Here is a 228,152-nt window from a genome sequence, read left to right as displayed (position 1 = left end):
ATCCTAGCTTTCCTAGGAATTAGTGATATGTTTGAAAGTGTGCTACAAGAACTGCACTTTGGGAGAATGCTAAGAGAGAAGAGACAGAAGGTAGAATTGGTTCTTCATGCTGGAGCCATGTGAACGAGTAGGGATCAGTAGTGTACAACCTCTGCTTTTTATTTTTTTTTCCTGAGACTTCCAGTGCAAACATCTTTAAAAGCAACTAGTTTTTGTCTATCTTTCTTCCTATGGGGGGGGGGGGGGAAACAGTAAAAGAGTTGGAGGAGGGAAAAGGTGAAGAAGCTAATGCTGCCTCTGCAACTTAATTAGTTGTGGTTAATTAATCTGAATCTATTTATAATAGTACTGGTAGACATTTGGTGAAAAGATTGACATTTTATAAAAGGACAACTTTAGTAAAGTGAAAGTGGAAAAGAGAAAGAGCCAACTGATTTCATTCAGAAGGTACAATGTAACGGAGGCATATTGAAATAGTATCCTCTAAATTATCAAAAGTTCCATAAATGGAAAAGTCTATAGACAGAGATTAACATAAAGGTAAAACTGACCTAATAGGTCTAATAGGCCTAATAGAGGCCTAATAAAGATTAAAACCTTGTTGCAAAAGCAAGCTAGCACCTTATACAGGGGCATCTCTGTGCTTCTGTGTGGGTTTCTTCTTCAACCTACTACAGGAAGTGGAGCCAAGATGGTAGAGTAGCAGAAAGTCTAGCAAGTTCCCCATCTACATGTGTACGCCTTCAAACACATTTAGAAAATGCACCAAAAAAAAAATTCTTATTGGGAAATCTAAGAAAAAAAAATTACAGTGAGCTATTTTTTCTAGCCCAGGTTGACAGACAAAGAGATCTGTGGACACTTTGGATTCTGTTCTAGGAGCACACTCCGTGGAGCATCCCAAGATAGGAAGGGCAAGAAGAGATCTTAGATCCAGCAGAGATTGACCTGAATGTGTGTAAGGTGGAGGAACAGATGCCAGCTAGTATCTTTGCCATTTACTACCTAGTTCTGAGTCATAGATCCAGGGTAGACTTAGAAAGGGGGCCAGATAGGTGGCGCAGTCTTCCTGAGTTCAAATCTGGCCTCAGACACTTACTAGCCATGTGACCCTTGGCAAGTCACTTAGAAAAATTTGCCTCAATTTCTTCATCTGTAAAATGATCTGGAGAAGGAAATGGCAAACCACTCCAGTATCTTCACCACGTAAACTCCAAATGGGATCATGAAGAGTCAGACATGACTGAAAAATGACAAAACAACAACTAAAAGATTTAGAAGGGGACCTATGCCTAAGGGTGACATTCAAGGATGAGGAGTGATTACAGGCCATAGGCTATGTATAGAACAAGGAGCAAGTCCCGAAGCAAACAGCCACAGTGTACCTCTGACTCCAGGATGAACAGAGTCTCAGTTCCAGCTTTTAGCCTATGAAACTTGCAGAAGAAAAGTTGGGGCAGGAATCTCAGACTGAAAGGAATCCTGTAATTGTGCTGCTCAGCAGAACTTTAAGCTGGCTGATAGTAGCTGAGTCTAGCAGCAGTCTACTGAAATGTCAACTGGGACAAGTCCAAAGGCCTCTTGCTCGGGCCCAAACCTAGGTCAAGAACTTGCGGAGTTCAGACCAGAGGGAGGGGCAGTGATCAGACTTTGGTATTGATCAGACCACTTGGGGAACATGGAAAGGTTATAGGTCCCCAACCTGAACTGTCCCTAACATCCCGGAAAATCTCAACATGCAATATCCCAAGAAAGAGGCAGCAGGACCAGCCCAGATGTTCCTTCCAGAAGTGTGCAGAGTTTGAAGTCTGAAATCAAGAAGTAGGACGGAAGAAGGGGAAAACAAATAAACAAACAAACAAAAAAGAATTCCACCATAAAAAAGCTATTATGGTGACAGGGATGATTAAAATACAAACTCAGCAGGAGAGAATAACTCCAAAATAGCTATGAGCAACTCCTCAAAGAAAAACACAGCTTGGACACATATTCAGTTAGAATCCCTGGAAGAAATGAAACAATAATTTTATAATATTTTTAATAAATGAAATGCAAGTGCTAGAGGAAAGAAGTGGAAAAGAAAGGAGCTATGGAAGACAGAATTGGAAAGGGAATTAATAGCTTGGTACAAGAGGTACTAAACCAGGGGTGGAGAACCTGCAGCCTCCAGGTCACATGTGGCCTTCTAGGTCCTTGGCTGTGGCCCTTTGACTGAATCCAAGTTTTACAGAACAAATCCTTTTATTAAGCAGATTTGTTCTGTGAAGTTTGGATTCAGTCAAAGGGCTGCACTTGAGGACCAAGAGGGCCACATGTGGCCCCAAGGCCACAGGTTCCCACCCCTGTACTAACCCATGCACAAGTAACAAACTACTGAAAATTTGAATTGAACAAATAAAAGCTAATGACTCCATGAGATAGCAAGAAATATTGCAACAAAGCAAAACTAAAACAAAGACTGAAAAATAGAAGGAAATTTAAGGTATCTCATGGAAAACAGATAAAGAAAATTTAAGGATCATTGGAATATCTGAAAACCATGACCAAAAAAAAACATCATGACATCATGATGTCATGTTTCTTTACATGATGTTTCTAGACATCATGTTTATTTATTTTTATATTTATTTTAAAATAAATTTTATTTTTATTTTCAGTTCCAAATTCTCTCCCTCCCTCCACCCTTTCCCCCACCTGCTGAGAAGGTAAGAAATATTGTAACACAAAATGTATTTCTGTATTAGCCATTATATACCGTATTTCAAGAAATCGTAAACGAAAATTGGTCTTCAAATTCTCTTTCTTTGGTAGCTCAATATTCTCTTGGAGGGTCTGCATCCCTACAATTGGCATCTCAGGCCAGAACAGAGATCAGCCTCCTTACAATGTGCCTAGGAGATAGGAGAGTCTGCCCCCTACAAATACTGTGTCTTTACATGGTGCTTCCAAGGTGGTGTGATCCAAGGAGAAATGTGTCCCTGCTCTCCTGGACTGTGCTCTAGTTTTTACCCAGGAAGGGCCCCTGCTCCCCTGTAGCTAGCAATCCTCTTGGCCCTGGAACTTTGAAGAGGTCCCTTGTTCTCCCACAACAGCAAGTGAGAGTGCTACTATTGGCCCTGGAACTGTAACCAGGTCTTAACCACTTTCTAAATGGAGAGACCTGATTAGCTCATAAAGTAGGAGTAATATCCCAAGACTCTTCCCCACTCCCACCCCGCCCCTAAAACAGTATTGAAACTGTCCTTGAGATTTAATTAGTTCAGGAGACTAAGGCACTGCCAGTGACATAACTTCCTGGCCACCTGTGTACAAAACATCTAGGCTGGAACTCCTCCCTCTTGCTTTTGAACAGAAACCAATGGCATGAACTCCACTGGGAAGCTGTGTTCAACTTAACCAATGCTTCCTCCTGGATGAATACCTCTTCCCTACTCTAACTATCCTTTTCCTGCTATGGCCAAGCAATTCTCCTTTTGATAATTGTTACAGAGATCGTGAGTATCTCATTTCATTCAGTTTCAAACCTAAACTACTAAAGGACTTGACTCAGGTCCAGTCCATGACAACCCAGGAAGGACCCTTCCTTGTAAGTGATCAAGAGTGAGGAAGAATATTTTTGATTAATTTGTGATAGAAGTATTTATTGAGTTTAACGTTGTCTAAGCCAAAAAGAATATCCTTAGAAGGAACAGGTAAAAGGGTATTGAAAAGTTTTTAGGAAAAATGATTCTTCCGAGTATGCTAAAAGTTGTGATTATTGTCTGTTTGGTTAATCAACATGTTTTCTGCACTTTGTGATCATGTTTTATCTTATTGTGGAATTTCAACTTTTATTTGGCAATATTATAAATTGTGAATGTGTCAGAGACAAGGAGAAATATCTCCTTTTGGGTTTTTCTCTCTATGCAGAGATACTTAGAATTAAAATAATTTAATTAATGAATTTGTCGTCGGTAGATTTGTATATAAAAGGCAGAGCACAGAATTTTTCTTCTATATTCCTCCAACTTGTACTTGCTGGTTGGATCTCCAGAGGGTGGCTGCTTCTCCCAGGTTCTAGGGTGTACTCTGTAGGGTTGTACTCCTAAAACTGTAACCCAGGAGCTCAGGAGCTTGTAAAGGTGTGCATCCTATTCACAATCAGCCAGCAGACACAATTAACTCAGCAAAATCATTTCCTGAAATGGTGTAGTAAGAAAAGTAAGTACAAAACACCTCCTTTCCTCATAAACATAGGGTTCACTTTCCCACTAATATAGAGTGCATGAAAAGAATGGACATAAAGTTAGAGTATAATGGTAGGGAGCACATAGCTAAGGCTACTCATTCCTCTTTTGTTGCCTTGCCTCAAAGTCCTTTCTTTCCCATGGAGTCTTCACAAAACTTCCCTTTGGATACAGTTCAGCGGGACTCCCAGGATCTGCCCCTCATTCTCCCTCACCGTATATTTTCAGTCAGATGTCAAATAGTTTCATTTCTACCTTAGCCATCTCCACATCTCTTGAATCCGATCCTTTCTTTTTATTTATGTAGCTATCACCTTAGTTAGGCCCTCATCATTTCTAGCCTAGATTATTGCAATATTCTCCTAATTGGTGTTCCTTAAGTTCTCCCTACTCTAGCATATCCTACACAATGCCACCAAAGTTGATTTTCCTTAAGTGCAGATTTGATTATGTGACTCCCCTAAGACTCTCATAAGCTCTAGTATGTCCCTGTTGCCTGTATGATCAAAGATAATCTCTTCTGTTATGATTTCCCCCCCTGCCCCAACAAGGTTTAATTCTTTTTTTAAAAGTTTTTTATTAATTTATTTTTAGTTTTCAATAATCACTTCCATAAGCTTTTGAGTTTTAAATTTTTCTCCCTCTCCCTTCCCTCCCCCTCCGCATGACAGTATGCCAACCTGATATAGGCTCTACAAATACATTCCTATTAAACATATTTTCACATTAGTCATGTTGTAAAGAAGAATTAGAACCAATAGGAGGAACCACAAGAAAGAGGAAACAAAACAAAATAGAAGAGAAAAAAATAGCAAATAGTACGCTTCAATCTACATTCAAACTCCATAGTTCTTTCTGTGGATGTGGATAGCATTTTCCATCACGAGACCTTTGGAGATGTTTTAGATCCTTGTATTGCTGGGTAGGGTTAAGTTTATCAATATTAGTCATCGCACAATGTGGCTGTTATTGTGTACAATGTTCTCCTGGTTCTGCTCGCTTCACTCAGCATCAGTCCATACAAGTCTTTCCAGGTTTTTCTGAAGTCCTCCCGCTCATCATTTCTTGTAGCACAATAGTATTCCACTACATTCATATATCACAACTTGTTTAGTCATTCCTCAATTGATGGGCATCCCCTCAATTTCCAATTCTTTGCCACCACAGAAAGAGTTGCTGTAAGTATTTTTGTACATATGGGTCCTTTTCCCATTTTTATGATCTCTTTGGGATACAGCCCTAGAAGTGCTCTTGCTGGGTCAAAGGGTATGCACATTTTTATAGCCCTTTGGACATAGTTCCAAATTGCTCTCCAAAATGGTTTGGTCATTTTACAACTCTACCAACAATGCATTAATGTTCCAATTTTTCCACATCTTCTCCAACATTTATCATTTTCCTGTTTTGTCATGTTAGCCAATGATAGGTGTGATGTGGTACCTCAGAGTTGCTTTGATTTGCATTTCTCTAATCAATAGTGATTTAAAGCATTTTTTCATATGACTTTAGATGGCTTTAATTTCTTCATCTGAAAACTGCCTGTTCCTATCAAGGTTTAATTCTTTTCCCCAACTTCTTCCTTTACAACAATAGCAGGATGTCAGAAAAATTTCCCCTACTTTTCTTTTTTTTTAAAAATATATTTTTATTTATATCTCTTATTTTTACATTGCCTAATTCCTCCTTCCCATCCCTCTTCCTCCCCCTTCCAGACAACCATTCCATTCAACAAAGTTTAGAGAAAAAAAATCAGCAAAACCAAATAAGCTGTTGATTTTTCTGAGTCATTTTCCCCACTGTGGTCTATAACTTTGCTGAAATTGTTGTCTCAAATAGTATCTTTGCTTATTCCCAAGATTTCCTAAGTAAACTATTATGTCATCAGCAAATGCTGATAGCTTTACCTCACCTTTGCCTATCTTTATGCCTTTCATTTCCTTCTCTTGTCTCATTGTTATTGCTATATTAGAACTATATCAAATAATAGTGAGGAGAGTGGGCAGCCTTGCTTTTTACTTGAATTTATTGAACCATCATTGCATCCCGGGTATAACTCCAATTTGCTCATAATAAATAATTTATTGGATGAATTGCTATAGACTATTTGACAGGATTTTATTAAATAATTTTGAATTAACATTAATTAATGATATTCATCTGTAGTTCTCCTTATTTACTTTCTCCTTCCATGGTTTACATACTAGGACTACATTTGTCTCTCTCTCTCTCTTTTTTTTTTTTAGTGAGGCAATTGGGGTTAAGTGACTGCCCAGGGTCACATAGCTAGTGTCAAGTGTTTGGTCTGAGGCTGGTTTTGAACTCAGGTCCTCCTGACTTCAGGGTCGGTGCTCTATCCACTGCGTCACCTAGCTGCCCCTACATTTGTCTCTTAAATGGAGTTTGGTAGATTGCTTTCTCAATTTTTGAGAATAATTGTGTAGTATTAGTATTATTCTCTAACAGCTTGATAGAATTCTGTAAATCTATTAAAAATCCTGAAGTTTCTTCCTTTTGTAGTCACTTTACATCTAGTTCTACTTTTCTGGAATTGGATTATTTATGATATTTATTTGGTCTTCTGCTTGTTTGAATATTTTATATTTTTAAGAATAATCTATTTCTTTTGTATTCTCAGTTTTGTTAGGATATAACTGCACAGTAAGTTCTCATAATTTTTAAAATTTCTTTTAGTTTTATAATGATTTCACTTTGTTCATGTGCTCTTTTGTTGAATTTTATTTTCTTTCCTCTTTAATCAGGCTAGCTAAAGGTTTAATTGATTTTGCTAGTCTTTTTTTTTTTTGGTGAGGCAGTCAGGGTTAAGTGATTTGCCCAGGGTCACGTAGCTAGTAAGTGTCAAATGTCTGAGGTCGCATTTGAACTCAGGTCCTCCTGACTCCAAGGCTCCATCACTGTGCTACCTAGCTGACCTAATTTTCCTTGTCTTCTCAAGAAACCACTTTTAGTTTTACCTTTTCTATATTATTTGTTTTCTAATTTATCTACTTGTCTTCTAATTTTCAACATTCTCCTCTTTTCTGCTTATCTTGGGATGTTTATTTATTCGGTTTCTAGTTCTTAAATGCGTTTTTAGTTTATTAATCCTATTTTTTCTACTTTGTGAATGTTTCTAAGGATGTTATTTTCCACTGAGGACTGCTTTTCAGATAAGGCTTTCTCCCCTCCAACCCTTAACCCCTATTCCTATTTGTCAACCCTTTTCCATTCATAAAGTAGGAAATGATGGATTCCTTCCCCCCCCCTTTTATTTGCTTATCTAATTCTCCTTCTTTCTCTTTTCTCCCTCTCTTAAGCAAATTCAAAATCTTTTTTTCTTCCATTTTCTATGCTTTTTTCTAAAAAAATTTTATCTTGCTCTCTTCATTAACTCTTCCCTGTCTATTCTGAACTTTCATATTTTGATTCATGGGGTTTATAATTTGTTCCTGCTTTGGTTTCTTCTTCGTGGAATTAAAGCTTCCAGATCACCAAGTTTGAGTTCATTTTTCTAAACAATTTCTATATTATTGCCTTGTAGATCTTGTCCCCTACCCCCCCCTTTTTAACGAGGCAATCAGGGTTAAGTGACTTGCCCAGGGTCACACAGCTAGTGTTAAGTGTCTGAGGTCAAATTTGAACTCAGGTCTTCCTGACTCCAAGTCCAGAGCTCTATCTACTGTGCCACCTAGCTGCCCCTCCTGCTCCTTTTTTTCTGTTGTGCCTCACTCTTAAAAGTACCAGTTCTTGTATGAGGAAATGGAGATAACATTTGTTCTATGGTAGAATTTTTCCTTTGTCTTTGACTATGTGGTCTAATTCTAACCTCTGTCCTCCTCATGTTCATTTTCTTTTCCATTCGCTATGTAATCTCCCCGGGTTATATTTTTTCATGTTTCTCAATGCCACACCAGTAAATGCAAGATGTTGTCCATGGAGGAACAACACTCTCTCAGAAGTGGTGTTCCCAAATACCTGGAGATTAAACCCATGGAAAGTTCTCTTGTTACAGAACCCTGGCCCCTGCCTCCAAATGAATGTTCTTCAGTGAGCTCTCCTCTCACCATTGGGTTAGGATTTCCTTTCTCAATCACGTTATTCTCTCCTCTTCTTGCTCTGAGATTATAGGACTTATTTTTCCTTTGTTTTTCATCTTTATCTTGTTACAGTCCACACCACTGAAAGTCATCGGGTTCTGTGACCTGTTTTTATTTCACACTTAGTCTCTTTCTTATAGTGATTCAGTGACGTTTTATTAGTTTTCCTTACAACATTCACATGAGAACAGGTATGTGGATGATATTAGCCAATGAAATCAATTGAGAATCTTTCCCAACAGGTTGTGTGGAGTGGGGTGGAATATTTTGACTTTTTCAATACAGTATTTGTTTCTTGATAGGTGTCTAAAACACAATATATCCTATTATGCTTAGGAAATCAGGAATACACAAAGAGGTTCTCATTATGACCAAAAATACTTCCTCCTCAGCAGTGAACCATTTCAGAGTAATCACTGAGAAAGATAACAATCCAGAGCACATAAAAATGCCTTTTCCTCCTTAAGCTCACTTAGAAGGGTCTGAAGCTTTGAACTGCTCAATTATGTTTGAAAAGGCAATGAACTTACCCCCACGGCACAGACTACCTCACTACCTTAGTTTTCAGCCATTTATTTGCATGACTCAAGAGGAAATCTAGGATATATTTAAAGATATATGGCTACGACTAGTTGGAGGTGGGGTGGGAGAGGGTCCGTCACTGAGGAAACAGCTCTGAAACACAACTAACTGCCCAACAGAAGGGACTCTCTCCCTCCTATGGGGGGGGGGGGGTGGTTGGGGAGACCTGAGAGTTGAGGCCCTAAGAGAACTGGAGAATTTTTTTGGCCAATCCTAAAGGTCCTAGGCCTTTCTGAAAGAGCACAATAGCATTCCACTGGAGAAGAGAGCACCCTAATAGAAAGAAGAAAGTTAACACCCAACTGAACCCGAGGCTGGAGGTGGAGAAAGACTTCAGCAGCTCATGGATGGATTGACCCATTCAGCAGAATGTGTTTCTGGTGAGGATCTGCCCAGACATCACCCAAAAGGACTAGGCCCAGCTGACGCCATGCTATGGGAAGCCAGAACGGCTTAGCAATGGGCTACTCATCCACCACTGACACATACACAATGAGTTTCACTAATACTCCCTGGAGAAAGGGAACACGTAGGCCCTGCAAGTCCAGAGCAGTGAGTTGCCTTGGCCATACACGTTCCCCACACATGGGCTTTACCATTACTGTACCTTTCAGTATTTGCTTATTCTACCCACAGGGACTCTGTATATCTGTGGAAGAATTTTACTAAGTTTGTTTATTTTTAAAAAATGCTTTTAAACTGTTACGCCATTTGAATAAATGCCTTTTCTAAATCCTAATAGAATCTCCTGGATGTTTGGGAGGCACTACATAGGGGGCTCATGAGTTATTGTGATAGTAGTAGTCACCCACAGGGTTATTCCTAGAACTTGATGTAGCAGCTGCCCCTCTGGGGACCCAACCTACCAGTGAGTTCAAGTTGGGGGGAAGGAACACAAAGATGATACTGCACAGACTTCAGCTAATTTCCTTTCTCTCCCCAATCTGACCCTGCAGAATTACTTAGAAGGCCCTGGAGTTTAGACCCACACAGTAAGCAAATGAAAAGTCTGACATACGGAAAAAACACTGTAGTAGTGGTAGAACTAAGTTTGAGGCCCAGTGTTTACTATTTGGTCTGTAAGTTTCAGCCTCATTGATAAAACATGGATAAAATGACCAAAGAATTTTATAGCTAGAAAAGACTTTAAAAATCATCACATTCAACCCTCTTAGTTAGCCAACACACATTTATTAAGCACCTATCAGTGCACTGTACTAAACACTGGAAAAACAAAGAACAGCAAAAATGGCCCCTACCTTCAAGGAGCTAACATTTTAACGAAAAAACAAAACAAAACAAAACAAAAAAACAAAAAAAAAACCAACATGAAAATAACTAGGTACATACAAAATAGATACAGAGTAGATGAAAGTTAGTATCAGAGGAGAAGGCACTAGGCAACTGGAGAAACCAGGCATTCCTGGCAGAACATGAGATGTGAGATACGTTGAAGTGATCCAGAAAAGTTAAGAGGCAGAAATAAGAGGGGAAGGAAGAGATTCCTCTCCCGGTGCATAGATGCAAATGTCCCCCATTCTTAAAAAGAAAAATCTGCACTAGACACCACCATCCCCTCAAACTATCACCCTATGTTTCTCCTCCCTTTCCCAATCAAACTCATAGAAAAAGCTACCTATTCTTGTGGTCTCTACTTTCTCTCCTCTCCTCACTTCTCAACTCTTTGCAATCTGGATTCTGACCTCACCACTGAACTGAAATTGCCTTCCAAAGTTACCAATTATTTCTTAACTACCAAATGTGACAGTCTCACTGTGATGTACCACCTCCCGCCCCCCCAAATCTCTGGTTAGGCTTGCCTTTGACAGGGAATGAATGGGGTGGAGTGGATAAAGTTACTGGCTGATGGATTGCGATTTTCACATATATGCTATATGCCATATCCTATACACAGTGCCTGGCACACAGTAAATGTTTAAAAGCTTGTTGATGGGTTGACTGATGTAAATATGCCCCAAACAACATCATTTTGTAAGCACACTTTTATCATCATATTGCACTGTGAGATCATAAAACCCTGCTTCAAGAACTTTAGTCAATCACTTCTTTGTAATATCATTCCCATGGAAGTGACAGGATATTCCTGATATTGCTGATTCACCAAATATGTTTTTGGTGGAACCAACGAACAAGATCAGATGGGATATCTTGTATACCTCTGAAGTATGATGCCATTTGATGCCTCACCCATTTCTGGGCTACAGCATCAGTATCATGATAGCACTCTTTGGTGCAACCATGGTGGTCTTCAACTGTCTAAAGCTTGGCAAATTGTTTGTTGACACCAATTATTAGATCCAAGTCACTGATTATATGTTTCTGGAATTGGACTGAAAGATTAGTTACCACATTTCCCTGTTAAAATGACCAAAGAGTGGAAACATTTACATTTAGGGGAAAAAAGTTCAAGAAATATAAGGAAAAAACTCCAGCATACTTTTCAGAGATATTTTTTATATGTAAGTAACATTCCCCCAGTTTAATTCAGGTCAAATGAAACCTAGTTTCTTGGAGAAAAACATTTTCTTTATATTGTGTATAATATTATCAATGCTAACTAAATTAATACAGACAACTGGAACCAATATGACTTTAATGTGGCACAGTAAGATGGAGAGGGGAAAAATATTTAAAAAGAATGACTCTAAGTTTAATTATTTTTAGAATACTGATTCTCATAATACGTATTTATACTATCCCATCAGGAATTATCTTTCACTTAAAGGCATTTTTTCTTCTTTACCATACCCCAAGTGAACAACCACATGCATAAATGAAAATTCCAAAATACATGCATAGTTACTTTATAGGTATTCCTTCTGGCATAGTATAAATAAAATGTGTCATAAATAGTTAAATACTTTCCCTCCTACATTTGGAATGGCTAGATGTGCGCAAAGATTAATGTCTCATGAATTATTATCAATAATGTAAAAAGGAACACTACTTTTGTCAAGAAGACACTTTCATGATACAGTTACACACATACATACGCCCTTTTCTAATAATATTTCAATCATCATCATTATATTGCTATATGCACCCTACAACATTATTAGTTTGATGTATGAAGCTCCCTTTTAAGGCAATCTGCATGAAATTGTATTACAAAATACTTTTTGTATAAAATTGCAAATAAACAGGAAAAAACCAACGAATTGATATACTACCTATAACTCCTAACAAAGCACTAAACCTAGGGAAAAAAAAAAACCTTTCTTTAAACTGTAAAAAATTTTAAGCTGCTTTGCAACCATCCTTTACTAAAAGTTAGATACATTACACCATTCTAGCAGCAGATTAATAAATAAGAATTAAATATTCTATTTTACAAAAACATACAAAATGGCTGATTTAAAAGTAAAGAGATTGGGGACAATTCCTACAAAATCATATTCGTTAAGAAAGAACAAGACCACATTCAAATGAAAGAATTGTCAGTGCTAAAACCACTCTAGAGACAATCACATGAGTTATTTTAAAATGATATGGCACCTTGGTTGCAAATATTATTTTTTTTAAAAAACTGAGCTTCCAGGAACTAAGAAGAAGACTACTTGTCTCATAGCTTTTATTAAGCAAACTTTATATAATCACCACATAGTGGCAAGAGATATAATAGCTGTTTCCAGCTACAGAAAGTACTGAATCCTACCCTAACATATAGATCATTAAGATGTCACCTATAAGAAAGAAAGAAAGTAATATTTCAGTTTGTATTTCATTTCCTTGAAGGCGTTTTTCATATGGGTCCATTTTCATTTTCTTGTCATTTCTGTGGGTGTTGCTCAGTAACTATTTTCATGGCCAGCCAAAATGTAGAGATTGCTGTGTGCTGTAGGATTTTCTGTTGGCCTACTTTCCAAAACGACAACCCTGCAATTAAACCAAAACAAAAGAACTGTTTAGAAGTAAAAGTACGTATTGCATGCTTCGAATAATAATGCACCAGAAATTCATCTCATAGTTCACACTGTCATAAGACTACATAAGGAATACAGAAGAAGGATTATATTTTGCTTTACATTCAATTCCTTAAAAGCATTAAAATTCTTCATAGAGTAGTCCGGCAATATCTGACCTTAAGGAATCAAAAAACTTTGTTATACAGGATGACTCTGGGAGGGGCAAAGGAGGTACAGGGGGCAATTTTAGGCAATGCAAGCCAAAATATATCAATAAAATTCTTTTAAAAACTAGAAAGATCGAAGTTTTGCTCATTCTTTAACAGAAAATTATGTAACACACTAAAATACTACTAAAATAATGCCTAGCTGAGAGAATCAGTGAAAGAGGCCCAATTCATCAAGAGATCTCTTACTTAGACTAGTTCTCAAGATAGTGGGTACATCGCCTTTCTCTCCTGCCCTGTCTCTCGAGGGTATGTGTAAGCAGGAATAATTATGGACCATGAACACAGTAACCTTTCTGAGGATGAGGGGAAAGTTGACAGAAAGAAATATAGAAGATTAAATTTGACTACCACTGAAATTAGGGACAGGGAATATAACATCTCACATTTACACACGATACTAACATTTTGAGCTGGAAAGGACCTTAAAGGTCATGTAGTTCAACCACCTCATTTTATAGATGAAGAAACTAAGCCTCAGAGAAGTCAAGCGTCATGTTCTTCATTGCACAGCCAGTAAGTGCTTGAGCAGAACTTCTGCTCTGTTGTTAACAAAGCCCTTTAATTCTGGACTTCTTCCTCTTATCCCTCTTTCATCTTCTGGCACTCAGGGAAACCTGCCTCTGCCTGACCACTCTCTCCAGGATAGGCTGCTCTTTCTCTCCTGCCACACTAACAAAGGGTACCAAGAGGAAGGGACAAACTCCCGGCTCCTTCGTGGATCCTTCCAGACCACCTTCCCCTCTGGTGCCATTACTGTCTCTTCTGTGCTCATGAAACTGACTCCACCCTTTCATCACTCTGTCCTGATTCCTGTAATTACTTATTATTAGCCTCCAGGTCACTATCCCCCTGACTCAGGTGCCTAGCTTTCTTCAGTACGTGGTTCAGTATTTCTTTCCACATTTATCCCTATTCTCCTTACTGGAGGACTTCAATATTTCTGTTGATGTGCTCCCTGCACACCTCTGATTCTGAGTTCATCAAACCACTTAACTCCCAAGTTAACTCCCATAGCTCGCATCTTCATGGTTTCAGGGACACATCTGAGATCTCATCATCGCAGTAACTTCCACCTCCATGCTCTCAAATTCTAAAATTCCATTCTCTGCTCGTAATCTGCTGCCCTCCCATCTTTCCCTTTGCCTTATTCTTCCTAAACTTCTTTGCCATCACCATTACAATCTGTTCTGCTATTCTACCACCATATGCTCTGGCCTCACACCATACTTTCTGTGTTGTTTTCCCCTGTTGACTTTTGCTGTTCTGTGAGATGCCACAGCTCATATTTTTCTGCCACTGTCCTATGAGATGTTTTACAAATGAGTCTGTATGCTAAAATGGGGCTGCCATTGGTTATCATGTTTCTCTGGTTGGCAAGGATCTTATGTCTGCTAGATGCAATGGTTTTTAGGTTCTTGTAGTCTTCTCATTATGGACATTCACAGAATTAGATTTGGCAAGTAGGAAGTTCAGAGACCATCTTCTAGTCCAGGGGTGGGGAACCTGCAGCCTTGAGGCCACATGTGGCCCTCTAAGAACTCACGAGTGGCCCTTTGACTGAATCCAAACTTCAAAGAAGTGGCCTTGAGACCACAGGCTCCCCACCTCTCTAGTCCAATACATACACAAAAGGAATTTCCACCATAATATATTTGACAAGTGGTCATCTTTTGCTTCAAGTCCAAGAAGGAGGAACTTATCACCTCTCAAGGAAAGCTATAGGAACTTTTGAAAGCAATTTTCCTGTTTGCAGGTCCCACCCACAGCTCCAATTTCTGACCTCTGGAGCCAAACAGAACAAGTCCATTCACTCCTCCAGTAAACAGCCCTTGAAATATTTGAAGACAACTGTGGGGGCAGCTAGGTGGTGCAGTGGATAGAGCACCAGCCCTGAAGTCAGGAGGACCTGAGTTCAAATCCGGCTTCAGACCAAACACTTGACACTTACTAGCTGTATGACCTTGGGCAAGTCACTTCACCCCAAATGCCTTTAAAAAAAAAAAAGACAACTGTGTGCCTGCTCCACAAGCATTCTCTGCTCAGTTCCCACACTTGATTCACATGTGACATGGACTCATGGGCTTTACCATCCAGGTTACCTTTCTCTGGACACTCTCCAAATCAGCAATGTCCTTTTAAACCCACAACTAAACATAATTGTTGTTTGTCTAATCTTGGAAGCTATGCCCCACTTAATGCAGCCCAAGATTACCATAGCTTTTTTGTCTAGGACGTTACACTTACATATTGGGCTTGCAGTCCACTACACCCCCCAACATCTTTTCAGAATACCTGCTGTCTACCCATGTCCTGCTCCTATTTTTTTTGCTGGTGAAGCTGAATTTTTAGTACCTCAGTGAAAAACTTTACATGTATGTACTAGATTTCATCTTATTAAATTTAGCCCAATGAGTTAGCCTGTAAAAAACTCTGTTGGATTCTGACTCTGTCATCTGGTGTGTTGGAAGCTATCCCTTCCAACTCCCAACAAATGACTCAGTCATCTATAAGTTTGATGAGCAATGATCTATGGCTTTATCTAAGCCACTGATAACAGTGTTAACTCTTCCAAAGCCAAGCACAGATGTCTGGGTACTTCCTTGAAGACCTTGTGCCAGGTTGATATTGAACTTTTTACAATTATACTTTGAATTCTGAACCATTTGATTGTAATAATGTCTAATCCAAATCTCTCCATCTTCTCTACAAGAATAGTACAAGATACTTTATCAAAAGCTTTGCAAATTTCTCTAAGAAATACTGATGAGAGTCAAGGTTTTTATTCTTATCCATTTCTTAACTTTTAGGAGTCAACTTCTTATTTAAAAAGGATGACTTGGCACTGTTGTAATTGCATGCAGTAGCCTCTTCTCATCTTTATCCTTTCTTCTAACTTGATATTAATTTTTAGCTTTACTTTATGTACAGGCAATGGACTGACTGCACAGGAAGCTAATTCTGATATGATTCCCACATCACTAGCCAGTTATTTCCTGTATGATAGAGTCAATTTCATTTTTTGTGACATAGTCCAGTACCTTTTATATTTTGGAAGAAAATAATTCATAATATATAGACATGAGCTTCTGAGTAATCTATAAGGCTTGAATATCTTATTTCTTGATCTCAAAAAATATTTTCTTGTCCTGCCTTGTATCACCTTCACATGAAGTTGAGTATCAAAATTTATGCTGAATAAATATGTAGATCCTGACAAGTTCTTTATGGAATTTATTTCATCATTCTCTGAAATGGTTATTGGTTAATAAGTTGTATTTATTTTTATCATAGTCCTACCTGTACTCATCATGAGTATTATGAGAGATAACCAACTATCTTATGTAAAGATTTTTCTTACTGCTTTTGGAAACACAGTGAAACCAATTATTCTCTACCATTTACAATCTGGGTGCCCTTGTGCAAGTCATTTTAACTCTATGGGTCTCTTAAAGTCTTGTTCGGCTCTACATCTTTCTGAAGAACTCCTTTATTTGCCTAAAAACGGAAAACTTATGAGTCATCCATTTTACATCTTCTCATTTCATGTCAAAACTAACGTAGTTGATTTCTTCTAGTATCTATTAATTTACTGGTTTTTAGGAAAAGATCACATACTTAGAGTACCAATAGTTAAACTGATGTTTACAAACTGTCTAAAAATGGTGTGCCTCTCTTTCTACTGCCGTCACTGCAAGAGTGAAAGGGAATGCATGAGACTGAGTGCTACTTTTGATTTTTTTTTTGTACCACTGCCCCCAAATTTGTCATCTAGTGGCTAACCTCATTTTGATTTCTGTATTTAACCAGCCTGGTCCTTGGACAGTCTGTTATTGGGACCAGCAATGTGAGAATTAAAATTACAAATCACTTAATGAGCAATGGTAAGATAGATGATGGATATAAATACGCTCTAATAAAATATAGTGTACGACTTTCATGGGAGAAGCAGTGTAAAAGCATTGTCCTGGCACATTTGTAACTGGAAAAAGTAATATACCAGTCATGAATCAAGAATGAGACCACAGATAGACACTCCAAGATATTAAATGATCAAGAGGGAGTTCTCTATGATGTTAAATAAACTATCTAGATAAGATTCACCTAAGATGAGATGGCACGGAGGGAGAAGGGAAGGCAGGTTGACAACTGCATCAGAAGATGAAATCATAGATCTAGCATAGATCCATGTTTTAACACCTTCTTTTTTTGGCTAGGCAATGGGGTTAAGTGTCTTGCCCAGGGTCACAGGGCTAGTAAGTGTCAAGTGTCTGAGCCTGGATGTGAACTCAGGTCCTCTTGACTCCAGAGCTGGTGTTCTATCCACTGCACCACCTAGCTGCCCCATTTTTCTGTACTTCTAAAGAATATTATATATTTTAACTAAGGAAGAAACCTGTATTTTAAACAAACATTACTTGAAGGTTCAGATGAAATTAAATCAAGGGCTTGTACAAAGGTTATTTACTAGTTTTACTTGGTCAATAAACACTACTATAGCCTACATGGAGTAGGTTACTTTTATGGTAGGCAAGCAAGAAAGAATGAATATTTTGTTTTCCATGTAGTATAGTTTGAAAGAAGGAAAAGGGATGGGGGGGAGGTTGTAGGGGTTGAGTTGGGGGAGCTAAAACAAATTTATGAAATGGTATGTTTTGGGGTTTATCTTTAATTTTCTCCACAAAGAGAGCTAAGACTCTTTAATGTAGACTGAGTTGAACAATAAACAAGGAATATTGTATTCCTTTTGACGGATGGGTAAGTGTTGAAAATTCAACCTGATTTTTAAAATAATTGTTAAGAGAACGATCAGAAAATTGTTCAGAGCAATTATAGGGTCTGATAATCTTCATAACAAAGATATGTTCCTTTTAATTTTAACTTTGAGTGATCATGACTAATACTCTTTGGAAATCGCTATGCTACTTACACCAGTAAGAGATCTCTAAACTGACTAATTAAAAATATTAGATCATCTCAACAAGGAAATTAGAAATTTTCTCTAAAATGGCTGAGTATACCATGAGCTCCATTTTTAGAATTTTCAGACTTATTTATATGAACAAAACATTTGCATCTTTCAAATTTTTTTAAAATTAGTTATTACCTGTCAGAGCCTAGCAAACGGAAAACTCTAGTTTCATCTGAAATCTCCTGGGTAACCTAAAAAATATTAATAGGATGAGTCAGTTTAGATAGCATGCCAAATCATGACTACAAAAGTTTTCCTCATATATAACACAAAAGTGCAGTAAACAAATTTTCACAACAACAAGCATTTACTTAAGGCAACAATTCTTTCAAACAAATTCAGAATTTATGAAGAGCCTACCTAGGAGCTGTGAGAAATACAGAAAACACACATAAGACACAATCTCTGCCCTCAAGAAGTTTATAGTCTTATTGGAGAGGGAAGAGGAATACACCAAGCAATTAGCAATGAATACAAGAATATGTACAGAGTTTTGTGGAACATGTTATAAGTGGCTCAGTAATAAGCAGTTCAGAAAAGTAGAGGCATCAATTCTACCAATGTATTCTATTTTCTTACATTTTTGAGAACTTGTTCCATTAATTAGCATCTTACTGTTTCATTTGTTTCCTCTCTGTCTATAACTATGCTCAAATACCCGCTATTTTAAAAAATGAACTAAAAACCTGACCATGGCTAGTTAGTACTTGAATTCCTTTAAGAGATAACTTGCAATATTTTTCTATGATGTGGAAGTTTGGGATTTTGGCTATGGCATTCCTGAGACTTTTCCTTTTGTAGTTTATTTATTTTAGGAGGTGCACAGATGGATTTTTTTGCTAGACAATTGGAGTCTGAGGCTAGATTTGAACTCAGGTTCTTCTGACTCCAAGGCTGAAGCTTTTTTTTTTCCATCTGTAGTGTTTTCAGGTGTGATGGTCTGATATTATCGTGGATTTCACAAATATTCCAGGATTCCATTCAATTAATACAAGACCATCTGCCACAAGTATGAGCATTTATTGGGTCTTAGCACCAACAGGAAATTCTTCTTTCATTTAGACCTTATACATAATCTTTTCCATAATACTATGCAAATCCTTTGGTAAATACAAGGCCAGAGGCATCTTAGTATAGTGAGAAAAATAGCTGCCCCAATAAACTAGTGACCTTTTTTTTCCCTCTGGTAAGGCAACTGGGGTTAAGTGACTCGCCCAGGGTCACACAGCTAGTAAAGTGTTATGTGTCTGAAGCTGCATTTGAACTCAGGTCCTCCTGACTTCAGGGCTGGTGGTCTATTCACTGCGCCACCAAGCTGCCCCCCACAGATAGATTCTATCTTTACATTGTTCCTTGGTTCTAGCAGGTCTCAACAGTTTTTTCATTCATGATTTCTAGCAAGAAAAGTATTTAGGTTTTTAAAAAATAATGATCTGTTTTCTAGGCTAGTTGCCTTTGATATCATATATTTTCTTCAATTTTTTTCAGTCTTTTGATTTTGTTCTACTATTTCTTAGAGTCACTAATTTCTGTTTGATCTATTACAGTTTTCAGAAAGTCTTATTACTTGGGTAAGGTTTACCATGTTCTCTTCCAAGTTATTTATTCTCCTTTCCATTATTTTCTAGTGCTTTATTCAATTTTTATCTCTTGCTTCATTTTTGGGGGGGGGGGGGGGCCTAGGCAATGGAGTTAAGTGATTTGCCCAGGGTCACACAGCTAGTAAGTGTTATATGTCTGAGGCTGGATTTGAACTCAGGTCCTCCTGAATCCAGGGCCGCTGCTCTATCCACTGTACCACCTCGCTGCCCCCTCTTGCTTCATTTCTTGTAGATATTGATCTAGACATTGTAAGAAAGGCCACTAGTCTCTTCTTGAAGGTATTACAGCTACTATCTCCTTTGGAGAGATCTCTAGGTTTGCAACAATTTTTTATAATGGTTGATATCTTCTTTGATTCACTTATCTCTCCATATTAAAAGTTCCTGAATTGGGCTCTGTGCCAGGGCCTTTCTCCATCCCCTCCTATACTTCGATGAGGCTTTACTCGGTCTTGCTTGGGGGTCACCTGGGTTTCCGTGCTGATTTCTATTTCAAGGGGTTAGGTCCTCCTGGATATTTGAGTTCAAAGCATTGAGCTTTCAGGGCCCTCTCTGGAAGGCCTTAAAGCCCTTGGGCCTGGGGTGTCCTTGTCTGAGTGCTGTGGCCCCATGCTGGCTACCGCTACTGTAGAGCTGTCTCCAGAACTTCCCAGGTGCCCTCCCCTCCCCTGGTGCCTGCTGCCCAAGGACATAAAACCTCAGCTGTCTCAAGTCATGCTGTGAGGCTGCCCTGTGATGCTGCTGGTAGGTACCCTTTCCTACTGGCTTTGGGCTTCTGGCTGATAGCTGGTGTGGAAACAGTAATTTCTCACTGGATTTCTTAATTATTATTTGGTCTGTTGTGAATTTTGAAGTTTTGCTAGAGGTATGAGGAAGGTCTGAGGTATGTGGAAGCTTTTTTAAAAAGTATCTAATAGATTCTACGTGTTACTTTTAAAACTATCTTTCTTGCCTAGGCTTCCTTCTGTTCTCTGTAGACATCAACAACTTTTATTAAATGTTTCCTATGTTGTAAGTACTGTGCTCAGTGCTGGGGAAATTTGTTATAAGAAAGTGTTATTTTTTCTTGGAAGCAGAGGGTAGAGAGAATTAGGAGGGGAAAAGGGGCTAACGACAGTGATGCCTCCCATCTCCCCCAAAAGAGGAAAAGTAAACAGTGCCAATGAAGCTTATTAAATAATGCACAGAACAGAAGATGAAACTTCTGGGAGAGAAAGTTAAGAACAGCTTAACGTGTTGGATTTACGAAGTACTTAAAAAATAAAACAAACAAATGGAATGTAGTGAAGATTTGCATTTTCATAAGCAACCTTCCTTCATTAGATCCCATCAACGTGCCTCTCCCAATGATTATCAGTTTATGTTCATTAACTTTTAGAAGTATTTATGAATGCAATAAAATAGCTGGTACAAAACATCCCCCCCAATTCAAGGGTCATCAGTCCATAGAGAAGTCTAGGGGGAAAGTGGGCTCAAGCTTAGAGCAAATGAGGTAGCAAAAAGGGTAACTTGTAGCTCTTGGAATGGAAATCCTTTGGCCCCCTTGGTGAGGCCTTCATGAAATTCTCCTTAAGTACATACAGTGTAGTGTTCTGCTGGGCTGTCCTAAAGGTGCCTTCTCTTACTGTATCCATTGCTATTCTAGGGACACTGATAGGATAGTGATGACAAATTCAATCTTCTGACCCTTCAAAGCTCATCTGCTAGTCAAGGAAGGGAACTGAGGGGCTGGAGCGACATTCTTCTCCTCTACCCCAAGGGATTCTTTCTCAGGGGCCTTTCCTCTGGCTTGGTCAGATATCTCAAAGCTGGAATCTAAACTAGCTTGATATTTTACACAGGTTCCAGAGGAAATGACTGAGTCACTGGTTGCAAACCCAACAAACTTTCTGTGTAGCGTCATTTCATTTCTTCCAATTCAATCTTTCCAAACTGAGTATGGACTTTTCACACTTAGTTTAATGCCTTTAATTGACTTGTTGATTGAATAAAGGTATTTTCATCTTATAAAGGCACCATCTTATTAGTTACTTTAATTGTGGGTGGGATGATTGAATGATTCAGTTAACCTGCCCCCCTCCCCCAATCTTACATGTATTATCAGTACAGAGAAGAGACTCTAAATAGCACAGGTAATGTCCCTTAGGTCTTTTGAATTGTAAAAATTTAAATCACTGAAAATCAATGAAAACAACAGAAACTTACTTCATCTGACTTGAAGCTTTTACCCTGCATTCCATGTTTCCAGAAGGCTAATACGCTGTCTTGAAGGCATACTAAAAAAAACAGAAAATGAAATTTTTAAGCTAAAACCAGTGCATAATGGTTTATTATCAATTTTGTCTAACAGTTTTAATAAAAGAAAGAACGAGGAAGTTCCTTTAGTGTTTGATGCAAAATCTCAGTTTCGAGACCATTAATTTCCAACATTTCTGTAGTTAAGCCAATCAATTCTGAGCTTCAGTAATTTGTTGTTGTTTATATGAGTTTTCAAAACTATACACCCTACATACTCATTTACACCAGAAAAAAGTTTTGATGACCTTAAGATCAATTTTAGAATCCACGGCTTTCTTTAAATGAATGAAACAATGGAAACACCATTCTTACAGTAAAAAATATAATACTAAAATAAAATCGTGATTACATAACTTCTGTATTGTCTCTCTCGCAAAATTAGGTTTTAAAAAATAAACTTGTTCATAGGCTACAAAACACTAGGCAGAGTCTAGATATAAAATATCTATTAATTAGATTCCAATAATAGATTACCAACTAATTAAACAATCAGTAATAAATAATGTGATTTGGGATTTAGTAATTAGGGTATCCAAATAACAAAATCATTACAAAAATTCAAATGGGAGTGGCAGGAAAAGGAAAGCAAGATATTATCAGATAAAGTCCTTATAATAGCCCTGCTATTTATAGAAATTAGATACCTTAAAATTTAGTTTGGTCGTGAGGTTGATTTTTTTTTTTAAAGAAGAATGTTCTAGCAGCATTAATTTAAAGTAAATTACAACTGATGGACTCACAAGCTGCTTCAAGAAAACACTGCTTTCACTAGAGGCAATTGTGAGTGAGAAGCAGAGTAGATTAGCGAATAGAGAGCCAGTCTCAAAGTCAGGAAAACTTGGGTTAAAGTCCCACCTCTGACTCATACTTGCTAATGGGACACCAGGCAAATCATTTACCCTTTCAGTGCCCTGGGTAATTCTCTAATACTGAAACTGCAAAGCAGGTACCAATCTGAACTGGTAGAAGAACTTTCCTCAGAGGGAGTTCCTTTTAATGAAACCATAGGTTTGGTTTAAATAATAATGACAATAGTAATATATGAACTGTTAGCCAGATTTTGTTGTTGTTGTTTAGTCATTTTAGTCGTGCGTGACTCTTTGTGACCCCATTTGGGGTATCCTAGGCAGATACTGGAGTCATTTCCTTCTCCAGTTCATTTTACAGATGAGGAAATGGAGGCAATTTAAGTGACTTACCCAGGGTCACAGAGCTAGTACGTGTCTGAGGCAGCATTTGAACTCAGGTCTTCCAGACCTTAGGCCCAGTGCTCTACCTGTTTTGTCACCTAGTGACTGACCCATGTTATAAGCCAAAAGGCATCCCTTATATTAATGTAAGGTTTCATAATATGCAGTAGTAATTTGTTAAGGAAAAAGGCATATTTGCAAAGATTCTGAAATATACTGGCAAGTCTTGATAATTATAGACTGGAACTAATGGTCTAGATAACTATATCTAGATTCAGAGAAATGGCCTTAAAATTAACATGCATGGACCACAGCATAAAGGAATTAGAAAAAATTAATTCCATTATATAGTTTGTCTTAGCATCAAAACATCTGTAGTGTGGGATTTCCTAGTTCAGTAAGTTTGATTCCTTTCCCCCAAACAGGTGTTTTCTCTGTTTAAAAGTTCTATTAAGGGATTAATACAATTTACGTCAAGGTTAAACTCCCAGACTTGAATGAAAAGATAAATAAGATTACAGGTTTGAAGCTGGAATGGAAATCTATTCAAAAACTTCATTTACAAATATGGAAACTGAACCCCAAAGATTTATTCAGATAGTAAGGTAGTAGAGCCAGGACTTGAATCCAGATACTGTCTCCAAAATCTTTCTCTTTCCAAGGATCATACTATTCTTCACATTCAAGTGACTAGTTTTATTTTCAAATACAATTTCCACCTAATAACAAAGCTTAAGTTTTTGTGACAGTCATATCTATATTGATATATATTGACTATATTAACTATATTAGTGAACTGTTATAACCAAAAAATTTCTCCTGTCCCAAAGGGAAACTACCAAGCCTTTTTAACTTCTGATTTATGGCAATGTCAATTTTCCAAATTATTAAAAAAAAATTCTAGTTCACAAAATCTTTTTCACAAATTTTACCGCCAACAGGCCTTCTCTCAAACACATGCCGTTTAATGTGCCACACTTCACCTATCTGTATATAATTGATGAGATGAATAAGATTTCTTGCGTAAAGATTAGCAAACATGAAAGAATACTTCCCCTAATATATACAGACACACTGCAATCATAAGAATAAAATAAAATAAGTATATTTGTCAGTCTTAAAACTGTTCTGTCTTCAAGGGGCAAGTGGAAATCTTACAGAAGGAATTTAAAATCACTGACCATCACAACACACCAAGCAGCATTTTACAGATAAGAAAGCCTTAATATATCTAATAGTCTGTCACATCGCACAAATACCTCCAAGGTATCAAAAGAACTGGGCTCAATTTAACTCACTTGATGCAGTAAAGGGGACAATGAAGAGAAACAAATGTAATTTCTAACTTTAAAATATTTAGAAATTTTTAAAAAATTAGCTAAGACCTAGTAACCTAAATATAGTTTGAACAAAACATGTCTTCCTATAAAAAATATTAAAGAAAAACTCACTGACTTACCTACAGATTCAATGCAAAAATCAAAACTCAGCTCAGATGCTAGTTTCTTGCTTGACTTCAGTTTTCCTTGAAGATTCACAATTTTCACAAACCCTCAAAGAAAAAAATCCACAAATATTAAGCATGGAATAAATATTATAGAAATAAATGTAAATTGATATACATGTACAAGCAGGTAGACAGAAAAGTCCTGATAAAGTTAAAATAATTGTAACTGGTGAAAAGTACCTTCTTTTTCTCTTAATCAATGTATGGTCAGTAAAAAGTCAGGTTGTTGTTTGTTTTTTTTTTTAGTATGATTTAATATATATTTCTACAAAGAACACTCTTTATTAAGATGTCTCCTTTGGACAAAAGGCAGATATTTTGAGATCCTTACAAAAGCATATAGGAAAAATTTTAATCTCTGTAGCTGAATATTCATAAATACATCACTTAAACATTAACATCAACTAAATTACGTACTACTTTCAGAAAGAAAAATGGGCCATACACCTCCACAAAATTAAATTATTAGCTAACTCATAAATAATATAAAAGTAGACTATTATATTAATTCATTTGCACAAAGTACAAAAATATATTTTCTTACATTTTAATTTCCTTGGAGGAAATAAATTAGACTATGAAATTTAGTAAGAGCTAAGATAAGAAATGCACATTAACTTCTCAACTTTCCCTAAGTTTTAAGTTTGCTAGCTCAATTTCCATTTTGACTATGGCATCTCTTCTTTTTTAAAAACCAAATTCTCATTTATCCATAACCATACTTTTTGGCTAAATATCCACCTTCTGCCTTATGGAATCCTGATTGTAGTATTACTCCCTGATTGACTCAAGCTTGTTTCCTGGGCCTGGGATCTCCCAAATCCCCTTTTTTTCTCTTAAGAAACAAAAAAAACTCAGTAATTAAGAAATTTATGATTGTATTTAATAAAATTCTAATTAATAAGAGATTACCAGGTATTACTATATTTACAAATCTAATACAGAGATTTCCCCCAATTAATAACAAAAACAACAACAGCTAATATTTACATAGCACCAAGTATGTGCCAGGCACTACATGAAGTGCTTTTGAAAGATTATCTCATCTGATCCTTACAGCAATCCTCACATGTAGGTACTATTATTAGCACTATTTTAAAGTTGAGGAAATTGAGATAAACAGATGTTAGATGCCTTGCCCAAGGTCACACAGTTTGTGGTCTGGATCACAGATTCAATTCAGAAAGAACCTCCTGGGTCATCTACTCCAGTCCTTTCATTTTACGGATGAGGAAACAGAAGCCTAGAGAAAGTAAGTGACTTGACAAAGTTTGGGGTTTGAACAAAGCTCCTAGGATCCCAAATTTAGCACTTTTTACCTTTCAAATACCAACTCCTGCATGAAGCCTTCCCTAAGTCACCCATATCTATTGGGACCTCTTATTACATGGCATGGTTTTGCAACTTGCTAATGCATTTATCAGAGATTATTGTGCATTATAATGATCTATGTTTGTTTCTCATTCTCCTATTGTGTAATAAGCTCTAGTAGGGAATGCTAACTACACTTTATATCTTCTCCCTTCCCTAGTAGAGTGTCCTATGTAAAACAAGTGCTTTACAATTATTTTAAAACACATTTTGCCATACAGAATACAGTGAAAGATATAAAGCACTAAAATTATTCTAAGTATATTTTAATTTCTTTGATAATTCACAGGGTATTTAATGATTTTATGAACATCAATTATCACTATGTAATAGTGTAAGGAAAATGGCAATTTGACTACTCTAGTTGTCTGTATGCTATTAGGATGTAAGTTGTTGAAGGGCAGGAACTTTTCCCCTCTTATCTTTATATTTCCAGTGTTTAGCAAAGGACCTGGTATATAATAGCTGCTTTAATAAATGTTTATTGATTTATCAATCAAAAGATTGGAATTTATTGCAGCCATTCAGGGCAACTCTACAATACTCAATCTTTCTTATTCCTTGTGACAAGAAGATAACCCAAGAAAGGACACTGGGGAAATAATAGCATCTGGGTACCAAAGTGACCTCATCTGTAGGACAATGGGCTAACTGATCTTAAATGTTGCTTCTAGCTTCAAATTCTATGATTCCATGAGGTAATATTCTATAGACTAGTTCAGGTAAGTAATACTGAAATTTGACAAAAAAACATTTCAACATATTCTCTAAAATATTTTTACTACTGTAGAAATGACTAAATTTTTAAATTAATTTGGACTGGGTTTACTATAGCCAGTGAAACTGGTCAAATAAGGAATATCTTCTAGGAATCAGTACTAGTTTAACAAATTCCACTACTTCCTAATATTTTTTTTAAGTTGTACAGAATAAACTAAATATTTTAGGCATGAAAGAATATTTTTTTGACAATTGAATGGACATCTTATGGAGAATAAAGATAATTCTAAATTAGCTACCACACGATCATTATTTTTTACTAAAAAAGTAACTGCTGTCAACATGAACTGAAATGGAGTAACCATGAAACTTTTTGAAACAATATAGTCAAATTTCACAATTATAGAAATTTTTACAAAACAGACGAGAATAGTACTTACTGTCTAAACACACTAGAACTGTATCTCTTTCCAACTGTGTCACATGAATGGAATCTAACTGCTGGTTGCCTTGATGAAAGGGAAAAAAAAAGATTATAATTATGTGGAATCTTCAAAAAGATTTCAAAACACAGAAACTAGAACTTGGAAAATAAATATCATTTTAAAATTCTGCTCTAACTTTGGTTCTTTGGGCTTCAAGCTAACTACGGACACAAATCTAACAGTAATTAACACCATCATTCATCATCTTCATCTTTTTTTAGCATAAGATATTTGAGCAAGAAAAGAGGATATAAAAGCTAAAACACATCCATGAGAATTAAGTTAGGTCTGTCGAGGTATATGGTGAAAAAGAAACATGATAAAAGTAGATTTGCATTCCCAGACTATAAAACCTATTACAAAGCAGTTATCAAAACTATTTGGTTATAGGTAAAAAAGGAAAATCATTGGAAGAAATTATTAGTACCAGTCATCCATGCAAATATATACCAAAAAAAATTCTTAATATACTTATAGAAACTAAAAACTGGGGAAAAGATTTATTATTTAATGAATGTACCTGGGAAAACTGATCAAGTATTTGGCTGGAAACATACAAAATCCATATATCACACTATTACCTCAGTAAGTCCAGTTAGATGGCAACTAAGCACAAAAAAGAATTGTAAAAAAATGGAAATGGAATAATACATTTATATCCATTGTGAGAAGAATACAAGGAATCAGAGGGAACATAGATGTACTTGATTACAGTAAAACTGCACAAATTGATAAAGATGACAAAAGATGGGAATAGTTAATGTTAGAGGGGTTGTGGAAAGACAAGCATATTAACTCATTGTTAGTGCTGGAGCTATGAATTAGTATAACCATTCTAGAAAGCAATTTGTAACTATGCTAGTAAATGGCTAAAATTTCCATAAATGTGGCCTAGAAACTGTGTTGTATATATCCCAGGGAAGTCTTTGACAAAAAGACAACACACATACACACACACGCGTGCGCGCGCATGTACACGCACATGCATGCATGCATACACGTGAATGCTAAAATAAAAAGTTCTGCTCTAAATGTTTGTAATAGTGAAGAACTGGAAACAAAGTAAATGCCCACTGATTTGGGAATTGCAAAACAAGTTGTGGTAAATGAATGTAATGGAATGTTATTGTGCTGTAAGAAAAAACAAACTAAAGGAATACAGAAAACATGGAAAAACTTACATGAACTCATGTAAAGTGAAATAAGCAGAGCCAGGAAAACAATAAACACAATGAGTACAACAAAGTAAACAGAAAGAACACCCACCAAACAATAAAAACTGAATGTTATGAAATTATAAAGACCAAATTTGGCCCCAAAGAAAACATATGAGAAGATGGGAGAGGGAGCAGAAGGGGAATAGGGATAGGGACAGGGACAGGGAGAGGGGGACAACGAGCTCAGTTACCCAACTAGAACTGGCCAGCTGGGTCCCACTGACTGAAAGAGGGAATAACATAGACTAGGGGTGGGGAACCTGTGGCGTTGGGGCTCTTTAATAAAAGGATTTGTTCAGTGAAGTTTGGATTCAGTCAAAGGGCCACATTTGAGGACCTAGAAAGCCACATGTGGCCTCGAGGCCGGAAGTTTCCCACTCCTGACATAGACTCCCTCTCAATTGGAAGAGGGCTGAAGTCGGCAAACTTTCGTTAGTAAATTATCTTGTACTATGATATAATGAACTAATTCCTGACTAAAGCATCAAATTATATTTAAATGATTTTCTCTTTATCATGGGAGATGGGTCAGGGAGAAGATAATATGTATTCTAAAAACAATTAAAAGCTTAAAATCAGTTATGTTTATTTGTTTTTGTTACACATACAAACAACCCCCCATATTCTTTTTTTTTTTTTTTTTGTTAAAGGCAATTGAGGTTAAGTGACTTGCCCAGGATCATACAGCTAGTTAAGTGTCAAGTGTCTGAGGTCATATGTGAAGTCAGGTCCTTCTGACTCCAAGGCCGGAGCCACAGTCCCCCATATTCTAAAAAGAGAAAAAAACTCTACTCACCTGCACCAATTTCTGTAAACCATGAAGATGCAGAGTTCAAGTTGATTGTCTCAAACTGAACAACCTGACCTGATTCAATCCCCTTGCTAAGAGCTACACACACCATGGGGTATTCTTGCTCTGGTATCACTAGCATTTCAAATACATTCAAAGGGCTTGGCAAAGGAAAATCAAAGTGCTATAGGAAAATAAATGAGAGAATTTTAGTTAAGATATTTTCCTTTCTATCACTCAGACAGCTACTGAATATACTAAATATGTATTCACTTCCTCGTAGGTATAATTCCAGAAAGTATTACTTTTAATAGAACTTAAAACATGAAGCATGTAATAGTTTCTAAAAATGTGTTGTATAGATTTAACTCAATCTTCAAAAATGTGAAGCTTCTCTGAAGTAGATTAGCTTAATAAAATTAAATTTACTTGTATTAAATAAACAATAAAATTAGTAAGAAAATTTTAACAAATGACATGATACTTTTAACTCCACTGAATTTTGACACCAGTAGTAGCTCTTTATAATTTATCAGAAAAAGAAAAGAAATTATAAATATAGAGAACATACCTTTATTAACATGAATTTCTGCATTGGCTCATACCACTGAAGCAAAACAATTCCAGACTGCAAAGCTCCACAGAGGTACTTGTGTCCCGTGTAGGGGTTTCTCACTTGAAGGAAATATAAGACTATGAACATCACATAACTATAGCAAGAAATGACAAATCTAAAAGTACTAATACCCAAGTTTTTTTAATATTATTCTCCTCTATACGTTCTAGGCAAAATGAATTTGTTTTTCCTTCAAACACACCGCACTCTCACTTCTACATCTTTGTTCATGAGGTTCCCATGCTTGCAATAACCTCTTCCCCTCTACAATAATTTCATCCATTAAAGTTACATCAAATGCCAGGCCCTCCAAGAAATCCTGATCAATCATGACCTTACCAACCATTCTGGAAAGAATCTAGAACTGTACCCAAAAAGACACTAAACTGTATACAGTCTCTGACCCATGGTAGCCCTAGACATATGCCCTAAAAGATAACAAAGAAAGAGAGGAAAGGACCCATATACAAAGATGTTTATAGTGGCAACTTTTTGTTGCAGCAAAGAAGTGGAACTAAGCCAGTACCCATTAACTGGGGAGTGTCTCAAAAATTAGGATATTATTGTAAACATAACAAATGTTGAACATAATGGATTCAGAGAAAACAAGGAAGATTTGTATGAACTGATGCAAAGTAAAGTGAGAACTTGGATAACAACCTGTACAATGACTACAGCGCTGTAAAGGAAAACAACTGTGAAATATCTAAGAGCACTGATTTCAGATGACTGGTGATAAATCATGCTTCCCACCTCTTGGCAGAGAGGTGATGGACTAGACGTACAGAATGAGATGTCATTTTAAGACATGGCGAATATGTGGATTTTGTTTCTTGCAAGAGAAAAGTTTTTTTGGCAGGAGGAGAAGGGGATGAGAATAAGTACTTATACAGCTCCTATTACATGCCAGGCACTGTACTAAACACTTGACAAATATTATCTCATTTAATCCTAACAGCTCTGTGATGCAGGTGCTATTATTAGCCTCATTTTACAGATGAGGAAACTGAGGTAAAAAAAAAAAAAGGTTAAGTGACCTGTCCAGGAACACAGAGCTAGCAAGTGTCTGAGGCTGAATTTGAACTCAGGTCTTCCTGACCCCAGGCTCAGCACTCTATCTATTGTATAGCCTAGGTACCTCAAGAATACTAGAAAGAAAATTTGAGGAAAAAAGAAAAAAAATCAATGAATCATGTTTGCTGAATGAAGAGAAAAAGATGAAATCTGGCCTTATAGCAATTTAATTCAAAAGTATTTATTAAATATATATTAAAGGTACAAGGTAAGATTATTATTTGATATGACTGAGGTTTAGAAAAAAAATTAATTCCATCCATAGAATATGTTTATTCACCAGAAGGGGAAGAAGAATCAGGATGCAAAAAATAGATGTGCATTATATTCTTTTTTAAACTTAAACACCTGTATATTTAACATATTTAGATAATCTGAAAAGTAAAAGAATCTTTAAAAAGATCTTCCCAAACAAAATAATGTTCTTACCACTCAATAGTAAAAAAATAGCACCAGCAACTATTATTAAAGATTGATTTAAAAAAAAAACAGATTCTACCAAGTTAATATGGCAATATATCAATGACTTGTTATTTCATTGGTGTGGGATCTCCACCAACTAAGATTACAAACTAGCTATAACTCAGTCTTTGGAGAGTTGCCTGAGGCCACTAAACAAGGTAAATATAATAGTTAAGTTTATTCTTGGTGAAATATTATACACCTATGTCCTTTTTTCAAAACTCAAATACTTAAAATAGTTTCAAAAGGATCACTTTGCTTTTAATTAAAGCTGCCCATTATAACTCTTTTGGCAATCAGTTTATAGTCACGTATAGATACATAAAGGAGAGTATGCCTTTCAGATTACCCTTCCTCTATTCTACTTTAACCCTCAACAACAATAAAAAAGTTATAATAGTGTTATGTTACAAAAACTAATATTATCTGTGTATTAATAATCTGAGGTTATAAAATGCTAGATGGTATGGCTGCTTTTATATGGCATGTAACTCAATAAACAGAAGAAGAACACAACAGAAACATAAGCAATCAAACATTTATTAAATTCCTAGTATGTCCCAAACACTAGGTTAGGCAGTGTAGATACAAAGACAAAATGAAACAATCCCTGGCCTCAGGTGGTTTATATTCTAATAGAGGGAAATAACATGTACTCATACAGATACATACAAAATACATGGGTAGGAATATACAGAACACACACACACACACACACACACACACACACACACACACCCACCCCATACATAAAAAGCAGACAAAAAGGCAACCTTAAAGTGGAAGGCATTTTCAGTGGGAAAGACCAGGAAACATCTCATGCAGAAGGTGATGCTCAAGTTGAGTCACAAAGGAAACCAGGGATTCCAAGACACAGAGGGGAGGAGGGAGAACATAGTTATGAAGATAGCAGATGGAGCACTGTGTACAAGGAACAGCAAACAGGCCAGTACATATATTGCATAAGTGGAGGGAACTAATATACGTAAGAAGGCTGGAAAGGTAAGAAGGACTTCATATGCCAAACACTAAAGTCCATATTTGATCCAAGAGGTAACAGGGATCCACCAGAATTTGCCAAGTAGGGAGATAATATAGTCAGACTTATGGCTTTAAGAAAATTACTTCGGTAGCTATTTGGAGGAGGAATTGGAATGAAACTTGAGGCTGGAAGATTAAATGAGTGGTTATTTTAACAGTACAAATAAGAAGGAATGAGGACCTAAACTAGAATGGTGGCACACCAGATAAAATATATGGAGTGGGTGAAAAGAGAGACATAGAGAACACCAAGATGGGGGTCTGTGTGAAATGAAAGACCATAGTCCTTGACAAGAGGAAAAATGGGAAGGGGGATGGGTTTGAAGGACACAGATGAGTTGATTTGGACACACTAAGTTTGAGGTATCTATGGGAAATCCAGTTCAAAATGTCCAAAAGTAGAGTTGGTGATGTGGGACTGAAGCTCAGGGAAAAGGACAGGGGCTGGATATATTGATCTATAATTTTACCACGGGAGCTGATGAAGTCACCAAGTGAAAGAGTACAGACAGAAAAGAAAAAGCATAAAAAGAGAGAAAACCTCAAGGTTATACTCACAATTATTGGGAATAATGTGGATGATGATATAAAGTATGGAGGTGTAGTCAGATGGGAAGGAGAACTAGGAAAGAGCAGTGTCATGAAAAATCAGAGAGAAGAGAGTACAGAGGAGCAGAGCAACAGTATCAGATGCTATGGAGAGTGCATATAGGATAAAGACTGAGAAAAGGTCATTAGGCTTGTTAATTAAAAGATTACTACAAGACTGTCTGAAAGGCAAGAAAACTGTTCATTTCCAAGTAAATTCATACTAGATTGAATCACGATCAAGACATTCAATGAGATACTACACTCAGTGACCTCTACCCCAGAATTACATAAGAGGCCAGCCTGACAGCAATAAGAAAGGTGGCCCACCAGCACCAGGAAACAGTAGCTACCCATGGTGACCTAGGAGAGCCAGGATACACATAACTTGGAAGGCTCTATCTGTGTCCCCAGAAAGCAAGAGTGGAGGGTTCTCCTCAGTACATCCCATGGTGGTTAGAAAGCCCTAGGGTATGGGTCTTGGAAGTGCAAGAGGGCAGCTGAATGCAGCAAACACCACTACAGCACTGCAGTGCTCAGACCTGGACCGTGCCTAGAAGTTTGAAGTGCTTGTCCTGAGATACTAGAGGGAACTCTAAAGGTCTAGCAGCACAAGGCAGTCTAACCCTGGAAGCAGTCAACAACAGACCCAAGTGACTCAGGGCAAGACCAAGACATCCCTGCCCAAAAGCACAGTAGTACATGGAGAATAGCCCTGGCACAAAGTACTAATTCAGGAATTAAAGATGGAGAGATGAATAAAAGAAAATATCCATCAGTACCAAAAATTATGGTAAAAACTTAGATCCTCCAAAAGAAAGAGACAGTAATTCTATAACAACGATAAGGAATGACTCGTAGGAAAACATGGATTTTCCAGTACCACTACATGATACGTAGAAAAAGTGAAGCAATAAAAAAAAAAGAAGAAAAAAAAAAAGAAAAAGTGAAGCAAGAGATAAAAAATGAAATAAAAGCTTTGGAAAGCTATGAAAGGGAGAAGGAATAGTTTAGAAGAAAAAGCAATAGCACTTACTTAAGAAATGGATTCCCTAACAGGCTGACTTCAGAAAAACCTGGAAAGACTTGTATGGACTGATGTTGAGTGAAGTGAGCAGAACCAAGAGAACGTTGTACACAGTAACAACTACGTTGTACGATGACTTATATTGATACACTTAACCCTTTCCAGCAATACAAGGATCTAAGACATCTCCAAAGGCCTCGTGATGTTGCTATCCACATCCAAAGAAAGAACTATGGTATTTGAATGCAGATCAAAGCATACTATTTGTTATTTTTTTTTCTCTTCTGTTGAGTTTTGTTTCCTCTTTCTGGTGGTTCCTCCTATTGGTTCTAATTCTTCCTTACAACATCACTAATGTGAAAATATGTTTAACAGGAATGTACATGTATAGCCTATATCAGATTGTGCTCAAAAGCATTTGGAAGTGATTGTTGATACATCAAAATAAATTAATAATAATAAGAAAAAGAAATGGATTCCCTGAAAACCAGAAAAGAGCAAACAAATCAATGATTCCATGAAACAGCAAGAAATATTACAAGATCAAAAGACTGTAAAATATTGAAGAAAAACCTTTTAAAAACCTCACCTGGAAAATATGCCAAGAGAAAATTTTAAAAGTTAGATTCCTTAAAAGCCATTATTAAAAAAAAAAACCCTGAAATCACAAATGAAAACCATTTAGATTTATTACAGCCAAAGGGCAAAGTAAAGATATAAAGAATTAATCTACCAATCACCTCCTGAAACCCCTGAAGCCCCTCAAAAGGAAACCTTCCGTGAATGTCATAGCTAAAATCCAAAGCTTCCATGGACGTAAAAGAAAAAATACTTTAAATATCTATAAAGAAGCATTTTAAGTGCCAAGGGACCAAAGTTTGAATCACACAGGATGTAGCAGTTACCTCCAAAACTGAAAGGAGATCTTGGAATACAATATTCCAAAAATCAAAATATGTAGGCTTACAACCTGGAATAATTTATTCTGAAAAGCTGAGTATAATTCTGGGGGGGGGGAATGGATCTTCAATGGAATAGAAGACTTTTAAGCATTTCTGATAAAAAAGATCAAAGTTGAGTAAGGAATTTGAAATGAATGCAAGAGTCAAAAGAAACCTAGCAAGGTAAATTTATCTGAGGAACAGGAAGGGGCTATATGATGATGAAGGGTTAGCATTCTAATGGGGGGAAAAACCCTAATGTCTCTTCAAAATTTTAATATCTTTAAAGAGAATTATATAAAAATTAATTTATTAATTGAAATTAAAGGGAATTAATAAGAAAAACAGAAGACCTGGGAGTGGAATGGTTCTGTTCTGAAGGCTTGAAAAGGGAAAAAGGAAGATAAAGAAGAGGAAAATACTAGTACAGAACGGAGGGAGAAGCAAGTAGAACTGAGATATGTGAGAAGATTATACAACATGGAGGAAAGAATGAGGTGAGTAGGCATCAGATGTACCTCATTCTTCTCTAAAATGGACAAAAGAGGTCTGAACACATACACAAAGAATTTGGTGAAGAAAAACTCAACAGGAAAATAAGTGTGGATGGGGAGGGGAGATACTAAAATGTATTTCTTAAATTATTTAATTATTTAAAATTTTAATTATTTTGGTTATTTAAATTAAAAATATTAAATTATTAAAATTATTAAAAGGATGATTTTGGGGAGGAAATAGCTACAAGTAAAACAAACTTTCTGATTCTGAAGGAAGTAGTAAAAGAGATAAAAGGAAATAAAAGCAAAGAACTAGGATCTAAGGGGATGTCTTAAATTGCCTTTTACACAACTGGGTAAAGGCTAATCAAATTATGTCATATGAAAGTAATGGAATATGACTGTACCATCAGAAATGACAAGAGAGATATCAGAAAATTCTGGGTAGTATGAACTAGTGCAAAGTTAAGTGAACAAAATCCAGACAATAATTTATACAAGGACAGCAACATTGTAAAGTAAAACAATTTTTAAGGCCTGAAGAACTCAAATTAATGCAATAACGATGTCTCCAGACGACCTATAATAAAGCATGTTACCCACCGCCTGACAGATAACTGATGGATACAATGTTTAGAAAGACATATTTTTAAACATGGTCACTGTGTAGATTCATTTGACTTGATTATATTTATGTTACATGTATTTCTCCCCTTTCTTTCACTAGGTTTTCAGTGGGACAAGATTAACAATAGTGATGCCAAAAATAAGAGGGCCATTAGAACACTTCTCAAATGTACAGAAGAGAAAAGGAGAAAGTTCAGAAGGAAGCAGAGACAAGCAGTACAGTTCTCAAAGTAATGGGTAGAATTTACTATATATTCTTAAAAAAGCAGACGCTATTCAATGGCAATGAAATTTCATAGAAATTTCATTTTAGTGCTCTGCTATGTGTCTATGGAAATACTCTTTTTTTGGTGTTTAAATTCAGAATAAACTTTTTTTTAAAAAAAGATTAGGGGTAATTTTGGGAAAAACATTTTCAGTTGCGTATTAAGAAAGAAAGTCATGTTGTAGAGGGTTTAGAAGAAGGTACAAGGTTAGGAAATGGGGGGATAATAAACATAACTTTTTCAAGGAGTTTGGCTGAGAAAGGGACAAGAGATATAGTATGATTACAGGTATCAGAATAGTAGGATCTAATGATTTTTTTTAAAGGATGGATGATACCTCATTGTATGCAGCACAGAAGGAATCAGTAAATAAAGACAGACGGAAGACTGAAGAGAGGTGGAGGAGAATAATAGTAGGGACAATATTCTGGAAAAGATGGGAGACAGTTTCAAGGGTTCATGTAGAGTGACTGGCCTTAGCAAGAAGAGTCACTTCATCACAGGCTAGAGTAAAGGAGGACCTAGCAGGAGATGATATAATGGGAATATGTAATGAAGAGAGAAGAGGTTGCTCACGGGTGAACAGCCTTGATTGTCTTGGTAAAGTATGGGGCAAACGATGAAGTTCGTAGCTGAAAGGGTTAGTATGGAAAGCTGGAAGAGAAACGGGAAAGTTCAGAACAAAACTATTTGTGGTGTGAAGCAGAAAATCAAATAGGGAGTAAAAAAAGTGCCTTGCTGCTATCAGGGCCTGGTTCATATTTGCTAACAAAAATCTGTAGTGGATCAAGTTAGCATGGTTCTAGTTCAAAAGCATGAGAGTTTTAGCAGGACATGAGCAGATGGAGATATAGTAGATAGTAAATGTAATCCAGGGTTGAGGTTTGTCAATATATGAATGACAAGGGACTACTGATGGAGAGAATAAGCATTTGTTACGCACCTACTACATGCTGGGTACTGTGCTAGTGCTTTACAAATATAAGCAAGTGTGGATACTACAGAATTAAACTAGTTCATTAAAGGGTTGAGATTTGGAAGGAAAGGCAGTGTAGCCAGAACAGGGATGATGGCCTAGGAAAGCACTAAGGGATAGAGGGACTAAAAGTCCAAAGAAAATGAAAAACAGGTTTTGGAAGAACAAGGTATAGGAAGAAATGGAGTTACAGATTATGTTCAGCTAAAAGAACCTTACCACTTGTGAATGACAGCAAGATCAAAGTGGAGGAACAGGTCATGAGTTTAGTGAATCAAGGAATGAGGAGGTTAGGGTTTTTTAGTCAAGAGCACATTTACTTCAGTGTCATAGAATGGGTGAAGGAATGGGGGCGTGGAGGGTCTGTGAACTAGGCAACTGAACTCATTGAGAAGGGAACGAGAATGTCTTGGGGACCAGTAAATAACAGTAACCAGGATCTAGGCTGAGTGATAAGGGATTTTAAAGAGGATCTCTAAGGGGAGAGGATGCTGAATGATGCTGGTAGCACAAGAGAGTATGGAATTGGCAAGGGGGAAAAACGAATATTCTGACTATCCTTCAGAGACAATTGATTCAGGTGGTAGGAAGGAAGGTACAACCAAATCAAACCATAATAAAGAGAGAAAGCCCTTAGATAACACGGTAAAATGCTTTCAGAATTATATACATCAAATAGCAATAAAGTAATGGTCCTCAAACCTTTTTATGCTATGATCTCCCAGAGATATCACCAAAGAAGAAAACACAAAAACCTAAAAACTCCGTAACATTATTCCTGGACACTCTTAAAATAATATTTAAAAGCCCTTATCCTCCAGTTAAACAATATTATTCTTACTTACCTATGCAGCATTTGTGACAGCCTTTTGTATCAGGAATCTTTGTCGTTAAGGCAAATTTCCTGAAATTATAAAAAGGTCTTAAAATACTTTGCTGTATTCTATGATAACAGATACTGTATCATACCCTACTTCTCAAAATTAAGATGGGGAATTTTCACTATCAACAAAACTGGATTATTTTCTTTTAATTATTATTGTATAATATACTTTTTATTGATTTGGTTTTTAAAATGTTTTATTTATATCTTTTATCTTTACATCAGTCACTTCTGGAACTACCTTCTACCTTCACACCAGGTTGAATCCTTCTTTGTAATGAAGAAAACAATTGAGCATAAACATATGATATAGTGACTCAATATGACAATGTATCCAATATTCTGCCTTAGTTATCTCTGTAAAATAATATTCCAATCCATTCATATATCTTAGGGTTCTTTTTTCAACTGTTCCCCCCCAAAATTGTTATTGTTGTTGTTTGATTGTTTCAGACTCTTCAAGACCTCATTTTGGGTTTTCATGGTAAAGATAGTGGTGTGGTTTGCCATCTCCTTCTCTAGTTTATTTTGCAGATAACAAACTGAGGCAAACAGGGTTAAGTGACTTCCTGAAGTCACACAGTAAAAGTGTTTGAGACTAGATTTGCACTCAGGAAGATGAGTCTGACTATTCATCCAGTGCACCACCTACCTGCCCCTAATAGCCATTCCTTGTGTTTTGCTACCACAGAGAATATTACTATGAGTATCTTATATAGCCTTTGTTTTTATCTTTGATTTCTCTGAGGTATATGCCCAGTAGTATAACTTGCTTGGTCAAAGTCACTTTTCTTAAGTATTGTATTCCAAATTGATAACTCAAATAGCTGATTCAATTCACAGCTCCAAAAGAATATGAATGTGTTTGTCTTTCTATAACTCTTCCAACACTGATTGTTCCATCATGGTTTGGCCCATCTTTGACAATTTTCCTCGTGTGAGGTGAAACTTCATTTGCTTTCATTTTAATTTATCTAGTAGTGATTTTGGAGTATGTTTTCAAATGGTCATGCAATCCTTTTGAAAATATCTATCTTTAACCACTCAGCTACTGGGGAATGGCTCTAGCTCTACACATTACGTATGTGTCATTATCAGACTTTTGTTGGTTATATGTGGTGCAAATATTTTCTCACTCTACCATTCTTCTTCTAATTCTATCTACATTGGTTTCATTCCCGCAAAAGCTTTTTACTGTTATATAGTCAAACTTGTCTATTTTATCTTTTATGATCACCTCTATTCCTTGGCTTAAGAATTCTTCATAAAAAACAAAAATAAAAACATTCTTTGTCTACCCATACTTGTGAAAAGTACCTGATCTCATTTTTTCTCTTCTAATATTTTCATAACTTTTGGACACAGGTCACATATTCATTTTTAGCTTATTTTGGCATATGGTGCCAGATATTAGTCTAATTTCTGCAAAATTTATTTTTAATTTTCCCATTAATTCTTGTCCAAAAGATAAGCTCAATAATTTATATTTTTGCATTTATCAAACACTGGAATGCCATACAATTGCTTCTGTTTTTTGCTTATCCAAGCTGTTCCAATGATCTAATTTTTCTTTTTTAACCAGTAGCAAATAGTTTTGAAGATTATTGCTTCACAGTATGATTTAAGGTCTAATACCTTTTCTATGTTCTGTTTAGTCATATTTTCCCTTTCCGTCATTATTTCCCTAAAGACTCTAGACTTTTTAGTCACTGAAATAAATTTTGTTAACTGTTTTATTCTAGTTTTAGAAACTAAATGAATTTGGTAATATGCTCTGAAATTCAAGTGGTACTGCACTAAATGCAAAAATTAATTTATGTGTCATCATCACTTTAAGTGTACTAGCACAGATTTACCAGTCACAGTACATACTGCCCTCCTTAAGAATGGTTGTAATAAAATTTACATAAATCTTTATTGTGTGGTGTGAGGCTAACTCTCAGATATATTACGCATTTTGTAGTTATTTTGAAAGTAATTCCTCTTATCATTTCTTCCTCATTTACAAATGAGTTCATTTAAAAATATGATTATTTCTCAAAATAATAAAGTCCATATTTTGTACCTTGGCAATATTCGGTCTGGGAACCGGTGAGTTTGAATATGGGCAGCTAATCCTGGTTTTTTGGCTTGTTCAAACAAGGCTATTAGATTATGGGAATAGAGTTGAAAAGTTTTTCCTACAAAAGAGAAACATGTTATTTTTGTTATAGACATTCATAGCAGATTAATGCAATTTTCAAGTAAAAGTGTAAATATTTACCTTCTAAAAATGAAGAGTCCAGAAATGTTCAAAAAGCCAAAACCAAAAAATAGAAATTTTTAAAAAGTTAAAACTATTCTGAGAGAATTTAAAACAGTAGCCAAAATTATGTTTTATAATAACAAATTAAGCATTTCTTGGTAATACATAACTAAAGCAGATTTTGCTTTTAAATTCTGACTTTAAAGAAAATTAATTATTTACAGAAGCATACACAACAGATATGATCATTTACAACAACTGGGGATATAGTAAAATAAATAAATAAATACAAGTGCAATACAGACTAATAAAAGCACCGTGTAATGGAATTATAATGCAAGCCAAAACGCTCTTTTCACTGTGACATACATATGGTCCTCACCCTGACATAAAATGGAAAAACCAATAAAATGTGTTTTCTTTGCCTACTGCCACATATATTATGATAGTTATCTTGTAGGTATCAGGTAGATATTTAAATTAACTTAGTGGATTAAACCTAAATAAAAACAGGCTGAAATCAGTACAGTACAAAACCAAAATTATATCTAAAAAATATCTTAAAAAAAAATCACACTATCAGTACTTGGCAGTTACACTATAATTTTGATGCCATCACATATAGTTTGAATAACAATTATCAGCATCATCCAAATATAACACTGATTCATAAAAACTTAAGAACATTTAAAACAGATGTTGCCATATCAAATGCTCAAATTTGTTTTTAGCTAAATGGACTGAAAAGCTTTTAAAGTGTAGAGATCTGACCAAGGATATTAAAATAATGTGGGAACAGGATGAGGTAAATAGCATCCATGTTGTATTATCTACTCTTGGAGCTGTACTGAGGATACTTTCAGTGAGCCTACAGAAGATGAGTTTACATTTTAATACTTTTATTTAATTACAAAAAGCAATAAAGAATAAAAAAAAAACCAGAATATGAAACATAAGAAAAACAACTGACCTGGAGAACACATCAAGAAAAAAAAACATGAGAATAATCTGACTACCTGAAAGCTACGATCAAAACAAGAATCTTGATACAATAATACAAGAAACAATTAAAGAAAATTGTCCTTCTGAAGCATTAGAACAAGAGGAGAACGTAAAAATAGAAAAAATCCACCGATCACCTCCTGAAAGAGATCCTACAAGGAAAATCTATAGGAACATCATAGTTAAATTGCAAAACTCCCAGTTCAAGGAGAAAGCATTACAAGCAACAAGTAAAAAAACAACTTAAATATGGCGGTGCCACAATTAGAATCACACAAGACTAACTAGTAGCAGCAACACTAAAAGACTGTAGATCTTAGAACACTATATATATCAAAGAGCAAAAGAACAGGGGTTGTGGCTGAAAATATCATACCCATCAAAGTTAAACATAATCTTGAATGAAAAAAAAAATGGACACTTAATGAATTGCCAGACTTTCAGGATTTTGTTAAAAAACAAACAAACAAACAAACCTGAACTTAATAGAAGATTTGTTATACAAGATCTGAGAAAAATATAAGGTACATATCAAAGAATAAATACAAGGGACGCAATAAGGCCAGACTGTTTACTCTTTATACGGGGAAATGTAAAATGTATGTCTAAGATTGTTATTAGTAAGTGGGTAGTTCAAAATAAAGAATGGGGTAGACCTAAGTATGATATGATTCTAAAAAGTAAAACTGTTTAGGAAAAGGTAAAAAGAGCAATTATACAAATGAAGTGCAAGAGGAAGATCTGACACAGAGGAATTAGATGGGAGAGGAGGGCTGGTAGTTCTGGAACCCTACTCTCATCAGGAATAGGTTTAAGAGAGAATAATACATATGTATCTAGAAAAGTACAGCAATCTAAATTCAGAAAGAAATAAAAGGCTATGGGGATAGGGATGGGGAAAGGATAAGGAAGGGGTTTTTAAAGGGAAGGGTGAGGGAATAGGATAAGGGGGAGTAATAGTAAAGTGTTTAGACTAAAGGGAATGGAAGAATAAGGGAGGGATCCTTGGGGGATACCCCAAAATGGGGTAAGTTAAGTAATAGAGGCAAAGTAGCAGGTGGAAATAAAGTAGAGGAATCAGGAGAAACAGGAAATAAGAGATATCCACAAACAAAATAAAAATCAGAAGTAGAATTTATTAGGGGAAAAAAAGCAGGGGTGGTAATCATGACATTAAACAAAATTAAAGCTAAAACAGATTTAATCAAAAGAGCAAAATAGTGAAACTACACTATATATCAGCCACATTAATCAATAGTTTTAGACTATTATTATTATTATTTAGTTATTTTAAAATAAGTAGACAGTATAAAGTTGGAATATTGCTGTAGAGTAGGAAATGATGAGTTGGTAGACTTAGAAAAATATGGAAAGACTTGGACTTATGAAGGAAGAGGTTATCTACCCTCAAAAAAACAAAGGACAAATTGTATATGAATGTATATGTCTAAATATGAGTATGATTATAGATATCTAAATATATGTAGGCATATTTTTGTGTCTATTTGTATATGTGCATCTGTGTGTGTGTATATATGTATATATATATATATATAAATATAATGCTTAATTATAGCCTTTGGGGGGGTGCAGAGGAAGGGGGAAAAGAAGAACAAAGTAAAAAGTGCACAGCAGAGAACAAAAGAAAATTTACAAAGAAGCAAAGATGTACAGCTCTGAACACAATGCATAGGATTATACAGGCTTTCTTGAAATTGAAATTTATTGCTGTATATTTTGAATTCTCTCTTACGTTCTGCTGTGCACCTGGCAATGCTTTTTTCCCCCCTTTTATTATTTTGTATTTAAGTTTTAATATTTAAGTTTATAATGTTTCTTTTTCTTTTCATCCTTTAGGACCCAGTTTAAATGTCATCTCATCCAAGAAGCCTTTCCTGCCTCCTCAACAAGATATTATCTTTCCTTCTATATTGTTATATAAATGTGCAGGTTGATATATTTGTGTATTGCCGTCTCCCTACCCCAAACCCCACCATATTGTAAGCTCCATAAGAGCAGAGATCATATCTTAATTATATTTATATCTTTTTTGATGTCCTGCAGTTTCTTGTTCATGGTAGGCAATTAAATGCCTGTTAAAAAAAACTAATGAATACATAAAATTTATTAAGTACCTATTATGTTCAAGACATTGTGCTAGGTAACCAGGATACAAGGATGAAAAACAAATGAAGTAGCAATGTTCTTATTAAATAAAAATTATAATTACTAGAACTAGAGAGTGAAGATGTAATGCAGGCTAGCTAGGTCCCTTTACTTAGAGGAGGAGGGCACTTTCAGAAAGAGAAAGTTAGAATAACTGATGAATAACCAAAGAAATTCTACAAATTTGGCCTTGTCTGACCTACTAAAGACTGTTGCATTTGTAAGAAGTTTCAGTTTCCTTTGTCTAACTCAGTTAAAAACTGTAAGGGCTATGAGACCTGAGAATCATCCAGTGGTCACACAACCAGGGGAGCTGGATGACACAGTGTGGAGTTGCATGCACAATTTCACCTTCCTGACGAAGACAGGACACCCAGTGCTTGGCAGCGAAGCAATGCACAAATCTTCTTGAGCGCATACTATATGAGTATGTCCATTGTGGTTTGTATAGTAATTCAAAAAACCATGTAGAGAAATAAGCTTAATATAAGGCTGCCTCTATGTTCCTTGAAGTCCTCAAAGTTGACTAGCACAGAGTGTATCTTATTCATACAACTTTTTTTTCTCTTTAAATATCTCTCCCCAGACTAAAAATATTTTCAAAGTATTTTGCATTGTTTAGAATATATGCTCAGATATCCCCAACCTACCTCATTTGGCATACATTTGGCAAAAACTCTATGGCAGAAAACTAGTAATTTGCTAACTTGACTCTTATTCTAAATAACTAACATTAAAGGTATAGGCAATTTTTTCTATGTTACCATTTTTTCTGAGGCTATTTTAGCAACATAATACATTAATGCAAAGCTTTTATGTCTTATTTTATTGTAGGATTGTTGAGACAATGTGGTGCAGAATAAAGGGCACCAGATTAGTCCAAATTCTCCCATTAACTAGCTGTGGAACCTTCAAAAAGTAATTTTACCTCTCTTGAGCCTTAATTTCCTCAACTGTCAAATAGAGATAACAATATTTGCACTATTTACCTTTCAGGTCTGTTGTAAACCTTAAAAGTACTATAGAAATGTGATGACCCAACATTACTGCTACAGGTAATGGCAAAGAAATGAATAATACAGGTCGAGGGAGGCAATTATGTGTTAATTTTATGTATTAATTCAGAAGGAAAAATCCAGCATTTAAAAGATTTACACAGTAACTTCAGTTGAAGCATATTTCTTCTTTCTGTGAAGAAAGGGTTTCACCAAGAAATGAAGAATACAAGCATATTTATAAGGGAAAAGGTTAAATATCAGAGAAACATCTGAATTCAAGTCTGCTCCTGCATTTCAGAAATTATTTATACAAAATTCAAATGCTAATTCAATAATTTGTTCTATAATAGAGGTCCCTCAAAAATCCCTACCAGGCAATATGTATTGACTCAATTTAAGTTACTGTATATAAGTAATAATGTACCATTACATTTATCGAAAAATTCATTGTAATTCAGACTTTTCACTAATGTAAACTGATGTTCCCACTAGTTAAGTAGAAATTAATGAAGTTGAATTATGTTGGTATTTATACTTGGAAGTATAAATAAATGAAAAAGTACACATACTACTGGAAATCTAGGGGCAATATAAACCCTAAGGGCCATGAAGCAAACATCTTATTAGACTTGTTTATTATAGAGAACCTAGAGATGGTAGTTAGCAAAGTAGAAAAGATAACACTGGTTTTTGGATGGTATATAAGAAATTAATTTAAATTATTCAAAGTAGAAAAAAGGATGACAGCTCTAAAATCCTATCATTTTTATTTGGCAGAGCAAATGTGCATGTTACAAAGCTATTTTACTAAGTTATATATCCAAAATGGCATTTAGTTTTAAGTAGTATAGATAAAATTAGTTGAATATGTACCATGTTTATTTTTTGATATATATTAGGCTATAGTATACATACCTGATAATGACATTAATGTATTATTAATAACATAGAGCCAGGTACACTTCCGTGGAAATAACTATAGAAAAAAATCATTATTTTAATATAATATGAAAATACACAAGCATTTTTAATTCTCCCATTCCCATTCTGTATATTTTAAAATATGACTAGGATACTTTCTTTCCTTCCTGACCTTTTTCTTTAAAACAAAACAAAACCACCTTTCAAAGACAAAATGGTAAAAGAAACTAAGAAAAATCATCTTGAGGGCATTTGAGAATGAAAATAGGAAGGCAACAATGGAAAAGATGTGCAAAGATTTTTCAAAATAAAAAACTCTTCTTATTGTAAAAGACAGTGAACAGCCAGGACAACTGAATGCTAATATCATAATTCCAGATGTGATTCTAGAGGAAGTTAGAAATGTCACTAAAGAATACAAAAAGATGGGGAAAAGAGCTGGGTTACTCTTGGTGTAACTCTTGTAATTGTGCTGGGAGGCAACACAATTTTGAGGGCACTGAGAAATTCTCACAGGTATTTGAATGAGATGTAGGTAAACAAAAACTTTATTAATACCAATCAAAGTTAGCCAACATCAATAACCCCAGAAATATATATTTACTCTCCCATCTATATAGAATTTTAAAAACTAATCTACCCTCACATAGCAGGCATCCTCAATATACTATCAGAAGGGAATAGGCAAGCTTTCACAAAAGATACTATATAGGAGAATACATTTTTACCATCAAATAATTGACAAAGATATAGGGAATACAACTACTGTGCTTGCTGTATGCTGACTATAAAAATAAATAAATAAATACATAAATAAATAAATAAAACAAAACACAATTCCATGTAATAGAGCAAACTGTTGCCTTGAAATCTGTTCTCTTCCAACAAACATATATCGAAATTACTTAAAAAAATGAAAGTGGGGGTGGTTAGGTGGTGCAGTAGATAGAGCTCTGGTCTTGGAGTCAGGATCTGAATTCAAATTTGACCCTGGGCAAGTCACTTGTGGGGGGCACCAAATGACATTTAAGGTCTTTCCCAGCTCTAAATCTATTATCTTATGAAAACCAAGGCTCAACCAAAGGGCAACAGATAGGTTCATGGTGGGTGTGAACTGATTCTAAGATATAACAAATACAGAAATATAAAGAATAACTGGAGTACAGGATATCAACAAAGAAATGTATGAAAAAAGAAGATGAGTTGGTTACATGACTAGAGAGGAATAACTAAGGGATAGCCCATACCCACTGGCATTCTAGCTATGTAAAAAGAAAGTAAGGAAGGTTCCCGGCATGTTGGATGGACCATCTTGTGGTGAAATGGAAGGCTTCAAAATGAGGACAGTGATCATTTCATTGAATTCATACCTACACTACAGTTAGAAGAGAATGAATGTTCAGTTCGAGGCACCACATCTGAAACTGATGATGAAATTTCAGGCCCAGGCCAAAAAAATATGTGTCCAGGGAAATGCAGCGAAGAGGATGAGGGAACTGGCAATCATATCATATAAAGATTATTAAAGGAACTGAGGATGTCTAGCATGAAGAGAAAATTTAGGCAAAAACAGAAAGCTTTCTTTCAAGTGTGTGAAGGGCTCTTAGGTAGAAAAAGGATCTGGCTTACTTGGCTTTTGCCTCTGAGTTAAGAACTAGAAGCAAAGGAAGAAAGTTTAAAAGAGATACAATCAAGTGTGATATGAGGGGGAAAAGAACAAAAACAATTTTCTAACAGAGCTACCCATAAGTGAAATAGAAGGCAGTGAATTTTCAATCACTGGAAATTTTCAGGTGGAGGCTAGATGATCATTTGTTGTAAATACCATAGAGAAGATTCTTCTTAAAATATGTTAGACTAGATGATAGATACCAAAGGCCCTTTCCAACAGATTCTATTAGTTTATGGACTTTAGAGTACTATATAATTATCTGTCATTATTACTAATAATTTATAATGATAATATATTAATATTAGGTGAGAGAGTCAGCCTTGGTATTAGGAAGATCTGGGTTCAAGACCTGCCTCTGATATATATTGACTGTTAGGTCCTAGGCAGATTATTTACCTTCTCAGGGACCTAGACAACTCTTTAAAACTTTAAATCGCTTCTTTGAATTGTTAAGAGGGAATTTCCTAACTAATAGCTTTTTACACCAATGAAGTCATAGGTCTGGATTCAAAAATAAAAAGCCTTTATTTTATGATGAATAGTAAAATGAGAAGATGTTTTTAAGAATTATACCAAGGATATTAAGTCCAGGGCTTCAATAATACAAACATCTGATTTTTCCAGTTAACAACATGGAGTTCTAACTTGAAAATTCTTAATTACCTGTTCCATTGTTGCCTCATGTAGTTCATTTAGATTCAATGTGTAAATACCATCTTCAGTTCCAAAAATAATGTACTGATCTAAATGGAAGAGATGAAAGTTTTTGTAAATGAATTCCATCTAATTAATGTTCTGAAATTACTCCTTATAGCAAATGGAGTACTATTTTAGTTACTTATTATAGTCCAATTATAGATTATATAGCAAAAGATCATCTGAAAAAATAATGTCAATGTAAAAATTTCATACCATCCCATTCTTCTCAACCCTATTGTAACAACTGTTTCATTTTTCCAAATGTAGCTACAACAAATTGCTCTACCCAACAAGGGAAGCACTTACATAAAGAAACTTTTATCTGTTCTGTGCACTAAGAAGTTAAGGATGTTATTAGATTAAGGTTGAGAGATTTCTTAAAATATGAATGCTATGGATAAATGCTTCTTAGACAAGCTCTAATCTTGTGATTGAGACTTCTATGTTTCCTCTCTTTCATTACTCAACTGGCATGTCATTAAAAATGTTCATATTTGTAATGTTTTCCTGGTTGTGCCTATTTCACTCTGCATTGGTTCACATAAGTCTTCCTATGCTTCTCTCAATTTTTTATAATTTTTTGCTTCTTATAGAATAGTAATAGTCCATTACATTCACATACACAATTTGTTCAGGTATTCTAAAATCAATGAGGACCCACGTTATCTCTAGTTAGTTGCTTCCAATAAGTGCTACTATGAATATTTTAGTACATGTGGGATCTTCGTGCTTTCTTTCTCTGACACTAAGTCACATTTTTAAGGTAATCAGGGAAACTGGGAAAACTGAAATCACTAGATTCTTAATTCTATTACACTTGGAATTTTATTATGAATTTACAATAAAAAAATCCTGAAATTTTACCTTTTGTATCAGGATGTATCCAGGATGTTGCACAATTTATCTTCAAAGGACAACCATCAAAAACCTTTGAAAAACATGCTCCCATCTTTTAAAAAATAAATTAAAATGATTATTTACTTCAATATAGTCATCTCATATCTTTTTAAAAAATAACCCTGCTATAACTGGGGATCTTCAATCAAAGAAGCCTCTTCTTTCTCCCCCAACCCCATGTTCTACCTTTTGGGCATCAAGATGACACTTAACTATAACTGTGACATACACTATATTATTGCTTTCCCAAATTTTTATGGATTCCTATTTTATCTTCAATGTGAAAATATAAGCTATTTTATTGTAGGCTATATTTATATAGTGATTATATTTACTGTGAAATCCCCTTGTAAGACTGATATCACAGGAGAGGACTAACACATTTGTTTCATATCAGACAAAAACTAAAGGTACTCCCTGACAAACAATCTGCAAAAGTTCTGTTCACACAAATAGGTGGAATGCATCATTCCAAGGGCAAATTCTTTGTGGACCAGAAAGTGAGACATGTAGTCAAAACTGCTATTGGCAAGGTGAAAAACATCAGGTAGTTGCACCTCATTCCTACTAATGGCTAGATAGTAGGTGTGTTTATGATCAAATACACAAGAATTTCTCCCTTACCACACACCGGTCTCATAGGCACAATGGTGGTTACATTGCCAGACTAACGCCTATCTGAGCCAAAAGGATGTGAAACACTACTAGTATTACTTTAGTTAACATCTTTTGTGATTAAAAAGGTAATCTGTGAACTTCCATAATTTCTATGAAAAATGTATTTTAAATTTCAAAATAATAATTAAAAATAAAATCTTTGGAAAACAATACTTGACACTGGAATTCCCTAGAGTTATTTTTAGAAAATATTGACTTATGAATTATGATAAATAATGGTTAATTAATAGCATTTATATAGTACTTTAAGGCTTACAAAGCACTTTACGAATATTATCTCATTTGATCCTCACAGAACTCAAAGTAGGTGCTATTTATTATCCCCATTTTACAGATGAGGAAACTGAGGTAAACAGAGTTTTGTGACTTGTCCAGAATCACAGAGTTAGTAAGTATCTGAGGCAGGACTTGAACTCAGGTCTTCCTAACTCCAAGTGCTGAACTCCATTCATTATGACATGTAACTACTAAATACATGTTAACATTGCATTATAAATAACAGTATTCTATTATCCTACTTTACATTTCCACAATAATTTCCTTCCAATTAGATCACTCAATATTGAATAAATATATACTGTTACCAAACAAACACATGTCAATTTCATATAAAATATTTCTTACCAATACTTTTGGGGTTGGTGGAAGGCCATTGATGGCTGGTTTCTGTGGGAAAAAATGTTTTAAATATTCTAATATTGTATAACACATGGAAAAACTTCATATATGTATATATTAATTGTTAATCAGATAGGTCTAATTAATAACATTAAATATTCCATTTACATTGCAAATATATTACTTGTTTCAGATTACCAACGGCATGGAATACCTACAGGAAAATCTCGCTTGTCCTTTTTTCGTGGTAACTGTGGTGCTTGTCCTAATCCTCCTGCATTTTCACTAATCAGTTTCAAAACACCATCACCATTTCCTAAAAAGAATCATTAGTATAAAGGAAAATTACTGTATGAACAAGTATACATATTTAACACACACATTCTTCTTTTTCCATAATATTATGAGTAATGGGTAACCCTTGATTTGATTATGTTCTTTGTTACCAGATAAGGAAACTCAAATTTGGTGCCCTCTTCTAATATGTGCCAAGGACATATTGTCACTTTAATAGCAGGCTTAACACATGAAAATGTTTTGAACAGAAAATGGTTCTCCCCCCCCCAAAAAAACTAAACCTAAGTGGAAAAAAATAGCTGTTTTTTCAACTTTTCTAATATTTATCCATTTCCCAGTATTTGGCTCTGAAAAATTCAGGTCAGCAAACCCTGTTAGTCATACCAAGAGAGGAAGTCTCAATCCCAGGAATACAACTTTGTCTTCGGTGAACTTGTGGAGCTCTGTTCTCTGAACTGGGGCAATATTTTATGGTCGATGACTTTTCTTCATCTGGGAAACTGTCCTCAGAATAATAGTTTATCTTTGGCTAAAACAAGAGAATATAAAATGCTACTTAAATATACTTGGATTAAAAAAGGTTTTGTTCTATGCCCTGTTCTCCCTCTTCATTTGCTCACTTGGTGATTTCATCAGCTCTTGGGGATTTAAATATCATCTCTAGGCAGAAGACTGCCAGATCTGACATATCCATCCTGAGGCTCTCTCCTAAGCTTCCATCCTCCATCACCAACTATCTTTAGGACATTTTAAACTAGATGTCCTAAAAATATTTTAAATTTACTATGTACAAAATGGAACTCATTATCTTTCCCCCTAAACTCTTCCCTCTTTTAAAATCCTCTATTTCTGTCAAAGACCTTTCTGTCAGGCCTTCCCAGTCTTCCACTTGGCATCCTTGACTGTTCATTCTCTCTAACCCCACAGAGATAATAAACTAACAAATCTTACGATTTTGATCTTTATGGTATCTTTCACATATTATCCCTTCTCTCCACTCAGAGAATGACCACCTTAATTCAAGTCCTCATAACCTTTTGTTTAGATTACTGCAATAGCCTCTTAACTGGTCTCCCTGCCTCAAGCCTCTTACCATTCCTGTCCATCCTACACAATGCTACCTACACAGATTTTTTTTCCTTTCTGAAAAATATTTTATTTTTTTTCCAATTACAAACAAAACAGTTTTTAAACATTTTTCTTTTTTTAAACTTTGAGTTCCAAATTATCTCCCTCCCTTCTACTCTTTCTTGAGAGGGGAAGAAATCTGATATATGTCATATATGCGCAATCACATAAAACATATTTCCATATTATGTCATTCTGTAAAAGAAAACAGACTAAAAAAAACATAAAAAAATAAGGAAAGCGAAAAACAGTATGCTTTGATCTGCATTCAGATTCCACCAGTTCTTTCTCTGGAGGTGGACAGCATTTTTCAACATTGGTTATTTGGAATTTACACACAGATTTGACAATCTGACCTACCTACTCAATCAATTTCAATTGCTTCCTATTGTCTTTAGGATAAAATATAAACTCCTCTGTTTAGCCTTTAAAGCCCTAAATAAAATAGCCTCAACCTATCTTTCCCATCTCATTAGATATCACTCTCTCTTTCACACTTTGTGAATCAGTCAAACTGGTCTTCTGTTCCTCACTCACAAAGTTTCACTTCCTGTCTCTTTGCCTTTGTCCTGGCCACCCCACATGCCCAGATAATACGCCATTCTTACCTTTGCCCCAAAGAATCTCATTCTTCCTTTAAGATACTGCTCAAGTACCATCTTCTGCATAAAGCCTTTTCTGATCCTCCCAAATGCTAGCACCCTCACTCTAAAACGACTATATATTTTATATATATATATAATAAATTATATTTTTATTATATATTATATATGTTATTATATTATATATAAAATCTACTATATTTTACTACTATATACTATATACTTGTATATCTGTCCACTTTGTATTTATGCTGTATATATTTTATGTCTCCTCCATTAGAATGTAAGATCTTTGCAAGGAGAGATTGATTATACTTACACCTTTAGCGTATAGTGCCTGGCACATAGTGGATGCTTAATAAATGCTTGTTTATTGTTTGATAAAAATGAAAACAATCAACTATCTGTCACTTAAGTACTCCAGAGATAAAAGTCATAAACGTTTTTCTTTCTAATGGCAGGACTCACTAAGAAATCAATTAATCAACAAACATTTGCTAAGCCCCTACTATGTGCGAGGCATTGTGTTAGGCACTAGATATACAAAGACAAAAGCAAAAACAGTCCCTCATTTCAAGGAGCTTACAACCTAACCAGGAAAGATAACATGAGGAAGAAATACATTACAGGGAGGTGAACATCCAGTAGTAACTCACAGTGTTGAAAAATGGAATGTTGTGTATGAAGAATAGCAAGAAGACCAATCTGGTTAGATTTTAGTGTCTATGGAGGAGGAATAAGATTGGAAAGGTAGTTTGAGGTTAAGTTGTGAATAGTTTTATATTTCATCCTGGAGGGAAAGTAGCAACACAGATGTTTACTCACTAGAGGAGTGATATGGTTAGAACTGCATGTGAGGAAAATCAATTTGGCTGTTGTGTAAAAAATATGGACTGGAGACAGGAGAGACTTTTAGGAAGGGAAACCAATTAAGAGGAGAATGGAACAGTCCAAAGTTAAGAAGTAAAGAGGACCTAAATTAGCATGGTTTCTGTTTAAGTGCAGATAAGTGGTCACATGTGAGAGATATGGAGATAGAAAGGACAAGATATGGTAAACTGACTGGATGTGCAAGTTGAGCAAAAGTGAGGAGAGAAGGATAACATTCAGAATGTAAACCTGCGTGCCTGGAAGGATGGTGATTTCTTTCACAGTAATGGGAAATTTCAGAAGATGGGAGGATTTGGGAAGATTAGTGCATATAATTAATGAGTTCTATTTGAAATGCCTATAAGAAATCTAGTTCAAAATGGGTATTATTAATGTGGGACTTGAGCCCAGAATAAAGACTAATACTAGATATATAATTCTGCAAGTCATTTTAAGAGATAATAATGGGCACTGATAAGGTCATCAAAAGTAAGAGAATGGTTTCAATTTCCTCATCTATAAAATGAGGGAGCTGAATTAAAAGATTTCTGAGGTCTCTTCTCACTCTCAACCTATAAAACTATGAGTTTATAACATGGTATGTCAAGGAGTGATCCAAAGGACTTGGTAACATTAGATAAGAGAAGTGAGGGAAAGGTTAAGAGCCGAAGTTATAAAAGGTTTTGAATTAGAAGCAATGGATTTGGGAAGGAAGAAAATAAACTCAGTCTTGGAAATTGTGCATTGGAGTACCACACAGAAAACCAGGTGAATGTCCTATAGAAATTTAAAGATATAGGTCTAGATTTTACACCATACATCACAGTATAAGTTGTAAACCCACTGATGAAAAGCATGAAAGCTCTGACGTGCTCCATTTCTGACTAGGACTGGTTCACCCCTCCTTATTCAACCTGGTGGTCCCCTACTCCTGGGTGGGGTGCTTAACATACTGGTGCTGAACTTAGTGCGGTCACCCAATAGGCTTTAGCCCTATCGTAGCTCAGAACTCCCAAGATGAAGCAATCCACCAGCCTGCCTCCCCTTGTAACAGGGATCACAGGCATCCACACCTTTTACGTACATTCTGCAATATATTTATTATAAATATAAACTTTATATTTGTTAAGTGACACAGTTGAATCCATCAACTATACTGAGATTTTTCTTACTCCCATGGAATTCATAGAAGATACATACTAGATAGCCGGTATTGTTTTTTTTTTTTTTAATTAGAAGAAAGTTTTCAGTTGAAGTTCAGTTGTTTTTTATTTTGACAAAATTCAATTATTTACATAAAAATATTTTAAAACTTCACAATAACTTTGCAACTTACCTTAGGAGGTAGTGGTGGTGGTACTGCATGCTTCAAAGTTGACCTAACACAAGGAGAATAGGATCTTGTAGAAAACATAAATTCAGGGAACATAAAATATTATCTTCTATAAATCAGGAAACTATTAGATCTAGAAACAAATTCTAAGTGGGTATGAAGAAACCTGATTCTCCTTGGAAGGCATATAGGACAAAAAATACAGTTTACATATACACAAAGAAAAAAATCTTTTGGGACAATACTGTAAAGTCATCATAATTTAAAATACATTTTAATTTTTAATATATTTAAAATATGATTACAAAGCAATGAGACATTCCAAAGACTGCAAAGAAAACTGTCTCCTTATCAGAGTAGTCTCAATGTACTATCATTTATGTAATAGTTTATGGTTTACAAAGCAATTTTGTTTTTTTGCTTTTTGGTGAGGCAATTGGGGTTAAGTGACTTGCCCAGGGTCACACAGCTAGTAAGTGTCAAGTGTCTGAGGCCACACTAGAACTCAAGTCCTCCTGACTCCAAGGCTGGAGCACTATCCACTGTGCCACCTAGCTGGCCCTACAAAGCAGTTTTCTTAACAATCATTTGAAGTGTAGAATATTATCCCTATGTTACAAGTGAAGAAACTGAAGGATTAGGGGTTAAGTGATCTACCAGTGGTCATACAACTACTAAATATCAGGATTAGAACTCGTCTGGGGTTTTGTTTTACCTTTTTTTTTTTTTAAACCAGTTAACTATTCCCCTTCTAATTTTAACGACACTGATTTTTTTGGGGGGGGGTGCAAAAACCATAAAGTTTTTCATAGCCTGACCCCTTCTCACTTTTCCAGTCTTCTAACACCTTAATCCCTCTCCATATCCTCTATGATCTAGGGACAATGGCCCTTCTGTTCCTTGAGCAAGATAATCCAACTCCTGACTGCATTTTCACTGGCTGTTCTCCATCCCTAGAATTCTTTCTATCCCTATCTCCATCTTTTGGCTTTCTCTTTAAGTGCAAGCTAAAATCACACATTCTACAAAAAGAATTTCCCAGTCCCATTTAATGCTAGTTTATCTTAGATGTTTGCAAGTTGTTTCTCACATCAGACTGTGAGCTCCGAGACAGGAAGGCCTGTTTTGTGCCTTTCTCTTTATCCCAAAGACTTTACTTTGTTCCTAGGATTATTGACTTGGTGACTTTATAGATTGAGGCCATGTATTCATTTAGAGCTTATTGTGATATATGGTGTGAAAATGCTGATCTGAACTTGATTTCTGTCCAGTTTTCCCAGCATTTTTTGTCAAACAGTGAGCACCTGGGATCTCTGGGTTTATCAAACACTATGCTATTATTCTCATTTGCTTCTGTACCTTGTATCTGTTCCACTAATTGATTTTTTTCCTATTAATCTTGATCTTTTGTGTCTAGATGAATCCTTTGGTTAGTCTGATTGATGTGGCACTGAATAAGTAAGTTAATTTAGGTAATATTGTCATTTTTATTATATTGACATAGTCTAACCATGAAAAATTATCTTTTCACTTTTTTAAATATATCTTTAATTCTAAAATAAAGCTTCCAGCTAGACGGCATAGTGGATAGAGTCCTGGGTTTGGAGTCAAGAAGACCTGAGTTCAAGCTGGGCTTCAAACACTTAACCCTGGGCAAGTCATTTAACCTCTATTTACCTTAGTTTCCTCAACTGCAAAATGGAGATAATACTTGTAAAGCACTTGACACATAATAGGCACTTAATTCTTGTTCCCTCCCCTTTCCCCACTTCTAAAGAATGTTTTGTAATTGTATTCATATAGTTCCTCTGTAAGTCTTGGCTAGTGGACTCCTAGAATATTTTATACATTTTATAGTTAGGTGGTACACTGAAAGACCTGAATTCCTCTAGCCTCAGGCACTCATTGTGTGACCCTGGGCAGGTCACTTAGCCTCTGTCTGCCTCAGTTTCCTCATCTGTAAAATAGGGATAAAAACAGCACTTATGTCCAAGGACTGCTATGACAACAAGGTAATATATACAAAGCACTTTGTAAATCTTAAAGCACTAAATAAATGCTATTATTTCTTCTTGCTGGATTTTACTGATTGCTCTTTTAGTATCTGTTAATATAATGATGTGGTTTTGATTGCTTTTTTATTAACATGGTCGACTATGACTTTATCTTAATACTGAATCAACCTTGCATTCCTACTATACATCCTATCTGGTCACAACACACAATCTTTTTTACATGTTTCTTAAGTCATTTTACTAATATTTTATTTAAATTTTTGTATTGATATTAAAAATATCAATCATATTTTCTTTCTCTGTTTTGTCTCTCCCTGGTTTAGGTATCAAGACATCTGTATCACAGAAGTAACTTGGTAAGATGCCTTTTTTCTACATGTGATATTGGAATTACTTGTTCTTTGAAGGTAGGATAGAATGCACTTGTAAATCTAATCCTGATGTTTCCCCCTCTTTAGGAGTTACTTTACAGCTTGCTTCATTTTTCTGAGACTGAACTACTCAAATTCTCTGCTTCTTGTTCTATTAACTAAGTGTTTTATATTTTTGGTAATATACATCTATTTCACTTATATTGGCAGCTGTCTGGACATAGAACTAGACAAAATAGTTTCTAATAATTTCCCTTTTTTCCTTATTTGTTAAGAATTTCTCTTTTTTCATTTTTGATATTGGTAATTTTGTCTTCTTAAAATACCAGGCTATAAAATGGCTTCTTTTTTATTAGTTAAAAAAAAGCTTCTAACTTGAATTTCTACTTTGATGTTTAGTTGACCTTTTAAAATTTGTGGGTTTTCTAGATTTTTAAAAAGTTTGTATGCCTAATTCATTGCTGTTCTTTTGAAAAAACAGAACAAAACAGGAGATATTCCTCTCAGGATTTTTTGGCCGCATCCCAAAAGTTATGGCATATTGTATCACTTCCTTTTTTTTTTTTTTTTAATGAAATAATGTTTCCAAGATTTAATCTTTGACCTACCAATTGTTTAAGATTAAGTTATTTAATCTCCAATTAAAAGGACCTTTAAAATGACCTTTATTGAATATAATTTTTGTTGCACTGTGAATTAAAAGATATATTTAGTATGTTTGTGTATTTCCACATTAATATGTGCCCTTAACATGGTCAATTTTTGTAAAGTTGCCACACACAGATCAGAAATACATATATTCTTCTTGTGATCCCATTCAGTAAACTGACAGTATATTGTAACTTTTCTAAAATTCTGCTCAGGCCCTTATCTTCTTATTTATCTTTTTGGTTAGATTTGTCTAGATCTGAAAAGAGTACACCAAAATCTCCAAATTATTATAGTTTACTATTTCTGTAAAAAAACAAACTTTTTCCTTAAGTATTTAAAAGTTTGTCATTCAATACATACACCAAATATTGAAATTTATTATCTGTGGTGCTTTAGGCATACAGTAATGAAGTTTCCCTGTGTTTTCTCTTTTAATCATATTTATTTTTACTTTTGTCTTGTCAGAGGATCAGGATTATTATCCCTACTGTCACCTTAGAAATAACAGATTTTTCTCCTGTATTTTATTTAAACTCTTTGTGAGTCTTCTAGCTTCATGTGTACCTTACTGGATACTGGAAAGAGGAAGGGGAAGGGAATAAGCAAGCCATTTACATAGCGCTTACTAAGTGCCAGATACTGTGCTAAGCATTTTAAAAAAACAAGTATTATCTCATTTGATCCCCACAACAACCTTGTGAAGCAGGTGCTGTTATTATCCCCATTTTACATTAAGGAAACGGAGTCAAAGGTTAAGTGACTTGCCCAGGGTCGCATACCTGGTCAGTGTCTGAGGCCAGATTTGAAGTCAGGTCTTCCTCACTCTAGGCTCAGTGTTCCAAACAGTGAGCCATTCTTTCCCTGGATTCTGCTTTATAATACATCCTGCCATCCTTTTCTGTTTGATGGTTGAAGCCTATCACAATCATGTTATAGTTATAACTACTGAGTATTTCCCTACTTCCTATCTGCTTATACCTTTTTTCCCTTTTTGTACTCACTCACATACAATAAAGAAAGTGGTAAAAGAAAAGGAAAAGTTCAACATTCATTGTTTGTATTTCGTGGAATCTGTTCTGATATGGTCCTTCTCTTCTCCTCCCCTTGTCCAGTTCCTGATGATAGGTTCTCATCTTTTTTTCTTTCACTTTACTTCCCTCCTCATAATCCAGTCTTCAGGCTTGGAGTTTGTTTCACTTACAATTATCTAACTTGAATTTACTTTCCTTCTTAACTCCCACATCATGCTCACTTCCCTGTTTCCACCTGCTGTTGAGTTTTATTCATTTTTACACTAAATTCTTTGTATATGCTTATCTTCATCTTTCCTTTCTCTGGTTCTGATTAAAGTGATCTTCATGTAAGTAGTCTGCTTAACCCATCTCTTCCTCTGTATCAGGCCTGCACAACCTGTGGCCCACCAAATGATTTCCTCTACATATAAAAGATGTTTTCCTCTACATTTTTCGTGAGCCACCCAAAATCTGTAAGTGGCCTGTGGGCTGCAGGTTATTCAGGACTGCTCTATGTTGTATAGTCTTCTCTTGTACTTTGATTATAATAATCAGTTTAAACCCCCTTACTAATGTTTTTCTTCTCTAGCATATTCCTTTTTCCCTTTATTTTTCTTCTTATTAAAATATAATAAAATTATTTCCATGACTCTTGAAGAAATTTAAAGTTCTGAGGTGACACATTACTTTTCTCCCTATTCAAATGTAAATACTTCATCTTTTCTACCATATCACGCTATAACACTATCATAATTACTTGAAATGTTAATGACAAATTAACTTATTGTTAGTAAACTGAAAATACTAACCCACCTACTACATTATGCAAAAGCTATTTTTCAAAAATAAAATAAAAACATATATGTTTTTATATATATAAACATATATCTAACTACGAAAGGGCAGCTAGGTGGCACAATGGATAGAGTACCAGGCTTGAAGGCAGGAAGATTGATTTTCCTGAGTTCAAATCCAGCCTAGACACTTACTAGCTTAACCCGGTTTGCCTTAGTTTCCTCACTTGTAAAATGAGCTGTAGAAAGAAACGGCAAACCACTCCAGTATCTCTAACCCCTAAACAAGATCATGAAGAGTTGGACACGACTGAACAACAACACATAATTATGATAAGAAAATATAACCTTATACTAGTATTCAATCTGTAATGTTATTCAGGCATAATTAGACATTAACTACTTTCTCACTTGAAAGTATATAGATGAACAACACCTAAGAAGATTTGTAAAAGGCACCTTTTCTCAAAAAAGAAAAAAATTATCTATCATTATTAAGTCATTACCTGCTGGTGTTTGCACTATCTACAAAAGGATTCCACTGTAATGAAAAGTCTGTGTCACCTGACATTACCTAAGGAAATAAGAAAATACAATTTAATGTCATACACTTACTATAAGATGAATTATTGTTTGATTCAGGAAAAACAATATTTCTATTCGTTCAATCAATCCATCAATATGTATTTATTGAATATCTATTAAAAATGAAATAATCTTTAATTCATAAAGTGCTATATCCTAATGAGGAAATAACAAAAAACTACATATGTAACTACACTCAAAATAAATATAAAGAGAATAAATATAAATAAATACAAGTTAGTTAAATAAAATGTAGTCAGAAGACAGGGCACTAACAATAGGGAGTTGAGAAAAGATTTCACATGAAAGATGGTATCTGAGTTCTGTTCTTTAAAGAAGAGAGATTTTTAGGAGGTAGAGGTGAGAAGGGAATACATTCAAGGCATGGGGAACAGCCAGTGAAAATGTACATAGATGACACTTGTGTTGTATATCAGAATAGAGAGCACTAGTTTAGCTGAAATGCAGAGAGTAGTAGGGGGAGAGGCGTTAATGAAAAATAGGGTTGGAAAAAAGGGTAGGGCAAAGTTGCAAGTCCAAAAGAAATGAGATTAGAACAGCAGCTCAAAAGATAAACTAAATGTCAAAATGTTATAGTCTAACTAAATAAAAACCAATAATGTGAAAAATGCATCACCTATTTTTTAAAGGATAAAGCAAAACTATAACTAGATAAACTTTGTAATTTTAAAATAGAGAAGATAAGAGCAAGAAGTGATGAGGCTAGAAAAATGGAGATTCTCTTAAGCCCAGAACTATGTCAGATATTGTGTAAAAACAAATATACAGGTATATCTATCTATTTATACCTATGTCTACATATCTATACCTATATCTATCTCAAAGACAGACAGACTAGTTAAACCTTTTCCTTTCTAATTGGGAACATTTTTAACTTCATAAAATAAAGGCAAAGTTAAAAAAGTATCAATAAATTAAAGAATACTTAAAAATACCATAAGGCATAAAAGTAACACAGATAATTTACGACAAGTCTTATAGGAAGTAGGAAAGGAAAATAAGCCCTAACATTCAAAACATGGGAACCAACTACCTAGAGAGACCTCTGTTATAAAAGTCTAACAAGTTAAGTAAATATTTTCATTTGGAAAGAGGACAAATCATTTTTTAAAACCTGCTATCAAAATCCACACCTGAAGGTAATCTCATGCACAACACTTTAAAACCATTTCAAGTTAAAATTTTGAGTCTTATAATTTTCCATGTGTAAAATCAAATGATTGACATGAAATGAAGACAGCTATTTTGTTTGAAAATGAAAACAAAAGAGAAAAATTATTAAGACCTTTACCATTTCATCACGTGCTTCTGTTTCTTTTCTTAAAGGCGGTTCAAACTGTAGTTTGTCAACTGCAAAATACATGTTTAACAGATAATTATATTTCCAAATGTTCACTCACTAAAATTTTGATAAAACCTGTAAGAATTAATCTGTGTTGTAAGCCACTGTGGAAAAAATAAAAATGATAAAACCTACTGTTCTTTAAGAAACAGGTACACAAGATACACTTTACACATACTTTATAGCAAATTCAGATCGATGCAATAATACTTTTTTAAACTAATTTTTTTCTGTTATTTTACACTGGACATGAATATGAATGCTTACATAAACAAAGAAGAGAAAAAAGAAAATGAATTTAATTATACTCAACTTTTTAAAAAATTTAGTTTAAACTTAATTCAACACATTAGTGCCATAGCTGCAATGTTGCTCTGTAAATCTCCTGTTTTCTTCTGTGAATTTTCTTTAAATCTTTTCTTTGATGCTCTTTTTTTCTTCTTTTTTAAGTGTAGTTTGAGATATTAGAAACTAGTTTAAAAATCAGATTAGCTAATGTTTTATTCTTCCTATCCCTCAAATCTCCTAGTATAACTTGTTTATCCAATAATTTTTTTTTTGCTTTCAATTGTGTTAATCTCTAATGTCCCACTTTTCTATTTTTTAAATTTAGTTAGGGTTTTCTGATTTGTTGCTTTTCTAATTTTTTTTTAAAGTTGCATGCCCAATTCATTGATCTACTCTTTCTATATTTTGCCGATGAAAAGATTATGCAATATAAATTTTCCTCTACGGGTTGCTTTGGAGGCAGCTAGGTGTCACAGTGTTTAGAGTGCTGACTTGGGAATCAGGAAGACCTTAGATAGAATCCTGCCTCAGACACTAGATGTGTGACCCTGGAAAAGTCACTTAACCTTTCTCAGCCTCAGTTTCCTCAATTGTAAAAAGGGAATAATAACAGTACTTACTTCACAAACGTTCTTGTGAAGATCAAATAAAATAACATGTGTTAAGTGTTGCCAAACTTTAGAACACTATATAAGTACTAGCCAAAATCATTATCCCCAAAATCTTGGTATATTGTCTTTTTCCTTTGATGAAATTATCTAGTCTTTTTTAAGATTAGTTCTTTTGCCTATCAATTCTTTAGGATCAAATTATTTAATCTCAAATTAATTTGAAACCTTTTTTCAAAGGTCCCTTATTGATTCTAATTTTTATTACATTGTGGCTGATAAAAATTTAGTATTTCTGTTTTTCTTTGTGAAACTTTTATGCTCTAGCACAGGGTGACATGTGGCCTCAAGGGCAAAGGTTTCCCACCCCTGCTCTAGCACATGGCCAATTTTCGAAAAGGTGGCATGAATGGCTAAGTTATGTATATTCTTTTCCACTACCAATGAGTAATCCTGACTCCTCTTTTTTTTTTTTTAAGGCAATTGGGGTTAAGTGACTTGCCCAGGGTCACACAGCTACTAAGTGTCGAGTGTTTGGTCTGAGGCCAGATTTGAACTCAGGTCCTCCTGACTTCAGGGCTGGCACTCTATCCACTGCACCACCTAGCTGCCCCACATCTGACTCTTCTAAAGTTCTATTAAAGCCCCTTAACTTCTCCTGTTCACTTTTCTGTTGGATTTGTCTAGGTCTAAAAGGGATATATTAAATTTTGCTGTTTATTTGTCCTTCTAATTTGATTAACTTTTAATTTAAATATTTGCATGCTCTGCCATGCAGCTTACACATATGTAATTTCTAATCAACAAATTTATTAAGCTCTTCCTATGTGGTAAGAACTGTGTTGAACATTGGGGATATAAAAGAAAGGCCCTTCCTCATTTCTAAAATATATAGAGGGGCAGCTAGGTGGTGAAATGGATAGAGCACAAGCCTGGAGTCAGGAGAAGTTGAGTTCAAATCCGGTCTCAGACACTTAACATTCACTAGCTGTGTGAATCTGGGCAAGTCACTTAACCCCAATTGCCTCGAAAAAAATAAAATAAAATAAAATATATAGAGAACTAAGTCAAATTTATAAGAATACGAGTGATTCTCCAATTGATAAATGGTCAAAGGATATGAACAGGCAGTTTTCAGATGAAGAAATTAAAGCCATCTACAGTCATATGAAAAAATGTTCTAAATCACTATTGATTAGAGAAATGCAAATAAAAACAACTTTGAGGTACCACATCATACGTATCATCTTAGCTTACATGACAAAACAGGAAAATGATAAATGTTGGAGAAGATATGGGAAAACTGGAACATTAATACATTGTTGGTGGAATTGTGATATAACTGTGATCCAACAATTTTGCAGAGCAATTTGGAACTATGCCCAAAGGGCTATAAAAATGTGCCCTTTGACCTAGCAATAACACTTCTAGGGCTATATCCCAAAGAGATCACAAAAATGGGAAAAGGACCCATAAGTACAAAAATATTTATAGCAGCTCTTTCTGTGTTGGCAAAGAATTGGAAATTGAGGGGATGCCCATCAACTGAAGAATGGCTGAACAAGTTGTGGTATATGAATGTAATGGAATACTTTTGTGCTATAAGAAATGATGAGCAGGCAGACTTCAGAAAAACCTGGAAAGACTTGGATAAACTAATAATGCTGAGTGAAGTGAGCAGAACCAGGAGAACATTGTACACAGCAACAGCCACATTGTTCAATGACTAATGTTGACAAGACTTAGCCCTTCTCAGCAGTGCAAGGATCTAAGACATCTCCAAAGTTCTCATGATGGAAAATGCTATCCACATCCAAAGAAAGAACTATGGAGTTTGCAGATCAAAGTATACTATTTGCTATTTTTTTCTCTTCTATTTTGTTTTGTTTCCTCTTTCTTGTGGTTCCTCCTATTGGTTCTAATTCTTCCTTACAACATGACTAATGTGAAAATGTTTAATAGGAATATATATGTAGAGCCTATGTCCGATTGCATACTGTCTTCGGGAGGGAGGTCAGGAGGAAGGGAGAGAAAATTTAAAATTCAGAATCTTATGGATGTGAATGTTGAAAACTAAAAATAAATAAATAAATAAATAAAATATAGTGAGTTTTGGAGTTAAAAAAAAAAGAAAGAAAGAAAGAAAGGTCTTTAAAAATGGCCCATGACTTTAAGGAGCTCAAAATCTAACGGAGGAGACAACATGCAAACAGCCCAAGAATAGAGGACAATATGTCTGTATGCATATGTGTATATTATATATGTGTATATACACACATATAAATAAAATCTGAAATTCTATAGTACTATTTATACTCATTAAATGGATTTTTATCACCTATGCCCATCAATTATACTAACTATTAAGCCTACGTATACTATAAACAGAATCTGGTCTTATGTCGTAAGTGTTAATAAATTAAATCTCTACATAGCATGCTTACTTATGTTTATTTGGTAGTTTAAAAAAATCACTGGTTTAAGAGGGGGATGGCTTAATTCAATTTTGAATCTTTTTCAAGGCAGATATTACATCGAATTGAGATATGTCAAAATCAATAAGTCTTATAACCATAATGTCTACTTAAAAAAAAAATTTAAACATAACCACTGAAATAAAGAGAAACAACAAAAATCGAGTGCTTCTAAAACCTGTGATAAAGGCATATGCTTATATCCTAGCCTTTCAAAAAATAACTCTTTTCTATAATCTTTCTCTAAAAATCATGTATAGATAACTAATTTTTTAAAAAATAACACCTAATTTCCATCATAATTCTTCGCTTTAACAAAATAATAAAAACACATCAAACTAAGATGAGGTAATTAAGACTGCAAAGATAAGCCAAATTTTGGTATTATTTTGTCAGAAAATAATTTTGAAAATCTATAATTATACATTCAGCCCTGAAAATTCTTTAAGAAATCCAAGAACTTTTAACCACACAACATCACAGACAAATTAATCTATATTGTAAATACATACAGTTTATCTCTGATGCTGTTCGTTCAGCTCTGACATTCCTGTTTGTAGACCGAATAGTATGACGAACAACTGCATGGGGCTGTAAATGTAACACCACAAAACAATTGAATTTCAACAACTCTTTTGTAATTTAAGTTTTCCAAAAACTTAAAAATTATGAAAATCAAGTATAAGTTAAATGAAAATTCAAAGAAAAAATATAATGGATATAGGGAATAATTTTGACAATTGTGATTAGTCAAAGGCTTCCTAAAGAGTAAACAATCTTATATTTAACACTTCATTTCATTTGTTTTTGAAAAACTCTTGTTCATTAAACCAAACTTCACAAGTGTGATTTAAGAAATACTTTAAAAATTCTTGACTATTTCTAGTCAGTGAGCAAACATGAAGAAATTTGGTTTTAAAATACTGGTGATTTTTTTTCTACTGAGGTCCAATGACCACTTAAAATAAATCAAAGGCCATTAAGCACTTATTCTTTAAAGAAAGAATTAAAATATAAAATGTGTCCACTTTATAAATTAAGAGACAATTACATGTAATAAATTTTAAAAGCTAAATTATGTAATATGTAAAGAAAAGGAATGAATAGGAAAATGAAAAGAGAAACAGTAGGAAAGGAAGAAAAAGAATGAGAATAAAAAAAAAAGATGAGAGAGAGATAAGTAGACTTTGTGGATCTTGGGAATATTGTTACTAAAGATTTTAAGCCATACTGTGTTTTCACAACCATAGGCACGTGTATGTACACATGTGTGTACACACACCCACCACACATACACATTTATACTGATGTCTGGGTGAAAATAAGCCGAGGACCAGGTATGCCTCAACGTGATCAAGACTTTAAAAGTAATGTACTTAAAAAATCAAATCTATCTTACTATGATATTTCCTAGAAATATTAAGCACATTGTTAAGCTTGATTGAATAAGATTGCTTCAGAAAATAATGAGATTACAATGTAAACAACTTACCTTGAAGACTCTAAATATAATATCATTTGTGTTTAAAAAATTTTGCAAATTGGAGAAACAAAAAAATATCATTCCTGATTCTCTTGTTGGTTAACTGCAATGTTTATAAACTTTAAAAACTTTAAATGGATAAAATTATCAATTTAATTAAATTGATATTGAATCAAATAGATAAAGCAAAGGAAATGCGTTATCAAATTCTCAACTGAACTGCTGGTTCAAGATAGAAACTAGAGTTTTGGGAGAAGGATTTGGCCAAAATAACATGCAGTATTTATGGATCAAATTATTTCTAAGGGAAAGAGAAAGGCCATACTGACAGATGAGCATAGAGATTGCATACTTCATGACCTATACCTAATTCTAATTTCTTAATGACTTTACCTTAATGACTTTACTGGGGATCCAGATCATAAAACATTAATCTGGGGATAAAGAAAGCAGTAAAAGGAACAGACCAGAAGACAAGATTTGCTATCATCAGCAAATATAGGTAGGGAAAGTGCTGATTTTATTAGCTAATCATTTTTGTGGGCCAAAAATTTTTAACAGTAGTTTAAGTTATATGACACAGGCTATTAATTATATCTTTATACATATCGATTCTCCAATATGAGAGTATAAATGTTTCCTCACCTCAAAATCATCATCATCTCCTTCAATATAATGTGCATGGTTGTCTGGATTATTTACTTTGTCCAACAATTCAACTGCTAGTGCCCTTGAGAGACCAGGCTGTCCTACAAAACTATGCTTAATAAAGAAAGAAACAAAAATATATTCTGAGATTAAAATTTTATATATGTATATCACCTACAGAATTCATTATTTTACTTTTTTCATTCGGGAAATGGTATAAAAGCAAATAAAAGAGCCGTTACTATGCAAATCAACTTTAAAAAGTATTGAATTACATGTCATTTGTATACAATTTACTTATAGCAATGAAGTCCATAGTTGAGAGTCAGAGTTTCTTTTGCAAAACTGACTGGCCCAAATATGAATTAAAGCTAAAAAATTTGGCTACAATTAGTATTATATTTTTAAGACACTGGCCAATGACCTCACAAATGTTATACATATTGGATTGGTGGGCCAAAGACTCTAAACGGTTCAGTGCAGTCCATTATCCACTACTGAAAAATCAATTCAAAGTACATATCAGTAAAGAGCATTATCTTCATATAAAAAACCAAAATATTTAAACTATGAAAAAAAATTTAAATAAAATTTTATCAAAAATATTTTTCTTTGGGTGCCTATAAATTCTGGCACTGATTTTTAATAAAATATCATTGTTTATGCTTACAGACTTGTGCTATAATAATAAAATCACAAACCCCAAAGTATTTTATCTTATATGAAAAAAATGTTTGGTTCCTCTTCTAGGAGTAACCATTACAAAGGAAAAAACTGAATATTTCAGTTCAAAGGAGAAAGTCATTCTAACGATACTTCAAAATTCTGTTTGAAATTACACACAAATATCATGTAATTAAACACTTACAGTTAGAAGTCTTTCAGCTGTTGGCCTCTTTTTTGGATTTTTGGTTAATGCTATTTTGACAAAATTATGGAATGTTGATGACCTTTAGATTAAAAAAAAACACGTACAGATATGTTTCATTACTACTGGTTTTATAATATTACTGACATTACTCTGTAAATGTAATTTATAAAGTCTGGTAAATATCAATATATACTTGAGGCCACTCAGCACCATAAAGCTTCAAAATTTACAAAATAATTCAACTTATTCAGTTGAAAACATCCAAGCCTTTATCGGCAAACAAGGATTAGACAATATTAATGTAACAATGCCATTACTAAGAATCAAATACTTTGATAAGTGGAAACAAAAAAGTTGGACAATTAAGAACACAAAGTTCTGTATTTTGTAATAAAAGCACCATTCAGAAACCACAATTTCCTTTTCAGATTGCCTAGTCTGCAAAAGCATAGCTATGAGGACACCCTAGAGGTAAAAAGGCCAGGTGGCACCCTACTGTGCCTTTGGGGAAAAGAAGATGCAGAGAAGACAAGTTGGGAACAAGACAGATGTTATCAAGGGAAGGAGCTTTCTTATCACCTTCAGGTTCCTTGGGCTAGAAGAGGAACAGCAGTGTGCTGTGTGAAAAGAACACTGGCTTTGGCATCAAAGAACCTAGGTTGATTCTGGTGCTGCTACTTATTACCTGTGTGACCTTAGGAAGTCACAACTTCTCTAACATATTTCCTCATCTCTACAATGAGAAAATTAGACTATCTGATTTCTCAGGGTACTGCCAGCTCAAAATTCTATTACTATAGCCCACTAGAAAGGATTTGGATGACAAAGGTAGCTTTTTGCTACTTCCATTATGCCTATTAGGGGTTAGGAAAAAGAAGAAGCAATCCGCCACTTGAGAGACAGGCAGTAACTACCAAAGTCTTTGACTTTTGAGTGTCAACTGACTTGAGTACCTCGAAACAGAGGCACTGAAGGATGACAAAGATACCTAGTGGCTACAGAAGGTTCTTAAGACAGGAGTGAGTTGTGGGGAGGGGATGGGGAAATCAACTGTTTGTAGTACAAATTCTTCATAGATAAGTCTATTTTTTAAAGTGAAAATAAAATTTCAATCAAAGTCAACAAAAGTGAGAATATAATGTAGCAAATTCGCTCCAACTGACAGTGAATACAAGGTAGTGATTATTTAATGAAGCAGACACAAATGAGGTCAAATTTGAATTGGCAGATGCTCTATGCTAGAGTGACTTGCTCCTGTCAACTGGCATAAGCTGCTTGCTTCAATATGAAAGTGAACTGTATAAATCTGAAATTAAATTATTTTTGTGTGGAACTTCTAAAAACTAATTATAGCAATTACATTAGTTCCATTTCTCAGTGGCACCACTACCACCACCACCATTCAGGTTCTCTATGTATTCAAAGGTTCTCCCTTTTTTAAAACAAGCTTACATATCAAATTTATTTAGAACCTAAGAATATTTAATTCTTGAATTAAGGCTTATATCATTCCCAACTCTTGCTGACAGTATATCAAATGAGTTAGTAATATAACTATTATTCATATAGAATATCTACAAACTTCAAGTTTTCAGATTTTTGAAGGATATTCTGAGGTATAACTTAATTTGAACTAGATATTTAACAACTGAACAGTAGACCAGATCCATAGTTGAACTCATCTGTGAACCTTAATATACCATAATACTGAGCACTTGAGATTCAAAAATCATTCACTGTAAAATGTGATGGGTTAAACATTCTTTCCTCAAAAAAAAAAAAAATTATTAAATAAGCCACAATGGAATACCTTTCAGTAATGGAAAAGCAGTATTTTTATTGAAGAGAATTATATCTAGACTGTTTAGTGACCTTCCTTTCAAACTATCTCGTATTTAACTGCTTTGTACAATTATTTCTATTTATTTTCTATTTATTCTGTATAAACTAGTGTAAGATGCAGGTTCTTTAAGAAAGGATTGTGTCATTTTGTACTCAACTGTCAAAATGGTTTTCCTAAGTGCAGGTCCGACCATGTCACCCCTCTCTACTCAATAAACTCCAGTGACTCACTATCACCTCCAGGATCAAAGATAAGTTATCTGTCAAATAAAGCCCTTCATAACATGCCCTCTCTCTATACACACACCTTTCCAATCTTCTTATACCTCCTATGTACTCTGTGATATAGTGATACTGGCTTCCTTGCTATTTCTTGAACAATATACTCCATCTCTCAATTTTGGGCCTTTTCATTGGCTGTCTCCCATGACTTGAATGCTGCTCCTCCTCCTCATTTCCACTTCCTAGCTTCTTTTGAGCCTCATTAAAATCCTCCCTTTCAGAGAAAGCCTATCCCAATCCCTCTTAATGGTAGTGACTTCCCTCTATTGATTATTTTGAATTTATCCTGAATACAGCTGGTTTATACATAGTTGTTTGCATATTATCTTCCCTTTTAGACTGTGAACTTCTTAAGATAAAGGACCTTTTTGCGCATCTCCAGTGATTAGAACAGTGTCTGGTATATAGTAGGCAGTTAATAAATGCTTGTTGATTGATTCACAATATGGAAAATTCAGAAATTTAAGATGAAAAGGCTTAATTTTCTTTCAATTCCTTGCTTCAATTCTTTCCTTTGGTTTGGTAAACCAAGCCCTCTCCCATCCCCCCAAAAATGACAAATTATAAAGTCATATAAGATTATTAGGTAGGCTTTTTCCATTATTTAACAAATTTGTGACAACACAAAATTAATTTTTGTTAAAAAGTCTAAGAAAATGTGTTGGACTTAAGAGTCAGGAAGATCTAAGATCAAATTCTGCCTCAGAAACTTATTATCTGTGTGACTGTTCACATGTCACTGAACTTCTATCTGTCCCAGTTTGCTCATCTGTAAATAATGATAATAATAACACCTTACTCCCAGGATTGTTGTGAGGATAAAATGAGGTAATATTTGTAAAGCCCTTTGCAAACCTTAAAGTGCTATATAAATGCTAGCTACTATGATGATAATGATGAACAAAAATTTTATTAAAAACAATGATTCATGGTGGAGCCAAGATGGCGGAGTAAAAGCAATGACTTGCTTGAGCTCTTCCCCAAATCCCTCCAAATACCTATAAAAAATGGCTCTACACAAATTCTAAAGCAGCAGAAGCCACAAAAAGACAAAGTGAAACAAATTTCCAGCCCAAGACAACCTGGATGCTTGATCGGAAAGGTATATCGCGCCAGGCTGACAGAGAAACGCAGTTCAGCATGGGCGCACAGGCCACAGAGAAGCTGGTGCAGGCCTCAGAGGACTGAATCACAGGCAGCTGTGGCGGTTTCCAGACCTCTCAACTCATGAACGCCAAAGACAACTTAGAAGGTCAGTGGGAAAAGTCTGTTTCTGCGGTGAGAGATAAGCGGAGGGTGCCAGCCCCATTCCCCAAGATCAACCCCAGGGTGGCGGCTGCCTCCTGAGCTTTCAGCCCACAGACTGAGGGGAAATTGAGTGGCTGATCAGAGGTGTATTGCAGGTATCTCTCTGCTGGTGCAGGATTCTCTTGCTTTGCCCATGCTTGGATCTACGTCACAGTTCTGGGTGGTGGTCCTGGGGCGAGGAGGAGTGCTGGCATGGTGGAGCACATTGTAGTGTCTGTGGAGAGGAAATCCTCCTCACAGTTCCAAGACAGAAAAGAGTGCTTGTGGTCACTCATAGACCAGAGCACAGGCCAGGAAAGGAGTAAACACCTCACCCTTGATCATACCACCTTGGAAGAACTGAAAATTTACAGGTCCCTAGAAGTATCTCTGAAAACAGCTGCACAAAACTCCTAAAGCTTGGGACAGTATATTCTCCACACTGGAAACAGACCCCTACCTTAACAAAGAGTTTATAACTTAAGTAATTGGCTGGGATCATGAGCAACCAGCGCAAAAAGAGTCAGACTATATTATCTTACTTTGGTGACAAAGAAGATCAAAATATACAACCAGAAGAAGACAACGAAGCCAAAGCTCCTACATCCAAAGCCTCCAAGAAAAATATGAATTGGTCCCAGGCCATGCAAGAGCTCCAAAAGGATTTTGAGAAGCAAATAAGAGAAGAAGAGGAAAAACTCAGAGGGATGCTAAAGGAGACCCAAAAAAATACTGAAGAAAATAACACCTTAAAAAATAGCCTAACCCAAATGGCAAAGGAGGTCCAAAAAACCAATGAGGAGAAGAATGCCCTAAAATGCAAAATTGGCCAAATGGAAAAGGAAGTCCAAAAGCTTACTGAAGAAAATACTTCCTTAAAAATTAGAATGGAGAAATTGGAAGCTAGTGACTATATGAGAAATCAAGGCACTGTAAAACTAACCCAAAAGAATGAAAAAATAGAAGAGAATGTAAAATATCTCATTGGAAAAACAACTGACCTGGAAAATAGATCCAGGGGAGAGAACTTAAAAGTTATTGGACTATCTGAAAGCCATGATCAAAAAAAGAGCCTAGACATCATCTTTCAAGAAATTATCAAGGAAAACTGCCCTGAGATTTTAGAACCAGAGGGCAAAATAGAAATAGAAAGAATCCACTGATCACATCCTGAAAAAGATCCCCAAAGGAAAACTCCTAGGAATACTGTAGCCAAATTCCAGAATTCCCAGGTCAAAGAGAAAATTCCTAGGCAGCCAGAAAGAAACAATTCAAGTATTGGGGAAACACAATCATGTTAACACAAGATTTAGCAGCTTCTACATTAAGGGTCCGGAGGGCATAGCGTATGATATTCCAGAGAGCAAAGGAGATAGGACTACAACCAAAAATCACCTACCCAGAAAAACTAAGTATAATCCTTCGGGGTAAAAAATGGTCATTCAGTGAAACAGGGGACTTTCAAGCATTCTTGAGGAAAAGACCAGAGCTGAATATAAAATCTGACTTTCAAATACAAGACTCAAGTGAAATATGGAAGAGGTAAACAGGAAAAGCGAAATCATAAGAGACTTATTAAGGTTGAACTGTTTACATTCCTGCATGGAAAGATGATATTTGTAACTCATGAGTCCTTTGTCAGTATTAGGGTAGTGGGAGGGAAAAAATTATATGTATGGATAGATAGATAGATAGATAGATAGATAGATAGATAGATAGATAGAGGGCACAGGGTGAGCTGAAGATGAAGGGGTGATATCTGGAAAATAAAATTAAGGGGTGAGAGAGGATTATACTGAGAGAAAGAGAAAGGGAGAAGTAGAATGGGGTAAATTATATCACATGAAACAGACAAGAAAAGGCATTTACAGTGGAGGGGAAATGGGGGAAGGTGAGAGGGAATGAGTGAATCTTAGTCTCACAGGATTTGGCTTAACGAGGGAATAACATACAGAATGGGGTATGGAAATCTATCTTACCCTACAGGAAAATAAGGGGGAAGGGGACAAGAGAGCAGGAGGTTGATAGAGAGGAGGGCAGATTGGGGGAGGGGATAATCAGAAGCAAACACTTCTGAGGAGGGACAGGGTCAAAAGAGAGAATAGAATAAATGGGGGGTGGGATAGGATGAAGGGAAACATACTTAGTTGTTCACAACAGGACTACCATATAAGTGTTTTGCATGACTACACATCTATAACCTGTATCGAGATGCTTGCCTCTTCAATGAGGGTGGGTGGGGAGGGAGGAAGGGAGAAAATTTGTAATCCAAAGTTTTAAGTACACATGTTAAAAATTTTTTAAAAAAAAATTTTAAAAAATCAACCATTCATGATCAAAGTTAGGGTAGAGTAAGGGTACACGCAGATAAGTATTTGAAATTTTTGAAAAGCAAATAAAAATTTAATTACTAAATTTTTTACACTCTGTAATGTTTTAAAAGTGAGTATTTTTTTGTGATGGATATCTACACAATTGGTTTGAAAAGGAAATTTACTGAAGCAGGTGAAACTAGTCTAAATAAAGATAATAATTATAATTTAATCAGTGTAAATACTGAAAAACTAAGTTCTTTAACCCAAAATCTAAAAAATAAGAATCCACTATACCCTATCATTCAGATCCTCTAATATCTTTAAGTACTATTACTGACAAAAAAGAAAACTAGTATTTGCTTTGTAACCATAGGTAGTATGCAACCCAGCAAACTGAATCTGTATTTTGGAAGTGGACATGCATGATGGCAAGATGAGAATTTTTCCAAAAAGAATTAAATCCTTTTACTAAGCAAATAAACCTTTAAAAAAGTTTTAAAAAGATACTAGGTCTGTATCCCCAAAAGATATATATTTTTTAAAAAGGACCTATATATACAAAAATATTTATAGTAGCTCTTTTAGTGGTGGCAAAGAATTAAAAATTGAGGGAATACCCATCAATTGGGGAATGGCTGAACAAGTTTTGGTATATGATTATGATGGAATATTACTGTGCTATAAGAAATGATGAGCAGGATGCTTTCAGAAAAGCCTGGAAAGACTTACATGAACTGACGCAAAATGGAGTGAGCAGAATCAGGAGAGCATTGTACGCAGTAACAGCAATATTGCATGATGATCAACTGTGAATGACTTAGCTATTCTCAGCAACAAAATGATCTAAGACAATTCCAAAGGACTCACGATGAAAAATCCACGTCCAGAGAATGAACTGAAGGAGTTGGAATGTAGACTGAAGCATACTTTTTTTAACTTTCTTAATTTTTCTTGGTTTTTTTTTTGATCTGTTTTCTTTCACAACATGGATAATATGGAAATATGTTTTGCATGACCACAGATGTATAATCTGTATCAAAGTGCTTGCCTTCTCAATGAAGAGAAAGTGGAGAGAATTTGGAACTCAAAATTTTATTAAAAATGTTAAAAATTGTTTTCACATGTAATTGGAAAAAACCCCAAATATTAAAAAGTTATGTCTGTGACATCAAAAGTTACCTGTATCATATAAAGTTGCTTTACAGAATTACTAAGTATTAAAAAAAAAAAAGCCCTCACTTGATAGATATGTCACAGATGGCACTGTACAACTCTGGGACTCTCCATTAGGGGTCCAGGAGGAGTGGTCTTTTCTGTGGCAATTGCTCCTATATGGCACCTAGAGTAGAAACTCAGCTAAGTGAGCTTGAATCTCGGCCTACATGGCTGTTCTTCTATATAGCTTCTTCTTCTTGATCAGAGATAACCAAATGCTGATCCCAAGATAACTGCAGTATCCTTGGAAGCAGTCTGAGTCAGAAAGTTTGAAATATCCTGGGTTTTCAACTGGTGCTGTCTGAATCCCGGAAGGGGCTCTTCTAAATCCACTATAGTGCTCCTTGGAGGAGAACATTCAAAGGAGGATAAACCCAAGATTTGGCCTGGCTTGCTGAAAGACATGGACTTAAGAGATAATTAGAGAGTATAGTGCTGAAGTGAAATGTAAAATCTCTGTTTAATAATCCCACAAACTGCATAATGTTTTGATGCTTTAAGCTTCAACCTCCCATTAGAATAACACAGTAGTAATGTAACTATTGCTGTATATTTTTCTATTAATGTGCCTTTATGTGTCTGGGTGTATTAAGCATTTTCTTGTATAATAGAAACAAACAACTTTCCTATATCTGACTTACATTGTAGGTTGAGTACCCTTCTACTTGACATTATGAGGAAACTCTAAATATGAACCAAAATTTAAGCATAAGCAAGTAATTTCCCCTGAAGCTATGGAGTGAGTGTGGAAAGAGATGAGAGAACCTAGCAATAGCACTTCTAGGGCTGTATCCCAAAGAGATCATAAAAATGGGAAAAGGACGCACATGTACAAAAATATTTATAGCAGCTCTTTTTGTGGTGGCAAAGAATTGGAAATTGAGGAGATGCCCATCAACTGGGGAATGGCTGAACAAGTTGTGCATATAAATGTAATGGAATACTATTGTGTTATAAGTAATGATGAGCAGGCAGACATCAGAAAAACCTGGAAGGACTTATATGGACTGATGCTGAGTGAAGTGAATACAACAAGGAGAACGTTGTACACAGTAATAGCCACGTTGTGTGATGACTAAGGTTGATAAACTTAGCCCTTCTCAGTAATGCAAGGATCTAAGACATCTCCAAAGGTCTCATGATGGAAAATGCTATCCACATCCAAAGAAAGAACTATGGGGTTTGAATGCAGATAGAAGCAAACCATTTTTTTCTTCTGTTTTATTTTGTTTTCTCTTTCTTGTGGTTCCTCCTATTGGTTCTAATTCTTCCTTATAACATCACTAATGTGAAAATATGTTTAATAGGAATGTATATGTATTTGTTTTTGTTTTGTTTTGGCTAGGCAATGGGGTTAAAGTGACTTGGCCAGGGTCACACAGCTAGTAAGTGTTATGTGTTTGAGGCCAGATTTAAACTCAGGTCCTCCTGAATCCAGGGCCGGTGCTCTATCCAATGCGCCACCTAGTTGCCCCTCAGGAATGTATATGTAGAGCCTATATCAGATTGCACACTGTCTTGGGGAGGGAGAGGGAGAAAAATTTAAAACTCAAAAGTTTATGGAAGTGATTGTTGATTAAACAAAATTAATTTTAAAAAACAGCAAAGCAGTGGGGGGGGGAGAAGCAGGTAACTTTTGGTTTTGATTTCATGGGATTACTCAGGTTTCCATTATTTTTTCAATAAGAAGAGGAATATACAGATCCCAAAGTTTAAAAAAAAAAAAAGAGATGAGAGGGAAAAGGAGAAAGAGAAGGAGAGGGAGAGAGAATGTCAACCTGACCCTTGTTTTAGGAGGATATGCTCCCCAAGGACTGTCACCTGGTACATGGATCCAGAACAGAGAGAGGCCCCATAGTAGAGAGGGAGAAAGCAAGTAAATTCCTCAGACCCTCTGAGCCCAGTCAGGGTTGTGAATGTTTAATTATTACTAGATAATGAATATGAAGACATTCATTTCTTTTTAAATCACCTTCTGAAATATGTATTTAGTAGATATTTATTTACTAATTTTGCTCTTTTAGTTAGTATTTTAAATTAGTTAATCAATGTGAAGTCATTAAATTTACACCCTGATCCAGAAGGACAAAGTGACTACACTTAGGAAAAGATAGGGCTACAAATAATTCAATAATCACCCACCTCGCATCTTCTTCCAAACAGAATATTTCCCAATTTTTAAATAACATGCCCTGCAAATAAAACAGGAGACCAGGCTACAAAAGCACTTGTCGTTTTACTCTTAAAGGCAAAGACTTGCCTATACATGGATGGACAGATGCCCATTTGCCTTGGGTAGACATGATATGCTTTGTCTCACTCCAGCTGAAGAAAAACCATTAACAGACTATTGTGGGATAGCACATTCAAACAGCCGTAAGAACCTAAAAATCTTACAACATTGTGGATTTGGGTAAATAAAGAGTTCTCTAGCTTCTCTAACTTAGCATTACAGATTGCGCTAACTTATCCCACAATTTTGTGTGAAACAGAATTTTCTTCTATACCTTTTATAAACACAATATATCAATTCTGAATGTGGCTGAAAAAGAATGACATCACATTTTGATAATTTACATTGAGAAACAAGTCCATTCAAAACAGTTTTGGATTTAACTATCAGGAAGGGCTATTACTTTATTTTTTTAAAAAGTAATAACAAAAAATTTAAGATAGAATTTTTTTAAAATGTAATTTCTGAAAGTTTCAAATCATTATCTGCAATCATTCTTGAGCTATTTCAATTTTTAAGAAGTTTGCCTTTAAAAAAAATCAGATCATACTGTATCTACCAAAATGAATGACATTGAGAAATAGAACTGATATTATGGCACTTTTAACTCCCACATAAAGACCAACTTTGAGTTTACATACTTATCATTCCAATGTGACAAGCAGAGAACACTACACATCTGTGTCATAAACCTACATTCACTGACTGGGATGTACAGCATTGTATTTTCCTGAAATCTGATAGGCCAATCACTGCCCTACACTGTCAGATGGAGTAAATTTGACATGATGACTCATTTTTGTTGACATTGATTTCAACTTTGTTTTCACTGTAAAAAATGGATGTATTTAATACAGGAGATGTACTAAATAAAAAATAATGTGTCCATTGCTTCACACCTCCTCTGAGAGAGGACTCTCTCCACACACTTTTTCTAGGCCTCAATTTCCTCAGCTATAAAAACAAAGTTAGGGGATGTATCTAAAGTTCCATCTAGCCCAAAAGTCTATGAGTCTGTGCATTCTGACTTACCATTTGGTCTTTTCTTTTAGCTTTGGAGGTTGAAAATTGCTTTTTGACATTAAGAACAAAGCCCTGAAATGAAAAGTACAAGTAGTTTCAGTAATGCATCCTCATTTTTATTAAAATAGTCAAGATCTATAATAAAAGTACTGCAATGAATTTACTCAAGGTAGATTAACTTATGAATTGTACAAATAATAATACAAATACCAAGTTTATATTGTACAAACAAGCTGGAGGCAGGATTAAACAAGAGAACAGATGGCCTTCTGGAAATCACAAAGTTCCTTTGGTGACCTCAAGTTCCTCTTAGGAACAAAGGCCCATTTAAAAATATTCCTACAGTTTCAATGTATGGCTACAACACATGGAAGACAAGAATAACCAAAGAATAAGACAACGAATATCAAACAAAGGGGGATGGAGGTGAGTTGGCTGCTGCAACCAACAACCAACAAAGAAAACTGGAAAAGAACAGGAGTAAAAGCTGCCACCCAGGGGCAGGTAGGTAATGCAGTGGATAAAGCACAGGCCGTTGGGAGTCAGGAGGACCTGAGGTCAAATTCGGCCTCAGACACTTGACACTTACTAGCTGTATGACCTTTGACAAGTCACTTAACCACACTGCCTAGCCAAAAAAAAAAAAAAAAAAAAGAAGCTGCCACCAGAGAAATATGTAATAAGAAAAGAAGATGGGCTAATCCCATCTTCTTGGGACCTACCTTGAGGCAAGGGCCAGAGGTGACATCATGGATGGCTGGGCCTCCTAGGCTTAGGGAACATCCCAAATAGTAAAGGGAATAGATCCATTTGAGCACTGGACTCATTAATGAAAATACACATGGTTATGCCAAGACCAGCTAGGTGGCTTCATTTGTCTAGAGTGACTCCTGGGGAATGCCTGCTTTGCTACTACAGACTCAAGTTTTAGAGAGTTTCTGGGAGCACTGAGAGATTAATAGACAGTATGTGTCTGAGGCAGGACCTGAACTCAGATATTCCTAACACTGTGACTAGCTCTCTATCCACGGCTGCTTCTCTCTAATTATGTGAATAGCACAACTACTACAACAATACAAATGGAAAGAACTATACACCAAAAAAATCTTAAGTGAATCCTATAAAATGAACAAAACAAAACCAAAAACAAAAGAGTGACTCAAAAGAAGAGACATGAAAAGACGTGGCAGTCCTTTGCAGAGGTGGCAGAGCCACAAGTGTTGCGCATGTTTTGTTTTACTCATTCTTCTGGGCTACTTCATGATTTGGACTTCACATAAGTGTTGAGCTCTGCTCACTCCCATGGGGGTGTCTAGTCTGAGTTTCTGCTGCTTTGAAGCCCTGCTCATCTGAGTTCTGCAAGTTCCTGATGCAGTTTGGGTTTGCTGATGTGTGTGTAGTTGAGTTTGGGTAGACCACTGCTGCAGTTGGTCACTGTTCGCACATCGGAAGATTCTGCAGGGTCAGAACAACTGAACTGCAGGCTCCCCTTCGGTCTTGGTCTCTTGTCCTTGAGTTTCCCGTGAAGGCATCTGTGCTGGGTTAAAGGTTAGGATGGAGTCACTGCTCTACTCTTGGGCCACACATGTCAATTTCTGGACTTCATATCAGGCTCAGTCCTCAGGCTGGGTCCTGCACATAGCTGCACCCACTTCTCTACACCTTGGATCTATGAGCCAGAACTAAATGATAGGAGACAGATCTGCCAGATAGCACCCATTCCTGCTCCTGGTGCTAGTTCAAGGGAAACCTAGGATCTTGTTTTGTCCCAGTGCTTGCTGCCCTGGTGTTCTCACAGTCCCCTTCCTGTGCCTGGGTGCTAGAACACTCCCCATTCCACTTCTGTTGCTGTTATCACCATGCTGTGCTCTTAAATAACAGTGTCCAAAGACCTGTATTCCTGAATTGCTCTGGACCGGGAAAAAAATGACTCATTATGGCTTTTTTCTTGGTTTTTCCAATCAGAATTTGGTTTAGGGCATTTTCTAGGTTGTTGTAGAGGAAGTGTGTTGGAAGAGTCAGGCATTAATATGGATGAATTTCACTATACCAATCTGACTCCGCCTTACCAAACTTTCTTTAAACTACTGCAGATATTTTCAGGCTTATTCAATGTATTGATCAGTTACGCTAATTTTTCTTCTTTAAAAAAATACTATTTGTTGGCATATGGGATGCCTCTATCTAAGGAGGAAGAGAAGGGATACTGGGGAAAACTATGGCAAAAACCACTCCAAAATTTCTTAATAAAAATTATTAAACCTTAAGAATGAATAAGTGGTCTTTATCTACAAATGTTTTTAATCACATTTCCCTGAACCATCATTAGAGACAGAAGAGATGAGAAGGAATTGTTGGATGTCCTCCACTGCCTCTTCAACCCCAGGTTTCTAGTTCACTCAACTTTTCATTGTCAACATTTTAAAACCAAATTTTTAGGCCCTCTAAAGTTTGTGTGTGTGTGTGTGTGTGTGTGTGTGTGTGTGTGTCACAAAAACCTAAAAATATGTGAATGCTATTCAATGTAACAACTTACAGCAACAAGGGATAATTTTTCATTATTCACATTTCTCAGCTGAGCCTCTTGATTCATACTATCCTAGAAAAAGAGAATCTTAAAACCCCTTGACATTATCTCCCCTTCTCTGTCTTTTCTCTAGCCCCTAATGCCTAATGCCAAACCCTCTACATATATCCCTGATTCTGTCTCTGTAAGCAAATTGCTCCCATCATCTTCCCCTACCTTTAATCTTTATTGTTAATGGTTCCTTTCTCTGCTGCCTACAAATACATGTAAGTTTTCACCACCCATGCTTAAAAAATAAATAAGAAAACAAAACAAACAACACTGCATTAGACCCTATCATTTCTTTAAGTCGTTATTCCATGTCTTCTTTTTCTTTGCCTAGAAACACGTAGAAAAACTTGCCTCCACTTCTCATTTTTCAATCTTGTTTTTTAAAGTTTGAGTTTTTATTATTATGAATTTGAGAAACATTAATATTTACCAATACAAAGAACAGTATGAACGTTATAAATCAAACAATTTTAAAAGTATGTTTCAAATGTAACAAAGTAATTTCAACATAGCCCTGATTGGCTGTGTCTCCTTCTGAACTTTCTTCTGCTCTCTTCTATGTATTTTATTTTACTAATGAGAAATTATTATTAATAACCAATGATTTGGGGAGATCCAATTTCTCCCTTTTTCTAAAGTCCTGATTTTAAAAAGTTTAGTCTCTTGAAGGACATTGCTGATAATGAAACTGGACTTTCTTGTTCAGACTCCACCCACATGGAGTAAGTGCTGTATTTTGTTCAGGTATGGGTGGGGCATAAATTGTCTGAACAGACTGTCCAAGGTTGGGGGTGGTCCAGGTATGAATGACAGGACATTACTCTTAGCTCTTCATTGCAATATTCGTTCTCTCATTAATTGTTAACCAATTGGGGTTGATGCCCTGGGGAACACCATCAGGCTTCTGAAGTCATGAATGGTTACAGCATTGATCGTAGTTATTAAGTCTTTTTTTTCACAGATGTTTTCCTTTACAATGTAGTTGTAACTACATAAATTGTTTTGCTTCTGTTCATTCTGCTCTTCAACAGTTCATACAAGTCCTCCCAGAATTCTCTGAATTCATCCCTTCCATCATTTCTTACAGTGTAATAATCATAAAACCATAGATAAAGAGCTGGAAGAGACCTTAAAGGCCATTCAGTTCTATTACCCCATTTTTCAGATGAAGAGACTGTGGTCAGAGAAGTTAAACTGACTAGCTAGCTAATAAGTATCTGAGACAAAAATCTGAATCCAGGTCTTCTGGACTCCAAGTAAAGAACCATACCCACTATATTCACATTCAGCTCTTCCCCAACAAAAAGTGCTGTTTATAAATATTTTTGTTCATAGCAGTTTTTCTATTTGATTGAAAAATAATAATAGCTAGCATTTAATTTCACTTTAAAGTTTGCAAAGCACCTTACAAATATTAACTCATTAATCCTCACAACAATCCTGGAATGTAGGTACTATTATTATACCTATTTTACAGATGAAGAAATTGAAGCAGAGGCTAAAAATTTGCGCAGGGTCACACAGCTTGTAAGTGTCCTATGACAAGGTTAAACTAGGGTCTTCCTGACTTCAGATCCAGCTATCCATAATACCAGTTAGATTTCTTGGGTAGAGATACAACCTGTTTTTCAGAATGGGTGGATCAATTCACAACTCAACCAATAGTTCATTAGTGTGCATAGTCTTCACGGTTCTCCCAACAATTGCAGTTTTCCTTTTTAATCATCTTTGCCATGAGTATGAGGTAAAATCTCAGATTCATTTTAATTTGCTTTTCTCTTACTATTAGTAATCTAGGGCAATTTTTCATATGGTTGTTTACAGCTTGCCTTTTTTCTTTTGAAAATTTATCTTTGTTTTTTTTTACCACGCACTTATTGCTTGAATGACTTCAATTCTCATATATTTGTATCAATTCCTTATATATCTTGGATTTTAAGCTTTTATCTGAAAAATCTGCCACAACCCCTTTTCCTAGTTAAGAGTTTTCCTTCAAATTCTAATATAATTGATTTTGTTTGTACATAAACCTTTCAATTTTATTTAATTAATATTGTTTATTTCCTATGATACTCCCTTACCCTTTGGTCAGAAATTCTTTCCTTATAAATAGCTGTGAAAGGCATTTCTTTCCTTGCTCCCCTGATTTGTTTGTGATATGACCTTTTATATCAAGGTGATGTATCCATTTGGAACTTATTGTAGTCTGTGGTATGGTAATGGTCTAAACCTAATTTCTGTTAGACTAACTTCCAATTTTCTCAATAGTTTTGCAGAGTACTGAATCTTTAACCCAGTAACTGATGGCCTTAGGTTTTTTCACACATTATAGTACCATGTTCATCTGCTTCTAGGTGTCATGTACATAATCTGTTCCACTGAACAACTTTTCTCTTTTTTAACCAGGACTAAATAGTTTTGATAATTACTGCCTTGAAGAATAGCTTGAGCTCTAAAATCACTAGACCCCCTTCATTCCTGCTTTTTGTTAATCCTCTTGAAATTCATGACCTTTTGCTTCTCCAAGATGAATGTAGATATTTTTCTAGTTCTATAAAGTAACTCCAGTAGTATGATTAGTATGATATTGAATTTGTAAATTAATTTAAGATATATGATCATTTTATTATGTTGGTATGGGCCAACCATAAGCAATTTCTATTTTTTCCAGTTATTTAAATCCAATTATTTGATTAAATTATTTCTATAAGAAATGTTTTGTGGTATTCCTCATTCTCTCAGACTCTTACTCCCCATCCCTCAATACTTAATCTGTTGCCAGGTTTTGTGAATTACACTTTCATGACATTTCTTATATATGTCCACTTCTCTCCTTTGATCCTGACAACATTCTGGTCAGGGTCCTCATCACCTCATACCTGGACTCATATACCATGTTGGTTGGTCTCCCTGCCTCAAGTTTCTCCCAACCTGAAGTCAACTGTCAAAATGATCTTCTGATCTTGTCACTACTCTACTCAAGTGGTTTCCTACTACCTCCAGGATCAAATATAAAATCCTTATTGGCTTTTAAAGCCCTTTATAACCTGGGCTCTTCCTACCTTCTAAAACCTTACCTCAGTGACACTGATCTCTTTGCTGTTCCTCAAACAAAACACTCTATCTCCGAACTCCAGGTTTTTTCCACTGGCTGTCCCCTATCTTTCCAATGTTCTCCTTCCTCATCTCTGTCTCCTGGCTTCTCTCAAGTGCCAGCTAAAATTTCACCTTCTATAAGAAGCCTTTCCCAGTTCTTCTTAATACCAGTGCCTGATCTCTGTGCCTGATCTCCAATTTATCCTGTATATATCTTGTTTGCACATAATTTTTTTATGTTGTTTCTCCCATTAGATTGTGAACTCCAGGATGACAGGAACTGTTTTTTGCCTTTCTCTGTATCCTCAGCATTTAGCCCATTTACTGGTACATGGTAGGTGCTTATTAAATGCTTATTGACTTGTATTCATATAGCTCTGATGTGTGCTTTAATAGGTAGATATTGAGGAAAATTAATATTATGCTGTATCATTTGATAATTAATATTACTATATAGTATATCTTTTTTGGTCAAAACTCCCATCTCTTAATCTAGCTCAAAAGGAGACCTCTCCCAACCAGAACTAAGGTGTGGTTGAGGAATGTGATTGCTCCCAGGCCCCAAGGCATCTGCTCATTAACCAGCTCAGTCCCACTCCCCAAGTGGGACCCTTCAGTCAGAAAACCAGCTGGAGTTCCCCTGCCCAGGGAACAAGCCTCCAGTCCTTGCTTTCTAATCAAAGTTAGGAGTGATTTGGTCTGCAATGTGGAAGCTAAAACCACAAAGAACATGATTGTGATGGGTTTTCTCTAGCCAGGATTGCTAAAGGCAGCTGGGTCTCATGATGCAGCTAGCATTAAATAACAGAGAAGAGCATAATCAGCCACATCCTAAGGTTTGTCCACTTCCCCTAGCTGCAGACTGATCCTTTAACAGGAGGATTAGTCCTGCCTCCTCCCCACCCCCATCCCAAAGATGAAGTAACAGGGAGGAGCTGTTATTAACCCACCTTCTCCTTAAAATGTCCACCAATCAGGAACTGCCTTGCCTTTACCAGAGGAGGTCCAAAAGTTGTACTGTCAGACCAATCAGAAGGAAGACCACACACAGGTATAAAAGACCTTAACAGTGCTCACTCAGGGTTTCTTAGCACAAATGGAGGTAGGCCAGAGATCCTTTTATTAATAGATATGGTACTCTATTAATAAACCTTATCTCCTACAGGGAACTGCCTCAGTTTTCCCTTTTGTTAAATTCTACTCGTGACAATATCTAGTTATTTTATATATGTCTTACGGTTATTATAAAAGGAAATTTCTCTTCTATCTCTTCATGCTGGATTTTGTGTGATAAAGAAAAAGGCTTTTGTTTTTCTGTAGGTTTATTTTATACTCTGGTGCTTTACTGAAGTTATTAACTATTTAAATTAATTTTTAAGTTAACTTTATAGGGTTCTCTAAGTAAGCAAAGTATGTCATCTACAAAAAGTTATAATTTTATTTCTTCTTTGACTCTGCTTATTATTCCTTTAATGCTTTTTGTTATTGCTAAAAACTAGTGTTTCTAGAAACATATAATAGTTATGACATAGACATATTTGATTTAACCCTGATTTACACAAAGACATCTAGAATTTTTCCATTAGATAATGCTACATCTTAGTCTTAGATAGTTTGCCAAATTAAGGAAGGGTACATTTACTCCTAATCTTTTTAATATATATTTTTTTTAACACACAGGGGTGTTGTATTTTATCAAAAGTCTTTTCTGCATCTAATGTAATCACGTGACTCGTATCTTTTTTTAAATAAAAGATATTCATAGGATCTATTATATTTATGGGTTTTCCTAACAGGAAGCTAAGTGGTGAAATGGATAGAGCATAAGATTAAAAGTCAGAATGATTTGAGTTAAAATTCTCCCTCAGACACCTACTAGTTCTGTGACCCCTGGGCAAATAACTTAACCTTTCTATGACTATCTATAAATGGGGATAGTAATAGCATCTACATTATAGGGTTATTTGAGCGTCAAATGAGAAAATATATGTAGAGCACTTTATAAACCTTCAAATACTATAGAAATGCAATAAATAAATTATAAAAATACTGGACTAACCTTACATTCCTGGTATAAATTCAATTTGTTCATAGTGGATAACATTCTTCATATGTTGTTATCCCCATTTTGCTAATATTTTGTTCAATATTTCTATATTGATACTTATTAGAAAAACTTAATCTGTATTTTTCTTTTTCATTCCCTGGTTTAGATGACTATTTCATAACTGACTAGAAGATGTAGAGAATGTAAGATCACAATGTACATTTGTTTGTTGATTATGTAAAGCACTGTCTCAGGTAGATGGCCAGAGTGTACCACTGTTACCGTCCAGATATCAGGAAAAGTAAGGAAGGCCTCTAGCACAGTGGGTGGATACCTTGTAGATAACTTTAATGGAAGACATTGATGAGAGTCATATAAGATAGGCATATGAGCATAGACTGTGATTTGCCCCTGAAGTAATAAAACCACAGATCCAGTTAATATTTGAAGAATTTGACAGGATTTCTTCCTTTTTTAAAAACAATTTATGCAATATTAGAATTTCTATTTGAATATTTGATAGAATTCACTTTTAAATCCATCTGCTTCTGGATTTTTATCTTCTGGAGTTCCTTTATGACATATTCAATTTCTTTTTCTGAGACTAGTTTATTTTAATTTTCTACATCTTATATTGTTAAACTGGGCATTTTACATTCATGTAAATAACCATCTTTTTCATTTAAATTATCAATTTTATTGCCATTTAGTTGGGGCAGCTAGGTAACATACTATATAGAATACTGGACTTGGGAGTCAGAAAAGATCCTACACCTCAGATAGCTTGAAAGTCACTTCACCTCTGGCATTTAAGCTCATCTGTTAAATAAGAAAAAGAGTATCTATTTCACAGGAAAATATTACAGTACTATATAAATGCTAGCTTTCGTCATCATTATTTCCTATAACTTCTTTAATTTTATCAAGTTATAAATTCTCCATTTTAAAATTTTGGTAATTTTTTTTTCTTTTTTATCAGATTAGCTAAGCTTAATTATATTTAAGCTTATTTTGAAAAACCAGCTCCTAGGTTTATTTATCAGTTCATCTTTTTTGTTTCTATTTTATCTTTTCTTTAACTTTCAGAGTGTTTTTGACTGAGGTCTTTTAACTTGTTGCATGGATTTTAATTTTTTCTAGTAGCATTTCTAATTCATTATTATGTTATTTCTCTTTATGGCTGATGAAAAACATTTAATAAAATTTCCCCTAAGGACTACATTTGGTTGCATCCTAAAAGTTTTTCACATGCTCTCTCGTTTTTTAATCAGATTATGTAGTTTCTTTTTTTAATTTAAAATTTATTTGTTATTCTGAACTTGACAAACAGGAATACTTCCACATACAAAAACAGAAAATGAAGAATGAATTATGGATGAAGCCATAAATCTTTATCACATATAATTTGCATTTCTTTTTAAAGAATAGAACTTCAATCCATAAGCTTCAAAGCTATCTTGCTTTTCTGTACCTTCTTCTGAATATCCCCTAGTTTTCTTCTGTGCATTTAAAAAAAAAAGATTCATTTATTCTTTCTCTTCTCTTCTTCTTTTTTTTGAGAAATACCATTGCTAATATACCTCCTCCCCTCCAAATCTCCTTTAATTAAAAAAAAAACAAAACCCTTGTATCAAATAAGAATAACCAATGAAAAAACTGCACACATATGGCCACATCAGAAAATGTCCATTTCCTCTCTGTTAGGCAGTGAGTAGCATGCTTCACCATGGGTTCTCTTATAGCAGTGGTTGGTCAAAGTTTTGATCAGAGTTAAATCTTTGAAAGTTCTTCTTAAAAAAGTGTTACAGTCACTATGTAAATTGTTCTTAGGTTTTGCTCACTTCACTCTTTACTCTGTTGCTATTTCATACAAGATTTCTCTGAATATATCCCGTTTGAAATTGCTTGGCCCAATAATATTACATTGCATTCATAATTTGTTTAGCCATCCACAATTAAGGGGCATTCTCTTAAGCTTCCATTTCTTTGCTACAACAAAAAGTGCTGCTATAAATATTTTTGTATAGATGAATCATTTCCTCTTTATTTGATCTCTTTGGGGTATATGTCTTGTGGTGGTATCAGCGGATCAAAGGGTATTTTTTTAAGCCTTATATCAAATAAGCATAACTGAGCAAAGAAAAAAAAACCCATATATTGGTCATGTCAAAAAATCTGTCTTCCAGATTGTCAAATTGTCTTCCAGAATGTCTGGACCAATTAACAGTTCTACCAATAGTAGACATTAGTGTACTTATTTTTCCACAATCCTTCTAATAACTGTCATTTTCCTTTTTAAAAACAATCTTTGCCAATCCGATGAGTATGAGTTGAAACTTCAGAGTTGTTTTAATTTGCATTTTTTATTACTAGTGATTTGACGCATTTTTTAATGTTTGTTGATAGCTTTAATTTCTTCCTTTAAGAACTGCCAGTTCATACCTTTTGACCATTTATCTATTAGAGAATAGGTCTAGTTTTGATATCAATCAATCAGTTGTTCCCCCAGTCGGAGTGCTGGCTAGCTCCAAGTCCATTTGTAGGAATTCAATCTCACTTCTCTGGCTTGGCTCTTCTCTATTTCCCCAACCCTCCATACTTCTGTTTAAGATACCATCATCCTTCCAATCACCCAAGTTCACAACCTCAGTGACACCTCTGACTCCTTAGTCTCACTCAACCAACATATCCAATCAGCTACCAAATACTGCCTTTTCTATCTCCACAAAATCTCTTATTATCTGTTGCCTTCTCTCCATTCAGTTATCACCTCTTTCCTTAATTATTGTAATAGAATCTTAACTAATCTCACGGCATGAAAAATCTCCACTCTCTAATGCATCTTCCATATATCCAGGAAAGTAATTTTTCTGAAGTATAGTTCTGGTAATGTCATTCCCCTATTCAATGAGCTCCAGTGGCTCCCTATTGCCTTTAGGATCAAATATAAATACTCTTGACATTTAAACTCTTCACAATCAGACCTCAATCTACCTTTCTAGGCTCCTTATATGCTCCTCCCCTTCCCACATTCTAGAATCCAGCCAAAATGGACTTCTATTGTTCCTCACATGAGACATTCCATCCCCTCTCTCCATGCCTTTGAAATGACTGTCCACCAGGCTTGGATTGTACTTCCTCCTCACCTGTCTCTCGGTATCCCTAGTGTTCTTCAAAACCCAGCTCAAACTTTTAACATTTTAAAATGTTTAAAATAAAATACACAGGATTACTAAAGAAACCCATTTATATTAAACTACAGTTATAAAAATATTTTTAAAACCAAGTTCATGGATCCTAGGTTATGAACTCTTGTTCTTCATAAAGCCTTTCTTAGAGGTCTCTTCAAAATTACTTTGTATTTATTCTGTATATAATCATCTATTACACACACGCATATCTTCTTGACTGACAGAATAAGTCATTTAAATTCCTTAAATGACTGCAAGGACTTTTTTCATTTCTGTCCTTTTATCTCCAGTACCTACCAGAGTTCCTGGCACATAGCAGGTGCTTAATAAATGCTTGATTAATTGATTATAGTAAAAGAAAATAAAAAGAAATTCATAGATAACCCTAATTCTCTTCCTCCCAAATTCAAAACTCATTTTTGCTAATAGCTTCAATATCTTCCTTAGTCTCATTTTTTTCAAGATCAACACAACTGATATTTGGTTTTTACCTTCATATTTTATCTCCTGACTCCCTAGGGAAGATCAATAGCAAAATAATCAATAAGGAAGGAAAAGGAAAAATAGTTAAAGGTCTAGAAAAATCTAACATGCCAAATAATCAGTTTTGGAATATCAGAAAACTGTTTTTGTGATCAATTCTTTTCTATTTTCAAAGAGGAGGACAAAAGAAGGAAAAATGGTTCAGCTTCCAGCAAAGCTAAAAATTTAATGAAAATTTTCTTGGTAGGCTTAGATTCTTATAATCTAGCCAAAGGGTCAGATTCCTAAAATCTAGCCACTGCTTAGATTCTTAAAATCTAGCCAATAGCTTACTAATGTTCCAACTCCTTAAGAGTCTGCCCAATATGACTAATGTTCTAATAAACCTTGTCTTTCACTGAAAAAAATTTTTTTTTCTTGGTAGCTGTTAAACACTAGTATATAATTATCAAACTGAACATTTTCCATCTTTATTTGTTTTGAGTGCTACAGATGTAATGCTATCAGAAAGCAAGGCTTAAACTAGATTATTTCAAAATTTCTTTTACAGTTGTATTTTTCTGTGATATACTGAAAGTAAAATTTGAAATGTTCCAATGATTAGCATTTCCAAAGAATCAAAGAATATCATTATCCCAAAAGATGCATTAACATCTTAATAAATACCTCATTGGATGAAGATCAAACATAGGTGGCTGAAGCTCTCCAAGTTCAATTGCTGTTATCCCTACTGCCCATATATCACAAAGTTGGTTGTATCCACCATTCTTTTCCACTGCAGCAACTTCTGGAGCCATCCTGCAATACGTTTGTATATGTATGTATGTATAAGTCCATATATAATTCAATATAGTATCACCAATGAAAAGAAATTTTCTATTTTTCAAACCTAACAACTGAAATCTGTTCCTTCTAGTTATATACAATTCTTAAAATGTTATAAAAGAAAATCAGAACAACTTCTACAGTACAAAGTGGCTCTAAAGTATAAAGATTTTTTCCCCTCATGTGGTCTTTTAAAACAATGTTTCTCAAATTGGGGGAAGAGAATATGCAGTTAGAACTTTTACAGAGGCCTAAAGTACTCTGACAGGTATATCAACAAACAAGCTGTATAAAAAAGATAAACTGTTCCTCCTCCTTTCTGGATTTTTTACCCCTACATTCTACAAAGCTTTAAAGGAGTTCTTGGTTACAGCATCACTGTTCACTAAGGTTGAACTGTGAGGGCCTGCGGAGCTCTAATGTCTTGACTGCCAGCCCTGAGAGCTCTACTCTCTTGTGGTATGTCTTCTTCCGTATCTCTTATTCTACTTGTCTCCCCAGCATATGAATAATATTGGGCAGTTTTTAAACTAAGCAACAACACAGCACTATTGATTTCCAGGAAGTGCTAAACCTCACTGATTATTCTGACCTTGTGTCTCATATTCTGGTAGTTCCCACATTTGAAATAGTCCCTTCTACAGAGCTATGTTGATACAAGTATTAACAATATCATCAACAATAAATACAAAGCTCCGCGCTAGATGCTGGGGATCCAAAAAGATATAAGGGTAGAGAAAACTATTAGAATACTACTTTAATAGTCCAGTCACAAGATAAGGACCTGTAGCTGGATGTTGGCAGTGGGAATGAAAGGGCAGACTCAAGAAATAATAGCTCTCACACCTACACTCTCAGTGGCGAAATCAGGAATCATTACCAATTTATTATTGGGAAGAACAGGGCACTGAAAAACAATTTCCAATTGCCTATATCAAATCATATCTTATAATGAAGCCAGAGAGGATCTATGTATTCTGACAATGTTAAATGATTTCTTTCCCTTCTAGATCAGGGGTTCTTAACCTTTTTGTGTATCAGGGACTTCTTTTGCAGCTTCATGAAGTCTATGGACCCATTCTTAGAAAAATATTTTTAAACAGGTAAAATAAAACATGTAAGATTACAAAGGAAACTAATTATATCGAAACTTAGTTATCAGAATTCATGAACCCTGGGTAAAGACTTAGAGCATCACACTTTTATAAAGTTATAATTATATTCAACAATCTTAAGGCAGATCCTAACCTTTAACAAATGATGAAATATCAAATCCAATTAAGGCAATTTCTTACCAATAAGGGGTACCAATGAAAGATTTCCTCTTTGCAATGGTAGCTGTTATTTTTGCAGCCACACCAAAGTCAGCTAAAAAAACAACCCCCCCCCCAAAAAAATTGTTACATTTTAAAGAGATTTGGGGCTTTGGTTCATCTTAATAGAAAAAAAAAATTGATGTCTACAACATAAAACAAATGTAAAATCATATAGAATACTACAGAGACATGCAAATAAATCAGAGATGGAATATAAAACTAGAGCAGCTATCTAAAACAGCATTATTTAAAGTTTAACCTTTGATTCACAAGGCTTGAAAACAAGAAAACTCCCTGACCTTTTTTTTTCTTTTCAGAATTTATACAGAATTTAGTTTTTTGAAAAAAATCTATCTTGGAGGAGACTGGGTTTCTCTCCCTCTCACCCCCAGGTTAGAAGATCAATGACCACTCAAAGGGCCCAATCCCACTGCTGATTCAAACCAAAGTTTTAAACTACTCTTTATAGTTTAGGCTAGTTCTCCCCTCTTCAGGAAGCTTGCTGCTCCTCTGCTCCCAAGGGCTCCCCAGATTGCTGCTAAACTTAGCACAAACACCCAATCAGCTTTAGCCTGACTGCAGCTCAGAATTCCCCAAGTCAAGCAAGTGATCAGCCTCAGCCTCCCTAGCACCAGCATTTTTAGCTAATCACACAATTCTAATATTAATTTTAAAAATTTAGTAATAAATTAGGATCTTAAATAACATACCTAATTTAATGTCACCATGGTCTGTCAATAAGATATTTGCACCCTAAAGCAAAAAACAAATATTACTGAATTAGGATTACACATTTTTATGTCTTTTTATAGAAAAGCATAGCAATTTAAATATTATTTTAACTTACCTTAATATCCCGATGCATTTTCCCCTTAGTATGCAAGTAAGCAAGACCCTAAAAGTGACAAAAACAAAATAAATATATACGTTAATATAACTGAAAAAAACAACAACAAACCAAAAATGTTCCATTAAATCATAAGCTTAATAAGAAAGCTGAGATACTGGGGGGAAGAAGAAAAGAATGGGAGAAAGTTTCTTAATTAGTTATGAGGGTTGCTATTACTAAGACTTATAAAAAAACAAAAAAGTTTTTAAAAATCACCTGATCTAAAAACATTTAGTATGACTACGACCTGTAGGGGAGTGAAATTGATAGAGTATTATGTATTATACTATATAAATACTTCTTTTGATCACTGCTTATTTCTCAAAGTTTTCCAGTATGTCTCCTGGGATGAAATTCACAAATTTTTACTAAAATATCATTCTCCACGTTCAGAAAGGCCTACTTGGTCTTGCCGGTCCTTTCAGTAATTCCCTACCCTCACTTCCTACCATACATACTCACAAACAAGAAACTTTCCCAATCATCTTTGACTAAGAAGGGTGATTAAATATCTTATACCATAATACATAGTAAGGAGTAACAATTACTAAGTTATCAAATTACAATGTCTTTATCTATAAAATGGACAGATTGGATCTTGTCCCTTCAGGTCTAAAATTCTATGATTCCTATTCTTTACACTATCTCATATATCTGCGTAAAAGTTGATCTTTCAGAGTATAAACAAGAAACAGGCCTCCTATACCCCAGATATGGACTAAGGGTAAGTATAAAGGCAGAGCAAAAGGTAGCGTATTCTCTCCCCGGTTATTAGGCTTGAGGGAAAGGGGGTAGGGACAGACTCAATCTGTACAGCAAATATACTCTCTTATTATCAACATGTAATGGACTATCCATTCTTTGGTAGTAGTAAATAAGCCTTCCCCAATCTACTTGTTGAGAATGAAAGGACTTCAGAGTTATTAAATAAATGATGAGGGAGGAGAGGAGAAAGAACTTACAGGAATTTCAGGACTATTTAAATTACTTAAGTCTTAATTCATGTTTTTTGATTGTTATTTTCCTGTAGTATTCAACTCCAGTTCATTCAGCCAGAGTTAGTCTGGCCGAACAAAGGTAAAACAAACTAAGGACTTTATTAAATGCAATTTAGGGAATTTGCATTAAAACATCATAGAACTGGAAGTTCTGTTTAGTTCAAGCTCTGGGTTAAATTCAATTGCCCCAGTGGGTTAACTAGTCTAGAGAGGTAAAGTGATTTGCTTTGCAGAACTGGAATTTGAAACCTAGTCCTCTGACTCCTAATTCAGTACTCCTTCTGTATCAGGCTGCCTCCCTAAAAACTAAAGTTTATTCCTTTACATACTTTACATAAAACCTTGAGAACTATATGGAAAAATAAAGCACAATATGAAAAATAAATATTAAAACTGTTTAAAAACAAAAGAAGAGTTGAATAGCAACTGGGAATGTTTATATTTTGCATTCTAAATTAAGGTAAAGTAAACACTCCTCATCCCTAATATTTAAGTTAAGAGCTCAAAATTTAACCATAGTCAATTAGGCTATGTGTTTAATTAAGCTTCAGTAACTCTTAAATCTTACTTTTATTCTGTGATGATCAGGTCATATTAATGTACTGGCTCTTAGAATATTAAAATGAGGGTTTGTAGCCTTGGGGGCTAAAGGAGCAGCAAGGGATCAAGCTGTGGCTTTACAAAGTGGGGAAGCAAACCTGGACCCTGTTTTCTACTACCACCAACCATGCCAGGACCATTTCTAGAGTGAAATTCTGGTTCAATACAACTCAGTTCACATAGATCTGTCCTTCTTCTCTTGGAGATGGAAACCAGCAAGGGTTGGGGAAAGCTGGGTCAACATGAAACTGTCTATAACCCATTCATCCACAAAGAAATAATACAACTTAATTAAATTAGAGTGGAAGGGTAGCAAAGGGGAAAGTAGTGCTAATAGTAGAACACTAGACAAAGGGCAAAGTGAGAATGAAAGAAATCACACCTTCTTAATATTTCCTATAGAATGCTGACTCCTTCAGGACAGAGATCATTTTGTTTTTGTGTCCTTGGTGCATAGTATACTGGCATTCAGTAAATGTTTATTGAATGAATAAATGAAATTTTTTGTTGGGAGAACCTGGCTTGATGCTCTAATTAAGGTAGTAGCTCAATTAAAATTAAAGAATTTTAAAGTTTTAAGTCATCTAGTCCAGTGGTTCCCAATGTTTCTAAGTATGAGAAATATTTATTGATTGAGAACATAATGACAAAAAACCACCAGGAATTCAATTATACTTTTAAATGAATTTTTATCAATTATGAAAGTAATAATATATACATATTGTGAGACATGTTATTTGTTCAATCTAAAGAAAATATGCTTATTTATTGATTCAAAGGAATATCTGGAGTTCCTATTAGAAAAATCTTACACTGCCCTCCCTCTAGCTCTGACAGGTGTCTGGAGCTTATAGGTCAGAAATCTCTCATCTCATCTAGTTAGAGAAAGATATGGATAAGAAAGAATCAGTGACATATTTATGGTCATGCACCTTGTTACTGGAAGCACTGGGAATAAAATCTAGGTCTTCTGACACCAATTCAAAGCTTTTTCTACTACTTAAAAGCCATAACCAGCTTTGGGAATAGCAGCAAAACAATTAATCTGCTCACTGTTCTGAGTTCTATATGTCTGATGTGTGTTAAAGATGGTGAAAGGGACTAGACCTGTGATTTTATTGGTATAGGAAACTCCCAGGCAAGGAACTCTTTCTACCACTGAAGGTCAGTATGAAAACTTTTAAGCTTAAGAGAATGGTATAGAGCAGTGGTGTCTAACTCAAACAGAAATGGGTCCACTAATTTGTACATAAAGATTTCTGCAGGGCTACATGTTGATTTAGTTTTAAAATGTGATATTGTCTATATTTTATTGTATTTTTATTTATTTTGTTAAGTATTTCCCAATTACAGGTTTGGTTTCACTTGGGAGTACTATGGGTTGGGCCCCAGCCTGGGAGCTTGGCCCACCCGGTGCTGCTCTATAGCACTGAGAAGTTAAGGGACTTGCCAAGGGTCACACAGCCAGCATATGTCAGAGGTAGGACTTGATCTGAGGTCTTCTCGGCTTTGAGGTTAGCTTTCTATCTACTGTGGCATGTTAAATACACACATGCATGTGTATGTATCATTGTAGTATAGAATTCTCTATGTAGGAAATAAGAATACAAAAACATTTGACTTTCTTTGCAATGATTTCTCACTCGACTAGGTTAACATGTCAACAGCCAAAAAAGTCCACAAATGGCATCAGTTGAATGTTGTTTTTATTTCCAAACAAGCTACTAGAAAAAAAATAAGGAAATCAGATTATGTGGCCTCTTAGATTCCATTCAACTCTAGATCTGATCTTACCTACTAACATAAAAATCAATAATTTCTTCAACTGTAAATTAAATACATCAAGCAATAATTGTAATTATCTGTAAAAAAAATGTAAACTGCAAGTGATAAAATTGTTATCTACTAATCTCAATAAAAGGCTTTTATTGGTATGGTAGGGTATTATATATGAACAGTAGTGTTAATCATAAAGTTTCTGGGTTTGGTTTTTTTTTTCCTGGCATATCAGGTTTTCCTGGACCAAGCAAAATGTGTGACTAATTTTGAAAATGGCCAGTAATACATAAATTAATTCATGAAAATCTTAAAAGCTACTAAGCTCTTCACATTTTTCTCAGATATCAAATCAGCCTAGCTTTCCTCAATGCTTTGGAGGAAGGACAGAAGTATCTATTGGTAGCCCACACCACAAAACAAGGCAGTTTCTCAAACCAGTACAGTGGTACAAAGAAGTTGAAGTACTGGGTAGTGGTAATACACAACCAGAGCTGCAGACAGGATTAGTGATCGTTCCATGCATCCATCTTACTCCCTTGAATTCCCCAGCTCAATTTGAGGCCCAGAAGTCAGAGAATACTCAAGCACAACTGTCTTCCTCCCCACCCCACCCCATTTTTAGCAACTCAGTTTATGTGAACTCTGTCTATTCAGTAGCCTAACAGAGGGAAAAATCAGGCTTTCAGAATAAGGTAATAATTTAGCTTATTCATTCCCTTGCCCATGGGCAGGACCATAACTATATTCTAATGCAGCTTTATTTATACAGTTTCATGTCAAATTATCTTTCCAGCTATATACAAGTACCTGTAATGTTTCTCTGCAAACATAAGCTATTTGTAATTCTGACAACGGTCCAGTAACTAGAAAAATAAAGAGATCACATTTTTACACATCTCACATAACATATAAAACAACAATTAAGAGTGCTGCAATTTTCAAACAAAAACCATTCTAAATGAAAAAGGATAGACTGAGGTAATTTAAAATCATATGTGCAAGAGAAGCAAGCAAAATAATGTAAACAATACACACAATTACTACAATAATGTAAATGAGACACAAAAATGAAACAACCTGGGTGGGGGTACATTGGACATATGTCAGACACAGTTAATATGTCTGGATGGTTTTATTAAACTACTTTTTTGTAACTTTCTTTTTTAATCTTTTTAAAAGAGATTGTTTTGGGAAGATACATTTGGAAATGAAGGGAATATAAACAAAAAGCATCAATAAGAATAACATTTAAATTTTTAAATGCATGTGACACAAATTTACTATTTTTATGCCAGCGGATTCCTTATAATTTTAATCCGAGGCATTTATTAAACATATACTGTTTGCAAAGGTACCATAATAAGGAAAAAAGGGATTTACAAAGGAAGTAATAAACATAATCCCTATTCTAAGAAATTCACATTCTAATGGAGTAGACAGGACAACATAAATATATATTATATATAAAGGAAACATTACACACATACACACATATGAATTTTACAATGTTAGAATAACTTAAAAAATTTTCATGAAGGTATATTTTCCTTAAAGTCAATTTGTACACTAAGTTTAGTGTAATTCTTTCCTAGTTCCTCATAGATGAACCTATCTTTGGGACTACCATGGGATAAGGTTTAAAACCACACAAAAGAAAAGTATAAAGCAAGGGAGGGAAATGCCATGAAATACTGATGTTTCTACATGCTGCAAATGAGTAAGTAGTAAATTCTAGGAGTAGAGTAAGAAGGCTGAGGGGGGAAAGATACAAAGACCATTTGTATTAGACCTTAAGTTATCCTTAAATCTCACTTCTAATCTGAAAATATCAGAATCTATTTTAATACTGGCTGTTAGCATACTAAAGCATTGGCAAAACCTAGTTAAGGCAAGGTCACTTTTTCAGAATCAGACTCCAGTGGTTTCCAATCTTTCCAAGTATGAGGCCCACATTTAAACTTTTTTTTTTTTCAGAGATCTCTGTAATTGGAAAAAATTCAGGAAAAAAATAACATTACCAGGAAAATCCTGATGAAATTATGAGGACAGAGAACTTTCCTTCTCCAAAACAAAGATTAGTGGCAGAGAGCTTTCAACTGGCCTGAATACTGGACAAGCTAAGTACCCACAATTTTAAAGTTCCCAGAGAACTCAGACTCTAGCTCAAATTTCAATGTGTGTGTATAGTAGAGGGGGAAGAAAGAAAAGGGAAAATAAGGAATATAGGGTCATCAGGGCAGAAAGAAAAGAAGTTTGAGCTTATTCCCAGAACAATCTGCCAAACTCATGGCAGAGATGGTAGGCTGAGGAATTGTCTGAGAAAAAAAGCAAAGTAAGAAGATGGCATGAGACTATAAAAAAGATGGGGATAAACGGAGGAGAGCAGGTGGGAAGGGATAAGAAGAGACAAGAGCAGAAAGCTTGGAAAAAGATTTTCCTTCCAATAAAAATGAAAGGCTAAAAATGTTCATAATAGGGGCAGCTAGGTGGCGCAGTGGATAGAGCACCGGCCCGGAGGTCAGGAGGACCTGAGTTCAAATTCGGCCTCAGACCAAACACTTGACACTTACTAGCTGTGTGACCCTGGGCAAGTCACTTTAACCTCAATTGCCTAAAAACAAAACACAAAAAACAAACAAAAAAAATATTCATAATAGTATTTGTGGTAGGAAAGAAATAGATACAAATTTGCACAACTGATTGTGGAATGACTTTAAAAAAAAACCTCCAACCCCAAATACCCAACTCCAGCAAATTAAGTAATGGAATATTATTGTGCAATAAGAAATGATGAATATGAGGAATTCAGGAAAACATCATCATATTTATAATAACTGATGCAAAGCAGAACCAAGAGAACAGAATTACTACAACAATGTAAATAAGAAAAGGACTAAAATGAAGTTAAAACTCAAAAACTAAAAAACTGGTGAAGGTCCAGGAGAAGACATGATGAATCACACCTCCCTTTACTGAAGGTCTGGGAACAGGGAAATGGACATGCTCAGTCCCATCCCTGCAGAAGGAGCCATGTGTATCACTTGGAGAGTGGCAAGGAGATTGTTGGGGGAGAGAATATTATAGTCTTCTTGGTTAAGTTGCTCTTGTCAAAAATCAAAGAGAAACCCAGCTGTCTTACCTCAGCAAATAACTGAAAAAAATACCAAAAGATCAATGAATATGAAAACTGAAAAGAAATGGAAGTAAGTTTCTCCCTTAAATCTGGTAGGCAGCCTACAGTGAACCACTTTGAGACCAGAACAGAAGCTAGGAATTGAGGCAAGGTACAGCCTGATATCAACCATCCCATCCAGACCAGCAGAGGCCACAGCATCTAGTTTAGAAGGGAAAGGATCAAACAAAACCTATCCAACCCATTCAAGCATGCCAAAGGGGACAGACCTAGGTATGAAACCTGAAAGCAAGAAGAGAGGCTGAAAATATTAGTAAATAGAAGGAAATATGGTATACAAAAAAGAAATATTTTAAAGTTAAGAGAAGCCTATAAGATAAATCCAAAAGAAAAGAGTAGTTAACCCTATATGTAACAAAGACTGGATTCAGGAAAAGAAAAAAAAAATGGTTTGACCACAAGGACTATAAGAATGGCTGGAAGAAATGAAACACGAAGTAAAAAAGTAAATTATAAATAAACGAGAATTCAGGAAGAAAAACCTGAAGACCAAAGTTTAGAAAATAACATGGAAAACTTTACTACATCTTATTCTCCATAAATACTATAATGAACCAAAAAGAACTATATAGTACACAATAAGACAACAATAAATATTAGTATAACATTAAAAGACTGAAAATGTATGAGAAAATATGTTATCTATTATAAAAAACTGACCTAGGAAATAAATGAGGAAATCTAATTTAAGAATCATCAGACACACTGAAAACCATGGCCAAAACCTAGATACCATATCAAGAAATTTTAAAAATGAGAACCAAAAAGTCCTGCTTATTAGTTAGCATTTATATAGCATTTTAAGATTATTTCAAATCTTAAAAAAGTTTTAAATGAGATGTGTAAAAGGCAAAGGATGCATGGGCTATTATTATCTCCATTTCACAGATGAAGAAACTGGAGCTGAGAGAGGTTAAGTATTTTGCCCAGGATCACATACCTATAGAGTAAATGCGGTAGGATTTGAATTCATGTCTTCCTAACTCCAATTTCAGCTTTTTTTTTACTTACTGTATACTTGATTGCCACATCTATTATAACCTAAGGGTTAAGGATAGAGATGGAAACTGTGATCTCATTAGTAAAGGGAATTCTTAGGTAAGACAACTTCATTGCAAGTTGGTACCTTCTCTGAAATTTATAATTTTAGACAGATGTCGAAATTTATAATTTTAGACAGTTGTCTAAAATTTAGGCAAGTTGCCTAAAGCAGAGGTGTCAAGCATCCCTGCAAGTATTGATGAACCTTATTAAAGTATAATTAGAGAATTAGTTAACAAAATAAATAAAAATATAATAAAACATTAACATAAAAAATAAGTTAATATTCAGCCTGCAGGAACCTTGCTAGGTATGGTTTGATGGCTCCCATTTTTATTTAAGTTTGATATCACCAGCTTACAGCACTGAGAAGTCAAATGACTTGCTTAGGGGTCATGAAGCTAGAATGAGTAAGAAATGGGAGACCTGAACCGAGGTCTTCTTGGCTTGTAGGGTGGCTCTCTATCCACCATGCCATGCTAACTCTAATGTTACCTAGAGCCAAAAGGCAAAGTTAAAAAAGACAGAATCTACTGATCATCTCATCATCCTCAAGAAAACAAAGGGGGAAGCTAGGTGGCACAGTGGATAGAGCACTGGCCTTGGATTCAGGAGGGTCTGAGTTCAAATCTGGCCTCAGACACATAACACTTACTAGCTGTGTGACCCTGGGCAAGTCACTTAACCCCATTAACCCCCCCCCCCAAAAAGAAAGAAAACAAACAAAAAATCTTAAGGAAAAATATCAAAATGGCACAACGAATTATCTAGAACTTCCAAGTCAAAAAAAACTACCACAAACAGTCAAAAAGAGAGAGTTCAAGTACCAGGGAACCACAGTTAAGATGACACAAAACTAAGCAGCAACTGATACATGAGTGAAACTCTTGGAATACAATGTTCCAAATGGCAAAATATAAATTTATAACCAATGATAATTTACCCTAATAAACTAAGTATAATCCTACAGGACTAGGATTAATGGACTAATAGAATAGAAAACTTTCAAGTATTCCTGATGAAAAGACAAGAGATGAGTAAAATTTTGAAGTGCAAACATAGGAGTCAAGAGAAACTTAGAAAGATAAACTTGAATAATTCAAAGGGAATATATTATAATGATGATATAATTACATTCTAATAGTCTTCATTCTTCAAGATTCACAGAAAGAATTAAATAAGACCAATACAGGGCCTGGCTGGGGAGTTATGTTTTGTTTTAAGAGAGGAAAGAAAAGGAGATAAAAAGAAATACATCATGGAAGAAAAGAGGTGAAGAACTTAATTATATCTCAAATGGAGTATAAGAGAAGAAAAATATACAAACATTGAAGAAAGGATGGAAGGAATAGGCCTCTCATGACTTCACTTCTATCAGAAAAAAGACACACACACACACACAATCTGTTGTAGAGATATGTTAAATTCAAAAGGAATACAGGCTGGGCCAAGGAAAGAGGACAAAGAATCATAAAAGGAAAAGTAGAAGTGGGAAGGGAACAGTCAAAAGCAATATGAACTTCCACTTTGAAAAGGTTAATCAAAAAAGATGAATAAAAAGAGAGAAGGTATAAGGAGATCAGGATCTGGGCTTACTGCAGAGAGGAGAGACAGAGAAGGAGGAATAGACCACTTCAATTACAGGTTTTAATGTTGATCAGGTTCTTTATTTTTCTTTCCACCTCATTTTTTATTGAAAAGAAGGGAGCAGGAGGAAAAGAGGGCATAAGAGGTTATAATGGAGAAAAATATACAATGATCATAAAACTGAATATGAATGGTTAGGCTCACTTGTAAATGGAGAATAGCAAAAATATTTTTAAGGAGAATCCAATAATAAGTTGTTTTCAATAAACACAGTTGGAACAAAGATTCACACAGTTAAAATAAGGGTCTGGACCTAAAATATTATGCTTTAGGCAAATTCAAAAAAGCATGAGTAGCAGCATGATCTCAGAGAAGGCAGTAGTCAAAATAGAGACAGTTAAAAGTAATTACCAGGAAAATTACATTATGCTTAAAGGCACTATGGATGATGAAATAATATCAATACTTAATATGCAGTAACCAAATGACACAGCATCTAAGTACTTGAAAGTAAAATTAGTCAATGGAAATAGATGACAAAACTATAAGAGTTGCAGACTTAATTGTGTCCCTTTTATAGCTAGACATCTAAAAAGAAATGAAGAAAAGAATTTTGGAAAAGTTAGATTATCTTAGATAATAACTGAAAGTAACACGTATATTTCACAGTTATGCATGCACTTTTACAAAAACTGACCATGTGATAGGGCACAAAAGCCCTCATAAATAAATAAAGTACAAAAATTAAACACATTCTTTGCTGACTACAACACAAACACATGCAAATAGTCAATAAAAGATCTTTGAAAAAAGAAATCAAGCCTAAATGGAGACTATATAACTTAAGCCTAAAGAACTGGTAGATCAAAGAACAAAACATAGAAACTATAAATAATTTCAGTAAAGAAAACAAGAAAAATGAAACAACATGCCAAGATGCTTGGGATGTAGACTGATAGTTAAAAATTGCCCTGCCCTTGACTGCACAGCTGAAGCTAATCAGGACACCCAGACCATAAACATTCCAGGAAGTCTCTACAGCTGTGTTCTTATCTAGTTGGCAATTACTTATAAACAGCTATTTTTGAACAGTGGTGTTCTATTAAGCATTCCAATGTCTGTTTTCATATAAAACAACTTATATCTCCTTAAACTTGGAGAGAGAGAAGTTTTTCTGGCTCCCCAGAATGTATACAGTAAAAGACTTGTGTTCCAAATAGACCTTATCTGTGACTCCTAACTGGTCTTAACTCTGTATCACAGACTTATGAAATTTCCATGATAAGATAAAGCAGTCTATAAGAGAAAATTAAAAACATTAAAAAGCACAAGGGGAAATAAGGATCATTCCTTAATATGATAGACAGTAGTTCTCCAACCAAAAGCTAACATTATATTGAAGGGAGAAAAGGCAGAAATCTTTCCAATAATATTGGAGGATAAAGCCAGGAACACAACTGTGTCCCTCTTATCTGATGTAGTTCTAGACATTCCAGCAATAGGAATATGACAAAAAGCAACTGAGGGAATAAACACAAGCAAAGCATTTACTTTTTAAAAGAAGACATATATGATGGCTTACTTGGAGAATCTTAGATATTCAAATAAAATTTTTTAAAATAATTAACTTTAGCAACACAGCAGGTTATAAACTAAACTCACAAAACCAGCAAGAGATAAGGAGAAAATTGCATTAAAAATAATTCTAGAATGCATAAAATATGTGAGATACCAGCTATCATTAATGTACTACAATACATTTTTCAAAAGAAATAATGACATACCTGACTAAATGAAGAAATATTAAATTGCTCATGGTATGGCCATGCTAATATAATAAATATGACATAAATAATGTGGAGAGATATTAACTGTTCGTGATATGGCCACGCCAATGTAATAAACATGACAATGTTTTTGTTGTTCAGTTGTATCTGACTCTTCATGACCCGATTCAGGGATTTTCTCAGCAAAGATATAGGAGTGGTTTGCCATTTCCTTCCCCAGCTCATTTTACAGATGAGGAAACTGAGGCAAAGAGGGTTAAGTGACTTGCCCAGGGTCACAGGGTTGTGGTATATGAACATAATGGAATTCTACTGTACTATAAGAAATGATGAGCACGTGGACTTCAGAAAAACCTGGAAAAACTTGTACGGACTGATGCTGAATGAAGTGAGTAGAACCAGGAGAACGTCACGTCGTACACAGCAACAGCTACACTGTGCAATGAGTAATGCTGATAGACTTAGCCCTTCTCAGCAATGCAAGGATCTAAGACATCTCCAAAGGTCTCATGATAGAAAATACTATCCATATCCAGAGAAAGAACTATGGAGTTTGAATGCAGATCAAAGCACACTACTTGCTCTTTTTCTCTTGTTTGTTTTGTTTCCTCTTTCTTACGGTTCCTCCTATTGGTTCTAATTCTTCCTTACAACATGACTAATGTGAAAATGTTTAATAGGAATGTATATGTAGAGCCTATATCAGATTGCATGCTGTCTTGAGAAAAAATTTTTTTAAAATAATAACGACATTGATCTAGAGGGAAAAAAAGTCAATAATTTTAAGGGAAATCATGAGGGAAAAAAGGGAAGAAAAGGGGCCTAGACATACCAGATCTCAAACTATCCTACAAAGCAATAATCATCAAAACTATTTGGTAGCAGAAAGGTTGATCAGTGGAATAAGATCAAGTACAAAAGCTTGGAGCAATAAAATATAGTGTCCCAGTGTGATAGAAAGCCTTTAAGGACTTCAACTACTAAAGTAAAGACTAAATGGGGCAGCTAGGTGGCGCAGTGGATAGAGCACAGGCCCTGGATTCAGAAGGACCTGAGTTCAAATCCAGCCTTACACATATAACACTTAATAGCTGTGTAACCCTAGGCAAGTCACTTAACCCCATTGCCTAGCCACTGCTGCCGCCCCCCCCACCAAAAAAAAGACTAAATGAAAACTGCAGGGTAAGCTGGAATGCAGTTTGACAGAAATTAAATTTAGACCAATATTTCACACCACATACTAAAATCAGTTCCAAATGGATACATGACCTAGATATAGTTATATAATGAACAAATTAGAGGAGCAGGGAAGAAAATAACTTTCACAACTATGGATAGGAGAAAATTAACAAAGATGAAATGAATAACTCTGGTTACATAAGACTGAAAAGGTTTTACATGAGCAAAACTTGTTTTATTTTATTTATTTAGTATTTTATCTTTCTCTAGTTACATGTAAAAACAACTTTTAATATGTTTTCCAAACTTTGAATTCTAAATTCTCTCCCTCCCTCCCCACACCACTTCATTGAGAAAGCAAGCAATTTGATATAGATTATACATGAGTAGTCAAGCAAAACATATCCATAATAGGCAGGTAGTTAAAAAAAACAGGCAAAAAAAATTCAAGAAAAATAAACAAAGTTAAAAAAAGCATGCTTCAATCTGTATTCAGACACCATCAGTTCTTTCTCTAGGGATGGATTGCATTTTTCATCCTAATTCATTCAGAGTTGTCTTGGATCACTGTATTGCTGAGAATAGCTATGTCATTCACAGCTGATCATCTTACAATATTGCTGCTACACACAGCACATTATTGCATCAGCCCATGCAGGTCTTTCCAGGTTTTTCTGAGAGCATCCCACTCATCATTTCTTACAGTACAATAGTATTCTATCATAATCACATACCACAACTTGTTCAGCCATTCCCCAATTAATGGGCATCCCCTCAATTTCTAATTCTTTGCTCCCAGAAAAGAGCTGTTATACATATTTTCATACCTATGTACATATCCTGTTCCTTTTTGTTTTTTTATCTCTCTTGGGATAAACAACTAGTAGTGTTATTGTTAGGTCAAAGGGTATACATGATTTTATAGCCCTTTGAGCATAGTTCCAAACTGCTCTACAGAATGGTTGAATCAGTTCACAGCTCTACCAACAGTGCATTAATTTCTCATTTTCCCACATCCCATCTAACATTTCTCATTTACCTTTTCTGTCCTATTAGCCAATCTAATAGGCATGAGGTAATACCTCAGAATTATTTTAATTTGCATTTCTCTAATCAATAGTGAGTTAGAGCATTTTTTCATATGGCTACAGATAACTTTGATTACGTCATCTGAAGACTGATCGTATCTTTTAATCATTTATCAATTGGGGAATGGCTCTTATTTTTATGAATTTGACTCAGTTTGAAAAATATGTTTGAGAAATGAGGCCTTTATCAGAGACACTTGCTTCAAATTTTTTTTTTCAGTTCCAATTGCTAACTGTATTTCCCTCCATCGTATTCCCCATTTATTCTACTCTCTCTCCATTCACCCTATTCCTCCTCTAAAGTGCTTTGCTTCTGACTGTCCCCTCCCCCAATCTGCCCTCCCTTCTATCACCCCCCCCATTATTCCCTTCCCCCTCTTACTGTCCTATAGGGTAAGACAGGATTTCTATACCCAGTTGAGTATGTATGTTACTCCCTCTTTGAGCCAATTCTGATGAGAGTAAGGTTCACTCATTCCCCTTCACTTCCCCCCTCTTACCCTCCACTGTAAGAGCATTTTTGCGAGATAATTCTACCCCATTCTACCTCTTTCTCTCTCTTTCTCCCAGTACCTTCCTCTCTCATCCCTTAATTTTATTTTTTAGATGATATCCCTTCATATTCAACTCACCTGTGCCCTTGGTCTGTATATACTCCTTCTAACTACCCTAATAATGGGACAGGTCTTATGAGTTACAAATATCATCTTCCCACGTAGGTATGTAAACAGTTTTACCTTATTAAGTCCCTTATGTTTTCCCTTTCTCCTTTTTATGCTTTTCTCCAGTCTTGTATTTGAAAGTCAAATTTTCTATTCAGCTCTGGTCTTTTCAAGAAAGCTTGAAAGTCCTCAATCTCATTGAATATCCCTTTTCCCCCTGAATGATTATACTCAGTTTTGCTGGGTAGGTGATTCTTGGTTTTAGTCCTAGCTCCTTTGACCTCCAGAATATCATATCCCAAGCCTTCCAATCCTTTGATGTAGAAGCTGCTAAATCTTGTGTTATACTGACTGTGGCTCTACAATACTTGAATTTCTTCCTTCTGGCTGCTTACAATATTTTCTAAGGTGGGAACTCTGGAATTTGGCTATAATATTCCTAGGAGTTTTCATTTGGGGATCTTTCAAGAGGTGATCAGTGGATTCTTTCAATTTCTATTTTATCCTCTGGTTCTAGAATATCAGGACAATTTTCCTTGATAATTTCTTGAAAGATGATGTCTAGGCTCTTTTTTTTTCATCATGGCTTTCAGGTAGTCCAGTAATTTTTAAATTATCTCTCCTCTATTTTCCAAATCAGTTGTTTTTGCAATGAGATATTTCACATTGTCTTCCATTTTTTCATTCTTTTGGGGTTTTTTATTGTTTCTTGATTTCTCATAAAGTCATTAGCTTTCATTTGCTCCATTCTAATTTTTTTCTTTTTCTTTTTAAATTTTTTTTTATTTGTAACGTGTTTTTAAAACTTTGGGTTACAAATTTTCTCCCTTCCTCCCTCCCCAACCACCCTCATTGAAAAGGCAAGCATCTCGATACAGGTTATAGATGTGTAGTCATGCAAAACACTTCCATAGTACTCCTGTTGTGAAAAACTAAGTATATTTCCTTTTATCCTATTCTACCCCCCATTTATTCTATTCTCTCCTTTGACCCTGTCCCTCCTCAGAAGTGTTTGCTTTTGATTATCCCCTCCCCCAATCTGCCCTCCCCTCTATCAACCCCCTGCTCTCTTGTCCCCTTCCCCCCTTATTTTCCTGTAGGGTAACACAGATTTCCATACCCCATTGTGCATGTTATTCCCTCCTTAAGCCAAATCCTATGAGAATAGGATTCACTCATTCCCTCTCACCTTTCCCCATTTCCCCTCCACTGTAAAAGCCTTTTCTTGTCTGTTTCATGTGAGATAATTTACCCCATTCTACTTCTCCCTTTCTCCTTCTCCCAATATAATCCTCTCTCACCCCTTAATTTTATTTTCCAGATATCACCCCTTCATCTTCAGCTCACCCTGTGCCCTCTGGCTATCTATCTATACATACATATAAATTTTTCTTCCCTCCTGCTACCCTAATACTGACAAAGGACTCATGAGTTACAAATATCATCTTTCCCTGCAGGAATGTAAACAGTTCAACCTTAATAAGTCTCTTACAATTTCTCTTTCCTGTTTACCTCTTCCATGTTTCACTTGAGTCTTGTATTTGAAAGTCAAATTTTCTATTCAGCTCTGGTCTTTTCCTCAGGAATGCTTGAAAGTCCCCTATTTCACTGAATGACCATTTTTCACCCTGAAAGATTATACTCAGTTTTTCTGGGTAGGTGATTCTTGGTTGTAGTCCTATCTCCTTTGCCCTCTGGAATATCATATGCTATGCCCTCCAGACCCTTAATGTAGAAGCTGCTAAATCTTGTGTTATCCTGATTGTGTTTCCACAATACTTGAATTGTTTCTTTCTGGCTGCCTTGACCTGGGAATTCTGGAATTTGGCTACAATATTCGTAGGAGATTTCCTTTGGGGATCTCTTTCAGGAGGTGATCGATGGATTTTTTAATTTCTATTTTGCCCTCTGGTTCTAAAATATCAGGGCAATTTTCCTTGATAATTTCTTGAAAGATGATGGATGTCTAGGCTCTTTTTTTGATCATGGCTTTCTGATAGTCCAATAATTTTTAAGTTCTCTCTCCTGGATCTATTTTCCAGGTCAATTGTTTTTCCAATCAGATATTTCACATTTTCTTCCATTTTTTCATTCTTCTGGATTAGTGTTACAGTGCCTTGATTTCTCAAATTATCACTAGCTTCCAATTTCTCCATTCTAATTTTTAAGGAATTCAGGCCACAGAATTATTTTCTTCAGTGAGCTTTTGAACCTCCTTTTCCATTTGGCCAATTCTGCTTTTTAAGTCTTAGTCTCTTTTGTAAGGTGTTATTTTCTTCGGTATTTTTTTGTTTCTACTTTACCAAGTTGTTGACTTGTTTTTTCATGATTTTCTTGCATCGCTCTCATTTGTCTTCCCAATTTTTCCTCTACCTCTCTTACTTGATTTTCAAAATCCTTTTTGAGCTCTTCTATTGCTTGAGACCAATTTGTATTTTTCTTGGAGGCTTTGGATGTGGGAGCTCTGACTTTGTTGTTTTCTTCTGAGTGTGTTTTGACCTTCCTTGTCACCATAGTAACTTTCTATAGTCCAAGCTTTTTTCTTTTCCTGTCTATTATTTGACTTTTAACTCTGTACTAAAGTAGGGCTCTGCTCCCAAGATGGAAGGCGCACTGTCCCAAGCTTCAGAGGTTTTGGGCAGCCGTTTTCAGAGATACTTCTAGGATTCTATAACCCTGAGGCCTGTTGTGGATTTGTTGAAACCAGGTATGGGCTGGTGGGGTCTGTGTTGAAACGTGCTCCTCTCTCACCCTGGTGCAACAGGCCTTTCCTACCGACCTTCTAAGTTCTTGGGCTGGAAATTTGCTTTACTCTGTCTCTTTGTGGGTTCTGCTGCTCTAGAATTTGCTTAGGGTCATTTTCAAAGGTATTTGGAGGGTTTTGGGGGAAAGCTCAGGCGAGTCCCTGCCTTTACTCTGCCATCTTGGCTCTGCCTCATGAGCAAAACTTATTAAATTAAAATTAGCAGGGGCAGCTAGATGGCGCAGTGAATAGAGCACCGGCCCTGAAGTCAGGGGGACCTGAGTTGAAATCCGACCTCAGACCAAACACTTGACATGTACTAACTGTGTGACCCTGGGCAAGTCACTTAACTTCAACTGCCTAAAAATGAATTAATGAATTAATTACAATTAGCAGGGGAATAAGTAAACTGGGAAAAATCTTCACACCTAATTTCTATGATATAATGGTCTAATATCCAAAATATGCAGGTTGTCCCAAAAGCCTTTGTTCAGTTTTAATCTATTAAAGTTAAAACCGCACTAAAACTTTTGGGACACCTGGTATAGAGAACTGATTCAAATATATGAGACATTACCCAATAGCTGAGTGGTGAAGACAGATAAGTGGTAAAAGAATATGAGCTGCCAGTTCTCAAAATAAAAAATTCAAACAATCAACAAGTTTTGAAAAAATGCTCCAAATCACAAATAATGAAACACAAATTAAAACAACTCTAAAGTTTCCCTTCACATCCATTAGATCTGTAAAAATGGCAAAAAAGGAAAATGAAAACCACTGAAGGAGTTACAGGAAGACAGGTACACTAATGAACTATTGGTAGAAATGTGAAGTGTTCCAGCCCTTTTGAAAACCATTTTGGAACTATACCTAAAATGTCACTTAACTGAGTATACTTTTTAAACTCATCAATACTACCATTAGGCCTGTACCCAAAAACATTTATACAATCTGATATAGGCTGATCCTTCACCTGGAAGATGGTCATCTACCTGAGAGCCAGCGTGGCTTCAGAAAGGGTTAAGGAATGGTCATTATGGTGTTTGCTGCCCGACAACTCCAGGAGAAACGCCAGGAGCAGAACAGAGGTCTATACATAACGCCTGTAGATCTGACTAAGGCCTCTGCTATTGCCAGTTGTGAGGGCTTATGGAAAATCATGTCAAAATTTGGTTGCCTGGAGAAGTTCATCAGCATAGTATGTGAATTTCATGATGGCATGCTTGCCTGGGTTCTGGATAATGGACAATGCTCTCATGCTTTCCTAGTCACCAATGTAGTGAAACAAGGTTGTGTGCTTGCTTCCATGTTTTTTAACATGTTTTCCACCATGTTATCAAATGCCTTCAAAGAGCATGAACACATTATCAAAGTCAACTACCACACTGATGTTAAATTCTTCAACCTGAAAAGGATACAAGCCAAGACCAAAGTAGAAGAAGTATTGGCGAATGATTTTCTGTTTGCAGATGATTATGCACTCAATGCAGCTTCTGAAGCTGAGATAAACAAAGTATATAGATCAATTCTCTGCTGCTTGTGCAAATTTTGGCCTAAGCAAGAAAAAACAGGTGCTCCATCAGCCATCACCACACCATCCATACATAGAACCACTGGTTACAACAAATGAAGAAGTTCTGAATGCCATGAATAAGTTCATGTACCTTCGTAGTATACTTTCTAGGGATGTACACATTGATAATGAGCTAGCTTAGTGTTTGGGCGGCTCTTCAAAGGAAAGTGTGAAGAGAAGAGGTATTAGACTGACTACTGAACTGAAGGTCTACAGAGCTCTTGTGCTGACCTCATTGTTGTATGTATGTGAAACCTGGACAATATGCCAGCACCATGCCAGGAAATTGAATAGCTTTCATTTGAATTGCCTTAGAAAGATTATGAAGAACATCTGGCAGGATAAGATACCAGACACTGAGGTCCTTTCTCAAACTAAACTGCCAAGCATTCAAACTCTAATGCAGAGAGAGCAACTCCAATGGGCTGGCCACATTGTTCGATTGCAGAATGTATGTGTGCCAAAAGGACTATTTTATGGAGAACTCACACAGGGCAAGCATTCACATGGTAGTCAAAAGAAGTGATACAAGGACCCTCTCAAGGTCTCTCTTAAGAACTCTGGAATTGATTGTATGAAATGGGAGACATTGGCACAGGACCACCCAACATGGTGTGCCCACATCAGAGAAGGTGCTGTGCTCTATGAGCAAAGCAGAATTGAAGTAACTGAAAAGAAATGTCAGAAGCACACATGGGTGATTTGTACCCAACCTGTGGTAGAACATTCTGAGCTTGTACTGGTCTGATCAGCCACAGTCAGATACACTGTAACTTGACTCTAGCATAACAATGTCATTGTGGTCTTCTTTGAGAATGAAGGACAAACACCATCAACCAACCCAAAAAGATGAAGATAAAGATAAAGATAGAGGGAAAGGATTCATATGCACAAAAATATCTAAAGTAGCATTTTTTATTGTAAGAAAGAAATGGAAACAAACTAGGTACCCATCAATGGGGAAATGCCTGAACAAATGTTGTATGAATGTAATGGAATATTACCACATCATAAGTCATGATAAAAAGGATGGATTGAGAGAAACAAGGAAACCTTAAACACAATGATACAGTGTGTAGTGAGTAGAATCAGGAGAAAAATTTATATAAAACTTAAGAACCATGAACAGTACAACGGCTGATTACAACTCCAAGCAAATGATGACAGATCGTGCTTCCTGCCTCTTGGCAGAAAGGTGATGGACTAGAGGGGAAGTATGAGACATTTTCAGACATTTACAATGTGTGGATTTATTTTATGTGATTATTTTTTTTGTGGGGGAGGACAAGAGAGGGCTTTTATTTGCAGGAAATGGAGAGGGAAGAGTTGGTCGAGGGAGTGAGGTATGATACTGAAAAAGGAAGAAAATAAAGGAGCTTCAATTAATCATTTAAAAAATAAACATAAGAAAGCAAAAGGAAGTTCAGGAGAAGTTATGGACAAGCAGGACAGTGCTGGGACTATCATAAAATTTTAATTATAAAAAAATGTTATATGTAGTGGGAAAAACCAAACTGCATTAAGTTCACAGTTTCATATATAATTCCTTTTGCTTTTTTGTATATTTAAATGTTTGTGTTTGTTGAGATTTTAATTCATAATGAAAAAGAATATTGATGGAAGTAAAAAATTTTTTAAAGAATACATCATATTGGTCCAGGCAAGGTGATAAGGACACAGACTAGATTAACAATGGCTGTATTCCTGAAAAGAAGAGGATGTCCATTAGGTAGTATTTCCAGAGCTGAGCATCTGATTGTAGATGGGAGTGGGAGAGAACTATAAGAGTACAAAGAGAGGGTTAAGGATGACTAAGATATTAAAACTGATACTTCCAGACTGTCTCTTTTCCACCATCACTCAACAATTCCTTTTGCTTTGAGGGTTACTTATTCATATTTATGCCTCAGTTTAACTCCTAGCTGTAACATCTATTAACTTTCAGGTCATTCTCCATCCTTTCTCAGAAAATTCAGTATATGGTTCAGTCTTTATTTCTAACCTTACTCCTACCCTCATATCTGGAGTACTATTCATATCAAGGTCCCCATGAATACCTTGATCTCTCAGTTTATCAACCTCCCAAACTCACAATAGTCCATCTTTAGTCTGACTCAGCTACATATACTCAGAGTCATAACCTTGATCTGATCATCACCGAAAACTGTTCTATCTCCAGGATTCAACACTCTGAAATTATTCTCTCCAACCACAACCCAATATCCTTCAATTTCTCATTCTGCTTAATCTGTCCGAAGCCTATTCTTTTTCTTCATCCTGTCTCTGTCTTCACTATGACTGAATTTCTTTGCTTGTCTTCCTGTTCTCCTAATTCATTATTTATGTTTTGGTGTTCCTTCTTTCCCTTTTCAGATCTCTACAATTCTTTCTCTTGGCAGACTCTACAATTATCTGGTTAACCATACACTGTCAGTTACCCTTAAATTCTTTTCTCCCTTGTTTTATCACATCAAACCTTGCCAAACTCCAGACTTGGGTCACCCCTCACTGTCCACTTTCTCCATTCCTACTTATGAGCTGCTAAACACTCACGGAGAAAGTAAGCCATAAACACTCATCAGGTGGGTTCATTACAAATATAATTATCTAATCTCAACTAGGCCCTCATTGCTACATGATTTTATTTCTTCCCTCACTATCACCCTCCTACCCAAAAGCTATGCTAAACTTTCTCCTCCCTCTTCAACTCTCCAATACCACCTCCTTCTGACTCCTCAGCAGAAGGAAAATCTCACCTCCTACTCCACCAAGAAAATAGCAGGCATCCGTAGCAAGCTCCCTCTTTTTCGTCAACTACACTCCTCAAAATCTCTCTTTATCATGCCCCATTCTCTTCTCCTTTGTTTCAGTCTCCGATGAATAAATTCAGTCACACTGTGCTCTTTATCCCATTCCCTTTTTTCCTCCAAAATCCCACTTCCTCAATTATTCCTTCTCATTTTCAATTTTTCCTTATTCAATGGATCCTTTCATGTCCTGTCTATACGTGCTCAGATTTCCCCAATCCTTAGAAAATCTTCACTCAGTCCTACAAATCCCCTCAAATCATCCTTCTGTATCTTTTCTCCCTTTGAAAACCAAACTCCTAGAAAAAAGTGATCTGTAATCATCATCTCTACTTCCTCTCCTCTGAACTTCTCATACTCTAGAAATTCAGCTTCCAATTCCACCACTCCACTGAAATCATTGTCTCTAAGGTTTCCAATGATCTCATAATAGCCAGAGTCAACAGCCTATTCTAAATCTTCATTCTTCCCTGAACTTCAGTACCATATTGCCAGATACCTAGAGGACACTGCCACTGGATGTACTGTGGCATCTCAAATTCATCATGTTCAAAATGGAAATCTTCATGTTTCCCTCAACAATCATCTTTCCTCTAAACTTTCCTATTTCTATTCTCCCTACTCTTCAACTTACTCAGTTACCAAGTCTTGACACTTCTACAAACTCTACAACATCTCTTACAGCTGTTTCCCACTCTCCTTTCACATAGCCTCTATACTCTAATTTAAGCCCTTTTCACCTCTTGTTGAGACAACTTCAAAAGCTACTTAATTGGTCTCACTGCTTCTAGTCTCTTTCCTTTCCAAGGTATCCCTTCACATAGCTGCCAAATCCACATTCCTAAATTACAGATTTGACCATGGCACTTCCTACTCAAAAAATTTTCAATGGCTCCCTACCACCTTTAGGATAAGATACAAAACCCTCAGCCTATCCCTGGTCTGGCTCCCACCTTCCTATCTTATTTCATATACTTCCCTCTATAAACTTGCTATTCCAGTCACACTTACCTACCAAGTGTTCTCTTTTCATTCTATCTTCTGTCTTTGCAGGGGTAACACTCTATGCCTTGAGAGCACTCTCTCCTGAGATCACAGTATCTCAAGCTTCCTTTAAAGCACACCTTAAGTGCCACTTCCTAAAAAAGGTCTTTCCTGATCCCCTTAATTATCAGCACTATCTCCTTAAAATTATGTTACATATACTTCATATCTGCAAATCTGTATATATGGAACCAAGTAGAATGTAACTTCCTCGAGGGCAAGAACTATTTTGTTCATGTTTTTGTCCCCAGTGCCTGACACAGGGTCTTGCAGGTGGCAGGCACTTAGATGGTTGGTGAAATGAACTGAAGGGGAAAACATCACCTGGGAAACACGAGTGATGTTTGTTAAGGGTTTTGTAGCCAAAGGAAAGACAGGTGTAGGACCATAATGCGAGGGAATATCAAGGGAAGATTTTCTTGAAGACAGGGTCAAGCATAAGACATGAATTTATAGGCAGTCATCAGATATTGAGATAATGAAGACTGGAGAAAGGACTGATGGACTAGAATCTCTTGAAAAAGACAGAAAATAGGACACAAGAAAAGGCTTAGCTCTGGCATGTAGAAGGGTCATCACATCTTCTGAAACTGGAAAGAGAAGAAGAGGCCTTATGGGTAAAGAGATAAAAAGGTAACAAAGGAAGATGAGGAAGTTCCTAATAGAAGGTCTCATCTTTCCTCAGTAAAGTACAAGTCATCAGTGGAAAAACATGGAGTTGGAGTTTTCAAAAGAGAAGAGAAAGCTTGGGATGCCCACTGCAGGAAACATGATAGTCACTTTGAGAAAAATAAAAGAATTGACATGTAAACTTTACAGTTCATTTGACCTTAAACAACATGAATTTTTAGTGAACCCATCTAGCACAATTGTGTGCCTTTCTTTAGAGGTATCTCATTGTTCAGTAGTGAAATGAAAAAGACAGATGGTAGGGATTACCCAGTGTTGAGGACTGGCAATATGTGAAAGGCAGAAGGATAAGGGGAGCAAGAGAGTCAAAAGGAAACGGCAATGAGCAATTAAAATGGTTAGCTAAAGAGTAATGACTCTAAGGAAGGAAAGTGAAGCCAGAACAAGGTAAAAGACAAGAAAAATAGGGAAAGCTTAAAGGGCTGGAGGTTATACTAAAGATGAAGAGTTTTAGGAAGAATGGAGACAGGAGAAGGAAGAAAATGAGATAATAATTAAAGCGATGAATTTCAGAATCCATGGCCATGGTGAATGAATAGTTTGGGTTAATTGTAAGGTCTAGGTCATCCCTTGTGAAAGGCAGAGATCACGTGAAATTAGCTCGGTGAACTTGGAATCTGGGATGTCTGAAGAGACAATAAAGAGATTCTCAGTCCCAAGGATGAGTGAAAGTGTTGTGGTAAGGAGTAAGATTGTGAGGCAGTTACTGAGGTACTTGATAAAGGAGGAAGAGTGTCTACCTGGAGGGCTAAGTGATTGTAGCAACAACGATTCAGACTGGGTGAACTTCAAAGATGGGAGGCAGCTGAGTAATGATAATAGAGGAGAGGGTCTAGAAATGGCAGTGAGAAGCAAAGGTGATGCTTTTCCTGAACCGGTGGATAGGGGGACTTAAGAGAAGTGACAACTAGTACTAGAGAAGGTATTGGATGAGGTATTTCCTAAAAAATAACAGATGACTACAAGAATATAGGGGGAAAGTGAGAAGAGATATAGAATGAACGGTACAAATGATAAGAAAACATAGTCTTGTAACTAAAAGTTGCCTTGGAAAAAGAAAGAAGCTTCCAGAAGTCTCTCATAAGTACTTTAAATGTGTTAAAAAACAGCCACCAAGGAGAAGGGGTAAAAAATTTATGATACTTCAAGTGAAAAGCCACCACTGGCTCATTATATTTCTTTTTTTTTAAACAATACAGTCAATTTTTAATGGATCTCATCAGCATGGTTTTATGACCTTTAATCACTGAATAAATGTCTCAGTGATATTCTTGTAAATGTTTAACAACTATCCTGCTGAAAAAAATGTACATATGATACCCTTTTAGTTTAATCTCCATTATTAATGTTTTCTCTATCACTTTCTTAAATCTAGGCAATCAACAAAAAATAAACCAGCTTCTTATATTTAATAAAAGTTTATATTTTTATACTTGTCATTTATCATGGACTTCTGAAGCGTTCTGCTTTCTAAGTGAAGTACTAGCAAGCTTTCTTTCTAAGCTGGTTCTATTTAGCCGAGTCCTTCTCAAAGCATGTTAGCACAATATTGGATAGTCTGCTTATTAGAATTCTTTAGAACTCTTGTAGTACTTTGTACCTCTCTTACCCAACAATCACAATATAACTTCATAAATGGGTTATCGAACCCTTAATCAGAATAACCACATAGGTGACAACAGGATAAAGGATGCTTTGCTATAGTAAAAGCTCCTTTTTTGTCTAAATGAATAAAAAATAGTTAATTTTTATTTTAGTGGTAATTATCAAAAAACTAGTCCTTGTCTAAGTTCAAAATATAGGCACATTTTAAAGATCTTGACAATATATAAACACTGTTCAAAATGGCAGCTCAGAGCCCAGGCAATATCAAATAGTAAATTTAAATTTTATTCCACAAGTTTCTCATTTTAATATGTTAAATTTTATTTTGCACATAAACAGATTTATTAGAAAGCAATTCTCTTACTCATAAGGGCAGATGGATAAGTTATACTTCGAAAATTTTTCTTTTCCTTTGTGTAAGTTTAAAGTATTTTAAAAAATATACAGTACCATGGTAAATGTCTTGAAGTGATCCACCACCACAATATTCCATACAGATCCATAATTTTTCCCGACTATTATGAAAAAAGAAAGAAGATCAGAAGTTAGATTATAATTCTTGACAACTAAGACATCTCTGAAAGGCACTTCAGCATTTGGAGATTTTGGAATCAGAAAGACCAAGTTCAAATCCTGCCTCAGTCAAATGCTGACAGTATGACCCTGGGTAAATCACTTAACCTCTCAAAGGCCTCAGGCAAATTTCTAGGATTCAAATGAAAGAACAATTGCTGGTTTGCACTGGTAGATAAAGTTCCCTCATCTAGGGTTCTCTAAGTCAATTAAATCATAGGTGCAAAACAAAATAAAAAATTTTCTAAAATTTTTTTTTTAATTGCTTCTCTTTCTCCTCCTTCATGCACTTAAAGCTAAGAGAGGCAAGTATGCATCAGGGCAGTAGCCTAATAATCACTCTTTCATCAGAGCTGGTAAGTTGTAAACTTTAGCTGAGTTTCTCCCAGCCTGGAATGGTATTAAACTGGCTTATTTTAAAACTTCTAATTTTTAAAGTATGTAATATTAATGAAACTAGTCTTCAATGCAGTTGTAATCAGACTAGTAATATTTTTACATTTTTCCATTAAAATGTTTGGAATACAACAAAGGCCTAGACAATCATCATGCAAATGCCATTCAATTCGATTTAACAAAGATATGTTAAGGACTTACTTTGTTCAAAGCATTGTACAAAGCCCTATTCTTACAGATCATACTGAAAAACTTTCTACCCTCAAGGTGCTTACCTTCAAAGAGAAGGGAAGGCAATGTGTACACAGTTAAGTAAATACAAAACATATACAAAATATACCAAAATATGGGGGGGGGGGGGTTTGAAAACATTAAAGGAGAGAAGGAAACCAGCAAATATCTTTTGCTAGAGGTAGGACTTGAGCTAAGCCTTGAAGGGAGATAGGATATCAAGAGACAGAAGTGAAGAGACAGACCATTCCAGGCACTGGGACGGCTGGGGCAAAAGAACAAAGGCAGGAAACAAATCATCAGCATCTAAAGAAAAGAGAAAGTAGCCAGTTTGGCTGGAACATAAAGTTTGTAAGGAGTAGCAATGTGAAATCAGTTTTGTAAGATAGGTGAGAGTAAGATTGTAAAGGGCTTAAGACGCCAGAGAGATTTGTGTTTTCTTCTATAGCCACAGAGGCTCCAGAACAGAAGAGTGACAAGGATTAGCAAGACCAATATGCCAATTAGTGGTAGTCTCGGTAATTTTATTTAAAAAGAACTGCAGCTCTGTAACAAAAAGAGGTAACTTTCTGGAATATGGTTTTGCTTTGGTTACTCATATAATTTTAAACCATTTTGATTAAATTTTTGAAGGGAAAATGCCTTTATTATTATTTTAAAATATGTAATCGTTTGGAAAATAATTAGTACTCTCTTGCATTTAAAAAAAAAACTTTATCAACTAAGAAAAGACTTAATAGCTTTTTAAACAGAAAGTCCTTAAAGTAGAAAAATAATGCAAATCATACAATAAACATACCTTCAAATATATTCTTCAATCAGAAATGAAGTATTCTACCCCCTTAGCCTAAATTAAGATCTCAACGGCTATTTATTAAGGTATTCTCCATCATTTTCTGAGAATGAAGTGCTCCACATAAGCAACTTTTCTAGATAAATGTGTAAATACCAACACTTTAACCATTTTAAATGAAAATCTTTCTAAAATACTGAAATGCAGTAGACTAGCTTTTCTGAAGCATAGTACATAAAATATAATTTAACCTTGCATTAATAATATAGGGTCACCAAATCACAGAATTTTGAGTTGGAAGGGACCTCAGTGGCCATCCAGATTAGCCTATAACTAAAAGGAATTCCACTATAACATACTTGAAAAGTGGCTATCCAGTCACTAGCTGAAGACCACAAATGAGTGGAAACCCACTCTGTCTTGAGGCTTCCACAATACCTTAAATCTGTAAATCTAAGATTCTATGCGAAAATCTATTCCATTTTGGAAAAATTTTAATTGTTGCAAATTTTTCCCAACACCAAGCCTAAATTTGCTGCTTCTTTTTTTTTTCTTGTGTGGAACATAAGATTTTAATGAAATACATATTTATAAATTACAATTAGAGTACATCATTTATTGATTAAAACATTAAATTCCTCTTACCTAATAATGAGGGATACATGTAAGACTTGGGATTATCAAATTCCAATTGAAGAGAGTAAATGAATTTGGATTTGGTTATCAACACATTAGAACATTAAAAAAATACAAGTGTGTAAAATAATGAATGTTCATGTTATGAACATTACCAAAGGAATCATTTGTGAAAGGACTGTAAAACATCAATATTTAAAAGGAATAGCAAGTTGTACAAAATAGAATTGCAGTTGCACATGCCATCATCTTTTTTATTATACTATGTTATGAAATGCTTGTTTTATTCCATAAGTTAAAAATAAAATAAATTAAAAAAAAAAACAGTGAAAGTTTATCCTAGGAAAATAGGCATGACTCCTACTCCCACAGAGCCCATAGTGCAAGGAGGAATGGGGGTGAAGCAGTCCTTAGAATATGAGGTTCCAGAGTTGGGGGCAACTGACTAGGTTTAAGAACCCAGAACAATATCTTAGGCAGAGTGCATGCTGCAAAGTGATTTTTAAAATATTTTTAAATCTGTCCCTTGAGCTGCTCTTAATTGAGCATATTATTAAAAAATAAAAATAAAACTCTCATTTCATAGATGCATAAAATTTGCAACTTTCACCCACTGATCCTCCTTCGAAGAACAAGTCTAATTAACTTTTATGCGACTACTCTTTAAATACGTGAAGGGTATAATTTGACCTAAGTCTTTTCTTTTTCAGACTAAACACCCCTAGTTCCTTCAACCTATCTCTACATGATATGAACACAAGGCCCATTACCACCCTGGCTGCCTACAGTTATCAATTTTCTTCTTAAACTCTGGTACCCAGGACTGAACATAATACTCCGTATGATCTTCCTTGTCACCACAGTAACTTTCTATGGTCAGAATTTTTTCTGCTGTTTGCTCATTTGTACAATCTATTTCTTGACTTTTAACTCTTTGTTAAAGTGGGGCTCTGCTTCCAGGGTGGAGGGCACCCTGTCTCACGCTTCAGGGGTTTTGTGCTGCTGTTTTCAGAGACACTTCTAGGAATCTGTAAGCTTTCAGTTCTTCCAAGGTGAACTACTCTCCCAGCCTGTGCTTTGATCTCTGAGTGACCACAAGCACTCTTTTCTGCCCTGGAACTATGACGAGGATTGCTGTACCACTGTAGCGGCAAGCTCTGTTGTGCTAGTAGTTCTCCTCACCCTGCGACTGCCACCCAGATCTGAGTATGGGCAAAGCAACAGAGGCCTGTCCCCAGTGCCAGCAAAGAGACCCTTGTAATCTCCTTCTGATCAGTTCTTTGACCTCTTTACTGTGTATATTTACTGTACTGAGCGCTCCGGAAGCAGCGGGGCCCGGTCTGTGCTGCAACAGCCTGCACTCGACTGTGCTCCACTCTCATCCAGGTGCAGCAGACCTTGTCTGCTGACCTTCTAAGTTGTCTTTGGCTGGAAAATTATTTTACCCCATCCTTTTGTGGGTTCTTCTGCTCTGAACTGTTCTATGGCATTATTTAAAGGTGTTACAAGCGGTTTTCAGGAGAGCTCAGGTGAGCTGCTAACTTTTCTCCACCATCTTGGCTCTGCCTGTCTGTCTGTCCCTTCACTGACCTACACCCAAACACTTCACGTTTTCTCCCTCTGATTCCTGGATTTCCTCACATAACTATACTTTCTTAATACACAATGCACAGTGGCCCCTACCCCTTTCTTTTATCTATCTTATTTCTTCTGAATAAGCTAAAACCCCTCCAAAGCCATATTCCAGTCACAGGTTTCACCTAAATCTTAATAATATGTATGAGGTAAAATTTGTCTCCTTTTATTTGGACCTTTAGTTCATTTTGCTTGCTACCTAAACTTGTGGGCACTTGAGGCCAAGGTTGCTTTCTTAGATTTTGCTTCACATCAACTTCTAGCTATCGCAATCTGTCTTCTTCCTTCATCAAAGCTACTCTCCATAGTATCTGGCATGGTGGACATAAATAAGCAGCTGTTTCCTGCCCCATTCCTTTTAGTTTAAACTTCTTTAAAATTTTGATTTGTAAGATACCTGACAAATATATTCTTAATTTTTGTTCTATATATTTTCTTTCTGCCATCTCTAATGTTTTAAAGCCACTGTCCAGGAGTCCAAATTCCATTCTCAGACAACTTCTTTTTAGTCACTATTTCCCAAATCAAATTTTATTTCCTTTATTTCTTACTTTCAGTGGGCAACAGTGAGGAAAAAAATCTATATCCCTATGGTCTTCAGTTTCTTGCCCAAGACTGTGTAACCTTTGGGAGTATTCTTCAAGTACTTTCTGTCAGCATTATTTGGGCTCAACTCTTACCAGAAGGGAGCACTAGCTATGTCTCAATAAGGCTTCAGAGGTTCTCTGTCAGGTTTTAGGTACATGTCTGTATTTTTGTTATCAACCTGGGTGGCCCTGAGCAGGGACCCACCTCTACTGTTCTGGATTTTAACAGTTGTCCCTCAAGGTTCAGATGTCTTCTGCTTTTAAGGTTTTTTGTCTCTTCCTATCACTTCTAGTCATTTAGCCTGCCTGTCCAGCAGTCCTCATTTCTAATTTGGTATTTCTAACCTGATGTGTGCTAGGTAACCAGGTCATGGATGATGTGGAAGATATTCCTGTAGTGGGAGGAACTCTGAAGTCTCTTCCCAACTCAAAAGGTTTTTTTTAATAATCAAGCTTGTTATAAATGTGTTTAAAGTAAGAATAAATGGACTTTATGGGTTCTCTGTGGGTAAGACCAAGGTAAAGTAAATCTTTATTAACTGATTCTTAGTTGTATCCTGGGCATTTATAGCTGCCAGATAAACTGATCTCTGAACAAACAGGATGTTAACTATATATGGAAAGGGGGATCCTAAAAACGTTGTAGAAATTTGAGAATTCCAGAGAAATAGTTTGAAAACAGAAAAATACATAAACAAAATGGCATTCAAATGAAAGAGTAGCAACAAAAGGGGTTTAAAATCCAAACAAAAGACAGATTTTTTTTTTACCTGAGATAGCTCCCAAAGTAAGCAACAATATTACAGTGTTTACATTCTTTAACCATGTATATTTCTTGTTGAATCAGTGAAAAGTCATCTCCTGAAAAACAAAAACATTGACATCAGCATCAAACTAGACCTCTGTATCCTGACCATTTAAAAAGATATTTAATTTCTATGGGTTAGAAAACACTAGATAGCTAAGGGGTTAAAAAACAACAACTCATTCACAAAGGTCAACCTCCCTCAGCTTATTACTGATACCTGGTATCATATTCAATTATAACTTTACATGGAAACATGATATTTACTTCATAGAATAACCTAATGCAGTATGTTGGAGACTGGAAGAGTGATCCTGGAGAATCAAAAGATCCTTAGAGTTCTAACAATACCTATTTCTAACAACACCGCAGAAATCCTTTGGTCATTTCAGAACTGCAATCACTAGCCTCCCAACTAACTTTGACTATCATTCAAGGGAGTAAACAGGGTTAAGAATTGAAAGTAACAGAAATTATACTTTCATTCCCCCACAAAATTTCTGAAACTTTCTTCTAAAAGCAAAGAAATCAATGGAATTACTTCCATCCCAGTCCATTTTGAGTGCCAAATGGAGCCTCAAATCTCTCTGCCATGCTATGAATACTTCTAAAGAAACCCATTTTATTTTGAGATGTTTTAAAATTATCCATCAACTCAAATAACATGAAAAATAAGGAATAAAATCATACACAAACCCTTTAATATAAAGCACTAATCATTTCAACAAAGTAGTATCAAACAAAATCAATACCAAACAAAAGGTATATGTATTGTACCTCTTGCCAAATCTTTTTAAAGTTCCAGCTATTTTAATATACATACATACATATACAACATTATATAGCTGTAAGTCAATTACAATTGTTCTGGTTTTTATGATACCATAATAATCCATTAAATTAATAGACCTCAATTTATTTAGCCATTCTCCAAACACTGGGCTCATAGGTTAGTGATTATTTCTATTTTGTTGCTATTTTTCTATCACAAATTAAATAGATAAAAGTGTTTTTATAGAGAGAGGTCCTTTTTGTCTTTTTCATGATTTTTTTTTGGAGGGTGTGTCGAAATCTGTAATTTCACTGGTGTACACAACTCTCAACACAGAAACTCCTTACACCAAGGTAAATCGACAATTGCAACTCATAGGTTTCGAGCAGTCAAGATGATGGATTTAGAAATAGAAAGTACCTTAGAAATCTTCAAGTTGTAAACGTGAGGTCCCTTGACAACTACAATTAAAGGATCAATGGATGTGATAAAATTTGAAAAGTCACTTCCTTGTCACAGGACCAAGAGGATGGAAGGCTAGACATTTTCTCCCATACCCAGGAGCTCTCAAACAACTCCAAAATAAATATTATGCATCAGAGATAAAGAAACTCTCCACTGTCTAGGGCACCAAGAACCCAAACAAGGTAAAAATTTGATAAACTAAGAAGAGAGAAAACTAATAATATGCTCACTAAACATTCCCTCCCTCATTACCCACCATGCTCCCAGCAGCAGGCTGTACAAAGCAGACCCAGTTACCTGCAACAGAACTTAAATCTAGGGGCAGCTAGGTAGCACAGTGGATAGAGCACCAGCTCTGAAGTCAGGAGGAACTGAGTTCAAATCTGGCCTCGGACACATAACACTCCCTAGCTATGTGACCCTGGGCAAGTCACTTAACCATATTGCCTAGCCTCCCCCCCGCCAAAAAAAGAACTTAAATCTATACCTGATCCCTCCATCCCCGCCAAAGTGGTAGAGATCCAAACAGTAGAAAGTAGTTCAGGTTACAACAGTAATAAGAAACTTGACAGCAGTAAGATGCAATACCACTGTGTTGCAACAAAGTTTAATCAGAGAATGGAGGATCAGAGGAAACTGGGGCAGGACACGTGTACGTGACAATGTGGTAGTGAAGGAAAGTACTCATCATCCAACAGGGGCCAGTCATTCCCCTAAAAGTCACTTAGGGCAAAACTCATGGATAGTAAAGTGTGAACTGCCCAGCTTTGGGGTAAACTGAGACTAAGAACCAACCCCCCAAGAGAACAGACATCAAAAGGGAGAGAGTCAGAATGCAAACAACAGGGAAAAATGAGAAAAAAGACTGAAATTACTAAAAATTGCAATTACTAAAAATCTCAAGAAGTAGAACATTCAGTTAAAGACCTTGAGAATAAGAAAATAGACCACAAAGGAAGACATTAATAACAGAAGAGTATACATGGCCTCAGGTAACAGACTCTGGACATTTATGAAAAAATATTTGAAGACAAAGGAAAATGATTCAAATCAATATCTGATGGGGCAAAGGACCCTGTAGAAAAAAAAAAACACCCATGAAACCACAGAAGGATGTTCCTGAATGCTTTAAAAGAGAAACAAAAAATTTTGAAAGAATTTGACATGCATAGTAGAAAAGGGCAGAATAGAAAACTTGAATCAATAATGGGAAGTCTCATAAAAGAAATGAGAAGATAACTGAGGATGCAAATACACAGAAGACAGGGAATAAGCAGAAGAGAAGCAAAAAAAAATAAAAGCAAAACACTTCTGTCTAAGACAGGATGTTTAAATATAAGTTAAGGATTTTAAGTCTCCCAGAAGAATATGACAGGCCAAAAAATCTGAAGACTATAATGTAAGAAAGAATACAAGCAAACTGCCCAAAACTTCTGAAAAAGAACAGAAAACAAAGTACCAATCAAAGAATCCATAGATCACCTGCAAGGAAAAAAACAAAAACAACCCTATGCTTCACACTCTTAAGATACTTATAAGTTAAATTTAACAATTGCATTGGCAAACAAAAATTCTACAGGCTACCAGGAGGTAGCTTGGAAATTCAGATAACACAAGATTGTCCTACACCCATCAGAGACTACAGGAGGAATGAAGATATGCATTCCAAAGAACAAAGAATCTCAAGATGAAGCCTAAAGTGACCTACCCTGCAAATGAGCTGAACCATAAAGGGAAAGATGGATGTTCAATAATAAAAGAAGCATTTGAAATATTCCTAGAAAGAAAAACAGACCAGAAAAAAAATTTTATTTTGTCTCAAATGCCTCAGACAACAGAAATATAAGAGGGGTAAAAAAAATAGATCAACCAAAAACAATAACAAAATAACAGCAGAGACACCATTAAAAGCTTTTCTTTCCTAACTACTCAAGGCAACAAGGATGAAAGTAGAAGTAAAAGAGAAGTAATGGAGAGAGAGGACTGAAATATCACAAACTAAAACTCACAACACACTGTCTATAGTTGAATCAATGTTTTTTGTAGGACTAAAAATTACAGAATGAGTGGGCAGATAAAAAAGGTAAGGAAAAAGAGGAAAATATGTGATGTACTCTAGTCAAGTCAAAGGCCAGCAATGAAGGGAAAACAACTCCTGTCCTTCCCAAGAAAAAGTAAACCTACAAGAAAACGAGCAATGAGATAAAGGAAGGACAAAAGGCAGCGGGACAGACAAAAAGGAAGAAACCTTGTTTCAAGGGTGCCAATGATAAGAGAGAAGAGATATATTCTATAAAGAGACACAGGGACCTTACAATGGATATTGTCTGCAGAGATTTAGTGCTTAGAGACTGCTCATCTGATCTCAGAAAGGGAATCAGAGCTCCTAGGGTTAACTGACACATAAAAAGAGTGGGAGTAAATGGACCCCAAGTAAATATTTCAAGGGGGGAGAATGTCAAAAGAGAGTGAAAAAGTCAATAATAAACTACACAATCAGGTACATAGGTAGATAACTACCAAGGAGCAATAACGTCTCTATTATCTATAGGTATTAGTATTTCTAACAGTGAAGCAAAACAAAAAACAAAACAAAAAAAACAAACAAAAAAAGGAGGGGAGGACAAAAATAAGATCTGCAAGGCAATACCAGAAACTGCTAGAAGAGGTACCTCAAAAGTTTTAATTCCATGAGGAATATGAAGAATAAAGTACTAAATAAGCATTAAGGCTATAAATCAAAGAACAAAAATCTAAAATAAAATAAAAAGGCCAGCTAAATAATGAAAAAATGAGAAAGAAAACCTTTTTTACACAGACAGAGAATGAAACTAATGAACAAAAAGCAAACTGAAGAAGAAGAAAGGAAGAGAGATGCAACTTGACTACTTAACTGAGAGGAAAAGAAGAAATAAAGGAGTATCTTCAAAACTATAAAATACCCAAATTAAAAAAAGACCAAATGGAGACTAAGTTGAATCGTTTCAGTGGTATCTGACTCTCCAAGACTGCATTTGGGGCTTTTCTTGGGAAAAATACTGGAGTGATTTGCCATTTCCTTCTCTAGCTCATTTTACAGATAAAGAACTGATATAAACAGGGTTAAGCAAGTGTCTGAGGCTGGATTTGAACTCAGATCTGCCTTACTCCAGGGCCAGCATTCTATCCAATGGACCACCTAGCTGCCTAAATGGAGAACTTAACATAATCAGAAAAGGAAAATGAATTGTAAAGGAACTATCACCATGGTGGGGTTCTTGTCTTGACAGATTATGGCAAGAATTCTATTAAAATTTCAAAGAACAAGTAGTATCCATACTACACAAAGTATTCTCAAAAATGGAGAAAAGGACCCTACAATTCTATTATGAGACAAGTATAATCCTAATACCTAAGCCAGGAAAGATGAATACAGAAGAGAACTACAGACAAATATCATTAAGGAATATTGATTAAAAATTTTTAAATAAAATACTGTCAAACAGATTACAGTGATTTATCCAAGAGAATAATTCATTATGATTAGATTGGATTTGTATAAGAAGTGAGTTCAACCTTAGGAAAACAACCAGGATAAATTAATCAAATTAAAATCTAAAATATTCAAAACCACATGATTATCTCAATAGAAGCTGAAAAAGCCATTTAATAAAGCACAATATTCATTTATGCTAAGAAACTCTACAAAGTGTACCTATAGAAAGATTTTTTAAAATATCATAAAAAGTATCTATCTAAACCTAAAATCAAGCATCATATGCAATGGAGATAACTAGAATTTTTTGCAGTAAATACAATAATAAAGCAAGGATGCCCACTCTCACCACTATTACTCAGTATCATTCTGGCAACGCTAGCAATAATAAGAAGGGAAGGAGAAAAAAATAAAGGTATAAAAATAGTTAAAGTGGAGATAAAATAATCCCCAATACTGATGATATGATGACTTACTTAGAAAAAGATGGGAAGATATTAACAGTGCCAACTTGACCTATTTAAATAAACTACTAATTTGAAAAACTGGGAAAGATAACAACATGGACTATCACCATCACCTGTAAAAGTTTAACTAATGAAAATCAATTATGACAAAGAAGAGACCCAAAAGAGCCTAGAAACCACTTCAAACACTTGATCTTCAAACATTGTGATCCTAAGTAGAAATAGATATGTACTGGCCAAGAAAAAAAACAGTTTACAATTTTTAAACTCTTATAGAGGAAGGTGGTTTTAAGACTACGAATAGTATCACCGCATAAAAAAGCAATAAGTTGTGGAGGGTGAAAAGGTGTGGAGAGTAAGAAAGACAAAAACCAAAAAAGAAAATGTAAAATAATATTAGAAACTGAATAACAATTATTTTCTCCATCAATAATACAGTGCCCACCATTTAGGCCCCCAAAATCAATATCTAATGTGATACAAAGAAATGGAAATAGCAGCAAAGAAAAAGACAGAAATGACAACTACATCAGCCCAAATATACAAAGTTAAGTTTCAGGCAGGAGGTGAAATAATTTTGAGGGTATTAAAGGATTCTCAAAATACCTGAAACAGGAAAAGACACTGAATTAGATTAGAAAAAAAAAAAATCAGACACTATTAACTTAAAAGAGAATCAAGAGGGTGTTAGTAAGCACTGACTCACATGCCTGTTTGCTCTATTTACTAAGTCTTTGAAATAAGAAAAGGAAAAAAAGCACACTTTCACAAACAATACTGTATAACAAAACACCTTTTTAGTATAATACAACTGAGTGAAAGGTACAAAGTATAAAAATGCCACTGTGCTTGTTTGCTGACTATCTGATGATCAATGAAAACTAGTTTGACTGGTATAGCCCCAGTCCTATCAGGAGGCAAGTATGCCAAGACTAACAAATCAAGAAATTGGGCATTAACCCTTTTCAGCCTCTTGCTAGACTGAGATAATTAGGGTTAAGTTCCTTACTTCCTGCAAATTAAAACAACTCTGAGCCACCTCACACCTATCAGATTGGCTAAGGTGACAAAAAAAGAAAAAGGAAAAGAAAATGATAAATGTTGGGGAACACGTGGGAAATTGGAACACTAATGCACTGCTGGTGGAGTTGTGAACTGATCCAACCATTCTGGAGAGTAATCTGAAACAAAGCCCAAAGGTTTAGAAAACTGTACATACCCTTCGATCCAGCAATGTCACCACTACGTCTGTATCTCAAAGAGATAATAAAAAGGGTTTGAAAAGGGCCCACAGGTACAAAAATATTTATAGCAACTCTTTTAGTAATGTCAAAGAATTAGAAATTGAGGGGATGCTCATCAACTGAGGAATGGCTGGACAAGTTGTGGTATATGAATGTAATGGAATACTATTGCTCCATAAGAAATGATGAGCAGGCAGATTTCAGAAAAACCTGAGAAGATTTGGATGAACTAATAATGCTGAGTGAAGTGAGCAGAACCAGGAGAACACTGTACACAGCAACAGCAACACTGTGCAGTGACCAACTCTGATAGACTTAGCAATACAATGATCTAAGACAATTCCAAAAGACTTAAGATGGAATATGCTATCCACATCCAGAGAAAGAACCATGGAGTCTGAATGCACACCAAAGCACACTATTTTCTCTTTTTTTCCCTTTCTCGTGGTTTTTCCCTTTTGTTCAGATTCTTCTCTCACAATATGACTAATGTGGAAATATAATATGATTGTATATGTATAGCCTATATCAGATTGCATGCTGTCTTGAAGAGGGGAAGGGAGGAGGAGAGGAAAAATTTAGAACTCAAAATTTTTTAAAAGTGAATGTTGAAAACTATCTTTAAACATAATTGGAAAAAATTAAATACTATTAAGGAAAAAAAGTTCCTTATTTCCCTGACTCCTGTTCCTTACTTTTTATTAGGCAATCCAAAAAATATCTTTACTTTACTGGTACTATAGATGACAGAGAAGTCACATATTGGTATCACACTGGACTTTTTTCTCAAAGGATATATACTTGAGTCCTGAGTCTTTGACTAAAACACATGGATACTCTGCCCTTGTCCCCTCACCACTGTGCTAGCAGCCTACTGCAGGAATGGAGGTCATACACAAAGACTGTCTCTGATTCCAATATTCTCTTCCCCTTGTAAGCAACAATAAAGTTTATTAAAGTTCTCTCTATGCTAGTCAATTTTCAAATGAATTCCCAGGGACTACACTATCAAAAATCATTTGTGAAATGCAGCCTTTGAAGCTCTTCTCCAAGCCTTTCTCATACACATGTTTAAAATCTCACAAGAATATTCCCTGAAAGATGCTACAACAGAGATAATTTTGTCCTATAGGTATACCAACACCGAGTATCCCAAAATCTTGGTGCAATTTCAATAGTTTAAAGCTGCACTATAGCTTTTTTGAACACTGCAATGAGCAAAGCATAAAACAAAAGGGATACGTGCTAGCCAAAGGTGTCTGACATTATCACTGAGTATGCCCTGCACAGAGTACAAATGGAGGAGGAGGTCCTAGAGAGCTTGAAGTCCTCTAGGTGCTTCTGTTTGGGGCCTTTGTGCTGTTCCTCACATACACCCTACCCCTTGCCTTCCATTTCTATGACTTTGCAATTTCCATGCCTGAACTGTACCTCACTTCAGAATTTTTTCTTTCTTTCTTTCTTTTTTTAAAGGCAATTAGGGTTAAGTGACTTGCCCAGCGTCACACATCTAGTAAGTGTCAAGTGTCTGGTCTGAGGCCAAATTTGAACTCAGGTCCTCCTGACTTCAGGGCTGGTGCTCTACCCACTCCACCTAGCTGTCTCTTTTGTATTTATTTTGTATATACACTTATTTATGTACACGTCCTCTTCAACAAAGAATATAAACTCTTCCAGAGTATTTTTTTGTATCCTCAAGTACTTAGCACAGTTTCTGGCACACAGAACCCACTTAAATGCGTGCTGACTGATTGAACAGCATGGTATAGAGACTGTGTGAAGCCCTGGAAAACTGCAGTCACCTAAATAGGATTTTCATTCACTCAAAAGAATTTGACACTAGAACTCATACAGGAAAAAACAAGTTAATATATTTTGCAGATTATCATATTCAATTGGAATGATAGCCCATGGAACTGGTCCATAATTACATATGTCTTGCACAGGCCCTGCAGATAGACAATGATCTGGAACCAATCTGGATGGCCTTTTGGAAATGGAACAATGCTTTTAAGGACCAAACTGTCTCTGTGAAACAAATTGTCTCTGTGAAACAAAGGTTTATCCTTTTAACATCAATACTCTTCTAGTGATGCCACAAAGTCATAAATCATGAAACACCACACCCTTCTAAGAATAAAAAATTTGAGTGTACATATGCTATAGCATTTAAAAAAAATAAGACTCCAATTAACTGTTTCTTCTCCCCCCCGCCCCAAACCACTCCCAAGTTCTTTTTGGATCAGTCTCAATTTGGCCACAAAATAACACATCTTAGGGGGTACTCTGACTGGAGGAGGAGTTGAGGAATATTCTGAATTTATAAGTAGTAACCCAAACTAAAAATAAATAAACTTTAAAAAATAAGTAATAAACCCAGCAGCACTGAAGCTTTGGAGCACAGACAATGTGGAGGCGAGAAGAAAGAGCAGAATGAGGGCAGAACATATATAGAAAGAAAGTACAAGAGACTGGGTCTTGCAAATAATTTTTTAATAATTGAATAATTTTTCCCCAAAAAAAACCTTTTATTGATGCCTTTTGTATTTACAACTCAGTCATTTCCCCATATCTTACTCCAGACTGAATCCTCTCTTTTGACAAAGAAAAAGAACCAAAAAATCCAATACAGAATCCATGTCCAAAAACATATATTATGTTCTAGTGGGGTTCTCCACCTCACTGTCATGATGAAGGAAATGTATTTCATTCCCTTTCCTTCAGGACCTTCAATGGTTTTTCCATTACCCAACTTTCTTACAGAGACTTTCTTATCCTTTTTGTAGTCATTCCATATTTTATCCAATTAATTCTGTTCATTCGTTCCTATCAGTTCAGCTAATTCTTCCTACATTTCTCTGAATTCCTTATGGATATCATTTCAATGCATAATACTACTCAATTATTTTAATATTCCATGGTTTTTTCAGGCATTCCTCAATTGATGGACTTTGTTTCCTATTCTTTGCTGCTATAAAGAGTACTCCTATGAATATTCTGGTATACACTGAACCTTTGTTGCTGTCTTAGAGACAAGATTTAAGGAATCTTCTAGATTCCAAGGCTGACCTTCCATGTACTATACCATTCTGTTTCTCTTTATAATCAAATAACAAAGGAGGAAGGGGGGCAAAGGGGAGGGGGTGGGGAGGGAGACAAAGAGAAAAAAAATACACATAAAAATACAGGTGGGGTTCTATGCTCTACCTCAATTATCATAGAGGGTCCAGAGTGCCAGGGGTGGGGAACTTGCAGCCTCAAGGCCACATGTGGCCTTCTAGGTCCTTGTGTGTGGTCTTTTGACTCAGTCCAAGTAGTTTAGCTGCAATAGCACTTACTAAAGAGATTAGTTTAGGTTAAATTGTCATTTTTATTATATTGGCTCTGCCCACCCACAAATAATATTTCTCAAATTATTTAAAACTGACTTTATTTGTATAAAATGTTTTATAATTATGTTAATATAGTTCCTAGGTTTGTCTTGTCAAGGATACTCCCAGATATTTTATACAGTCTACAGTCATTTCAAATGAAGTATCTCTTACTATGTCTTCTTGTAAGGTTCTATTGGTAATATATAGAAGTGTTGATAATTTATGTGAGTTTATTTTATATCCTGCTACTATGTTAAATTTGTTTCAATTAGCTTTTTAGTTGAATCGCTAGGATTTTCCAAGTCTATCATCATATTGTCTACAAAGAGAGATAGTTTTATTACCTCATTAACCATTCTGACTCCTTCAATTTATTTTTCTTCTCTTATTGCTATGGTTAGCATTTATAATACAATATAGAATAATATTGGTGATAATGAGCATCTTTGTTTCACTCCTGATCTTACTGGGAATGCTTCAATCTTACCACCATTACAGATACTGTTGCTGATGGTTTTAGGTAGGTGCTACTTATCATTTTAAAGAAAAATCCACTTATACCTATGCTTTCAATTTTTAATTGAATAATAACAGGGTTTATTATCCTATATAATCCAATAATTAATGAGTATTGTATTTTGTCAAAAGCTTTACAGAAAAAGTGTATCTATTGATACAACTGTTTTACCACATAATCATTGCCAACAAATAATCGTCACATCCAGTTTTTTCAATCCAAAAATTGGTCTCATAATCTCATAATCATCACATGGTATAATCCTGTTCCTCATGCCACTTAAAAGGTAAACAGAGCAGCAATGTATTCACCAGTGGCATATGGATATGCATTTATATCTCATCATTTCGAACCAGGAGCCTAGAATTCTCAGCACAGGCACATAGTTAGTATTTATTTTTAATGTATACTCAGGAGTATTCCGTAGATCCTAATCATGCATCAAAGACAATTTAGTAATAAATAATTTTTAAGTAATACTGGCACAAATTAAAAAAAAAACAGCAAATAATAGTGGCACCCCACTTTCTCGCAAAAAAAAAGTAATAAAATCTGCGACAATTATGCAGTGAAATACTGTAATCATATGATTTCTGTTACTTTTGTTATTGATATAATCAATTATGTTAACAGTTTTCCTTATGTTAAACCACCCCTGCATTCTTGGTATAAATCCCACTTTGTAGTTTTCTGGCTAGTATTTTATTTAGAATTTTTGCAACAATATTCCTTAATGAAATTGGTGTATAATTTTCTTTCTCTGTCTTTGCTCTTCCTGGCTTAAGTATCAGAACCATATTTGTTTCATAAAGGGAGTTTGGTAGGACTCCTTCTTTGCTTGTTATTCCAAATAATTTATTTGATATTAGAATTAGGTTGATCTTTAAATGTTTCCTAGAATTCATTTGTAAATCCATCTGGTCCTGATGCTTTTTCCTTTAGAAAGGTATGGACTGTTCAATTTCTTTTTCTAAAATAGGTTTACTTAGATATTCTATTTCCTCATCTGTTAATCTAGGTAGTTTATATTTTTGTAAGTATTCTTCCATTTCACTTAAATTATTTTATTTATTGGCATATAATTGGGCAAATTAAGTCCTAATGATTGCTTTTATTTCATCTACATTAGTAATATATTCACTCTTTTTATTTTTTAATACTAGTAATTAGGTTTTCTTCTTTAAAACCCTATTAACCAATGGTTTATTTTTTTTTCATAAAACCAACTTCTAGTTTTATTAATTCAATGGTTTTCTTACATTCAATTTTATTATTCTCACCTTTAAATTTTAGGATTTCCAATTTGGTGTTTAACTGGGGATTTTTAATTTGTTCTTTTTCTAGTCTTTTTTAATTGCATACCCAATTTATTGCTCTTTCTCTATTTTATTGATGTAAGCATTTAGAGATATAAACTTTCATCTGATTACTGTTTTTACTGCATCCCATAGGATTTGACGTGTTGTCTCATTATCATTCTCTTCAAAAAATTTTATTTTTTCTATGACTTGTTCTTTAACACACTTACTCTTTAATATTGGGTTACTTAGTGTCCAATTAATTTCTAATCCATTTCTATTGCCATTTATTAAATATACTTTTTTGCACTGTAATCTGAAAAGGATGTATTTAATATTTCTGCTTTTCTGTATTTAACTATAAAGTTTTTATGCCCTAAAATATGGTCAATAAAGGTATCATGTATCATTGACTATTCCTTTCTATTCCCATTCAATTCTCTCCAGATATCTATCTAGCTTATCTAAGACTCTATCTCCTTGACTTCTTTCTTATCTTTTTTAATATTTATCTAGCTCTGAAAGGGGAAGATTGAAATCACCCGCTATTACAGTTTTGCTATTTCCATCTGTAATCCATTTCCTTTAAAAATTTGGATGCTATAGCATTTGGTGCTTATAGAATTAGTACTGTTATTGCTTCATTATCTATGGTTCCTTTTCTCATAATGTAATTTCCCTGTTTTTCTCTTTTAATTAAATCCATTTTCGCTTTAACTTTGAGATCAGGATTGCTACCCCTACTTTTTTTTTTTTTTGGACATTAGCTGAAGCATAATAAATTCTACTCCAGCCCTTTATTTTTACTGTATGCGTATCTTTCATTTTTTAAATGTGCTTCTTATAAACAACATATTGTCAGAGTCTGGTTTTTAATCCATTCTGCTATCCATTTCTGTTTTGTGGGTGAATTCATCCCATTCACATTCAAAGTTATAATTACTAGTACATTTTCTTCCATCCCATTTTTCATTACTGTTTATCCTTCTCTCCCTCTCTTTTTACCTTACCCCTCCTCAAACATCTAATTGATTTGGGGGCAGCTAGGTGGCGCAGTGGATACAGCACCAGCCGTGAAGTCTGGAGGACCTGAGTTCAAATTCCACCTCAGATCAAACACTTGACACTTATTAGCTGTGTGACCCTGGGCAAGTCACTTAACCCCAACTGCCTAAAAAAAAACAAAACAAAACAAAACACATTTAATTGACTTCTAATCACTGCCTTCCCAATCCAAATACCTTCTTAGAACCCCTCCCTTATCCTCTCCCTTTACCCTCTTATTCCTTAATTTACCCTTTCTAAAAGTCTCTCCCTTATCCTGTTCCCTCCTCACCCTCCTATTTCTCTGTGTTAAGACTTTTATACCCCAGCAGATGTATGTGATTCCCTCTTTAACTCAGTTCTGATGAGAATAAGCTTCCAGCACTACCAGCCCTCAGCCCCTTCCTGCCTCCACTGTAACGGTTCTTCCACTCACACCTCATTTGTACAAGATACTTGCTCCATTTTAGCTCTCCCTACCCAATTTTATTTTTATACCCAAACTCAAAAAAAAAAAAAGTTGAGTATATTTTTATACTCAACTCAACACCAAGCTATATATTCTTGTATGCTATGCATGTATCTTTTACGTATGCTCTTTCAAACTACCCAATTAAAGATAATATTCTTAAGAGTTACAGATAATATTTTCCCATAAAGATTTTGAACTTATTAAGTCCTTTATAATTGGTCTTTAATTGTGAGGGACTGTCTGATGTTGGCAACTACCAGGTGGGCGCTGTGGCAAGATTGGGGTAGAATCTGGGTATTTGGAAGTCGAGGCAGGGGCTGTAGTAGGCGGAGTCGTGGTGAACTGGGATGGGCTGGCTACGGAGAAGCCCTGAGGCAGTGGGCAGTGCTATGTGAGATAAGCTGGGTGCAAGGAAGTAGCTGGAGCTTGTGCTCCTGCGGCAAGGGGCGGTGCCACGTGGGAGTGGGACAGCAGAGGACGAGTTCCCTTTGCTTAGTCCCCTCCCTATATGCAACGACAACCCCAGATGCCTCCCTTCCTGTGACCTTCCTGACTTCCTGGGTCCCTTTGTGTAGCACTGACCCCAGACGCCTCCTTCCTGTGTCCTTCCTGACTTCCTAGGTCACGTACTCTGTCTATGCACTAATCCCAGACGCCTCCTTCCTGTATCCGGTCCTAGATCACTACCTCTCCCTTGGTGTGCTAAACTCAGACAGCCCCTTCTGGTATCTGACCCTACAATCATTGGCTACTAAGCGGGCTGGGGAGGAGTGGCTAAGTAGGTACTTAAGGAACGAGCGTGGTCAGATCACGCTCTCTCTCTTGGCTCCTGCTCTGTTGCTCTGGCCTTCCTGCTTGGCCTTGCTGTGATAACTTGCTGTGATGGCCTCTGAATAAAGCTCTGGTGTTGGCGCCTCCTGATGGTTCGTCTCTGTGTGTTTATCCGGTTGAGGACCGAAGACTGGTGAGTGAGTATGACTCTGGCAGCCTGCTCCTTATAGGAGGAGTGTTCGGCGCGGCCAGCATAAGGTCGGCGCGGCCGGTACATTTAATGTTTACCTTCTTATGTTTCTCCTATGTCTATTAGGTCAAATTTTCCATTTAGTTCTGGTCTTTTCTTCACAAATACCACAAAGTACTTTAGTTCATTAAATATCTTTTTTTTCCCTCCACTCAGGATAACACACAGCTTTGCTCAGTAAATTTTTCTTGGGTCACAAGCCCAACTCCCTTACTCTTCAGAATATATTGTTCCATGCCCTTTGGTCTTTTCTAAATCTTGTATCATCCTGCCTGTAGTTCCACAGTATTTAAATTGTTTTTTTTTCCTAGTTGCTTGTAGTATTTTCTCCTTGACCTGGAAGTTTTGAAAAACTTAGCTATAATGTTCCTGTGAGTTTTCATCTTGGGATCTCTTTCAGGTGGTTATTGGGATTTTTTTCTATTTCTATTTTACCTTCCCAATTCTAAAACTTCAAGACAAATTTCCTTAACAATCTCTTGAAGTATAATAAGATCTAGATTTTTTTTATCATAACTTTCCACGTACTCCAATAACTCTTATATTGTCTCTCCTAGATCTTTTCTCCAGGTCAGTTGTTTTTCTAATGTGATGTTTCACGTTCTCTTCTACTTTTTCATTGTTTTGATTTTATTATTTCTCGGGGTCTTATGAAGTCATTAGCTTCCTCTTGCCCAATTCTAATTTTTAAGGAGTTATTTTCTTCAGTGAGATATCGTACCTCCTTTTCCATTTGGCCAATTCTGCTTTTCAAGGAGTTCTTCTCTTCAGAACTGCTTTGAAAGTAACAAGTACAATTTATTATATGCTCTTTTTTAAAAGCAAATGACATGAAATGAAGAATCATGGTTTCATAACTTGAAGTCCTCAGCAGATAGATTTCAGGGGAGTATGCAAATTTGGAAGGGAAAAAAAGTATATTTTCATTTCAATATCATTGGTTTCTTTTGCAATTCATTTAAAAACATTATTCTGAGAAAGGGTCTAGAGGCTTCCACAGACTGCTATTAATATCCCTGACACAAAAAAAGGTTAAAACTCTTGGTATAGAGAGATAATATTGAACAGCTGAATGCACACAAATTATATTACGAATTTATAAAGAAACTCAGTCCTAACTATGACCAAAGGGCAATCAAACTGTGCATACCCTTTGATCCAGCAATGCTACTACTAGCCCTGTATCCCAAAGAGATCATAAAAAAGGGAAAAGGACCCACATATACAAAAATATTTATAGCAGCTCTTTTTGTGGTAGCAAAGAATTGGAAATTGAGGGGATGCCCATCAATTGGGAAATGGCTAAACAAGTTGTGGTATATGAATGTAATGGAATACTAATGTTCTACAAGAAATGATGAGCAGGCAGATTTCAGAATAATCTGGAAAGATTTACATGAACTGATACTGAGTGAAGTGGGCAGAACCAGTAGAACACTGTACACAGCAACAGCAATATTGTGCAATGACTAACTATGATAGACTTAGCTCTTCTCAGCAACACAATGATCCAAGACAATTCCAAAAGACTCATGATGGAAAATGCTAACCACATCAAGAGAAAGAACTATGGACTCTGAATGCAGATCAAAGCATACTATTTTCACCTTTTTTGTTTTTTTCTTTTTTCTTTCTCATGGTTTTTCCTTTTTGTTCTGATTCTTCTTTCATAACATGACTAATGTGGAAATGTCTTTAAAAAAAAGAAAGAAAGAAAGAAACCCAGTCCTACCAAGACAACACACATTAATAGAAAACAACATTAAATTAATACGTTATCTAGAAGTCAAGGGCAAATGCTCTTTATTGGTGAGGAATTACAACAAATAAAGTTTTATAGTCATAATGGATAGTTTTAGATTTAAAAAAAATAAATCTGTAAAGCTATTGAAGTAAAACTACAGCTAATTTTGTAGAACAACTGAATTACAGAAAGAGAACTAAACTCTTTCTAGTTTCTGCTCTACTACCAACTAGTTGTATGAACTTCTGAAAATCATTTCACTCTCTGGATTTGGATTTCTTTATCTGAAAAATAAAAAATTGACTATGACTGATCTCTTAAAATTCTCTAAATAAGAGAAATTGCTTACTGGGGTTGGGCTTGGAGCAGAGATTAGAAGCATAACAAGTTCATGACTATATTTTACAGAAAGCCTAGGAATAAGAAATGGTCAATTTTGAAAAGTTCTTGGATGTGTAAATGGTAGTTTAAGTAAATAATATACATAATACTTGAAAAATACCATATATTATGAACTGAATCTTTAAACTAGATTTGATACCTATTTTTTCAATAGGAAAAATTATTATTATTCAATAATTGCCATCTTTCAGACTTGATGACTAATAATTAAGTTATTCTTTTGGTGCTGAAATGTTTCCTATTGAAATCACATGGTTAGTGACACATATATTTGACTCAGATGCATTAACTTTTAGTCTATCCAGGAAATGTCTAATTAAGATTTTTCCAAGATCAGAAAAATAAGCTACATAGCATATTTCTAATGTATTTATGATGAAGGATAATGGTACTAGGTTAACTCACATAAATTAGACAGCAGAAAAATAGCTCATATTAGGGAATTAAATTTAGTTCCAGAGCAGATTTTCAAGGTAGTAAATAACATGAAATTTGCTATATGAGGGTTCCCCTTAGAGTAGAGGCCTTGTCAGGGGCACTTGGGCTTTTCTCACCAGATAACTGTGGCAAAGGGTTTATAATAACTAGGAATTCCTTCCATTACTATGAGAGTCACCAGAGTTCTAATATAGTATCTTATAAATAGTAGCTCAATAAACATTTGCAGACTAATTCTATATTAGCAAGGATAATGGATGTCAAATCAAACACTACAATGTTTAAATTGTATGCGTGCTAAATTAACTGTGTATTAAAGGAATTCTCCCAAAGAATCTTTATATTCGTATTCATAAATGTAATAATCATGAGGCTCCCTAACAAACCTGAAAATGGACAGGTCTGAATTTTAACATTAATTTCTGTTTCATTTGCAGTTTGTCATGATCTAAAAGGTAAGACAACACTAAGTTGGCTAAAGGTCTAGGATTGAATGATGGTAGAACAATGAAAGCTGAAAAGAATAAGTGGGGGGAGAAAAAGATGAGAGACAAGGGAACAAACTGGTAAGAGCTGAGGGGCATGCTACTTGAAGCATTGGGAGGACAAAGAATTATGATTTTTTTAAAAGAGTCAAGTAAGTGGTATTAAAGTAGAGTCTTGCCCTTATGCTTATAAAAATCCTAACCATATATCCTCCTGAATTCTTTCTATAAAAGACCAAAAGCAGCAAATATGAGTGATCTAAAAGATAAGCAGAAAATCAAAGAAAGAGTTAGGATGAAAGTAAGCTTCCATTTCAATTATGTTCAGTACCTTGTAGCAATTTAATTTGCAATGAATCCAAAATAATCTAAAATTTTCAAGGCTTTCAAAGAAAAGTATGGATGTCAACTGTATTATAAAAGTATACCCCAGAGCTAGGTGGTACAGTGGATAGAGCTCTAGCCTTGGAGTCAGGAGGACCTAAGTTCAAATCTGGCCTCAGATACTTGACAATTACTAGCTGTGTGACCCTGGGCAAGTCACTCAACTCTGACTGCCTAGGCAAAAAAAAAAAAAAGTATATACCATCCACACTATCTACACACACACACACACACACACACACACACACACACACACCCCAATAAGTTAGAATCTTTTACTTTATTGATTTAGTGCTCTCTATCAATGAAAATCAGCAACTGTTTTGCAATTTTTAGCCTTAGAAAGTTGTCTGGATCACTAAGAGGTTAAGTGATTTGCCCAGGGTGATATAGCCTACAGTGTGTCACAAGGTTGAATTCAGAAGCTGACTCTCCATTTTTCTTGCTCTCTATGTAATATAACATGCTGCTTCTCCCATCAAAATCATACAATACAAAAAGAAAATGTTCATTTAGTAGTTTCTTCATATGGCATTACCTCATTCTGACTCATATAATGGGTTTACCATTTTTAAAAACTACATATTCTATGCAAAATTATCATAGGCTTTTTCAAGAGTCTTGCCAGTGAAAAAGGTTTGTGTATATTTACCCTTCCTTATTTTCAACTGTTACGAATAAAACATAAAAGGAGACTTTTTTCAGCTATAGTTCATTAAAGAGCTACAAGAAATGGCAACACATATTGTATCTCTGTGAACTACTGTTTCAGTACTTTAACACTTTCCACCAAGAGAAAAAAATTTCATTTACATAGGAATTATACTTTGAAAAATAGCAATAATTCACCAATCTGATGGTGATTGTTGACCAAAAATCAATTTTTTTCTGTGGAGCAAACAACTCAGTTTCAAATCTCTGGAATGATATTTTCTAAAATTTGTGATTGAGTCCCAAAATTCCCCAGGAAAGGCTAAAAAAACAGTGTAAGGAATTTCATTCTGATCCTGATCATTCAGAATGTATAACTGAGATCCAGTTTATTTGTACTATGAAAATAAGTTCTGCTTAAAGCAGATTATTGTGTAAGTTGGACTACCAAGGCAGATATTTTATTTCAAATTATTCTCGAACATTTTAACAGTATCTACATAAACACAATTGATGTGCTAAAACTACAAAAGATTATCTGTTCATTGGAAAGCAGCATGCTACTGTGGGAAAAAAAGCACTGATCTTGGAGTCAAAAGACCTGGTTTCCAGACTTGATCGCTCTAGTTTCTCACTACCCCAACCCAGGCAAGTTACTACAACTTTCTCAAGATGGGGACAGGGACCCAACCTCTGATTTTGTTACTGACATAAGTAATTTCCTCTATCAATGTAAACTTGCACCTATTCTGCTACTTAGTCTTTAAGAGTTGCCTAGAGGCTAAAGTGACTTGCCCTGGGTCACACAGCCAGCATGTGTCAGGAGCTCTGAGCCTCGAACTCAGGTCTTCCTAATTCCAAAGACAGCATTCTATTTACTACATCTCTCTTGTAAAATCTGTAAAACAAGGATAATAAAATATAACATCAATGTATGTTACATTTTATTAAAGGAGAGTAGGACTGATACTTTGACACTTCCCCAACAGTATTTTTTTTGGCATGTGAAATTATAGAAGCAGAACAGACAAGACTTCTGACTAGAAATAAATGAGGAATGAGGTAAATGAGGATAAAGAATTGAGTATGACTTCTAGGCTGGTTTTCTAAGCACAAATGCAGCATTCTTTCTACAATACTACGTTGTCTTCTCTATCAAACTGCATACCATCCCTAAATCACACTGTTCAGAAAACGGTTTTAAAAATTATTTCTCAGGGCAGGTAGGTGGTACAGTGGATAGAGCTCCAGAGTCTTAGAGTCAAGAGGACCTGAGTTCAAATCTGACCTCAGACACTTGATACTTACTAGCTGTATGACCCTGGGCAAGTCACTTAACCCCAATTGCCTAGCCAAAAAAAAAAAAATCATTTCTCCTGCTTTTGGCTTTTAATACATATTTAAAAATAAATTCATTAAATATTAAAATTAGTTGCCAGTGGAATAAGAGAACAGACAAATGAGGGTTTTCTACACTCTTAAATTTGCATTTTTGTTCTTTAACTTTCAATAATTTTCACTGCCAATGCTTTAGAATATGTAGATTCCTTTCTTTCATTTCTATGTGGGGTAGTTTTTCCCTGCATGTGTACATAAAATAAATTCCATTAAATTGCTTTCATGAATACATTTTTCAGAATTTCTGTGTGGTATTTAGCATTTATGCCACAGCTATTTAACAAAAGTGAAGTAGATTTTGTTTTTCATTTTGGAAGGAACTCCACGGACTATTTAATTTTAAAAAACATTACAATATGTTAATGAATTTCCCAACATTTGGTTAAGATACTTCAAATAATTCTAGAACAAGCTACATTTCAGATATAAACTCTTAAGAGTACTCACAAGCTTCCTGAATTTGTATGGAAGCCAAAACAACACAAAAGAGCTTCCTTGTATGGATTTAACAGATGAGCCAGACCAGAATTTTATTTGGACAGGAAAAGATAACCACTTGCCAAAAAAGATTCATTTTATGCTATAGCAGGAAAAAAATTTCTGAAAGTATATCGAATAACTCACTAGCTATACTCTAAACTCTATATTGGGGCCCCTGAAATTTTTTTTAAAAATATTTTGATAACTATTTCAATATAATTGGTTTTCTTTGTAATTTCATATATTATATTTTATTTTATTTTAGTCATTTAAAAACATTATTCTGAGAAGAGGTCCACAGCTTTCAACAAACTGCCAGAGGGTCCATGGCACAAAAAATATTAGGAACTCTTACTCTAGATAGAACAATTTTACATCAAAATACATTATAAAAGTTGGTAATTTTTAGTACCTGAAATTTTAATCACAACTTACTAAATAACTGTAACTACTCAATAGACAATAAGCATTTATTAAGCACCTACTATAAGCCAGGCATTGCACTAAGCTTTGGGGACACAAATATGAAAAAGACAATCCCTGCCATGAAAGAGCTTACAATCTAATGGAGGACAACAACAACACATAAAAGGAAGATGAAAAGCAGGGGGAAGGGAGAGTGGTATCTGACCCAGGACATGTTGAATAAGTCTCAAAGAAATATGGCCAAGTAAGAAAAGAGAAGATTCTCTGAGTTGATCTCCCTCCATAAATCGAGGTTTGGAGTTCTTGGCCCCAACCTCCAATCAGACAGGCAGAGGGCAGTGATGAGGCAGAGTACCCAAAGATGATGAAATCTTATAGGATGATGAGGTTATCTCAATAATGAGCTTCCTGGGGCATGGTGGGCAAGTCAGAGAAGTCCCAAAGTAGTACAGCCAAGTAAGGTCAATTTTACCTTCACCTCTCTCATATATATATGTACCCTTCTCTTCTCTGACATTGCCACCACTCTGGTATAGGCCCTTATCACTTTATACCTGAACTATTGAAATAATAAGAAAAAATAGTTGGTCAAATAGTTCGACAAAATCTTTTAAAAGCCTGATTTATTTTGACTTTTAAGAAATTAATACTGGGACAGCTAGATGGTGTAGTATATAGAGCACTGGCCCTGGAGTCAAGAGGACCTGAGGTCAAATCCAACCTCAGATATTTGACATTAGCTTTGTGACCTTGGGCAAGTCACTTAACTCTGACTGCCTCACCAAAGGAAAAAAAAGAAAAGAAATTAATACTCATTTAAGTATCCATCAATGTATTCCTTTCTGAAACATTTTTTAACCATTATATAGAGAGTTATATGTTTGGTTTTTGCCAACTGCTTATGGAGAAGCTGTGTTGGTTTAACTTTTGAATAACAATATATATTTTTTTAGTATTTTAAACAAATGACATGAAAAAGTATACTTCCAAATCTTTGGTCCAAGACAGCTGCCTGAATTGGGGGGGAAGGACTGGCAGTTGGCCCAAATATCTCCCCTTCTACCTCTCCACACCCACTCCTCCCCACTCCAAACACATACAAACATACAAACACACACATACACACACACACACAGCACCAGAATAATGATCAAGAAACTACAGTGTCTTTGCCCATGCCAAAATTATACAAATAGTCAGCTAGAAGCCTGTGAGGAATAGGAAAGCCACATCCCCCCCAAACTACCACTAGCCCAGACAAGAGAAGAGAGTAGTCTTCCAGTGTGACCAAAGATCAGTCAGAAACAATTGTAACCTAGAGGGATCTCTATCTCAAGACAGTAAGAATAAAGGACTCCCACGAGAAAGCCCCAGGATGATCCAATAGTAAGGAGCCTTGGAAATCACTGGGAATGGCAACAATCAAGTGGCATCAGTGGTCAGATTAGGACACTTCTGGCCAAGGGCCTATAAAGTCCCCAGCATTCTGTCCTGAGACACCACAGAGGTAAAGATCCAGTTTCAAAGATCCAGAGAAGCCTAACATTCGAAGACAGAGGTCAGCCAAGGTGAACGCAGGTACCCAAGAAAAGCAGACAACCTTGCCCCAAAGCACTGCCAGGGATAGAGCCTAGTTTTGGTAAAAAACCACAAAAAGGAACTCATGAAGGAGAGTGTGCCACACTTCAATAAGCACTAAGGATATAAATAAGAAAAAGTCAGTCGTTGCACTCAAGGAATTAACAATCTAATGGAGGAAGACAATACACAAAATGAAGTAGAAAGCCTATCCCCACCCCACATTCATCCACCCAATCTAAGAGGAAAGACAACTGAGGAAGTGTTGAGTATCAAAACAGAATCAATCTATACAATGAGCTTATCCTGGGGGAGGCATGATATTCACGGAGTTGAAACCAAACAGAGTGACTGATGGGAGATGAATAAATGCAAGATACTGACAACTTATAAAGAATTCTAACAGGTTCAAATGTACTCAAAAATCTACAACTGCAAGCAGAGACTCCAGGGGAAAAAAGAACTTCCTACAAAAATTATAAAGATATCTAGAAGAAATAAAGAGATTCTTTTTCATAAAATAAAAGCTCTAGAGGAAAGAAGTGGAAGAATAAATTTTTTGACCATAAAATGGTGAACATTACCCAAGTAACAGACCCCCTGAAAATTAAAATAGACCAAACAGATATCAATGACTCCATAAGAAGTGAAAAAAAAAATTTAAGCAAAAGATTGAAAAAATTGTAAGAAAAGTAAGCCAATATAAGGCATTGCCTATCAAAAATAAGTGACCTGGGAAAAGGGTCAAGGAAAAATGATTTAAGAATCACTGGTCTCCCTGAAAATCATGATTAAAAAAGTCTGGACACTAAATTTCAAGAAATCATAAATGAAAATTGCCCAGATCTATTACAACCTATAAAGCAAAGTGAAACTGGAACAAATACACTAAGCACCTCTTGAAAGGAACCCACCAGAAAAAAAAAATTCTTTTAACTAAAAAGTGTAGTCAAATGAAACAAATCTACATAGTGCTGGTTCTGAGCTGAGGTTTTAAAGAGTGGACATAAAAGAGACAGAAAAAAAGTGTTTCTGTGGAAAAGAATAAAAAAAAAGGTGGGATGGAACTTTCTATTTCTTATAATGGACTGGATGAGAAGAGCACATAGACATGGAGAAAGGGTAGGGGGAGTGAGTATCAGGTAAACCTCGCTCTTTTGTGAATCTAACAAAGGAGGGCTGAACATGCAAAGAGTTTAGTGTAGAAATATATCAAATTCAACAAGGGAATAGGTGAGGATATGGAATTGGAGGTTAAAGAAGAAGATAATACTAAGAAGAGAACAGTCAGAAGCAAAACAAACTTAATCATCCCAAGATGGGGGCTGTGGGGGGGAGGTAAAAGAAGAAAAGAACTGGAAACTTAAAGGACAATGTCCATCAAGTGAAGAAGCATAAAGAGAAGAAAATTTTGAAAAATCATTCATGCATGTTGCATCCGTTGTGTAACAGAGTTAAAGTTGTAGTGATTATTATATTATTTTCCAAATAAATACACAAAATGCAAGTGATAACCAATCAGTGGTCAAGTTGGCCAACAAGTCAAATGCTGGCAGGCGAGCCTGTCACATCCAGCATGTATCGGCAAGAATATGTGCGTGCAATGACTCATTTACAATATGATACTAAACAGTTACATGACACAATACTGCCATCATCAAAATTTCAATGCAGGAAAAAAACCACAAATTTGCAATAAATTATTAAATTTAAGATGTGTCATTTTTTAAAACTGCTTTTTGAAATGATGTAAATTTCAAACAAAAAACAAAAAAACAAAAACAAGACAAAACATTAAAGGGTTAAAGAATGTAGATTTCCAGGGGGAAGCTAAGTAATTTCTTTTTTTTTTTTTGAAAAGGGGGCGTTAGGCCAAAAAAGTTTGGTAACCTCTGCTCTAGAACATCTCCTGATGGAGAGGGAATAAACTCAAAGTGCAGAAGAAAAAGCACATTTCTGCACATGGTCACTGTGTAAATTTGTTTCATTTGACTATGCTTATTTGTTCCAAGAATTTTTTCTTTGTGTTTTTGATGAGAGGGAAAGGGTAGTTAAGAGTAATAAGGGGGATGCCAAAAAGAAAAAAAAGATGAGGACTATTTTAAAACATACACCTGAGAGAACAAAAGGAAGTTCAAAAAAAGCATAGAAAGTAGAGTACTGAATTTACTCTCTACTTTTTTAAAAGCAAGGATTCATAGTTTCACATATAATCCTCTTTTGGTGTTCTATTTTGTATATGGAAATGTTCTTTTCTCTGTTCCCTAAGTTCAGATTCAAAAAATAAACTTAAATAAGGAAAATAAAGGTGACGTTAAGGAGTTTTTCTACAAACCCACAAAATATGAAAGAGTTCCTTAATAAACTTTTTATAATAAAATTACAGAGCAATGGCCAGTAAATGAATACTGTTATCACACAGAGAACATCTAATGACTGACTGAGAACAATCAGTCTTCTCCCTTAACTTCATGATTTCCTCCAGTTGTATTCAGCAGTGTCTGAGTAGGAGCAAAGGAGGCAAATGGTGGGAATAATCCAGAGTTGGAATTTGGCAAGGTATGTTTGATAATAAGGACAATTCATCAAAGTATTCAAGAGCAGAACATAGTTTAGAATTAAACTAGCCCACAGGGTGAAAACTGGGAAGGGAGAAGAATATAGTCATAGCTAAGATACCTGAACAGTACTAGGATAGAGATCACAATGAGTAGGTGTAGGAGGAGTGAGACATAGGGAGATACGGAAAGATAAAAGATTATGATCAGTTAAAGAAAATTTAAGGTTCTTGAACAAAGGAGTGGAATATATATGGTTCATGCAAGATCAAGGATGATGCTATCTCTGTGTAGAAAAGTACAGCAAGTGATTTGAGTAGACTGAGGAACTGGGAAGTTAGGGTATTTGAGGGAACATCAACATATATGTCTGAAGTTTCCTAGAATGAAGAAAAAGAGTTGGAATGGAGAGGAAGACTGTAATCTAGACACTAAACTCATCGAGAAAATAGAGAGAATATACTGAGGATTAAATACAACTACCAGAATCTAGACTGAGTGATAACTTTGGATTGCATAAACCTCAAAAGAGAAGTTTCTGAGTGATAGAGGGAGAACCTGGAAGTGGTGATGCAGAACAAGGAGTATGCAATTCCCCCTACCAAGTCCAGTGAGTCACGGGGTGTGAATAAAAGTATAGTCAGTACTGGAAAGGCAGCCAGGATCTTCGTGAGATAATTAAATTACAAAGGACTTTTAAAGGTTCATGACATAACAAAAGTTTACTTTGAACTGTAATTTTTCTCATTAACTATATTTATGTTCCCTATTTGGTGTACCCATTGATATTCCAATATTTTAAACTCCGATTTATCAGTAAAAAGTTTTAATTAAAGGATATTTTTGAAGAGATCCAATTAATTTATAATATACATTGTACTACACTTAAAAATACTAAGCCAGATTGGCTTTCTTCCTCAATCCAAATCAGAATTGAACAGTATAGTCAACATGTGATATGAAGCAATTCAAAGGCAGAGAATGACTCATATTTCCAGGATTCTATGAATCATATTTCCATCACAGTCAAATGCACTGTAGGAGCCCAGGAACTAAATGTTAAAAGACACACTAAAAATATTAAAATAACTTGTACCTCCCAGGAAATAAAAAGGATACTATTTGTCATCACAGAATATAGTCTGGAAAGACTCCACCATTTGCTAATTCAATTACATACCTAGCTAATTACATAAATAATGTTATAAGTGATGTCTGAAACCCAAAATGTTTTAAATGCTCCAAAAACAGAATCAGGGACACACTATGTATCCATACGCTTTCTCTATATGTTAAAGTTCATAGGTCTACAAGAGGTAGAATGCTCTGTTTTATCAAGTGCAAAAATGAATGATTTATTCAATTAAAGGCAACTTTTCTTACTAGATATTAACAGATCAATATTGGTTATTATCTCTAGCAATGATAAAATTATGTTGGTGCTTGCTATTTTTAACCTAAGATTAAACAAGTGGTAGATTTCTGTTGATTGATTCCCCCCCACCTTTTGCACAAAAAGATGACAAAATGATATAAATAAATCATTTAGTTGAGAATACAATTGTCAGTTGTGTTGTATAACCTATTAATTTTGAAATTACAAAATGATATTTTATTTTTATTTACAAACCCTCAGCATGAAACAGTAAGCAAATTTTGAATTCTGTTCATTTTCTAATCAAAGATCATATCCATACACAAACCATGTTTAACCATAAACCAAGAAGCACACGAGATTTAACTCAGCTTTACTAAATGATGCATATTTATCTTGGTGAAACATCTAAAAGCACATTGACGTAATTTAGAAAGGAGGAAAACATAAAGTCAAGAAGATACAGGAAATGCTTTTTTTAAAAAAAATTATCATATTTGTTCATTCACTCCAGTAGAAAAATATGCATGAATAGTTTTGAAGGATATGAAACTTACCAGGTTCCAATTTGATGATTTTTACTGCAGCCAACTCTCCTGTATGTAAATTTCTAGCCTAAAATGAAAATAAATTTTTTTAAATTATTACAGAAACATAGTAGCTTTGTCAATCTTGCTTTTTACCTTATGAGAAGACTAAATTATGAAAATCAATTTAGTATTTCATCATGTTCTTTGTTTTAGAACATCAGGAAATGATTAGTACAAAATGTAAAGGCATTAAATATAAAACAAAACAACACAGAACACTTCAGTTACTAAAATGAATTATATTATCAGAAACAGGATAAAAACAAAGGGAAAAGTCATGTACTCTAACTTCCACTAATCTTCTAGGTTATCTGATTAGCAGAGATCCAGAGTAACTTAATGGACATTATGATTTTTAGCTTTGAAATGAGAAATTTGTTTCATGTAAGTATAACCAGAACTATTATATTTTCACAGATCATTAAGTCAATTCTATATAAATGTTGTAAAGACAACTGGTGAACATGAACAGCATATTAGGACAGCTGGGGAGACTGGTTTCTGAAAGGCTTGAGGTTGTGTAACAGAAGGCCCCTGCTCCCTGCTTTTGAGCATGTGCAGATAGTCTGTCATGGATTCTGGCCTACTAGCTGCCTAATGAAGAGAAATCATTTTGACAGGCTGTGGAGCCAGAACAGGGAGCGTTCAGAAGTCTCCAACCAGCCACAACAACTCTCCTGCTGTGCTTCTTTCCTGACTGCCTAAGATTTGGTGAGACAGAGATGCTCTGGATGCCTCCGGAGAGAGAGGCTCAAGGCCTTTATCTCTATCTAAGGCCAACATATGACCCACGGATACAGGCCTCTGTTCTTTGCCTCTGTGTTTGTGTTCTTTCTAGATTTTAGGTGGAGTCCTGGAGACAGCTAAAACAACCTTTAGAACTTTAAAATGTCAGAACAGTGAGCCACTGAAAGTTTGGAAATGAGTGTGTCCACTGCTAAGTTTTACAGCCCAGCAGCAAAAAGTACTGAGGTTCTAACTCAACAGTGGCTGAGGTGGAGACTCATCCAATAGGTATTCTGCATTTGGAAGGGAATTTGGTGGAACTAATGCTTTAAGTTAAATCCTGACCCCCCCAAGTATTGAGGTGGTACAGGGAAAAGTGCCCCTAGATGCTGAAGGAAATGTTCATACTTCTGTCTTGCTCTACCTTCACACTAAATATCCTTTGTACAAGAGAACTGGTATTAATTGGCTAAATGGAACTAATGGGAACTCAAAATGATGGCATTAGAAAAAGTCATACCATCTTTATAGGGGTAAATATAAGCCCCTAAATGGGCACTATAGCCAGCCTTTGGTATAGGAGAGTGAGTTCAGGGTCTCACTCCATAATCAAGCAAAACTTAGTTGTTATAAACAACATATGCTACCCATTATCACTTTCATAATCACCTAATTAAGTAGCCTCTACTTTTAAAACTTAAAATTATAAATTTCTAAATACTTACTCCTATATGATAAAATAAATATGCTTAAATTAATATCTATCTGATCAACTAATTTTTAACCTAAAACAAAGGCTAACATTCATGAAGCAAAAAATCTGTTATTATGCAGGTCAAATTCAATATCATTTTAACGGGATGTGAAAATTTTAATCATCTTAGGACAATTCTAAGGATATTTCTTAGGACAAATTAACCTGGCTTCTCTTTTCAGTCCTTCTCTGAGTAATTCCACCAACCATGGAGCTATAAGGCTAACAATCCTTCATTTTAAGGCCAAAAAGGAATCTGTGCATTCAGATTCCAGGAAGGATGAGAAAGTCACTTTGGTAAATTGTAGGAAAAAAGATTGGAGGGTCACACAGAAAAAAAAAAGATACATAATCAGGAATTTTTCTTAAAAAAAAAAAAGATACATAATCAGGAATTTTTCTTAAAAAAAAAACTTCATTTGATTCTTAATAACAAACAACAGATAATTTCATTCAATAAAAGAAACACTAAAAAAAGGTCAGTTCCTATTTTGGTCAATTACATGGGGAAAGGGAAATAAAGGAGAGAAAAGAGGAGTGAAATAAAGAGAGAAAAGAAAGTGAAAAAATAGAAGAGGAATCATACAGTCACAGATGTAGTAGTTGAAAAAAACTTTCATAGCCATCTAGTCAGACTCCTCATTCAGCAATAAATGGCAAACTAAAAGAGCAACAGTATCCTTATTCCATATTCTTGCTACATTAGAGCTAAGTAAACCTATTTTTGGCAACTGTTACTGACTTGCTAACACCTTATTTCATGTCCAAAAAAAACACGAACTAACAGGGTACCAGCATAAAGGTCACCCCTAACAGATGGGATCCTAACAAATTCCTTCTAATATCAAATATGGTTTTGATAATTCCTACAGAATCCCAACAGAGAAAACTATTAGTTACTAACCCAATGAACACTGATACAAAAATTGTAAATAAAATAACAAAATGACTAAAGAAACATATCAAAAGATTATACTCCCTTAGGACCAGACTGGATTCATACCAGAATTACAGGGCTGATTCAATATTTTAACTGTAAACATAAAAAACACAACAATAAAAATCATGTTATATCAATAAATGCCAAATAAAAGCTTTTAACAAAATACTAGAAAACAAAGGAATGGAACCTTCCTAAATATGGTGAATAGTATTGACCTAAAAGCAAGATCCAATATTATATTTGATAGTACTAGTAATGCTAGTTATAGCAGTAAGACCAGAAAAAGAAATATGAAATAAACACAGGCAAGGAGAAAACACAGTTATCACTTTTTCAAGATCCGATGTTGATTTATATAGAGGACCCTAAAGAAACAACTAAAAAATTAATTGAAATAGTAACTTCTGCAAAGTTTCAGGGTATAAAATAAACCTAAACAAAACCCAGAATGAAGAGACAGAAATAACTACAGAATACAGATTACAAATATATATATATAAAAATAAAATTTAAAAATGCACCTGGGTTAAAAGAAATAAAACTGATTTACACTATTCAAGCCATGTAAGTAAAAAAGAATCTGGCAAAAAAAAATAAATCAGACAAAGAAGAAAATATCTTTTGGATCAATGGTTAGGGGAGAGTTCTTCATCAAAGGAATAGAAAGGACTAGAGAAAAGAAAATGGACGATTTTAGTACAATAAAATTAAAAGCTTGTGCAAAAACAAAACCAATGCAGCTAAAATTAGAAGAGAAACAGTTAACTAGGATAAATTCTCTACAGCAAGTTTCTTTGATAAATGCCTTATCTCTCAGATATATAAGGAACTGATTTAAATTGCAAGGGCAGTGCACATTTCAATCTTCTGCATTCATCCTTTTTCACTGGGGGAAAGTCACTTTTAATCCACTTTGTCACTGTTTTGAAAATTAACTGAGTTCTAAGGAAATCCCCTAGTATAACTTGGAGGTGGCTTAAATTACTAGTCTGGAAGACCCAGGGATAGCATAGACAGTGATCCTAAAAGACAATTCACCACAATTATCAAAGTGCAGTCTGAAGGACACAAAGCATATTCCCATTGGTCTCTTATTGCTAAAGGTTCACAAACAGTTAATTCACCAGTCAGTCCCCCAGGGTTTGGTTGGAGAAAGTGTCAAGGTAAACAGCTATCACTGGGAAAGGCAGCACCAGAAGTATCATTAGAAACACAGGGGCCAGCCAGTGCTTATCTGCCTCTGCACTATCCATCTATCTATCCCCTCCCCCTATTCCACCTGACTCTCTCATCTCTCCCCGCCCCCCATCATCCAGTTCCAAAAACTTCCCATCAATTGTTATGAGCTGGGTCTAACTCAGGAAAGTTTCCTGGTAATTTAGGTAAGAAACTTTAAAAAAAAAAAAAAAAAAAGAGAGACACTCAATCCACCTCATATTTGACGAAAAATTTACTTAGCCAAAGCAGGGGAAGGACAGTCAGGGCATTGATTCAATTGAGTCTTGTTCATGCTACAAATTTATGGTCTGAAGGTTGGTGAGAGGTAGGAAGGGATAGGGGCACTCTAATCTAGTCATATCCCACATGTTTTGTATCCAGGTGATGAGGAAGCTCCTTTAATGTCCTAAGTCTTAGTCCCCTGAGTCAATCAAATCTCAAGGGCAGTTTGAATACTTCACAAAGAAAAACCATCCTAAGGGAAGTGTGATTCTTAGGATTCTGCTCCCAACAGATGGCCCCTAGTAGTTCTTCCAGGTCCAGGGACCTGAACTCATTTGGAATGCTACCAGACCATCTCCTTGCTTGTTTATCTGGGTTGCTAATATTTATGTCCTAAACTTTCCTGTTCAAAGGCCACTGTCCTCAGAAGAAAAAACAAAAGCAAAATAGGACTTGACCACCTGAAATTTCTCATAATCTCATCTATGCTGAGTAGTGGCTTCACATTTCAGGAAGGACTAGCAGTTGACAACTCAAAGAAGGGCACTCATGATAGGAGGGTCCTCAAAACCATACCACAGGAAGATGGGCTAAAGGAACTCTAGAGATGTTTGGTCTGGGGAAGATAAAACTTGAGAACAGGATACAATTAAGTATTTGAAGAGCTGTCATGTGACAAAGGTTTAGACTTGTTCTGCTTTGCTTCAGAAAGAAAAATTAGAACTGTCAGTAATCAAAAATGGAATATAAAGCCTTGGAGAAAAAGCTGGACTTGGCATGGATATTGTAGAAAGGAATCCTGGTCAAGGAAAAAAGTAGAACTAAATAGCCTCTCAAGTCCATCTGAACTGTAAGATTCTGTGACTACTGTAAATAATGCTTAACTTTAGGGATTCAGAGAGACCTCAGGACTTAACGCCTTCCTGAAGATTCCAGGGCAATCCAAAGCTACACTGACTGGCCTTTGAGTGTTGATTGAGGTAAGAATAGACCAGTTCGAGAATGATTCTAACTAAACTACTAGAGCCCCCAAATCTAGAGGCTCCAGGACAAATGTTAGAAAATAAACTGCTTACTTGCCATTATTGGTCATTACAATATCTGCTCTGATCTACTTAATAAACTTGTTGTAAAAATAAAATAAGATCATATAGATCACATTTAAAAAAAGAAAGTAAAATTCTCATATCATTGCAAGTAATAACAGCAACAGACATTTATATAACACTACATCTTCAAAGGTATTATTCTCACCAAAACACCTTTGGAGGTAGGGAATATAGGAACGAGGAAACTGCAAAGAGATTAAGGAGGTTGCCTGGAGTCACACAGCTAGTGTCAGAGCTAGAATTCAAACCCAGGTGTCCTGACTTGTCTAGCATTCTTTCTACTATACCAAATAGACTCTCCCGATAATAATTATTTGTGAAAACAGCATGATATAATGGATAGAATACTGGACTTAGAGTCTGGAAGACCTGGGTTCAGGAGCCTGGTGATCCTAGAATCTGTCAGCGTCAGTTTTCTCATCTGCAAACTGGGGATAACAACAGTACCAGGTTGCTGTGAGGATCAATGTGAGCATTATGTAAAAATACTCTATAAACCTTAAACTGCTATATAAGTGTCTGTTCTTATTTTTAATCTTTGCCCATAGCATGATAATGAAGGTTTCTGCCCCAAAACAAGTAGTGACATTGTTTTGCTTTGCAATAGTCAAACAGAAGGATTTTTTCATTACATTTCAGTTACTTAATGCTTAAAAGAAAGCATTTTTTTAAATGCCATTGATACAATTTTGGAGTTGGAAGGGACTTCAGAAGCCATCTAGCCCTACTTGTACCTGAACAACATTCAAATAAAGGGGTCATTCAATTTCACAAATACTTAATAATCAGGAATCTTTCTAAGTCAGTCAATTCCACTTTCTGCCAGATAATATTACCCCTAAATCTGCTTCTTTGAAACTTCCACCCAGTGCTCCAAGTTCTGTCTTCTGGAACCAAGCACAAATTATTTCTCCTCTGAGTAGCTAATTTCATTATAACCAGATCATATTAAGGTGAAGTACTGACTATAACAATATTTTGCTGTCATGATGGCTGACCTGTAACACACATCTGCATAGCTTTATTAAAATAAAAGGCCCTTGCGGCAGCTAGGTGGCGCAGTGGATAGAGCACTGGCCCTGGAGTCAGGAGGACCTGAGTTCAAATCCAGCCTCAGACCAAACACTTGACACTTACTAGCTCTGTGACCCTGGTCCACTTACTTAACCCCAAATGCCTAAAAATAAAAATTTTTTTTAAAAAAAAGGCCCTTTTGGGGGGAGGAGGGAAGACCTCAGGCTATATAAACAACAGGATTTCAAGTTCTGATTTTATGACTTTTAAATAAACTATGAAAAAAATTCACCAAACATCCACCTAAACGTAAAGTCAATCTAATAAACATTTAATAAGCACCTATTATGTGCCAGGCACTGTGCTAAGCTTCAGGGATATAAATATGGAAAAAAAGCAGTCCCTGCCTTCAAGCAGCTTACAATCAAATGGGGGTAGAAGAACTCAAAAGGAGATTTGGGGTAGAGGAGGGATCTTGTTCCAAGGATGTGAAACCAGTCAGGGCAGCAGATGCAGAGGAAAGTGAATCCAAAAGATAAAGTTTTTGCCTTCTATAAAGGAAAGCACTGCGAGGAGATTGGTATTCTGCTTTCTAGCCCTCCAATCAGAGGGGCAAGGAGGCTGAGAGAGGCTAAGGTGTCAATCAAGGCTTAAGTTAGTAGAATTAGTACTGAGTTTATAAGTGATGAGCTTATCCCAGGAGAGGTTTCTTGCTCCACGGAGCAGGGCAGCAGATGCAGATCTAAAGCTTGATGGACAGGACTGAGGCTGAGTCAATGCAAAAACTATCCTTCACTACTCCTCCTTTCTCAAACCCCAGTGCAACCAACATGCTAAGTTAGAAGTAATTTTCTGGAAACATAACAGTAAATTTTAAAACCTAGGAAAAAACAAGTGTTGTGGATAGACACACTGAAAAAAGGACAATTAAATGGACCCAAAATTGAACAGTAGGAGAGTGGGCTGGATTACCTTTAGGGAATTCCAAAGTTCTTTTAATAACCTCAAACTTCCCCTTTGAAAGAAAATTCCATTTTTTAAATACTAATATTTTTCCAATGTTGTATACTTGACAAGACAAAGAATATCCAAAGAACAGATAATGAATATTATCCAAAGAGCAACAAAAAGAAACATAGTGGGTGTAAGTATGCTGCAACAAGCTTCAAAGATAAAGCATCAAATTTATGTGCAAAATACAAAATGGGTTGATCACATGGCGAAAATGAGGGACACCTCACACATTCTCTGGTCTCTTTTCAACAACAATCACAAAGCAAGGAGGCTCTAACACATTGGGTAGATTCCCCATGGAAGAATTATAGGAGGATACAAACAAGAAGAGTTCCACATAGATAAGAAGGCATGGATTAGTTACAATCTGAATCACTGGTAGGAATATATTCATCTTACAGTGACGGACAATGATCCATTTGGGACCAAAAAATAATTTCAGCTATTATTATTCCAGATTTTTTTTTAGGCAGAACAAAAATAAGTGCAGTTTAGTCAAGAAATTACTGGCAAAATGAAAAAGCAGGCCTCCACAATTTTATAGTATCAGTCAAATGTCAACACTGCCAAAAGAGATGAAGTACCCACACACAAGTCTTGGAAAGATTAATTCCGGTATCAGTAGAACGATTCAAATGTCGATAAATCAGATTCTCTGGCAAGATTTTCATTGTCACAGTAGAGTAAGAGTATTTGTAATTCACCTTCATGTATAAGACAGTAAAATTACAAAAGAAGATAACTCAGAAGATATGAAGTACCATAAGATTAACAACAAGAAGCATTTTATAAAAATTCTACTTTTTCTACTTCAGTGCAATTATTAATTAAAATGTTTGCTCTTAAAGATACAGTACATCAGTATTTTAAATCTGAATTGACAAAGTTTTATTATATTTCTAACAATAGAAGATGAAGCATAAAGATCCAAAAAAAAGTATTGGAGGGGCTTTTTTTTGTTACTGTTTTTTTAAACTGGACCTGTGATTTCATTACTGTAGGAAGCTCCCAAGATAAACTGGAACCTGCTCAGTAATTTAGAGTCTTAGGCACAAGTGAGAGGTTAAGTGACTTGCCCAGGGTCAGAGAGCTAATAACGTGCCAGAGCTAGGACTTTAAACTCAGGTCTTCCAGCCTGCAATGCCCCATCTCATCCCACTATGCTCTACTGCCTCTTATTTCTTTTTTCTAATCTACAATAATTTTATTCTAACAGAGAAACCAGAGAAACCAGAAACAAAGGCCTACATTACATTGAAAGGTGATCTTTTCAAGGTTGAAGTTTGAACTCGGCTAGCAACACAGACAGGCTTACAACCACAGCTCAAAATATTCATCTCCCAGGACTGACTGCCCCATACAGACCTGTCATGAGACAGGCTATTTAACTGTACAACCAAATTGATGAGGTCTGGTGCGGTGGTGGCAAAAAGGCGGACTATTAAAAACTTTACAATGATGCCGATATTAAAGTGCAGTCATTTTACCGAATTCTCTGCCTCCATCTTTTGCTAAGAAAGGGGAGGAGAGAACATGCTTATTTCTTAAATTACATTTCACTTAATTCTCAAAGCATATGCATCCTAAAGGAAGGGTCTGAAGGTCAATTCAAGCAAGGAAGAGAGAGAGAGAAACTAGGGCAGATTCGGATCTTTGAGTCAAAGAGAAAGGGCAGCAATAAAAATGGTGGAGGAGGGGAAAGTTAAAAAAAAAAAGTCTTAGATGTCCAATGGGTAAGAGCCACCTCTCTTTTCTGTTATTTCTTGAAGCCAAGATGTTGCACAACAGCAGCATCTACCATCTTCAAAAACAAACTCTACGATCTGAGTCAGTCATGGGATGCCAACAACAGTCAGGAGTTAGAACTAGGCAAGCCTTCACTGGAAGTTTTTAGCACCACAAAGATTTCTGTAACTTGGGCTAAGTGATATTTACTACCTAGATTAAAGCTCTTGAAACGACATTGTAATGCCAGGAGATCTAAGAGTGGAGGAAGGGAAGAGGGAGAGGAATTCTGGTTTTAGGGAGGGATTTTTGGTAGAGTTACTGTAAACAAAATGTTTTGGAACAGTTGTGGAGGATGGGTTGGGGAATTTGGGTTAGATCCACAAAGCTCCAAACACTAGTTTCAAAGGCCTTTAGCCTACTCACAGGTCTTTTTCTGAGATACTTTCAATGGCTGATATTTAATCTGTTGCTTCTTATTCAGAGACTGCCTTACATAATTTATTTTCAGGCTTTTACAGGGCTTTTTTACATAAAGGTATCAATTATAGAACCATATGAAGTAAACCTGAGGAAAGGCAGTGTGGTACAATGGAAAGAGCACTAGGTTTGGAGTAAGAAGACCTGGGCTTTGATCTTTATTCTCCTACTTGAAACCAAATGGTTTAATGTCTCTAGATCTCAGTTTCCTCATCGATAAAAATACATACAAGGAGTAGAAGAGATGATCTTTTAGGTTCCTTCTACATATGACCCTATTTTAAAATAGAATTTTTAATTCAATCACACCGTGCAGAATTACCAACCACATTTCCTACTAACAAGGATACTAAAACTAGCTACAGCAGTAAAAAGGCAAGGAAAGAACATAAAATTAAAAACCCTGGTGACAGGGGAAAACACCTAATTTTATGCTCTGTTTTGATGATATCCTTTTGTTCCGCCAAAATGAAGAACTGATGGGGCAATTGTTCAAACACTGTAATTTTCCTGCCAGATTTCTAAGACAGAAAGCTGTACCAGGCTCTTTTATAATGAAAGGCACTGAGGTCTTTCAGAAAGAAAAAAAATACATTTCCTAAACAGAGACTCTACAGATTCAACTCATTAAAGAGATCTTTCAGAAATTAAACTGTACAACTTTAGAGTTAAGATTCAGACAGTAAATTCATTTACAATGCTGGGATTTGTATCTAAGTGTCATTCTGGATCATTATCTGTCATTAGTTCTTACCCCCCCCCAAAAAAAATGGACAAAATTTCTTCAAACCTTTCTTTAAAAAGACTTACAGAATAAGAAGACCCTAAATGACAGGTAGCATTAGGAAAAAAAATAACAGAAGCATTATGTCACCAGTAACAAAAAACAACATACACATATTTCTTGTTCCTAATCTTTTCATATATTTAAATAATAGAAAATCATTTGTGTCCTTGAACTTTTAAAGACTTTAGAGCACTAGGTTTTTTGGTTAGTTTTTTTTTTTAAATATGTGCCACTTTGCTAAGCACTGGAGATATGAAGGAAAAAATAGTCACTGATCTCAAAGAGCTCAGAGTCACTTAAGGGGGGAGACAACATACAAAAAACTGTATGAACAAGATACAAAGAGGACAAACTGGAGATATTTACAGAGAGAAGGCACTAATATTAAGGACTATGGAAAGCTTCTTGGAGAAGATGTAGTTTAGCTGTGATTTGAAGGAAGCCAGGAGGTAGAAATGAGGAGGGAGAAAATTCTAGCTATGGGGGACAGCCGTGGAAAATTCAAAGAGAAGGGAGTGTCACTGGCAAGGAACAGAGAGGAGGCCAGTGTCACTGGGACCAAATAGTCCTCATAGGGAAGTAAGGCATAAGAAGACAGAAAAGGCAGGAAGCTGTCATGTAACAAAGGTCTTTAAAAAGCCAGAGGATTTTATATTTGATACTGGCCATAATAGGGAGCTACCAGAGTTTGCTGAATAGTAGAGTGACATGGTCACGCTTGTGCTTTAGGAAGATCCGTATGACAGCTGGGTGGAAGACTATCATGGGGAGAAATTGAGGCAGGGAGACTTGAGGCAGGATTTCAGCAACCAGGAAGCTATCAGAATCCAGGCCTGAGATGAAGACCTGTCCCAGGGTGGTGGCAGTGTAAGAGAAGGAATACAAATGGATGATTAAAATAACATGCTCCAAGTAACTAGAAATGCAAAGTAAAACAACTTTGAGACTCCACCTCATACCATGCAAATTAATTAAGATAACAAAAGGGTTGCAGAAAGCTATACACACCAACACACTGTGTGCAAAGTGGTAAAAGAGTCCAACTTTTCTGTACATTAATTTTGAAATACGAAAGAAAAGTAACTAAACAGTATATACCCTTTTTGCTCTAGTTAGCCCCCTTTCTGAACTCTCCAGGAAAGTCAAGGAGAGGAGCGATGGTCTAATAGAAACCAAAACAATCAAAACAAGAGTTTTTTGTGGTAACAAAGAACTAGAAATTAAGTAGGTGTACATTAATTGGGGAATAGCTGAAAAAGTATAGGATTCAAATGATTTGAATGTAGTAAAATTATACTGTACAGTAAAAACAGTGAATATAAGGAATTCAGAGAAACACAAGCTCTGCATGAATTGATACAAATAAGCAGAGCCAAAAGCACAATATACAAAATGTCTACCACAACATAATAAATGAAAAGTAAAACTCTTCTGAGTATGACTCAGAAAACCAATGAAATTTCTGAATGACAGTTAAGGAAATATTTTTCCATCTTCACAGAATAGGAGTAGGGAGACTCCATGGTCAGATTTGGTCACAGTATCAGCTAGTTTTGCTTATTTGTTACTCTTTGTCACAGAAAACGGTTGGGGGAAGGGGAGGCACAGAGTTTTTGTATTCACTTCCCAAAAACGTTTGCCCCGTAAAGACAAAATACATCAATGGAACATAATTTTTCAAAAAGAAATATACTTCAAAACAATGTCAATATTATTTATTTTATTAACAACTTACAAAATAGCCTTGCTAGATGAAAAACATGAACCTCCTTACAAATGAAAATCTATCGTTTATTTTCAAGGGCAATGTCAAATTTTTAATAAAATATTTTCTAAACTAAATTTCTTTTTTCTTTGTCAATTCATTTCCTCCCATTCCTTAGTTCATATTTTCAAATGAATTTCCTACCCAAGAAATATTTTATCTTAAGACCTCAGATTCTACTTTTAATTCTTAAGTTTTTACATAATGATTGAAACTAATAAACTACTTTTAATAAAAATGTCATAAGCAGGACCCCAGTTTTGTAAATCAAGTAACTATTCATATTGTATAGAATAACTAAGTTTGGCTACAGCATAATTTTATTAAAGATGTGTCCAGTACTGCTCCCTTATGAGCATTTGACTTGAAAAATTTTAAACAAAATATACAATTGCAAGGAGAGGTGGTCAAAATAAATCTTAGTTGTTTTTTAGTTGGAAAGAGAATAAATGCTCAAAGCTGAATTAAAATAGCTTGCATCTGTTATAACAGCAGGTTAAGGTTGGTGATCAAATGTACAGACATAAAAGGATGACTGCCCTCCCGTTCTATTTTTGCTACTTATGGTCATCCCCCCTACTCCACCCACTAAAGTGACTTCCAAGGTTAAAACACTTCAGTAAAGTAGCCCAAGTCATCAGTTTTAAATAAGATTTATACTCAGATTCCAAATGTTAGCTAAAGATAAGAACGGGACATCAGGGAAATTAAAGGAAATATACTTATATTACATTTATTATATTACATATGTAACATATTATAGTATGTATAATATATGATATAGAATAGTCATATAAATACACTGTTAGCACATTGTACAAATATATAATGTACAATAAATATGTGATATGCTATAGTTTATTAATATTCAAAATACATCATGTAACACCAGTCTGAAAGAAAAGCCCTGAGAAACCAAGGTACAAGCCCAAGGGGACTTTGGACTGTGCTATCTATGAACTGAGCTAAACTGTGAAACTAATCATCATCTACTCAAAAGATAAATTAGTGCAAGAGGGATTTAAGCTCTCAGGTGTTAGGGGAACATCCTAGTATTTGTTACATCTTTAAAGTAAATATTCTTTTGTAAAAGCTAATCCAACTGTTAATGGTTAAATGTAACTAAGGTGCAGAGGATCCCTCCCTACAATTGAAGGAACACCACTGGTGGGGTTTGGAGCTATTGGCAGGGAGCCTAGACACCCCCAAACCCCATCAATGTAAACAGAGAAGCCTGGAGAAGGGGTGAAATGTAGCATCTTTGGCCTTCAGGACGTAAGTGGTAGGGTAGTCACTGTTACATCTATGTGTAAGCATACATTGTGAAAAATGATTTCTAGACTCAGAGCTCCAGCCCCCAGCCCCCAGCCCCCTTTCCTCAAAGTCCTTTAGAAGTACATTACTAATAATGAGATTGTATTCAGTCTTCTTATCCTGGCCAACCCCCCACCCAAGCCTGAATTGATTTAATCAAAGGTCTGCTCATGTTTGGGTGGAGACAGATTCTTCTGCCCAAGGCTGGGAGTGATCTGGTATGACTGGGGGTGGTCTGATAGAACAGGTATTTCCTCTGTCTGGAAGTAAATGATGGCAGGGTGATATCAGGCCCTGGTATATAAATTGGTATATAATGTCCCTGGTATATAAATTGGGCACTCCCAACTTCCAAATTGAGTTAGTTCTGGACTGGCCCCTTAGCGGGGACCAGTTCTGGACTGGAAGTCCCAAGCAATGAATGTCGCTAGCTTGAGAGAAATTAAACGTGGACATACAATCTATTTAATTTGTCTCTTTTCTTAGAACAAACTCTATGGAAGGTTGACATTTAAATGGTGCCATGTGACTCGGATTTGAACTGAGACTTGGAAACTGGACTTTCCTTGCCCCCTCCCCAACAGCACCAGGACCGAACGCCCACAGGACTTTTTTTTTTTCTCCTGAAGTCCCAGTCCAGAAGTGACTCTTATCCACAAAATCTCTGCTCTTAATTTCTCAGACTCCCTCTATTAGGTTGCAGTCTGCTTTTCTCTCCAAGCAGCTCTGGGGTGGGGGCCTCAAGAGAGGCCTCCTTTGAAAGGATATCCTTTATAATTTGGGTATCGGTCAGTCAGAGTAAATTGGCATATGATAAATTATATTATAATCTGAAATGGTTGCTTTTAGAAGGATGTGAAACTAAAAGATAACTCTGAATTTTGAGCAGTCTAATTCTAATTCGAAATTGGTTCATCTTAAAAAAAAAAAGAAAAAACAAAGCATAGAAATCCAACAAGAAAATTAGATTTATGTTCACTCTGCTTTGTCACTCTGTTTGTAACAATGACTGTCACGTCTGTGGTGAAAGATTTAAAATGCAGGGATGGGGGGAGGCTAGGTGGCACAGTGGATAGAGCACCGGCCCTGAGTTCAGGGGGACCTGAGTTCAAATCCGGCCTCAGACACGTAACACTTACTAGCTGTATGACCCTGGACAAGTCACTTAACTCCATTGCCTAGCCAAAAATAAATAAGTTAATTAATTAATTTAATTTAATTTAATTAAATGCAGGGACAGCTATGTGGTGGAGTGGATACAGCACCAGCCCTGGAGTCAGGAGGACCTGAGTTCTGACACTTACTAACTCTGTGACTCTAGGCAAGTCACTTAACCTAGATAGATAGATAGATAGATAGATAGATAGATAAAATGTTTAAAATGCAGCCAGGAAAACTTCTAAGGTCTCTAATTAGAGAGAACACTAGGAAATAACTCCCACCTTAGGCATTCAGCAGGAGATTAAGACTCTTTTTAGGAGGGTCCCAACATTGGTCAAATTGGGGTTATAAGAATAAAGTTAGATAATAAGTAATGGAATTACAAAGCAAGGTCAGACTCTCCCTGAAGTTGGTTGGAAGAGAAATCAGCTAAGTAGCAGCTTTAGCAGTATAAGATTAAATCAAAAGGCTGAGAGAGAAAGCTGAGAGTTTGAATTCAGGTTTAATAAGATCTCAAAGCTAAAGTTTGTAGATTATGTTTAAATTAAATCTAGAGAACTGTCTTTGCACCCCTCCTCACAATACATCTGACATCAGGACAATGTGTTTAAACTGCAAAACTAAACTTTTGTCTTTTGAGACATTTTGATGAGGGCTTTTATATCACAGCCTTAAATGAGAACACTTTAGGATTTCAGTGATTTGGTTAAAATGCATATTAACATTCTTTGTGAAAGGTGTGCGAGAAATACAGCTCTCTTGATTTATAAATTATTAAGCATTAACTCCCTCCAGATTGTAAAAAGTGAAGACAAGCAGGACAAAATTGGAATGAGTATGATTTTTAATTTGGACAACTGTGTAATTAGGCAGTCAAGCCTTTTGTAATCTGTTAATGAGGTTTGGGAGTAGCCAGAATCCCACTCTTGTGTTTCAACAGGACAGGAACATAAGCCACTGCATGTCTAACAATGGTATGTGCACTCTGGGATATGGTTGCATGTAAAGGAAAGTGGAGGCAGTCTGAGTAATGGGTTAGAAAGATTAGGAAAGAGAAATAAAGGCTTGATTGAAAATAGGGAAGGTAGGAAATAAAAGATTTGGGGGCAGATGGGAGTGGGCAGCAGACGCCCATGGGCTCTAAGCCCCTGCCCCCATCTTTAGATAGTTGTTCTGGGTGCCCTCGTGCCAGCTTCAGATGGTTTAAGCATGTTGAGAAGGTATGAGGAAGTTTGATTTTGCTTTAAGTAGAAAGATTAAAAATGAAAATTTTGTAGCTTGATTTGAAAACCAATAGATAAAATTATAGAGTAAGGTTAGAAGGAATTATATCCACCCGCCTTTCAGGATAAATCTGTAGGAAGGCCTTATTAAATCCAACACTACATAAATATTGGCTGTAGTAAAGATATTAGTTATTGTGATTTGCGATTATTACATAAAATCTTAAAATGTTTCCTTGTTCTGTTCAATTAATTATTAAGTTAACTCTACAAGCTTTGGAGGTTTCTGCCTAGGGAAACTGACCACACCCTGTCAGCATTAAATCAAATTCCTTAGGTCTTTTTACCTGGGCCAAAACCTTTAGCTAATTTGATGATAACAGGTCATTTCAAACTGTTAGTAAAATTTTATATGCATTAGTCTGAAATTCCCAAGAGGATGGAATGAGGAGCTGGTATGCTTAGGGCATCTCTTTATCTGTTAAGCCTCAAAAAAGGGAGTAGAGAATAAAAAGGGTTATTCAGAGCTGGGAATTGTCACCACATGCTTTTTAAGGGAATATATGAATTTATGGATAATATTTTCTTTTAAAGGGCCACAAGTATTGAACTTGAAAAAAATTAAAATGTTTATCATTTGCAATTATAAATCCAGATCTAATTTTATTTAAACCAAAATCTGTCCTGAAAGAATAAGAACAGCATCTCTTCCTATCAGGATTAAGCACAAAAAGATATTGTTATTTGGCATCAAGAAATTTATTAACTGTATGGCCCCAAGAAAGTTCTATTACTTCAGCTTACTGTTCTGTAAGGGGATAATAATGGAACCCACCCAGGGATGTTGTGAGGATCACATGATCATAAAGTGCTTGACAGTGCATAAGACAAATGCTATCTGAATGTTAACTGTTTAATTAAATGTAATTGTTTCATACTTGGTAACTCTACATGAGTTTTCTTAGATGTCATCAGTACAATGCCAATGATGATGAGATGAATGATTTTCTGTGTAAAGCAATTTGTAAGTACATCCAACTAAATTAAGGTCACCTCATTGGTAATTAAGTGGTTTTGTTTCAAGTTTTAAATACATGATAATTGTTTATGGCATTGTCATATTACTAAATTTTCTTATATTGTGTAATTTGGTAAACAATTGTATCACCTATATTGTTAGAAAAGCAATTTCTCTTACGATCTAGAAGTTGTTAGATTAAAAAAGTTGTCAGAAAGAAAAAAAATGAATGAGTTAGGAAACTGTAAGGTCATTCTATCTGACAATGTGTTGTAATATTCTGAAGTACTATAATTTAAGATATCATAAACTTCCAAGTTTTGTATATATTTTAAAAGGGAAGTTTCAGCTAAAATTATTTAGCTCTCACTTATGAAAATTAAGACTGTTAACTAAGCTATTTGGAGAATTTAATTTGTTATAGTAACATCAGGATAAATTGTAAGCTGTTTTTAAGAAAGGGAAATACTTTTACAAAGAAATGTTTTGCAAAATCTTTCGTGTTATTTTTAGAAGGCCTATTAAATTTCGATTTGTAAGCTTATTGCGATAATAATTTGATATGCATAACAATGAATTTTTGAGTTTCATTCCTGGGTTTGTTGTGTCCTTGGACTGGCCTTAAATGAGTGCTTTCAGAGAAATAGAATCAGAGTCAGCAGCTTGATGGATGTAGCATCAGAGATCTAAGGTTAGCGATTAATGCTAAAGCATCTAAATTACTGTAATGAGCTGTAAGTGGGAAAGATCTTGCTGTTTTGACCTGAATTTATTCTATGGCCTAAACAAGAGTTGAAATTAGAGTTTGAACTTATGATTTGTGTAAGATTCAATTCCTGAAGTATCTTGTTCTTTCATATTCAGTATGGTTAGAGAAGGGTATATAAGCTTGAGAAACAGAGGTGCAAATCTATAAAGAATAGTAACTTATCTTGTAGTAGTAACTATGGGGAAAATTGAATATATTCAACTACTCAAGGCTCACCTTAAAGAGTCTTAAGATCCCATTGTTAAGGGAGTCTGAGAGCAGTACTATTTTTCTGTGGTGAATCTCTTAGTGTGTTACCAACGTGAGATTATAGTCACATACCTGAAACTGATTATTGGAACTTGCTATTCAAGACCTTATGGGACTGTTAACTGACGTTACTGGAGTCTGACTCCAGGTATGATTAGCAAGAAATGCTACTGAGCCAATGATCCATGATGCCAGCAACCTTGTGGGGATGAACTGCATTTATGAACTGCAGATGTTGTTTCTCGGGGAAAGGTTGGGAAAACCCAGGATTCTCCTGACTCAATTTCCCCACTATGACATCTGGCAGACTTTAAGCCTGGCTTAATGTTACTGGCCATCTATATAACTTCTGTCAGGAATTGACATGAAGTTAGGGAAATATTGTTCCCTCACTATAGTTATGTCCCTATTCTTTTATGGCAAATTTCTATAATCAAAAAGTTCTCTAAGCATGATATTAAATTTCTTAAATAATAGATTGATACTGGAACATCTGAGTTACTATACTAAGATGCAAATATAAAATTGAGCTATTTGGCCTAGAATTTAAGTCCAAACAACTACTTAGCCTTGACCTCTGTTACTAGTATATATTGCTATATAAGTTAGGGTCCTTAAATTCCTCATAATGATATGGGGATGATTAGCTTATGAAACCAGGATATGATTTTGCTACTTAGTTAATATCCTAACTGCCTCAATTCTGTTACAATTAGTTAATTTTAAAAGAAGAACGACTTGCGGTCTATCTTATAAATGCCTTAAAAGAAGCATCCACTTTAATTAAGGGTTTTTTATTTGACCAGAAGTTGGAATTGTTTTATTACTTGATATGTAGTACTGTTTTAAAACTGATCACTCAATGTATTTTGTATGTACTGGTGTCTCATCTTCTTATAAAAGTGTTCTGTTATTAATTCCTTAGTAGAATCTCATCCTCCTGATGGGGGAGATGAATAATGAATTAATACAAAGTATAAAACTGGGTTCTAATTTTTCTTAGATATATCAACATGAAAATTGGCCACGGTCCCAATTTTTTTAATTTTATAATAATAGAGACATAAGGGTTGAGTTAACTTTCATTATTTGACCTGGTTATTGGCAAGGTAATTTAAAATCATGTTAAGATCAATTTTGTAGGAGATTTTAACAAGAAACAGGATTCCTACAAGGAGTTTAAAGAAGACAGCCTGCTGGAGACTGCTTAAACCACACTCTGACCTTTTAGAAAACTTAATCAGATGATGTGCCAAACACTGGACAGCTGTAGGAGATGAGACTCCTGAGCCTTAAATGGACAATTTTAATCACTGTTTACTCTTTCCCTTTGTCTTTTTATCTGCACACTCTATTTACTTACTAAAGGGACTGCCCCCTTGGGCTTTGTCAATGGGTAGATCAATTTCTCCTCTTTCCCCCCTCTCATATTGTTACTATATCAGTGATTCATTGACAAGGCTACACCTCTCACTAGAATCAGATGGGGAAAAGTGAAAAATGATTTCTAGACTCAGAGCTCCAGCCCCCAGGCCCCTTTGTCAAAGTCCTTTAGAAGGACATTACTGATAATGAGATTGTATTCAATCTAGAATAAGAAATTCTAGCCAAGCCCCCCCACCCCCCAGCCTATCTGCTCAGGCTTGGGTGGAGACAGATTCTTCTGCCTACACAGCCCAAGGCTGGGAGTGATCTGGTATGGTTGGTGGGGTGGTCTGACATAACAAGTATTTCCTCTGTCCAGAGGTAAATGATAGTGGGGGTGCTATCAGCACCTGTTGAAAAGGTATATAAACTGGGCACCCCCAACTTCCAAATCGAGCTGGTTCTGAACTGGCCCCTTAGGAGGGCCCACTTCTGGACTGTAACTCCCATGTAATGCATGTCACCAGTTTGAAAGAAAGTAAAATGTGGACAAATAATCTATTTCATTTGTCTCTTTCTTAGAACAAACTCTGTGGAAGGTTGTCAACATACATGTATAAAAGTATGTGTATGTGTTATAGTATATGTATTCACATATACATACAATATTATACATTCATACATATACTTTTTATCAACCAAAGCAGATATCCCTAATCCCCAAAACACTCATCTTCATCATTTTCTTATCTTCCCCTACCAAAGAAGGAAAATAATAAGGCTGGGATAAACTAGCCAGGCTTTGGAGGGGTTTTTTATTTGTTTTTTGGGGGGGGATTAGGGGGAGGGAACCTCAGGGAAAGTCAGGTCTAAAAAAACCCTAAGCATGGGCCCATTTGTAACAATATCTTTAACTGGACTATGAAGATCCAGGACTTTACCTTTGGAATACAGAATAAAAGAATCTTAAACTTTGGGCTGGTAGCTCTCCTAGTCTAGGGAAGCCTATTTGTATTCACTGTTGAATGGCTCTACTTAAGAAAAGTCTTTCTTATGTTAATGCATATAAAGGATGACAGCAATACAATATAATAAGCATTTCTTTCTAACATAGTCATTAAAGCTTTGAGCTTTTACTTGGTCATTTTTGGGATGTACCTCCACACATATTCATTAAGCCCCTCCTGGTAAGAAAGGGAAAAAAAGTTAAGTGAAACCACATTATTCAGAGAACACAACTGACTGTACATGTGAAAGGGTTTCCTCCACAAAAGCTAGAGATCTAGAAGGGCTTCAGAAAGAGATGTTGAAATGTAAAGGGGAAAAAAAGAAACATTCAAATGAAAAATAAACATTCCTCTACCTAATAAAGATTCTGAGGCTTGAATGGCTCAACAAGGGTGTATATTGTCACCTTATTTATTTAACGTATACGTAAAGTACATCATGTGAAATGCCAGGCTAGAGTAATCAAAATCTGGAATTAAGAGAGAGTGGAGAAATATTAACAATCTCAGATATGAAGAAGGTATCACTGTGATGGCAGAAAGTTTAAAGGAATTAAGAAGCCTTTTAATGAGGGTGAAAGAGGAGAAATGTAAAAGCTGGCTTGAATCTTCATATGAAAAAAACTATCATCTTAACAACTGGTTCCATCACTTCCTGGCAAATAGAGGGAGAATAAATGAAAACTGTATCAGATTTTATATTCTTGGGCTCAAAGATCATTGCAGACGGTGACCACAACCAGGAAATCAAAAGATACTTGCTCCTTGGAAGGAAAGCCATGGCAAATCTGGATAGTATACTAAAAAGTAAAGACATCACCCTGAAGATAAAGGTCCATATAATCAAAACTATGAGTTTTCCAGTAATAATGTATGACTATGAGAGTTGGATTATAAGGAAAGCTGAGCACTGCAGAACTGATGCTTTTGTGGTGCTGGAAAAGACTTTTGAGAGTCTCTTGAACAGCAAGGACATCAAATCATTCAATACTTCAAGAAATTAATTCAGTCTGACACTGAACAAAAATATAAAAGCAATGAATTTGCCTCCAGGACATATATTGGCTTCACACCTTTGCCCATAGCCACCTAGGCATAAGATGGTGAAAGGCAAAGAAATGTAATGGACTGAACTGCGACTGAAGACTGTAACTGACTGAACTGTGACTCATCACTCTTAAGGCTGGGCAAAGAGCCTTAATGATGGCTGAACAAAATTCTCCCAACCCCTACCAGGAGCTAACAAACCTAAGAAGAGAGGCTTGACAGAGTCAAAACAAAAAGCCTTCTTGTAATCCTATGCTAAACGTCACTGCCCTAGCTAAAACAGAGCCACAGAGTTCCAAATGAAAAGAATACTCCAGCTGAAGAGAGCGTAGTACTACCTACCTCAGCCTATGGCTGAAGGTAGAAAGAGAATACAAGTGGAAAGAGAATACAACTGCTCATCAAAGAGCAAGCCCAGAGAGTCCAGTGGATCAACCCTGAGATGCAGAGCCCAGAAACCTAATGACCTACCCAAGCCAGAGTCAACTGATACTAAGTGCTCCAGGGTAGTGGGAATAAGTATGTTAACTTAGCACCAGCAACTCCATTTTGTCTGAAGCTTCCATTTTGTAAATCAGTAGTTATTATATAAGTTGCTTATGTAAGAAGACGTACACACAACTGATAAACACCTGCTAATGATTTAGAAAAACTGAAGCTTTGATTGGTAGTCTCTTATCATCATAAGTTTAGGTAACTCCAACAGCAATCAGAACTTGGATGTAACAAGGGAACACTGTTGTGAACATTGATATGATGTGTTTACTGGGACCTTTTAAGAATGAGTTTGGTGTTTTTTTTCTAGAGGGTCTGAGGTATGAATTGTTGAATAGCTAATTACAAACTATCAATTAATAGAAATTGCATTCATTGATAAGTCTAAATCTGATTTAGTGTTTCTATCACACTATTTAGCATACTTAATGGTGAGTTTAGCATATACACCACGCATCACACTACGCAACCCGTCCAGTTCTGTCTGGCAGTCACTGCTCAGAAGCTGAATGACCTTCCTGGTCCAGTCCAGCAACCAACCAGTGGTTGAGTGATTTGTCCATTCCACCCTAAAATTAGCAGAACCCGGGAGCTGGGCAATCTTCCTAGTCCAAACCAGTAACAATGAGCCTGGTGAGAACCCCAAACAATCTGCCTGACCTAGTACAGTAGCAAAATGACCCATTCAGTCAAGACTATGTGTCCATCATGGAGTCAGGCCAGCTGAGAAGTGGAGTAATTTGTCCAATGCTGATACCACTGCCTGTAAACTTTGTGAAGACCTTCCAGGAAAGAAATTAGAAAGAAATTAAGTGGAGGTCCTACAGTTCTGGAGTTGTAAGTTACCTTTTGCTCCCCATACATTAACTTAGTACAACTGCACTTTAATGTCACATCCACGCTTCCCCTCTGCCCCATGAGCTAAATGTGTATTTGCAGGACAGCACATCTTGGATTGAGGGGGAAATGGCTCTGTAACTATTCTTGCTATATATCACGTGAATAAATTGCCTTAGCTAAAAAACTGAGTCTACTGGCAAATTAAGGGGAAGGAGGCCAGCAGGGCTAATGAGGTAGTATTAGGAGGAGCCACTTACAAGTTGCCCCCAAGATTCTGAAAGTAGCAGCATCTAGGGACCCAACCTGCCAGTGTAAACTGAGGGAATGAGTGTTACATAAAAAATATACTGGACTCCTAACTACCCAGTCTCTACCAAAAGGAATGAAGAGCATTTCATCTTTTATAATCCAGGGCAAAGATCAATCATTATGATTACTAAGAGTTCAGTTTTCTTTTAGAGATTTTTAAAAAATTCCCTATAGTGGGGCGGCTAGGTGGCGCAGCAGATAGAGCATCAGCCATGGAGTCAGGAGGACCTGAATTCAAATCTGGCTTCAGACACTTGACACTTCCCAGCTGTGTGACCCTGGGCAATTCACTTAACCCTGACTGCCTCACCCAAAAAAAAATTTATTTATAGTTATTATATACTTCGTTCTCCTGGTTCTTCATTCTTCATAAGATTGCACAAATCTTCCCATCAACAAGAATTTATTAAGCTTCTACCTCATTCAAGACCATGTCCTCTTCTTGAGGGTCTAATTAGGGTCTAAGGTGAGTTAAGTTGGATATCTAAAAGTGTTGTTATTTTGAGAAGTCTATTCCTTTTTCCACTACTCTGCAATAACAGAAGGATTACACAAGATGGAAAGGCACGAATAGGAATACTGTAGCTCTAGTTTACTCAGACTGTAGCAAAGTATCAAATAAAATATCTCATGTTATTCTTGTGGAAAAGTGATAGTATAATTAAAATGAATTCAAAAGTGGCTGAATGACTACACATAAAGGGCTTTATACATAAAGCTTTCCATATCAACTTGAAAGGAAGTCTCCAATGGGATGCTACATGAAATTCTTATTGACCCTGGGCAGTTTATCAACAACCTGAATAAACATATGACATGCTAGCATAAAAGGGATGTTCCACGCTCAAAACCCCAATTAATTAATAACTAAGAAGCTCTCACTCTCACATTCCCTCTCTCCTTTCAAGGATTAGTTCAAATGTTACTTCCTATACTGCCCCTTCTCATGTTTTCATATATACATATATATACACATGTAAATATTCTTACCTATGCATATGTTGTTTCCCTCCTAATAGAATCAAAAGGCTGGAAAGGGTTTTGGTTTTGTCTTTTTAATCCTACCACCTAGCATAAGCTGGTACACTGCATTAAGCTGGTACTCAATAAGTGCTTGTTGAAGGCAGATTTGAGAAAATGGAACAAGCACAAATTTGAAGTTCAAACTATAACGGGAGATGAAACCACAAGATGAGAAAGTCTATGGACTACTAATCAAATGTAAATTATCCGCTTTTAGTTGTTTATCCTATATGATAAGGGTAGCACCTATTTTATGTAGGTTGAATCAATCAAATCTCAATGACAGTTTCAATACTTTTTAAAGGAAAAAACTAACCTGATTTGCATGGGGAAGCAAAGGGGAAAGGGGGATTGGAATCCTACTCTCACCACACCTCCTTTCCTTTTGAGGTAAGGTTCTTAAGTTCTTCCAGAGGACCTTCTCCCACTTAGGGCAGTCGTTAAGTCAACTGTGATTTTAGGGAAGTTGTTAGTCAATTGCGATGAAAGGAGCCTGACATAGACAATACCAAAGGAGGGGGAAGAAAACTAAACCAGAAAGATAGCAAAAACAAAACAATGTATCAGCCACCTAAAAGAGTAACTGGATATGAAAGAGCATAAGTCTTAAACTTCACCTCCTTCCCCGCTTTTGAAGGACTGTGTCCTGCGTCTAAATGAGTTTGAACTGGTCCATGTGGTTGGTGAAGCCAAATCTTTGCAGTTCATAGTGAGTCACAAAGTTGATTATAAGTAGGAGAAGCACTAGGAATATAATAACTACAGCAAAGATGACATTTCCTACGTAGTCACCAACCCTCAATCAAGGGTCAGGGAATACCGACCTGTACCCTGATTTACTGTCCCATGGATAATTAGCCACAACCCACCCCCCTCCCTGGGAGCCCCAAGTGGCTGGGGGGAGGGGGGAATGCAAAATCTTTGTCCCATTACAGACTTCTACAGAACTGCCCCCTTCTTCAGAGGGGGCTAGATAGGCAGACGCTTTTACCTCTATACAATCGACAGAGAGCTGGCCCTAGAATCAGAAAGGCTCATCTTTTTGATTTCCAATAAGGCCTCAGACACTTACTAGCTGTGTGACCCTGGGCATGTCACTTAACCCTGTTTGCTTCAGTTTCATCATCTGTAAAATGCGCCAGAGATGGAAATGGCAAATCACTCCAGTATCTTTGTCTAGAAAACCCCAAATAAGGTCACAAAGAGTCAGACACAACTGAAAAATGACTGATCAACAGTGCCAGAAAGCAAGACCCTCTAATAATACTATCCCTTAGCCCTTCAAGCCCTCCCTTGAGAAGTTATCTAATAACCACTGGAAGTTATACTAACAGCAATGTGAAAAGGTCAATCATTTCTAGATGATAAGTAAACAAAGAGCTACAGTGCACCTGCCTTTGATGCTGCCCATACTAGAGCCCACTCTTCTGTAGCCCATATCTTTATTTACTGCCCACAGTCACAGCGGCCTGCACCACTGCCACAGCTGATGCCCACTGGGGCTGCTGCTACTACCCACTCCACAGCCTGCTATTCATGCTGGTTATTGTATGCAGGGCTAAATAGAAGCCCTTGAGGTCTCATATACCAAAAATTAACATTTTTTTTTAAATTAAGTGAGATGTATAAGAGAGTGAAAAAGCAAGTCATCATCAAAACAATTTGGTACTATTTTAAAAAAAGAGCGAGAGGTTGATCATCAGAAGAGATGAGGCATATAACATATAGAAGCAAATGCATCTAAAAGCAACATAGCTAAAATGAGAAGCAAAAAAGCTAAGTTGGAAAAGATCAAGTTTCTCCTGAATTCAACTTTGGTTTCAGATACTTAACTAGAACTAGCTTATGTGACACTAGGCAAATCACTTTACCTCTATTTACTTTACCCGTCTCGTCTATAAAATGGAGATAACAAAAGCCCCTACCCTCCAGGATTATTGTGAGGATAAAATGAGAAATCTGCAAAGCACTTTGCAAACCTTAATGTACTATATAAATGCTAACTATTATTATTACTATATGCCAGGCACAGGGGTTACAAAAGCAAAAACAAACAAAAACAAAAACAAAAAATAGTTGCCAGTCTCAAGGAACTCCCAGTTTAAAGGGGAAGACAAAATGCACACAAACTATGTATAAACAAGATAGAGACAGGATAAAGAGAATTTGACAAATGAATAAAGCATTTAATTTAAGTGTTTATTATGTACAATCACTGCGCTAAGCACTGGGGATACAAACAGAAAAGTAAGACAGTCCCAGCTCTTGAGGAGCTCACAATCTAAGGGGGAAATGACACATATGGAAGGAATCAACTTCAATTCAAATGGAAAGCCCCATGGCCCTTAAGATGGAATGGCAAAGCAGATGATAATGCCTCCTCTCTAATGTCATTTCCACTGATTAAATCACATCAGTTTCTGATACTGAACCATTTGACAATGCCAAGGCCTCTGAAGACAAGAACTTTTCTTTTCTGGGTCTTCAGTAGCTATGGCTGCAGCACTTGAAGGAGCAGTAACCAGGCTGCCACTACCCAGGGGCTGCTTATCAGGAAAATGGTTGAGGGCACTAGGCTGGAAGCACTACTATTCCACAGGCTCTTGGGTTCAGGGTCCTGGACTGTCTCTACTGAGTTCTGAGGGGAGACAGCGGTCAAGGTGCTAAAGTTTGATTTGCTTGGGACATGCTGCCTCCCATCTGTCCCTCATGGTGCCCTGCTGCTTTAGCTAGGTGAGCTTGCCTGCCCTAGGAATGGCAGTTGGTGGGCAGTTGTTGACATCATTAGAGAAATAGTATTAACATTAAAAAAGGAGAAAAGGGACTATAAAAAGACAGGGGAGTGTCTGAATTTTGCAGAGCTCAGATCTTAGAAAGAGTTCTGCAAATGTACTCAAAGAAACAATGATGAAGAAGATCAAGGACAAGCAGCTGTGGCCTCCTTTGTCCAGCCAGGGACTGCAGAAGTTTCTCGTATCCTATAGAGGCACTAAGTAGAGACAAGTCAGGGTAGGTGGCTGCCCACATCAGGAGACTGGGCCAGCCGAGATAGCCCAGCAGCCCATTCCTGAGCTAGTGAAGTACCTCACCACCTCATAAGCAAAGTCCCTGGAGTCTGGCAAGAATCCTACTATTAGAACAATCAACAATATCTGGTTGGGACCTGTCTAATTCATATAGAGACAAATACAGATGCAAGACTGTGGAATGTGGAGACAGAGAACGAGCCAATGCCAAAGTCCAAGTTAAGCCACAACCAAGATCGAGCCAAAACTCAGAATTCCTACAGAAGGTGAAGCACGGTTTTAGTTACCACATCCAGAACCAAGCAGAGTCTGCTTACACCATCTTTAGAGTATAGGAGGGAGCAGAATCTGACCCAAGCACAAAGTTCCAATCCAGAAACCTAGGGTGGAGATGAGTAAAAAGAAAAAATTCCCAAACACAATAAAGAAATACTATGGATTGAGAGAAGCCCAAGGGATAAACCTAGAAGAAGTTAATGCCACAAATCCAAGTAGAGTATCAAAAATGTACTAGTCACAAGGATGACAAGTGCACTTGGAGGAAATAAAACAAGATACAAAATGCAATTTTAAAGGAAATAACCAGTTAGGAAGGGGGAAAATGACAAATAATAGCTTAGGACAGACAGTAGTAAACCTTACCTAAGAATTTAACTCCTTCAAAATAAGAATTAACCAAACAGAAAGCAATGACTACACGAGGCAATGAAAAACTAAAATACTGTGTGATGACTGACTTCGATAGACTTAGCTCTTCTCAGCAATGCAAGAATCTAAGAAAACTCTAAAAGACTCATGATGAAAAATGCTATCCACATCCAGAGAAAGAACTATAGAGTCTAAATGCAGATGGAAGCATACTATTTGCTCTCTCTCTTTTTTTTGTTTTGTTTTTTCTTCCTCGTGGTTCCTCCTATTCATTCTAATTCTTCTTTACAACATGACTAATGTGAAAATATGTTTAATAAGAATGCATATGGAACAGCAAGGTGGTGCAGTGGATAGAGCACCCGCCCTGGAGTCAGGACCTGAGTTCAAATTCAGCCTTAGACACTTACTAGCTAGCTGTGTGACCCTGGGCAAGTCACTTAACCCCCATTGCCTCCAAAATTAAAAAAAAAAAGTACGTGTAGAGCCTATATCAGATCACACACCATCTTGGGAAGGAGAAGAGGAGGGAGGTGGAAAAAATTTAAAACTCAAAAACTTACACAAGTGAATGCTGAAAACTAAAAATAAATAAATTTTTAAAAATTAAAATAAAGTCAAGACTGAATTTTTAGAAAAGGGGGGCGGGGGGGGGAGTAGAAGCTATATACTATCAAAACTGACTGACCTGGAAAAGAGGCCTAGTAAAGAGAATCTAAGAATCATCATATTATGTGACAATGAAGACCTATCCAGTAAATCCTACAGATGAAAAAAAATGGCCCTTTAATGAAACAGATGATTTCCAATCGTTCTTGATGAAAAGGTCAGAACAGAGGGGAAATTGTGAAATACAATTACAAGAATCAAGAGAAACACAGAATGGTAGATTTGAACAATTAGAAAAGGGTATATGACAATTTATTCTTTAATATAATAGAAGAAACAAGTGTCATCCCAGAACCCTAATGACTTCAAGGGTCATAGAGGGAGCTAAATTGGGTGGACAGAAACCCTGAGGTGGTTTTGTTTTGTTTAGATGGTCTTGGGAGAGAAAATAAATTGAGGAGAAAGGAAATTTATCACCTCACACACATCACATCAGTTTCTGATACTGAACCATTTGACAATGCCAAGGCCTCTGAAGACAAGAACTTTTCTTTTCTGGGTCTTCAGTAGCTATGGCTGCAGCACTTGAAGGAGCAGTAACCAGGCTGCCACTACCCAGGGGCTGCTTATCAGGAAAATGGTTGAGGGCACTAGGCTGGAAGCACTACTATTCCACAGGCTCTTGGGTTCAGGGTCCTGGACTGTCTCTACTGAGTTCTGAGGGGAGACCTCACCTTCAAATATTGAAGAGGAGCTAGGTGGAATCAGCAGCACGTGAATCTTATTTTCATTTGAACTGGATAGAGAAAGAATGAAAACACACATACAAACTCAAAGAGTCTGGAATAGAAGTATGTAGTACCGAACAGGAAAGTGGGAGAGTAGAAAGAAAAGGTAGAACAGGTGAAGGAGTATTCATAAGCAAAACAAAGTTCAAAGTTGGAAGGTGGAGCAATAAGGAAGGATTAGAAGGAAAGAAAGAATAAAAACCTGCACTGGAAAGAGGGACAGTGAGAAGAGGGGAACAGTAAAGTTAAAACAGTTCATGTCAATTAAGAAATCACCAATGTTAAGCACATTCTTCTCACCAACTTCTTCTGGGTAAGGAGGGGAGAGTTTGTTAGGGAAAAAAGTCAGGAAAAAATACAACATCAAAGGGCAGAGGGAAATATACCATTTACAATCATAACCATGAATGTAGATAGGACAAATGGGATAAACATCCCATAAAGTAGATGGAAGATAGCAGAATGAATTAGAAATAAGAATCCAAGAAATACACTTGAAATAAAGATTCACACAGAATTAAAAGAAAGCACTAAAGCAAAATCTGTTATGTTCCCACTAAACTCAATTTAGCTCCCAACTAAACCCATATACATTCTTATCAAACATTTTTTCACATTAGTCATGTTGTAAAGAAGAATTAGAATGAATAGGAGGAACCACGAGAAAGAAAGCAGAGGTAACATTCCTGATCCAAGGATCTCTAAACTTTTCCATCTGCCCCACTACTGAACTCATATTTCTAAGACTTTCCATTTTTCCTGCAGATGAATTTTCTTCATGTGTTGTCTCCCCCAATTAGAACATGAGGCCCTTGAAACTTTGCTATTTTATTCCCAGAACTTACTTGGTACATAGTAAGCACTAAGTTCTTTTTTATTCACTCGTTAATTAATGTTTCAAATGGCATAGCTTCTAAATAAGTAAAGAAAAAGTAAACTGGATTCCAGAGAGAAATAAGAGACTAAAGCTATTCATAGTGAGGGAACTCAACGTATCTCTCTCATACCAAGACAAATCTAAGCAAGAAAAAAGTTAAGGACCTGAAAATAACTTTAGAAAACTTAAATATGATAGAGCTCTAGTGATTATTACATAGTTTTTTAAAGGAAGTTTAGATATTCCTCAGCTACATATGGCACTTTCACAAAAGCTGATCATGTGTTAAAGCATAAAAAGCTCACAAAGGCAGAAAATGGAAATATTAAATTCCTTCTTTACTGACCACAATGAAATAAAAATTATATTCAATAAAGGGTCTTTGAAGAAAGTGTTAAAAATTACCTAGAGATTAAATAATACAATCTTAAAGAATTAGTGGGTCAAACAACAAATTGTAGAAGTAATAAAAACATCAAAAAAATGACAACAATGAAACTATGCCAAAACTTTTGACATTCAGCTAGAAAAAAATCTCAGGGGGAAGTTTCTATCTTAGAGGTGAAAACTGATGAAAGTCAATAAGAAAAAGAAACAATAGAATTAGGTATGCAAGATTAAAAATAAAAATAAACCCAGAAAACCAACAAATTAAAAAACCCCAAATAAACTCCAAATAAATTGTGAAAATAAAAATACTAATAAAACTGAAAGCAAGAAAAAAATTGATAGATAAAACTAAAAGCAACATTTTTAAACTAATAGCCTGACAAAAAAAAGAGGAAAACTAAATTGCTTGTATCAAAAATGAAAAAGAATTCACAACAATTGAAGATGAAATAAATGAAATTCACAACAATTAAAGTTAAAATAAATGAAACTATCAGAAACGATGTTGCCCAATTACAAGCCAACAATACTGATAACTTAGAGGAAATGAATTGTTTGTAAAAATATAAAACACCAAGATTAACATAGCAAGTGAGAATTTAAATAACCCAATTTCAGAAAAATACATTGGACAAGACATAAATGAACTCCCATAGGAAAAAACCAAAATTCTAGCAAACCTGTAAAGAACAATGAACATAGATAGATGACAAATAGATAAAGATATAGATAGAGGGGTGTGTGTGTGTGTGTGTGTGTGTGTGTGTTTGTGTGTGAGCTCGTGCAAGGAGAGAGAGAAAGAAAAAGAGAAACAGAGACAGAGATACAGACTAGTTATCCCTATCTCAGACTACAAGAGCAGAGGCCATTCACTGGTCGAATCCTACTACTAACTGGTACAGGATCTTTGGCCTACTCTATCTCCAGCATGGACCAATTCACCCTTCCTTGGACAGCATGGTGGCTCTCCGCTCAGGGTTTACCATGTGGGTGCTAGACTTAGCAAGGACACCTGATCAGCTTAGCCCTAACTTTAGTTCAGAACTCCAGAGCACAAGTTATTCTAACCTCCCTCAAAACAGGAATTAAAAATCACCACAACATGCAACTGCGATATTTCATAAACTTGCTAAAACATGAAGATGTCTTATCAAACTTCTATAATATAAATATGATCTTGATACCTGAACTAGGGAGAGACATAATAGAGAAAAAAAGCTATAGAATGATATGCCTAATAAATGTTGATGCAAAAATTTTAAATAAATACTAGCAAAGACACTACAACAATATATTTTCAACTCTATGCACTATGACCAGGCTGGCTTTATATCCAAAATGCAGGACTGGTTCAATATTAGGAAAATTATACATATAATATACCATATTAATAAAAAAACCAAAACTGCATGATTATAATCAATAGATACCAAAAAATACTTTTGATAAAATATAACATCCATTTTGGTTAAGAATTTGGAAAAAAGGGGCAGCTAGGGGGCGCAGTGGATGGAGCACCAGCCCTGAAGTCAGGAGGACCTGAGTTCAAATGCGGCCTCAGACCAATCACTTGACACTTACTAGCTATGTGACCCTGGGCAAGTCACTTAACCCCAATTGCCTTGCCAAAAAAAAAAATGGAAAAAGCAAGGGAATTAGCCTTTGTTAAAAGGAAAAATAATAATTCTCAAACCACAAAAGGCTTTTCTAATGAAATCAGAAATAAAAGATGCCATAATGCCATTATATGCCATTATCACCATTATTTGGCACAGTACTGGGAATTACTATAGCAATACAACAAGAAAAACAAGGAATAAACATAAACCAAAAGGAAACAAAATTATTGCTTTTTTTAGATGATGTATGACCTCTCTAGGGATCCCAAAGAATCAAATAAAAATTAACTGAAATAACAAATAACTTCAGCAAAATCTTCAAGACATAATAAACCCACATAACCCTCAGGTTTTCTGTATATTATCCAAAACAAAACAAAACCAACAGATTGAGATAGAGAAATTCCATTCAAAATAACTACAAATGTATTTAGGAGTATACTTATCAAGACACACAGAGAAACTATGTGAATTCATTAGGAAACACTCCTTACAGAAATACACACCTAAATAATTTTTAAAATATTATTTGCTCATGGATAGGTCACACCAATATAATAAAAATGACACTACATAAATTAATTTATTCAGTGGCATTCCAATCAAACTATGAAAGGCTTACTTTAGAGAGCTAGAGAAAAAAATAACAAAATTCATCTGGAAGAGAAGGAAAATACTACATCAAAACTTTGCTGCTGATTGAAAAATAGAGAGATCAATCAGTGAAACAGATTGGTTATACAAAAGAGAAGTAAACAAACATAGCATCATAGCGTTACATAAACCCAAAGCCTCCAACTACTAGAATAAGGACTTTTCTCCCCCTAATTTTTACTTTCAATTCCAATTCTCACCCTCCCTTCATTCCTTCTCTCTCCCATTGAGAAGGCAAGAAACACAAAACTCATTATACATATGTGCAAAACATTTTCATGTCAGCCATATTGTGGAGGAAAAAAACCATGAAAAATAAAGCAAAAAAAATATAGGCTTCTATCTGTCCTCAAGGATTCATCAGTTCTCTCTCTGGAAGGGAACAGGATTTTCATCATGAGTAAGGACTAATTTTTTTTTTGACAAAAACTGCTGGGAAAACTGGAATGCAGTCCGACACCATTAGAATTATAAGGGAAACAAGTAGGAAAAAAATTTTGCAGGGAGTTCAAATACATAAGAATGACAGCCACTCTCCAAAAAATAAATGGTCATAAGATATGAACAGGCAATTTTCTAAAGATGAAAAGCAAGCTATCCAACATCCAAAGGAAAAAATGTTCCAAATCACTAATAAGTGAAATGCAAATTAAAACTGATGTTCCAAATCACACCTATCAAGTGGACAAAGATGACAAAAAATGAAAATGACAATTGTTGGAGGGGCAGTGGAAAGACAGGCCCACTAATATGCTATTGGTAGAACTGTAAATTGATAAGAACTTCATGGAAAGCAATTTTGAGCTGTACGTAAAAAGTCACTAAACTCTGCATACCCTTTAACCTATCTATACCTCTACCAGGCACATACATAACCCAAACTGACCAAAAAAAAAAAAAAAGAAATTAAGTACAAAAATATTTAGTATTTTTTGTTATAACAAAGAACTGAAAAATGAGTGCTCAATGGCTGAACAAATTATAATATATTAATTCCATGGAATACTGAATGACAAAGAAATGTCAAATGACAAAAGAGAAAGTTTCAGAGAAACTTGGGAAGACTCATATGAACTAATGTAGAGTAAAGAGAACAGAACCAAGACAGTTTATACATGACTACAATAATGATTTTTAAAAATTTAACATTTAAGAACTTTGATCAATGCAATGGCCAACCAAAACTCCTGGGGATATATGATGAAGCACTCTTCCTAACTCTTGACAGAAAGTTGATGGACTAGAGATGAAGAATGAGATATATATTTTCAGGCAGGGCTAATGAGTTTTGCTCCACTATGCCATTATGAGAGAGTCAATACAACAATTAAAGAAAATGCACAGAAGAGATCAAAAGAAAATTCAAAGGGTAACAGAACAAGAAACAACATTGGACCTACCATGTCAAAACGAGTACACATTTTAAAAAAACCCAAGTCACAATGATGTTTGTGGTTTCATATACAACTTCCATTTTCTCTTCTTTGTACACAAAAGTATTCATGTTACAAGGCAGATTTTTATTTGGGGGGTAGGAGGGAAAGGGAAGTTGTGCAGCACAGTAGGGTGGTAGTGACAGTTATGCCACCTCTAAAAGAAGGAACAAGTATCAATTAATGATTTTTTTAAATACACAGAAGTGAGCAGAAGGAAGTCTGGGAGACAAAGACAAACAGAACACCTTCAGGATACACGTATATGTGCCAGAAATAATACAGATTTAGTTTATACATTAACTCCTTTTTTCCTTTGAACATGGATATTGTTGTTTGACACGTTTTTTATTTAAAAAAAAGATTTTTTTTTAAACCATATCAATTACTGATGCTTAAAAGAAAAATGACGGCCTTGGAAGGTGATAGAATCCCCTTCTTGGAGGCCTTCAAGCAGAGGCTCAAAGATCCCTTATCTAGTATATTACAGTACGGATTCCTTTCAAGAATGGGTTGGATTAGATTGCTGGAAAGTTCTTTTCCAACTCTATAACTCTGTGATACAAAATCAGTCACACATTCTCTAAAAATCACTGAATTACTAAATCACTAAATAAAAAAAAAAGTTCAACAAAATTTGGAGAGACTGGATAAAGTTTTGTAAAACTTATGCTTCCCTAACAGCAAAGCAAATAAATACTATTTATTTGAAAAATACTATTTATTATAAGAAGTCCATTAGGTGACTCACAAGACAGTTAATTGACAACATCAATAACAATAGTAATATTCTATACTTAGGAAAAAAACTTTTTCACAGAACTTTACAAACTAATAAAGCAGAGAAGGAAAATGCTAACATTCTGTTGCAACTATTTTCACACTAATTTAAAATTTTCTATTATTTCAAATGTAATTTGTCAGGAAGAACAACACTGGACTTGGGAGTCCCAAAGGCCTGGGTTTGAGTTCTGTCTTTTCCACTAAATGAGTGACCTTTAGAGCAGCCTTTTATCTCTCTGTTGCCAATTCTTTCCCATTCTTCCAAAATGCTTTCAAGATTCTTCTCACAAGAGAACTGTTCAATATAGTCTCTAACTTTTCCATCTATGTTCGAAATTAATTTTTATCATGAATTTTGTTATTGTCAAGAAAAATTTGCAAAGGAAAATAAAAGTCAGCAAGTCACAAGATTAAACTAACTTACCTGACTATGAAAGCCAGAACCAGAAAGCAGAATCTTAGTATATCAGACATACGAGAACATTGTGTATTTCAAATGCTTGCTTTTTTTTTGAAACTTTTGAGTTTCACCTCAAGCTCAAAACAATTACACATCCTTCAGACTTGTTCATCACTTGAAATTTATAAGAAATACTTGTTTTAACATAATAGAAGCAGAGAATATTGCTGCTAAAGCTATACTAAAACAAAATAATGGATAGAGACTGATCTCTAAAGACAAGAATTAGTAAACAGCAACCCAGAGGTTAAACCTAACCTAATTAAAAACTGCAAGTGGCTTACAATACATTGATGTTTTCCAAAACAAGTCCATGAGATTGAAGAAAGGTAATGGGAGCCTTAATTATCCCAAGTTTTTAATTTAGTTGGAGTAGGGACAGCTCAGCCCAATAAACTAAGTAAGTAAATAGAGTCACTTAAAGTTTTTTCTAGTCGCTTTCCAAATCTTTCCCCAGAGCCCCTTTCATTACAAGTGTCTCACCAGAACTACATCATTAGCAGCACAGTTACATAGCATTTTTGTGTTTACAGTGTGCCTGACATAAATTATTTCACTCAATCCTTGTAAATTCTGGTAGTATTAGCAACATTATCTCCATTTTACAAAGGAAAAAATTAAAGTTCAGAGATATTAATTGACTTTCCCAAAGTCACTCATTAAGCAGCACAATGAAAATGTCTGCTCTAAAGGTAAAATATTTATTAAGTGATTATTATGTACCTGGCATTGTGCTAATAATGCCTGATTTATCACAACCCATCAAAATCTATCACTAGTCTATCAAAAGAAGACTAGAGCAACAGGTCTCTATCTTAGGATACTAATGCCAGATTCATGTTTAGTAGAAGTCAACTTCAGGAGTCAAAAAAAAAAAACCCAAAAAACTCTAGTTGTTATTACCTAAAGCATTGCTAGCTCTTGTTTTCTTTCTACCTCCAAAATTTATCTTATTGAAAAGCTAATTGCAACTCCTCTCAAACTCCTCCTATCCTCTTAAATTCAAGAGCCCTGTAACTGGCTTAGGTGATGGAGCAGAGTACTACAATGTGATGCTCTCTATGGACTGACGATTGGACACCTGACAGAAAATGAATATTCAGACACCCCATGCTTTCTAGAAAAAGGTCAGAGTAGTTGGTAACAAACATCCATCCCTTGTAGCTTAACTTGACTCTCTATAATAGCATTCCCTAACGACATCTGGAATTTGTGGATCATTGGGTCTGTTCCGATAAATTCTAAAATCATTCCAGAAGTTCACAAGAAGATCCTTAGTCATAGCAAGGTATTCTACAAGCCAATGCCAAGCCATCCAGGGAATGCCCATACACTAAAGTCCAATCCAAGAAATCAATGGGACAATCTCAGGCCGGGCTAAGGAATAACCTGAAAAATGCTGTTCTGCAGTAAATGCCCTGCTGGTTTGCATTTGCCCACTGTAACCTGGCTAGGGCAAATATCAATACACTGACTGCTAACTGATCCTTGGAGTGCCAGAACAAGGCTCACAAATGCCTAGATGTGCCAAATTTCTACTGAAAACTGATAAGTAAATTTACAATGCTTATAGATAGAATTTGTCAATTTTAAAGCATAGTCTTACTTATTCGTCACATTTTCCCCTTTTTTCCTTTCTTTTTCTTTCTGCCCTTCTTCATTTTCAAATCCTGCTCACAACATTACATTTCTTTGTATTAGTCATAAAATACAGAAATACTGGAAACCTGTAACTACCTCAGTGTGGCAACTCCTGGTATGGAAACTCCCTGAATCCAAATTCATCACTCTATCCAGTACATACATCTCTTGTATCCAAAAAAAATACCCAAGTCACCAAAAAAATACATTCACCCAATCTTTATATAAGTTCCCAATACATGGATTTTATAATCTTATCCATATTTCAAGGGCATATTCAGGTTAACTTTTTTATATGAGGAATAATAAGCTAATACCTAATGCTGTATAAGTAATAAGAAAGATTTCCTCTTACAAACTACTGAGTAATCCCAAAAGCCACTAAACTTATTAGAATACAAATCTATTTTTAGAGGAATCAAGATCTCTGACCTCTAACATATAAGAGAGAAAAATTCTCTTTTATGATTGTAGTGAAACACACTATATTCTAGTAATTGCTTTCCATTAACTAAAGCAAACATTTACTAAGTCTGTGTAATAATGTAAGTTTGCATACTATTCAATTATGCAAATACAGGAGGGGTAAGGTACAAAATTCTACTCAATGTACTTGTCTTTTGGAGTGGGGGGATGGAGTGATACAATGCTCTTCCTAAATACAGTTATATAGAAAGACTAATCTGCCAAAAATCCAATTGTACTTACTCAACTTCCCTTTGTCATTTTCATTCTAAAAGTATATATTAGGGAAGGAAAAAAATGAGTATGTGTGCCTACTGTCACCCACTTTATTAACCTGTAGAATTCTTACCTCCTTTTACTAAGATATAACAAAACCAAAATAAAATCTGCCTTAAGTTACACAGTAATCCTTAGCTGGAACTTAGATACTCTTGAACACTTCTTTATCCCTTATTCATTTCTTTGAGTGGTCTACAGTGGCTATAATAGGAAGAAAGGGACTTGTAAAGAACTGAAAGGTAGTGTTTACATTTTGGATTTCCTTCTCTTAAATTTAGTTTGATACTTTTTTTTTTTAAAGACCAGGTTATTTTCATCCCCCAGAAGGAAACAATGTGGAGATGAAAAGAGAAGGGTGTCAAATAAGGGATAAGAGTGATATGTTAACTGCTTCTTCAACCCAAGTGAACTAGATAAAGAGAGACTGAGGGAGAGGGAGGAAAAAGGAGGAGATAAAAGTTGAGAAGCAGATGAGCGGATGGAGAGGAGTTAGTAGCTAGCTCTTCTCTCCCTTCTATCAATACCCTACCTACTCTAACCTTGATTTAAAGCCTTGCCTACCCTGGCATAAACCAAGCAGGTAAAATTTAGAGATGCCTCTTCTGGCATCAAATAGTAGACATTTCAAGAGCTAAGGAGAAAGAGGAAACCATGAGGGAGAAAGGATTATGAAAAAGATATTTTTTCTTGATTTTCTTCTAAAAAATGTGTGCTATAGGAAAAAGAGGGAGATGAAAATAAAAATATTCAAAATTAAATACTGTATTAGAAAGAATTGTTTGCATAACTCCATGCCCAAAAATATGCAGATGGGGTATAAGTGACTCTGAAATTCTAAAAATTAAATGCCATACTAAAAAATGGATAATCCATATTCAAATCACTGAGACTAATTGTATTTCAAATAAAAGGAAGATAATAGGTATGAATTAATGCACCCATTTTTTTCAACTGCAGTGCACACAGAAGACTAAAAATTAGCTCTATCCTAAGAAGGAGTTCAATAAGGATAGTGCTACAAATATGAACTGTTAATATTAAATAGAAGGCAAGAAAAAGCAAAACAAAAAAGAGAAGGTATGTTTTTACTGCGTGTACAATAGAGTATGTAGAAAACAGCTACTGATTCCAAACTAGTCCATTAGTCTGGTCAGGGCACCTATTAGAAAAGGTATTCGAAAGGGAGTTCCTTGAGGGAAGGAATTGTGTTTCTGCCTTTCCAAATATCCCCAGAAGCATCAATAGGCTATTAATGACCAAATCTCTACTAGGATTCCAGTACACTTTACAACAAAGAATATATTCTTTAATATACTATCATTATTCACTTTAATTTTACACAGGCCTGTCATCTGATCCACTCCATTAATTTCAGAATGTCCAGAGCTAAAACTTGGCATAGATAAGTAAGAACCAGCTTTTCTACTGAAAACCGACTCCTTGAATTACAAGGGAATGTAAACAACATGACTGAATTTCCCAATCCATCCAGAAGCCATCCTTGAAAGAAAGCACACACACACACACACACCACACATACACTTACACACACTTCCACGGGATGCAATAATGAAAAGTCATACACCCTACAAAGTGAGAAGGCTTAGAACGGTCCCAAGTGAGTCATGGGCCCAGGTGTGCAGCCGCGTCCCTCACCTTATACACATCCCCGTAGGTGCCGCTGCCCACTCGCTGGACCAGTTCGTAGTCGTGCTGGGGATTCCGCCTCAGGATGTCCCCCGTGGGGCGGGCCGGGGCCTCCATCTTTTCTCGGGGTCGGGCCCCCTCCCGGCACTGCCCAGGCTGCACGGAGCTCGGGCTCGGGCTAACTACGAGGGGCGGCGGCGGCTGCGTTTCCCAACATGGAGCTCGAGCGATCCCCGTAGGTCTCTCCCCGCGTGCGGCGCCGCCTGCCCCTGAGGAAAATGGGGAGAGGACGGAGTCAGCGCCGCGGCCAAATCTGGAGGCCCCTTAGAAGCCGCTGCGCGCGCTGCCCCGGTCCCCCCACCCCTCCCAGCCGGCGATCCCGGCCCACCCCACCTCGCCCCCCTCCCGGCTAGCGCTGCGAGGACCCGGCTCCAGCCTGGCCCCCGGTTCCCGGCACCCCTTGCTGCGTGCGCTCCCCTCTGTCCGGCAGGCCCCCTCGTGACCCCCGTCGGTCGCGCAGGCCCCCCGCGCCCCTCCATCTGTCCCGCAGGCTCCCCGCGCCCCCTCGTCTGTCCGGCAGGCTCCCCGCGCCCCCCGGCGGTCCTGCAGGCTCCCCGCCCCGTGTCTGTCCTGCAGCCCTCCTTACCAGTGCTCCCCTTTCTGTTCTCTAGATTCCCTACCCCGCTCCCGGCTCCAGCCTGGCCGCCGGCCCCCCGCAGCCCTCCCGGGGTGCGCTCCCCTCCGCCTTCCCTGGTCCCCGAGATATCCCGGCCTACGCTCCCCCAGCGGCTCTGCTCTCTTCCTGCCCGGAGCTCCCCTCTCCCCTCACCGCCTCCGCCCGCCCCGGGCTCAGCCTCGCCCCGGCAGACGCGCCGCTCGGAGTCGGAGGGCAGCGGGGATGGAGCGGAGCGGGCGGAGGCGGCGGTGCGGGAAGCAGCGGCCTCGGGCCTCCGTTCAGCCGGCCGCCCGGGAGAGGTCAGGCCCAGCTCGGGGCTCCTCGCCGCGGCGGCCTGCAGATCCTCCCCGTCTCCCAGCCCGGAGCGCGGGCCCAGCTCCAGCCGGTACCTGAAGCGGGGGGCCTCGCTCTTTGTCCGGCGCCGCCGCTAGCCAGAGCGCGCCCGCCCGCTTCCTTCTCCCGGCTCCCCGCCCGTCGAGGCGGCCGCTCCAGGCCAAGACTCGGAAACGGCGAGGCCTCGCAGGGGGAGAGGATTTGGGGTCGCGCCTCCAGCTCTGGTGGCCTCCCCGACCTCACCGCACTCCCCACTCGTGGGCCTGGTCACGGAGCCGCCCGCCCCTCGTCCGCCTCCTGGACCGTACGTGTGTGTCTGAGTGTATCCGAGTGTGTATTCCTGTCCCACCCGCCCGCCTGCCCGACCTGCGCTCCAGCCGCACGCCTCGAGCGCCACCCAGAGGTCCAGGCGAGCCACGACAGCCTCCCGCCGCCTCAGGAACCTGGGGACCTGCCCCGGACCTGCCCTGGCCCCTGCGGGCATCCCACTGCCTACCTGCAGTACGGTCCGGGAAGGCGAAGGAGGGAGACCGAGTGGGAGGGGGATCCAGATTCTAGGGAAAAAGAAATGCAAGGAACTGTGCCCAGGATAGCATGGCACTGGGGGTAGAACACAGGGAAGTAAATGCCAGGTGAATTGAGCAGAGGCACACCCTACCCCACCTTCTTGTTTTGCAAAGCGTCCCCAGTGCTGCCTGTTTGAGGTAGCTCGAACACCTGCACAACCTGTCTCTCGACTGATTTCTCTAGTGGAGAGACTTATGAAGGGACCTGATTATCCATGATGTCCCAACTGCCTTGTTGAACAGCGTGACAACCTTTCTGCCACACCAAGAATACAGCTTTTGTAATGTATGAAATCCTATCAAATTCTGACTTAGCCACATGTTTATTATGTGATTTTGGGCATCTTTTCATATTTGACTGTTTCTCCAGGTCTCTCAAAAAAAAAAAACAACTCTGACTATGAAAGATTTTCCTATATATTTACTAAGATGTTTATGAACCACCTATAACATAGAAAGTTCTTAATAAAGAGCATTATCAAAAGTTTTAAATGTTAGTTTCTAAAATAGTGGCAGTCAAGTCATTTAGGTCATGCTGTTTCAGTTCTAATCACATTCTGAAGGTGAATGGTACATGAGAAAAGTTATTTATAGTGTCCATCATAGACTTTGATGAAAAAGAACAAATATGAATTGAAAAGATTTAAATGTTCCAGCCTCACAACCATGATTGACACAGATAACAGAAAAGGAATGTGACAGTTGTTGGAAGAGCAGTGAGAGAATATGCACACTATTATACTATTGATGGAGGTGTGACTTGATCTAAACATTGTGGAAAGCAATTTGGAGCAATATCTGAAAAGTTACTCAATTGTGCACATTCTTGCACTCAGTTATGCCACTGTTAGGTATGTCTCCCAAAGAGATCAAAGAAATATGGAAAGTACCTGTGTTTATAAAAATATTTATAGTAGCACTTTTTTGCACTTAACAGTATTTTATTTTTTTCTAATTACACATAAAGGTAGTTTTCAACATTCATTTTTATAAAATTTTGAGTTCCAAATTTTGTTCTCCCTTTCTCCCTCCCCTCTCCCTCTCCAAGACAACAAGAGATCTGATATAGGTTACACATGTACAATCATATTAAATAAATTTCACCATTGGTCATGTTGTGAAGAAAAAGAACAAAAGGGGAAAACCATGAGAAAAAAAAAGGTGAAAATAGTATGACAATGTTGCTATTCCTGTGTACAATGTTCTGGTTCTGCTCACTTCACTCAGCATCAGTTCCTGTATATCTTTCCAGGTTTTTCTGAAATCTACCTGCTCATCATTTCCTGTAGCACAATAGTATTCCATTACATTCATGCACCACAACTTGTTCAGCCATTCCCCAATTGATGGGCATCTCCTCAATTTCCAATTCTTAGTAGCACTTTTTCTTGTGGGAACAGGATACTCATCAATTGGAGAATAGCTGAACAAATTATGGTATAAGAATATAATTACTGCAATGAAAGAAATGACAAAAGGGATAAATTCAGAGAAATTTGGTAGGACTTAATGCTTTCTCTTGGTTCTCTTCCTACCTGACTCCTCCTTTATCTCCTTAGCTGGATCTTCATCTACTTCACACCCACTAACTTTGGCAGTTCCCTAAAATTCTGTCCTGGACACTCTTCACTTCTCTCTCAGTACTATTTCACTTAGTGATCTCATCAGTTCCCATAGTTTCAATTATCATCTATATGCAGATGATTCTTAAACCTATTTGTTCAGATCTAACCTCTCTCATGACCTCCACTCTCACATCTCCAACTCCCTATTAGTCACCTTAATCTAGATGGCTTGTAAACATCTTAAATTCAACATGATGGAATTCATTTTTTACTATAGAGAACCATTGTCTTTCCTTCAAAACCCTTCCCCTTCTAAACTTCCCTGTTATTGTTGAGGCTACCACTTTCCTCCCAATCCACCCAGGCTTGCAACGGAGGTGTCATCTTTGACTCCTCTTTCTTTCCCACCCCCCACATCTAACCACTTACCAAGTCCTACCATTTCTACCTTCATGATAACTCTTGTATATGCCGCCTTCTCTCCTCTGATACTGCCGCTATCCTGATGCAGGCCTTTTCACCTCACACCTATATTACTGCGCGAGGCTGTTAGTTGGTCTCCCTGCCTCAAGACTCTCCCCACTTCAGTCCAGGTTGCACTCAGCTCTCAAACTGATCTTCCTGAAGTGTAAATCTGACCATGTCACCTCCCTATTCATTCAACTCCAATGGCTCCCTATTTCCTCCAGGATCAAATGTAAATTCCTCTGTTTGGCTTTTAATGCCCTTTATAACTTGGCCCCTTTTACCTTTCCAAGTCTTCTTACTCCTCTCCACATACTCTGTAGTCCAGCGACACTGGCCTCCTTACTGCCCTCCTTGACAAGACACTCCATATCTTGATTTGTGTTTTCACTAGATGTCATCCTTCATGCCTGGAACTCTTTCCCTTCTCATCTCTGCCTCCTAATTTCCTCAAAGTCTCACCTGCAAGATTTTCCTAGACTTCTTTAATCTTTCCTCTATTGAATGTCTCCAATTTATCCTGCATATATCTTTTTTTTGTACATGGTTGTTTACTTGTCATTTCCCCCATTAGACTATGAGCTCCTTAAGAGGACTGGTGGTTTTGGAGGGGTTGGTTTTTTTGTTTTTTTGTTGTTGTTGTTGTTGTTTTTTATTGTTGTTGTTGTTTGCTTTTCTTTGCATGCACACCCAGGGCTTAGCACAGTACCTGGCTCATAGTAATCAAGCTATAAATGCTAGATGCCTGACTGAGTGATTGACTGAACTAATGCAGAATAAAGTGAGCAGAACCAAGATATTCTGGGTCAGGCTCAATCTGGTTAGTCCAGTGATTCAGGGTTGAGGGCTAAAAATGCAATGACGTACTCATGGATCCTAAAATGCAATTAAACCAACTTTACCAAGAAAAGATTAAAAGAATACAACTTCAAAGTTAAAGGAACATAGAATACTACTTCCTTCTGCCTCCATAGTCACCAGTGCAGAAATCCAGGAAGGTGACCTAAAAGCAGGTAGAGCTCAGGAATAATCTCTTATGCAATTTCCCTTCATACTTTTAAGTAACAAAAATAGTCAAATTGCCCCATCCCCTACCCAGTATATTACATGATGACGAGGGCTATCCAAAGCAAAAAACTTGTTTCGAAAGCCTGCCCCAGTGTTCTACAATACCAGCTTCATGACCTATGGAAAATAGAAATCCCAGCAAATGTGATGGTGACAAAGCCCAATCTTGGAGAAATGAGTACCATGCTCAGAGGTAGTGGTACAGGAAGCCCATGAGAAAATACATTCCTTGATGATGGCTGGCATTGTACAAATTTAACTGACACTAAAATCCCATATCCAAAATAGATGTCAGCTACAGTGAGGACAAACCTTGTCACCCTGAGATGACAAAAGACGTCCAATATAATCTATTTGGTAGGTAAGCTGAGAAAGACATGCGATCATGCCATACTAATACTTCAAAGGCAAACTCTCCGATTGGCATAAAGAGTATCAGTGAGCAAAAGTATCAGTACCATCCTTAGTTAAGACGATTGTATGGCCATGCACCCATGTAGCATTATAACCCCTATGTCCAGATTGAAAATGAACCCAATCCCTAATATTTTCTGTTCTCGTGAGAGCATCAACCTGATTATATAGTTCAGCAGAGATGTCCAGACACTAACATGCCCCATAAACTACTACATGTGTTTCGGGGCATCAGCAAAATTCCTCTACTGGTTCTGACACCAAAGTGAAAAGTTTTATTTAACATATCCTGTTATCTTCAGACTCCAGACCACTGAACCAAACTCACAGCCACCACCCAGGAACCAGTATAAATAAAAATCTTGTCTGCCCTGTCTCTTCAGGTTCTCACATGGCCATCCATGCAGCTCATAGCTTGGTCCACTGAGGGGACTTGCCAAGATGCCCTTCCCTCCAGTTGTCCCCATTTACTGAATTTATGGTTAATGAGATGCAATTGCCTATTCTTCTCTCATAACAGGCAAAACAGCATTACTAAAGAACCAATGTCCTTGTAGTCAGGGTTCCACAACAGTGAAGGCAAAGCATTAGGGCTGGGACTAAGCCTCTCTCAGAGTTGCAGCCTATTCATGAAGTGTACTAACACCTAAGAGGTCCAGATGAGCAAAATCTGGAATATACTATTTCCATTTAAAAAAGCAAGCCTTCATCTTGTTGAAGGAATCATCACTCAGCTCATGATGTGCAACTCTGAATAAAAGATAAGAGAATGAGCTTGTGTCATTTATTCAGTTCCATTTAGAGCCCAAATATAGAGCAGCTAGGTGGCACAGTGGATAGAGTGCTGGGCCTGAAGTCAGGAAGACTCATCCTCCTAAGTTCAAATCTGGCCTCAGACACTTACTAGCTATGTGATCCTGGGCAAGTCACTTGACCCTGTTTGCCTCAGTTTCCTCATCTGTAAAAATGAGCTGGAGAAGGAAATGGCAAAAGACTGCAGTATCTTTGCCGAGAAAACCCCAAAATGGAGTCACAAAGAGTCAGACACAACTGATCAACAACAGGACCCAATGGTAGGCAAGCAACTATTTTTCAAATGTACTGTTTCAAATGGCCACTTCAAAACACTTATGGCTCCCAAAATCTACTAATTATTTGATCTTGCCCTGATTTGGTGCCTGTCAGATGTTCTATTCATATTGGAACTTATGAACAGAGTCCTCCAAGAACACAAGCCTCACAGGACTTTAAGGAACCAAGAGATTGCTGGACAGCCCACTTTAAATGTTCCACAGATATAGCCTGATGTCCTCCCTACTTAAAGAAACACATTTGTGAGCAACTGAGTAAATGGAGGCTATCAAGATACAAATGAGGAACATAAGATCTCCCAACCCAGAATCCAATAAGCTTCTGGGAATCTGTGGTAAGACTAGAGATTCCCATTTCCAAAAGTAGAGATTAGTTTTCCTTAAAAGGCAACAAAGCTGTCCCTGGACCTTGATTGGCCCCTGACTCCTCTGACACAGGTTCCTAGCCATCTTAGGTAATTAAAAAGTCCTACTTAGATAGACTCAGGGCCACTCTGATTTGGTATATTTCTGAAGGGCCCCTGTCTTGCTGACCAGACAAGTTTTCATATGGAGAACAGGATGGGACACTGCACCCAAAAAAGCTAGGTGCCAGTGGATTATTCCTGCATATTCTTGCTGTGTTAGGGCAAAGTAAATCTCCTTTTGTTAACTGTTCAAAGATTCGCAAGTGCCTCATTTTGTCCCAACATCAAACATGAACAGAGTGCTAATGTTAAGTCAACCTCTTACAGCCTCTTTTTCTGTCTGCAAAGGAAGCAAGTGTCACTAGCCTCTCATGGGGTATATCTAAGATCATCTGGGTTCTCCCCATCCAATGTATTGCCAACAATTTAATTGAGTGGACTGGATTCTGAATTTTCATAAGGTTGATCTCCTACTCCTTATCTCTCATGTGAGCCACCATCTGATCCAGGGACTCTGCCACCATGTCCTCACCTGGCTCAATCAACATTACATTGTCAATGTAATTAGTGATGGACATCAATGACTTCAGGAAGTAGGGCCTCTTTTAGATCTCTATTCACCAAAATATGGCAATATGAAAAAGAATTTTAATAACCCTGTAGGAGAATAGTAAAACCACACTGAACTCATTCACAAGTAAAAGTAAATGTCCTAACTAGTGTCAGCCACAAGAATGCAGAAAAAGGCATTGGCAAGATCAGTATTCCCATACCTCTAACCTGGAGCCTAGATGACCTAGTTGATTATTCTAACAAGACTGGAACAGCTTCAGCAATCAGCATAACTTTATTCAGCTCCCAATAAGCTACTGCACCGTCTACCTTCTTTGCTGGTCAAACAATTATTATAAGACAGTTTGTATCATAAAGTATTCAACCTCTTTCATCTTCAGAATTAGGAAGGAAATATCTCTACTCATACCCCCAATGCAGTATTGTTTAATATTAGCTACCCTGCATGCTTTAGGCTGTTCTGAGGACTTCCATTTAGCCCCACCAACAAAAATTAGCATAGGGATGACTGTAAGTGCCCAAACAGGTCCATGCTCCTAAGGACTCAATATCCTTGCTCCCAATATACTCTCCCTAATCAGTTACAACAGCTGAAACCCAAACAGGGAATTTGTATATACCTTCACCTGAGCAAGAGTACTCCTTCCATTGGTTGTCTTACCCTCAAAAGAAACAAGAGCACTACCCAGGTAGATACTCCTGCATTTGTATTTCAAAGTGTCTACTCAGTTCTGGACTTCTTATCAGAAATACTTGGAAATTCCCTATTTCATTAAAGTTACACTTTTCTACTTATAGGATTATACTCAGCTTTGCTAGATAGTTTCTTTTTAGTTGTTAACTTTTATCTTTTACCTTTGAGAATCTTTATAATCCAAGTTCTCTTCTCCTTTATAGAGATAACTTGCAACTTGAGTGTGATCCTGATTGTGATTTTTTTGGTACTTGAGTTCTTTCTTTTTGACTGCTTGAATTATATCTTTTTGACCTGGAAAGTCTGGCTTTAGGCTATGATATTCCTAGGGGGTTTAATTTTCAGATTTCTTTCTGGAAGTGACTGGTAGATTCTTTCTATTTTTACTTTGCCTATGGTTCTAATAACATCTGAGCATTTTTCATTTATAATAATAGCTGGTTTATTTAGTGCCTTCTATGTACCAGATACTATGCCAAGAAATTTATATTCTCTCCTTTTTTTTTTTTTTTTTGTTGCTTTGGCAATCGAGGTTAAGTGAGTTGCTCAGGGTCACATAGCTAGTAAGTGTCAAGTATCTGAGGCTGGATTTGAACTCAGATCCTCCTGACTCCAAGGCCGGAGCTCTATCCATTGAGCCACCTAGCTGCCCCATTCTCTCCTTTGAGGCTAATAACAACCCTGAGAAGTAGGTATTGTTATTATCTCCATTTGCAGATGATTCATCTTCTTACAAATTGGACTCAGTTCTCTCTCTATATATGAGAAATGAGGCCTTTATCAGAGAAATTTGTGGTAAAATCTCCCCCCACCAGTTTTCTGCTTTTCTTCTAATCTCGGCTGCATTGGTTTTATTTGTACAAAACCTTTTAAATTTAATGTAACCAAAATTATCCATTTTACATCCTGTAATACTCTCTATTTCTTGTTTGGTCATAAGTTTGACCTGACAGGTAAACTATTTCATGCTCCCCTAATTTACTTATGTTATCACCCTTGATGTTTAAATCATATACTGAATGAGTATAGTCTCAGACAACCTGAGACCTGGGAAAAACCTTAGCCTAAAAAGGCCAAGGTCTCCCACTGCATCTGGGGCCATCTCTAGTCGTCCTGATCTATATCTTGCCGCTGGATTCAGATGACCCTGGAGAAGGGAGTGAGGCTGATGACTTTGTACAGCTCTGCCTCACTTAAATCCAGTTCGATTACAAGTCAAGACATCACCCTCCTGTCATTGGTTCTCTTTGGGAACAAAGGACAAACAACAACATTATTTTAAGGAAAGCTTCATTTATACCTATGCTTTCTAGTGTTTTTAATAGGAAATTGGTACTGTATTTTGCCAACTGTTTTTTCTGCACCTATTGAGATAATCATGTGTTTTGGTTTTGTTATTGATATGGTCAATTATAATAATAATAGTTTTCCTAATACTGAACCAGATGTGCATCACCCTTATAAATACCACTTGATCAGTGTATGATCTTTGTGATATATTGCTGCAATCTCCTTGACAGTATTTTATTTAAACTTATCGCATCAATATTCATTAGGGAAATTGATCCACAGTTTTCTTTCTCTGTTTTTGTTCTTCCTGGTTTAGGTATCAGTGCAATATTTGTGTCATAAAAGAAATCTGGTAGTATTCTTTCTTTGCCTAATTTTCCAAATAGTTTATATAGTAATGGATTAATTGTTCTTTAAATGTTTGGTGGAATTCACTCATGAATCCATCTGGTCCTGGGGATTTTTTCTTATGGAGCTCATTGATGGCTTGTTCAATTTCTTTTTCTAAGGTTGGGTTATTTAAGTATTCTATTTCCTCTTCTATTAATCTAAGCAATTTATATTTTTGTAAATATTCATCAATTTCACTTAGACTGTTAGATTTATTGTCATATAATTGGGCAAAATAGCTCTCAATAATTGCTTTAATTTCATCTTCATTGATTGTGAATTCACCTTCTTAATTTTTGATACTGGTAATTTGGTTTTTTTTTAATTAACAAATGGTTCATCTATTTTATTGTGGGGTTTGATTTTTTTTCATAAAATCAGCTCCTAATTTTGTTTATTAGTTCAATGGTTTTCTTACTTTCAATTTTATTAACCTCTCCTTTGATTTTCAGGATTTCCAATTTGTTGTTTAATTGTGGATTTTTTAATTTATTCTTTTCTAGTTTCTTTTTTAGTTTCATGCCCAAATCTTTGATTTGCTCTTTCTCTATTTTATTGGATGTTAATCATTTAGTGATATACATTTTCCCCTGAAGTACTGCTTTGGCTGCATCCCATAAACTTTGGGATTTGTTGTCTCATTGTTGTCATTCTCTTTAATGGCAACAAGCATTTCTAATACAAAGATCAAAGCTGAGTAGGAATTCTGAAATGCAAACACAAGCATCAACAGATGCTAGAAAGATAAATTTATTTGAGCAGTTAGAAGGGGCTATCAGATGTGATAGTGCCAATATTTTAATAGGAACAAAAGAAGCAAATGTCCCTTCAGAATTTTAATGTTCTCAAAGGGTATTCAGGGAGTTAAAGAAAAATAATGGAAGCAAATTAGTGGAGCATGGAAAAAATTACTTGTCAGATCTATGAATAGGGGAAGAGTTCATGAGTAAATAAGAAATAGAGGGGTTCACAGGAGGTAAAACTTATAATTTTGATTCTATAAAATGAAAGCTTTTTTTGTACAAACACAACCAATGCAGCTAAAATTTAAAGAAAAGCAGGAAACTGGGGGAAAATCTTTCAAGCAAGTTTCTCTAATAAAGGTCTCATTAATAAAATACACATGGAACTTACGTCACATTTATAAGAATAAAAGTCATTCCCCAATTGATAAATGGTCAAAAGATATGAACAGGCAATTTTCTGAGGAAGAAATCAGAGAAGCTATCAATAGTCATATGAAAAAATGCTCTTAATCATTAATAATTAGAAAGATGTTAAGATGACAGATAGGGAGAGTGACAAATGCTGGAAGGGATGTGGGAAAATAGGTACACTAATACTGTTGCGGATCTGTGAACTAGACCAACCATTCTGGAAAGCAATTTGGAAGTATGCCCAAAAAGCTACTAAACTGTGCATACCCCTTGACCCAGCAAAGCTGCTACTATGGCTATACCCGTAAAAAGATTTTTTAAAAAGAGGGAAAGGATCCATTTGTATAAAAATGTTTATAGAAACTTTTTGTGGTAACAAAGAATTGGAAACTGATTCCTCATCAACTGGGGAATGGTTGAACAATTTATGGTTATATGGATGTGATGGAACACTATTGTGCTATAGGAAATAATGAAGGGGATAGTTTCAGAAAAACCTGGAAAGACTTATATGAACTGATGCAAAGTGAAGTGAGCAGAACCAGGAGAATAATTTACATCATAACAGCAATTTTATAAAGATCAACAGTGAAAGACTTAGTAACCCTGATTAATACAATTGTCACAATTGAAATTAAGATAAACTGAAGCACAAAGCTCTGAGCATGGTTAATTTAGTAGCAAAGCACAAATTTGCCAATAAACAGGGTCTCAACCTCCTCAACAAGCCAAGACCCCAAATGATGGCTAATAGATCATTTTTTATAGACAAAAGGAAAAGCATCTAAAATTTAGAAGACAGCATCATAAATGGGGGAAATAATGTGGTTGGCTGGAAATCGGGAATCTGGGGCTAGCCACAAACTCTCCTATCTGGTCACTAAGAAATTGTGATTGATTTAGTCCACCTGCGAGAATGACTAATGGTATATAGATAACAGAGTTCTTCAAATAGTACAGCTATTTGAGTATAGCTATTGCTATTGAGATAACAAGTTTTCTTTTAATGAAAGTGATTTATAGGCACGATATAGCAATAACAGGTTTCTTTTAATTAAAGTGATTTATAGGGAAACTGAACTTCTAAACTTAATCCAGAGAAGAAGACTGAACTTCTGAACCTAATGAACTTCTGAACTTAATCCAAAGACAAGGAAACATGAGGTAGGTAGTTATACAAAATGTCAGTAGTGATACAGAATAGAAGCAATTACAAAGTAGAATGAATTTCATTTTCTCACAATGACCCACACCACAATTCCAAAGGACTCTTAAAAAAATATGATCCACTTTTGGATGTAAAACTGATGGATTCAGAGTGCAGATCGAAGCATATTTTTTTTTCTCTTTCTTTTTTTTTTTTACAATGTAGTTTTGCTTTGAATGACTTCATATTTTCAATGGTTTTATATTTCTTGCCTTCTCAATGGGTGGGAAATGGGGGCAGAGGGAAGGAGAAAATTTGGAACTGAAAATAAAATAAAATTGAATTTAAAAAGAAAAGGTGACCTGGGGATGAATTGTTTCAGTTCCAATGTTTTAAGAAGGGAGACAAAAGAGAGTGAAAGGAAATGAAGGTAGGAGGAAGAAGGGGGGGGAATTTGTTATTTCTCATAATTAGGGGAGTGTAAGATTATACAAAGGAATGAGGAAGAAATAGAAGTGGGCATCAGATAAACCTCACTCTTCAGAAATGGACAAAGGAGTGAATATAGATATATAAACATACACAAAAGTGCACATACACTACATACACTGCAAACAGCAAATTCAGTATAGAAATACATCAAACTCAACAGAGAACAAGTAAAGGAAGGAGAGTTAAGAGAGGGGATAATACCAATGATTAGATAGTCAAAAGCAAAACTAATTTTCTGATACTGAAAGGGAGATTAGAAGGAAAAAAGAAAGAAAAAACTAAAATCTAAGGGGATGCCTATAAATTAGGGAATGGCTGAATAAAAGGGGGTACAGGGATGTAATGGAATATTATTTCATTGTAAGAAATTAAAAATAAAAACAACAATTTTACCTAACTAATCTACTTATTCAATACCATCACAATCAAATTACTAAAAACAAAATTCATTTGGATGAACAAAAGGTCAAGAATTTCAAAGAAACTAGTGAAAAAATGTAAAGGAAGGAAGTTCAGCAATACTGATGGAGTGATGGGACCTGGACCCCTAAAAGGAAAGATCAAGTCTTTGCCTGGAACTTTCCACACAGGCGTTTTGCGTGAGGCATCTGGTCTATCACAGCCTACCTAGATACTCAATAATCCTTGTAACTGTCCTTTCACTGTGGCTCTCTAACCACTTAACTCTTTTCATTGTCTGCACCTGGATCACCCCAGGCAATTTACCACTCCTTAATCCCATTCAGATCTTCTCACAGCCTTTTCTACCAATCTTACCCCCATTAAATAGAGCAGATTCCCTAGGAATCTTGCCCACCTAACTGGTGTTTATGGGGTTGGGATCTGGGCCCCAGAAAGGAAAAACCCTGGACTTTCCCACGTGGCCAAATCACTGGCATTCCCCTGAGGGTATAATCCCATCAACTGGCCTTTCATTATGGAGCTCCCCATGGCCCCAGGCCATTTCTCCATTCTCCCTTGGCCTGTGTGGTCCAGGTCTCTGGAATTCTATTACCTCATAGACTACCTGGACACTCCCAGATCCCTCCCACATTCTGTATATAAGGTCCACCTTGTCTCCATTAAGATGCTGAGATTCTTAAAATCTAGCCACTGCTTACCCATGTTCAGACTCCTTAAGAGTCTGCCCAGTATGACGGATGTTCTAATAAACTTTGTCTTTGGCTGAAAGAAGGCTTGGGTCAAATTCTTTTGGGCAGGATCCACGTGTTGTGATTTTGGGGTCCCTGAACCCCTAAACCGCATCAATGTTATAATAAAACTTCACTACTCTGACTGAAAGAAGGCTTGAGTGGTCCAATTTCTTCAAGGCAGACCCCCTATACCCTTGTATTTTGGGGTTCCCAGCACCCTAAACCACAACAGTACCAGACCTCAAACTATATTATGATAGTAAATACCAAAATTATCTGGTACTAAGAAATAGAAAGATAGATGAGTGGAACAGAATAGACATACAATACACAGTAGTAAAGTATTATAGTAACCTTATGTTTGACAAATGTAAAAATTTAAGTTTTGGAGATGAGAATTCATTATTTGGTAAAAAGAAAGAAATTGTTGGGAAAGCTGGAAAAAAGTTTGGCAGAAATTAGACATTGGCCAATCTCTTAAACTATGTATCAAGATAAGGTCAAAATGGATAAATGACCTAGATATAAAGGGTGATATCACAAGAAAATTAGAAGAACATGGAACATATTACTTATCAGACTCATGGAGAAAAATTTATGAAGAAAACAAGAGACAGAAAAGCATTATGAAAATAAAGTGGATAATTTAGATTATATTAAATCAAAAAGTTCTTGTACAAATAAAACCAACATAGGCAAGATTAGAAGGAAAGCAGAAAATCGGGGAAAAAATTTCATAGACTGAGGGAATAACATACATACTCAGTTGAGTATAAATATCTATCTTACCATATAGGAAAGTAGGCGTGGCTGATAGAAGGGATGGCAGATTGAGAGAGTAAAAGTCAGAAGCAAAGCATCTTTGAGACTGGACAGGGTGAAAGGAGAGAGAGAGGAGAGGAGGATAAACAGGGAAGGAAGAAAATAGAATGAAGGGAAATACATAATAATTATAACTGGAAAAAATTTTACAAAAAGTTTTTCTGATAAAGACCTCATTTCTCAAATATGTAGAGAACTGAGTCAAATTTATAGAAATAAGAACCATTCCTCAATTGAAAAATGGTCAAAGGATATGAACAAAAAGTTTTTAGACAACATAATCAAAGCTATCTATAGTCATAGGAAAAAATACTTTCAATCACTATTGATTAGAGAAATGCAAATTAAAACAACTCTGAGCTACCACCCCACACCTATCAGATTGACTAATATGACAGCAAACAAAATGACAAATGTTGGGGGGATGTGGGAAAATTGTCATTAATGCATTGTTGGTGAAGTCATATACTGATTCAACCATTCTGCAGAGCAATTTGGAACTATGCCTAAAGTACTATAATACCATGCATACCCTTTGACCAACCAATACCACTATTAGGTCTGTATACCAAAGAGATAAAAAACAAAACGGAAAAGGACTTATATGTACAAAAATATTTAAAGAAGTTTTTTTTTTTAATGGTGGCAAAGAATTGGAAATTGAGGAAATGTCATTAGTTGGGGAATGGCTGAACAAGTTGTTGTATATAATTGTGATGGAATACTATTCTGCTCTAAGAAATGACAAGCAGGAAGCTCTCAGAAAAACCTGGAAAGATTTATACTAATTGATGCAAATTCATGCAAATACATGAAATAAGGAGAACACTATATACAATAACAGTAATATTTTATGATAATCAACCATGAATGACTTAGCTGTTCTTAGCAATACAATGATCCAAGACAATGCTTTAAGACTTATGATGAAAAATGCTATCCATCTTCAGAGAAAGAACTGACGGAGTATGAATGCAGATTGAAGCATACCCTTTGTTTACTTTATTTTTGGGGGGGTTTTTTTTGTCTGTGTTTTCCTTCACAACATAACTAACATGGAAATGGCTTGCATGACTGCACATGTATAACCTATATCAGATTGCTTACCTTCTCAACATGAGAGGGGAGGGAAGGGAGAGAATCTGGAACTCAAACATTTTAAAAAACATGTTAAAAATTGTTTTTCCATGTAATTGGGGAAAAAAATGAAATATTAAATAAAAAAAAAGAATTGCTAGACCACCTGAAAGCAATGATCAAAAAAAAAAAACAAACCCAACAACAACAAACCAGCCTACACAAAACATTTCAAGAAATTATAAAGGAAAACTATCCCAATATACCAGAACCACAGGGTAAAATAGAAATGGAAAGAATCCACCAATCACCTCCTGAAACACATCCCAAAATGAAAACTCCCAGGAATATTATAGCCAAATTCCAGAGCTCCCAGGTTAAGGAGAAAATATTGCAAGTATATAGAAAGAAATAATTTAAATATTGTGGAGCCACAGTCAAGATCACACAAGATTTAGGAGTTAGGTATGTCAAGTAAAAAGAGTTCCTCAAAAAAGCAAATTGGCCAAGGAATGTCCCTCATAGTGAATAAAGCAACAGAAACCAACACTTTCATTCTTTGTTTCTGATCTAAATTTTATGGTGATGCATTAAAGACACATACAGGCTTAGATTCTTAAAATCTAGCCAATAGCTTACTAATGTTCAGACTCCTTAAGAGTCTGCCCAATATGATGGATGTTCTAATGAACCTTGTCTTTGGCTGAAAGAAGGCTTGGGTTGAATTCTTTCAGGCAGGACCCATGTGTGGTGATATTGGGGTCCCAGCACCTCTGAATCCCTAAATTTCATCATTTTGGTGGTCCATATGGGGAAACTGCCTAACCCCAAGCTCTTCTCTAGCCAAGACCGGAAGGTATGTAAGTCTCCCCCTCCCCCTTTCTTGCTCTGAAGTTGGGGTCACTCTCCAAACACCAAGGCTTGGAAGTGCTTTTTGGGCAGACAGTCACAAGGTTGTCTCTTACTCTGCCTGACATTCTCAGGCTCTCAGTCCACTGGGTCAGTTTGAGGCCATGGACCTGGGTACACCTTCTGCAGCATAGAGGACAAGGATGGATGCCCCTTCTGGAAGTGTATGCCCAATTCTGTCAATTCTCTTGGCACTAGGGAATTGGGGAAAACTGCAGTTGCTTTTTGATTCCCTGAGGCTTACTTACTCCCTTCCTTCTACACCTCTGAATCCTCCTTCATGGGGTTACAGGGGAAAGTTAGAACAGCTAAAAATATCTTGGCAGATTCTGGAGGTTTTGTGATTGATCATTAAGGAGTTTGGAACTCCTCCTTACAACCATGGTCACTCTTTTCTCCCTCCCTTCACTTGAGTCAAGAGGGTATCTGTTAACCCCTCTCATAGAAGAAGAGAGTTTCACCCTTTACCCCTCACCTTTGATTTTACCCGCTCCCACCACCTGGGAAAGGAAGGGAGGGGAGGGGCAGCAGCTACAGCATGGGCCCCCCTGGCAATGGTCTTGGGCCCTAGGGCAACCTTTGCCTGCAAGCATCACCCAGGTTCAGCACATCCTGCTCAAAGTAAAGTTTTAACTGTTAATGATGAGATGTTGATTCTCTGTGTAAAGTAATCTGGAAATGCATTTAACAAAACTGAAGTCACCTGATTGGTAATGGGTTTGTTTCAAATTTCAAATTAGTGAACTTTTTCTATCAGTTATGTCAAGCAACTTTTCATAATTTGGTTACCACTAAAATAATTTGGCTGTTGTTGGTTATTCTTTTAATGTGTAAACTAGTCAGAAAGCTTGTTTGGGTTGTGGCTTGCTTGAGAATTGCAAGTGTATAGAAATCTCTAATGATTGGCTTTCTACACCAGGACACATCCTGTGTCTGTATAACCCTGCTTTTGCCCAAGCCTATGATAGTTTGGAGGAGATACTTGAGGAGGAATGCTATCTCAGTAGTCATTAGGGCTATAGGCACTAGAAGTCAAGGAATATGATGGGGGCCAACTACCCTATATGTCTGTGGTTCTTGCTTCAATCAACCATTCAAAAGCACACTCACTACTTACCTCTCTCTTGACTTGTCATTCTTGAAGTCCTCTGTTAAGGTACCTGTTTTCCCATAGCTCCTCTAAAATTTGTCCTTTGCCTTTCTTTTTCTTGTCAATTTTGCCAATCTGAGCATGTGAGAGAGCCTCAGAGTTGTATTTTTCTAATTATTAGTTATTTAGAGCATTTTTTCAAATAGCCAAGACTAGTTGAATTTCTCCTGAAAACTGCCTGTTCTTGTCTTTTGATCATTTATCAGTTGGGAAATTACTTTTACTCTTACAAATTTTTATCAGTTAACTATATATTGTTAGAGATTAGATTTTTCAGAGAAATTTGTTGCAAAGATTTTTCCCCAGGAACTGGAAGACTATAGAGCTCTGATCTGAGACAAAAAAAATTGCTTGTGCTCTGCTATGCTTTAGGGGAAATTTTCTTGAGCCCTGCTTTGGACATGTGAAGTTCCAGATGCCTATAGGTCACCCAGAGGGGAAACTGAACATGTAATTGATGGAATGTCTGAGGCTCAGGAATGAGATTTTGCTTATATATCTAGATTTAGGAATCTTTCAGTAGATGACACGTTAATTATTGCACCCATATTTATGGAGAAGGCAATAATCCTTTATCGTGTTAATTGTTTTCTTCTGCTTATTCAAATCTCTAGGCTCATTTTGTGGTTTGTGGCTATTATAAAGTGACTCTCTTGTTTGGAGAGGTCATTCCCTGTTTGAGCATGTTCCTGATGTCTTGCTCTTGTGTCAGTGGCTTTCCTCTTCCCTGCGTGACTCTGGGCAAGTCACTTAACCCCTGTTTGCCTCAGTTTCCTCATCTGTAAAATGGGGATGTGAGGCTCAAGTGAGATAACTGTAAAGCACTTACTACAGTGCCTGACATATAACAAACACTATGTTAGCTAGTATTATAATTTTCTAGGTTTTTTTTGCCACTAGAGTGTTGTTTCAATTATTTTTGGTACATATGGCACTTTTCTTTATTTACCCAGCTCCAGAAATATGCTAGGCAGTGGGATGGCTGAGTTAAAGGGTAAAAGAGTTTAGTAATTTTCTCGGATAATTCTAAACTTTTTCAGAAAAGTTAGACCAATGCTCTGCCCTGCCAATCCATAAGCAACCATGCTTGACTCCGCCTCAATACTGGCCATTTCCTACTTTTATTTTACATCTTTGTTCATTTAATGAACCTAAGGTGAACATGCAAAGTTTTAATTCGCATATTTTTATTTAGCGATTTCAAAGATCTTCTAAATGGTTGATACTCCGCAATTCTCATTTTTAAAACTTGGCATTTAAAAAATTTTAGTTTGAGGTTAACAGGAGCTGGACTGCATCTCACGCGCAAAACAGACTGTAACAACACCGGATTAGTGGGACTGAGCTCCCAGGTGACCATGAGAGCATCAGGACCCCACAAGTTACCAAGAAGTGACAGGCAAAGATGCTGCTCCCCGGTGCCTTCCACCGCAGGGGAGAAATGAAATCTTTTCACCCTCCCCCTCCCCAGGATGCACATGAAAACTCTTTAGGGGCTGAAGCTGAGACCCTCGGGCAGCCGCCTTCCTCTCCACATCCTCTCCATCAGGTCGAGTGGGGCTGATCTGGATGAAGAAAAGCACTAAGAGCGAGGTCTCCGCCCCGCAATTTCCGAACCACTCGCAGCTCGGCAGTGAAGTAAGAAATGTATCAACTCGACCCGAAACCTAATTCAAAAGTGCAACCCGGATTTTCACGCCCCCGCCCCCGCTCAACACGTGACGTCTGAAACCTTGGGCGGAAGGGAATGAATGTTCCGACGGGCCACTTTACCCAGAATTCCACAAGTTCCGGAATCTTGCCCTTCCCCCAGTGGGCGGGGCAAACAAGTGAAACAATTGCGGAAGTGCCTAGAGCCCAACGCAGCTCTGCGAGGCGCAGGCCCCGCCCGGTGGGGGGAGATAGTCACTGGCTGTAACTGCTTGCTCTCCCTGCCCTCTCCCACTTCTCTGCCAACCAATCCGGACTCTCTCTTTGGCTAGAGTCACCAATCCGAGGAGGGTTGCGGGAAATTGAAGTTGCCAGGAAGTGGAAGTGGGCGTGACGGTTTTTTTCTTGAAACTCCTGAGTTTCATTTTTCGGCAGGATAAGTGTTCTTTCTTCTCTCCATAATATAAAATTAGATCTTTTAACTTAGGAGGTTTTAAAAATGAATACAAAGTACCATCCAAAAAAGTTGCTTGAAATTGCTAATAATAATAGATACGCAGATACTTTACACATTCAATCAATAAACATTTATTAATTTTAATAAATTTTAATTTTTTAATTAATTAATTTTAACACTTTTAATAAAAATGTATTTATAATTTGTGAGGCTCTGTGCCAATTGCTGGGGACACAAAAAGAGGCAAACAACAGTCTCTGCTCTGAAGGGCAAATCTGAAGGGGAGACAATATGTAAACAAATATATACAAAATAAGCTGGTTACTGGTGGTTGTTCTTCCTTTTTGAAGAGGACCAAAATAACATCACTAAGCTAGTGTCAAGTTTCAGTGTGTCCAGACTGTGTGTGGCTGCTCAGACCAATACGAGATAGGAATGTTCTACCACAGGTCCAACACAAATAGTTCTTGTGAACATTTGGGATGGATTCTCTAAATTTCCACATCTTGTGTTTTTTTTTTTTGGTTTTTTTTTTTGAGCTGTTTCAATTCTGCTTTACTCATAGAGCGAAGCACCTTCTCTGCTGTGGGCATGCTATGCTGGGTGGTCCTGTGCCAATGTCTCTCATGTCACACTATCAATTCCAGAGTTCTTAAGAGAGACCTTGAGAGTGTCCTTGTATCACTTCTTCTAACAACTATGTGAAGGCTTGCCCTGTGTGAGGTCTCCATAAAATAGTCTTTTTGGCAAGCATACCTTTTGCCTTCCAACAATGTGGCCAGATAATAAGATACCAGACACTGAGGTCCTTTCTCAAACTAAACTGCCAAACATTCAAACTCAGCTTCAGAGAGTGCAACAAAACAAGCTATACACAAAGCGAAGGTATGGAGAACACTTCTAGTAAAAGAAGGGGATTTTAGTTCAGTCTTGAAGCCAGGGAAGTCTAGTCAGGGCAGAAGAGGCATCTCATTCCAGGCATGGGAAACAGGTAGTGGATAGTTAGGAGGCCAGTGTCACTGGATCAAAGAGTGTGTGTGTCAGGTGTAAGAAGACTGGAAAGGTAGGAGAGGGCTAGGTTATAAGGAGTTTTGAATGCCAAACAATGTTTTGTTTTTTATTCTGGATGCAATAGGAAGCCCCGGGAGTTTATTCCATAGGGGGTGTGACATAATCAGACCTGCATTTTAGGAAAATCACTTTAGTGTCTAAATGAAACATAGATTAGGATGGGGAGAGACTTGAGGCAGGCAGACCTAGTGGTCCAGGCCTGAGGGGATGAGATCCTTTACCAGAGTGGTGACAGTGTCAAAGGAGAGAAAGGAGCATATGGAGGGATGTTGCAAGGCTGAAATCTACAGGCCTTCCTAACAAATTGGATATGGGAGGTGAGAGATAGTGAGAAATGAATGAAGGATGACAGCTAGGTGGCAAGCCTGAGGTTTTGGGAGGATGGTGTTGTCCTCTACAGTAATAGGGAAGTTGGAGGGGGAGGGGTAATTTTAGTAAGAGAGATAATGAGTTCCCTTCTGGACAGGCTGAGTTTAAGATGTTTACTGGACATCCAGTTTGAGATGTCTCAGAGGCAGTTGAAGATGCAAGATTAAAGGTCAGCAGACAGATTAGAGCAGGATAAATAGATTTGAGAATCATCAGTGTAGAGATGATAATTAAATCTATAGGAGCTGAAGATATAACCAAGTGAAGTAATATGGGGGAGAAGAGAAGAGGGCCTAGGACAGAACCCTGACAGACAGTTAGAAGGGGTATAATCCAGAGAAGGATCCAAAAAAGGTGACTGAGAAGGAGCAGGCAGATCAAGTAGGAGGAGAATCAGGTTGGGTGTCTTGAAAACCTAGAGAGAGGAGAAAGTGATCAACAGTATCAAAAGCTGCGTAGAGATCAGGGAGAATGAGGATTAAAAAAAGGTCACTGGAATTGGCAGCTAAGATATCATTAGTAACTTCAGAAAGATTAATTTCAGTGGAATAATGAGGTTGGAAGCTAGATTGTAAAGAGTTGAGAAGAGAGGAGAGAATGGAGGCACCTATTATAAGCAGCCTATTTCAAAGAATTCGACTCTAAAGGCAGAAGAGATATAGGACGATAGCAGGGATCAAGGGAGGTTTTTTTTAGCATAGGAGAGATATGGCCAAGTTCAACTTAAATTCATCAAATGGACAAAGATGTTTTCTTTTTACTTGTATCCTCAGCACCTAACATAGTTTCTGAAACAAAGTAAGCATTTATTAAATACTAATTACTCGATTAAGTTATTCATAGTTCTAAAGTTTTATCTTTTACCTTTTATAATAACATTCTGAGATTTTCTCTTCTTTATAGTGTTTCTTGCCAGGTTAAGTGTGATCTTGACTGTGGTTCCTTGGTACTTGAATTCTTTTTTTTCTGGCTTCTTGCCATACGTACATACACACATATATACATACATATATATACACATATATATTTTAAATTTGGAATCTCTGAATATTGACTATGATGTTACTGGGTGTTTCCAGTTTTAGAGTCTCTTTCAGGAAGTGACTGGTGGATTAATTCTATTTTCATTTTATCCTCTGGTTTTAATAATAAATTTTCCTTCATGATTATTTGAAATGGGATGTCAAGGGTTTTTGTTTGATCATATGTTTTCATGAAATATATTGATTCTTAAATTAAATCTCCCTAACCTATGTTGCATAGCAGTTTTTGAGAGTAAAAACCTTACATTTCCTATTTTTTCCAATCTTTTGACTGGGTTCTAATCTTTTTTCTTTTCCCTAGAATCACTATGTTCTGCTTTCTTCAACCAGTTTTTCAAAGAGTCTACTACTTGGATAAGATTTTCCACCTTCTCTTCTAAGCTATTCCTTCTTGTTCAGTTTTTCTATTCCTCTCAACTCTCATTTCATTTATAATTTTCTTTTTTATCTACTGTTTCATTTCTTTCAGCCATTCTTGTTCTTGTGATCAAGCCATTTTTTTTTTCTTCTGAGGCTCTGCTTAGAGATTTTGTTAAGTTTTTCTCTTGGGTACTTTTAACCCATAGTATTTCTTTATTGTTTTGTGTGTGGGGTTTTGTTTTTGTTTTTGTTTTCCTCATATTTTTAGGCTGAGTTCTTGGTTTGGTATTTTGTTCTAGGACCAGCCCTCTTGGTTAGGTTGGGTAGGCTTTTTGCATTCCAGTCTCCTTTTCTTTCTTGTTGTTTTTGTTCTTGTTGTGATTCGTATTGGGCCCCACCTTCTGCCTCAATATGACTTCTATATGTTTCCTAGTACTCCACTATGGATTCTGGCATTTCGCCTAACTCTGTCTTCTTTTCACACAAATCCGAAATGGGAGTTAACTTTATTCCTGTCGTGCCTGACAAACCCCAGTATATGTTAGAGATCATCCTGAAATCAGGCCTCCTCAATAGCCCTCCTAGTACTGGCCCTATTATTATGGCTCCCTATGCTCCAAGGAATGCCCCGGTTGGTTCTGTCTCACTATACAGTGATCTTTGGGGGTTTATTCTGTTCCCTTTCCTATTCTGATAGACTAGGGTCTGAATCTTGCTTCAGATTCTCAGCCACTGGAGTTTAATATGGTTTGTGCCCCCTCCCTACTCACTCCCAACTTATTTCACATCCATTCATGGGATCTCATGTTGGATTCTACTCTACCCACCTCTCCTGAATTCTAGTTGCCTTTTTTGCAGTTCTGGACTGATGGAGGCCCATACTTTTTTAATGATTTTGTTTTTCTTTATTATTTGGGTTCATGTGGGAGAGTTTGGCTTCCCTATGACCTTTTGCATCATTTTCTGAACTGGCAATCTGGCCATTCCACTTTAATGCTTCTGGCCCAAAAGAAACCATACAGTGGGTACCTGTTGTTGTTCAGTTGTGTCCAACTTTTCATGACTTTGTGGACTATTACACACCAGGACCTTCTGTCCTCCACTATCTTCTGAAGTCTGTCCAAGCTCATTTTCATTGCTTCCATGATAGTAACTAGCCATCTCACCCTCTGCCATCCCCTTCTCCTTTCCAATGAGTCCTGTCTTTTCACTATGTGGCCAAAGTATTTAAGCTTCAGTATTTGACCTTCCAGTAAATAGTCTGAATTAATTTCTTTAAGTATTAACTGATTTGATCTCCTTGCTGTCCAAGGGACTGTCGAAAGTCTTCTCTAGAACAATTTGAAAACCTCGATTCTGCAGCACTCAGTTTTCCTTATAGTCCAACTCCCACAGCTATATATTACTACTGAAAAAAAATACAAACCGTAACTTTGATTATACAAAACTTTGTTGGCAAGGTGATGTCTCTGCTTTTTAGTGTGCTGTCCAGATTTGCCACAGCTTTCCTTCCAAGAAGTTGCTATCTGCAGTGATCTTTGAGCCCATGAATATAAAATCTGATGCTGTTTCCATTTTTTTCTCCTTCTATTTGCCAGGAAGTGATGGGACAAGTTGCCAAGATCTTAGTTTTTTTCAGGTCAAGCTTCAAGCCAGCTTTGATACTCTCCTCTTTATTTCTTCACTTTCTGCCATCAGAGTGGTATCTTCTGCATATCTGAAATTGTTGATATTTCTTCTGGCAACCTTAAATCTGGCTTTTTATTCATCCAGTCTGGCATTTTGAATTATGTACTCTGCATATAAATTAAATAAATAAGGTGACAACATACAGCTTTGTCATACTCCTTTTCCAATCTTAAAGCAATCAATTGTTCCATGTTTGGTATTAACTGTTGGCGCACATACAGGTTCCTGAGGAGACAAGTAAGATGATCTGACACTCCCACCTCTTTGAGGACTTGCTACATTTTGTTGTGATCCATACCATAGAAGGTTTTAGTGTAGTTAATGAAGCCGAGAAGTAGATATTTTTGTGGAACTCCCTTGCTTTCTCCATAATCCAGTTAATGTTGGCAATTTGGTCTCTAGTTCCTCTGCCTCTTCAAAAACAAGCATGTTCTTTTGGAAATTCTCTGTTCACTTATTGCTGTAGCATAGCATAACCTTTCTGGCATGTGAAATAAGTCCAATTGTTTAGTAATTTGAACATTCTTTGGAATTGCCTTTCTTTAGGATTGGGACATAAATTGATCTTTTCCAATCTAGTGGCCATTGTTGAGTTTTCTGAATTTGCTGGCATACTGAGTGCAGCACTGACTACATCATCTTTTAGGATTTTAAATAGTTCAGGTGGAATACCATCACCTCTACTAGCCTTAGCAAATCTTCCTAAGGCCCACTAGATTTCATCTTCCAGGATGTCTGCCTCTAGATCAGTAACCATACCATTGTAGTTATCATTGATGTTAGGATCTTTCTTGTATAGTTCTGTGTATTCTTACCACCTCTAATCTCTTCTACTTCTGTTAAGACCCTGCCATTTTTGTCTATTATCACGCCTGTTTTTGAATGAAATGTTCCCTTGTTATCTCTAATTTTCTTAAAGAGACCTCTTGGCTTTCCCATTCTATTGTTTTCTTCTATTTCTTTGCATTGCTCATTTAAGAAAACCTTATCTCTCCTTGATATTCTCTGGAATTCTGAATTCAGTTGGGTATATCTTTTACTTTCTCCTTTACCTTTTGCTTTCCTTCTTTCCTCAGCTATTTGTAAAACCTCATCAGATGGTCATTTTGCTTTTTTACTCTTCCTTTTTCTTTGAGATGTTTTTTTCTGCTGCCTCCTGTATGATAGTTTGAACCTCTGTCCATAGTTCCTCAGCCACTCTGTCTACCAGATCTAATCCCTTAAATCTATTCATCACCTCCACTTCATATTTATAAAGGATGTTATTTAGGTCATACCTGTATGGTCTAATGGTTTTCCCTACTTTCTTCAATTTAAGTCTGAATTCTGCAATAAGAAACTCATGATCTCAGTTGTAGTCAGCTCCAGGTCTTGTTGTAACTTACTAGATGGAGCTTCTCCACCTTTGGCTGCAAAGTACATAATCAGTCTGATTTCTATATTGACCATTTACCTTTTGGTTTGTTGAAAAAGAGTGTTTGCTATGACCAATGAATTATATTGACAAAACTCTATTAGTCTCTGCCTTGCTTCATTTTGTACTCCAAGGCCAAACTTGCCTGTTATTCCAATTATCTTTTGTTTTCCTACATTAGCATTCCAATCCCCTATGATAAATGTGACATCTTTCTTCCTTTCTTTTTTTGGGGTATTATTTCTATAAGATATTGTATGTCTTCATAGAACTGATTAATTCTGGCCTCCTCAGCATCAGTAGTTGGAACATAGACTTGTATTACTGTGATATTGAACAGTTTGCCTTGGATTTGAACAGATATCATTCTGTCATTTTTGAGATTATACTTCAGTACTGCTTTCCTTACCCTTTTATCGACTATAACAGCTACTCCATTTCTTCTAAGGGATTCTTGCTCCATGCAGTGGTATATGTAGTCATCACATGAATTAAATTCACTCATTCCTGTGTTCATTGACACCCAAGACATCAGTGTTTAATCTTTCCATCTCCTGTTCGACTGCATTCAGATTACTTTGATTCATAGATCTTTCATTTAATGTTCCTATTCAATACTGATCTTTACAGCATCAGACTTTCCCTTTATCACCAGACACATCCATAACTGAGCTTCCTTTCGGTTTTTGCCCAATCGCTTCATTAGTACTAGAGTTACTTGTGGTTGTCTTCTGCTCTTCCCTAGTCGCATGTTGGACACCTTCCAACCTGAGGGTCTCATCTTCTAGTGTCATCTCTTTTATCATTTTAATAGTGTCCATGAGGGGGAAGCTAGGTGGCACAGTGGATAGAGCACTGGCCCTGGATTCAGGAGGACCTGAGTTCAAATCCAGCCTCAGACACATAACACTTGGGCAAGTCACTTAACCCCATTGCCTAGCCAAAAATAAATAAATAAAAATAAAGTAGATTAAGCATTTAAAAAAAATACTATCCATGGAGTTTTCTTGACAAAAATACTGGGGTAGTTTGACATTTCCTTCTCCAGTAGATCACCTTTTGTCAGAATTCTTTCTACTATGACCTGATTGTCTTGGGTAATCCTGCACAGCAGTCTCATTGAGCTATGCAAATTCCTCCAACACAGCAGGGATCCAGGAGGGGACTTGGAAGCTTCCTTATATAATTCAGCTTCAATTCTACAAAAGTATCTAAATTCCAGAGAAATATGTATGTATAGGAACATGAACTTTTCATATTCATCGGGTTGTATTTAAACTTGAAGAAATCCCTTCAGAGGCCATCTAGTCTGACCTCATCACTTTACATATGAGAAAACTAAGGCTGAGAGACTCTAAGTGACTCATAACTAGGAAGTACCTGAGGCAAGGTTTAAATCCAGGTCTTCCTATATCCAACTTCAGCGCTTTATCTACTACAGTACATTGCCTTTCATTACACCATTATTCATTATTAACCTCACGTTTTTTCTGGCGTCTGAAGTCTACTAGTACAAATGCTTTTTTAGAGTAGTAAATGTTATTCATAACTAGTTGAAACTGATTCTGTGATTTATCTTGGAAATCAGAAGGAACAAGACACAGAAGTTTAGTGATTGAATTTTGCTTTAGCTGCAAATGTATAGGAGCAAGTCCTAGGTCCCTAACCTGGAAGAGACTTGGTGCAAGGAATACTTGTGTCTCTTTCAAAGCCATGTAGATGTTTTGCTTTGTTTTTAATTGTCAGTTTGTTAACAGTATTATTATGTATAATAGTAAATTGTAATTTCAAGCCTGACAGCCTCAGGTTGAGACCCATGTTAGGGGGTTTCAACAAACGTCTAACAGAAGATTCTTGAAAGATCTTTTTAAAAAAACTCATAAAGGACATTGAGTCCATTTGACTAGGGTATTTCCTGAGCCATGTACAGGTAGAAGTTTTGATGGCCAACAGCCTCTTCTCCCATGTGGGAAAAAATCCTTGGCACTTTGCATTTCAGCCAATGTCGTGTTTTTTTTTTTTCCTTCCCTTTTTGTGGGGCAATCGGAGTAAAGTGACTTACCCAGAGTCACACAGCTAGCATCAAGTGTCTGAGGCTGGATTTGAACTCGGGTCCTCCTGACTGCAGGGCCGGTGCTCTATCCACTGCGCCACCTAGCTGCTCCCAGTTTTTTGCTTTTGTTTTTGTTTTTTTTTTTGTGAGGCAATCAGGATTAAGTGGCTAGCCCAGGGTCACACAGCTAGTGGGTCACACAGTCAAGTGTCTGAGGTCAAATTTGAACTCAGGTCCTCCTGACTCCAAGGCTGGAGCTCTATCCATTGTGCCACCTAGCTGCCCCTCAGCCAATGTCTATCAGAGACAATTTACTAATACTCAAGCATTCCTGCTTGGAGGGAGATCCAAACAGGCAAAATTTCTTGTCTATTTGGAATTCTCACCCAAGCCATATCTACTTAATGTATAGTAATTATAAAGCAAAAGAAAAAAATTCCACAGCAAGATAGCAGAGGTGTAGCATTTAAGTTTCAGATTTTTTAAAAATTAGCTTAAACAAGACAATTGTAATGTTGATGGTGGCCCAGCCTTGGAGAAATGTCTCCCTGAAACCATTCAGTCTGGTCAAGGGTGAACACAGAGATACTGCAACAACTGCTATGTCAAGATAGTAGGAGACACCCTGTTTTCCAGAGCTAAGGACCAGTAAGCAGGCTGTACTCTGAGCTTGGCATAACAACAATCCTTTGCGCTCACCCTCTGGATAAGCTCAGTCTTACCAGAATTATTTCTAGCCATGAAACCCTGTTATGAAGCAGACTTGTCACATTGTGGCTGTTAATCCTCATTGGAGGGCTACAGCTCACTGTGTAGCCATAGGTATAAGTACTAAGATCTCCCCACACTAAAACGGCCCGCCCCGACTAGGGTCAGGGTTTTGGCACATGTGTCCTTGCTTCCAAGCCCTTTCCCTCACTTTGAAATTAAACTTCTTTTTGATTCCTGACACTCCTTTCTCTAGCCTGCTCTGTTTGGCTCCAGCCACCCACAGGTTAGAAGCCAGTTCTGGTGCAGTTGACAACTACTAGCATTCATATAACACTTTTAAGATTTACAAAGAGCATGCAAAAAAAAAAAAGATTTACAAAGAGCTTTACACGTGTTATCTTACTTGATGTTCACACCAACCCTGTGAGGTGCTATTATTAACATCTTTATAATAAGGAAACTGAGGTTAACAGAGGTCTACTGTGTTGACCAAGGTCACACTGCTAGTATGTGAGGGAAGATTTGGACTAGGTCTGTACAACATATAGCCGGAGGGTTGCTTATGGCCCGCCAATAATTTCAGGCAGCCTGCAAAAAATGTAGAAGATATAAAAGAAAGTAAAGATGTAATGAATGCTTTGTCCATGCCCAACTTAACCCACCTTCCACCAGTCACTATTGTGCCCATCATGTAACTTGGTGGGTGGGTTGCCACTGTGCACTCTTTCCTGTTTGTCACGTGAGCCACAGCATCCAACCATCATCAGTCTGTCTCTAGTCTGAGAGGGGCAAGAGTCATTACCTTTTCTCTGTTTTTAGTTGTTAACTGGCATTAAAAAGGGACAAAGTGAGTGCAGCCATGCTCCAACACAGCTGACGCCTGCTATACAATGAGCGGCAACAACTCGACGGCTTCTTCCCCTCCCTCACTGCGAGGCCGCCCTCCAAGTTACATGAGTGTCTGGTGCTCTCTCCAAGGTCAGACACTCAGTTCAGTATTTCTTTGTATGTGAGCAGTTGCTATGGAGATTTTTTGGTTCTAACATTAAAGTTTTGGGGATGACTTTGTAAAATGGGTGATAAAAAAAAAAAACAAACAGAAGATCGAATCAGAACATAGAATGTTTAATCCGGAGTGGATAAATAGATACTTGTGTATTTACACGAGAGACAAAATATGGTGCCTTGTTGACTGAGAAGTAATAGCTGTTGCGAAGGAATACGATTTTTGTTGCCATTTCAAATCAAAACATCCTGACTTAAGCAAATTGGACACCAATGAAAAACAAATTAAAGCGTCCGAAGTGATGAAAAATCTCAGTGCAGAACAATGGTTTTTCAAGAAAGTAAACTCAGAAAATGAAGCGGCTACTAAGGTTAGTTTTCAGATTTCTGAAAAAATCTATTTCAAACGTGATTCTAGAGTACGATAAACTGATTACTGACAAGAAGTGTAATACGTTCCATTAACTAAATGTAAACAATAAGAAAAATGGAAAAATGTATTAAAACTTGTACCACTTAGCAAAGTAATTTTTAACATTAATGTGATTTCATGAGAAATAAAAATCTCAATTACAGAGTATAATTAATTGATATTAATTGAAATTTCCCTTTTTAAAATATGGTTTATTTGCAAAATAGTTTAATCATTAATTATACCTTTCCTTGGAAAGTAAGCCACTAAAAACCTTTCTGCAGCTCAAAAAAGTTTAGCCTATTTTAATTTTGGCCCCTACCTACTGCCAAGTTGTGCAGGTCTGATTTGGACTCAGGAAACACAGCATTCTATCCATGTCACTATTAATCAAAATATATTACTACTCAGTCTAGTCATCTAATCTTAATTTTCAAGGCATCAGGATTGTTTTCTCAAACATGAATAGGCCTTTGATAGGAAAAAAAATTAAATCAAGGATTTCAGAGCAGAGCATTGCAGTGATTAAACATCGATATAAGGGTGTTCATTCACCAAGAGTACCATCAGAATCTTTCTTAATTTCAAAGAGAAAGAAAAAGAAGTTTAGCAGACGTGCTTTCACACCCTCATCTATCTACCGCCTTTTTTTTTTCTTGAAAATAAAAATGAAATAAAAAGCCTTAGGAATTGCCAGGCTGATCACTAATTTTGACTGGTTCTGGTTACTATTTATTTTAGTTTATTATGATAGTAACAAACAAAAGGATGATAAACAAGGAAAAACAAAATATACTGCTATAGTTTGGGGATAGGATTGTACCAAAAAATGCTAAGTGCTGTGACTGCCTAAGATTTGTTAAACTTTCAAATTACTTACAAGATTATAGAACACAGGAATAAACAGTTTTCTTCATTTTTAGGGTAGGATGGCATTCTCATGAGTTCTTGATACAGAAAGGCAAGAAATGATCAGAACCAAAGTTACTCCCTATATGGAAGGAAAGAAAGCAAATTTAGGGAATTTGAATGACATAGATACTTTGGTTTTATAGAAGTCAACATCTCAGTCTTAGAAGAGAGAATTCTTCAAATGGATTGAACAATTGATAATATTTTGAAAATGAAGGTGTCAAGCCCAATGAATAAAGATTATTGTGGCTTTAAAGCTATTGGAAAGCTTTCTAAGAAACTGATTGACAGCATGAAGATATTCACCCTCTACCAGAAAAAGTGGAGCTTTGACAAAACATGTTTGTGGATTTTTGTTTGTTTTTTAATTGGTAAGACACTGTGATTGGGAATGGAAGGAAAGTATAAATAATTTGGAGTAACCTTTGTGGGCATTTGTTTTTAGGAATCAACAAGAACTGGCTAAAAAGGATGATAATAGTGAAGGCCCCATTCGAATTAGACAGTATGGCTGTATGGAACAGGTTTCTATCTATTGAGATATTTCACATACTGTACTCCTTGTTCTTTTGCCTGAGATTCAACTGTCAGTATTATAACCAGTGAAAGGAAATGCTTCAAAAATATAAAGAGGGAAAGCAATTTTAAAACTGAAAGAACAGCAAGAGAGAACCAACTATGGAGTATTTAAAGTAGGGCTTTACAGACTTGATGCACAATTTCCTTTTTCTCTTTCACAGCAGAGTGCTGTGAAATCTGAACCAACAAAGGTAAACATAATGTCTTAGTTGGACAAAATAAATAAGCTTGTGTTTCAGTTGGAATTTTTTTTTGGTAAAAGTCTAAATGGTCATAAGTTATATTTGCATATTAACTTACTGACAAGGAACTAATAGAAAGATTCTATTCTAATTTATCGCCACAGGGAATACAGTTAAGAAATGAGATTTCAGAGACTTGGAAAAAAATAGGTAAAGCTGCTAGCAGTCTTGATTTATAATCAAAAAGAGTAAAATACAAGCACGAAATAAATTAGCCAAAAAGTATGTGAATGGGATATAGTTGGTTCTTCATGAATGAAAGTAACTCCATTTTCCATCAGTAGCTCTCCTTGGTTTCCACCGGGACGGCATGCCTTCCCCAGGATAAGCCCATCAGCATAATGGTGAAATCTCATCCAACAGATCTCATCCAAATCCATCAACATCTTGATCCAACTTTCATATTCAACACCTCAGCATCCTTGGTTGCCTCTACTCTCTGATTGGAGGCCTGGAGGATAGAGCAATAAATTCCTCCCAAAGCTTCCCTTTATAGCAAAGGGCTCAGAACTTTCCAGTTAATTTCTGTTTTGTTTTGACTCCCTGGACATCATACCTGTCCTTGTGCCAAGTACCCTCTGGCTTTCTGCCCCTTTTCAGCTGCCTTTTCTATATTGTTTTACCTGTTAGATGGTAAGCACCTTGAGGTAAGGGGCTACTTTTTTCCTTATCTGTATCCTCAGTACTTAGTACAGTGCCTGGCACATAAATTGGTGCTTAATAAATGTTTATTGATTATAGTAAGATTGAAGAGCCTTTCAGGTGGCAAAAATAAGCCCCCCTTTGCCATTCTAAATTTTAACTATCCTGTTAGACTTCTTTGAATCAACATGTAAGCTTTTATCTGGAGAAATGTTTTGTAATAGCTCATTTTTAGTTAGGAAATGTCAGCTACTGATGCTTAGGCATTTTTTTTTCCTAGATTAGGGTTAATAAGTTTCCTCAAGGATCATTTAATGGATTTGGAAGAGATCATTCAATTGATTCTCTTTGCAGATGATACTAAACTCATCTAGGTATTGGAATGCCAAATCTGTAGGAATAAATTACAGCAAGACCTAGAGAAATTGGTAAAATAGTGTCAGAATAGTTTTTGTATATGTAAGATAATACATTTGTAGAGGATAAACCTTATAAATTAATGTGCTATGAGTCATTTATGGACCATTTTCTGAAGACTTCAACCCAGTGTTCTGAAGTTAAAATGGCTAACAGAATAGTGGACATCATTAGGAAGGATTTTGAAAGTAAAGCAGAAAGTATTAGACCAATTGGAGTTGATATTATTATGCTAAGCCCTTTTCACTAATGAGGACCAACATCTCCATGATAGAGAGTACTTTAGAAGACTAACATTGTGTTTTTCTGAGAGGTGCTTAATATAATTTAAGAAAGTTAAGCTTTAAGATCGATTACTCTGTTTGAGAATCTCAGGTCTTTGTTTTTGGATAAAAATTACCTTTTTAAAAAAATTGTAGTGGACAGAGCCAAGATAGTGGAATAAAAGCAGGGACTCGCTTGAGCTCTCCCCCAAACCTCTCCAAATACCTGTAAAAAATGACTCTAAACAAATTCTAGAGCAGCAGAACCCACAAAATGACAGAATGAAACTAATTTACAGCCCAAGACAACCTGGAAGGTTAACAGAAAAGGTCTATTGCACCAGTCTGAGAGAGGAATGTAGTCCAGTGCAAAATGCATCAGCACTGGAAACCTAGAGTAGGCCTCAGGGACTGAATCACTGGCAGCTATGACAGTTTCCAGACTTCTCAACCCACAAACACCAAAACAACTTAGAAGGTCAGTAGGAAAGGTCTGCTGGACCTGGGTGAGAGAGGAGCTCAGTCTGGCCCCAGCCTTGGGGTAGTGGCTGCAGCAGCAGCTGCTACCAGAACTCTCCTTTTCCATTTGGCCACTTCTGCTTTTGAAGGCATGGTGTGGGGATTGAGTGACTGATCAGAGGGAGATTGCAGGGATCTCTTTGCTGGAGCTGAGGCACAATTCTCTTGCTTTGCCCATGCTTGGATCTGGGTCGCAGTCTTGGGTGGTGGTCCTGGGGTGAGGAGGAATGCTGGCATGGTGGAGCTTGTGGCAGTGATGAAGAGGAAATCCTCCTCAGAGTTCCAAGGCAGAAAAAAGTGCTTGTTGTCACTCATAGACAAGAGCCCAGGCCAGGAGAGGAGTAAACCCCTCTCCTTTGATCATACCACCTTGGAAGGACAGAAAATTTACAGGTGCTTAGAACTATCTCTGCAAACAGCTGCAAAAACTCTTGAAGCTTAACACAATGCACCCTCCACACTGGAAGCAGAGTCCTACCTTAACAAAGAGTTTAAAAGTCAAGTAATTGGCTGGGAAAATGAGCAAACAGTAGAAAAATACTCAGACTATAGAATCTTACTTTGGTGACAAAGAAGATCCAAACATACAACCAGAAGAAGACAGCAAAGTCAAAGCTCCTACATCCAAAGCCTCTAAGAAAAATATGAATTGGTCTCAGGCCATAGAGGAGCTCAAAAAGGATTTTGAAAATCAAGTAAGAGAAGTAGAGGAAAAATTGGGGAGAGAAATGAGAGTGATGAAAGAAAATCATGAAAAACGAGTCAATAGGATAGCTAGGTGGCACAGTGGATGGAGCTCTGGCCTTGGAGTCAGGAGGACCTGAGTTCAAATCCAGCTTCAGACACAACACTTACTAGCTGTGTGACCCTGGGCAAGTCACTTAACCCTGATTGCCTCACCAAAAAGAAAAAGAAAAGAAAAATGAGTCAACAGCTTGCTAAAGGAGACCCAAAAAAATACTAAAGAAAATAACACCTTAAAAAAAAGATTAATTCAAATGGCAAAAGAGGTCCAAAAAGCCAATGAGAAGAAGAATGCCTTCAAAAGCAGAATTAGCCAAATGGAAAAGGATGTCCAAAAGTTCATTGAAGAAAATAGCTCCTTAAAAATTAGAATGGAGCAAATGGAAGCTAGTGACTCTCTGAAAAATCAAGAAATTATAAAACAAAACCAAAAGAATGAAAAAATAAAAGACAATGTGAAATATCTCATTAGAAAAACAACTGACCTGGAAAATAGATCCAGGAGAGATCATTTAAAAATTATTGGACTACCTGAAAACCATGATGAAAAAAGAACCTAGACATCATCTTTCAAGAAATTAGCAAGGAAAACTGCCCTGAATTTTAGAACCAGGGGGCAAAATAGAAATGGAAAGAATCTACCGATCATCTCCTGAAAGAGATCCCCAAAGGAAAACTCCTAGAAATGTTGTAGCCAAATTACAGAATTCCCAGGTCAAGGAGAAGATATTGCAAGCAGCCAGAAGGAAACAATTCAAGTATTGTGGAAACACAATCAGGATAACACAAGATTTAGCAGCTTCTACATTAAGGGTCCAGAGGGCATGGAGTATGATATTCCAGAGGGCAAAAGAGATAGGACTACAACCTAAAATCACCTACCCAGCAAAACTGAGTTTAATCCTTCAAGGTAAAAAATGGTCATTCAATGAAATAGGGGACTTTCAAGCATTCCTGTGGAAAAGACCGGAGATGAATAGGAAATTTGACCTTCAAATACAAGACTCAAGTGAAACATGGAAGAGGTAAACAGGAAAGAGAAATCATAAGAGACTTATGAAAGTTGAACTGTTTACATTCCTGTATGGAAAGATGATATTTGTAACTCATGAGTCCTTTGTCAGTATTAGGGTAGTGGGAGGGAAAAAATTATATGTATGTATAGATAGATAGATAGAGGGCACAGAATAAGTTGAAGATGAAGGGGTAATATCTGGAAAATAAAATTAAGGGGTGAGAGAGGATTATCCTGGGAGGAGAAAGGGAGAAGTAGAATGAGGTAAAATATCTCACATGAAACAGACAAGAAAAGGCTTTTCCAGTGGAGGGGAAATGGGGGAAGGTGAGAGGGAATGAGTGAATCTTATTCTCATAGGATTTGGCTTAAGGAGGGAATAACATACACAATGGGGTATGGAAATCTATCTTACCCTACAGGAAAATAAGGGGGGAAGGGGACAAGAGAGCAGGGGGTTGATAGAAGGGAGGGCAGATTGGGAGAGGGGATAATCAAAAGCAAACACTTCTGAGGAGGGACAGGGTCAAAAGAGAGAATAGAATAAATGGGGGGTAGGATAGGATGAAGGGAAATATACTTAGTTTTTCACAACAGGACTACTATGGAAGTGTTTTGCATGACTACACATCTATAACCTGTATTGAGATGCTTGCCTTTTCAATGAAGGTGGATGGGGAGGGAGGAAGGGAGAAAATTTGTAACCCAAAGTTTTAAAAACACATGTTAAAAATTTTTAAAAAGAAGCCAAAAAAAAGAAAAAGAAAAAGAATACACTGATCACATCCTGGAAGAGATCCCAAAAGGAAAACTCCTAGGAATATTATAGCCAAATTCCAGAGTTCCCAGGTTAAGGAGAAAATATTGCAAGCAGCCAGAAAGAAACAATTTGAGTATTGTGGAAACACAATCAGGATAACACAAGATTTAGCGGCTTCTACATTAAGGGATCAGAGGGCTTAGAATATGATATTTTGGAGGTCAAAGGAGCTAGGATTAAAACCAAGAATTATCTACCCAGCAAAATTGAATATAATCCTTCAGGGGTGAAAGTGGATATGCAACGATATAGATGACTTTCAAGCATTCTTGATGAAAAGACCAGAGCTGAATAGAAAATTTGACTTTCAAATGCAAGACTCAAGAGAAGCATGAAAATGTAAACAGGAAAGGGAAATCATAAGGGACTTATTAAAGTTGAACTGTTTACATTCCTACATGGAAAGATGATATTTGTAACTGATGAGACCTTTCTCAGTGTTAGGGTAATTGGAGGGAATGTGTGTGTGTGTGTGTGTGTGTGTGTGTGTGTGTGTGTGTGTGTGTATAGACAGAGGGCACAAGGTGAGTTGAATATGAAGGAATGATATCTAAAAAATAAAACTAAGGGGTAAGAGAGGAATGTACTGGAAGAAGGATAAAGGGAGAGGTAGAATGGGGTAAATTATCTCACATAAAAGAGGCAAGAAAAAGCTTTTACAATGGAGGGGAAGAGGAGGAATGTGAGAGGGAATGAGTGAACCTTACTTTCATCGGATTTGACTTAAGGAGGGAATGACATACACACTCAATTGGGTATGGAAATCTATCTTACCCTACAGGAAAGTAGGGGGGGAAGAGGATAAGAGAGGGAGGGGTGATAGAAGGGAGGGCAGATTGGGGGAGGGGCTAATCAGAAGCAAACACTTTTAAGGAAAGACAGGGTCAAAGAAGAGAATAGAATAAACAAGGGGTGGGATAGAATGGAGGGAAATATACTTAGTTTTTCACAACATGACTTATGAAAGTGTTTTGCATGACTACACATGTCTAACCTATATTGAGTTGCTTGCCTTCTAAATGAAGGTGGGTGGGCAGGGAGGAAGGGAGAGAAACTCAAAGTTTTAAAAACAAATGTTAAAAATTGTTTTTACACACAACTTGGAAGTAAGATATACAGGCAAAGGGTATAGAAATCTGTCTTGCCCTACAGGAAAATAGAAGGGGAAGGGAGGGGTGGGCGTGATAGAAGGGAGGGCAGACTGGGGAAAGGGGTAATCAGAATGCACATCATCTGGGGTGGGGGGAGGGAAGAGATGGGGAGAAAATCTGGAACTCAAAATCTTGTGCAAGTGAATGTTGAAAACTAAAAATAAATTAATTAACATTTAAACATTATATTGAGTACTTACTCTATCCTAGGCACTATGGGGCAATGATAACACTTGTGTGGTACAATTTTCGAAGTACTTTCATATATTGTATCATCTTAGAAAAAAAAAACAGCCGTGAAATGGGAAGTATCCTTATTTTACAGATGAGAAAAACTAGGTTTATGCATGAAAAATCTTGCTCAAAGTCATACTGATATTAAGTCGGAGAGCTGAAGCCAAAACCAAATCTTCTGTTTGCTTAGCTTAATATGCTTTCCACTGCCTCATACAATATAGATAGTCTGATTAGCAATCAGCCTATAAGAAATTGACAGGGTAGGTTCCAAATTGTTTCATAAAGTAGACTGAAATGCAGGAGTAGATGGCCTTCATTTCATTCAACAACACTTAATTGCATTGAGGTTGTTTTATGTGCTGTAGGGGATGCAAGTCTATCCTTTGCTCCTTGTCCTTAAGGAATTTACAATCTAATAATTGAGATGAAATAAGTACAAATAACTGGAAGACAGGAAAGGTAGGAGTGTTCAGTAAGGGTTCAGAGGAATAAAAGCTCATACTACCTAAGCTTATTAGGTAGCATTTGAGCTGGGTCTTGAAGGATGAATGAATAAGCTTTTTACAATTGTAGATGGAATGGAAAGAAGGGGTATCCCAGGGACTTGAAAAAGCATGGAGGTAGAAAAATGTAAGATATTTTCATAAGGATATGACAACAATTCCTGACTGGCTAGGGTGTAGGATATGTGTTTATATAGGGAGCTAATGGGAGGTAGGGTTAGAAATGCAGCATAGCTCCCTAGTGTTATGGGTGATAAATCAAACCTCAAACATGCTCTTCCATCACAGGATCCTGACAATGGAGGCCCCAATCAATTGGTTCCTCCCCTTTCCGATGGTTTGCAATTTCCACCTCCTGCTCTCCTTATACTGGTTATTCAGAGTTGGTAATTCCCTTGCTGTATCTCTCTGCACTTTGCAGTTTTAGGCTCAACATAAAGAAATATTTTTTAATATCTTTTTTTTTAGTATTTTATTTTTACCCAATTACATGTAAAAACATTTTTAACATTTGTTTTTAAATTTTTGATTTCCAAATTCTCTCCCTCCCTTCATACCCCCTTCATTGAAAAGGCAAGCAATTTGATATGTTATACATGTGTAGTCATGCAAAACATATTTCCATGTTAATCATGTTATAAAAGAAAACGTAGACCAAAAAACCCAAGAAAAATAAAGGAAAAAAAGTGTGCTTTTTTTTTTTTTTTTTTGGTGAGGCAATTGGGGTTAAGTGACTTGCCCAGAGTCACACAGCTGGTGAGTGTTATGTGCCTGAGGCCTGATTTGAACTCAGGTCGTCCTGACTCCAAGGCTGGTGCTCTATCCACTGTGCCACGTAGCTGCCCCAAAAAGTATGCTTTGATCTATATTCAGACTCCATCAGTTCTTTCTCTGGAGATGGATGGCATTTTTTCATCATAAATCTTTCAGAGTTGTCTTGGATCGTCTAAGAATACCTAAGTCTTCACAGCTGATCATCTTACAATATTGTTGTTACTGTGTACAATATTCTCCGTGTCTACTCATTTCACTTTGCATCAGTTCATATAAGCCTTTCCAGGTTTTTTCTGAGAGCATCCTGCTCTTATAGGACAATAGTATTTCATTACAATCATATACCACAACTTCTTCAGCCATTCCCCAATTCATGGGCATCCCCTCAATTTCCAATTCTTTGTCCCTAGAAATGAGCTGCTATAAATATTTTTGTACATATAAGTCCTTTTCTTTTTTGTTTTTTATTTCTTTTGGGATTCAGACCTAGTAATGGTATTGCTGGATCAAATTCCAAATTGCTCTATAAAATGGTTGAATCAGTTCTACAAGCTATTAGTGTCTCAATTTTCCCACATCCCCTACAACATTTGTCATTTTACTTTTTGTCCTATTGGCCAATCTAATACATGAGAGGTAGAACCTCAGAATTGTTTTAATTTGCATTTTTACAATCAATAGTGATTTAAACAAACATTTTTTTAAAAAAATCATTTTATCTAAAAATAGAATGAACTGCCTTGGGAAGTAATGAGTTCCCTCTTACTAGAGGTCTTCAAACAAAGGCTGGATTATCATTTGCCAAGTATATTGTAGAGGGTAATCTTGATCAGAAATCAAGTAGGTTTGTTCATCTCTGAGATCCCTTTTGACTGAAATTCTGTGATACTTGTTTTTCTCCTTCTTATTCTATCTGACTCTGGGCTTTGTCCTTTATATATTCAAGCTATCTGAGCATATACCAGATCTTGTGGAACTGCTCATTTCACTGAGAGATTTGGAAGACTACAATCAATTTGGCTTACTACAAGGATATGTTTTAACACCTAATAAGTTTTAATAGTTCTCTATTCACCAGGTGAGTGATGGGCACAGTATGGAAGCTGTCCCAATCTGACCAAAAGCCAACTTCTGCACACCATTCTCACAAATAAAGGAAAGATATGAATATTTTAGAACTATAGTAAATGATAATGCCATAAAAAATAATTTACATTACAAATTGAATTTGATTTCACTTTAAAAAGAAAATTTCCCCACAGCTATACAAACAGCTAGGTGGCACAGTGGATAGAGCATCGAACTTGGAATCAGGAAGACTCATGTTCATGAGTTCAAATATGACCCCAGACATTTACTAGCCTATACCAACATGATCCTGGGCAAGTCACTTAACCCTGATTGCCTCAGTTTCCTCATCTGTAAAATGAGCTGGAGAAAGAAATGGAAAACCACTCAAGTATCTTTGCCAAGAAAACCTCAAATGGGGTCATGAAGAGTCAGAAATGACTGAAATGACTGAACAATAGCAATTCGACCAGATATGACAGTCACTTGATCAGCTACTGTACCAGGAAAGCAGAGTCACAAAATAGCCTCATCTGCAGTAAGAAAGCTAATACCGAAACTTAATAGTGATAAATGAAGTGCTGGTCACAAATACGTCTAATAAATTGAAACATTTCAATTCCTAATGGTTTTCGTGATTCTCATGTGTAGCTTAATAGCCCTCTAGCTTTTATTTGAAACCACTGTTCTAAATCACTAATAATTAGAGAAATGTATATTAAAGCAATTATGATGTTCTGCCTCACATTCAACAGATTGGCCACACTGAACAAAAAAAAAAAGGAAAATGCTAAATGTTGTAAAGGCTACTGGAAAACAGAAACATTAATGCACTGTTGGCAGAGTGATAAATTGGTTCAACCATTCTGGGATAATATGTAGAACTATGC

The 228,152-nt window shown here is 36.3% G+C and overlaps 1 protein-coding gene across 2 annotated transcripts; it reads right to left on the bottom strand.

The window, feature by feature from the left end:
• Positions 1-11,499: 11,499 nt before the first annotated feature.
• MAP4K5 (mitogen-activated protein kinase kinase kinase kinase 5) lies at positions 11,500-187,943 on the bottom strand. Of its 2 annotated transcripts, XM_027849198.1 has the most exons (32): positions 187,712-187,942; positions 148,774-148,831; positions 122,114-122,204; positions 116,943-117,007; positions 96,301-96,356; positions 92,075-92,122; positions 91,938-91,980; positions 91,207-91,279; positions 89,753-89,884; positions 77,701-77,763; positions 67,492-67,573; positions 66,621-66,737; positions 65,005-65,083; positions 61,072-61,130; positions 59,681-59,748; positions 54,334-54,376; positions 50,782-50,926; positions 50,319-50,416; positions 50,107-50,148; positions 48,772-48,856; positions 47,872-47,951; positions 45,531-45,591; positions 40,468-40,470; positions 40,270-40,384; positions 38,167-38,225; positions 29,778-29,881; positions 29,213-29,390; positions 27,155-27,223; positions 24,576-24,668; positions 21,834-21,904; positions 18,163-18,218; positions 11,500-12,799 (listed from the first exon to the last, which is right to left on the bottom strand). In XM_027849198.1, exons 1-32 carry the CDS (start codon positions 187,817-187,819, stop codon positions 12,712-12,714), a joined length of 2,532 nt encoding a protein of 843 aa, XP_027704999.1. In that variant the 5' UTR covers positions 187,820-187,942; the 3' UTR covers positions 11,500-12,711. The 2 variants fall into 2 exon arrangements, with proteins under 2 accessions (XP_027704999.1, XP_027705000.1); XM_027849199.1 differs by lacking the exon at positions 40,468-40,470 and having other exon boundaries at positions 187,712-187,943.
• Between the last annotated feature and the right edge of the window lie 40,209 nt (positions 187,944-228,152).

Source organism: Vombatus ursinus, unplaced genomic scaffold (genome assembly GCF_900497805.2).
Source record: "Vombatus ursinus unplaced genomic scaffold, bare-nosed wombat genome assembly UNPS02007284.1, whole genome shotgun sequence".
In the NCBI taxonomy this organism is placed as follows: domain Eukaryota; kingdom Metazoa; phylum Chordata; class Mammalia; order Diprotodontia; family Vombatidae; genus Vombatus; species Vombatus ursinus.
Note: the sequence above shows the minus strand (reverse complement) of the source record. Positions and strands in the feature narration are given on the sequence as shown.

Excerpts from the sequence above, each read along its gene's own strand:
- MAP4K5 (XM_027849198.1), bottom strand. The coding sequence starts at position 187,819 with ATGGAGGCCCCGGCCCGCCCCACGGGGGACATCCTGAGGCGGAATCCC. Across the intron at positions 50,149-50,318 it reads AGGACAAGCGAGATTTTCCT|AAACCAGCCATCAATGGCCT; the intron begins GTAGGTATTCCA and ends TTTTTCCCACAG. Across the intron at positions 27,224-29,212 it reads GTTTACAGAAATTGGTGCAG|GCAACCAGCAGTTAGATTCC; the intron begins GTGAGTAGAGTT and ends CCTTTCATCAAG.